At 37.6% G+C, this 288,358-nt stretch overlaps 5 protein-coding genes and 2 pseudogenes across 7 annotated transcripts; 4 read left to right on the top strand and 3 right to left on the bottom strand.

Annotated features, from left to right (window-relative positions):
* The first annotated feature begins 882 nt into the window (after window positions 1-882).
* Window positions 883-14,480, top strand: LOC149842233 (vacuolar-sorting receptor 3-like). 2 transcript variants are annotated; one of them, XM_089999019.1, is made up of 13 exons: window positions 883-1,485; window positions 7,202-7,894; window positions 8,036-8,124; window positions 8,348-8,417; window positions 8,613-8,696; window positions 8,800-8,876; window positions 8,952-9,033; window positions 12,123-12,205; window positions 12,290-12,353; window positions 12,613-12,741; window positions 12,912-13,021; window positions 13,590-13,698; window positions 13,810-14,480. In XM_089999019.1, exons 1-12 carry the CDS (start codon window positions 1,182-1,184, stop codon window positions 13,686-13,688), a joined length of 1,884 nt encoding a protein of 627 aa, XP_089855145.1. In that variant the 5' UTR covers window positions 883-1,181; the 3' UTR covers window positions 13,689-13,698; window positions 13,810-14,480. The 2 variants fall into 2 exon arrangements, with proteins under 2 accessions (XP_089855145.1, XP_089855144.1); XM_089999018.1 differs by having other exon boundaries at window positions 8,613-8,699.
* Window positions 14,481-29,625: 15,145 nt separating this feature from the next.
* On the bottom strand, window positions 29,626-65,396 carry LOC149842232 (uncharacterized). Its single transcript, XM_089999017.1, has 9 exons — window positions 65,285-65,396; window positions 61,765-61,845; window positions 51,631-51,751; window positions 51,435-51,529; window positions 46,789-46,860; window positions 45,813-46,115; window positions 45,594-45,705; window positions 42,498-42,690; window positions 29,626-29,932 (listed from the first exon to the last, which is right to left on the bottom strand). Exons 1-9 carry the CDS (start codon window positions 65,306-65,308, stop codon window positions 29,845-29,847), a joined length of 1,089 nt encoding a protein of 362 aa, XP_089855143.1. The 5' UTR covers window positions 65,309-65,396; the 3' UTR covers window positions 29,626-29,844.
* Window positions 65,397-76,474: 11,078 nt separating this feature from the next.
* LOC149842231 (mitotic checkpoint protein BUB3.1-like) lies at window positions 76,475-92,500 on the top strand. Its single transcript, XM_089999016.1, has 9 exons — window positions 76,475-76,715; window positions 76,831-76,961; window positions 81,540-81,622; window positions 82,265-82,531; window positions 91,515-91,590; window positions 91,861-91,941; window positions 92,047-92,125; window positions 92,215-92,315; window positions 92,413-92,500. Exons 1-9 carry the CDS (start codon window positions 76,596-76,598, stop codon window positions 92,498-92,500), a joined length of 1,026 nt encoding a protein of 341 aa, XP_089855142.1. The 5' UTR covers window positions 76,475-76,595.
* Window positions 92,098-122,715, bottom strand: LOC149842230 (ATP-dependent Clp protease proteolytic subunit-related protein 1, chloroplastic-like). Its single transcript, XM_089999014.1, has 9 exons — window positions 122,399-122,715; window positions 95,194-95,309; window positions 94,740-94,940; window positions 94,522-94,626; window positions 94,310-94,372; window positions 93,152-93,263; window positions 93,013-93,074; window positions 92,747-92,929; window positions 92,098-92,665 (listed from the first exon to the last, which is right to left on the bottom strand). The coding sequence occupies exons 1-9, from the start codon at window positions 122,673-122,675 to the stop codon at window positions 92,585-92,587; spliced, it is 1,200 nt and encodes a 399-aa protein (XP_089855140.1). The 5' UTR covers window positions 122,676-122,715; the 3' UTR covers window positions 92,098-92,584.
* Window positions 122,716-141,141: 18,426 nt separating this feature from the next.
* Window positions 141,142-223,365, bottom strand: LOC149842229 (adenine phosphoribosyltransferase 1-like). Of its 2 annotated transcripts, none has more exons than XM_090001326.1 (6): window positions 223,114-223,365; window positions 221,547-221,657; window positions 207,102-207,194; window positions 163,717-163,866; window positions 142,258-142,334; window positions 141,142-141,426 (listed from the first exon to the last, which is right to left on the bottom strand). In XM_090001326.1, the coding sequence occupies exons 1-6, from the start codon at window positions 223,337-223,339 to the stop codon at window positions 141,415-141,417; spliced, it is 669 nt and encodes a 222-aa protein (XP_089857452.1). In that variant the 5' UTR covers window positions 223,340-223,365; the 3' UTR covers window positions 141,142-141,414. The 2 variants fall into 2 exon arrangements, with proteins under 2 accessions (XP_089857452.1, XP_089857453.1); XM_090001327.1 differs by having other exon boundaries at window positions 142,258-142,316.
* A 21,647-nt stretch (window positions 223,366-245,012) lies between these two features.
* LOC149842228 (zinc finger protein ZAT10 pseudogene) lies at window positions 245,013-245,847 on the top strand (annotated as a pseudogene).
* A 13,328-nt stretch (window positions 245,848-259,175) lies between these two features.
* On the top strand, window positions 259,176-259,835 carry LOC149842227 (inositol-tetrakisphosphate 1-kinase 1 pseudogene; annotated as a pseudogene).
* Window positions 259,836-288,358: the final 28,523 nt, after the last annotated feature.

The following is a 288,358-nucleotide window of genomic DNA, read 5'->3' as shown; positions in this document are numbered from 1 at the left end:
TAAATCGCTACTCTTTGATCTGATTTCTACTGCAAATCGCTACTCTCTGATATCGTTACTCTCTGATCTGATTTCTACTGTAAATTGTTACTCTCTAATCCAACCTTTTTTGTAAATCGTTGCTCTCTATCTACTCAGTTCAACGTTGTCACCATTATCTCTTTTGTAAATCACTGTTCTTTGTCTACTCGGTTCGATGCTTATACATTGGTATCATGATGAACAATAAATAGAATGTTGATTTCTCTGGTAGTTCAATTATTTCTCACGAGCAGACAATGACAAAAGGTGCTCTGACAACAACAAACGATGGCAAAATGTGTTTTGATGGTAACAAACGATGGCAAAAGGTGCATCGTCAAAGGAAGCTCCTGTTACAGCAGATGATAGGTGATCTGAAACGTTTAGGGCGAAATATTGAGATAAGCTTCTGTTACAGTAGATGAGTTTACACTTAGGACGAAAACAAAATGTTTTAACTTTAAAGAGTTAAGATCATCCTTCTTTTTCTGAATGAAAAATATTTTTATCTTTTTCTAGAATCATCATTTCATAGCGAGAACGACGAGAAAGAGTACTTAAGTCTTTGCAATTGCGCTGAACTCCGATGCTAACTGACACACAGAGATACAAGCCCCATATGCTTACATAGGTGGTGCTCATTCGGACCCCCGAAGATGCACCTGAGTGTTCCAATGAGAACATATAACCTGCTTTGGTTGCGGAGATTCAAAGGCGCATCTTGATCTTCTAGACATGTTCAACAAAGCGTCCACAAACGCAAACCAAAAAACGTACCATACAAGTAAAAACTAGGTCCACACCTAACGGGAAACGAACACTACTACCACCATAAAAGGGTAGAGCCCCCGAAATATCACAGAATCACTGAATTTGCACCTTGGATCAATCTCTAACGGTGAAAAAGCCGATCTGCTTTCCCCAGAAAGAGAAAAACTCTGCTCTCCCTGTAGTGTGATCTCCAAAACCCTCTTTTTCTTTGCTCCGAAGGCACAAAAAAGCACACCATCCGTCTCAGAACCTGCAATCCTGCGGCTTCTGCTCTGATGGGCAGCCCTTTATCCTTCACAAAACGATATCTTATCGAGTACCCACTTCGTAAAAGCCACTAAATCTCACGAATCTTGGCTCCCATCCTCATCATTTCTAGTGTTCTCTAGATGGGGATGAGGAAACTCTTGGGTTTCCTCTTTTGGGTTTCCGTTGTGGGGTTGAAGGGTCTTGTTGTGGGGAAGTTTGTGGTGGAGAAGAATAGTCTCACCGTGACATCTCCGGATGGTATCAAGGGAACTTATGATAGCGCTATTGGGAATTTTGGAGTGCCACAGTATGGTGGAAGTATGGCCGGAACAGTTGTTTATCCCAAGGAGGATAGCAAGGGGTGCAAAGGGTTTGATCAGTTTGGGCTCTCTTTCAAGTCCAAGCTTGGTGCTCTCCCCAATTTTGTATTGGTTGACCGTGGAGGTATTGTTGATTGTTATAAATTATCATTTAGTGATTATTTAATGCGAAGAGTTTACTTTTTTTTTCTTGATCTCAGTTTGTTTCTTTTGTATTTCTCTGGTAATTAATAGTCTTTCACATACCAAGTAATTGATGTGATGGGTATCGCTGATTCTGTTTTCTAATCTGATTTGAAGTTTGTTTAAGCGGTTGCCTTTGATTTCAAGAGTTGATTTTTTCAAGTAGGGTGAGATGGATACAGTACAATCGTCTTATTCCTATAAGTTTATTTCATTTAGGAGAATTTCGTTGGAAAATCTTAGTCTAGGCTCACCGAACTGATGGTAGGGATAATCACTCTGATTAGTTTCTGTTGGAGGTGTTGCAAAATTTCGTGATAACTGAGTATTGCAAATCGCAGGCTTGCCGCTGACTTCCCTCCCCCAACCACCGATTAAAATAAAAAGAAGAAAAAGAATTTCTTACATGGTGTTTGCTCTTGGTCAAGTATAGATCAATAACTGACAACCTTTCGTTGTTATCTTGAACTTCTTATTTTATTATTATCTGTTTTAGGGAAGTTAGCTTTGAATCGCAACAGTAAAACGAGCATCTGTTTCATCATTTTTTTATTTAGGCTCTAACATTTCTATAACTCGCTGAACTCTTTTTTCCCTCCTTGTATTATTAAAAACTATGTTTTACTGATAAATAGATAATGATAGGAAAATCGATGCAATCAAGTGGACCCTGTGGAGATGCTTCTATTTTGTACCAGTGATCTTTTGTAGCTTGCTGGCTCATATCAAAATTTATCATTTGGATCTCCATGAAATTTTCTTGTCCTTTAATGGCATTCACCTTTCTGTATGAAATGAAATCAACAACCAAATTGGAGTCCATCAACCTTGCTTCCTTATATCAGTATTAATGGATTGAATTTCTCGTTTTTACCTGATTAGCTCCTACTCCTTTTGTATTCTCCTCATTGATTTTTTTTTTCCTTTCACAAGAGGTTTACTTGGTGATGCACTTATATACTTTCTAGATCAGGTCATTGATACCTCACCACTTCTTTTATTAGAAAGTTATCAACTTAGAACCAAATTTCTGCAAGTTTCCTAAAAAATTCAGTGCAACTTCAAACAGATGTACTTGTTCGAACCTTTATATTTCCTGGATCAAGTAGGTGTCTCATTTTTTTCTCAAAATTACTTCTTGTAACTTGTATGTGTCAAAATATATATTTTTTCTTTTAGAAAACATGTGAAAAAAAACATTATTTTCTTTCTAAAAGAAAGGTGACTTCTGATTCTCTTTGTCTTTCCAGTATGCACCAGCAGGGATGTACTTTGGTAGCACCCAGCCATATGGAAAGCTTTGTTAACTTGGTTGCTCATCCCTTTATGACGTTCCATATCAGAACTTATCCATCCTTTCTCAGAAGCTTGTAGGGTATCACTTGGTGACAAACTTTGGGATTACTAGTCTACTGGATCTTTCTCTATCGGATTGCACCTATGTCACAGGATACACCCTTTTGGCCACTGTACCTGTGCCGAACAGAAACGTTTTGGATACAGTCAAAACGTATCCAACCCATTTTTGTCTCAACCAGAGAATATTATTTGACTAAGACTCTCATAAATCCCTACGCTTTTTTTTCTGTAACCATATTTGACTCATTTGACTATCATTTTTAGGCCAAACAGTTGGTCACAAACACTACAGAATTAAAACTAAAAAAATATGACTCCAATGTGGATAAAGTTTGCACCTCCGACCAGACCACTTAAATCAAGTCTGACACTATTATCAACAACATAAACATGGTTTGGTGCTCTGGATGCACCTACTCCCACATACTAGAAGTCATAGTTGTAAGTTGCATCTTCTCAATCAGACCTTATAGATGTATTCAACATAGTTTATTTGATAGGAATCATGCTTTGAATCATGTTTTTTGGACATAAGAATAGGATTTTTTTAAGTCATGAAATTTTGGTACAGTGTGAGCCATTGATCTTTGATGATCTTAAAAAACCTACTTGTATGCCATAATCACATGACCCAAAACTTGTTTTCTACTAAATAATGCTTGTAGATCATATCTATAGGGCCTGATCAACAAAAAAAGTTTGAAAAAATTGATATATATATATATAGAGAGAGAGAGTAGAGCGTAGGTGCTTAATGGGTTTTTCAGGTTTTTTTCATTTTATTTTTAATTTCTGACTGTGCAGATGTGATCTATGTACTTGATTTTATTGAGATCAGCTCTTGAAGTGTTCGATTCCGACACATGGGTGGGTTTTTATAAGGTTCGAAAAATCAACGGTCTAAATTCTTTGTAAAATTTTGAGGCTCCAAATATCATTTTTTTCATCGAAAACACATGATCCAGGTGTGGATTCCTCGTAAATCGACCATGCCCAACACACTTATGTGGTTGGAACTGTGAAAAAACACCGAAAGAGCAGAAAAACCCATTAAGCACGGATCATTAAGCACCTACTCTCTCTCTCTCTCTCTCTCTCTCTCTCTCTCTCTCTCTCTCTCTCTCTCTCTCTCTCTCTCTCTCTCTCTCTCTCTCTCTATATATATATATATATATATATATATATATATATATATATATATATATATATATATATATATATATATATATATATATATAACCAACCATATACCCGAGTCATGTTTTAAGGAAATTGCTGTTTGTATGATCCGAACCTGTTGTCTTGTATCCTGTTTCCGCATCCGTATCCATGTGACATAGGTATGCACTTTCATCAAGTTCGACACTTGTATGCCTTACATAATTCTGTACACTTCTTTGCCCTCTTCAAAATTTCTTGAATCTTTAATATCACAATGTCATGAAGCATCTAGTTATTTTGTTTGTGCATGGTCCAAAAGGAATATGCTTTTCTATGACTAACTTTGCTGTTGCTGTGTAATTTCATTGTGTCATTTCCCACGTTGCATGGATTCTTCGAAATGCCTAGTGTGCCCGTGTTGACATTGGTACTTCAGGAAGTTCAGGGTGTTGGTGATAGTGTTTGGTTGGTCTGTGTTGCATATAATTCTGTTTATTGTGATGTTTATTGTACAGCAGTACATTATATGAATATCACAAGTAACTTGGTCAATTATTTAGTTTCTTTTAGTAGTCAATACAATGATTTTGTTGGCTCAACATTGTGGAACATAAATTAAATCAGATAAATTTAAATCCGGTACACCACCTTGAAATTTTAATTGCCTATTGAATCTTTGAATATAATAAGAATGAGCTAGGTAGGATCAGGTCTTAGTCTAGGTTTAATCAGAATTGTATGCATAGTAGCTCTCTTCATTCTCAGCAACTAACCAAGAATGGCCCTTAGCAGATTGTGCTTAATTGGAGAAAATTTTGGTTAATATTGGCATGTCAACCCCTCTCCTAATTGTGATTAATTGGCTATCTAATGAATCATGACTAATTGACTAAATCATTGTTAATCTTTTCTATAAAAATTATTATATATCATCTAAATCCTCTTAAAATTCTGCTTTATTAGAGCAAAGTTATTGTCAAGATACATAAACCAAGATGTTTTTAATCAAACAAATTATGCAATTAATGAAAACAATATTCAAAATGATAAACATATCATGTAAAATCCATATAATCAAAAAGATAAAACTGATGAAATCAAGATCTTATGATATAAATTTTTTGTTTATTTCAAAAGTATGACTAATTTTTTTACTTGATCTTTGATACCGTCACATTATTAAAGACTAAAAAACTAATGAACAAATTTCAAAGTTACACACTCTTCTTATTTTCATTAATTTTTTCTTTTTTGAATATTTATTTTACATATGCCATGGTTGTGCTCTCTCTCTCTCTCTCTCTCTCTCTCTCTCTCAGGTAGTTGGTTTCTTTGAAAAATGTCATCTTAAAGGGATTATGGGATTTTTCTAATATAATTCTTTAATAATTATTGGCTGCATTCATTGACAAAACTCTCTTTCTCACAGTTGATGTTACCACCATTTAAAGATCTCTCTCTCTCTCTCTCTCTCTCTCTCTCTCTCTCTCTCTCTCTCTCTCTCTCTCTCTCTCTCTCTCTCTCTCTCGTTTCAACGTTGAAACTGATAAACCATCAATATAGGTTTATTTATTGTGATTTGGTGATCAACTGATTTTTCAAAATAATTGTGATTACATAATTACATCAAATCATCATGATTCATCAATGAATTGCCCAATGAATAGACAATCATGGCTACAATGCTTGTATGATTTAATCTAGGTTTGGACTGGACCTTGATGGGTAGGGTCAGCAATGTTATAGATTCATTTAGATTCTGCATGGGTCTCTCCCTAGGATTTCGTAGGGTCAATTTTATTTAGTTTAAATTATTCCAGATTGGGATAGGCAAAGGTGGATATAACCTAGGTAGGGTTAGCCTTATATGGGTTCTGTTGGACTCATGTTTTTAGTTGGGTGGAACCATGTGGCTGGGATTAGTATTAAATGCAGTCTCCATTGGACTCGATATGGATATCATCTACATTTTGATTGGACTGACATGCTTCTGATTTAGGTTGGTTACAGACATGTACACATCATCTACATTTTGATTGGACTTGCATGCATTTGATCTAGGTTGATTATGTATGCACTAATGTGATGCAGCAGATTGTTAAATGAAAGAAATAGATCACGGTACTTGTGATCAATGTTAGTCTTTCAAGGTTTTCCTCTAGGCATCCAAGATATAAATCTTAGGAATAAAATAAACCTTCCAATTAATAACGAAGTCTCTGTAATCTTCAAATTAAAGTCAAAACTCAAGAACCCCTTTTGCATTTATGTTTTTAACTATATTTAAGTGAAGACAAATTTAAATCAGGAAACATATAATGTAATCCTAAACTCTCCTAATCATTCCTACCTCTAATACCTTGCCAATCGTAAACTTGATCCTCAAGATATACAAAATATTTACTGTAGTAATTTCTAAATCCTATGATAGCCTTTGAATCCTTCAAAATCTTTCTTGGGCCCCGCATCCAGAACATTTGGAGGCTTGATTAAGGAAGTCTGAAAACTAAGAATCTAAATGCAAAATATGATATTAAACCATTAATTTTTTTTTATTCTGTTCATAATAACTAGTTGAAGCTCTAATTCTGTGGGAGATCCTATACCTTCTAATTGATCAGCCTGTAACTGATTTTGAGGTCACCTTTGTTCAGAAGATTTAAGTAAAGTACTTCTGTCAGAAATTCTGTCTGACAGTTTCACTATTTCTTGAATTTGTTATTTACTTGTTTCTGGTTTTAACATTTTCTCTTTCTGTAAGCTGTTGATGAGTGTCAATGCATGCACAGTTGTCTGACTTATTTTTGACATTTCTCACAATGGCTTTATCAGTTGAGCTGTAAAAATTGTGTAACTGTTATTAACTGTGCAACTGTACATGCTTATTTTTCACAAGATCGGTAACATGAAACTATGAATATCATGTAACATAATTTTTGGATTTTTAATTAAACTAGTCGAACCTTCTCCTCCTCCTCCTCCTCCTCCTCCTCATCATCATCATCAGCATCAAACCTTATCCACACATGGAGTTCAGCAAAGTTAGCATTTGTTTTCCATTAGTTGCAGAAATTTCAGGTGCTCCAATAGTTTTTATAGAGAAGCTAATTCGTTATTCAACTTTTAAAATTGTGCAGATTGCTTTTTTGCATTAAAGGTTTGGAATGCTCAAAATGCTGGAGCTGCAGCAGTATTGGTTGCAGATGACACAGACGAGCCCTTAATAACCATGGACTCACCCCAAGAGGATGATGCAACACTAAAGTATATTGAGAACATAACAATTCCATCTGCTCTTATTACTAAAGCATTTAGTAATGATTTGAAGAAAGCCATCAGAAATGGTGAGATGGTCAATGTAAATCTTGACTGGAGAGAGGCTGTCCCACATCCAGATGACCGTGTGGAATATGAGCTATGGGCAAATAGCAATGATGAATGTGGTCCTAAATGTGACATGCTGATGGGATTTATCAAGGATTTTAAAGGTGCAGCACAAATTCTTGAGAAAGGTGGTTATGGTCAGTTTACACCCCATTACATAACTTGGTACTGTCCTAAAGCATTCACTGTGAGTAAGCAATGTAAGTCTCAGTGCATCAACCATGGGAGGTACTGTGCACCTGACCCTGACCAGGATTTTAGCCAAGGGTATAATGGGAAAGATGTGGTGATTGAAAATCTAAGGCAGCTTTGCGTATTTAAGGTTTCAAACGAAATAAAAAAACCATGGGTCTGGTGGGACTATGTTACTGATTTTCAAATTAGATGTCCAATGAAAGCAAAGAAGTACAACAAGGAATGTGCTGACACTGTGATTTATTCTCTTGGTGGGTTCACTTACATAATTTACATTCTATATGTCAAACTAGGAAACTGAAGAAATTGAGTCAATGTTTACTTTTGTTCTATTATGTTGATCCTTTTAACATCCCATTGAAAAAAATTCTCCTTCAATTGCATCTGGATAGGACTTGATCATAAGAAGATAGAAGACTGTATGGGAGACCCAGATGTGGATGCTGAGAATCCTGTTCTGAAGGCAGAGCAAGATGCACAAGTAGGATTTACATTTTCTTCTAATTATTTTTACATGCATGGAATTGTTAGGATGATTTCATAGACAAGAATAAATGTTTTCAGGATGAGTATGTGACATTTTTTCTTTTATTGAGAAAATCCTTTGATCATGGTCTTCATAGTTTGTTCTGTTTATTCTAGTTCATGGTACACTGACAGGATCTTTTCCTTCTTTTTGTTCTTTTGTTTTTTGTCATATATAGATTGGAAAAGGATCTAGGGGTGATGTAACAATACTTCCTACGCTTGTAGTGAATAATCGCCAATATCGAGGTTTGTTGTTCAGCATGTCTTTGTGTTCATCCTCCCAGTTGTTATTCCTTTGACAGTCAAGCTAGGGTTGCCCCAGTTGGGTTTAAACTTGAGATACTTGTTTAAGAACTTAAGATAGTGCGACTCTAACTGGTCCCACCGTCTTATTTGACCAATCCTCTCACTTGTTTCATCTACTTATAATAATGGCTGCAGGGAAGTTGGATAAGGGTGCTGTTCTAAAAGCTATTTGTGCTGGTTTTCAGGAAACAACTGACCCCCCTGTCTGCTTGAGTTCTGGTGGTGCTTCCTAGTAGCAAGCCTTTTTCTACATAGAGACATTTTCTTGTTTACTGATGTGTTACTGTGTTAGTGTCTGATTTAGTTTTGTTCTTGTTAATAGACATAGAGACAAATGAGTGTTTGAACAACAATGGTGGTTGCTGGGAAGACAAGACTTTAAATGTCACTGCATGCAAGGTATGGTTGAAACCTTGGATCTTGAACATGGTTTGGCTGTTCTTGTGCCTGCTTGATTATTTGTTCATTTGCTAGGATACATTCCGTGGGAGAGTGTGTGAGTGTCCGCTGGTTCAAGGTGTACAGTTCAAGGGGGATGGTTATAGCTCTTGTGAAGGTATTCTTTCTTATTCAGTAGCACAGTCCATCTATTTGATGTAAATGTTTATAGCTTTTGTGAAGGTATTCTTTTTTATTCACTAGCACAACATTGAATGCATCTATTTGATAAAAATGTGTATAACATTATATTTAGGTAGCATGAGTGTCCTCCCAATGCACATTATTCTGTCACTGTTCATATAATTTTAGGTCCTCCTCTATTTGTGAAATTGTCAACCTAAGTGCTCTTGATGCCTATCCAGCACTTCTGGTAAGTATGTTTATATTTATAATCACCAGTTGTTTGCCTGACTTCTTGTCATGGGAACACTTCTAAGAGTCTGACCATTTACCAAGTGATCTCTCTCTCACACACACACACACATACACGCAAAAATATTTTTCACTTTTTGTTCCAGTAAGTTTTGCCATGATGAAATTTTAAACCCATTAGGTTGGAACATTATTGAGGGCTTTAAGCTGCTTTTGCATATTTTTGGAAGCTGGAAACTAGTTGTTTCCAAGCTTCCTTCTCATGTTATGAGAAGCACATTTCAATGAAAAGGGCATTTTGGGCACAGTGTTTGTACTTTCATTAAAAAAGCACGACATTTAAGCAATCAAGGCATTGTACTCCTATAAGAAGGGAACTTTAATTGATCTACTTAATTGAACTAAGGGATAAATTCTAAATGATAACCTATGTCACAAGGATACAAAATGCACCATTCTTGTGTAAATTTTTCATTAAGAATAGTCTATATGAGGACAACAAAGTGAGTAAATTGGAGTATCCCTGTGACATAGATGGAAACATATTTTTAATTTCTTTAAAATCTAAGATGCACCTTTTATCGATTCATTTAAAAGGTCAGGGCAAGAGAAAAATGTTCAAAATTTGCTTCTGAATGTAAGAGAACATGTACATTATTATGTAATATTCTAGTTTTTTATACCAGAAATAATCCTTCATTTACGGCTTATTGGTTAGTTACTATGATATTATTGTAAATTTTTAGTTGTCTTTAAGGCCCTGTTTGGAAACTAGTAGCTGGGATAGGAAGTGGCAGCTGCCAAATCCTGGATTTGGGAACTACTACATCCTAGTGGTGGTAGCTGTCAATTCCATGCTTTAGTGTAAATACAATGCCACTTCCCATCCCGAATGCATTAATTCCCATCCCAGCAACCAGTTTCCAAACAGCAACCAGGTGGTAGTTTGACCAACTTTTTTGCCAAATGCATTAACTCCTATCCCAGTTCCTAGATTCCAAACAGGCCCTAAGATATTAATGTCAATTTTGCCTTCATATACATCGCACTGTAACAAACTAATTCTATAATTACATAATAAAAAAACTTATTTTAGATTACATATAGATCTTTGTAAAGTCATACAAAATTAGTTAGTTAATCTGGTTGTATTTGTAATTTTGTATCATATAGTACAATAATTTTAGCTATTTTTACTTAGTGTTAGGAAAATGTTTTAATTCGCATAAACATTTTTCTATCTACTTCTTGCTTTCTGCTTCACAAGAACCTAAAAAGCTCACGTCCTTGTTGGCACCTTGGTTTGGATTCGATTGGTAGTCTTCCAACCTAAGCATGAGCCCATATCTGATCATGCTGTATTTAATCAGATAATATTCAGTACGCCTAGAACCAACAGAAATATGAACCACAAATGCAACCCAGTTACAAGTGGAGCATAGTAACAAATTTTGTTGAGAATTTCAATTTATCACATTTTTTTTCTCACGTGAAATTAAGAGAACAAAAAAGTAAATAAAAATGCAATATATTCAATGTATCACAATAGTTAAATTTCTTGCATTTTATCACAACTTTTTATGAAAAATCATAACAAATTGGTTTTATACAAGAATACCATTTTAACTCTTGCTAGAGAGTTTTTTTGGTCACTTGTATTCTGTACACATGTTTGAAGTTGGTAAGATCCATGTTGGTGGACCGCTACGTATACAGGTCTGTCACATGGATACGGATGAGGATACGGGGATACAGTGACTTTTCTGAAGTTTCCAATATGACTTGTATATAAAGGGAGTCAAAATGGAGTATCCGTGTGACATAGCAGGAGGTGAACTAAAAAAGGGAGAGTATTCATTTTGTAGGCATGGAGGGGTCTCCCTCTCCTTCACTGCCTTCAATATGGGACTATTTGCCCTTCTTTTCTGAAGAATCTGACCTCTAACTAGTTTATCTATTTAACCTATGTTATGAAAACATTTTACTTAATGTTATTACATAATAAAATTTGCAATATTCATATTTTTTAATTAACTGAGTTTCTTCCGGGAAAAACGAAATCTTATAACTCATGCCAAGAATTTCCCGAGAACAAGATTTGTGACTATGAAAGTGGTGTACAGATTCAGTAAGGCTAAGATCTGGTCAGGTCAATTGATGGGCAGTCTCTCAATCCATGTCCATGTCTAAATTTAGTTCAATAAGGCCAGCTCAATTATGTTGGTTTAGATTATTTCTGGATTTGATCATATCTGAGCCATCCACACGGTTGCCAATAAAGGCTTCCAGGACTGGAATCTGGCTCCGAGTCCCAGCTTGATGAAACTTCAAACCTTCTATATGTAAGATCACTGAGAATGGTTTGCATAAAAAACATGAAAGAATTTTATACTCTTCATGCATTATTTGTATAAGTTATAAAAATATGTATTATGAAAAATGGAAAGGCATATAATTCTTAGTTAGTGCATATTATTTGTTTAATATTGTTTAATGTTTTCATGTTATATTTGTGTTAAATTTTCAATTTTACTTCCTATTTTTCTGCATTAGTTATGATATATGACATTTTAAAAAAATCACATGACTATTAACAGATTATGAACTTGGTGAGCTTAAAAGTATTTATATCCATTGTTCCAATGAGTTTCTTAGCTTATTCATGTACTGTCAATGTCAGTATTTTTTTTTCTAGCATGAGAACATGAAATATAACACCTGGAATTTTGAAATGTACTCTATCAGAAATGTAGATGGTATAAGGCTTGATGATGACAGTGATTCTTCACACTAGCCTAGCTCTTCTTATGTTGATATATATTCGCTGTGCAGCAAATGGTCCAGGACGATGCAAATTCAATAATGGAGGTTGTTGGCATGACACTCGAGATGGACTAACCGCATCTGCTTGTTCAGTGAGTTTTATAAACCAACATCCATGCACTATTCTTTCTTTTTCTTTCCATCACTCTCTCTGATCCTTTCTTTGCTATATACAGGACCAAACTAGTGGTTGCCATTGTCCTCCTGGACTCAGGGGTGACGGTGTCAAGAAATGTGAAGGTTTGATCTTAATTTCATTTTATATTTCTGACTACCTTCTTTTTTCCCATCCAAATTAAGTCCCTGATCGCTCCATTGCCTGCCAAAATTTGCATTACACCTATCAGCCTGGCAATTTTGGCTTTTAGGATTCGGTTGTGTTAAAAGTCTACCAAAAACAGTTATAAAGTTCACCCTTTTACTCCAAGTAGCCTACGCACACCTAAAAAGCTTAGCCTTATGGAAAGTACTTTTTTACTTGATACTTTTTTTATGGCAGATATTGATGAATGTAAAGAAAAGACAGCTTGCCAGTGTCCAGAATGCCATTGCAATAATACGTGGGGCAGCTTTGAGTGCTATTGCAGTGGGGATCTCCTGTACATCAGGGACCATGATACCTGCATAAGTATGTGCTCTGATTCCATTCTTTGCCTGGTGATTTGGCTTGTCATTTCCCTGGGAGACAGATCAGTGAATGCCCATCGATTTCATGTGTTCCTCTTAGTCTATGTTAACTGTGGGTGGACCTCCTTGGCATATGCTAACTTTTCTGTTCTGTGAGTTTCACATGTACAGGCAAGAGGGCTCAAGAAGAAAAGACCATATGGGCAGCTGTTTGGGTGATTTTAATAGGTTTGGCTGTGGCTGCTGTAGGTGCATATATTGTCTATAAATATAGATTGAGGGTATGATCATTACACTTCCCAATTATAAATCATTTACTATATTTTTGTCTGTCAGGTATTCTGCTACAGCATGGACTACAATGTTTTAGTGAATTATTTTGAGTGGTTTATGCATTATAACAATCTGTATTTTACCAAATGATTTTCATTACTTGGTGTCAAGTTCGATTTTTCCTCCCTTTCAGCAGCAGAACTCTCTCTCTCTCTCTCTCTCTCTCTCTCTCTCTCTCTCTCTCTCTCATAGAAGCTTCTCACTTCTCTTCCAGAACTTAAGTGAAGTCCTGAAATTTGAAAAATGATCTGTTCTTTTTTTCCAGTTTGTGGTTCTAAAATGCCAATAACTTCATGCTAGTTTCAACTTCATAATGTTCATAAAGTTGACTGGACAAACAAAAGCACTCAGTCGTTATATGTGCATGCTTATTTTGGTTACCTTTTGTTCATTAAAAAAAAGATGCTTCAATAATTTCACACCCTATTTATGCCATGTAAATACTCTATTGTCTTAGATTTGAATGCCTAATGTGCACTGCCTGCCTAATTACATTCTCTGTTTTAATTCTTGCAGTCATACATGGACTCAGAAATCAGGGCAATTATGGCTCAGTACATGCCACTTGATAGCCAAACCGAGGTCCCAAGTCATGCCCATGAAGAGCATACATAAAATGAAACCGGTACTGATCTGATTCCTAGAAAAGCTTGAAAATGTTATCTATCTTGATCCATTCCGTTTCAATTGAAGGAACAGAGTTCTTTCACTAATGGTGTTCCAGTGTTGTAAATAGATGATGGGTTAAGGAGCTTCTTGCTGTCTTGGTTTTCAAGAGAATGAATTAGGAAGATTTGGAGGCAACGTCTACCGTCTGCATGGTTGCAAAATCATCCATCCCAAGAGGAAGATGAGTCATGTGCAATGTTCTTTTCATGTTCTATTTAACTGTAGATGTGCACAGTGGTACTGCTTAAATGCAAAATTCGACAAACCATGACGGTAGCAACAAAAAGAAGGCAATGATGTCAAGAAGGATGCTCGTGTTGGTTTTATTCTTCCACATCTGGGTGACTAGGTCCAAAGCCTCAATATCTGTAAACTGGAATTTCAAGTTAAAAATCTCGTAGCTTGTGTTTCTTAACTTTAGAATCTTACAGATCCAAGGTCATTGTCGAGTTTGCTTCAATGGGATTCTAAGTTGCTGGTGTGACCTATTGTTGTATTCTTTTTCAAGTGGTGTTACTTTTGAGTTACCTTTTGGTCTTTGCTTTCTATTCATTGTTCAGCTATTCAGTATCAAGATACATGGAGTGTTCCAGACTCCCGAGTATGTGCCTGCGTGGACTGTATTTTCGACTTAGCAGTTTATGTTAACCACCCAGTTGGTTGACAGACAATTCAAGCTGATTGACTTGGTGACTTATTTGAGTTTGTCCAGTCTTCTAAATAAATTTGGTTTTATAAGTGATTCATGATTTCTAGTTTTGAATGCCGACACTACCTGATATCTTTACTTGAACTTGTAAAACAAAAACAACTTGATATCCATATTACAAACGCTGATTTTTCTTTGCAATTGTAAGTCATAGGAGTAGGGAGTGCTGGGGTGGAGTTAAGATTAGTTTTGTTTCTGTTGGCTGAAGAGCGGTGAATTTCGTCGCTTTTCCAGATAAAAAAATGAGCATTGTTCTTAGTTTTTTCATGTATAGCCTTGAGTCTTTGTGAGCTAGATCCAACTTTGGTGGATCTTTTTGGTCTACCAGTAAATTATTATTCGTCGGCTCAATCTTGATGCTTTTGGTTATCAAGCCGAGGGGATGCTTCTCTAAGGAAAAAAAACACTAGCAGTTTCAAATCTTCTCAGGAAAATCTCATGATATTTTCAAAAATTCTGGCTTTTGTTGCAGAAATCTTGGGAAATTATCGGTTTATGCAAGAATATAAAATATACATAAAACATGGTAAGCATGTAAACAATACAAAATACTGCAAAAAGATAAATTTTAATACGTTAATATCATGTTACAAATACAGCCATTTTACAGTGGTGACATTGTGAAAATATTGCATTCTATACGGCAAAATAACATCCATTGAAAATCACATTATTTTCAAAATATCGGTGATATTTGTTCCTTTGAATGCGTTACAACAAAAGCACCTTGATTGCTAAAAAAAAAAGCTGTATTAACAGTTTAACCTTAAATGAATAAACAAAGCGCAGCTCTTGGCTGCTCATCATTCATAAAAGTCAAGCCACTCCCTGCCATTTTCCATTTGCACTAGCAACAATGTATAGCTATTGTGCACAAACTTCATATTGTTCTCCCCATGTCAATCTTTGTCCTTGGATATTTTGTGTTTTGACTAACCTACCCCTAGGCTTTATTCGTCGTTTAACTGCAGGGATAGATTTGTCATTTTGAAAAAAGAGAATTGATGGTAGAAATTTTAGAGTTTTTTTGGTAGGGGGTCTCCATTGAGCTAGTTCATGCTTAAAGAGTAGAGATGCAAACAGTTCAGATTCGGGTTGGACCTGGCCTATACAAGATTCAACTAATAGGATGTTAGCTAAACAGATTCAAATTCAGATGGTGAAAATTTCATACCATATCCAGTTTTTTTTTACATGTAATCCGATTTTGATATCCATCAGATCCGAATTTTTGATGGCTTCGGTAGCAAAAAAATCATTGGATATTGGGTAAAATCTGATCGATTGACATCCCTATCAAAGGGTAACTCACTCCAACAAGCTAGTTTCTAATAAATGCTCCTAGAACATACGTGTGGATAGTTGAGTGTTATTTTAAAAAATAATAATTAATAATAAATAAAGACTAAATTAGTTGAGTGTTAGATTACATGGGTCTGCTGTTTAATGCATTTTCATGTTGCATTCTTCCAACTTTAAACTGACCCAGATGATTAAGCTAAACAAAATATGACGTGTTTGTGCGCGCATGCGTGTCTGTATATGTCATGCTTGTGGAGAGAGAGAGAGAGAGAGAGAGAGAGAGAGATGATGATGAATCCTCTCCTTGCTAAGGCTGCAAATGGATCGGAGACAGGCTGGTTCTTGTTAGATCCGAATCTGAAACCAAAGTATACAATGGAGTTTCAAATCAAAATCAGATCGAATATGGTAGAGTTCAATTAGGATCTGAAATATATGTGGTAATACTGAATCTGGTAAGGAACAATAAAATGCAAGCTTTTTACATGTAAATGAAACTGAATCAGGTTTGGATCTGGATCCTAATCTGAAAGAAATCCAATTTATTAAATCTGCATTGGGATCTTATTGTAAGAATCCAAATCTGGAAATATTCTTTCAGATTTTCATCGGGTATCTGATTATATCCGAACCGATTGCAGTTTTGCACAAGTTGCAACTAGATCCGAACCACAACCTAGAATTCTCTAGAAACTCTTGGCGCACGTTTCTTACTGTAATCGTCCCGTTATAATGCAACCCGTAAAACCTTTAAAATTCAAATTTCAGGCAAATACATCATCTTAACATGCATGTATGAAAATTCTCTATGCTTAAAGCATACATCAAACATGTTCACACATCAAACACCGCCCGGGTCGCCCGCATGGCCAGTGGGGGTGGTTGTGAAGGTGTTGAGTTGAAGTCCCTGGATCAAACCCTGCTGGTGCACGAGTGTGTCTGTAGCTGTCTGAGGTAGGCCACGTAAGGCAGGGTGATTGTGAAGGTTTTTCCTCGCTTCTTCAAGGGTTCCTCGTCATAAAAAAAACATGTTCACACATCTAGATGCTTCTCTTAATTAAGGTGACAAACCGACATGGCATTTATGACGTGCACTTAGTTGCTTGCATGTGCACCATATCATGTTCATCATGCTTTGACATTTCCATGACGACTTTATTCTCAAAAAAAAAAAAAAGAAGAAGACATTTCCATGACGGTCAACATACTACATACATATGGAGACATGCATGTGTGACCACTCGTGTGTACGGCATGTCTCAAACGAGCACGTGTGTGTATAATTCCCAACAAAAGCAGATTTAATCAAAAGAAGATATTCATATATATGGTTAAAATATATAATATTTATAAGTCCTTTTTAAGTTTGAACAAGATCAATAATCACAAGGCTTCATTGCTTGTGTTATGGAAAAGCAAAAAAAAAAAAAGGAACCAAAAAAGAATATGGTGATCGATATGATTATTGAACATGATGATAATGGTAGGCCTCCAAAACTTGGGCCATGTGATTACGTACTCAATAAAGGTTGGCCTGGTCGCTCGGTTATTGAGAAATTGAGATGATCAAGGGTGGGGGATCTTAAGGTCAAGGCCGATATCCATGCCGTTGTAGGCGATCGGTGCATACATCCACAGTTCATCAGAGCTCAGAAGCTGTTGAAAGAGAAAGACTAAAAGATAATCAGCAACATGCGTACCACAATGCAAGAACCAACAAAAAATAAACTAGATTTTACTTGCATGCAGCACACATTGAGGTTTAAACAAATCCACCACTGGAAAAAGTGGAAAGAATATTGACACATCCCAACAAACAAATTAAAAAGAATCTCTCTCTCTCTCTCTCCCTCTAAGTTTTCTTTTTCTGTCTATTAGTACCTTGATTTGGAGTTGCAGAAACTTTACATATTGAACAGCTTCTTCTAGCATCGTGCTGATGTCCACCTATCATTGTTTCCATATGGAATGAAAATTAGAGGAAAGTTTAAAGATGAAATGTACTGATGAACTTCCTTATTTCATGCTAATGCAGCAATGCTACATTGTATGTGCAAGAAGACAACATAGTTTTTTTATTGGAAAATTTTACAAAGAAACAAGGAGAAATAGAAGAAAAAGAAGGAAAAATTAAACAAGAAATTTTATTGCAGGAAATAGAATCTCTTGGGAGAATTACTTACTTTGGTGCCGTTTGGGACCAAGTTCTGCAATACCCGCAAGCGTTCATTGATCCTCTCTCTCCTTTTCTGCAAAAAATCAAAGAGACACTATTAATATATCATCAATCTGTATAATGCTCTCTGGGACAAAATTGAAATTCTCATAAATCTTGCTCTATCTTCTCCAAGATTATTTAAGGAAAGACTAATCTTCTAGGTAGCTAGAATACAAATAGATTAATATTTTGGTCCATCAACTAACAGAACAAGACTGGTCAACATCATATACATAATGTGTATCTGTTCTTGTTGCTGAGGCACATTATCTGTACAATAACTATATAATCCTCTGGTTCTTCCATTCTTTCCAAAGAAAACAGAGAGTACAGAAAGGTGAGATCACCCTGGCATAAAGGCTTTGAGGATCAGTAGCAGACCCTCTTCCTGCTCTGGTTTTTCCATTCAAGTTGAGAGAACTTGAAGTTGCTCCATTCTGTTCTTGGGACACAATTGAGTCATCCTCTGAGGTGTTACTGATTGAGGATTGCAGGTTCAGACCAGCATTATCTTCTACTTCATCACTTTTAACTTTCTGGTTCTTATTGAGTTGGGTGTTCTTCCCACCCCTCTGTGCCTATCACCACATTGGATTTAGATCAGTTAACAGAATCCAATCACTTAAGTTTAATGTAAAACAAATGTAAAGACAGTAGCCAATACTCACATCGTTCAAGCCGCGAGTTTTTTTCTTCGGATTGTCACAGGAAATGGATGCCAAACCACTAGCACTATCATCCATTTGTTGTGGTTTTCTTTTGGGTACTAAATTTTGATCTGAAAGATGGATTGACTCAAACGGTATTGTGGCACCCAGCTCTCTGGACTCATCACTACTAACCATGTCATTACCATATACTGCATCGCCCCAATGATTCTGCTGGCCAGCATGGAGAAATCTGCTAGCTCTTTGATCACTCCCCATGTAATAACTGGAGTAGTCCTTTAAACTATTTGAGTACATTTCACAATCTTGAGTAGGTGCACTCTGTGGTGGCCAGTAATACAGGCTCGAGTTAGCAGAGTCTGAACAAAAATACACACTGGAATCCAGGGATCCTTCACCTTCAACCATGTTTAAGGCTTCGGGATTATAAGGCCAGGATGACACGGTTTGATCGTTAGAAATGGAGTAGATAGTGAGAAGTTGGGACATCATCTCAGCCTCATCAGTTGACACAGGTTCAGAGATTGGGTAGTCATGCTGAACTGAATTGGTGGTGCAATTAGAGCTCCACACGAGTTCAGACATTTTTGTAGCAGGCTCCATGTTATGTTTTGAATGGGAGGTTTGCAACTAGGACTATTGGAAACGGAGAAGACTATATTGAAGAGCTTGGTGAGGGATGAGGACATGAGTCATACTTATACCAATCATCAGCAAGCCCGACATACAGAATGTTGTTGGTTGAGAAATTTTTCTTTTTTAAAAATAATAGCATTCTCTGAACTGAAGTTGTTTTGAATTGTCCATAGATGATCAAGTCCACTGTGGGGTCATCTCTCCGGACAACTAAGAGATGGGCCAATTGAGGGAATTGATTAAAAATGTCAGTAAAATAAATAAATAAATAAATGACTAATTATTGTTCTTTTTCCTTTTTTAACCTTTAATACTCAAAGACAGATACGGGGTCAACCATAAATTTTCTGTAGTAATAAGATCAGAAATTACTATATAGAGGCCACTATCAGTTTATGGTCGCCTTCATTCCATTAAAGTTCATCCTTGAGGAGCCACTCAAGACACCCCCAAGTCTACAGAACCTGCTCATAACCAATATAAAGAATAAGGAACAGTTGCCAACTGTTCCAACCAAGCACAGCCATCAACAAAAGATCTATTGACTGGGATTAGTGATTAAGATAGAATTGAACATCGTGGAAATTAAGCTCGAAAGACCAACCTTTCAAACGATCAGACGGAAATGGCATCATATACAAGTTATATCAAGAGTTACTCCATATATTAGGTTAAGATATTCCTTCAAGCCCAGTAAATCAGATCAAGCTTATAAGAGTAAGCATGTTCTTAAAACATTGACCCAAGTTCTAAGTATCAGATTGAAATCTGGCATTTGCTGAAAAAAACTTCTGTAACTAATCATCTATACTGAGGCATGAATCACCACTTGAGACTAATAGAAATCAAAGAACTCTTGACATAAAATGAATGAGGAAGTTATTCAACCAAACCCGTTGCTGTAAATTATGATAAAAACCATGGTACTTTAAGCTCAATACCAATTTATGCTACTGGTCATAATCATTGGATTATAATCTGGCATTAAAAATAGACCAGATATTGTGGCAACTAATCATCCCATTCCACAAACAAGTCACAATTTAAAACCACTAAGAGGAACCAAAGAATCTGTATGTAGTACTGGACAAATCAAAGCAGCTGTAATTTCTGAATTGTAGTACAGGCCTCAAAGGAAGATATATAATAGCACCACCTTAAATAAAATGTTAAAATTCTCATTAGTAAGGTTGAAACATCCTCAAAACAGTAATTCCAGATATGTGACACCATCATGTACTGCAAAGAGGTTACCTTAAACACTAGTATCAGTTTATGTGCTAGAGGACCTATCCGTGTAAATCATACAACCTGAGTTTGAAACTTAAGCCAGTAAGGAAGGATGTCTAAGCACAATTTAAGGTTAACAGAGGAACTACCAACAATCAAAATGAACTACAGATGAAGTAATTTAACCATGACAAGGTGTTAGATGAAATGATATTTACACTAAGCTTGATATTAGCGAATATATCAAAGCTTGGTGTTAAACTAAGGATGACCAAACCCCATGAATCGAGGCACAATAAAGAATCTGAATTTTTTTTTTCGACAGAGAAAAATGGGGTTAGGCTGACCCCTGCCAGTTACACAACAATACCATAGGGATTCTAACTTGCAATGTCCCTACACAAGGTGACGTGCACTGTTCCTGCCACACAAGCGGAGTAAGAATATGAAAATTTACTCAATGGGAAACACAGAAGTGATTAATTTTGATTAAAAAAGTCAGAGTATTAGACAACAAGCTCTATTCTTAAAACTAATTACAGATTTGAGTCAATGGTTGACAGAAACTCAAGGCGACATAGAGGGAAAATTTCTGACTGGTGTGATTAAACAATGACAAAAGTGAAAAACAAGGGACTTTTTTTAAGGAGATTGGTAAGGGTCACGTTCTGGCAATTTAGAACTTTTTAGGACGTGGGGAGTCACTTGAATATTAAAATCAAAAGAATTTGGTGGGGAGGGTAGTCCTATTGAAGAAGCAAAATGGCGTGACGCAGACATGCTGTTGTCCATGATCATTTGAAACCCAGCCCTTGTCCCTTGCTTGGCAGCAGTTATAACCAAAAAAAATCCATTACAAGGGCATGTTTGGAAGCAAGAAAGATGTAGGAAAAGTGATGAAAATGAAAGATCCTACGGATTTTCCGACCCTTCTAAATGACCAAACTAAAGAGACTTTTGGCTGAGAGTTTTTCTAAAAAGTACACTTTTTTATAAGAAACATTCCTCCATGGGGGGTGGAGGAATGTTTCATACCAAGAAAAAGTTCATTTTTACACAACCCACCACCCATCTCACCACCACCACCACCCACCATCTCACCATCATTGCAAGTTGCTAAACTGAACACCGAAATTCTAAAAGTAAGAACAACGGTCTTTAACTGCCAGAAAAGCAGAGAAGTCACATAGAAGAAAAAAGGAACTCAAGCAAATGGAATATAAAAAAAAACTCTAAAAACCACATTTACCAATTTAGAGAAACTTCAGTAAAGAATCCATTTTTGTTATTTTGGTACAAAGAACCCCAGAGAGAAACCAACTTCATATTTTTTCCAAATGAATCCCACTAGGGAGCCAAATTTTCTCAGAACTGAAAGAAAACCATAGCAAGTTCTGCAATCAACCCCTCAGAAATAAACAATTTCCACAAACCCTGCAAAAACTGAGCACCATTTCTCCATACTAGTTACCAGTAAGAAGTAGGTGCAAAAAACGTCAAACGTGAAGCGAGAAGCAAGCATTTAACAAATAGAGTGTTTGAAGCATATAGCAATTAGAAAGCATAGGAGGAAGCCAGTAGAAAGTGACAAAGCTGCAGATAAAATCAAAGTTGTGCTTAAATGCATCTTTAAGCTTTTTTTTATCAAGAAAGTATTCGTCATATAAGTATGTTATATAATAAAATGATAAATTTTAAGGAAAAAAATATAATGCTTCTTACATGAAAAGTGCATTTACACATCAAGTTTAATTTCATAGCGACAAAAGCAAAGTTTTTTAGTCACTCGAAACAGGTTTCTTATAAAGTTTGGAAAGCCTGTAGGAATGAATGAAGGACGCAGTTTCATGCTTCTGCAGTTCAGCACTCCCCCACATAAAGCCACCCATTAATTTTCATATGAAACTATTAATTTGAAAAAGATACTAAAATTTACAACTCTCCTCCCTCCCCCCAACCAACAAAATTAAAAAAAAACTCTTAGCATTTTTTAACCATCCTCATCAAATATATCTAATAAGGAGAAGAATAACATTAAGAAATTTATATAAAACCAATAAAGAATTGCCCGCAGGAGGAGGTTCATCTGCTTCTCCAATGGCCGCAGTTGCACGATCTCTCAGTGAGGGGTTAAAAACTCCCAAAAAGAAAAAACTAAAAAAACAAAACCCCAACTTTTTTTTTCTTTCAATTTGCGCTTTGCGGACACGCAGAGAGAGAAGTCTCCATCCATTTTCTTCTTCCCCACAATTTTTTTTTATCAGCTTGCCGGCCAGCACGACCTCTCTCTCTAAGATTTATTTAATTGTTTAAAATAAATTAAAGTTTGAGCACCCACACATTCTCTTAGACCAATAGAAAAACCTCAAAAAGAAAAAAAAAACTTCGAATGGCTGTATTACGTTGGTAAAACCGTAAAAGATCCAAATGCCCCCACTTCCAAAATGCGGTGAAAAGATCAGGTGCAATATGATTGTACAATTATTTGTGCATTAAGCACCTGATCACCCTCCATCTTGGGGACAGGGCCTGTCAGCCTGATGGAGGGCAATCAGGTGCTTAATGCAGGAATCATATTGCACCCGATCCGGACTCCAAAATGCGAAAGATCAAGTTTTTTGTCATTTTGTCACTCATAAATGGTTCAGGTGTACGGTAAAACGTAGGTTAGCTTAGATAGCGTTGGCATATAAGACTGTGAACCCTTTTTTTTTTTGGAGTGCGTATCAGGTCTCTGATGCGGTTCATCCATGCGATGAACGGCATCCCAAATGCCAGGGGTGGACTGTTTGTCTTCTAGAGATGGGAACCGTTGATGAGATGAACGTCATCTAAGGTTTGCAAATTGAACAACTGAAAAATAATTCAACATATAGTATTTGGGATGATGTTTTGCATGGATGAATGGCATCAGTGTGAGAGCTCTGCTGGTTTAAGATCAGATACACTATTTTTTTTCATCGATGGCACATCGACAAGCCTGTAAATAGTAAAACCCTTGAGTTCTCTCCTACCCACCAATGAGTATATCCAGCTTGGACCTTGCCGCAAGAGACACCTTTGGTGTGTTTTAAATTTGTGAGTTTTTAAGAGGGAGATCTCAGGTGCAATGCAATTGCATACTTTTAGTGTGCCGCTACACCCGATCACCATCAATCATTTCTTGGACCTTGCAAATGGCCGGTCCTATCACCAAGATGGAGGGTGATCAGGTGCTGAGGTTCGAATCCCTCTGACACATGGGGCTTAAGAGATATCTGGTAGGGGTCTGCCTAACCCTAGCTTAACTTTCATTAAAAAAAAAAAAAGTTGACTTTAGTTTCTGTCCGGGGCTGATAGAAAGTGACCCATGATCATGAACTCCAAAGTTTTCATTGGGCTGAGTTGTGGACTACAGCATACTTTGTCTGCATAGACTTAGACTTGGCTTCTGTTTGCGGTAGATGGAAAGTAACCAACTTCATTTTTTTTCTAATTGAAAGTGGCCAACTTCATGAACTATGAAAGCTATTGAAGATGTTGGAGGAAAAAGTTTTGATTTTTTTAATTTGGTTCAGTGGACCCTTATCATAGAAAAGACACAATTTGGTCTTCTTGAGGTATTATATTGTTTTGTGTTGCTTTAGCCCTTTTTATTCTTTTCGTATGCTTACTGGACATTGAAGTTTGGGTCTGCTCAAGCAATAGAAAGTTTGGGATATTTTATTTTTTGAGAGAAGAATGAATTAAAGAAAGTTTGGGATATGGTATTAGAGTTTTAGGCCATATTTCTTGGGGGACCCACATGACTCCCCAATGATGTGGCATGATCTAGAAGTAGGGCTGGTAAACGAGCCGATCAGCTCATAACTCGGATCGATTCAGCTGGTTCGTGATCGGTTCATACAGCTCTCGAGCCGAGTCTTGACTAGCTCGCTTGGCTTAAATGAGGCGAGCCCGAACATAGGATCTTCGGCTTGGCTTGGCTCGAGAGAGCTCATGCATGCATTATATATATATATATATATAGTGATGTATGAAAAATATATACATAAAATATAAACTATTAACTGTAATATATGAAATATATATTTTAAGTCTAATATATAAAAAACATATATATTCTATGTATAAATAACATAGAATGTTTTTATAAGAGCCAGCTGGCATGTGTTCGGCTCATCTCATTCAGGGAAGAGCCAAGCTTGAGGTCGGCACGGCTAAACACGAACACAAACTTTATCATGAGCACTAGTAAATGAGCCGAACATGAACATGCACTGTTTCATTTGGCTCGTATACCAGCCTTTCTAGAAGAGATAAAAAAATACCAGCTAAGATTAGATAGGTGCACCCACATCTTGGAAACGGAAGGTCTAGTATACATGGTTTGAAGACCAGGAAAGCATTTAAACATGTATTTTTTTTTTGGATTAATTTTTCTTTTTTATGCATCAAGATTATTATTTTTCGCTGGGTCCATGTTTGATTAAAATGTTACATCTTAGGTATGGTTTCTTTCAAAAACTATGGATACCCAAGGAGAATTTTGAACCTAGGGATTTAGAGTAGTACAATAGGTGGGTCCAGCCCTATGAAAATTTTACTGAAATTTAAATAGCCAAGAGTTTATTGGCCTATTTCCAGCTATTTCTAGTGAGGATTTGGTGGACCAAGAGTGACTCACTTATTTTATGTCAAAATATTTGGATTTTGTCTTCTTTTTCTTTTTCTTTTTTTTTTTTTGTGTGTGTGTGTGTGTGGGGGTGGGGGGGGGGGGGGGGGGGGGGGGCTGGGGATAGGGAGAGAAGAATGTATCTTTAATAAGCGAATATAAAAAAGTCTTTATCTTTAAATAAGCAAAAAAAAAAAGGTCATTAACCCTTCTCTTGACCAAGTTGTTCTTTTTCGACAGAGAACTATGGTTAGGCAGACGGTAGACCCCTACCACTTACACAACCATACCATTGGGATTCGAACTTGCAACATCCCGACACAAGGTGACGTGCACTAACTGCTCCTGCCCGACAAGCGGAGCCCCCCCCCCCCCCCCCCCCCCCCCCGGTTGGTCCTGACCAAGTTGTTATCATGAAATGAAAAGCCAAGTTTTTGTCAAATTGCAGTTTCATTTATGCCATTAACCTCAACTATTAAAGATATGTTTGGATGCTACTAAATACAACAAAATTGGTGCAAATGCAAGTTTCCTTGAGTAAATTGTGAATAATCATATCTTGCATTCTCGTGGGGCAGCCAAGTGATCAAAGTAACTGATTAAAAAGAAAAAGGTCATCAAGATAAATGCACCCAAAACATGGTGCTCTGCATGCCGCGCATAGAAGACAATTTGATAGGCAGTCATTTACCATAATTTGCTCTGCACGTTCTGCTACTAAACTTACTGACCAAGGGTTAACTTCAAGTCAGATTAAATCACGCTTTGTGTCTAGTTGCTGGACCATGGGTTCTACTTTGTTGAAACCCAAGGTTTTGTTGGTCCATGATCATTTCAGTTTTAGTCAAAACCTTATTGGTGCTAAATTATTTCTTCCATTTTGCTGCTTTAATGATGTTTTATGGTTCAATGGTAGAAGCAAAAATGAATATGCTCCCAATTTAATTGATTATTCCTGCTTCATTTGTAATTTATGGCTCAACATTAGAAAATTGTTAAACAGCTTTAAGAGCCCAGCAAAAATCAATACGAAGAGAAAACATTGGGCCCTGCATATTGTGATTTGTCTCATATAGGATTTGATTAGAGTTCATTGTCCATTTTTTTTTGCTTCTTTTTTATATCATCATCATCATTTAGAAGGCAAAATGAGACTGGTCAAACTATGGTTTGCTTTAAAAAAAATTGACCATTACACTAATGATCACCTAGGGTTTGCGTTTATTAAATACTATTGGTGGACCTCAAGGGTTTTATTGGTGGAGGCCTACACTAGAGCCAACTCTGTTCACACCCATCCTATTCGCACCCATATATTCACCAATCTTCAGTTACGCAATTTTGCATCACAAGGATAAACCATCTTTGTTCATTTCAGTGTCGCACATAAACAACAAGGTCACCGTGAACCTTTTTTATTTTGAGTGTATCTTGCTCAAGATATTGATCTGCTCTGATACCAATTTGTCACGAGTTAATTTTCACTCAATAAGCCCATGTGGCGCGACGGTCCTCCTTACCGCCGCAAGCCTTTTACTCGCTATCTCATAGCCACTTTTGCCACGGGCATAGAATAGCTCGCAACCTGTAATGCGCTAGACTAGCCAGTATGGCCAGACTAACGGCCACAAGCCACTCACCAACACTTTCAATGTGCTAAATCAGAATGTTGGCCATGTGCGCTACCCCGCGCATATATATATATATATATATATATATATAATCTTTTAAACCATTTATCTCCCAAAGAATTCTATACCCATTACAAGGATGAGGGTCAACAACTCTTTTTAAGTGAGAAAAAATCTCGCCTCTATTAATAAGGTGATAACGGCGAGATTTTTGTCTTCGCTAATTGATAGGTAATAGTAGGGACATAAATATCTCTCTGTTATTACTCTACTACGGTCATGAATCTCGTCACTATTAGCTTATCAATAATGGTGAGTTGAATATCCTCTGGAATGCCCTGCACATGTCTCGTTGTTAAAAACATGTGTATAACGATGAGATTATTTGAGATTAACGATGTTAAAAACATATGTATAAAAAATTTTGTCTTTTTGAAACTTTCTTTAAAAATGTTTTTCTCAAAACAGATTCATCAAAACACGAACATCATGAGTTTTGCACATGCAAAAGGTAAAAAGGCCCTAATGAAGTTGGTTATTTTTTATTTTGGTCATCAGACGAATTTTGCAAATTATGAGTTTTTAGGAAAATGCATTGTTTTTACGGTCCAGTATGGTTATTTTTTATTTTTTATACCCTTTTCAATAATACAAAGCTTGCCATGTTTGGGAAAATATTGTCAACTAGCCTCGCTTGTCTTGTTCGCTTTAAAGTCAGTAACCCCAGGTTTACACCCCTTTGGGGTGGTCTCCCCGTCCATATGAAGAAAAAAAAAGAGTCAGTAACCCGTAAGGACGGGCCGTTTGTCTAATATATATAATGTTTGCAACAGTCAACTGTATTTACAACAATTGACTTGGCAAACTTTTTCTTTGTACTTTTTTGTGTTTTCTCACATATAACGCCTTAGATGTGATATACTTGTTTTTATTAGTGGAAACTGGCCTTTGTTTTGCCGTAATCCAACCGTATATTTAGTGATCTAAAAATCAATAGCTATGAATGCATCATTTTTTCCCAACTCATAAAAACATGTTTTCATAAAAAACATGATTAAGGGTCAATTCCTATTAAATTGAGCATGTTGATTAGATTGAGTCAAAACATTTAGGGTATATTTAGATTCATGGAATTGGGTGGATTTGGAACCCATTTATATCCAAATTCTCTTTTCCATTTTCGTTGAATTGGATTTCAATTCCACCCATTCTACAAATAGACTCATCGTAGTCCTTGCTTGCATTAGCCAAACTTTGGCTTCTGGAATGCGAAAATCGTCCAAGATGAGCTAAAGGAAATGGGAGTAGCTTCTGGAATGTGAAAATTGTCGAAGATGAGCCCTAGGAAATGGGAGTGGCAAACAAAAACAACTCCCCTCCATAATAGGCAAATTGTCTATTCTTGTGTTTGGACTTCATTAACACATGGAATTTGCTTTGCAGAAAATTTGTTAATGCCCTTATTCCATGAGAGAGAGAGAAGCGAACTTCCAAATACTAGACTTTGTTATAGAACCCCCAGTACAGCTGCCCAACATCCAAGCAGAGAAACTGAATGACTTTAAATTTTCCAACTTCAGAACACAGAATCTAAACCATCTTGGTGCAATCCCCATTGCTCCAATTCCCACCTGCACTCCAAATCCAAGTGCTAAGAACTCGTAGACAGCAGAAAACAGGTTCTGCCCACTTACTAGAATTACAAAAGGGCACCTGGATAAGTGCCCTCATACCAAATTGGTGGTAAATAAATTCCATGGAATGTGTCTACAGCCATGTTCAAATTGTAGCAAATACCTCACCAATGGCAAACAAGTTCCAAGGAAATTATTCGCAGTCAATCCAAACACCACCTAAAACAGTTGAAAAGATTGATATATATGAGATTATGGTCAGCATTACTGCCATAGCAATCTACCTAACTAAATAACTTGCTTTCATCACCAGAATATTTTTAGCACCATAATGGCAAGATCTATGAAACAAAATCCGTTTGGCACAGATGGGAAAATTACAAATATGGTCTACATACATTGAATCACCATCGCATGAGCGACCCATTGTGTGAAACATTTTCCTTGGTTGAATTTGGAAACATAGCTGGGGTCGCTGAGGGAGGTAAAATAGAGCCAATTGTGTAAACAAAACCATGGTTGGGAAACTTAGGCTGTGCATGGCAGCTTGGCGTGGGAAAGAGTTCGGAAAATAGAAAGAGATTGATTTCTTGTGCACGAACGCAAAGGACCAAACATGATACTGTTACTCCTTTCTCCCAAACAACTATTGCCAAAGCAGTTCGTAGTCTCAACCCTTATTCCAACTACCAGCTTATTAACAGAGGCTAAGGGAAGGAAAATTGGGCTTTCAGCAGGCTCTAATCTCATCACTGTTTAGGATAGAAATGACGAGGAAAATTGGTAATGAAGGAAAATGGCAGTTCACCACTTAAATTCATTGTGTCACAAATCTCGAGTAAATGCTGAAGAGAAAAAGGGCCAATTTCCTGCTTCTTCGAGTTCCTCAAAGGCACTTACCGTAGGAATGTAATTGGTTTTCCCACAGCCTAGAAACCACACGTGAGAAAAGATTGTTGCCCCTATAAGATAAGATTGGATTTTTCACCATGACCGACAGGATGGGATTGGATGATCAGCAAGACCAATGCGTTGGAGCAATCATGTATAAGCGAGAGACAGGATATACAAAAACTATGGGGAGTAATGTAGAGTAGATATTTGGGTTTCAAAATTACAGACTAGGGCTTACTCAGATTTGTTTTGGCGTTTCTTTACTACAGTAATTCCAAGGAAAAAGAGAAAACATAAAAACCATTTCTGCACTTTATTTGCTATAGAATTTTCTACAACAGGGGGAAGTTGGAAATGTAATTCTAGAATATAAAAAACCGCAAAACTGCCATTTGATCAATTCTCCACTCCGACAATATCCCCCAAGTAGTATATTGCTACAAGCCAAAGCTTAATAACCAGACTAATCTACAAAGATAAAAAATTGTTACCCTTCAAAGATAAAGACAGAAGTTTGCAATATGCCTCATTCCTGCCCATCTTCAGGTACATCTTCCAAAAGACTGCGTTGTGCAATTCTATAGTACAATATCACCATTGTTGCCATGCATGCCCTGTGCAGAAAATACAGCTTAATAAATCAACAAAAACAACAGTATTACATGTAGGATCCACAAACAATAAAAAGGGCGAAGGAAGATCTTGTTAACTTGAAAATGGAAAAAAAATCAATTATCTAAAGAAAATGAGAAAAACAAGTAAATATGGGTGGGTGAATGGGTGGGTGAATGGGTGGGGTTTAGGGGACTGGGTTGGGGGAAGAAGGATACATGGGCATTGAACTTCTACCTGATATATAGAGAAGAGGGATGGTCCTACCCCCTTTTCCATTAGATCCTTCCGAAAATCGTACTTTCAAGTATTTTTTGCTCAATATGTTTGTTAGATGTGTTTATCATTGTTTACTCAATAGGGAGCATGTATATGACTAAGATATTTTATGCTCAGATGTGTATTTTAAAAAGGTAAAAAAATCAATGGTTGATATTAAAATAAAATTTGATGATAAAATATTTGCATTTTTACATAAAATCAGTTTGAAAGAAATCTTTTTTCTTAGTAAATAAGGAATGATAAACACATCTAACGATTCAGATTGAGTAAAAAATACTTGAAAGTGCAATTTTTAGAGGGTCCTAATAAGATCTAACGAAAAAAGGGGTAGGACCATCCTCTCTCTCTCTCTCTCTCTCTCTCTCTCTCTCTCACACACACACACACACACACATATATATATAGGGTAAATATTGGCAGATAATGAGTAGAAATCATTTTTTTCTTCAAAATTTTTCATTTTTTTGTAGATCAAATGTTATGGATGTGATCTACATGGTTTGTTTAGTAAGAAACTTGTTTCAAATCATGTGATTATGACAAGTAATTAGGTTTTTAAAGGGGTCTAAAAATCAATGGCCCACAATGTGCCAAAATTTCAGGCTTGATCCTTAGCAAACAAACCATGTTGAACACATCTATGTGGTTAGATTGAGTCAATACTATTGAGAATAGGTGGTTTTTAGGTTAAGTTGTTCTTTATTAGAGGTTTTCTGAAATATTATTTTCATAAGGACTTAGATGTAATTTTTCTGTTTTGCCTCTCTCTATTTAATATAGAGAGAAGCCCTAATGATGTAATTAAGTTTTCTGTTTTCTCTCTCTCTCTCTCTCTCTCTCTCTCTCTCTCTCTCTCTAGGGTTCGGTTCATCTTCTACATGGTATCAAAGCTGAGCCGATCGTGGGAACGTGATCGACTGTGACGTCGAAGCGTGATCGAGATATCGACTGTGACGTGGGAGCGTGATCGAGTTTTACCAGAACACAGTCGATCGTGGAGGCTTTCATGATCGTGATCAAACTTCGATCACGCTGAGTAATGTTTCTAATCAGATCTTAGGAGAAAATCTAAATCAGTTCTCCTCATCTGGATTTCCTGCTGCGACCTGGTGGTGCCGAGTCTTGCTGCTGCTATGACGAGTTTTGTTTTTGGTTCGTGAGTTGTCGAAGGGTATTCCTGATGGTTGGAAGTAACAGAAATTTTTTTCTGTGTTGTCGTGAGTGCTGAGTTCTTGTCGAGGTGTGTTCCTGCTGTTTGGGAGCAGCAGAAATTTTTTTTTCTGTGTGGCCGTAATTGTTGAGTTCTTGCAAGTGCTGATTGCGTGTGATCAGAAGCTGATTGCGTGTGATACTTACTGGATGTCATGCCTTATATGTTGGAGAACAGCAGGTTTAGTGAATATTGTGTTTTGTGACTGCATTCTATCATTTGTCGTGATGTGTTTGGGTGCACAATGTTCGGGATTTCTGTGGTATCAACAGCAACTGAAATTTAGTTGTTGTTTTTTTTTGTGGGTTGGTTTATTTCAGAATGTGGTTTTCAGTGACTCCCTGTTGTGTCGAGTGTTGTTTTTAAGGAAGCACGGTAGCTTAAGTTACTCTTCTGTCATGAAAAATAGCAGGTGTGATTTCCTGCTGGATTGAACTTTATTTTGTGGAACAGCAAGTGTGGTTTCCTGCTGAGTTGTAAATTCTTCTTGAACACTTGTTGTTCAAGTGAGTTTTTTTTAGTATGGTTGAAACGTCGAAAGGTGATTCCAAAATGGAACATATTGGGGAGTATAAGGCTTTTGCCAACCCCTTCTCGTATGGCTCTTCTGTTAGGTTGAATGAAACCAACTATGTCAGGTGGTCCAAAACTTTTATGATGTCGGTATCTGGACATCGTCGAAAACATATTTTGTTGGAAGGCGAACCCATTGAGAAATTGGGAAAATATGTTACTTGGGATGAAGATAATGACATAGTTATGTCATGGATCATGAATAGTGTCGAACCCCATATTGCAGATGGATTGATCTACTATAATACAGCCAAACTAATGTGGGACAATCTTCGTGATACATACTCACAAGAAACGAATGTGAGTCGTATCCTACAAGTCGAACAGGAAATATATAACTTGCAACAGGGAGATCAGACCTTGGCCCAGTACTATGCCTCTGTCAAAGCTGTGTTTGAAAGACTTAATGCTCACAGGCCTCTTTGTTGCTCGAAGCAAAAGGATCATCAAGAACAAACCATGGTTGCTCGTTTTCTTATAGGTCTCTCTTCAGATTTTTCTGTTGCAAAAGTTCAAATGTTGACTGGTTCAGATGTTCCCACTCTTGCTGACGCTTACAATCGTCTGAGTAGACTTGCGATCTCTCTGCCACAATCTCAGCCTGTGTCTCAGACATCTGCTCTTGTTGTTCCATCTAGTTATGGCCGTGGAAATATTCAGAATATCAGAGGACGTGGACGTGGTATGGGAGGCAGAGGAAAGCTTCAATGTACATTCTGTGGAAAATCTGGACATTTAGAAGATCGTTGCTGGGATAAGCATGGTCGGCCAATCTCTTCTGCATCAAAGTCATATAACCCTAAAGCACATGTTACTACTATTGAGGCAACAAATGCACAAGAGAATATCACTGCAAATGAAAGTAGTATCACCCTTAGTCGTGCGGAATATGATGAGTTGATTGCTCTTCGACCTTTGAGTTTCACTACTCCTGTAGCTGGTATTGCCTATTCAACCGGCAATCATCTCCATCCGAATGATAGTAAGTGGGTTATTGACTCTGGTGCATCCAGACATTTGTGTGGAAATTCACGTGTTTTTTCAGATCTAAATGTCATTAAGGCTCAACTTGGAGTCTCATTAGCCGATGGGAGCTCCTCCCCGGTTGTTGGTCAGGGAAATATTTCTATATCCTCCTCATTACAGTTGAAAAATGCTCTTCATGCTCCAAACTTTCCTCAAAGTTTACTTTCTGTTAGTTGCCTTATAAAAGAACAAAATTGTAGAGTAATATTTGATCCAATGGGTTGTCATTTTCAGGATTTGCTGACGAGGAAGAAGATTGGTGGAGGCTATGAAGAAAATGGAATTTACTACCTACATCATCCAATGGGTTTTGTTCATGATGCAGTGGAACATTCATTCAGTCCTGTTCAGTGGCATCGTCGTCTTGGTCATCCTTCATTGTCAAAGCTTCGGTCGGTCTTTCCTCAGATTCCTTCCACCACATCATTTCAGTGTGAAGCATGTCAGTTGGGCAAGCATCATCGAAGTTCGTTCCCTTCGAGTCAGTCTAGTAATAAAGTTTTTGAACTTCTTCATGCAGATGTATGGGGTCCTAGTAAGTTTCCTACTAGGACTCAGTGTCGGTATTATCTTGTTATTGTTGATGATTTCTCTAAGTTATCATGGGTATTTTTAATAAAAGAACGATTTGAAGTTCCAAGTCTTATCAAATCCCTAATTCTTGAAATAAAAACTCAGTTTGAATCTATTGTCAAGATTGTTCGCACTGATAATGCTCTCGAGTTTAAATCAAAAGGTCTGTTACAATTTTACCAAGATCATGGCATCCAACCCCAAACTTCCTGTGCCTATTCATCTCAACAAAATGGGGTGGCTGAGCGAAAGCATCGGCACCTCCTTGATGTTGCCAGGACCATTATGATTCAATCCAATGTTCCTGCGTTATACTGGGGTGATGTGATTACCACTGCTTGCTATCTGATCAACCGCATGCCTTCGTCTTCTGTGGGTGATTAAATTCCATTACATATCCTAAAACCTAATGCCCCACTTTTTTCTTTCTCACCAAAAATATTTGGATGTGTTTGTTTTGTCCACAAACTTGGCCCTGACCCGGATAAATTAGCTGCTCAAGCTACAAAATGCATATTTATCGGTTATCCAAAAAAATCAAAAGGGCTATCGATGTTATGATCCTATTTCTCGCTGAGAGTATGTCAGTGCGGATGTATCTTTCCTGGAATCCTCTCCATATTACTCTAGTTCCGGTTCTCCGCTGCAGGTTGATCCAGCTGAGTCTTTTCCATTACCTATACCTCCTTTTCCTTTGGAATTTGTGCCCTCCTTACCGAACCAAACTTCATCCTCTTCCAGATTTAATAATCCTCCATTGGTATATGTGCGTAGAGCTCCACTTCCGCAAGAGCCTTCATCTTCTTCTTCTCCTGAGGTAAGTTCTACTGACAATAGTGATCTTCAGGATGATGATAGCAGGCCTATTGCTCTACGAAAAGGGACAAGACAATGCACCTTATATCTCATATCTCATTTTGTCTCCCATGCCAGAATTGGACATCAGATGAAGTCTTTTATTTCAGCCTTGTCTGCTGAAACCATTCCTCTGAACTATCAGCAGGCAGCACTTGATAATCGTTGGAAGATGGCTATGCAAGAAGAAATGACAGCTTTGGTATCTCAGCATACCTGGGATCTAGTTGATTCCCCAGCAGATGCCGACATTGTTGGTTGTAAATGGGTATATACAATAAAGTACAAATTTGATGGTTCTATTGAAAGGTACAAGGCCAGATTAGTCGCGAAAGGGTATACCCTGTAATGAAGTGTCGGATGAAGTCTCCAAGAGCAAAACAAGAGAGCACGCACATACACAAATAGCCACTAATGGCAAAAGAACAACACAACCACTTAAAGTGGTAAGGCACCCAAAAGAAGAGGAAAAATATATATTCCACTCAAAAGGCTTCAAAGAAGCATGCATTACAATGGGAAGAAACCCCTTTATTTATAGACAAAAGAGGAGGCCTTGGAAGGGCTCCTAGAGGGACGTTGGAGCCCTTCCAACGGTCATAAATATGACCGTTGGATGCTCCAACGTCCTCCTAGGTGGGGCCCATTCCAAGGTGGAAAAGAAAAAGAATAAAGAAAATAAAAAAAAAGAAAAAAGAAAATAAAAGAAAAGGAGAAAAGTTACAATATGCGATAAGAAGTAAAAAGACTGTTTTACCCCTATATGGGTCTATTTACAAAAGATATAAATATATATATATTTATATATGTAGATAGACACATAGACATATATATAATTAATATATATATATGTGTATGTGTCGTGATCTATATATATAAATATATATATGTACAACATATTTTAACACCCCCCCTCAAACACACGGTGAGATCACCGAGAGTTTGCTAAGGAGAAAGAAGAAACGAGGCGATGGCAAAGCTTTGGTGAAGAAGTTCGCCAACTGGTACTCGGTTGGAACATAAGGCAATTGAATGGTGCCTCGTAGGAACTCATCACGAACATAATGGCAATCCATCTCAATGTGCTTTGTTCTTTCATGAAAGGTGTGATTGCTGGCAATGTAGATAGAGCTCTTGTTGTCGCAGCACAGCTTTGAGGGAGTTGAGAATGAGACTCCCATATCTTTAAGCAAACTTCTTAACCATACGATCTCCGTGGTGGTAGTAGCCATCGCACGATACTCTGCTTCAGTAGAAGAGAGTGAAACTTTTTGTTGCTTCTTACACCTCCAAGAGATAAGTGACTCTCCAAGAAACACACAATACCCTGTGGTAGAAATACGATCATCGGGGTTACCACCCCAATCAGAGTCAGTATAAGCAAGTAAAGTAAGAGGGGAAGAAGAGGGTAAGAATAATCCTTTTGTTATGGTGCCTTTCAAATATCTGATAATTCTCATGACAGCAGCCATGTGAATGGTGGAGGGAGCAGTCTGAAATTGACTTGCACTATGAACTGCATGAGAAATATCGGGCCTAAAGATGGATAAGTATGTGAGCGACCCAATCAATTGACGATAAGGTGTGGGATCAGCTAAAGGAGTGCCATCACTGGCTCTCATCTTGGCATTGATTATTTCTGGCGTCTCCACCTTCTTGTCATCAGTCAGTCCAGACCTGTCAATAATGTCGGAGGCAAGCTTCATCTGAGAGAGGACATACCCTTTGGGAGAGTATGCAACTTCAATACCTAAAAAATATCTTAGATAACCAAGATTAGACATATCAAAATTTTCTTTGAGAATATTCTTAATAAGGTTAATACCTCTCTTATCATTACCTGTGATAATCATGTCATCAACATATAATAACAGAATTGTAATGTGATCATTAGAATTTTTAACAAACAAAGCAGTATCAGTATAACATGAGGAGAAACCATTATCAAGAACTACTTTGCTAAAAAGATCATACCAAGCTTTAGGTGCTTGTTTAAGACCATAGAGAGCTTTATTTAACTTTAGAATATTTCCTTTACCAATTTCAAGACCTGGCGGAGGATCCATAAGCACTTCTTCATATAAATTTCCATTTAAAAAAGCGTTTTTAACATCAAGTTGATATATAGGTCATTGTTTAATGGAGGCTAAGGCAATCAAAGTTTGCACACTAGTCATCCTAGCTACGGGAGCAAAGGTTTCCTCATAATCAATTCCATATTCTTGGGCATAGCCTTTTGCAACCAAACGAGCTTTGTATCTCTCAAGAGATCCATCACACTTGGTTTTAACTTTATATACCCATCTACACCCAATTGCCTTTTTTCCTAATGGTTGGAGAATAATACTCCAAGTTTGAGCTTTGTTAAGAGCCTCTAATTCAACTTTCATTGCTTCAATCCAATGTGGATGATCTTTAGCTTCTTTAAAGGAAGTAGGCTCATGATATGAATGAATTAACATGAGACAAGCCTTATAATTAGGTAAGAAAGATTCATAAGATACAAATTTTTGTAGAGGTCTACTATTACGAGAAGATCTCCTAGGAGAATTAATAGGTTCTTCTAATGAGAGATCTTGAGAATATCTTTCAAGAGCAGGTTGATGTTCAATTCCTGACCGCCGGGCATATACATTTATTTCATTAAGATTCTCAACTTGAGAATCATTATCATGTTGGAGTATATCATTATGATGGGAGATGCCATCACAAGTATTATCGCAAGTACTTGCATCTGATGTTTCAATTCTAGGAGCAAGATCAAATAGGAAGGAATAGTCAAAGTTTTCTCTAGATGTGTGAACATCAAATCCATTTTGTTCTTCAAGAAAGTTTACATTTCTTGATATATAGAGTTTATTATTTCGAGTATCATAGCATCTATAACCTTTTTTATTTTCACCATATCCAATGAATGCACATTCAATAGCTTTAGGTGATAGTTTATCTTGTCCTTGAACAAGCACAAAACATTTACATCCGAATATCCTTAATCTATTAAAATCTGGAGTAATTTTGAATAATTTTTCAAAAGGTGATACATTTTTTAAAGAAGCAGAGGGCATACGATTGATTAAATATGTTGCGGTAAGAAGAGCATCGGCCCAAAAGTTTTTAGGAACATTTTTAGAAACAAGAAGTGTTCTTGTATTTTCAATTAAATGTCTATGTTTTCTTTCTGCAAGACCATTTTGTTGCGGGGTTTTAGGACAAGATCGTTGATGTAAAATTCCATTTGTTTTGAAATAATTTTGAAAATCTTTAGACATGTATTCTCCTCCAGAGTCTGATCTAAATATAGCTATATTGTTTTGAAATTGGTTTTGAATAAGAATATGAAATTCTTTGAAATTATTAAAGACATCGGATTTGTTTTTAATAATGTATACCCATGTATATCTAGTAAAGTCATCAACAAAACTAACATAGTAGGAGTAGCCTCCCTTGGACAGAACGGGTGCCGGTCCCCATACATCGGAATGCACAAGTTCAAAAGGTCTTTTTGACACAAAATTACTATGATAATACGGAAGCGAATGAATTTTTCCAAGGATACAGTCATTGCATGTGAATGTATTTGTATTACAAAATTTTTCCAAAAAAGGAAAGAGATACAATTTAGAAACACTAGGATGTCCAAGTCTTTTATGCCAAGTCTCAATATCTTTGGATTGAACATGATTACAAAATGATTTGGTTGGCAATGACAAAAAATCCATATAATAAAGATCCCCTCTTCTATGGCCTTGCCCAATCCGCTTCCCGAACCGGAGATCCTGCACATAGCAATGGGTAGGTGAAAAAGTGACATTACATTCAAAATCGGTAATTTGGGAAACGGAAAATAGATTTAAATTAAGTTTTGGAATAATTCGAATTTTGGGAACAAAAAATTCTTTGTTTTCATTATAAGTTTTCTCAAGATTCCCAATGCCTTCAACATCCAAGGATGTTCCATCGGCAGTGGAGACAAAAGATTTAAATTTGTTGAGACTTGTTTTTGATAAGAGTGATGCATTCGGAGTCATATAAAAGGAGGCACCCGAATCAAGAATCCAAGAGGTCATACCTGGGAAGGAGGAGATAGCGGCGCCGGAAGTGGATGGTGTAGAGGAAAACTGAGAGGAGCTCATCTTCATGAATTGTTGAAGAGTTTCGGTAAGATGAGCAAGAGACTCTTTTATGTCACCATCTTTCTTTGAGTCTTCATTTGGAGGAGCTTCACCAACGGAGGCCACCTTCTTTTTAAATCTTGGGCAATCCGGACGAATATGGCTCGGTTCATTACAATTATGGCAAATGATTTTCCTTCCTCCACCACCATTATTTTTTAAAAAATGAGGTGGTTTGTATGGCCTTACATTGTTGCCGGGTCTAGATACGGCATGAACTTCATCAACATCTCGTTTTAATGCCAAACGAGTCTCTTCTTGACATAAGTCGGCCAAAATACCACTTAGAGGAGTAGAGGCCCTATGGAGAAGGGATCCTCTAAGTTGCTCAAATTCGGGGCGAAGCCCATGAATAAATTGGAAAAATCTTTTTTTTTCCATTTGCTCTTGCCTCATAGCAATAGCACTACCTTCCCATTGGGGTTCGAGAAGGACAAGTTCATCCCATAAAGAAGATAGGGCACTATAGTAGTCCCTAATACTCATATCACCTTGTTTGGTAGCTCTTACCTTTTCTTGTAGAAAGAAATGCCTAGCAAGGTCTCTTTGAGTGTACATGCCTTTCATAAAGAACCAAGCTTCATTAGCCTTCTTGAATTTGGCGAGATTTGCACAAATCTTTAATTCAACATTGTTCATGAACCATGCTAAAATTTTAGCATGCTCACTTTCCCAATCTTCTAATTTAGAAGAGTAATCAAGAATAGCCTTATCTTTTTCCTCTTTGTTCAAAGCTTTTTCCTCATTACCTTCAAACTTAGTCAACTTCAATTGTGGTTCCGAAATGGTTCCACATACATAACCCCAAAGTTTTTTACCTTTGAGATTGTTTTCCATAGCGGCCGCCCACATGCGATAATTGGTCCCATCCAATTTGAATGAGAGGTCGATTTTTGCATCCTTGTTGGCCATTTGTAGAAGAGGAATATAAATGCACGAAAGAGAAGGATATTACTTGTCAAAAGAAGATCCGATGAAGCTTTATCAACCAAGGCTCTGATACCATGTAATGAAGTGCCGGATGAAGTCTCCAAGAGCAAAACAAGAGAGCACGCACATACACAAATAGCCACTAATGGCAAAAGAACAACACAACCACTTAAAGTGGTAAGGCACCCAAAAGAAGAGGAAAAATATATATTCCACTCAAAAGGCTTCAAAGAAGCATGCATTACAATGGGGAGAAACCCCTTTATTTATAGACAAAAGAGGAGGCCTTGGAAGGGCTCCTAGAGGGACGTTGGAGCCCTTCCAACGGTCATAAATATGACCGTTGGATGCTCCAACGTCCTCCTAGGTGGGGCCCATTCCAAGGTGGAAAAGAAAAAGAATAAAGAAAATAAAAAAAGAAAGAAAAAAGAAAATAAAAGAAAAGGAGAAAAGTTACAATATGCGATAAGAAGTAAAAAGACTGTTTTACCCCTATATGGGTCTATTTACAAAAGATATAAATATATATATATTTATATATGTAGATAGACACATAGACATATATATAATTAATATATATATGTGTATGTGTCGTGATCTATATATATAAATATATATATGTACAACATATTTTAACATACCCAGACATATGGAATTGACTTCTTTGAAACTTTTTCTCCTGATGCACGGATGGGTACCATCCGTCTTGTTCTCTCAGTAGCTGTTCAGCATGGCTGGAACTTGTGTCAATTAGACGTGAAAAATGCATTTCTTTATGGGGATCTCTCTAAGACCGTTTACATGCAACAACCTCCAGGTTTTGAGGTTGAGGGGGAGTGTCATAAGGTGTGCAAATTGAGAAAGGCGATTTATGGCTTGAAACAAAGTCCTCGTGCATGGTTTCAAAAGTTGTTTGAAGTGATGTCAAGCTTTGGTTTTAATAGATCAGCAGCAGATCATACACTTTTTATAAAGAAAACTAGCTCTGGCATAGTTGTTATGGTAGTATATGTGGATGACATCATTCTTACAGGAGATGATGTGAAAGCTATTGAAGTCACAAAGGCTCATCTTCACAAACACTTTGTTACAAAAGACCTTGGTTCACTCAGGTATTTTCTGGGTATAGAAGTTGCTAGAAGCCGTGAAGGGATGGTTTTGTCTCAACGGAAGTATGTTCTTGACTTATTAAAGGAAACAGGCATGTTGGAGGCTAAACCAGCAAATATTCCCATAGACCATAAAGTTCAGTTCTTTGAAGAAGGGTCAAAACCTGTTGATAGCAAACGCTATCGCTCCCTAGTAGGGAAGTTACTATATGTAACTGTGACCAGACCAGATATTGCTTTAGCAGTAAGCAAAGTTAGCCAGTTCATGGACAAACCTACTGAGGTACACTGGAATGCAGCCATAATGATTCTCAGATATCTAAAATCCTCTCCTGGAAAGGGGTTACTGTTCAAGAAAGGTGGAACTCTGGAGATAGTAGCCTATTCTGATGCTGACTATGCTGGATCTGTAGTAGATAGAAAGTCTACCACAGGATTATGTGTGTTTTTGGGAGACAACTTGATTTCATGGAGAAGTAAGAAACAAAATGTGGTTTCCAGGTCGAGTGCAGAATCAGAATATCGGGCTATGGCCCAAACAGCTGCTAAATTGATATGGGTTCACACTGTTCTTAATGATCTCCAGGTGAAGGTTTCCTCTCCAATGACCATGATGTGTGATAACAAAGCGGCAACATATATAGCAAACAATCCTGTCTTTCATGAGAGAACAAAGCACATTGAGGTTGATTGCCACTATGTAAGAGATATGATTCAAGCTGGACATATCACTACAAAATACCTAAAGTCTGAAGACCAAGTTGCAGATATGTTTACAAAGCCTCTTGCTAGGCCAAATTTCTCCAGATGCTGTGACAAGCTGAGCATGATAGATATCTATGCTCCAGCTTGAGGGGGAGTGTTGAGAATAGGTGGTTTTTAGGTTAAGTTGTTCTTTATTAGAGGTTTTCTGAAATATTATTTTCATAAGGACTTAGATGTAATTTTTCTGTTTTGCCTCTCTCTATTTAATATAGAGAGAAGCCCTAATGATGTAATTAAGTTTTCTGTTTTCATGTTCAGCCGTCTCTCTCTCTCTCTCTCTCTCTCTCTCTCTCTAGGGTTCGGTTCATCTTCTACAAATACAACTTGCACATATGATTTCTAGCTCATTAGTTTGGTACCTTCATTAGTAGCAAATATTAACCCATATATATATCATAATCTAACATATCTAATATCAAATATACATAATGCCAAATAATCATCCTGAGGAGTTCTGCCACCTGATATGAGTCATTGAGTAGATGGTGATTTAATCTGAAGCACCAGCTAATTAACAATCCATACAAGCTGTTATAGACCCCCAAGTCAAAAAAAAAAATCATTGCCAATGTTTGGTCATTATGGATAATTATGTGGATGTACTTGATCCTGAAGCATAAACTAGTCAACAAGTTGCAGAACCCTTGCGAAACTAACATCCAAAGGAAAAACATAAATGTAATGTGTTCAATAAAGCCTCATTTCAAGATTTGATGGTTTACATGCTATATAAACTAGGGAAAATGAATACTCAGCCACAATACAAGCAAAACCAACTGGATATTATCATTTTTAAGAGATCGACAAGAAAACCATGCATTTTAAAGAAAAAGTGCCACCAGATATTCTAATACATCCCAAGTAGAACCTTGTATGAGTGAGAGAATCTCAGAAGCATGACAGAAACTGACAAGCAATGGTATCTTACATGAGGCATGCACATGCATATGAAACAGTTTTATGAAAAGTTGTTCAATAACCATTCTTTTCTTAGCTAGCTTTCATCAGTGGTAAAGAAAAAAGGACATAGGTGACTGAAATTTTATGACTCAAACAACAAAGGATTACATACATGATTGCCAGAAAGAGAAGGATTTTTCTGGGGTCCATCCTTGAAGATCTTTGATGTCGTGAACGCCCTTCAGTAATGTCATCTGCAGCATTCCCTTCTCTATCTTTGCGTGGCGGTGCTGTCACAGGCAAAGTTGGCAATGCACTTGACCAGAAAGGCAGCAAAAATCTCAGTAATTTATGACGAAAAGGGCCTGCAACTCATAAAACAAGGTATTCCTGAGGCTTTAGATCCTAGAAGTAAACTACAAAATTTAATTTAGACAAGTTATTAGAGCTATGAGTATGTGTGTGTGTGGCAATGCTACAACCCAAATGGCTAATAGAAATAGAAGATGCAGTTTGTCACGTTTCCACAGGCATCACTGGAGAAAAACTTCCGAAGAGAAAAAGTCCAGGAATTTGCAGTGTTGAGTTTTTCTTTATTAGAAAAAGACCAAGAATTTTCAGTTTTGAGTTCTTCTGTATTAGACATACAACCACTGCCATCAGGATGAATGCCTTTTTCTGTTAAGAACAAAATACTTTTTCAGAAATAGTTCATTTATTTACACTTTTGTTAAGAACCAAATACTTTTAGATTTCACAAGTAGTTCATTCATTCACGAGCCCTTGACACTGCAACATATAAAGGATCCAGAGGAACCAAGTAAAAAGAATTCAGTACATCAAAGGTTGGTGCCCGTACACCAAATATGGAACTGAATGCAAGAAAGCAAAAAGCACACCCATCTGTTGTGATTATAACTTGACTCTTAAGCTATGTCACATGGGTGTGGGTGCGGGGATGCGGCACTTCCAAAAAACCCGGGTGCGGGGGTGCGGCAAAAATATATATATATATAGTCCAAAAGTTGGACATAAATGACCCTGGGTGCGTTGACTGCACCCAGGGTCAGGTTGACCGCATCGGCTGCGGGTGAGGCACCTAGTTGGAGAATCCCTGTGACATATATTAAAAAAAAATTCTTGGCAAATTTTTTTTTAAGTCCAAAAAATTGGACCAAAATGACCCTAAGTGTGTTGACCGCACCCGCGTCGCGTCGACGTGGGTGCGGCACCCTGCTAGCCGAATCCCTGTGACATAGCTCTTAAGCGAAAAAGATGTCAATGTTTCTAAATTTTTTCAAGTTTCCCTGGTAGCCAGGAAGGTTGCACCCTGATGGGATTCACCCACCCAAGATTAAATTCTTCTACATACCAGACAACCAAATTGCACCATTAATAACCACATATCTGTCAGGAAAAGAAAATCCTGACATTTATCATGTATCATGCAGTAATCGTGCCCAATAAAAACTAACACGATATCATCTTGAAACAGAATTGATAACCAACAGAATCTCAGCAGGTCATCATATTTAAGGTACTTCTATTAACGTTACTTATAACTTCTAAAAGAGGCAAACAAATTGTGGATTAATGGAACAGAAACTTACATAAAGGGAGCATTTTGTCAAGTAAATAAATAAATAGGTAAATTTGCCAAAGCTTGTAGTTGTTGAGAAAATGTATATTTTGTATATTCTCTCATGCCTTGTACATACATGTAATTATAAGGGCATTTGTGTACTTTAGTGTAAATGTAGAATAGAGGTCAAAGTAAGAGGTCCATTAATGTCCAAGTTTTTATTATGTTGTTAGAGAAAGGGGAGAGGATCGACCCCTATATTGGCTGTAAGCCCTCATTCATTTCTTAATGATGTTCTGTTCTTTATTGTAAGGGCATTTGTGTACTTGAGTGTAAATGTAGAATAGAGGTCAAATAAAGAGGTCCATTAGTGTCCGACGTGGATCTTGTGTTTTTGCTTACCATAAAAAGTTATGGTGAGCTGTGACGATCTTCTGAGATTGTTTGTGATAGCCAACTATGAATTCATAGTTTCGGCTTTCTGTTTTAGCATGATTACATGCTTGACTCAGGTGTGAGAATCAGATCGTTAGCGATTTGAGTTAGTGATCATGTTTTGGACCTTCTACGGAAGGGTGAGCTTTTCTGAGAAGGTATGACGCCTTAGTGCGTCATAACCGGTGACGGTTAGCCGCATAAGACTTTGAGAGATGAGGATAGATTAAGGTTGTTCAGGACAAAGCGTTGGTTAGAAGTAGTGAGTGACAAACTATGTCCTGGTGGTGATTAGATGCAGAGACCTCGTTCTAGGAACGAGGACAAGCTTGTTGCGTAGTAGTTCACAGCTTACGATCAAATGGATCGTATGCTGCGTTGGTCAGTTGCACTGCTTACTGTTTGCACTACTTACGCATTTGCACTGCTTACTCGCTTGCACTACTTACTCGCTCGCACGCCTTATTCGCTTGTACTGCTTACATGTTTGCACTATTCACCTGCTTGCATTGCTTACCTGTTTAACTGCATATCTGTTTTAAACTGCGTAGCCTACTGAATTAAATGTACTTAATTCAGTTTCTTGTTAGTCTCTCTTGTGCACCTACTAGTTTTTCGCGAAACTAACACATTCTATGGGTACAGGTGATGTTTAGGTACTCTACGGGCGATGGCGCGATTGCAAGATGGCTTCAAGACTTCTTCTTCCTGCTCTTAGCTCGTGTCTTGGACGCTTGGGTTTGTATCGGATTTCCCTGAGGATATCCGAATTTTTGTGCGTTTTGGTTCTTTTAGCTAACGTGCCCAGAGTTGTCAGCTTGCCTTATGATTTATCAAAGAAAAATCTTTCGTTGATTTCATAAACCAACTCTGAAGGAAATATATATTTCTAGTCTCTTGCTTGTTTTCCTGAAATGATTCGCAAGTTTGAAATTTGGGGCGTTACACCTATATTGGTTGTAAGCCCTCATTCATTTCTTAATGATGTTCTCTTCTTTATTGTGCATCCTCTCTCTCTTCTCTATTGTTTGAACAGTAGCCATTCCCTTTCCCCTCTCAAGCACCAAGGAATGATTTTCACTTCACACTTACATTCATGAAAGACAAACAAAAATGAGAGACTGAAATGGGAGAATAGTTGAACATTTGGACCTTTCCCCTGCTGCTCTCAAATTCCAGGATTTATAACTCATGTTCTATCTAGTTTAAGTCTTTGTTACAAAGAAATTCAATCTGCTGTAAAATCCAAACCTCTGCGAGTATACTTCTTTCGTGTCTCATCTTCATCATCTGCATAATATGAAACTTCTGAACTATGCCGATCAACATTGTATGCAGCACTCTTTCTTGTTGTGGCACCAGGCTGTATTATGGTGTGAATATTCATGCATGAAAACAAGACTATATGTAAATGTTGTAAAAATAACTAGTAAAAATGATCAGCAGTAAGGACAATAAGTATCAACTTACAGCAGTAGGACTTAAGCTTTTATGGAAGTTTGACTCCTGAGATGAGTCAAATTGATTCCCTATAGGACCATCAATCTCAACAATATCTTGTACTGATAACCTCACAGTACTAATGCCAGAGTCTAATGGATATCCTTCAGTCAACCTTTCTTCTTTCAGTGCTGGCAATTGTAAGCCTGCATCTTTGACTTCAGGAGACATACCCACAAGTGGTCCTGATGAGAATGCAGGAGGAGGAGCACGAGATTCTGCCATGGGCAATGAAACTAGATGGTTTCCAAGAATATTCTTTTCTAGACCACTCTGCAAGGTGAACAGGAAAAAACCTTGTTAGCATAAAATTTTCCTGAGACACCAAAACAAATTTTGATGCTTAGCCTCTCATAATGCATTATAATATAAATGCAAATGGTGTTCCACAATTCTAACAAAGAACAATACATATATAAACAAGAGTGCAAACAATCTCCTATAGATGCGTTCATTTAAATCAAGGGGCCGTTATTAAAAAACTGCTAAACCTATTGTTCCCCATGTTATTCATCTGAAAAGCACAGCTAGAAAATCATGTGTAGAAAATTGAAATGTGACATGAAACCTTCACGTAGATACTGTGGCAAAAAAAATTTTAAAACGCTACAGAACTTCTTGCCTTTTATTTTGTCAAATTTCAATAAAACTTTCAAGTCCCACAAAGTCATTGAAGGATATTCATGATTTGCTACTATTCAAGTTTACCATACTGTTATCTTAACAGCTTCACTGCTAGGGAAAAAATTGCAATAAAAAAATTCAAACCAGATTGCAGCTTTGTTAATGCTGAATAACTGAGCCTAGAAAAATCTGCCTTACAAAAGGACTTCAATGAATAAAAAGGAAAAGAGTACAATGTTCATTATTTTAACAGCAGACATGAGAAATATTCAACATATGACTACGAATGTAAACTTATCAAATATTAATAACTCAAACTCACCTGGATGATGGCTTCCTTCAATTTCAAATGAAGGCGAGATCCAGAATCTTTGATAGTCTTTGGAGGCCATATCTGCACAAGGAACCATTTGAATAACCCATCCATTATAAGCATTAAAAGCACCACATTTGTCTGCACTTATCACACATTAACATCATATGAACAGGAGAGATTCCATGATATATTCACTGTTGCAGATCATACAGCACTTATCAGCCAAACTAGAAAAGATGAAAACAGAAAAAAGAGGAGCATAAAGCCTCAGAGTTAGAAGTGAAATAGCATATGTGGAGTGCACATTTAGTGAAAAGGCTAATAAAGAAGATATTATGGTCAACAGAGAAGGCACCGTAGCGCCTTAGTGCACGAAGTTCAGAAAGATATGAAGATATCATCAAATGGATGGATGAAGTGTGGAGAAGTTGACCATATGTAGTGCAGTGAGCCAGTATGCATTCAACTGAAAGACATTTTTATGAAGTAACAGTAACACTTTCCCTGATATGTGGTGGTGTGGGAAGAAAAGAAGTCATAAAAGGGAGTGTGTAGTTCAGATGCATAGGTTAGAGAGAGATCTAGAGCAAAAGAAAGTATATGACAAAGAATGAATACACTAGATGAACCATACTCCGGAGTTGTAAAGCTGGACAGTACATGGAGGTTGTATGTTGGGGTAGTTCTTTCTGCTTGTCTCAGGGAATGTGTTTGACTCGGTTGTTCTGTCTATTCTGTGGAGATAATACCTCATTACCCCTTGTAACCTTGTAATTGATTAGCTTTATTTCAAAAAAATACACAAGATGAAGCTTTGGTATAGCACCACCCGAAAAGAAAATTATACAGTACCCATTTAAGATGGAAGTCTTAGGAATCCTAAGATTGACTGTGCAAATGGGACAAGATATGATGATGATGATCTGATGGGAGTTGCATTCACAAAATGCATCTCTTTGGCCAAAAGGCTCTTTAGTCTTTACAAATGTTAGTCCAGTAACCAGTAGAAAAATAAATCCCCTAAACTAAGGCAAATGTGAAGGGAAAGACTATGAATGAAGGTACAAAGAGATGATAAGTGGTCTACAAAATAGGGAAAAAGCAAGAACAAAAATGCAATTAAATGATGAAGAGGTTAGCTTCCAACGCAACCATCGAGCTGATCTTTCTTAGGTCCTCACTGGACTAGAACTCATCTAGCACCAACCTTAGGCATTGATCATGTGAAAATGAATTCTCTACCTAGGCAAGACTTCTTAACAAGGATATTACAAATTCCAAGGCACACCCTAATCATAGTCACAAATATCACTGAGATTTTGAAAATCTCGCAATATCTTCGTGATAAATTGGGAAAATGTATTAATCCTGATATTCTCACAATATTTTCAAAATCTTGCTATTTTAATATGTTGTAATATTATGGCGATATTAAAAGCAAAACATGCTTTATGCAAGGGCAGTTTCGTACCTTTGCCCTCATTCAAATCTCTTCAACCCATAAAAGCACTTTTAGAAAAAGGTGCCTACCAGGCAACCTTTCATCAGTAGAAAGCCGTTTGTATTCCCAAGGCCAAAAGGAAAAGTAACTAGAACATTAAAATTTTTGAAAAAGAGTGCCTACATGGCAACCCCAGCACTCGTCATTTCCAATGCTAAAAGCAAAGTGTAGGGGTCTGTTAAATAGCCCAATGAGAATCCCTTCTCTCTACTCTTCATTGATATGGAATTAATTCCCTTTACCCTGTTATTGAAGTTATTCTCTTCATTAAGTCTTGCCTACCCAACTTAGTTATCTAATACTCATCACTTATCAAGCAGGTTACATTTGTAACTTTTAACATATAATATTTTCTTATTACATATGTATTTATAATATATTATAATATATGGGGATTAATATAAACTTTTTTAAAATCTCCCAAGACATTCACTTGCCAAGAAATTTCCGAGAACGATATTTGTGACTAATAGTCTTATACATCAAAAAATAAGTCACTTGAATTTCTCAAGCTGGAGAAAGAATGATTCAGCCACACTTAAGGGTTTTCTATCAGTAAGAGACTTCGACCATAAGGAAACCTTTAACCAAAAGAAAGGGATTTCTAGATCAAAATAAAAGGTGCTAACAATATGAGGACCTCTTTTAGGTACAAAAAAAGGAGATAAAAATACAATGACAAACCTAACTAAAACGGCGGCCTTACAACACTCAAACCCCTGTTGATATTGGCACTTTAGGTTACTGATGTTGGGAGTTTCTACCTGCACGCGCGCACACACACACACACTTGAGGCAATTTGGGAGCCACTTTGCTGCAACTTGACCTGTTTTAGCAGTCTTTTATTTCCTGTTGAGCCAGCCTTGGAATATTGTTTTTATGCCAAAAGAACCTGCACCATTTACATCATGGTTGAATTTCTTGGCAAGTCAACTCGTGACTCAGCCAAGTCATATCGAGTCGGCAGATTACCAAAATAAAAGATCTGTATAGCTTGGTGGGTGCCCAAACCCGCCCAAGTCAAACAAATAACTCAGGAGACTTGGCTGAGTCATGGATCACATAAGAATTGGTCAAGCTTGATTCAAAGGAAAATGCCAAGAACTGGCTGATAATGTTTCAAAATATAACTGAATCAACCAACGAGTCTAATACATCTCCGACAATTTAGTTATAACTAATGAAAAAATAAAAAGATGACAAACCAAGGGGTTGTTGAAACCCTAACCCCCTCGGCCCCAACCCTCTCTTCGTCTCTCAGTCTCTATGTAGTCAAAAGCACTGACTAGTCTGTCTAGTCGGCCTAGGCATAAGTAAAATGCCTAAGCTTTGCAATTCATAAGTGGGTGCCTTAAAAGGTACAAATTATGCCAACTAAGGTGCCTAGTCGGCAACTAAGCTTCCCTCACCTAGGCACAAAGGCAGTTTAGTCATTTTTATTATTATTATATGTATTCTGTTTTATATATAATTATATATATGTGCATATGTTTTTGTGATTTGTTCTATGAAATGATGAAAACATGCTTGATAATTATATATATTGATTATGAGTTCAAAAAAAATTTATATATATTGATTATGTGTTTGTGTTACTTTTGCTTTTGGGATTTTTTCTGTGAAATATTGAAGGTGTGCACAGTTAAGCCTGAAAGAATGTTTAGTATTACTGATTATGTAATATATTATATATATATGTGTGTGTGTGTGTGTTACTATGCTTCTGTGATTTTTTCTGTGAAAGACTGAAAAGTATGATTTTTTTGTATATATACAGACATATATATGTGTATATATAATATACACATATATGTGTGTATGTGTGTTAAAATCAATTTTTCTGTGAAAGGCTGAAAGCAAATTTTGTTAGTTATACTGCATGTGTTATGAATAATTGAATATAAATAATGTGTGTGTGCCCCCTGTGCGCCAGAACAGGCATCACAGTCCGACATCTTCTTGTGGTGATTCAGACGTTGTCCGGATGAATTTTCCAGTGTTTTCACTTCCTAGGAGAGCACTATGTCGGCATGGACAGGCTTTCTTGCGGCATGTACAGGAAAGCAAAGGATATATTATTGTCTTCCACTCTTCTTTCTTAGCTGTACGGAATTTTGGGCTGCCAAGAGACATCATATTCAAAAAATGAGTGTAGCTGAGATGCGTATGCTGAGATGGATGTGTGGAAATACAATAAAGATAAGATTCGGAACGAGGAGATACGTAAGAAGGTAGGCGTTGCACCCATTGAAAATAAGATGAGAGAGAATCGTTTACGGTGGTTTGGACATATTCGACAAAGGCCTAATGATGCTCCAGTTAGAAGGATGGAGAAATGGGAAAATATATTAGTTAAAAGAGGTCGGGGTAGGCCTAGGAAGACATGGATGGAGGTGATAGGAAAGGATATGAATGCTTTGAACCTCACCGAGGACATGGCATTGGATAGAAATGAATGGAGGAGAAGGATTCATGTGGAAGACTCAGAATGATTTTCTTTGTTGGTTCATATCGCCGACCCCAATCGTTTTGGGATGAAGGCGTAGTAGTTGTTGTTGTTGTTGTTGTTGTACTCTTCTTTCTTAGCTAAGGGGCTTGTCTGCTTACCTGTACCAGCCTTCGGGCTTGAGCCAGGAGCATCTTTGGAGGAAATACATGGATGAAAAAAGTGTTTGTTACGATTATGCCATCCCAACTTAGCTGCCTGGCCCAGCCATTGGCAATTTCGTACTTGGTGTCATGAAAACATCTCATTACTAAAAATATTAAACATATTTTTATGTAAGTTTTGTATACTCTCACCTATTCTGCACAGAAGAACAAACTAATAGCACTGAAAATCTTAAAGCCGTAAAACAGTTTGATAATGTATCTACAAAGGGGTGTTTTCCAAGCATGAGAAATTCTACATACGATACAAATGGAGCACCATCTTATTCTACGACAACGTATAACATCGTATCCTTATACTCCATGCAGGATGAAAACGGTCACAGTGCTGCATGTAAGTCTACTTTTCATAAGATCAGTATTGTGGAGGTGACTCAATCACCCATGAGAACTTGGATATACAGTATATATATCCAGGATATTTAAAGGAGAAAGATTTGCAGAAAAGGAGTAGCACATATTTCTAGTTATAGATCTTACTGGAGAAGAGCATGCCGGACAGACATAACCTGCTGGTGCTGTATTAGGAGGAAAACTTTGTATATGGGATACCAAGCAGTTTGTGTGAATAATATCTGAGATGAGCACGAGAAGTGTGAGCAAAAACTGCAATCTAGAGTCAGCCAAATACATGTAAAGTGATGAAGCATCTTCATTGTATAACAATAGAACATACGCAAGCAGCCAAGTCTAGTAGTTTGAGGATCTGTCCCAGCATCTATTACTGCCTGGCACATGCTGCAGGTTGGTGGCCAATCATATTCTCCATCTATGACCCATTCAGAGTAAGCCCGCACCTGTCATAATGAAAGATAATAATAATAGTCAGGAAAAAGCTCTAGCTGATTAGAAATTTTGGGAAAAGTTGCCTGTGAAAATACCAAATTACAACAGAACAGTTAACATCTTGGTTGAGGTTCGCTAGTTATAAAAAATCAATTTTCAATTGCAAAAGTTCTTTCAAGTGGTGAACTTGTATATTACCTGAAATAATGTACAATGTCAAGAGATAAGTAATGTCACCAAGTACACACCTCTGTGCTCACAAAAGTCATGCACAATGGGATGAAGTAGGGGGGATGGGATAATGGAGAACCTAGCCGAGGTCAGGATCCAACAAAGCTAGGTTATTAAATAATAAATACATATCACCATCCTAACCCCAATAACTAATGATCCATTTTGAAATGAATAAATTTGAAGATCAACGAGGCAACAGAACTCCATGGGGACTAACCACTAAACCATTTCACATAGGGCAAAAAAATCCAACTTTAGATTACATAAGCCACCAACATTGAAAATCATCAACAAGCTCAGATAAAGCTCATGGTGATAAGTGGAGGTTACAAAATTACTGACTTGAAAAGTGTAAGAAGTAACATATGATAGACATCTACAAGCTTAAGTATGTTGCCTTTCTTTCAAAAAAAAAAAAATACAAGCTTAAGTAGGCGTCAATCACATCCCAGCTTAGTGAAATAAAATAAAGTGTAAGGAAACAAAAGAAAACAATGAAATTGTAATGTTGCTCTGAACTGTAAAGAAAAGCTGTCACATGGATTCGGGTGCGGGTGCGCGTGTGGGACACAACACAGATACGCTTAGTACGATACAATAGTTTTCACAAATTAGGACATGGGGACATGGTCATACATGCACATAGATGTGTGTACGTGTGTCAATGTATGTATAAAACAACAATTTTAAATTACTATAATTAGGAGCATCAAATAATGAAACTAAGTTGAAATTGAAAATGTACAACAACAATAACTACGCCTTCATCCCAAAACAATTGGGGTCGGCGATATGAACCAACAAAGAAAATCATTCTGGGTCTTCCACATGAATCCTTCTCCTCCATTCATTTCTATCCAATGCCATGTCCTCGGTGAGGTTCAAAGCATTCATATCCTTTCCTATCACCTCCATCCATGTCTTCTTAGGCCTACCCCGACCTCTTTTAACTAATATACTTTCCCATTTCTCCATCCTTCTAACTGGAGCATCATTAGGCCTTCGTCGAATATGTCCAAACCACCGTAAACGATTCTCTCTCATCTTATTTTCAATGGGTGCAACGCCTACCTTCTTACGTATCTCCTCGTTCTGAATCTTATCTTTTATTGTATTTCCACACATCCATCTCAGCATACGCATCTTAGCTACACTCATTTTTTGAATATGATGTCTCTTGGCAGCCCAACATTTCGTACCATAAAGTAAAGTGGGCCTAATAGTCGTCCTATAAAACTTTCCCTCCAACCGCAATGGCATTCTATGATCGCACAACACTCCAGTTGCACTCTTCCATTTCATCCACCCAACCTTTATCCTATGATTTACATCTCCATCAATTTCTCCATACTTTTGAATGATAGATCCCAAATATTTGAAAGAATCATCCACCGGTATTTCTTGCTCACCAAGCTTCACTACACTCTCATCTCTATTTCGTTGCTTACTAAATCGACATTCCATGTATTATGTCTTACTCTTACTCAACTTAAAACCTCTTGCTTCCAATGTCTGTCTCCATAATTCTAACTTAGCATTAACCCCAACTCTAGACTCATCAATCAAAACAATATCATCAGCAAACAATATACACCACGGCACATTTTCTTGAATTGATCTCGTAAGCTCATCCATCACTATAGCAAATAGGAAAGGGCTTAAAGCAGATCCTTGATGTAACCCAACCGTTATAAGAAAATTGGTTGTCACCCCTCCACAAGTGCGGACATTGGTTACTACTCCTTCATACATATCTTTAATTATACTAATGTACTTGAGAGAAACACCTTTCTTCATCATTGTCCACCAGAGAACGTCCCTAGGTACTCTATCGTAAGCCTTCTCCAAATCAATAAAAACCATATGCAAATCTTTGTTCCTCTCTCTATTTCTCTCAATAAGTTGTCTAAGAAGATGTATAGCTTCCATAGTAGATCTTCCAGGCATAAAACCAAATTGATTCTCCGATATCATGACAACCTTCCTCAACCTAGACTCAATCACCCTCTCCCAAAGTTTTATAGTATGACTCATGAGTTTTATACCACGATAGTTTGTGCAATCTTGTATATCACCCTTATTCTTATATAGAGGCACCAAAGTACTCTTCCTCCACTCATTAGGCATCTTATTTGTCCGTCAAATCTTGTTAAAAAGATTTGTCAACCATTCTAAACCTTTCTCTCCCAAGCATTTTCAAGCCTCGATAGGTATACCATCTGGGCCAACTGCCCTTCTTGATTTCATTTTCTTCAAAGCCTCTGCAATTTCTTTCTTTTGAATCTTGCGCATGAAGTCACGATTCATCTCATGAAAAGGAATGGAAAAGTCTCCAAGATCCTGAGCATGACTTTCATTAAATAGCTTATCAAAATAATCTTTCCATCTCTCCTTAATCTCCTCATCTTTGACTAAAACCCTTTGCGTTTCATCTTTGATACATCTAACCATACCCAGATCCCTCGATTTCCTATCTCTCATTTTTGCAATCCTATAAATATCCTTCTCACCCTCTTTGGTATCCAACTTGTCATAAACCTCCTTATATATCTTATCCCTCGCGTTCCGAACTACTTTTTTAGCTTCCTTCTTTGCTATCATATACTTCTCCAAATTCTCATTATCACGACTTTTACTTAGATTTCTATAACACTCTCTTTTAACCTTAATAGCTAATTTGACATCCTCGTTCCACCACGATGTATCCTTACCTAGTGGTGCACCGCCTTTAGACTCACCCAATACCTCCTTAGCCACCTTTCTCATGCCACCCGCTATCCTATTCCACATAGATTCTGAATCCTCCTCGAGACACCAATCAACTTCCTTAACTACCCGCTCTACAAGCATTCCTTGTTTAGCTCCTTTCAGTGCCCACCACTTAATTCTAGGATCTATCCTATGTCTATCCCTTTTGCGGCATTGTCTAATTCTAAGATCTAAAATTAAGACTCTATATTGTGTAGCTACACTTTCTCCCGGTATAACCTTACAATCGATGCAACAACCCCTATCTCTCTTTCTAAGTAGGAAAAAATCTATCTGACTCGTATTAACCCCACTTTTAAATATTACTAGGTGAGACTCCATCTTCCTAAACCAAGTGTTTGCTAAGATCATATCATAGGACAAACCAAAATCTAAAATCCTTTCTCCACTATCATTTTTTTCTCCTATACCATAGCCTCGATGAATACTCTCAAATTCATCCCTACTAATGCCTACATGCCCATGAAATTGAAAATGTAATTGATGACAAATTTTAGAAGAATCAAGTGAATATGAAATAAGTAACTAGTTTCATTAAAGAAAATAGATAAAGTTAATGACACAATGTTGACTGTGCGTGAAACTGGTTTGACTATGTTGATGTGAAGTGTCCAAGTACTGCTTCATGACTGTATGGGATACACATGCTAAATGAAGTGTCCGATGTGACATATAAGAAAAGGCATTACACCCTTTCCAAAATGTGAAGGAGACATCTCAGTTATTCCAGATCTTAAAACAAAATTATGACAACCATGAAGATATGTGGATTTAAAGTTTTAAACTCCTCATGGTTTTGAAGCCAAAGACACTTGGTATTTTTAGCATCCCACATTCATCATAGAAATGTCTGCATGCAATTCCTGCAAGAAATAGACATGCAGGGAAACTTTGGCATTTTACAGTACAGGCATTCTGGTCATTGTGCATTAGTCTTGGGGCAGATTGGTATTTATGTAAAATATTGGGCTTGTATTGTATTATTGTGAAGGTCTTACCAAGGAGTAAGTAATTTGACACATTCAGACAGTTCAAGTATAAAAGGTCATCTGCATCTTTGGTTTTGAAACTTTGTGAAAAGGAGAAATTCTTCAAAAACACACTTTGACAATTAATCAGAAACACATCTAAGTTTTCAACATTGTTAGAAACACACCTAAACTTTTTCATGGTTAATTAAAAAAACAGGGTTTACTTCCATCAAAATTGTTGTTAGATGTGCACCTGTAATTGCCAAAACATAGATGTGAATTTTATTATTTCCAAAACTTTAGGCATGTTTTTGAAAACTTTTCCAAGTAAGGAAATCTGTTGCGAGGGTAAATCAGCAACATTAATCTATTATTTCAACTTGGGTAAATGATAACCCAAGTTAGGTGTGTTCTTAACCATATCAAAAACTTAAGTGTGTATTTTATTATTTCCAAAACTTTAGGTGTGCTTTTGAAAATTTTCCCAAAAAAAAACATTTACCACAAGGTCCATCACACGCATGGAAATTAATATTCCAGATGTGCAATCCAAGAGCCAAAAAATGCAATGCAGCTCCCAAAGATTTGAATTAAGAGAAAGAAATAGATAATCAACTTTATGCACAGCATCAAAACAACATAAAATTTAGGTAATGTTTTCACCCTCACAAGTAAGTCGACTCCTCTCATCGTGGTTGTACTTTTAGATAGATACGGCATGTTTGTACTACGATGAGTAGGATGAGAAGTCTATAGTAACCTCAAAACGTGCAGTGGCATATTGCTGAAATCACGTGATGATGTTCGCCTTCACGGGCAAGATGCTCAAGTGGGTTGAAAGACCGGAGCATATAGAATGGGTCTTCAGTTAAATAACACCTGATGCATCCATTCGACCCGCTGTGTTCAACAAGGGAGAGGATGGATTGGTACAAAACTCCGATGGACAGATAGTTAACAACTACTCATCGGGCAAATGACTCGGTGTCCCCAATTATCAGAGTTAGGGGACGGGACTACCAAAAATTATCCTAGGTAGTAGATCCCATAGACTTCTGCAAAAATACGATGCATCCATTGTCTACGAATACCTTTGGAGAATTCTTTCTCTGTCACTGACCGTCTCCTTAGGAGCGGACTCAGCTAGCTACCCGGAGTATCTAAAATGCATGGCATAATAAACCCCCGGACTAGTCTCAGTTGTTTCTACGTGTTGTGTCTTGTGCATACCCGCAAGGCCAGCTAATATCGAAACAATAAATATCCTATTCACAACACTTGTTGGCTCGAGTCTCTTATGATTAATAGAACTGCTTATGGAGTAATTGCGTACAGCTTGAGATTTACGAACCGCTTACATCTTATGATTCATGTATTTATTTGTCGTGAAATTGCATATATCTTGTGATGAATGAACTATTACCTTGTGGTAGTTAATAACTCACTTGATTTCATAATTAATTACTTACATTGGGAACACTTACGGGGTTGCATGCTCAATTGTTCATATTAGAGATACTTATTTAGGCTGCATAACAAACTTAAAGAAGTCAGAATAAAATACGTGCAGAATTCCTCAGGTCTGCATATATTTTATGCGGACTTCATCAATTCCACATATATTTTTATGCGGACTTGCTCAAATCTGTATATATTTTATGCAGATTTAAGGAAGTCCACGCATATTTTATGCGAACTTCCTCAAGTTCGCATATATTTTTATGCGGACTTCCTTAAGTTTGCATATATTTTATTCTGACCTGAGAAAGTTCGCACATATTTTATGCAAACTTTTTCAAATCTACATATATTTTTATGCAGGCTTCCTCAAGTCTGTATAATTCATTTGCATAATCTTTTGTTCATGCTAGAGATAGTTTACTTGCTGCTTCGTTAGCTTATTCTTTGTTAAAATCCCTTAAATAAGATGCATTTGCTTAACTTTTGTTATTTATTGTCTTACTTGTGCACCTACCAGTTTTTTACGAAACTGACTCATTTTATGGGTACAGGTGATGATTAGGTTTACGAGAAGGGTGATGGCACGATGACGTGTTGGTATCAAGATGAGACTCTTCCGCTGACGTTTCGCTCCCGACGACATTTTGATAAATTTGCATAAAGGTTTTCTTAAAAATCTCTCATTTGTACAAGTCTTAAGCTATTAAAAATTGCATTTTCATAATCTATTTGGTTTCTTAAATGTACGGGTTCCAAATCTGTTTGTGAAGGAAAGTTTACGCTGTAATACACTCAAGATCCATTGACTTGCTATTTCAAATACCATTTTCCGTTGAACTGCTATTTAAAACTCTCATAAACGAATGATTTCAAGGCTTTCAAAAATTTTCTAAAAGTTACAAGTCCGAGATTTTTTGGGCATTACAGAAATGGACCAACTATGGGTGCAATTGAGTACCTACATCCATCCAAGATGAGGCAGATATAGACATGCTTCAGTTGGCTAAGAAGCTCAGTACATCTAGGTTGATACATATCAAACTAGTTCACTGCATATCCAAAACACTTGTATTTTTGTAGCATTATTTTTCTTAGTTTTTAAACATATGGATTTTATCATATGGCTTTCTCAATCTTTTTTATCTTTATTGCATATAAACTACATGAATTCGATGTGGTCAGATCAAAGTTGTCAGTCGAGGAAGTGGGAAGCGAGGCACTTCTAAAATTTTAGGAAGCGGAGAGAAGTCGACTTGGAAGCGAACTGAGAATCATCTCAAAAGCGAAAAGAGAAGCGAACCGGAGGTGACATAGGAATCAAACCGAAATCGAAGGAAAAACAAAGAGGGAAGCGACCTAATATTCGAGTGGAAAGCGAAAAGAAAGCGAATAGGAATTGAGTTTTCCCGAAATTGGATTAAAAAATTTTATTAAAAGCTAAAACTGTCTAAGTCGCCCAAAGAAAAAGGAAACTCACTTTCCAATATTGGGAAGCAGGCTTCCCAATTAAAATGGGTTTGTCCCCGTGCATTTCGGAAGTGCTGCATTTTGTGCTATGTTCTATAGTGTTTTCGGTAATCCTGGGTCAGATCCGGATTCATGCCGAATTTTACAAGATCCACGTCCATTTTTCACAAGGATACTAGTACAGACCATATCTTGAAAAAGATATGGTTCAGTTGAGAACTTGACTGAGACCCTAACCCTTTTTTACCGTCATACTGAAGATGCAAGTGGGTGCACCCAAACTTATGCTAATGGTGGGAATGTGTTTCATAGAATAGCTTAAGAAATGGCACATATTGTAATCCAAATTTTGAAAGAACTACGATTACATCAGCAAATACTTAGAAGAAATAGAGTTTCAAAACTCATTTTAAAAGAGACAGTTATTGCTCATAACGAATTGAACTTAACTTAAGTTGTGTTTAGATATAGGAATGTAAATCTCCACTCACAAGATTCCCTGAAATTCCAGCTGATATGGCACCATTTTCATCCTCCTTTCTCTTGAAGCTAGAACACTCATATGTATGATGGGGGTTTTAGGTGAAACATAACACCAAGATAATCCATATTTGGGGAATTATGATGCAAATAGAGGTGTCAATGCAAATCATCGCAAAGTTATCATGCATGCAACATTTTTTAACCCCTATCCAAAAACACCCTAAAGAATAGTGGTCTCGATTGGACCACATCCACGAATGGGCTTTCCTTACATGGGGAAGTTACCGAAGCACGTCATCAAAGTACTTCTTGCTCACTTCCGTGATGTTCATTCTAGTATCGGTTACTCAGATCTATTACTTCTTATTTTCTACATCATTTCCAACTATGGCAACTATCATCAAGAACATGGGCATGAAACCTTTTGATTTCACTATTATCAAGAATATACAATGAAGTTTTATCCAGTACCATTGTGGATCCAACAAGAATGCAAATAATTGCAGACATTCTAGTGATTAAATAGTAACTAGTTTAAAAGGAGTTTATATGCCTCTAGGGATATTTATAACATTTTCCTTATGAAACTAAATTCTAGAGTTTAGCAGCTCTCAAAGCATAATGCATCATCAACTAACGGATCTAGTAACTATGAACGGCACCTTAAGCCTGGTTCTAGAGGCATAAAGGAAACTTTGAAATGTATCTATTGTCCAAAGCTTGTATCATTTTTTTCATCGGACAGAACTAACCAGACATCAGTTAAACACTCTACACGAAATTGGGATTAGATCAATCATGAAATCATGCTGCAACCAAACAAGCGAAATCAAGCTTCCACCATGATCTGAAACAACATCACTTCAATCATTGCAGTGTTTCCTTGGAACAGAAGTCAAAATTCAGGAATGGACTGTGTACAAAAGCAGAATTTCATTAACAACCTAGCTTAAGTTGAATAACTCAAGGAAAAACCATTTTTTATGACAAATCTTTAGGGAATCCTTGTTCATGAAAAGGGATTACAAAATGTAGATCAGGCTTTATTAGCACAATTTCTTTCAAAATGTGACAGAGACTTGGTGCTCTTCTCTCATTAGCACTTGAGAAAAAAAGAAAACAGAAAACGTATTCCTAAGAGGCCTTTACATATACATATATGTGTATATGTGTCTCTCAAAAGGTGGATGTCGATGGGAGCATGGCTGTGAGTATGGATGTGTGTTCATATGTATATTTGTGTTTGTGTGTTCATTAGCATGCACATTTTCCTCACCAATATAATGAGTTTTGTACCTTTTGGGAGCAAAATATATGGCAGATTTATAAAGTGCTTGAAACACTGGGAGAGTGCCTGTGGATATTTCTTAAGATTCCACAAAGACGACATAAGTTTTGAAGGCCAAAGAAATTTGAGTCAACTTCTAGAAATAGTTTGGGATAGCTAAAAAGCTCTACTGAAGGCTTGCAACAATATTGAACTGCCTATGTGAAATTTATTTCTACAATCAAAAGAACTGTTTTAATAAAGAGAGATTATTTGTATTGCACAGGAACTTGTGGAAAAAGGAAATACAACTATGCATACATAAAGCTCATGCTATTGCTTCACTAATTTTACAATTCAACAGCAACTCATTATAATGGTAGTCAACATTTCAAGCACCTCCATTCCAATCATAAAAGAAACAGAATAATGGCAGGAAGAGTTTGACATCCTTTTAGCCATACGACAAACTGTGGAAAGTGATAATCCAAACCATGATTGTCTAGTTTCCAAACATGAGACCAAAAATGCCTTGTGCAATATTTGTGAAACCCATTCTAAACAACATCCAGAAATAAAACTTGCACATTCCTTAACAGTTAGACTCCACACAAAAAAAAATGGGATCAAACTGGGAGGGCCGTTGGTTCCATGCATAAGCAATATCACACAATGACATGCCACAACCAATGTCTCAGAAAACATGATGCTGTGAGACTCGGAATTTCTATGACACATTACTCACCAAGTTCTTGCTGGAGTGACAGGGCATATCAACGGTGAAATAAATAAAACCTGTGCACATGTACACAAATAATTGGCTACCAAGCTTTTTTGGGGAACTTCCCATCTCAGTAGGAGCTTTCCAAAGAAATAGCTTAGTAGTTAGTAGCCACATTAGCAGTGCTTGGGATGATTTTAGGAGCGGCATATTCCCTTGGAAACTCTCTTTTGTTGCAGTCAATCATGAGTCAGAAAGCACACAGAAATGTTTTTTATAACTGTAAGACAAAAGGAAACTCAGCTTCAAGCAATTCCACGGTGGACATTGTGACACGTGCGCACGTACACACAGAACTGTAGATTTTCTATCAGAAAAGTAAGTTCATTGTATTACAGCCAAAACCATGGAGCTATCCCAGAGAAACAGTGACCCAAGTACTTGACCAAACAAAACTAAAAGATTTTTCAGTAACTAGAACCTCTTTACACCTAAAGAAAAAGAAGCTCCTGGTCTGCACCAAAAATGACTAGCAACAAGCAAAACATTTGTGAATCTAACAAGTCAATGAATCATTCATTTTAACTTCTTCGTCAATGTTATGCAGAATAGCACATAGTTAACACAAAATGAAAGAAGTTACCAACTTACCACACATATTTGGTGCTCCGGGAAACAAATGCACTCTCCGCATACAGGAACCTTATGTACAAAACAGTAAAGCTTTGTTGCCTACATGCAGCAATACAAATGTTAGCAGTCTTATGAATGTTTATAAGACAAATTGATTTGCAGAAAGCAACAACATCGAGAAAATTTCAAAATCTTCAAACAAAGAAGATATCCAATATATAATGGAACTCACATATTGATGTTTACATAACTTGGGACAAATCTAGAAAATCATTAATAAGTTTAAGTTATTTTATCAACCAGCAGGTAAAAGAAGGGTATGAGAGCTACTGCCCCATTTTTTCCACACATAGGATAAAGTTCTCAGTGAACATCACTAAAATAGCTTTGAAGGAATGAAGAAAACCAATTATAATTTTTGTTATTCTGTTTCTTATCATTATTTCAATAAAATGGTCTACTGAGCAATATTTGAGGGGAAATTATTATATTCTTGTTATTATGATTCTTATTATTATTTAAATAAAATGGTCCACTGAGCAATATTTGAGGGGAAACAGAGACCTTGAAATAAAAGACACAATTAATAGAATTTGCAGCTTATAAAGCTAAAAAAAACTACGGAAACTCAGTAGTACTGTCAACTAACGATAGAAGTCACTGAAGAAACACCACTATGAACCAAGAAAAAAGTCAAGATAAGAAAAAAAGCTTTTACACGCAAGTCGAAAATGGTTGAAGTAGTATATATATATATATATATATATATATATATATATATATATATATATATATATATATATATATACTACTTCAACCATTTTCGAACACCTCATATCATTATCTGGGTATATGACGGTTCAATCGTCTATAGATGATTCCCCATACACTACCCTTTCCAAAATATTGGGTTTCGAAGATACAATACAGGTCCTTCCTTTCTACTGTACCAAACCGACCTAGGCATGCTAGCTCGCCTCAACTATTCTTTCCTATTCCTAATAACCATCCGATACCCGAATTGTCTTATGCCTTATCAATCAGATTAAATTTATGAAATAACTGACAAGGAGCAACCGATCCCTTCTTTCGCTACCACTTGCTTCCCAGTTCTATCTCCCCACTCCCTTCCATCAACTGATTTAATTGTTGGATCTTAGTGGTGATATTGAGAAAAGATCACCCATTTATGTTATGGATTCTCGCAATTTCTGTGTATATCTGTGCAATTAATAGATTCTCCTAATTTCTATTTCTTTTCTGTGTATACTATATTACTATAATAATAATATGATCTATACTACTATTTATAAATAGTATAGTTATAATTGAATAAAGTAGTTATGGTTAAGTTAATAGTAATAGTATCATATGGTTTTGTTACTGTTTCATTTTTTGATTGTTTTTTTATTGTTTTTTTCTCCCTCGGATGAATCTAAAATTCCAGAGTATTTATTTTCACCCAGAGTATATGTTTTCATGAGTCGAACCAAAAAAAGAAACTTTTAATATTTTCCTCTTTCCTCTTTAACTTAATTAACCGATAGAAAAAAGGATAACTCTTTCTTTTTTGTCCGCTATAGGAAACTAGAAATGAGCGTTCCTTTTCATGATTCGGATTTATTCGCCATTGGCAGAACCAAAATATCGGATGCATCGATAGAGAAATATTTGGTACATGAATTCATGATCAGATATCTATATCCGTATATAAATCCTATATAGACATAACCTAGTCTCTTTTTTTTTCTGGAATCAGTCAAAGATATTGAAAAATAGATTGTTCTTGTAACTCAGAATGAACACACCTATGATTTAACTTCTGGAAAATAACACACCTATGATTTAACTTACAATCAGGGATATAGCCAAGCACAGCCAAAAGCTCAGACGTTCAAGCTCGGTCTGCAACACTTCATAACAAGCTTAAGCTTAAGCAAAGCTTCAATAACTCTGCTTGGTAAAGCCAAGCCATATCGTTTAAAAAATAATTATCTTTTATTTTTTAACATGTTATGGTTTGAACTTGAGAACCCAGATGCAAAAGCAACAGTATACCAGTATAACACCATATTAACATTGGCTTCTCTATGAAATACTGTATCCAAACGTTATACACTTAACATGCATTTTAATTAACTTGAAGTCATGTAAGCTCAAGCTTGGTTCATTTAGTAAACAAGCTCAAGTGCAGTCACAATCTTGTTCATCATGCTCATCAAATGAACTCCAGTTATCAGCTTTGCAAAATCTGAGGCCGAGCCACTTCATTGCCAAATGCAGACAACCTTTTGAGTGGAATGTAGATCATTGAAATAAACCTCAACGACTTGAATTTGATAGCCTGTATTTTATAAGAATTGGCCAAGTATTTACCTTCTTGTCATCAGCCATATTGTATTTACTAGAAAATTTCAACTTCCCACCACTTGCATATTTTATACTGCATGAACACATTACCGCTCTTCAAACCTAGTTTATATACCGTGAGATGTCACTCACACGTAGTTACTAGTTTGTATACGGTGTTTGTGTCGTATGTCAAACTATATGTTTCTATAATTAAGTCGGCTTTTTATTTTCCATTACAACCTGATGCCTCATAAATATAGGGATTCTTTACTACATTCATTCTTCTCCTTGATGTTGAAATGGTTATTTTACAGCCTTATGACATCTTTTTTAATATCAAGAAAAGAATAAAGTGATATACTCACACGGTTAAACACTCGGATTATTTTAGTTATGCGTTAAAAACCATTATGATTTTCTTGTTGAAAATGAATAAGTTCTCATACTTTTGGGCAAGATTTTCCCCAAAAAAGAAACAATGAAATCAAAACTTTGAAGTCTTCCAAGTAATTTAATATATGATAGAAAATGTTGTCTTAACATCAGGTAGTAATCAATGTCCAGCAAACAAAGGATTATTTCTATCATACTGAACTTCATCTTGATCGCCAAAAGAGGAGAATACAACAATAGTAGGAACGCGTTTCTTAAGAGCTAATTGATGAACATGACACAGCCATCTTACATCGTCAGAACTCCTAACAACTTATCAATGTGAAGTTCAAAACATAAATTTTATCGATGTCCACTTCCGTATCACCGATATTCCACCAATCATTAAACATAATAGTTGCAAATATAAAGCATACTGAAGAAATTCAACCATTTCTGGCTCCAATTACGCACGGAATCAAAGATGGATGCGTGAATTACGCGTCCAGAAAACTAATCTCGCGCGAGAAGCATCAGAAGCCACGGATTTAGACCAAAAAAACTAAAGATTATGCGTGAATCGGCAACCACATTCTCGTATTCACTCCTCTCATCATCACAAAATTTCGCGAAAAAACAGAGACGAAATACCCAAAGATCCAAAACTGGATAAAAATTTGAGATAGAAGATCGGAAGACCAGATCAACGAACAAACGCAATCTACAACGGGACGGACCACCAAACTTGACAAAGAGAAAACAACAGGAATGAGCTCCGATCGATCCAATTACCGAAAGAAGGAAGCGAAATTACCTTTCGGCATTTACAGACGACCATTGCATCGACCGGCGGATTCGTAGAGAGAGACAGAGAGAGAGAGAGATTATATATATAGTACGAGAGATGGGATCTCTCGCCTCTCCTGTAAACCCTTCACCGTGAAGAAATTTTATTAAATAAGAATGAAAATGGAAAATGGAAAAATAGAAACTGAAAAACCGAGAGGTACATTGACGTGGGAATGAAAATGGATCGGGTTCGTTCGATCTAGATCCGAAGTGTATTGTGGTATGGGATCCGTGTTCGCATATGTATCCGATACCAAGTCGGATCCAGAACAAATACAGCCGGTCCTAGACAAACCCGAATCGTTAATAGGTCTATAATCGGCTTTGGCAAAAAATATTGATCCAACTGCGATTGTCAGTTGGTAAGGTGTCTAGACCCTCGGGGCCAGGGGTAAGCTCTCGGAGTTTTATGATGCCAAGACAGCTACTTTAAGTATGGCAGGCAGAGCCATCGTGACTAGGTATATGTTCTTAAGCTAGCTTTTTTCGAGTAAAAGTCAAAAAAGGTGTTAATTATTATAACCAAAAGGCCTAAGTTCAAACCTCATGAGAGTTATCGTCCAGCCCCATGTCAAAACAAAAAAAAAAAGTGTCTCAGGTTAGAGGCCTCTGAGAAATACAAGAAGCCGGGTTCTGTCACAATAAAGTGATAGATGAAACTGCCATGAAACAGCTTACCATTTATTCACGGGATGAACGGCCTCTCAAACATAGGGTTCTTATATCATCTTCAGTAGTCTGCATTGTATTCTCTAGATGCCCTTCATCTCCAGCATCAATGGCTCGGAAAAAATTTGTAAGATCCATCTAAGATGAAAGAACACAGCCACAGTGTTTTGAGGTTATTCATCTTCTGGATGAACGGTATCAGAGAGAGCTACCTGATATGCTCTAAAAATATATATATAATAATAATAATAATAAAATAGTCCAGCTACAATCAAAAATGTATTAACAATCAAACGTTTATAAAGTGCATCTCTCTATGAGTATGTGGTATTATTGGCGATTTGACATCACAACTAATTTTTGAATAAAAACACGTTGGGTTTTTATGTTCCATTTTCGGTGGATCCAATACCATACCCGATTCAACAAATCTCATTATTGGGATTTTCTGAGCAACAAAATTTCCCACAATAAACTAGAATTTTGTGTTTCTCATGTAACCTCACACAAGAAAAAAAAAACTGCTTATATAAGATTTAAAATATTTAAGAAATGAGGCCGTTTTAATGTAAAATTGCAAGAAATTTAAAAAATGGACAATGTTTTAACGATGCCATAATTTTATTGTGATTTTTATTGATTTCTAGAAATTCCACAACACCATCATGAATGTTAAAGGTACCCCCTGTATTTAGAACAATACAAACCAAATGAAACTCCGGCTTTCCCATAAAATTGGCCAAAAAAAGGATTCATCTTAGAACATAGATGTTACTTTTCAAATAAAATCAATTGTAGATCCAATTTTAGCGGACCGCAAGTTCAGGTTGCTTTAATTCTTTAATTTGAATTCCGTACTTCCTATACCCTAATTTGATTTTCAAGGAAGCGTCTTTTGCACATTTTTTTTTATTTGCCCGTCTATATAAAAGAAATACCAAATTACTCCCTTTTACATTGTTTGATGATTTTTTTTTTGTTTTTTCATGTCATTTTTTCTCCATCCATCTTTTCTAATGCAAAACATTTTAAATTATATATTAGGTATATAAACATTTTTTCATGTTTTTTTTTTTTTTTGACAGAGAAAGCTGGGGTTAGGCAGACCCCTACCAGCTATACAACCATACCAATTGGAGTTTGAACTTGCAACATCCCAACACAAGGTGAAGTGCACTAACTGCTCCTGCCAGACAAGTGGAGCCCTCAATTTTTTTCATGTTTTTCTTTTTCTTTTTTTTTAAAGGCAAAAGCTGCTGTATGTGCAAACACCTGAGAATGTTGCTGATGTTAACGGAGTATGGTCCATATGGGTTTTGTTATAAATTTTCATTTACCAGTGTTGGTGTCAAATAAGTTAGCCTGCATGCTTATATTGTAATAAAATGAGTCATTTTCAATCGGGGGAGGGAATACATTGCAATCCATTCAAAAAACAAGCAAATAAGGCTGTACAGAACAATCCTATTTGGATACTATTAGTTGACTATAGATGTATCCTGAACAATCCAAGTTTCTGTTTCAAGTGTTTTGCTCATTTTTTAATGTACATATATAGAGAGAGTTGGATCCATGCTAAATGAGTTTTTTAGGTCTTTTCATTTTATTTTTAAATTCTGATCATACAGATGTGATCTATGTACTTGATTTTATAGGGATCAGCTCTTGAAGTGTTTTATTCTAACACACGGGTGGGTTTAATTACATTCAAAAAATCAACAGTCCAAAATCTTTGTAAATTTTTTAGGCTCCAAATATCACTTTTTTCATAAAAAACACATGATGCAGGTATGGATTCCTTGTAAATCGACCATGCCCAATACATTTATGTGGACAGAACTGCAAAAAAAATTATTGAAAGAGCAAAAAAAATCATTTATCACATTTCATTTAGCATATTTTAGTTAACACAGGCCTATTTATTTATTTTTATATATATATATATATATATATATATATATGTTTTTATCCAAAGTGGGGAGGGCTGAAACACCGTGAGACACTTAGGGTATGTTTGATGGCACGTCTCGCTCGTTGTGCAGGACAAAAAAGCCAAAAAGACCACATTTTTTGGCAAACACGGTGTCTGTTGCGTCCATAAAAGCATGTTAAAATCGTTCCACCCCCACTCCTGCTATGAAAATAATAAGGATGGGTGGAACAAATTTCAAAAAAAAAACTTTCTCGAGGGCATGCCCGACCCTCTCTCTGTGCAGCGGGCAGAGGTCATGATGGCTGTAGTGGTTCGTCATCGGCGCCAGGTGGTGGCGGTGGCTCCGAGTAGCTGTCAAATTTTTGGGGTGTTGAGGTTTTGGGATTCTATGTGGAATTTGACGTGTTGGGTTGGGCAAATAACTGGAGCGTGAAGGCGATTAGGAGGAAGACTACCGAGATGGGCCGTATGTGTTACCAATGCCACATGCCTCATCGATTCAACTGTAATTTTAGAGAAAGTAAACTCTATTGCGTTATCTGAATTGTTGTTGTTTTGTGTTTTTATATGAGAAATGCTTCCTTTTCTGATTGGATTCCGCTTTCGTTTGTTGATTTAGGAACCCAAGCAGAACCAAAGAAGAGGGAAAATGTGACATTTGTTAGAATAAAAAACAGAAACATGATATAAATCAGATTTTCATATAACATAATATGCAAATAAAACATTTGATTCACATCGTAACAGGGTTCAAGCATGTCATATCTGGTTCGAAACCAAAATCCAGATAAAGGCACCAAATCAAACATATGCATTGAATAAAATATAAACAATAAATGAAACATGTTATTATTCTGCGAAAGGCTAAGGCGTATAAGAATATTCTCTTTAGAGAAAATTCACCCCCACATACGGTGCAAAAAAGGTCTGGTGTTCTTCTCCTAGGATACAATAACCTCGACAATCTAAATCGGTGCACTCTAATGGTAGATCGTCCTTCTAAGACAACCTCAGCGAACGGATGTTGCAGAACTTCCCTTTCAGAGGAACACCCACAGTGAATATATATATATATAGCAGCAAGATAGAAAACCTAAAAATGCAAGAGTCACATGCGTCTTCGTATATGAAACCTTAACTTTCTAACCATGTTTTATTACCCTTGAACTGTTACAAAACGTAAAAGAGACCCGTTACAAAATACGAAGTGACCTGACCCGATAACAGAATGATCTGGTATCCATTTCTCTTAACACATTATTTAATCCAAATAAAAACAGTAATGTGGGACAAAACAAACATTGGTCTTAGAATGGATATGGCCCTAAAGGGCCAATTACCCATACCTGAACCCGGCCTGGCACGGCGCGGCGGGCGGGCGTGCATCCGCGTGCATGTGTGTGGTAGCCATCCCATTTTCTTATTCTATGGAACAAGTGTTAGAATCTCCATGTAGGTTATAAATTCCACAACTTATTTTGAGATTCTTTAATATGGGACTATTCCACATCATCAAAGTCCAAAAAATACTCCATAAAAAGAGTGGTCCTCATATGTTTTCTTTATTTGAATTAACTCATCATCTCTTCCTACATCCAACATTCTCCCACAAATTCAAAAAATGAAAACAAGAGAAAACAAAGATGCAAGATGGAGTAATCTGCAACAGGACATATCATGCTTTCAGTAATGGTACCTTCTGGTTTAAACCAGTACCTTAGTTGACTAACTTTACCCCCACAGGAATGAAGTGAACTAAAGTCTTGAACTTGAACCTTTGATGTAGGAGTATTCATTAGCAACAACATGATAAAGGTTCTGGTTGTAATCTTTAGGGGCAGCGCGTTAATGGTCATGCGTCTGAATCCTGTTTCATGAGTGACTTCACGAATAACCCAATTTCTTAAACTGCGGCCACACAATCATAATCACATAGGTGGGCTTCTCAAGAGATGCACTGCTAACATCTCGCCTAGAAGACTTTGAACTCATCCAGAGTTTTAACTTTTTTTTAACTTGCAGTTACAACACCTTTCCAGAGTAATAAGGGGAAAAGACACATATACATAGTATCACATTAAAAAGGTGCTATCCAATTCACCCTACAACTTGTTATTACCATATTGAACCTACTTTGTGAGATCTCCACTCAGATAGGTTGGGTTTCCACTGTAGATGAACTACTGATGGGTTTCAATCACATTTCCTCTTTAGATTTAAGGACTAATGACTTATCTGGTCATTTTGTTAATGGATCAATTGTGTTCTCTTTGGATCCAACATAGTCCACAACAACCACTAACTGAGACACCAGTTCTTTTACAAATTTTATTTTGACTTAGATGTATCTTCTCTGCTTTGGATTATATTTTGTGCTTTTGATCTTTGCAATTATGGTCATATTGCCACAATGCACAAATATTGCAGGAATTAGTCTTCTCATTAAAGGAAGTTTCTCTAAAAGTCTCTTTAATCGTTCAACTTTCATTCCTATAATATTTAAAACATAGAGCTCAACCTCAAAAGTAGATCGTGACAAGATGGTCTGCTTTACTGATCTTCAGGTGACTGCGCTACCACCAAATGTAAATATATACTCTGTTATGCCATAACTCTCATAGTTCATGGTAATCCAGCTCGCATCACTATATCCCTCAAGAACGACAGTGAATCTCTTGTAATGCAAACTCAATGAAGTAGTTCCTTTCAGGTACTTAAGCACCCTGTCAAATGCCTTCCAATGAGTGTAATTTGGACATCTTGTGTATTTACTTAATTTTGTCACCGAGAATGAAATATCTAGTCTTATGCAATTTGCAAGATACATCAAACTTCTAATAATCTAGGAATACCTTGTTTGAGACACATGAATACTAGCGGTATTATTATAAAGAGGAGTTGAAGGGTCATATGGAGTTGCTGCAAATTTTTCTTGGTTATAGTCAAATTTCTCAAGTACTTTCTCAACAATGTGAGATTGAGAAATAATTATTCTCTCAACTGAACGAGTATGTTTTAAGCCTAATATCACATTTGCAATACCCATGTCCTTTATATCAAATTTACAACGAAGAAACAATTTCGTCTCATTCATAATTCTCACATTGAAACCAAACAATATAATATTATCTACATACAGGTATAAAATGATACATGGATCACTTTTAACTTTGCAATAAATACATTTATCAGATACATTGACAATAAAGCCAAATGATAAAATAACTTTATCAAACTTTTAATGCAATTGTTTAGGAGCTTGTTTTAGTTCATATAATGACTTAACAAGTCTGCAAACTTTATTTTCATTACCAGGAGCCACAAAACCCTCAGGTTGATCCATATAGATCTCTTCTTTAAGATCGTCATGTAAAAAAATAATATTCAATTCCATTTGATGGACTGAGAGATCATAAATGGAGGTCAGTGCTATAAGCATCTTAATTGTGGTCATTCGAGTAACCAGAGAATAGGTGTCAAAATAATTTATTCATTCCTTTTGTTTGAACCCTTTAGCAACCAGTCTCACCTTGTACTTATCAATGGATCCATCTGGTTTTAACTTCTTCTTAAAGATCCATTTGCACCCAATAGTGAAGCTACCACGAAGGAAGTTAACCAGTTCCAAAGTGTCATTAGAGACAATGAAGTCCATTTTACTCTTTATGATTTCTTTTCAATGTCTTGCTTCAGGTGAAGCCATTGCATCTTGGAAAGAGGGAGGATCATCCTCGATCAGGTAAGTGATATAATCACTTTCCAAATCCTTGGTAATCTGTGGTCTCTTGCAAAGAATGTTGTAAGTGTCTCTATGTTTGTGAAACACATTGGATGGTGGAGTCGTAGTCGTACAATTATAAACGTGGAGCTTTAGTATGGCCTTAAGTAGTAAGCTTGTGTGTCTTGAGTAGGGCTTACTATTTTCGGTGAAACCTTGGCACAAAACCTTAAAAGAGGGAGATACTTGAAAAGATAACTATTATGCTCTAAGCTGATGCAAAACTATGCATATTGTAATTTATTTATTTTTAAATATTCACCAAACTTCATATCAAAATTGATTACCTGTCATAATTTCACATTTTTCTTGTGGTCTTCAAACTTTTGCCTACATTAATTCCATACCCCTTACCGTTGCATCTTTAGTTGATTAGTTTAATGCTGGGTTAACATTGACTATGGAGTTAAAATTATTGTATTTTCTATCATGAAAGCATGTGTTCAATTTTCTCTTTTTATGCTCAATATAAAATTTGTGTTTTAGCCTTAAGACATACCAATTGTTCATTGTTGTTGAGTGATGAAAATTACTAGATTAAGACAAGGTTTTTATTTGTTGGTGGGCTTTGTTGTTTGAGATAAAAAAAGTCATGACAAGAATGTATTAACTGTTGAAAGTAAAATGGTGTTTAATAACTTTTGTGAGAGTAAATTGGAAATATTGACATATGTTTTGAAAAGTAATTGGCAATTGGCTTGGGGGTTATTTAAGAGATAAGAAAGCTTTGCTGGTATGTTAGTTGGTTTCTTGGATGGCTACAATTGATGATGATGGAGATTTGATAATGATGGAGAAGAAAGACTTTGGTCTGTGGGTTTTGGGGGTGGTAGGTTGCATCTTTACTAACTAGCTTGTGGTCATGTTGGGTGAGGTAGCCTGCTGATGTTATTAATGGCATTGATTGGAGGGGCAACTTAAATATTTACTTCCTTGGTCAATTAAGAGAGTTTTGCAAGTGATTTTATCCAATTTCATTAACTTAAGCAATTGAGCGAGCTGATCTCATTGTTCTGAAAAAAGCAATGTGCTTCATCTTTGTGGTTGTTTTGAAGAATGCAAGCATTTGCCATTTAAATTTCTTTGGTTGAAAGATTATTGGTTCAGTTTGAATGATCCATTGATGAAAATGTTTTCTGTTATAGTGCTTGGACAACAAGGTATGCTTTGTCTTAATTGCTGCCTCTGCTTCATATCTATATGAAAATGAGATAATTCTGTTGTTGAAAAGCAGATTAAAACTGCCTTCTTTAGGTCTTGGTTTTCCCATCTAAATAAATGTGATTGCCAACTCAAAGGAAAAATGTGCCTAGAACCATAGTGACAAATATCACGATATTTACGAAATTCTTGCGAAAAAAATGTGAAAATTACTTTGAACGTTTTAAATGGCTAAATCTCGCGAGATTTACAAAATCTCGCGAGATTTACAAAATCTCGCGAGATTTTTTTTGTGACATTTTCTCGGGGTTAATATCGCGAGATTTACTAATTCTCGCAATATGTTTGTTACCCTTTTTATCTTACATGATTCTTTAAAAACTCTTAAAACCCTAAGTTTGCAAAAAACACAAAAACACAAATATTCTATTATGCTGCAAGGGGCGACTTCAACCAGTTCATTTCTCCCTCTCTCTCATTGTGTGTATGTTCTCTGGTAATACAGTTACTTACAATAACCATTCTCTGGTAGAATCTACAGGAGCAATACAGGTCAACCCTCATGGGTCTTGTTTTGTTCTTCCTTTTGGGGTGGGAGTCCCACCGTGGGTCTCTCTTTTCTTCCTGCTTCTAAAACAAGATATGGATTTTTTTCTATGTAACGAAGGCAACGATTGCTTGTTCTCAATTTTGTAGGATTCCTTTTTTTTTATAGGCAAATTGGGTTAATCTGATCCCCACCAATTACACAACGTATTGTTGGAGTTTGAAACTTGCAAGTTGCAACGTCCCAACACATGGTGGTGTGCACTAACCACTCTTACCAAACAAGTTGAGCATCTATTTTTGTTGATTTATTGGTGATTGTGTAGGATTCTTGTAGTAATAGTGTCAATTGGGCATCTATTTTTGCTTTAACTGGCATTTTTATCCTCTTTTTGCTTGAATTCTGCCTTTGGTGCATAAAAGTTGTATTCACATCGATAATATGTAACTGATGTTTGGAATAAAATTGTGATGAGATGTATCCCACTTTATTCTTAATGTGTTTCCTGTACTCATCTAGCATTGTAGCACCAATACACTGCAAATGAATTACAACAAATAATCATACAAGTAACGGTAAAATCTTCTATGTAATGCACATTACAAATATAAGCGGACACTTCTGTATATTCTGAAAGTTAAATCACCTAAAGGTCACCCCTTGCAAGAGCTGGTTTCAAAATATTTGCAGCATCTATTGCTCTCTCAATTGCACCAGCCCCAATTAAAGTATGCACTTCATCAATGGAAAGAATTATATCATCACTCTGCTTAATTTCTTCAATCTTTCTTCAATCAAATTGTGATGAGAAAATGACATGGTAGAACCATTTACAACACAGAGTTTACAGTTGGTTAACATAATTTTTTTTTTGCTGTCATACAAAATGATGCTCTTAATCTATCGGTCGACATGTGTTAGGATCATATACATCTGCAAGAGGTAGGCTTTGTTATATGTCGGTTACAATAAGGTTGAGGGCCCTCTAACACTGTGAGGAGTTGACTTTGTTGTCTGCTCTTTGTGATTAATGCATACCCATTGTAATCACAAAGCAATGAACATGTGGGGTAGTGTAATCTAACACACACACAAGCAAGCACACATATTCTGGAGACAAGCAAGAAACTTTCACTTTGGGAGGTTATTACGACCTTAGCATGTGAAAGCAAGACATTAAGTGCAACAATATGAGATTCACTAGATGAGCTCCTTGCCCTATAGAAAAAAATTGAAGGAAAAACATAGTTCTACCCTATAAGAGTTTTGCCCTATAAGACGAAAACAGGGGAATCTTTGATCGTCTTAGATGCTTAGCTGAATAAATTGATATTGTTTTCTTCTCTTTCTATATGTATAAAATCAATCTTGATCCTTTTACTGGTAGCACCCTACAAGAAGAAATCGACAACTATCATTCAAGATGAACTTCTGTCTGTTTTGATCAGAATTTACAAGTGAAAGCCACAAAAAGAAAACAACATAAAACTGCATGATTTGTTGTCTATACTTATTTGATGCTTGATAGTTTTTAGATATGGCTAGTGAGTTTGAAAATAGATTTTATATATTTTTTTCATGTAAAATTTAGTAAATTTATTTTATTTATTTTTTCTTTTTTAGATTTTTTAATTTATTCTCAAGATTTTGCCAAAAAAAACTCAAGAAATATTCAAAAAGTTGAAAATCTCCCGAGAAATTCACTACCGAGAAATTGCCGTTTTAAACTTTTGTCACAATGCCTATAACTAACATGAGGAGACTACTTTCTCCTGGTCCATGCAGAAGGATTAGTTATATGCTGAATGATCCATTGGTGGAAACCGTATGCTATTTGTTTTCTTGGTGAGGGTTGTGGAATTGGTTGTGTAATTTTTAAAGCAAAACTTCATATTCGAGGCAAAAATCCCATTCGAGATCCATATTCAGAGCAAAAATCCAATTTCAAATTCATATTCATGACAAAAACTCATGATTTTAGATATAATTTCATAATTGCATCCATATCCAAACAAAAAACCACAATAAACTTGTTAAAACATGAAAAATGGTGAATGGATCGGCTCATATGATCCAAAACAAAGTAATTTGACCCATTATCCATGACTATCCAAGTTGTCCGCACATCATCATCAAACAACGGACATTTGAAACATAGCATTTGAGTACGGTTCAAACAAACGTTGAACTTGAAACAGTTGTTACAAAACAAATAGAACCAATTTTCTTTTTCGTTCTTTTTGTTCATTTAGTCCAACCGTGGACAAGCGATCAAATATACCCTTAATGGTGTGTTTTAATTGTGGACAGAATAACAAGGGACATCCACACGTGTCAGTTGACAGTGCCCCCCAAAAAAATGGTGTGTTTGTGCCTTTCCGTTCTCCATTGTTCCATGTGAGAGTTGTGGGGGAGAGGGGCATGGAGCAACGGTGGACACCAAAACAGTGTTGCATGATGCACCAATATTGTGTCTGGCATTTGCGTGGGCGCACTGACGTGCATGAGGCACACACTTGGTGCGTCCTGCGGATGGGCACAAACTGTGATTCAAACACACCCTAAAAGGTGTTTTGTTAGACACATGAAACACAGTGTTCCAAGAGTCTTGTGTATCTGCAGTTTGCAATGTGAGTGTGGGACGCAGACAGTAGCGACACGTGCATGTTGCTGTCCATGCAATCAAACGCTTCATAATCTACTGATGATAGAAAATCACGACAATGTGCAACCCAAATTCCAGATCCGGATAAGTGTAACTAACCACTGATATGGATAGGGTGAACCTTCAAGTGATGCCATCCAAAAGACCAAACTCATATACAGGATTAAGCAATAAAAATTAGCACCTTTGATTAAGGGTGAAAATGGATCAGGTTCTGCTGACTCGTCGTTCAAAACCCGGATCATTCTTCACAAGTATGGGTACGCACACGAAATAACTCGGGTTATATACCCAAAAAATAGATCCGATCCATTGGCAACCCGCCCTCCAAGACAAGAAGTCCAGCCTTCCCCCGCAACAACTCTATAAATACCCACACGAGGGGAGCTTCCTCTCGTCCGTTTGAAGTTTTGAACGCGCCCTCCCGCTCTCCCCTGTCTCAGACTACTCGCTCCTCCAGTAATCCCCCAGTCTCCTCCCTCTTCCTCTCTTTCTCCCCAAAACCCTAATTCTGATCTCCGCCATGACTGCGATCCCTCCTAACTCCAGCGGAAGGGAGCTCTACGATCCACCGTCCGACGGTATCTCCAACCTTAGATTCTCCAACCATAGCGATCACCTCCTCGTCTCCTCGTGGGACAGTGTAATTTCTCCTCCTCTTTTTTTCTCTATCTCCTTCTGTGCAGGTTTCTATTTGTAGAGTTTTAGTTTTGAATTCGTTCCTGATTCGCGCTATTTTTTTGTTTTCTGGTGATCAGAGCGTCAGATTGTACGACGCGAGCGCGAATGTGTTGAGGGGGAAGTTCCTGCACAAGAAACCGGTTTTGGATTGCTGCTTCCACGATGATTCTTCGGGGTTTACTGCCGGTTCCGATCATACGGTGAGGAGGTATGTGAATTGAAATCCTGGCTGCTTTGTTTTTTGCCCTGTTGTCTGTTCATTTTAGGTTTCTTTGCTTGTGTGGTTATTGATTGATAATGGCCGTCCTGGAGTTTGGGGTTTGATCACTGGTGTTGATCTCAGGAGCATGACTGGTAAATTGAAGAGTCAAATAGGATGTATAACAGTAATGCTGATAGTGGTATTTGGTTCATTATTTTGCATGGATGGAAATGTTTCGCTTTCCTTAATTGTATATTTGTGTGTGTCATTATTAGAGAAAAAATATGCCTGTCCAGCGTGAATATAGTCTGATACTCCAATCTGATCACAAGTATACGCATGCATAGCAATATTGTTGAGTTACCGATTATTTTCAATTAGTTACTGCCTTACAAACTGACTAATCACAACTGTGCTCACGATGTGTTACTGAAATGGTTAGAACAGTTATGGGAGCCCTTTCATTTATTTTTGCATGAGGGTCTTTGTTTCAAAATTGCAGTTGGATTTGGTGAACTGAAGTTCCATATGGTCATGTTTGAGTTGGTCGGTGTTCCCTGTCGTGTGTGTATGTTTCTGCATGCTGACACACACATGTACTCCTAACAACTGGTTAGAAGTTTGATAATCTGGTTCTTTAGAATTACTGATGTGGATCTCGGACCACAAATGGGGTTGTTTCAGATACTCACAAAGAGGAAGTAAGTGTGTGTGTGTGTGTGTGTGTGCTTCAGATATTGGACCTGAGACTATCCCAGATCCTAGGATCTTAATACAGGGATCTCTTCCCTGAGGAAGTTTTTGAGGATCTCAGATCCTTTGATATGAGATTCCCCTATTCGAAAAATTGGGGATCTGACATGGGCCCCTTACCAGATCTGACTCTTGGAACTCAGACCCAAGGCAATCAATGCGCTCAAAGTGACTTAAGCAAAACAAGAGGTGACTGGGACAAGAGGAAATGAAGTGATTCAGGCAAATCTTGCTATTCAAGTTTCAAGAACCTTGGACCGTTCAATTTAATGTTGATCGATATGTAATTGATTGAAGAATTTATAATGGGATCTACTGGGTTTGCTAGGATATTTCTTGGAACTTTGCTTATCTTGGTAGGAAGGAATATATATCATTATTCCATGTTCAAGAATGGATTTTAAGATCTAGTGTCTGGTTCAAGCATACTGGAATAGTAAATAGACCATGAAAAGCATATCCAAGGGGTTGTATCCATGTGTTTGGTGATTGGATCTAGCATACCATAGGAGTTCACCAAAAATAATGTACTGTAAGTTTGTATGACAATAGATTTTCTCCTCTTTGAGTGTGTCAATTTTTTATGGTACTAAATTTTAGGGGAATGTATATAACTGTTTCTAAGATATAGATAGGCATTGTGCCATTCAAATTCTATGGGCATTCTTACTCTCGTAATTTTGTCTGAAAAACATAGGACAAAAAAAACACGATTGATCCTTTGTGTGTTTGGGGGAAATAGGGAATTTACTGGAAAGGGTTTTTGTCAATCTTTTCATTTTGCAGAAACTTATTTTTGTGATTTTTTTCTCTGAAATGCCTATTTAAGTGGGTTCTAACAAAACCATTTTGCATAATGTTTGTGTGACAGATGGGGTACAGAATATATTATGTAGGTTGGACCATACAGTTGCTGCCCCTAGACCTTGTAGCTTAATGCAGTTTGGGATACTGGTTGGCTTTATGATATTACAAGTTTTGTATATTCCTCTAGTACTCTGCATTCCTGCTAAAAATAAAGGAATCATTCATTTTTACCTTAGTGATCGAAACTGAATGCTAGGTCATGCATTTCATTTTCTTTATTTAGACTATTCTTTAGGAGTGTCCTTGTGGTATAGATTCCTAGACACCAACTCTCTCCTCTTCTGCTCTTGTTCAATTGAATTCATGAATTATTGATTTTCTCACGAAGTCCTTCCCTCACTACTCTCATTTTTTTACTATGCACTACCAATTTCCCTATTATTATTTTAGGGATCAATAACATTAGGCTCAACCCTCTATTGTTTGTTGATGAAATTGCTTCCCATCAGCATTACCTACACTATTCTAACTTCATTTTTACCTTATGAGTAGTTAAATATATTTTCCATAACTAATGTCATCTCATCTTTTTTTTTTCAACACCAACTTAGAACCATTTAAATGTATATCAGCTTGAGTGTTTGAAATGAGGGTCTTGATGAAATGAAACAATAAATACAATAGAATGTCAATAAATGGCTACAAGAGAACTCAAATACAAAAGGGCCACCAATGGTCCAATCACAATCTCACAATGGAGATGAACACAAAATACAAACCACAAGAGTCACAACATAAAAAATATAAATTGTATTCAGTCACAAGAATGCTTAGAAAAGCATACCAAACAACATGGAGAATGGTCCTATTTATAGAGCCAAGAAAGAGCCAAGGGAGGCAGCCCAACTAACCATTGGGCTGCCTCCAACGGTCATATTTATGGTCGATGGGAGCAGTCCAATGACTAGTTGAATACAAAAAACAGAAAGTAAAAAAGACAAAAATACAAAACAGCCCTTACTAGGCTGTTCCTATTTCAACAGGGAAAAAACCAAAATACCCGATATATATATATATATATATCATATTTTAACACTTGAGTCCCTTACAGTTACTGGAAATTTCTTATAAAAAGAGCATATTTATTTGGTGGGTGTAGTTTTCTTTTCAGTTGGGTATCTTAAATGCTTGTTAGTTGATATTGATCAAGATACTATTTGGAGAGTGTAAATTGTAAAATATCAGACAATTCTGTCTTGGAAGAGAATATATATATATATATATATATATATATATATATATATATATATATATATATAAAACCTTTTTGAGCTTTGTAGTGGAGAAACACCAACTTGTTATCTGCAGCTTCCTAGTTATACAGCTCCATGAAGAAAATCTGCATAGTAAGATGGTCAATGGATTTAAAAAATTTAAGCTGTGAAATTGCATAAGTATAAAAGAGTAAAAAACTCGACGATTTTATGTTCTATATCACATATGTGTTTTTTTTTTGGTGTGTTTGCATCCTGTGGAATAGGGGTGGGCAACGGGCCGGGCCACAGTCTGGCTCGGGCCATGTATATATATATATATATATATATATATATATATATATATATATATATATATATATATATATATATATATATATATATATATAATCGTCCCACGGGCCTAATGGGCGGGCTGTGAGCTAAGGTTTTCCCAATGGGCTGGCCTAGTTCATTAGCAGTCTGGGCCTGCCCGTTGCCCATCCCTACCATGGAAGAGGGTGACACAGCAAAACCTGCTGCGACACCTTCTTTCGGGAAGTACAAATCGGACGACTTACCCCCCCCCCCCCCCCCTCCTGCACGTGCGCACCCACGGGAAATGAATCCGTGAAAAGGGGGTTTTGCATTGCATGGCGGGGCCTGCAGAAATGGCACAGGCACCCATGCATTTCTGCAGAAACTGCCTACTTTCCATAAGACGCAAACATTCTTTTAATGTTTTATGATGAATGTTCTATATCTTATTTGAAACTAGTCATTTTATCTCTTTGCGTCAAATCTTTGAATGTTGAGCAATTTTTTCTGGTTGGTCCTGTTGGTGAATCCATGGAGCTCTATGATTAAAATATGTGACTTTGGTATCTATTAAAGATTTCTAATATAGTTCTTGCAAAACTTGGGGGTAGGCAAAATCAAAATCCTCATTCTCAATTAAAACCTTAGGTTCGGCTCACAAGGAGCATGGTTAGAGCTTGCTTGCTTAACAAAAAAGCTCAAGCTCAATCCAGGCTCATTTAGTAAATTAAGTGAGCCGACTCATGGTTTAGGGTCATTAAAAGCTTGATTAACTGGCTTAAACTTTTCTGAATATGTAATGCATATATATACAGATTATCTGTATGCCTTGATAAAGAACAGCAATGGTGACAATATTATGAGATTTTTTTGTTCATATAGCTCATATTTCATTTCATAAGTTAATATAAGTTCATATTTTTTAGTATCCCTTGGTTTGATCTTGGTTGAGCTGATTTCAAGCTCATTTAAGTTTGACTGAACTGAGTTTGACCTTGTTATTCTTTTACCAAGCCAAGCGTGAACAACGTGGGCTCTGGCTAGGCTCTGCTCGTGTGCAGCACCCTAGCCAAACAATGACAAGCAAAGAGAAACCAACATGGTTCTTAGATCCTTCCACAGCATATTCCTCTCCCATATAGGATAGATTCACAAAGCTGAAAAAAATGAGATGTTGATGACCATTGTTGTTTTTCTAAAGGTTGGGCAGTTGGGCTGTAAAACCTTAGCTGTATACTGGTTCACTTGATTATATCCATACAGTTTCTAGTGGTATAATATTCTAATATATTTTTACTTTTCAGATAAAAACCAACACATTTTTTTTATCCTCTAATGTTTGGGTCATCCATGTATCTTCTTTTGTTGTCATGGTTTTCATGTGTTCTTTCTATAATATCTTTTTTTAAGGAAATGAGGTGCATGGTTACAATATTTGATACTGATGTTTCAGGTACGTCTTTAGTGCAAGCAAGGAAGACATTTTGGGCAAACATGATGCTCCTGTACGTTGTGTTGAATACTCTTATGCTGCAGGTTGTATTTTCATTGGTTCTTGTCACTGTATTCAGTATGAAGTACACTTTCTTGTGCAGTCAGCTATTATACTTGTCATCAGATATTAATAAGTTCATTTCTGAAATTTTTGCTGAATATTTATGCTTATTTAACATAGAAATATGCTTTCAAATCATTAATGGCTTTTACTTTCTAGGTATATCTGGGAATTACTTTGGTAGCTATTGAAAAAGTCTCAGTTTAGATAATCTGTTTGAGTACTGCTTACTGCTTATTTGTCATTCAGTCCCTCCCTCTGAGTGTTACTTATTTATGCTTTTTATAATTTTTCCCTTTTTCAAGTTTCTTGTACTGTATTGCATGTTGGTGTTGATCTTTTGGATATGCTTGTATCTTTGTAGTCAGCCTTCATTTGGATATAAGTTTGTTTCACTCCATCTCTTATTTGACAGGCTTAGGTCTTTCCACCAATACATAATGTAGTTAAGTCTCTCTCCTCATGGCACTACAGTTTGCACAAATCATTATCTTCAGATTTAAATTAGATAAACTAATCAAAATTCCTTCATAAGTATGTTTCAGGTGATCTGTGGATTTTAGTTACATCATTTCCTATTCCTTTTCTAGAGTTAAAAATTTATTTGTTTGTTTTTTGTTTAGGACAACTGATAAGTGGTAGTTGGGACAAAACACTTAAATCATGGGATCCTAGAGGTGCAAGTGGTCCAAGTCGTAACCTTGTTGGGACTTATCCACAACCAGAGCGTGTATATTCCATGTCACTTGTTGGCCATCGTTTAGTGGTAGCAACAGCTGGAAGGCATGTCAATGTCTATGATTTGCGGAACATGTCTCAACCTGAGCAAAGGAGAGAGTCCTCTTTGAAATATCAAACAAGATGTGTGAGATGCTATCCTAATGGGACAGGTACACCAATTCATCATTTATATGCATTATGAATCCGCTTTCTTTGCACTTTGGTTTTATTGTGATGTTTATGGTCTTGAACATTCAAATTGTTGAACATTGTTTTCAGTAAACTGATTGTAAGACCTACTAGTTACTACAATATATTACATAGCTCATATGCCATAATCAAAACATGTCTAACTGAATGATTCTTAATGTAATCCTGAATATGAAGAAATGACTCCTATACAAGTGATAACTAAAGAAAAATGGAGTTGTTGATGATCATTCTTGTAATGTTTGTGCAATATTTTGTAGTTTTTCCTGCATATTCCTCTCTTCTGTTCCTCTCTTCTTCATCTTCTTATCCCTCATCAATGTCTTCTGTTCTTCTGGTTAAGATGCGGTTGCTTAAGTTTACATTTATGAACCCAACGCCTTCCCAGTATATTTGTGTAAATTAAAATAATGTCTGATTCTACAAGGATTGATATATCATTTCTATTGGGACTCTGAGAAAAGAAAAAGCTTGATCTGGATATCAGAAGTACTAGCAGGATAATTATTTAATGTTTTTCACTTGCATCTTAAGCGTGTGGCTAGGGCTATCAACAGGATGGGTCTGACAAGCCTGTCAAAATTCTGAACTAATTAGGACCCTATGTAAACACACCACATGGGTAGAAAAGCTTCCGGGTTTGTATAATTGGGAAATGTGTTTCCCATAAAAATTTTCTGTGTTTCCTAAATGTTTTGGAAATGCAGTGTTTCCCGTTTCGGAAACAGTTTCCCAGGAAACACGGCACAGGTAACCCTGTGATAGACCCAGACCTGATCAACATATCTAAACAAGGTTTTGGTTTGACATGAGATCTGACACAAATTCACTGCTTTCATATATTATGTTTGAGGAAAACATGGGTTTCAGCTGTGAGGTCTATGTAGTCAGGCCTCCCTTTGATTTGACTTGAGAGACTATTTTACGTTTGAGCAAACATGGACTCTGTCAGTTACACATACTAATCCAGTGCCAAGTGGATTATGCTTGGTCATGGATCTGCTTAGGCTTCCTCGTTGGAATTGGACACAATCTGTTTAGTCCAGCATTCCTGGCCCAAGTCGAACCTGTTTTGCAGACCCATTTAGTGACCTGTGAGCAGTATTGGTTGTGCTGGTTATTCAAGTGAAGAGTGATGATACGATTGAACCATTTTTTCTACATGTTTTATTTGTTTCTTGGGTGTTCTTGCAAGAAATTTAAGCATCATTATACATATCTGCTGTCACATGGGTGCAGGTGCGGGGGTGCGGCACTTTCAAAAACCTTGGGTGCAGGGGTGCGACAAAAAAAATAAAATATATATATATATATATAATAATTTTTAAGATTTATTAGTTAACAACATTAACAATATAATTGATTTAATGAGCCATTCACAGTTTCACAGTCTGAATTAGTTCATACTTACACATGCATGGCTTAATCTTTGAGACAAGCATATGACTACTGGGAGGATCAACCAGGTAGCATCCCTTGTAAACGTCGCAGCACTGGCCCGAAGGCCGCACAACTGCGAAGCGTCATCCGTCGATTCCGACATTGAAAATATCAGTGCAGGAAGGAGAGCCGTTTTGGCTCCCCACCTGAGCTGACACATACCGAACATCAGAAAGCCCACATAGCGGCAAGGGAACCAACAACAACAGCACGCTGCAGTGTGGCCTGCCAAACCGCATGTCCAAGCCCTCTCCCAAGTTGCACACGAAACCTTGCAGTTGAGCTGTTAGCACCGAGTAGGGACACGATTCCGCTGCGGCAAAGGGAAAGCAAACACAGAGACCCAAGAAGCACAAGCCGTGCACACAACCATGTGCACGATGGACATGTTGAGAAGCCGAGCACCCAAGCACCTCGTGTCCAATTAGCACCGCTCGCAGCCACGACGACGTCGGGCCCCTCCCTGACATTCTAAGAGGGAAGACAAAGAGGAGAGGAGGAGAGCAGAGGGAGTCGGGGGCATACCTGGAGAGGTCCGGCGGAGCGGTCGTCGTCGTCGTCGGGGTCCGACGGAGAGGTTCGGCTTCAGGAGGAGAAGAAGGGAGGATTAGGGCAAAAAAAAATTGCCCTAATCCTCCTCTTCGCAACCCTTTTCATCGGGGATTTTTTTAGTCTAAAAATTGGACAAAAATGACCTTGGGTGCGTTGAGCGCACCCAGGGTCATTTTTGACCACACCGGGTGCTGCACCCACACGCGCACCGACACCTGGTTGGCTGAATCCCTGTGACATAGCATGTCTGTTTGGATATACAGCCATGGCATTTGCTTCAATTGAATTGGCTGAATTTTTGTCCAAACTGGTGATATTGTGGTTATGCCTTCTGCCTCCACACTCTATGTTGAAAGATAATAGCATAGTGACAAATATATCTGATATGTTGAAAATTTATACATTTTTTTTGATAAATTCACAAAACTGACACATAAGGAAAACAATGAGCAATTTAGTTTTGTGGAGGCAAAAGGCATAACCACAATATCACCAGTTTGGACAAAAATTCAGCCAATTCAGTTGAAGCAAATATGTTGAAAGATGATAGCATAGTGCCAAATATATCTGATATTTTGTAAAATTACACATTTTTTGATAAATTCACAAAACTGACACATAAAGGGAACAGTGAAAATTTTAGTTTTTCTCTAAAATTATATTTACCATTATTTTATTGTGATTTTTTATAAAATCATGATAAGGTCACTATCTTTAAACTCTAAGCTCCTGGATGATTTTGTTCCCACTTTCAACTTTTTTAAATAACAAAAGACCTTATATTTTTTTTGATAAAAAATGCTGGGGTAAGGGCCCCTAATTTTATTCAACCTGTGCAACATGTACAAAAACACAAAACAAAGCCAGATATGCGAAAGACCTTAATTTAAAAGTAACTTTCAGGTTAAATTTAAAAAATAAACTTAGATCAAGGTCTTTAATCCACGATTGTAGTTCATGCAAGCTTGAGAGGCCTTTTTAACTGATGGAGGCACATGCCTCCATCCCCTCCCTCCCTCTTTGCCTTCATCCTTAAATGTGGCACCAATATGGAGAAACATGTGTATTGATAACAATAATCTGTGCCCCAAAGGGGTTTGGCATAGTGGGATGGGGACTAGGCCGTTAGGCAGGCGGTCTAGGTTCAAATCCCATGAGTGTCAACCCTTGCGCAAGCAGAAGCATGGTGACTCCTTGGGGGCAAGGGGTAAGCCCACAGTTTTATGCTGCTAGCACAACGACTGTAAGTATGGCAGGCAGAGCCAGCTTGACTAGGTCTTTGATCCTGTGGGTGGTTTCTCTATGTAAATAAAAAAAAACAGTAATATATGTGTGTTAATGATATCAACATCCACAAAGACATTGGATCCTACCAGCTTGAGGTGATCCCATTGCTAAAAGTTCTATATCTTGCCTTCCCAACCAATCCCATACTAATATTCATTTAAATGCTTAAAAGCTCAAAAATATTATGTTTTTAATTCTTATATTTTCTGATTTTTGCGATTTATGATTTTATCCTTCTAATTCTCAGAATAAGTCTTTTATTCTTTTAAAATTCCAAATCTTTTCCTGAGTTTTTTTTCTAAAACATCATTTTTTAAATCATTCCTTGATGTTCCCTTGCCAAGAGTATTCCGAGAATGATATTTGTGCCATTGGACGAGAATGTGATTTACACAACTATCAAGCAACACTAATAAACTAATAAATCTATGGATTGTTGTGAGCTCCATTGTTCTTTTATTCACAAAGAATACCTTCTGGATTTAATTCTTCTTCTTATTAAGTTTTTAGCTTGTCAACTACATGAAATCATTTGTATCACTAAATTTAGTTCCTCCTAACGTACCCTTGTTGATCTAAATATCCTAGAAGCATGCATGTGCGCACACGTGTGTGCTTATATGTGCATTTGTATTGGAAAGATGGAATAAACACTATACATCATCGTCATTTATGTGTCTATTCATTCACTATCGCTAGGAATCTTTTACTTGTATATGTATGTAGAAGACCTATAATTTTCATTATATTCACTTATGCACGTATAATGTATACTAAATGCTTGCTAAGGTATGTTGGATGATGTGCATGCATGGAAAGTATTATATGCATTAAAATTAGTGAAAATATTTTGAAGTGTATTAACATTGTCACTACTCTATTTAGCTTATGGAAACAATTCACATGTACCTTCAAATCTATGTCACATGGGTGCGGGTGCGGGTGCGGGTGCGACACGGGTGCGGCGCAATTCCAAAAAATTTGGACACGGGGACTCGGCTATATATATATATATTAAAAAATATATATTATAAATATATATATTTTAAATATTATAATTATATATATAACAATAAATTAACACATAAAGATTGTAAATTTTAAAGCAAAAAAAAAAACAATTCTTAACAACACAAACTTACCAAAATATAACACAAAGAAGCTTGTGAGTGTGATAAACAACAAAACTTATCATAAATCTGCCTCATCGTCTGAATTAGAAGGAAGAACAGGATCGAGGTAGTCCATGTTGAGAGTATGTAAATTATGTTCTCCCTCCAAGTCAAAATCTTCTGGATTTACATCCCAATTCTTGGATGGTCCACAACTGCATCAAAAAATCACTATATTAGTATCTAACTTAAAACTTTGAATACAAATATGAAATATTTAAATACAAACTTTGAATACAAAGAAAAAAAAGTACCTATACTCTTCTTTGGTGCGGCGAGAAATTAATCGTAGATTTGAGTGAACATATACCAAATCCTCTGCTCTTTTACTAGTGAGTTTGTTTCTTTTAATGTTGTGAATTTGAGCATATGTACTCCAATTTCTTTCACAACAAGATGATGTAGCAGGTTGGGATAACAACTTCATTGCAAGACGTTGCAGATTTGGTGTCTCTGATCCATATGTTGCCCACCAATTAAGGGGATCTTCCTCGTCCCTTGCCACAAGTGCTGCTAAAGAATCAAATCTTCCAGTAGAAAACTTGCCAAACTCACTATTTACAACCTTAAACATGTGAGGATCATTAAAAACTCTTCCCAAATATATCATTCTATTTCTTGATATCTCAGGATCTTCATTTGGAGAAACACGACCAACACCTGCTGTCAACCATTTTTTTGCATAGTATTTTGGATTGAGAGAGTGTGCCATGCAATGCAAAGGTGTATTGCTTTTATCCCATCTTCTCACTAAAACTGAATGTACATGATTGTAAAATTCCGAATCATCAAGTGCAATATCTTTCTTCTCATGTTTAAAAATGATACTTTGAACTTTTTCAATCATATTGTCCCACATTTCATAAATTCTATGAAGCATGAGTACATCTCTGTCAACTTCTCTCAGCATTTCCCAAATAGGCTCTGTAAATTCAACAAAATATGTAATTTTATCCCACCAAAAATCATCACAGATGCATTTTTTGATAGCTTGAGCCTTGACATCATCTTCAGTACGATAAAAATCCCAATCTTGATCAGCCACCATCATCATCAATGCATTCTTGAGTTGCTTAATTCTTTTTATCATAACAATTAGAGAAGCAAAACGAGTTTCAGCAACTTTCAGTAACTTGAGATCAGAATGCCTATTAAATATAGAAAGGGCATGATGATGGTTTACAACAAAATTTCTAATATTTCGAACATCATGCTCTATTTCCTCAATCCATAAGCACATTTCATGTGCATGTGCATCATCTTTTGATGGATTGCATATACTCTTAAGTGCCAAATTTAAACTGTGTGCTGCACAAGGAGTCCAAAAAATATGTGAATATGTATCTTCACTTGCCAAATTCATTCCTGCACGACTGCAAACTGGAGCATTGTCAGTAATGATTTGCACCACACTTTCTTCACCCACTTCTTTTATCACTTCAACAAATAATCTCTTTAAATATTCAGCATCTTTATACTCTCCAGATGCATCAACAGTCTTCAAAAAGATTGGCCCATTTAGTGAATAAGCAATGAAGTTTATCAGTGGTCGCCTTTGTATATCAGTCCACCCATCAGAAACAATCGACACTCCATGTCGTTTCCATGCAAATTTTTGGGTCTCTAGCAAGTCTTCAATTCTATTTTTTTCCTCTGCAAGAAGGACTGTTCTTAGTTTTTCTGAACTAGGAGGCACATAACCACTCAAATTGCAATTAGCCAAAGATGTAATCATATCTTTCCAATATGGACTTCTAGCTACATTAAAAGGAATTGAGCTTGAGTAAAAGAATCGACCAATCTTTTTATCAATTTCTGCTCTTGCCATGTTTTTGAATGACGCTTGTATTGTTTTATTGCTTTCCATCTTTCTTTTCTTTAAAAGCTCTTCTTGTGTATCACTAGCAGTAGGAAAAGACAAATTAATCGAATCGCTTTTCATCTCTGCAATTTTCTTCTTTTCAGCTTCCTCTTGTTCTTTTTTTAATTGCTTTAACATGTCTTTGTCAACCCCAGAACATGCCCTAATTCCTTGACCACGAATATGCAAAAGATGTGCTTTCACACGCGTATAAGAACCTGTGAAAACAGTCTTACATAGATTACAATGAAACTGCACATTCCCACCACCACCACTACTAGCTTTTATCCCTTTTGTCACAAGCCTCCAAAGTGGTTGAGAAACATCTAATTCAGGGTTAGAACTTGAACCAAATGTATTGACACTACCGCTAGAACTCGCCATTATATCTGAAAAGTGAAAACTGAAAAGAAAATAATTAAATAAGTAAATAAAATAAAGTTAATAAAACAGGGAATATTGGAGGGGCCGAGCCCCTCTTCTGCGAGCAGAGGGTGCAGGGAGGGGGGCCGAGCCCCTCCTCTGCGAGCAGAGGGTGCAGGGAGGGGCCGAGCCCCTCCCCTGCGAGCAGAGGGTGCAAGGAGGGGGGCCGAGCCCCTCTTCTGCGTGCAAAGGGTGCAGGGAGGGGGGCCGAGCCCCTCCTCTGCGAGCAGATGGTGCAGGGAGGGGCCGAGCCCCTCCCCTGCGAGCAGAGGGTGCAGGGAGGGGGGCCGAGCCCCTCCCCTGCGAGCAGATGGTGCAGGGAGGGGGGCCGAGCCCCTCCCCTGCGAGCAGAGGGTGCAGGGAGGGGCCGAGCCCCTCCCCTGCGAGCAGAGGGTGCAGGGAGGGGGGCCGAGCCCCTTCCCTGCGAACCGAGGGTGCAGGGAGGGGGGCCGAGCCCCTCCCCTGCGAGCAGAGGGTGCAGGGAGGGGGGCCGAGCCCCTCCCCTGCGAACCGAGGGTGCAGGGAGGGGGGCCGAGCCCCTCCCCTGCGAGCAGAGGGTGCAGGGAGGGGGGCCGAGCCCCTCCCCTGCGTGCAAAGGGTGCAGGGAGGGGGGCCGAGCCCCTCTTCTGCGTGCAAAGGGTGCAGGGAGGGGGGCCGAGCCCCTCCTCTGCGAGCAGAGGGTGCAGGGAGGGGCCGAGCCCCTCCCCTGCGAGCAGAGGGTGCAGGAAGGGGGGCCGAGCCCCTCCTCTGCGAGCAGAGGGTGCAGGGAGGGAGGCTACGAGCAGGGTCGACATACCTGACAGAGGGGGAACCGGTGGCTGCCTGTCGCCGGAGTTCGGATCGCCGGCGTGGTTGCAGGAGAAAGCTGCAGGGGCTGAGGGGGAGAGGCAAAATCGAGAGGGTAAGCCCCTCTCCCTGTCGATAAACCCCTTTTAGGGTTCGGCTGCCAAAAAAAATTTGGATCTGGGTCGGGTTTGGACCCGACCCGATCCGGATCCAAAACAAAATTTAAAACTCGAACTGGACAATTTTGGACTCGGTCAAAGTTGACCGAGTCCAAAATGTGGTCGGACTCGTTGACCGAGTCCGACTCGGAGTTGACCGAGTCCGGGCCGAGTCCAAAGCCGCACCCGAGTCCGCACCCGAGTCCGTGCGTGTCGACGCGGGTGCGGCAACCCTTTAGCCGAGTCCGTGTGACATAGCTTCAAATCTATTTTTTTTTTTGCAAATTATCCCCATGTGATTGCACCGAATACATTGACCTTAGATTTGATGATATTGAATGAGTCACTTGTTCGGTGTGGAAATTACCTTGCCACGTTTTCAGAATCACTGTGCTTCAGAGAGTGTTGTGTTGAAAGTTGAAACCCAATTTTCTCGTACAATCCTGAAGTCATTACGTTTTGGTTCATGACACCACTGCCGTTGGGAGTACAGCCTTCATAATTGCAGAATTCTGTTAAGGGAAATGGACTTTCGTCTATGAATCTTGAGATATTATCAGGATTTCCGTGGCTTGTTAATATCTTGTAATAATGTGATGAAACACCTCAATGGTATTTGTGTATTTGATTGTGAAGCAAATGCCAACCAGAAGTATTTGCGTTAGGCAAAAATTGTACTTACATTCTTAACAATCTAAACCACTACATTAATTTTCCTTGATTATCATTAGAGGCCCTATTGTTTCAGACTTTCTGTGTGTTGGTCCACTTCATGAACTGAACCACAATATCAAATTTTCTCAATTTTCATCAAGGATGTGTCTGGGTTCATGGAATCAGAACTCAATTTTATCAAAATTCTCTTTTCCTTCTGTTTTTGATGGAACATGGTTCCAATGTCACCTGATGCCAGGAATCCAAACACGCCCAGGGAGGCTTTATGCATACAGTGGTGCATATTTTAAACACTAACGTCAATTTTCCCATTATTAAAAAAGTAATATTTGCTTCTCTATTAAGCAAATTATCATAGATCAGGTAAGTTTTTTCATCGAATATATCTTTTTCACAACTTTTGGGTTGTGATGTTTTCATGTGTCTTTCATGCTAATTTTCATAGGAAGTAGAGCCATTATGATTGCTGGGTAGGTTGCATAAGCTCTCTTAGTTCCTTCCTTGGTATGGTAAGTTGGTTCTCTTTAGTTTGGTTCTTAATCTGATACATACCTATCATAATCTATCCTGTGTCAATTTGATTTTATAGGTTTTGCGCTTAGCTCTGTTGAAGGTCGTGTTGCTATGGAGTTCTTCGATTTATCAGAGACTGGTCAAGCTAAGAAGTATGTGGACATGATCATTTACGTAAATGGTTATGAAATGTAGTTCTAAATTCACATTATTTTCTAGGTATCCATGTTGTAACAGTAAAGCATCTAACGACATTTTTTTATTGGTCCCTTTTAATACAAATGACCTGAATTAAAAGCCCATGATTTGTTTAGCCAAAATGCTTTTGTTTTTTATACAGCACAAGCACAAGCACAAACAAGAGTTCAACCTTGTAAGATATCATTCTCATTTCACTAATTGATGAGAATTTTAATTTGCAGATATGCCTTCAAGTGCCACCGCAAATCAGAGGCAGGAAGGGATACGGTATATCCTGTTAATGCCATTGCTTTCCACCCCATGTGAGTTTTGTTTTTTACGCCTGCCTTTTACTTTCTATATCCTATCGTGTGCTTGTCTATTTACAACAGCTGATAACGTTTCTGAAAAGACAAAACTGCTTCCAGCTATGGTACTTTTGCAACAGGAGGCTGTGATGGCTATGTAAATGTCTGGGATGGAAATAATAAAAAGAGATTATATCAGGTGAAAAAGTTACAGTACTAACCAAGTTTTATAACCAAACAATCGTTTGTACCAGTTATAACAGTACTATTTTATTTTTTGTCATTTAGTACTCAAAGTACCCAACCAGCATTTCGGCATTATCCTTCAGCAGAGATGGACGCCTGTTAGCTGTAGCATCCAGCTATACATATGAAGAGGGAGATAAGCCGTAAGTCTATTGCCATGTTACACCTTGCAATTACTCTTCAATACCTGATTTGAGTTTACCTAGTGCATTCTTTTAACCCCCTCAATTTTAATTGCAGCCATGAGCCTGATGCAATCTTCGCCCGCAGCGTAAATGAGATTGAAGTCAAGCCAAAGCCTAAAGTATATCCCACACCACCACCATAGGAAAGAAGAAATAAAGGATATAATGTGAAGATTTACAGCCACTTATGAGACCTAATCTATTTTTTTTTTCACAAGTACGTTTGTCTATCTAAATCCTGATGGGGCTGCTTGTGGGCCAATTCCTTTTCGCATGGTTTTTGACTGAGCAAGCATCTTGTCATAGTCCTGTTACAAATGAGAGATAATCATGCGGAGGTGAACCAAATTAGCACCATGCTGAAAAACATATTTGGAAAAATCATCTACCTTTCTTTCGTAATGGATATCTTGTTCTTCAATTATCTTGTCTGCAATACCATAGTTAATGGCCTCTTGTGCCAGGAAGTACTTTGGACGACGGATTTCTTTAGCAATCTCCTCTTTTGGCTTGCCTATGCCTTTAGCTAACAACTCAATGTAGTAATCTGTGTTTGCATCAAGTTCTTTGGCCTGGTAAAAAGGGAATGAAAACATTGTGTAAGGAAAGACTTAATCTATGTACTGTAAAGAATGGGAGTTGAGAAGAAAATCACCTTAATCCACATATCTATGACGGCTCCGCTTGATCTGCTGACTTTTGGGAGATATAATTTTGCTGCAATGCCATCATCCAAGTGAGAGATGTTTCATGCCAATGTAAAATATAAATCTTGCTTTAAAAAAAAGGCTTACTAGAAGCATTTGGCATGAGCGCACGACAACCCTTTGTGCCAATCGCTAAGAGCATTGCAGCTTGGCCATATGCCATCCCAATGTTCAATGTGTACACTTTCGATTTGAGATACTAAGGAAACAAGTGGGAAAAACAAATATTAGACTAGTAGTAGTAAAACAAAGGAGACAAATATTAAAGCTTGTAACCAATGAAATTATCTTTTAATTAACTAAAGTGATTTAAACAATATGGTTTAATATTTGGTGCTATTGAAGGCACAAAACTACTCGGTATAAATCACAATATTTTCATATTTGAGATTTTTTTTAGATTGGACCTTATGGATGTGATCTACAAGACTTGTTTAGTAGAATGTGATTGCGAATGTAAGGTTTTTTAAAGGCCTCAAAAATCAATGGCCTACAATGCACTAAAACTTCATCCAGACTCAAAAAGTCATATTTTTAGAACCAAGGTTTGATCCTTAGCAAGCAAACCATGCAAACACATCTATGTTGTTAGATTGAGTCGATAGAGTTTGAACCTATGATTTCCAGCTCAACAGTTCCTGCCTTAAATTACACCAAATATTAACCCAACAATCATGGTAACATCACAAACAGCAACGAAGAAATATCATTACAGCAAAAAAAAAAAAACAAGGTCAATAATTGCACGTTTGGCAGGGATTTCTAAGCGAACAAACTAGACCACATCACAGTTTGACCTACGTAGAGTACAAAATATTACAATGTTGAGTTGATAAATGCTAATAAAATACTTTATAACCATCTAGTCAATTTTCCCAAGTAATGAAAGCTCATCCCACAACCATGTCAAACAAATCTTGCCAGCACTCTTTGGGTGCCTTTGAGAGCCTTGGATCTGAGATCTGAGGATCTCAGCTCCCTAGGGATCTGATATCCAAGGATCTCAGATCCCTAGATCTCTGGTCTGGAAACCAAATACAGGTTTTCCATGGTTTTAAGGATCTCAGATCTGAGTATCTGAGGTCCTCTGCGAGCAGCTTGGATCATGGGCCCTACACCTTGATCTGCATGTCCACAGATCTCTCGGTGAGATCCCGTAGCATTCAAAAACACACCCATAATTTTGGTCACTGACCAGAGTCATCTGAATCATCTATATGAAGAAAATTTAAGATCCATTCTTACAGCTATGCTATCTGCGATTGCATATGCCTCGGTCTCAGATCCAACAGTCTCCATCTTCTCGTTCTGCCAAACAATATAGCCGAAACTGATTATCATGGACCATAACAAATCTATAAAATAAAAAGACTGCAACACTACAACTTATTATATTTCAATATGATCCTCAATGAATATTCCATAATGGGAAAATAAAACCTCATTTTAGAGCTTGCCTGTGTCCCAGATGAGTTTATATAGAGGTAGATTGGCTTTGTGGAATTATCAAAATCCAACCACATAAGTTGTGCAACAAGAAGCTCCGTTACTGCTGGAACAATCTGGTGCCATAATAAAACAAGAATACTTGGCAAGATAAAATATCCCAGCTAACAGCATAAAATTTAAGGAAACTGCAAAAACTGAGTATGATGCTGTAGTTGATCTCCCTTACAGGCATTCCAAGGTAGCAAATTCTAGCATCCAGGAGCAGAGAAGGCAGATCAGGAGGAGGGCTCCTAGGTCTGCCATAACCTCTGTAACCACCACGGTACATGCTCACACTCATACTGTACCGTGAGGGGCCATCTATTAGAGCAGATTGTGTATACATGCCCCCACCATTTAGATAGTTTGTTGCAGATGATATACTCTCCTGTATCAAATTTTAAATGGAAGAAACTTTGAGCTCGTATATTGAAAATGGAAAAAGGGCACCATGTAGCAACAGATTCTTTGTGCTATACTAGAGCTTAGCCAATGGATATACACTACTCATGATATTCATGTTCATCTGGCCAAAGAAAGCATTAGCTTGATTTGAGCTCTCAGAAAAAGGGAGATTTTGAATAATTAAGACAAGATGTAGGCTCCAATAAATCCAACAGCATGATGTAACACGATTTCACCTCAGTGATTCTCTGAGATTGTCTCATGACAGGGTTGTCTTCAGTCATGAACATGTCCATCTGTGAGGGAGTAAGACCATAGAGATGCTTTGGGAAACTTTTAAAATTATCCATCACTACACAAGAGAGGCAAAAAAATAAGTATAAAAATGTACCAAGTAGAAATAACCCATATCATCCTAACATCTATCTATTGATATCACTAGCAGGTGGAAAAAATTGGGACGTCATGCAGTAAAAAAAGACAGTGCATATGCTTCATTGTGCACATAACAGATCCTACTGTGGAATAAAGTCAGATATACAATAGAAAGATAGCATAAATATCAAATACAACTTTTGTTTTATAACAATCCTCAAGCTCTGATGTCAAAGCAAGTACTAATGTGCCATGGACTTGGTGTGCACATCAGCAGTTTTTTGGCTAAGGCAACCACTTCCATATGAAACCGAGTTACGATTCACATTCAACATGCCAAAGAACAATTTCAATATGAGAAAAGAAGCAAAAAATCTGTCATGTCGCAAACTTCCATGCATGAGGCTGGCAATTGGATATTAATGCACGAGCTCAGGATCAGTATCCCTGTGACTGAGCGAATGTGCATGTTTGGTGTTGGTGTGTGTGTGGAGGAGTGGGACTGAATCACTGTGAACTAAGCAAAATAACTACAAATAAAAACTAGTGATATGGAAGCCCACTAAAGAAAAAAGAAAGCCCAAGTTCTAATTAACACTTAATTAGTTTAAGAGTTAAGAACACATACGACGGAAGGAATTACATAGATCACAAGATCGAGTTTCTCTACTAGAATGATGTAGACGAAGGTTCAGTAAGATAGTCAAAAGGAGAGGAAATTTTGTGGATGGCAAAAGTGGGTTTCTCCTCTCAAATGTTGGATCAACCAATGATGCACTGACATCTTCAATTGCAGGCTTACGATCCATCTTCTGGTCATTCTAGGTAGAAACGGAAATACTCTTGGTTAAAGAAATAGTAAGATTTCATAAAGAAAGGAGATACAAAATTATCCTGAAGCACCAGAGTCTACAAAATATTCAACCTGAAACAAACACAGGTGGGGAGGCAAAGAATGGAATTCTAAGCTGTAACTGATAGATACAGTCAGACTCTCAGGTCATGAGTTTCAAGGCTCACAGCAAAATTAGATGTCATTAAATTCCAAAATAAAGCTGATAAAAGAACAGTTTTCACAACCATGGTTTATAGGCCAGCTAAAGAGGCCTAACTATAAAAAACTATTCTTCCTAGAATGAAGTGTTGCTGGATGTATCTTGAACTCTGGTACCAATAGGTGTAATGAAAATCATAACTCCAATTCTTTGATGGAAATGATAGCTGCTTAAACTGAAGATCACTTGGTTAAGATGCCCAAACCATAAAGTTTGTCCACTAATTAAACCTGTACATGATTAGGAGTGACATTATTATGGGTGATTCAAAATTTAATCAGAAACCATATTCACTTAGATTAAAATTTAAAACCCAACTGATCAACTCATAAAGAGAGGTTATTAGAAAATAGAAACTCGTTGCTAGCAGTCCACCTAATGCTGCACTTTGAGGTCCTGATTGGGTTACGTGTTTTCTTAAATATTTTCCCTATTGTGAACATCATATTACATCCCAGCATTGATATGCTACTAGTGTCATGCTTGAATATTTTCTTTCTAGAAAATTTACCGTGCATCTTATTCCTAGAAATAATATCCTAGCTTATCTGTTGCTTGAATATCCAACGAACCCTTATGGAGATGGATACCTTAAGTCAAGGAGGGCATCACAGTGGGTAGCCTGTCGAATATCAGGTATCTTGCCAGTATCTGTTGGGATTTGGCTGCTTTTCACAACCTGTGTCACAAAATTTGGACATTGACCTCATTCAGTAGCTTGCCAGGTCAGACTTGTGCTGAAGTTAGCCTCTAGTGCCTCTATAACTTTTCACAATAAAACGAACAGAACAAAAATCTATGTGTATGTGTGTCAAGTGTGATGCTAAGGCCTATGATTGTCAAGCTATGTCACAGGGATTCGGCCAACAGGGGGACGCACCCGCGTCAACGCGACTCGACTCATGTGCGGCACCCAGTGCAGTCAATCCGACCATGGGTGCAGTCCACCGCACCCAGGGTTATAACTGTTCAAAATGGACCTGGTCAACTTTGACCAATTCCATTTTGGACCCAAAATAAAATAAAAAACTACGAAAGGGGGCTGGGCGGGGGATTAGGGCAAATTTCCCTCCCCCCGACCCCGATGCCTCCCCCTTTTCATCTCCTAGTCCTCTTCTACGGCTGCACTCTCAACCCCTCCTCTCCTTCGACGGGCAGCTGTCCCGAGCGCTCCTCTCCTCCGGCGACTGCAAGGTATCTCTCTCTCTTCTCTTTCTTTTTCTTCTTTTCTCTCTCTCTCTCTTCTTCATCCACCTTCTCTTGTCTTTCTTCTTCTTCTTTTGGGCTAGGTTCGGCTCCCAGACTTGGTTCTATCGGGTTCGGCTCCCATCTCTGGGTTGTCGGGGCTGGGTTCGACAGCCGTGCTGGGCTAAGTTCTGCTCTATTGAACTTAACCCTGTTAAGCTGGGTTCAGCTACCAGCACTGGGCTGTCGAATCCAGTCCTGCTGGGTTTGGCAATGCTGAACCCAAGAGTTCGCCTTTGCAGAGGTCCTTTCTCTTTACCTTTATTTTATTTGGTTCTGCAGAACTTGATATGAATTTTATTTAAATAACTTTTTTTTTAAAGAGAAAGGACTCGCAAACAAAGGGAAAGGACTCGGGTCATCCTCATCCCTGTTAAATTGTATCTCTTTTTTGTATACATATATTTATATATATATATATATATTCATTTTCCACATCATGTAACCCCCAGGGGTATTTCTATCTTTTTTACCTTTTACGCATATTCACATTAGTGAATATGTTTGTAATTCTTTTCCCATTTCTTTCCTTTCTTTTTCTTTTTCCTTTTTTCTCTTTTTTTCTTTTTTCTTTATTGTTGACTTAGTCAACACCTTGGAGGGGGTCCAACACTAGACGTTGGACCCCTCCAACATCTAGTGGAGCCCCTCCAAGGTCTCCTCTATGTGTATAAATAGGGGTGAAAGACCCCCTTGTTTGTAATTTATTACATGGAGCTTGTTTTCTCCAACTTGTTCATTATGGATTCAATATATTTTGCATTTTGGCTATTCTTTGTACCTTTGTGTACTTTCTTTCAAGTGTTCTTGTGCTTTCGTGCACATATCCCTTTGTGGAGTTGGTGTTTGCAATACACATTATCTCTTTTTGAGATATTTTCATATGGTATCAGAGCAAGGTTGAAGGTTGAAGATTGAAAATCGTGTGATTCTTCGTATTTGCGGGAGCCTTGAAAAGTGTGCCTTTGACTTCTTGGTGATTGGTGTGGGGGCTTCTTTTCCCTCAATATTTTAGAAGGATATTACAACAAGATTTAAAAATCTTATTGTGGTACGTATAAATTCTTCATTCTTCCCTCTCTAATGGGTGAAAAAGAGTTTCATTTTTCACTTGGTTTTAAATTGAATGACTCCAACTACCATGTTTGGGCTAATAATATGAATGCTTACATTAAAGGGAAAGGTCTTTGGGGTTATGTCAAATGAACCGTTCCCGAAATCGAACCTAAGATCACCGTTGTTGAGAATGGTGAAATAAAGGTTCTTGATGATAAACAGAGAGAAAAAACCTTTGAAGAATACAACAAAAGGCATGAAGAATATGAGATGAAAAACTACAAAATTCTTTCATGGTTCTTCTCTTCCGTTGAAACAAGAATAAGGCTTTTCAAGTATGGGAGTATCTTGAAAGAATGTATGCATCAAGAGATTTGTCCCATAAATATTACCTCCAAAAGAAGGCATTAACCCTTCAACAAGGGGAAATGTCCGTTAGAAAATATTTGGCCGAACTATCCACTATTTGGGATGAACTTGCTATCCAAGAACCTAAATGGAGTGGAGAGGCAATTGAATTGAGGGTCAAACAATTAAAAGAGGATCATTTCTTCAACTTTTTAAATGGGCTTAGACCCGAGTTCGAACAAACTAGGTCTTCTCTTTTGTCTTCTTTTTCTTCTCCTCCGTTGAAAGATGTGCTTGCCAAACTAAGTAGAGAAGAAACTAGATTGGGGATGAATAAAACCAATCAAAGTGTGTTGGCCGTTCCCTTTAAGGATGAGAATGAGGGTGCTTATGCCGTTTCAAGACCAGAGAATAATGTCAAAACATATAAACTCCCTCATTTCAACAAAAATCAAAGAGGAAGAGAAAATGGTGGGCAATATGGAAGAAGAGATTATAGTAAAATCATATGTCACTTTTGCAAAGAACCAGGACACATTAAACCCCGTTTGTCCCAAATGGAAAAAGATGGTGGCTATATCTACAACTTTCCAACCAACCAAGAAGGACCATCAACTTCCAACAATGCTACTTTGCCTCTAAATCAAATCATGGAAGCTCTTCAACCTCTCCTCGAGGGATCCATTTTAGGAGCCACCATGACAACCTTCTCTCCTCCCGGTAAGATTCGTTGGCTCTTAGACTCGAGTGCATCCTTTCATATGATTCCAAATATTTTTGCACTTTCTAAATACTCAAAAAAATTGCCACCATTTTTTGTCTCTACCGCGGATGGGGCTTCTCTTGAAATAAAAGGAATTGAAGATTTTGAAAGACAAGATTTTTTTATTCTTAAAGTTAGATTTATCCCAAAACTAAATTTAAATTTGCTTTCCGTCTCTCAACTATCGAATCATGGGTGTGATATCAAATTCTCATCTAATAAATGTTGGATACAGGATCGTCGGTCTGGAAAATTGATTGGGGAAGGCTCTGGGAGGAAAGATATATACTTTATGGAGTTTCTTCAAATTCCAAAACACTTTTTGTAATGTTGCCCAACATAAAGATATAAATGTTTGGCATAAACACCGTGGGCATCCAAATATTGTCAAGCTTTCTTATTTACATTTTGCTAAAACTTTATGTAAAGACAACTTCAATTGTAATGATTGTATTCTTGGTAAAATGAGAAGCTTACCTTTTGGACAAAGGACTATGTTTTCAACTAAGCCTTTTGAAATTGTGCATTCAGATGTATGGAGACCGGCACCCGTAATGTCTAAGGGAGGGTTTTCGTATTATGTTATTTATGTTGATGATTTCTCGAGATATAGTAGGATATACTTTCTCAAACATAAACACGAGGTTTTCTCTACTTTTAAGGTTTTTCATATGATGATACAAAATCAATTCAATAGTAAATTACAAATTCTTAAAGCCGATTCCGGGGGAGAATACCTTTCAAATGATTTCAAAAGTTATATTGAAAATAATGGGATTGTTCATCAAAGGCCTTGCCCAAAACACCTCAACAAAATGGATTAGCCGAACGAAAACATAGACATATAATAGAAACTACAAGGACCTTACTCATTTCTCAAAAAATTCCAAAAAGATTTTGGGCCGAAGCGGCTCTTGCATCGGTTTACCTCATAAATCGACTTCCATCCAAAAATTTGAATCAAATATCCCCCTTTGAAACTTTGTATAAAAAAGAACTTGATTACAATAGACTAAGAATTTTTTGTTGTAAATGTTTTGTCCTCATCGACAAGAATGATAAACTATCTCCCAAAGCTATTCCTTGTGTGTTTTTTGGGATATTCGGAAACACAAAAAGGTTTTACGTGTTATAATATTCAAAATGACAAACTATATGTTTCAAGAAATGTAACTTTTTTAGAAAATATAAGTGGTTTTGAAGAACACAAAACTCATAAAGATAATGTCGATTACTCCTTTTTGTTTGAATTATTATCTAGAAATGAGGATCATTTTAATGATGCTGAATTCAATGAGGATGGGGATATAAGTGAATGTATTCCACCACCCATCCAACATGAAGAAGAGATAATAGTTGAACCAATTACCTATACACAGAGAGATAAAAATACCTTTAGAAGTGCAATAGAAAAGGATAGTGACCCTAGCGAATCTTTCAACCACTCACGAAGAACGAAAAGATCAAGGAAAAATCCTTTTAGACTTATATCCTATGAGTCTTTTTCTCCAAAACATAAGGCATGTCTTAGTGCCATTCATTCATATCAAGAACCTAGGATTTTTGAAGAAGCTAAGAAAATGATAGAGTGGAGGGACGCAATGGATAACGAACTTAGAGCCCTCAACAAAGCCAAAACTTGAGTCTTTTAATATCTTCCAAAAGGAAAGAAATCAATAGGATGTAAATGGGTTTTTAAAGTCAAAACCAAGAGTGATGGTACTCTTGAAAGATATAAAGTCCGCCTTGTTGCAAAAGGATATAGTCAAGAATACAATATCGATTATGAAGAAACCTTTGCTCCTGTCGCACGAATGGTTACTGTAAGATGTTTGATCACCATTGCATCTATTAAAAAATAGAACATTTACCAAATGGATGTTAAAAATGCCTTTTTAAATAGGGACCTTAATGAAGAAGTTTACATGGATGTTTGATCCTCCTGGCATGGACGTACCAAAGGGAAAAGTCCTTTGTTTGCAAAAAGCGCTCTATGGTTTAAAACAAGCCCCTAAGGCTTAGTATGATCGATTTAATGAAGTAATGATTCAAGATGGTTTTACTTCATGCTACACTAACACTGCTCTGTTTGCCAAAAAGTCTGATGCAGGAATTGTAATTTTAATACTATATGTTGATGATATGTTGATAACAGATAGTGACATAAAGATGATCAAAAGTATTAAAACCACTTTAAAAGAGAAGTTTGAAATGTCAGACTTAGGGTATCTAACATACTTTCTTGGCATCGAGGTGGCCTACTCTCATAGAGGCTATTTTTTGTCTCAAACTAAACTTGCATGTGAGAATCTTGACAGATCAGGTATTACTGACGATAAAGTCTGTGAGACACATGAAATTATGGGATAAAAAATGAAGATCGATGATGGGACACCTTTAGAGGATCCTACCCCCTACCGGCAACTTGTGGGGTCTCTAATGTATCTTAGCATCACAAGGCTAAACATCTCACATGCTGTGCACACCGCAAGCCAATTCCAGCATGCTCCTACATCTGTCTATATGGGCGCCGCTCTCCGAGTCATCAGATACATAAGGAAAACTATAAACAAGAGAGTTTTTCTTTCCTCATTTTCTGAGTTAAATTTAATTGTATATACTGACTCTGATTGGGGAGGTGACCCAAATAACCATCACTTCACTACAGGTTTTTGCATTTTTTTAGGTGAATCCTTGGTCTCATGGAGATGCAAGAAACAACAAAAGGTATCTCTATCATCCACAGAAGCAGAATATCGAGCCATGACATCCACAATCATGAAAATTGTGTGGATTCATCAATTGCTACAAGACATGGGGATTCAGGTTCAAGGACCCACAAAGTTATGTTATGACAATAAGAGTGCAATCTACATTGCTAAAAATCACACATTTCATGAACGCACAAAGCATATTGAGATGGACTGTCACTATGTTAGAGAAGCATATTTGCAAAAAGTTATAGATCTTCCGTACGTGACCTCTGAATATCAATTGGCAGATTTCTTGACCAAAGCGCTCTTCTCTCCTAGATTCAACTTTCTTCTCGGCAAAATCTCGGTCATTTCGCCCTAAGTTTGAGGGAGGATGTTAAATTATATCTCTTTTTTGTATACATATATATATATATATATAAAGAGAGATACATATACATATATGTATGATACATATATATATATATATATATATATATATATATATATATATTCATTTTCCACATCATTTAACCCCCAAGGGTATTTCTGTCTTTTTACCTTTTACGCACATTCACATTAGTGAATATGTTTGTAATTCTTTTCCCATTTCTTTCCTTTCTTTTTTCTTTTCCTTTTTCCTTTTTCTTGTTTTTTCTTTTTTCTTTATTGTTGACTTAGACAACACCTTGGAGGAGGTCCAACACTATATGTTGGACCCCTCCAACGGTTAGATTTCTAACCGTTGGAGGGGCTCCAACATCTAATGGAGCCCCTCCAAGGTCTCCTCTATGTGTATAAATAGGGGTGAAGACCCCCTTGTTTGTAATTGGAGCTTGTTTTCTCCAACTTGTTCGTTATAGATTCAATATATTTTGCATTTTGGTTATTCGTTGTACCTTTGTGTACTTTCTTTCAAGTGTTCTTATGCCTTCGTGCACATATCCCTTTGTGGAGTTGGTGTTTGCAATACACATTATTTCTTTTTGAGATATTTTCATAATCCCCACATGTAAATTTTGTTGTTAGTGTTGTTAATAATGATGGCATTGATTCTTGTTTGTTGGTTGCATCATATAATGACGTAGAGCCACTATGAGTACATGTATAAGCTTGAAAAAGCTGGAGGAGGTAGTTGAAATAAGAGATTTCGATGCAAGCTTTTTAGGAGAGATTATGTTAGGTCTTACACAAGAGTTAAGGCTCATTTGTTGAAAATATCAAGACATGGCATTTCAGGATGCAAAAGAGTTGGTAAGGCAATTCAGAAACAATACAAAAAAATACACGATGAATATGAGAAAATGAAGACAATGAGTGATTCTTGTGCAATCAATGTATCATTTTTAAGCCACAAAAAATGTTAAAAAAAAAGTGAATATAGGAGGTAGAGAAAGAGAAACGATACAAGCATCATTCAATACATATGGAAGGGAAGAGATGAATAGAAAAGTATGAAGTTATTTTTATTTTAATTCATTTCTATTTAATGCAACTAAAAATCCTTATTGAAAAGATTTAATTACTTCACTGGCAAATTGTAAGTTGAGTGACTATATACCTCCAAACTCAAAAAAACTATGAACGACAATTCTTGCAAAAGAGAGAGCAAATGTTGAGAGATTACTAGACATTAAGAATTTTCATGAGAACAAAATGAAGTTTCCATTGTTTCTGATGGGTAGACAAATATTCAAAGACGTTCACGATTAATTTCATTGCTTCTTCGTTTAGTGGCTCAGTATTATTGAAAGCAGTTGATGCATTTGGGCAATATAAAAATGTTGAGTATTTGAATGAGGTTGTTTATAAAAGTAATAAAAGAAGTGGGTGATCAGAAAGTAGTGCAAATCATCACAGACAATGCTCCAGTTTGTAAAAGTGCAATATTGAGTTTGGAGATTGAGTATCCTCATATTTTTTGGACTCCCTGTATAGTACATAGTTTGAATCTGGCTCTCAAGAACATTTGCAACCCAAAAGAAGAAAATTCACCAGCATATGCTTTATGTTCATGGATTGACGAATTAGAAAAAAATGACAAAAGCATTAAAAATTTTGTTGTCAACCACCATCATGCTAATATCATTTAATAGGCATTTTGATATGAAATTGTTGAAGGTTGTTGAAACACGTTTTACGTCCATTATTGTAATAGTGAAAAAGATTAAGTCAACATGGTAACTGATGAGAATTAGACATTTTATTGTGTTAATGATGTTAAGGCTCAAGAAATTAAGAAATTCATTATTGATGATGAGTTTTGGGATAGAATCATATATTTCCTTGAATTTACAAACTTATTTGAGAAATGCTGAGAGAAGTTGACAAGGATGAGCCCATACTTTACAAAGTTTATGAAATGTGAGATATGATTGAAAAAATTCAAGTTATAGTTTTCAAGCATGAGAGAAAAAATCCTGCAGTAGATGATTCATGTTAAGATAAGTCGACCACTCTAAAGTAAAGTTTATTTATTCTTAAAGAAGTTTTTGGTATTTTATAAATAATGAGGAACTCTAATATAAATTTGCTCTCTTGGTTAATCTCTATTTAAATTAAAGGAGATTAGACCTAATGAAGTTTTCTAAGTTCTTTCTTTCTCTCTCTATCGTTTCTGAGTATTCTCTGAGTTTTTTCTTCTACATGGTATCAAAGTCGTCAATCTGGGGAGCGCGATCTCGAGTTCTGCATCAAAGTTCGAGTGAAGGGTATTAGATCACGTGAAGAGGATCAGATAAAAAGGTTCACGTGAAGAGGATCAGATAAAAGGTGTGTCATTTTTTTTAACGAGTGGTACAAATCTGATAACAGATCTGAGGTCTGACAAGAGTCATGACTCAGATCTGTAATCAGATCTAAAAATTGCATGGATCTATGGGTCTCTGTCGACCAAACTGAGTGGATACAGGTATGGGTATTGTGCTGAAGTCGTGAAGTGGGTGACAGTAAAACTTTTTTTGTGGAGATTAAATGCAGTCCATTGTCGTGGATTTGTGTTTTTTTTTTACCGTATGCTCTAGGTAGTTTAGATCTGATCACAAATCTGAATGTAGTGAAGATTAAATATAGTTTTCAGTCGTGGGCATGGATATTTTTGGTTTGGTTCGTTCAAATCTGGTTGTCGTGAAGAAATATTCATATTAAATAGTCGTTGATCTACAATTTTTTTTCCAGAGATCTGCTCACAGATCTGAGTGTGGTGAAGATTAAATCTATTTTTCAGTCGTGGACCTGCATACTTCTGTTTTTGGGTCCTTCATATCTGAGTGTCAAAGAGAAAAAACAAAAATACTTTATATTACATAGTCATGGATTTTTTTTTGAGATCTGATTACAGATGTGACTCATCTGAGTGTGGTGAAGATTGGATATACTTTTGAGTCGTGGACTTGCATACTTCTATTTTGGTTCACTCATATCTGGTTGTTGTGAAGAACAATTTATATTAAATAGTCGTGCTTTTTTTTATCAGATCATTTGTTTTGGTTGGTTCAGATCTGATGTCGTGGTGAAGACCCATCATCGTAGTGGATCTGCATAGTGTGGAGCCGATCTCTATCATATTTAACATTTATTTTAAGTGGAAGTTTATTGCAACAACACTATTCGTGGTGACTACCGAGGGAATGTTATTCATCAGTATGGGTGAAGTTTTGAAATTTGATTTCAAGCATGAGGCTATTGGGGAATATAAAGCCTTCGCAAATCCTTTCTCCTATGGGTCTTCTGTAAAATTAAATGAAACAAACTATGCACACGGTGGTCCAAAACGTTTATGATGTCGGTGTTTGGACATCGTAGAAAACACATACTGATGAAATCTGAACCAAATGATAAGACAGGAAAATACATTACTTGAGAAGAAGATAATGACATTGTTATGTCATGGATCATGAATAACATTGAACATCCTATTGCAGATGGCTTAATTTACTACAATACGGCTAAACAGATATGGGACAATCTTCGAAATACGTACTCTCAAGAGACTAATGTGAGTTGTATTCTCCAAGTTGAACAAAAAATATATAATTTGCAGCAAGGTGATCAGACATTAGCCCAGTATTATGCTTCCGTCAAAGCTGCTTTTGAAAGACTTAATGCTCATAGACCACTGTGGTGTTCAAAACAAAAGGATCATCAAGAACAGACTATGGTTGCTCGGTTCCTCACAGGCCTATTTTCAGAGTTCTCAGTTGCTAAAGTCCAAATGTTAACCGGGTCTGATGTTCCTACTCTTGCCGATGCATACAATCGGTTGAGTAGACTTGCCATCTCTCTTCCACAATCTCAGTCTGCATCTCAATCATCTGCTTTAGTTGTTCCATGTAGTTATAGACGAAGGAATACTCTGAATGTTAGAGGAAGAGGTCGTGGAAGAGGTATGGGAGGTAGAGGTAAACTCCAATGTAGCTTTTGTGGAAAATCAGGACATTTAGAAGATCGTTGTTGGGATAAACATGGATGGCCTGCTTCTTCTCCATTGAAGCCTAATGTTCCAAAAGCTAATGTTACTAAACTAGAAGTAGCTAATGACACCACTTTCTCCAGTGATTATATCACTCTTAGTCGTGCAGAATATGATGAACTGGTTGCTCATCGTCTTTCAAGTTCCTCTTCTCCTGTAACTGGTGTGGCCTACTCAACAGGAGACCATCTTTCTCCCCATGATAGTAAGTGGATTATTGACTCTGGTGCATCTAGACATCTATGCGAAAATTCTCAAAAAAATTCAGGTCTAAAGGCTATTACTGCACATCGGGGTGTCTTATTAGCAGATAGGAGTTTCTCCCATGTTATTGGTCAGAGAAATGTTATATCTTCTTCCTTACAGTTGAACAATGTCCTTCATGCTCCTTCATTTCCTCAAAGTTTACTCTTTGTTAGTTGCCTTACAAAAGAGCTAAATTATAGGGTGATATTTGATCCTGTGTGTTGTCATTTTCAGGATTTGCTGATGGAGAAGAAGATTGGTGAAGGCTATGAAGAAAATAGAGTCTACTATCTACATCACCCTGTGGGAAACATTTATGCTACAGTCGATGATTTCTCGAGTCCTGTTCAGTGGCATCATCATCTCGGACATCCGTCTTTGTCGAAGCTTCGTCATGTCATTCCTCAAATTCCATCAACTACATCATTCCAGTGTGAAGCATGTCAGTTGGGCAAGCATCATAGGAGTTTGTTTCCTTCTAGTCAGAGTCAGTCCAGTCATAAAGTCTTTGAAGTTCTTCATGCGGATGTATGGGGTCCTAGTAAGATTCCTACCAGGACTCAATGTCGTTATTATCTTGTTATTGTCAATGATTTTTTGAAGTTGTCTTAGGTGTTCTTAATAAAAGAAAGATCTGAAGTTCCTAGTATTCTCAAATCATTGGTTATTGAAATAAAAACTTAGTTTGAATCCATTGTCAAGATTATCTGCATTGATAATGCCCTTGAGTTTAAAACAAAAGCACTGTTGCAATTTTATCGGGACCATGGTATTCAACCTCAAACCATGTGTGCCTATACTTCCCAACAAAATGGGGGTAGCTGAGCGAAAACACAGGCATCTCTTTGATGTAGCCTGCACCCTTATGATTCAATCAAATGTTCCTGCTTCATATTGGGGTGATGCGGTTACCACGGCTTATTTTTTGATCAACCGTATGCCTTCATCATCCGTGGACGACCAAATTCCCTTGTAAATTCTGTATCCTAATGTACCCCTCTTCTCTCTTTCGCCCAAGGTATTTGGGTGCGTTTGTTTTGTACACAGACTCGGACCTGACCGTAATAAATTAGCCACTCAAGCCACTAAGTGTATGTTTATAGGCTATCCCAAAAATCAAAAGGGGTATCAATGTTATGATTCGATTTCTCGTCGGGAGTATGTCAGTGCAAATGTATCTTTCTTGGAGTTTATTCCATATTATTCCAGTACTGGTGCTAGGATGCAAGCTGATCAAAATGACTTCTTTCCTCTTCATGTTCCTCCTTTTCCTTTGGAATCGATGCCCCTAACACCTCCTCCAACTCATTCTACCTCACGGTTTCACAATCCTCCATTGGTGTATGTGCGTAGAACTCCACCTCTTCCAGTGCCTCCATCTTCTTCTTCTCTTAAGGTAAGTGCTCCTGATAACAATGACATTTCTGTTAATGATAACAGGCCTATCGCTCTACGAAAAGGGGACACGACAATGTACCTTATATCCTGTCTCAGTTTGTGTCACATGCCAAAATTGGTAGTCAGATGAAAGCATTTATTTCAGTTTTATTTGCTGAAACTATTCCTATGAATTATCAAAAGGCAGTACTCGATAGCAGGTGGAAGCAGGCTATGCAAGATGAAATGGATGCTTTACTGTCTCAACATACATGGGATCTTGTTGATCCTCCATTAGATGCGGACATTGTTGGATGCAAATGGGTATATACCATTAAGTATAACTCAGATGGTTCAATTGAAAGATACAAGGCCCGGTTAGTAGCAAAAGGTTATACTCAGACATATGGTGATGATTTCTTTGAGACATTTTCTCTCGTAGCACAGATGGGCACCATTCGTTTCGTTCTCTCCGTAGTCGTTCATCGTGGTTGTTGCTTATGTCAACTAGATGTGAAAAATGCATTCCTATATGGGGATCTGTATGATACAGTCTACATGCAACAACCTCCTGCGTTTGTGGTTGAAGGGGAGTGTCAGAAGGTGTGCAGATTAAGAAAGGTGATATATGGTTTAAAGCAAAGTCCTCGTGTATGGTTTCAAAAGTTGTTTGAGGTGATGTCAAAGTTTGGTTTTAATAGATCAGCGTCAGACCACATATTATTTATTAAGAAAACTAACTCAGGCATAGTTGTTATGGTGGTATATGTGGATGGCATCATCCTTACAGGAGATAACATGAAAGATATTGCAGCTACGAAGGCTCATCATCAAAAACATTTTGTTACAAAAGAGCTTGGTTTCCTTAGATACTTTCTGGGCATTGAAGTGGCGAGGAGCAGAGAGGGTGTAGTTTTGTCTCAACGGAAGTATGTTCTGAGACAGGAATGTTGGGAGTTAAACCAGCAAATATTCCCATGGATCACAAAGTTCATTTATTGGATGAGGGGTCAAAACCTGTTGATAGCAGGAGCTATCGCTCACTGGTAGGGAAGTTATTATATGTGATAGTGACTAGACCTGATATTGCTCTGGCGGTAAGCAAGGTTAGCCAATTCATGGACAAACCGACTAAGGTACACTGGAATGCTACAATGATGATACTCAGGTACTTAAAATCTTCTCCTGGAAAAGGGTTATTATTCAAGAAAGGGGGTACCTTGGAAGTAGTTGCTTACTCTGATGTTGATTATGCTGGGTCTGTAGAGGATAGAAAATCTACCACAGGATTATGTGTATTTGTGGGAGGTAACCTAATTTCTTGGAAAAGCAAGAAGCAAACCGTGGTTGCTAGGTCAAGTACTGAATCAGAATATAGGGCTATGGCCCAAACGGAAGCTGAATTGATGTGGGTTCGAACTGTGTTGACCGATCTTCAAGTGAAGGTTTCATCACCTATGGTGATGATGTGTGATAACAAGGCAGCTATATATATAGCCGATAATTTGGTATTTCATGAGAGGACAAAATTGAAGTTGATTGTCACTATATAAGAGATATGGTTAAAGCTGGACATATCTCTACCAAGCATGTAATATCTGAGGATCAAGTTGCATATATTTTTACAAAGCCTCTTGCCAGGCCCAGTTTCTCAAAATGTTGTGGCAAGCTGAGCATGATTGATATCTATGCTCCAGCTTGAGGGGGAGTGTTAAGATAAGTCGACCACTCTAAAGTAAAGTTTATTTATTCTTAAAGCTGTCTTTGGTATTTTATAAATAATGAAGGACTCTAATATAAATTTGCTCTCTTGGCTAATCTCTATTTAAACTAAAGGAGATTAGACCTAATGAAGTTTTCTAAGTTCTTTCTTTCTCTCTCTGTCGTTTCTGAGTATTCTCTGAGTTTTTTCTTCTACAATTCAAAATTTTCTAATCATATACGTTCAATTATAGTCAGAAGATGGGATAAGAGCAATACTCTTTTGCATTGCATGACACATTCTCTCAATCTCAAATATTATGCAAAGTGGCAGGAAGGTGGTGTTTATCGTGTCCCTTTAAATTTAGACGCAGAACTATCAAGGCATAAAAATATGTGTATGACAAGACTTTATCGACAATCACATATTCTAAATCAAGTCACACAAGAGTTTGAAAAATTTTCATCTTTGAAGTTATAACGACAAACATTAATAGTGAGAGAGGAGGAGGATATAGATCCTATCACATGGTGGTCAAAATATAGATAAAAAATACCTCTTCTCCAACATCTTGCATTGAAATTGCTATCCCAACCTACTAGTTCATCTTGTTGTAAAAGAAATTGGAGCACATATGCTCAAATCCATAACATAAAGAGAAATAAACTCACCAGCAAGCATACAGAGGATTTAGTCTTTATTCATTCCAATCTTCGATTATTTTCACGAACCAATGAGAAATACATGTACTAATTGCTCCCTTAGTTATTTGACTATTTTTTAGTTTTTTCATTTAAATATGAAAGTATTTAACATTTTAAAATTTTAATTGTAATACAGACAAGAGTACTTTGGTGCCTTTATATAAGAATAAGGGTGATATACAAGATTGCACAAACTATCGTGGTATAAAACTCATGAGTCATACTATGAAACTTTGGGAGAGGGTGATTGAGTCTAGGTTGAGGAAGGTTGTCATGATATCGGAGAATCAATTTGGTTTTATGCCTGGAAGATCAACTATGGAAGCTATACATCTTCTTAGACAACTTATTGAAAGATATAGAGAGAGGAACAAAGATTTGCATATGGTTTTTATTGATTTAGAGAAGGCATACGATAGAGTACCTAGGGACGTTCTCTGGTGGACAATGATGAAGAAAGGTGTTTCTCTCAAGTACATTAGTATAATTAAAGATATGTATGAAGGAGTAGTAACCAATGTCCGCACTTGTGGAGGGGTGACAACCAATTTCCCGATAACGGTTGGGTTACATCAAGGATCTGCTTTAAGCCCTTTCCTATTTGCAATAGTGATGGATGAGCTTACGAGATCAATTCAAGAAAATGTACTGTGGTGTATGTTGTTTGCTGATGATATTGTTTTGATTGATGAGTCTAGAGCTGGGGTTAATGCTAAGTTAGAATTATGGAGACAGACATTGGAAGCTAGAGGTTTTAAGTTGAGTAAGAGTAAGACTGAATATATGGAATGTCGGTTTAGTAAGCAACGAAGTAGTGATGGGAGTGTAGTGAAGCTTGGTGAGCAAGATATACCGGTGAATGATTATTTCAAATATTTGGGATCCATCATTCAAAAGTATGGAGAAATTGATGGAGATGTAAATCATAGGATAAAGGTTGGGTGGATGAAATGGAAAAGTGCTACTGGAGTGCTGTGCGATCGTAGAATGCCATTGCGGTTGAAGGGAAAGTTTTATAGGACGACTATTAGACCCGCTTTACTATATGGTACGGAATGTTTGGCTGCCAAGAGACATCATATTCAAAAAATGAGTGTAGCTGAGATGCGGATGCTTAGATGGATGTGTGGAAATACAATAAAAGATAAGATTCGGAACGAAGAGATACGTAAGAAGGTAGGTGTTGCACCCATTGAAAATAAGATGCGAGAGAATCGTTTACGGTGGTTTGGACATATTCGGCGAAGGCCTAATGATGCTCCAGTTAGAAGGTTGGAGAAATGGGAAAATATATTAGTTAAAAGAGGTCGGGGTAGGCCTAGGAAGACTTGGATGGAGATGATAGGAAAGGATATGAATGCTTTGAACCTCACCGAGGACATGGCGTTGGATAGAAATGATTGGAGGAAAAGGATTCATGTGGAAGACCCAAAATGAATTTCTTTTTTAGTTCATATCGCTGACCCCAATTGTTTTGGGATGAAGGCGTAGTTGTTGTTGTTGTTGTTGTTGTTGTTTGTTGTAATACAGACAAGAATCATCCAAATTTTGGGATGTAAATCCAAGGGAGTGTGATTTAGAGAGACATCATGATTTCAACAATATAAACATGAACTTATCTGAGCCTACTCTTCCTTCTTATGATGAATTTGATGATGAAGCAGAAAATTATTAAGATCATTACCTTATCATCATATACATTTTGTAAGATATACTTTTGGTACGTAATTATGCATTGTTTGCTTCTTTTATTAGTATAATTTACTTCTTTTCTCCTTTACTTGTTTGATTGTTTCCATAATATATTTAGGTTGATTTAATTGTGGTGTTAGTATTTATTGATGAATAATAGAATTATAAATTGTTAATTTGATTTATTGCATGTATGATGAATTGATGATATGATAATTGTTTTTTATTTCATTAGTGTTATTGTTAACTGTTAAAAATTATATATATACATATACCTTCCCGCAGCCCGCACCCAAGCTTTTTTAAAGTGCTGCATTGTCGCACCCGCACCTATGTGACAGTTGTCAAGGGTAAGCAAACAATCATGTGTTCTCTAAAATAGAAACTTTTGTAAAACATGCTTGCCGAAGTTTAAATGAAAACAAGAATAATACAAGGAGATATCTAACAGTCAACTGAAAAAGGTGAACAGTGTTTCGGGTCAAGATCCTGTACCAGACCCGAGTTCATTCATGTATAAGTCCTTTGTATTTTTACTTTTGCTCCGGGTTCGGATATTACACCAGACCCGACCCGACCCACAATGTAAACTTAAGCATATTAATATAGTCATTAGGTCACGATTTCATTAAGAAAATTGTGACAAACGCAATCGCCACTTTGGGTTCTTCTCTCTCTCTCTCTCAATACAGGTACAGATGAAAAACTTTCATGGTATCAGAGCCTAGATCCCCTAAAGGCTGAAAAAGAATTCCGGCAGAGTCGACGATCTAAAATCCAAGGTTTTTCGTTCCTCTCTTACTCCCCTTCTTCATCTCTTTCCTTCCTTATCTATTCTTTTTTTTTTGAAGTCCCTTGTGATCTCACATCTCGCGTGGGACTACTTCTGTCAATCTGTGATTCACGTGAAATCCATTCACGTGAACCCAGATCGTGCAAAAAAAAAAAGAGGGCCTACAGGATTTCACGTGAACCCATTCACGAGAATTACTTTTATTCATTGGTTGATCATCTTTTGCCCTACCTTTCCAATTCTATCTTGGCATATTCGAATGCTACAGTTTTTCCCATGATTTCTCATTGCTTTGTTGTGCAATCTATCCTTTTGATTACTCGTTTCTACACTTGTCAAAAGGGAGAGGTATATTTAACGTGTGAAAGTGTTTTTCACACGTTGAATATCAGTTTTCACAAGTTGAATATTAGTTCCTGCATCCTCCGATTCTGACCATTTACGACCCTCTGTTCCGGAAAAAAAAAAAGAAGGGAAAGCGGGTTGAAATTTTTCGTGGATACTCCTGTTGAATCTCATTCTCAATGGATTCTTATCACTCTCAATCAAACCTTTCTTCAAGTTTTCTCAACCAGCTTGTTTTTGAAAAGTTAAACACCTTAAATTTCTTGATTTAGAAGAGACAAATTATTCCTTTCATAAGGAGTCAAGGTTTCTTAGGTCACCTGGATGAAACCACTTCAATCCCACCAGAATTTGTCCCGAGAGAAGAAAAAGATGATCAAGGGGCGAGTTCAATCGTGTATGTAAAAAATGTTGAATTTCTCAAATGGGAAAGGAAAGATTAATCAGTTGTTGCATACATCACATCAACTCTGTCTCAAGAGATTCTCGTTGTCATTCCTGACAACTGTACAACGCTACAACTTTGGGAACGACTGGTTCAGACGTATTCGCAGGTTTCTCAAGCAAGGGTGGGTTTTCTAAAAAGGGAATTTCAGTTGCTAAGAAAAGATTCTATGACCATCATGGAATATTTGAACAAGATAAAGATCATCACAGACCAGCTTGCAGTTATAGGGTGTGCCATTAGTGATAATGACATGGTGCAACAAACTCTGAGTGGATTGGGATCTTACTACAATATGATAGTCACTTCACTATTGTGCCTTCCTGTTCTTCCTACCTTCGATGAGCTACGAGCCAAATTGATCCAGTATAAAATGACTCTGAAGGGATTCTCTGAAGAAACTCATAATCATCCAAATACTCAAGAAGTTTTGACCACAGGAGTGACTTATGGTAGAGGACGGGGACGAGGAGGACAAGGGCGAAGTGGACACGGAGGGCGTGGTCTGCTTCCCACTCCAAACATGTTAGCTCATGTGCAGGGACCAAGATCCATTCCTACTTGCTTCCTTTGTAACAAGAAGGGCCATATCAAGGCGAATTGTTGGCATAATCCAGAGAATAAAGGAAAGGGTTCACAGACATAAACCAAAAGAAAGTTCACAAATACCAGAGACAATAGAGAGATTAAAGATTTGCTGATATCCGCCATGTCAGAGTTAAAATTGAAGCACAGTGATGAAGGCACATGGTTTGTCAATTCAGGGACAACTCATGTAATCGGCGATGCGGTAAAATTTCTAACCCTATTCCTTATTTCGGAAAAAGTAAGATTGTCACTGGAGATGGATCCCACCATCCTGTTTCTCATGTTGAAAAGACTGTCATTCTCATGTCACATTCCACTCTTACTCTTTCTGACGTTCTTCATGCTCCTGACATTAAGAAAAATATTGTCTCCGTCTCCAAACTTATTGATGATAATAATGCTTCAGTTGAATTCACTTCCTTCTTTGTGCAGGTCAAAGACCTACGCACGAGGGAAACATTCGCTGAAGAAAAGAAACGAGGCAACATGTATGTCTTTGAAGAAGCTCCATGTCATGATGTTCGCCCTGCTCACCTGATTTCGAAGCCTTCATTAGAGTCGTGTTCATCCTCTTCTGCCAGTGTTTTTAGCATCTCTAAATGTAATAAGCCATTCTTATGGCATAGTCGGTTAGGACATTGTGGGGGTCATTTTATTGAGAAACTTGTCTCTAATAATCTCATTCCAAAAGAAAGTCTTAATGGGGATGAGAGCAGTCATAAATGTTCTAGTTGTCTTACATGCAAGAGTCATGTATTGCCTTTCCGTTCCATTAATAAGAGAGCTTCAAAACCTTTTGAGATTATTTGTTCTGATGTGTGGGGACCCGCCCCAATTGTCTCTGGGTCTGGAAGCAGATATTATCTAATCTTTGTTGATAGTTATTCTTGATACACTTGGATATATTTCATAAAAAATAAGTCAAAAGTCTTCTCTTTGTTTCAAAATTTCCTCTCCTTGGTCAAAAATCAATTTTCTGAGTCCATTCAATTTTTCCAATGTGATGGAGGTGGGGAATTCTCATCCCATGATTTTATTTCTTTTCTTCGAAATAACAGAATAGGAAGAAGGGTGCCCTGCCCTCACATTCCTCAACAAAATGGGATTGTTGAACGAAAACATAAACATATCGTTGAAAGTGCCATGAGTATGATTCATGACAGTAATCTTTCCATCAACCTATGAACAAAAGTCTTTCATTCTGCCATGCATGTGATAAATAGATTGCCCATGGTCGTTCTGAAAAATAAGTCTCCTTATCACTGTCTCTTTGGAGCTCATCCTAGTTATCATGATCTGCGTGTTTTTGGATGTGTTTGCTATGTGCATATTGATCAGTCCCTGAGAAACAAGTTTCAGGACAAGTCCCAGAAGTGTAGGTTTGTGGGATACGCAGATGACTACAAAGGATATAGGTGTTATGATCCCACCAACAAACGTATCAGAATCTCAAGAAATGTTGTCTTTGATGAACAAAATTTTGATGACAGAGCTGATGCAACGAATATACCAACTGAAGTTTACTATCTTTGGTTGAGTTCAGAACTTTTTGCTGGCTCCAATGAAGCATGTTCATCAAATTGCGTGCAGCAAGAAGAAGAGATGTATGAGAACATTGGGACGTTGGGGCCACAGAATTCAGAGAAAGTACCAGATAGATACAAAGGCATTGTCTATTCTAGACAGAGACCGACAACATCAAGCCATTCAGATCATGTCTCAGTCAGCAATCTGACTCCTCATACTCTTGAGGTCAAAAAATCAAACCGCATACGACATCCCATTGACAGGTGGGTTAGCTATAACAACTTCTCCTTGGATCTTCAACTCTTTTTAATTGCTCTCAATAAGGAAGATGAGCCCACTATGTACTACCAGGCAACCACTTCTACCAAGTGGGTAGAAGCCATGAACAATGAAATGCAAGCCTTGCATGAATGTGGAACCTGAGAAGTTGTTCCCAGACCACCTAACAAAAATGTTGTCGGATGTAAATGGGTCTACAAGATAAAGTACAAGCCAGATAAAACCATTGAACGATACAAGGCAAGGCTTGTGGCAAAAGGATTCACTCAAGAAGCAGGGCAAGACTATGATGAGACTTTTAGTCCGGTTGTAAGAATGGGAACAATTCGAATTATTATTGCTCTGGTTGTTGAACATGGATGGAAGTTGAGTCAGCTTGATGTAAAAAATGCTTTCTTGCATGGGGACTTGAAGGAGGAAGTGTACATGGAGCACCCCCCTGGATATCAAGAACAAAATTCTAAAACTCATGTGTGCAGGTTAAAAAGAGCTATCTATGGTCTGAAGCAAGCTACTCGCTCTTGGTTTGATAGCTTCTCGCTAGAGATTCAGAAACATGGATTTTCACGTTCCATGCTGGACCACTCATTGTTTATTTTCAGAAGTCAGATTGTGACCACTCTGTTATTAATTTATGTCGATGATATTGTTATCACAGGAAACTCTGCGGCCCACATCCAAGAAGTAAAAGACTTACTAGGTCAGAGGTTCAAAATGAAAGATCTTGGAGTTCTACGCTATTTTCTTGGTGTAAAAGTTGATAATCAGGCTCATGGCTTAACACTCACTCAACACAAGTACACCGTAGATGTTCTCAGCAAGGCAGGCATGAAAGACTGCAAACCTCTGGGAACTCTGAGTGTGCTTCATCAAAAACTTAGCGCTCATGATGGAGATCTGTGTGATGGCCCCACCAGGTATCAAAGCATAATAGGAATGTTACAGTTCCTAACATTCACTAGACTTGATATTGTTTATTCAGTCAATCAAGTGTCTCAATTTATGCATGTGCCACGTACTGGACATATGGAAGTCGTCAAGAGGATCCTTAGATATCTGAAAGGGACTATTAGGGATGGATTGATATACTCACCACAGCCATATGGCAAAGATGAGCACAGACTCACTGTATATTGTGATGCAGACTGGGCAGGAGATCCTGATGAACGAAGATCTATATCAGGATATTGTGCCTTCATTGAAAGAAATTTAGTCTCTTGGACCAGTAAAAAACAAAAGGCTATCGCTAGATCAAGTACTGAGGCTGAGTATAGATCTATGGTTGTTACTACTGCCGAAGTCACATGGATCAGGCATCTACTAACTGTAGGAGAAAAGATCTCCTACACTATCTTGCTATGTGACAACCAAAGTGCTATAAACATGTCATTTAATCTAGTACATCACAATTGTGCTAAGCACATTGAGATTGACCAACACTTTGTGAGACAGAAAGTTGAAGAAAAAGAGATTGAGCCTAAGTTCGTCAATACTGAAAGACAAGTGGCAGACCTATTTACCAAAGGGTTAACAAATGATCGATTTTGGATGCTTAAAGGCAAGTTGTTCATGGTTCATAACCATGATCAACTTGAGGAGGGGTGAAAAAGGTGAACAGTGTTTCGAGTCTGGATCCCGTACCAGACCCGAGTTCATTCATGTATAAGCTTATCTCTAAGCAGTAGAAAATAGATATTGACAACTTGGAGGAATACAATAATGATTGGTTCTAGAAGGTGTTTGAATTTTAATGTACTAGTCATAGTATTCATCTCGTCTTAATAATTGCATGAGTAGTTCTCGAATTTCTTCAAAAAGTTTGAAAGTTAAACCAAGGTTGCCAGACTAGGAAGCAAAAGTGGGAAATGATACAAGAAGTGGAAGCGAGAAGCGATGCATTTTAAAATGTATACGAAGCGGGAAGCGAGGAATAAAAAAACAATATAAGAATTGAATGAGAACCAAAATGGAACACATAAAAACTAAGTAAAAGTGATTATTCTTAAATTTTATGATTTTTTAGTGTAAGAATTAATTTTTTAACAAAATTTAAAAATGATGATTGCCAATTTAGAGAAAGCACATGGAAGTAAGTGACAAGCGTGAGAGGAAACACATAAAAAACATGAAAAGTAGAGAAAAAGCATATAAGAAGAATAGATGAAGTGTGTAGAAAACATAAGAGAAGCGTGGGAGAATCGAGATTCATATCAAGTTTCAAAAGTGAGTATCGTGCTTCCGAAGTGAGTTTCTGGGATGCAGGCTTCCCACCTATCTAAGAAGCTTCTGGTAACTCTGAGTTAAACTAAGTAATCATGTACTGTACAAAGCATTAACAGAGAACTTATTGGAAAATAAATTCCCTGAAAAGATTGCTGATTTAGAAAATTCTTTCTCCATATGGACTGGAGAGATAAGGATGGTTCTAGTATTCCACATCCAACAACCATCACCTCGGTACCATGTTCTCAATTGAAAAAGAAAAGAAAGGATACAATATTTGAATGGAAGCATCATTAATACCAGATAATCATACACATAAAGAAAATGGAATGAAAATCAAAATGACATAAAACTTCTTATTCTCATAAGAATTTTAACCAGTTATCACATCCCTGTTTTGTTGACAAAAGTAAAGCAATGTAGGCAAAAATTCTTGCAAACACTTATCAGACAACTGATAGTGGTAAAAAATGCGATCATGCCTTGAAGAGGAAAAAAATATTTTGAGCGGAATCTGCTACTAGCAAGTGTAACCTATATTTGAGGTCCAAATTCAGTAGAAATCTAGAGGATAAGAAAACAAAGAATGAATGAGATGTCAATATGTCGAAAACGCAGGTGTCTACCCCATGTGCAAGAGTATATCATGTGCAGATAAAGAGATTATGACACCATCGCATAACTTCATGAACCAGTTGCAGAAGCATATTTGGAGTAAAAGGGATTTTTTCAGTAAAACACATTCAGCAATGCATCCATCACTGGTGGATTAGATCCACCCCAAGATTAAATGAAAAAGTGCTAAGAATTAGTAACTGAATCACAACAGGGACAACTTATCCTTCAACTCAAGTGTGAGGCATTCAATACCAGATGGTCCTAAGCTTGTTTAGCATATAAAAAATGAAATAGTCAATATTTTTTAGGCCTCCCATGTTGAAATAAATAAACAAAATGAAATTTCTGTTTTTATGGAGAATTGGAAAATTATATGCTAATAGCAGCAAACAGATTTAAGTCCTTGCTGCATTAAAAAAACCTGAAAGAAATACTGACAAACCTTATATCAATTAGGAGATAGTTGGGATACTCAGCTGGCAGTGAAGAAAATTAAAAACAAGGATTTCAGGAACAAAATATAGATGAAATTAAAGAAATGGAAGTAATAAGGACAATGGATATATTATGTAATGCACATGCAGAGATGATAATAAACATTGCAATGCATAATAGAAAAATACAGCCTCAGAAAACCTACATTAAATTAAAACTTCTTAAAATATTACAAGGTTTCATGTCAACTCAAAACTCATCAAGTGAACTATGGGCTATTCACCAAACTAGTATATTTGAATAGTGCAGTAAGTATTTGAGAAAAGCAGTAGTATTCATAGTGTCCATCTTATTTCTCTATAAAATCTTGAAAAACAAAAAGAAATAGGAACTCAATTTTTCCTCAAGGCAGAAAAAAAGGGTTTTTTTAGAGGGAGTGTTTGAAACAATGACATTTTTGTATTGATGAAACAATGTTAACCACCAGAAGCCTGCGACATGGCCAAAACTCAAAAACATTCAATAAAAGAAACCAAACAATTTACAAAGTCAATAACTACGTTGAACAGAGAATATAAATGTCCTATTCACCAAGTTCAAATTAAAAAATCACGAGGCAAGAAGCCAAAGTTGTAAATGTCCCTTTTCAAGCAAAAGTTGAAGCTTTACCCATTGTAAAATCCTTAAAAATAATGCACAACCAAGTTGAGAAAAGTAATAACTAGAAAGACACAAGATCAACCAACAAGAACAAACTAGCACCCAGGCAAAACTCATATGCTAAAATCCATTTGTCTAATAGTTCTGCTGAGGCTGGCCATCACTTTGATGGCATTTAGTGATGCAGGAACTTAAAGCTTGAAGTTAGAAACAAGATCTAAAATAATGCTAAAACTGATTTTCTCAGTTTAACAATGTATTCAATCACCATAGTGCATCAATCAAGCACACCACAATTCTTTTAATCACATAGTTAAACTAACATATATGATTTGTGCACCTAGTGTTGGATATTGATGCCCTGTAGTGACCACAAAAGGATAGAAACTTTACGAGAATGTTATCATGGAGTGAGTGGCGGTCAGAAATTGGATACATTCAAAAGATGCGCTTGGAGTAAAATCAAAACATGCTTTAAGAATTTAAGAGTTCAGAATATGAAAGGCATACTTTATTTTTAATAGAATATTGAAGCATCTGATTTTTCAAATTTTATTACTTTATCATCAGCTGGCAACATCAATTAACAGAAATATAGGTTACTCAGTAGAATATATAGAGTGGTGCTATAGTAGTAGCATATAATGGGATGAATACATCAAGTAACTCATTCCAAAAGGGTCTCATAGCATATACACAAGCTGCCATATAAGGATCATCCATCCAATCTAGTTGCAGTATCTAGTCTTCCAGGATTCCCAACATAAGGTACCAGGAGGTATGTTTAAGACAAACCAAATCAACAATAAATTGCACAACACAAAATCCATAACAAGCTTCAGGTACATGTTTCACCAAAGAAATGGGCCCAAAAAGGCAATATTAACAAGCATCCAAAACCATAAATGGTGGTATACCATACTATTGGCCACTTGTAGTTCACAAAATCTGCACACCCACCATCACAAAGAATTTATTTTAACGAATTTATAATTTGTACTATTGATGACAGCAGTATGCCCACATGCCATCCACAGTCCAATGCAATTTTTTTGTACTGGAATTCATTATAACTATCTACGGTCTTGCAGCTGTAAAATGTTAACCACTGGCCATTCTGACATTCACACTCTCTCACAAGACGATATATAGACAGAATTGGCACCTAGCATCTTCCTCTTTCCTATGGAAAGTTGGAAACCTACTGACACAATATGAAAGGAATAAAGTCCACACACATCAGACTGAAAGCTCCCTCAAGAAATTGGCTAACTATTTGTAATCATTAACGTTGCCGAAGAGAAATTTAGCAGGGAAACTTTAAAAACCAGACATTACTATCATATTCACACAGGTAAGTGGAAGTAAGAGCATAATTCCCCTTATCCCCATAAGGTCCAGCATAACTTATTTTTGACATACTCCACGAACTTACACAACAAACTGTGCAGTTTTTTTTTCCGTCAAAATAGTAAAGTGTCTTCTAAAAACGCCCCCAATACAGTAAAACTACAGGTTGTTTTTAGTCAAAATTGTAAAGTTTCTTTTAACACCCCCGATACACTAAAACTAATTGTCTGAATCATTTCTCCCTACTCTTACGTGCAAAGCAGAACCCTTTACGCCCAATCATCCGGCCAACTTGAATGAAGAATTTCACCTCCAAATCCACACAAATCAAAGAAAAGAGAAAACCCATAAAGTAACAACTGTTCCAGTTACGGTATATCATAATAAAAACCAAGAAAAAACACGAATTCTACATAAACAATGATTCTGATTTCTAGAACCTCAGACTTACATCCATCTTTGAGATTCTCTTCCCTGAACTGTTTAGGTATGTGCTCGAGACTCGCGGTGGGCGACCGATACTTCCTCAAGCTCTTCGAGATTTTACCAGACCCCGAAAATAGTCGCAATCCAAAAACGGGATTTGCATCGAATCCTATCCTCCCACCGAGAAAAGCAGTTTTCTTTGAGTACCCAGTACTCAAATCATGCTTTTGAGCGATGGAGTGTTGAACGGAGGAGATGGAAGCGACTACGGAAGAGGGAATAGTAGAGGCAGCCATAGCCATAGCGGTGGAGAGAGAGAGAGAGAGTATTTTTTCTGCTGTTTTATTGAGTTTTTGAGGTTGGAGAATCTTAACTTTATTTTCACTCATATCCGAGTCCAGACTGATTCGGATCTGGATAATGAGTACCAAACCCAGGTTAAAGTACAGGTTTTGGTTCGGAGTTCGGACCCTACCATGAAGAGTTGATTGGATTAGATCCAGATATGGCAATGGTTGGCTTCTGAAAAGGGTTTAATGGTCGGTTGTGTATAGTTCTTACCAGATACGGATCCAATATTACTCTAGACTACTTGATTCATAATGGATATGGTAGGGGTCAAGCATGACCCATAACTGAATCCTTATTTTGAGGAGCGGGTTTATTCCTGATCTGTAACCTACTTGTTATCTTACAGTAGAACTCGGATCTGATTGTGTTGTGAAACTTATGTTACATGATCTGCTGAATTGGTTATCAAATGCAGAATGGGCCGGGTTAGGCATAGTGCTTATCAGGGTCTGACCAAGATGGTTTACCCGTTTCCATTAGAGCTGGCCATATTTTTCTATAAATCCAACCCGATTTGGCATATCCGGTAACATAATTTGGATCTGGATCGACACTGTTGGGGCTTTGGGGTGTCTTGCAAACTGCCTAATTTGTGTTACACATCTCTCTCTCTCTCATATGCACATAGTTCTTTCTATCTTATTGGAAATACGTTTTGACATTATTCCAGGAAGCTTATGACTTGTCTTGTATGACACGGTTTTGGGGCGCATCAACCCAGTCTCCTGATTACCACAATTTTCTTCTGTTCATGCTCTTCTTTTCAATGCCTAAAATCTAAGCATTGAAGTTAAGGGTGTCAACGGTCGGGTTTGGTTCAAACTCAGATAAAACCAAACCCAAACCTGATTTGAGATTATGGTACTAGGCTCGAACCTGGGTCAAATTGGACCCACCATAAGAGAAATCAGACAAGGATTCTATAACGAAAAATGATCGTATTATACGACTAATTTGATGTGATTCACTAAAAACCCTGTAATTTTTTTATATTCTCTCGATATCCAAACTCACAAATATTCGACACCGTTAGGACACTTTTACCTTTCACAATTGTGAATTTAGGCATTTTTGCGATAAAATTATACCTTCCTTTGAATATGTCCAATACCCACTTAAATCCAGAATCACAAGTTTTTTATGCGAATTTAGACCTTAAGAACTTACATAAATTTATTTGCAAAATCTTGGTGAACTGAAACCACTAAAATCACAAATATCATACTCTTTCACATACATTTCATGAAATCACAAAAATATATTTATGAAAATCCACTTACCACTAATTTCATAAATATCTTATTGTTTCGCACATACTTCCTGAAATCACATAAATTTATGTGTAAAACTGCACTTATCACTTACCATCAAATTCTCAAATATCTTACTTATCCGCATATACGACACGATATCACATAAATTTATAACATTGTTCTATTTTGCGAAACCCACTAAATTCACAAATATCTTACTTATTAGGATATACTACACATTCTCTAATAACATAATTGATGAATCACCTTATATCACAAATATCATACTTAAATATTTGCGAAAGCATGGCACATATGCGATATTTCTTATTTGTTGTGAAATATTTTCTCGAATTATATATAAATCCGTTGTGGTCCCCAACCTAATTATTTTTGCATAATCTAGGTTTTATTTTTATCTTTAGTCCCCAACCTGTTTCTCTTAGGGAAACTATTTTCGACAACTATTTTTTGGTAACTATTCATCAGAGGCATTTCATTGTTTCAGAACCATCGATGACATGTTTTTTTGGTAAGAGCGATGCGCCCTTTTGTTTAATGGCTAAATCAAACATAGTTTCATTTTGTTTAACGAATAAATCAAACATTATTTCATTTTGTTTAACGGTTGAATGAAACAATGCTCACTTTTATTTTGTTTGAAATGCTTTTTGAAACATAAATATGTTTTTTGAAATGCTTGTTCAATATTCCCTGTATGTTATTGTAAATTTTTTTATTAATACAATATGACCAATAAGAAGAAGGGAACCACACCCACATCATCTAAATTTTCTCAAGCATAACAACAAAAGCCAACGAAAAAGTTTGAATTGGGTCATCCTGGTAATTTGGAAGCACAACCTAGTGTGCATAAGTAGGTAGAGATGGAGCTACATCTATTGCCAAAAGTGTGGGTGTTCGATGTTTTTCACAATAAATGCACCATCAGTAATCACATACAACTGCGTTCAAGTGGTGAATGACTACAAGTTTCAAAAGTGACCCGTATTTAAGGCAAAATATACAAAAAAAGTTGAGTAGTTTGTTGGCACAATCTTGTCTTTCATCCCAAAAGCATGAATAATCAGACTGAAGTGCCATGGAGAGTCAGTTAGTGGACAACGGTGGAAAATTTGTAAGCAGTTGTGTGATATTTATTTGCAAGTAGATGGTGATGCATTTGAAGTTGATAAGATCAAGTTTTCATGTCTTAGGAGATAATATAACCCTAGTAAGGCGATAGTAGGATAAACAAAACAATGCGAGCATTCTTGCTACACTTCTTTGGCTCATGCTTATTCATCGATACTGGTAAAAAGTTGGTCAATGCATCATATATCGAATTGTTGGAAAACATAGATCGCGTTGATCAATAAGCAAGGGGAGCACCCATACTTGCAAATTTGAGTAGCACGAGGAGCGGAAGAAAAAACTTTGCTGGGATGTTGGTGTTGTTGAAGGTATTTATTCCTTCATTGTACCTAAACTTTTGATTTATAGTTATTCATATAGTTATATAATATATTTTGATGCACAATGTGTATTAATCTGTGTTAATCATTGTTATGCAAGTTTGGTTATGTGAGTACATATCCATTGAAAAACCTCAGATGCATGACGTTGCTCATGAATTTTCATATGATGTAATGTGGAGTTGGTCATGCAACGAAGAGGGTAGTGATTGAAGATCAGTGGGTCTTCGCATGTCACGTGCCTACTACACTGCATCGCTTCGCCAGGTGACTAGGACAAACATAAGTATTGTTTTTGATATTTTGTATATCTTTTTAATAAATACATATTTGTAAGCCTAACTATAAAGGAAATGTAGGTAAATTGGTGCCCCTATGAAGGCGCATTGGAGGAGGAGGAGAATGTTGATGTGGTTGTGGAGGCGAATGACATTGCCAAGGAGATTTGGATACATAACTTGAATGAAGTTGAGTGCCAAATGGTAAGCCCTCGCACAGTTAGCAAATTTCTATCACATGGTATGAAGGATTGAACGAAGGATTATCCCAAGATATTCCTCTTAGAGCTTCAAGACTGGTGTGAAGGCAACAAAGATATCAGTTTGTCATCTATAGAACATGCCACCAATGATGATTTTATAGCTGCTTAGCAAGTTGCATGTTCTTCAACAATAATGCGAGCATTTTAGGGGAAGAAGAAAGTTGGAGAGAAGTACAGAAAGAGAGTAAGTGGATCAAAAGAAGTATTGACTCTTGTACTTGAATAAATTTACATGCTGAAGAATATGGTACATAGTCAAGAGGATATGATACGTACTCAAGCTGGCCTTCTGGAGAACACAAATAAAGTCATTAAGGAGTTACGATCACGACAATCATAGTATCCTCAACCATAAAAATTCATTTGATTTATTTATTTATTTTTTATATATATTCGGAGAACAACATTGTAACTCATTGATTTGTATATAATGTCATTTAAATGTTTCTATGAATGAATTTTTATATAGAGTAGTTTGTTTGTTATTCATTTTTATACAATGTTATTGATTAAATGTTTAAATGATTTTAATGTAAAATTGAAACTACTATTAAATAATTAAATTGAAACCATTGCTCTTGCACTTTAAATGATTTGAATGCTGAAATTGAAAGCATTATTGAATGATTTGTATATAATGTCATTGTTTATATGTTTTCAAATTATTTGAATGTTTAAATAATTTAAATGTCTAGTTGTGTACATTCACTGTTATTTGGTTTGTTATATGCAAAAATCCATAGTGGGTTTATATATAATTCGAGAAATTTGCAAAAAATAATAAATTTTGCATATTTATCGTAATTTTATAAATATTTAAATACGATATTTACGATATCTGAAGATTCACAAATAAGTTTTTGCGACAACATACAATATATGTGAAAAGTAATATATCTGCAAAATTAGTGGTAAGTGTTTCACAAATATATTTTTGGGATTTCATGAAATATATGCGAAAGAGTGATATTTGCCATTTTGGTAGTTTCAATTTCACCAAGAATTCATAAATAAATTTATGCGAGTTCGTGAGGTCTAAATTCATATAAAAAAACCTATGATTCTAGATTTCAGTGGGTGTTGGATATATTCGATGGGCCGTGCATTTTTATTGCAAAAATGCCTAAATTCACTGTTATGAAGGGTAATAGTGTCCTAACAATGTCAGATATTTATAATTTTGGACATTAAGAGAATATAAAAAATTATAGAGTTTTTAGGGAATTACATCAAATTATCCGTACAGTAAGGTCATTTTTTGATTCTATAAGATTACATGAACTAGACTCGAACCATACTCGATAAAATAATATTTGTTTTTTATTTTTAACATTGAAAATTATGGATGTATTGGAACTTGGGTTGGGCCCAGGTTTGATATGAAAATTTACAAACCATACTTAGATCCATATATTAATCGGACCCTTCAGGTCTGACCCAGATTCTAATTAGGGATGGTAGTGGACAAGGGGGAAAATGGGGATCCATCCAAACTCGCCTCATTTGGGGTGGAGATAGAGGACATGAAACAAGGAATGGATCGGAGATGGAGGTGAAAATCAAAACCCATGTAGAGACAGAGGCATGGATGGACTTACTCTTACCCCTGCCCCGTCCTGCCCCATCCTCGATCCCCATTGATAAAATTATTAATATACTCTTATTATATTATAAAATAACATTTAAATCTTATATATATTTCTAACCCTAAATGAGTTTTCTTTCTCTCCTCTCTCATTTCTCTCCTTCCTCTAAGAGCTCTAAAGAATGACTATGTAAATCTTGTATAAGAGGGAAATGAGGATCCGTCTGAACCTGCCCCATTTGTGGCATGGATAGAGGACATGAAATGGAAAATGGGTCGGGGATGGAGGTGAAAATCAAAACCTGCCACATGGATGAGCCGGGGATGGAGGGTAAAATTTTGGGATGGAGTGGGGGTGGAGAGCTTGTCCCCCCACCCTCCTCGATCCACTACCACCCCTAATTCTAATCTAGCTTTCTTATTTATCACCAAACTTTGTCCCTATAGGGTTTGGTACAGGTCAGGTCCGAGTCAAACATGACCCATTGACACCCCTAATTCAAGTTGATTTAGTCATGCTTTGTCATCAAATAACTTTATGAACATGGTTGCCCCCAATTGAGACTGCTCTCTCAAGTTATTTCTATTGGGTTCTAGTTAATAAAATCTATATGACTAATGATTTGCATGAATAAGAACATCAAAGTGGAAGTCGTATGAGAAACTTGATTTGTTTAACTGCACATGGGGCTCCAAGCTTAAGCTAAATTCACCTTAGAGGGAAAGACGTTCCTGAGTGCAGAACACTTGTAAGGTTGTGTCACACCGATGATCCATTTTGATTGTCATTCTGTATCCCTTTATATACAAGTTATACTAAAAACTTCATAAAAATGGTCATATCCCGATATTCAACAACTATATCCATGGTATCATATTTGGATTCATGGCATTAATGTTCTTTTTCTTTTGTTTCACCATTGTAAGTGCATTTATTTAGAATATGACAGTAATGTTTGGTTTTGATGTTCTTAATGGAACATTATCCTAAGAAATTGTACAATGATCCTAAGAAATTGTACAATAATCTTGTAATTGTGACGAAGCCATTTATATTCTTTCAATGAAATATTTCATGAGAGTTTCATTTAGGGATTAATCGAGAGCTTTTTTCTTCTTTTAGATATTTGCCAAATACATTTTTATGCTTTTATTATTTTATTACTTCAACTTTTCTCGCTAGTGCTAATTGTTAGATATTTCATGTGGGTCTACATATGTAATTGATCACACATTATAAATTGTCTAAGGTGAAGGCCCATACAAAGTGATCTTATACGGTTGGGCCATATGACATCTTATAAAGTATGGTTATAATAATGTGAAGATACCTTATGTGCCCTCATATGTCAATTTTTTTATTTTATGATGGGCTGAATTGGAAAGAAGACTATAGGGTGATTACAATTAGGTCATGGTTCTAGAAACCATATTTAGTGGTTGTTCTCTTTTGCCTCCCCATCAAGAAAGAAAATTGCCCATCTCTCATTAGGTTTAGAGAAGAAGGAAAGACCACTTATAGAGGTTTTGGAAGATCTAACCCATCAAGATCTACCGATGCAACAATGGATTCGGGTACGCTTCCGCATTATGTTTTATTTGTTTATTTTTTATCTTTTCAATGATTTAACATGAACAAATTTAGGGATCAAGAAATATGATTTCCCTAATCAGGAATCCAACACTAATATCTATATCTTTATAGCTGGATTTAGTGTTTTTTCTTTCTCATCTTTCGTAATCTCTTCTACTTTATCTTGGATTTTGCTTGTCCTATCAACCATATAATTTTTTTCTGTTTGTAAATTATTTGTTCAATGTCTAAATCCAATGGTAATGGGTGATCAACGGATCATCCTATTACTTATTTTAGAATCTTTCTTAACTTCGAAAAAAGACTCATCTAAATTTCAAAAATAAAATAACTTTTAAGAGTTCTTTCATCTTGATTTTGTATGAATGAAAAAATATCAATAATCCATCTTTTTTTTTATTCAAAAATCTTTAGAGAGAACATAGTTGGACTCTGAAATCAAATAACAAATTTGATCACTTATTTGTGAAAAATGACTTTATTGTACGGGTAATATGAAGTGTTTCCCTAAAAGCCCTATAATTTTCTATATTCTTCCCATGTTCGAAATCACAAATATTTGTATGTAAAAAACCTTTTTACCCTTCTCACCTGCGAACTTTCTTCCAAATATGTGACTATTTTTTACAAAACAACCTTTGTTCTCATATCTATATCTCCCTGATCATATGTCAAAAACTTGTATTTTTATAGTTAGAAAGCTAGACACAGGCCTATAACTTTTATATTTTGAATCAGAACAAAAAATCCCTTTAGGGTTTCTGTTTATGAGTTTCAAAACCAGAATAGAAACATGAACCATCTAGGGTTGCACATTTTTTGTATGTTCTATGCTATTTTTTTTACTACCTTCAACATAATTTTAGAAAAATAACAAAAAGGAAAGAGACAAATCGGGACGTTAGCTTTTCATTGCTACCAAGATCACCTTGATCTGATGGGTGGTTAGAAAGAAATGTCATCTGGAAGATAGATTATTCCTCTTAAACATGCAAACAACAAACATAGGCGAGGATGAGGAAGTCCACTTAAAATAAGCTCCACATATTTTTTTTTTGCAGACTTAATGAAGTTCACATAAAATTATATACAAACTTCTTGTTAAATTAAACAAAATAAGGACGTCCACATATATTTTATGCGGACATTCTCAAGTCCTCATATATTTTATGCAGACTTCCTCAAGTCCTTATAAAATATGTGCAAAGTTTCTCAAGTCATCATATATTTTATGCAGGCTTGAGGAAGTCCGCACATTTTCTGTTTGTTTTATACTATTTTCTGGCCACCTGCACCAAAAATCAAGAAAAATAGTAAAAAGAAATAAGACAAATCGGGATGTTAGCTTTTCACCGCCACCAAGATCAACTTAATCTGATGGGTGGTTGGGGAAAAACATCATCTGAAAAATAGATTGTTCCTCCTAAACATGCTGACAACAAACATAGGCGAGGATGAGGAAGTCTACTTAAAATGAGGTTCACACATTTTTTTTTGCAGACTTCATGAAATTCACATAAAATTATATGTGAACTTCTTGTTAAACTTGATCAAAATGAGGAAGTACACATATACTTTATGCGAACTTCCTCAATTCCTCATATATTTTATGTAGACTTGAGGAAGTCCGCATAAAATATGTGTGAACTTCCTCAAGTCCTTATATATTTTATGCAGACTTTAGGAAGTCTGCATAAAATATGTGCAGACTTCCTCAAGTCTGCATAAAATATGTACGAACTTTCTCAAGTCTGCAAATATATAAGGACTTGAGAAAGTTTGCATAAAATATATGAGGACTTGAGAAAGTCTGCATAAACTATATGAGGACTTGGGGAAGTCCGTATAAAATATATGTGGACTTCCTCATTTTGTTCAAATTTAACTAGAAGTTTGCATATAATTTTATGTGAACTTCGTGAAGTCTGCAAAAAAAAAACGTGTGGGCTTCCTCATCCTTGCCTATCTTCGTTGTTTGCATGTTTAGGAGGAACGATTTATCTTCTAGGTAACATTTCTCTCGAACCACCCATTAGATCAAGGTGATCTTGGTGGCAGTTAAAAGCTAACATCTTGATCTGTTTCTTTTATTTTTTCTATTTTTTTGAATTTTTGGTGCAGGTGGCTAAAAAATAGTATAGCGCAAACAAAAAATGCGCAATCCTAGAGGGTGCATGTTTCTGTTTTGGTTTTGGAACTCAGAAATGGGAACCCTAGAGAGGTTTTCGGTTTTGACTCAAAACATGAAAGTTGTAGGCATGTGTCTCAGCTTTCTAACAATTATAAAAGCACAAGTTTTTGACCTATGATAATAGAGATACAAACATGAGAACATAGACTGTATATAAAAAATAGTCACATATTTGGGAGGAAGTTCGCATATGCGAAGGGTAAAAAGGTCTTTTATATATATAGATATTTGTGATTTTAGACAAAGAGAATATAAAAAATTATAAGGTTTTTAGAAAAATATGTCAAATTAGTTGTACAGTACAATCATTTTCTGACTTATTTGACCAATTGGGACTTTAGTTTCTCCCGTGTTTCTTGCACATGTGCACATATACACAGAGGGTCGTGGAACGAGATGAAGTGCTGAACTCGTAAAGAGTTCGTTCAATTTCGTGAAATAGGCTCAACAAGCTTGAGCATGAACAATCAATGTTCGGCTCGACTTGGCTCATTAATTAATAATAAATATATTTTATATAAATTTTATATCATAGAGTAAAGATAGTTAAAGTTTTTGACTTACAAGCAATAAGTTTAGAATTCAGAAAATGGCTATACTGTATAATTAATTTGACCCGATTCCCTAAAAATGTTATACTTTTTTATATTCTCTGGATGTCCAAAATCACAAATATCCGACATCATTAGGTCACTTTTACCTTTCATAACTACGAATTTAGGCTTTTTTTATGATAAAATTATACCGCTTGTCAAATATGTCCAACACCCACTTAAATCAAGAATCATAGATTTTTTACGCGAATTTAGACCTCACAAACTTGCATAAATTTATTTGCAAAATCTCAGTGAAACTGAAACCACCAAAATCATAAATATCCTACTCTTTTGCATATACGTTAATATTTTGTATAAATATATTTGTGAAACACTTATCACTAATTTCATAAATATATTGTTTTCACTTATATTGAAGGCTCTCGCATAAAGTTATTTGTGAATATGCAGATATCTCAAATATCATACTTAAATATTTGCAAAATTATGACAAATATACGATATTTTTTATTTTTTTCAAATTTCTTGAATCATATATATAGCCTCTATGGATTTTTGCATATAACAACCCAAATAACAGTGAATGTAAGCAAATAGACATTCAAATGATTTTAAAACATATAAATATATAAACAATGTCATTATATACAAATCATTCAACAATGCTTTCAATTTAAACATTCAACAATGCTTTCAATTTAAACATTCAACAGTGGTTTCAGTTTTATATTCAAATCATCTAAACATTTAACAGTGGTTTCAGTTTTACATTCAAATCATTTAAACATTTAATCAATAACATTATATACAAATGAATGATGAACAAATGACTCTATACAAAATTTTATTCATAGAAGCATTCAAATGATATTATATACAAATCAATGAGTTATAATATTGATCTTCGAATATATACAAAAAAACAAAAAACAATCAAATGAATTTCTACGATTGAGGATATTGTGATTGCCGCGATCATAGCTCCTCGATGACCTTATTTGCATTCTCCAAAAAGCCAGCTTGAGTACGTATCATATCCTCTTGAGTAGGTACCATATTCTTCAACATGCAAGATTTCTTCAAGTGCAAGAACCAACTCTCTTTCTCATCCACTTACGATCTTTCTGTGCTTCTCTCCTTGAAAGGCCAGCTTTGTCGTTTAAGAATATGCAACCAGTTGGGTGGCTACAAAAATATCATTTGTAGCACGTTCTATGGACGATAAGTCAATGTCTTTGCCTTCACATCAGTCTTGAAGTTCGAAGATAAATACCGTGGGATAATCCTTTGTTCGACCCTTCATGGCATATGATAGAAATTTGCTAAGTGCGCAAGGGCAATTGGTTGGTTGCTGAACAAACCAAAATTATCGAACAACTTGGCTGATCATTTGACACTCAACTTTATTCATGTTGTGCATTCAAATATCCTTCCTGGCGATGTCCTTCGCCCCCACAACCATATCAGCATTCTCCTTATCTTCCAACGCATTTTCATAGGGGCACCAATTTACCTACATTTTCTTTATGGTTAGGCCTACATACATGCATCTATTAAAAAAATATATGAAATATCAATATCAATATTTATGTTTTCTCTAGTCAGCCTGCGAAGTAATGGAGCGTAGTCGGCATGTGACATGTGATGACCCACCAATCTTCGATCACGACCCTCTTCGTTGCATGACTGACTCCACAATGCGTCAAGTAAAAAATCATGGGCAACGTCACACATCTGGGGCCTTACAATGGATATTTTCTCCCATATCTAAGCTGCCTCCGTCCTTGCACGAGTTTTGATTTTCACCTCCATTCCTCATTTCATGTCCTCCATCTCTACCCCAAACGGGGCGAGTTTGAACAGATCTCCATATCCCTATGGTCCACTGCCATCCCTAATTAGTATCTAGGTTAGAACTGAAAGGTCCGATTAATATATGGATCTGAGTATGATTTATGAAATTTCATATTAGACTTAGGCCCAACCCGAGTTCCAATTAAGATCTGTAAATTTTCAATGTAAAAATGGAAAACAAATATTATTTTATCGGGTATGGTCCGAGTCTAGTTTATGTAATCTTTATAAAATCAAAAAATGACTGTAGTGTATGGGTAATTTGATGTGATTCCCTAAAAACTCTATAATTTCTGATACTCTTCTGATGTCCAAAATTGCAAATATCTGACATTATTAGTACACTTTTACCATTTGCAACTGCGAATTTAGGCCTTTTTGCGATAAAATTGTACTATCATTCGAATATGTCCAACACCCACTAAAATCCAGAATCACATGCTTTTTATGTGAATGTAGACCTCACGAACTTGCATAAGTTTATTTATGAAATCTCGGTCAAACTAAAACCACCAAAATCATAAATACCATACTCTTTCGCATATATTTCATGAAATCACAAAAATATATTTGCAAAACACTTACCACTAATTTCACAGATATGTTACTTTTCACATATATTGAACGCTCCCGCGTGAAGTTATTTGCAAATCTTCAGATATCATACTTAAATATTTGCAAAATTATGACAAATATGCAAAATTTATTATTTTTTGCAAATTTCTCAAATCATATATAAACCCATTGTGGGTTTTCGCATATAACAACCCAAATAACAATGAATATAGGCAACTAGATATTCAAATCATTTAAACATTCAAATGATTTAAATACATATAAACATATAAACATATAAACATATAAACAATGACATCATATACAAATCCTTCAACAATGCTTTCGATTTAAATATTCAAATCATTTAAGTGCAAGAGTAGTGGTTTTAGTTTAAACATTCAACAGCGATTTCAATTTTATATTCAAATCATTTAAACATTTAATCAATGACATTATATATAAATGAATGACAAATAAATGACTCTATATAAAAATTCATTCATATAAACATTTACATGACATTATATACAAATCAATGAGTTACAATGTTGATCTTTGAATATATATAAAAAAATAAAAAATAATCAAATGAATTTCTATAATTGAGGATATTGTGATTGCAGTGATCATAGCTCCTTGATGACCTTATTTGCATTCTCCAAAAGTCCAGCTTGAGTATGTATAATATCCTCTTGAGTACATACTATATTCTTCAACATGCTGATTTCTTCAAGTACAAAAGCCAATTCTCCCTTTGATCCTACGCTCCTTTTGTGTTACTCTCCAACTTTCTTCTTCCTCTAAAATGCCCGATTTGCTGTTGAAGAACATGCAACTTGTTGGGCGGCTATAAAATCATCATTGAAAGCATGTTTTATGGACGACAAGGTAATGTCTTTGCCGCCCTTGTGCTAGTTTTGAAGTTTTAAGAGAAATATGGTAGGATAATCCTCCATGACATGTGATAGAGATTTGCTAACTATGCGAGGATGACTGGTTAGTTGGTGGACAAACCCAAACTGTCGAACGACTCAACTGACCATTTGGTGCTCGACTTCATTCATATTGTGCATTCAAATATCCTTCTTGGCAATGTCATTTGCCTCCACAACCATATTAGCATTCTCCTCCTCCTCAAATACGCCTTCATAGGGGCACCCATTTACCTACATTTCCTTTATACTTAGGCCTACAAACATGCATTTATTAAAAAGATATACAAAATACTAACAATAATATATACATTTGCCCTAGTCACCCTGCGAAGTGATGCAGTGCAGTAGGCACATGACATGAGAGGACCCACCAATCTTTGATCATGACCCTCTTTGTTGCATGACCAAATTCACATTGAATCATGTGGAAATTCATGGGCAACGTCATGCATCTGAGGTCTTTAAATAAATATGTGCTCCCATATCCAAACCTGCGTAACAATGATTAATAAGGATTAATACATAGTATGCATCAAAACACATTATTTAAGTATATGAATAACTATAAATCAAAAGTTTAGGTACAGTGAATGAATAAATACCTCCAACAACACCAACATCTCGATAAGGTTTTTTCTTCCAATCCTCGTGATACTCAAACTTGCATACATGTGTGCAAGTACGGATGCTCCTCATGCTTGTTGATCAACGCTATCCAGTTCTTCCAATAGTTTTATATATGATGCATAGACTGACTTTTCACCAGTATTGATGAATATGCATGAGCCAAAGAAGAATAACAAGAATGCTCTCAGTGTCTTGTTCACCCTACTACCGCCCTTCTTCTAATATACGGTAGTTTTGACTTTATCCACTTTGCCTTACTGGGGTCATAATTGCTCCTAAGGCATAAAGATTTGATCTTATCGGCTTCAAATGCATCATTATCTGCTTGTATATCACAACTGCTTGAAATTTTCCCACAGTTGTCCACTAACTGACTCCCCATGCCACTTCAGTCTGATTATTCGTGTCATATCTTTCAACGTGATGGTCATCTCAAGATCTCTAAACTGAAATGTGTTGGTTGACGAATTCTAAAACTGCACAACGACCTCTAAGAGGGGGTGACTGATTTTTCATAGTGTGATCTCTATGAATTTGTGAAATGCATTCGATTCAATAACTCCTTCACTTCCTTCATTAGTATTAAAAACCATTGGTGTATTTGGTTCCAGTATAACCGGTGCAAGCAGGATGTAGGATCTTTTGAATTAGTTGGCTGAGAATCCTGCAATCCAAATTAATTTTACTCAAATGAATCAATTGCAATGAATTCATGTATACTAGCAATCTATCTATCTATCTATCTATCTATCTATCTATCTATCTATATATATATATATCAATTTAATCAATGAAATTAGTCAATTGCAATGAATCTCTATATTTGACACACATATATGCCAAACTAATCAATTGCATTCATGTATAGTAACAATATATATATATATATATAAAATCAATAAAATCAGTCAATTATAATGAATTTCTACATTTTGCACTCATAAATGATAAACTAATCAATCACATTCATATATAGTAGTAATATATATATATATATACATATATATATATATCAAGTTAATCAATAAAATCAGTAGATTGTAATAAATTTTTATATTTTGCACACATACATGACAAACTAATCAATTGTATTAATGTATAGTAGCAACATATATATATCTCAATTTAATGAATGAAATCAGTCAATTGTAATGAATTTTTATATTTTGCACACATACATGACAAACTAATTAATTACATTCATGTGTAGTAGAAATATATATGTATATATATCTCAATTTAATTAATAGAATCAATTAATTATAATATTTTTTTATATTTTGCACACATACATTACAAACTAATCAATTGTATTTATGTGTAGTAGCAATATCTATATCTATATCTATATCTATATCTATATCAATTTAATCTATAAAATCAGTCAATTATAATAAATTTTTATATATTGCACACATAAATGATAAACTAATCAACTGCATTCATGTATAGTATATATATCTCAATTTAATCAATGAAATTAGTCAATTGCAATGAATTTTTACATTTTGCACACATACATGACAAACTAATCAATTGCATTCATGTATAATATCAATATCAATATATATATCTCAATTTAATCAATGAAATTAGTAAATTATAATGAATTTTAATATTTTTCACACATACATGACAAACTAATCAATTACACACACACATATATATATATATATATATATATATATATATATATATATATATATATATATAATCAATGAAATTAGTCAATTGCAATGAATTTTTATATATTTCATACATACATGACAAACTAATCAATTGCATTCATGTATACTTGCAATATATATATATATATATATATATATATATATATATCAATTTAATTATTGAAATCAATCAATTGCTATAAATGTCTATATTTTGCACACATACATGACAAACTAATCAATTGCGTTCATGTATAGTAGCAGTATATATACATATATATATATATATCAATTTAATCAATGAAATCAATTAATTGTAATGAATTTCTACATTTTGCACACATACATGACAAACTAATCAATTGCATATATATATATAATCAATAAAATCTGTTAATTGCAATAAATTTCTACATTTTGTACACATACCTGAGAAACTAATAAATTGCATTCATGTATAGTAGCAATATGTATACTATCGAGGTGGTATCTCATATGGTAAGCAGGGTCCTATGTCAAGTTGAAGGCCCAATATCGAATCCTTCTACCACATGGGGCAACTATTGTTCTGGTAGGGGTCCGCCTAACCCCAACTTGCCTTTAAAAAAAACAGTAGCAATATATATATATATATATATATATATATATATATATATATATATATATATATATATGTGTGTGTGTGTGTGTGTGTGTGTGTGTGTGTGTGTGTCAATCTAGTTAATAAATTCAGTCAATTGTAATGAATTTTTACTTGTCCACGAGCGCTGATCCTTCCTTCTCACTGCGACCTCTTTGTTTGAGCATGCACTGTCTCCTGTGCATGGAGAGCAACATCGAACTCCTGAGCGTTGTTCGCATCTGACCCAACCACATGACCCTCACTTACGTCTACTTCCTGAGGAGGGTCTACATTAACCTCAACCCCTTAGTCAGGTACTTCTTCCGCCCTCTCACCACTGCCACTACAGGTGGCCACATCTCCAGCTTCATTTATCTGGGCATTGAAGTTAGCAATAACCTCATAGTCAATCAATGAGTCACCCTCTCCCTCTTTACATGCTTCCGGGATGGGAGATAAGATTGTGCCTACAAACAACTCAACTTTTTTTGCATATTCTGCCTTATATACTAGTCACTTTGAAACTTATAGTTGTTCATTGCTTGAACACAACTGTATATGATTATTGATGGTGCATTTTTTGTGAAAAATGTCGGATAACCTTATTTTTGGCAATGGATGTGGCTTCCTCTCTATCAACTTATGCACACTAAGTTGTGCTTCTAAATTACCAGGGTTCATAGTTCTTCATTGGCTTTTGTTGTTGTGCTTGAGAAATTTCAGATGATGTGAGTGTGATCTCCGTCTTCTTTTTGGCCAATTTGTATTAATAAACATATTCAAATTTTTCTACAATAACAATACAGAGTATTGAAAAAGCATTGCAAAAAACAATAACATATTTGCGTTTCAAAAAGCATTAAAAAAAATAAAAGTGAATACTATTTGATTCAACCATTAAACAAAATGCAGCACTATTTGATTCAATTGTTAAACAAAAAAGACACACAATGCTTACTAGAAAAAACACGTTGTCGATGGTTCGCCAATGGAGAAATGTCTCTGATAAATAGTTGTCAGAAATATTTGACAAAAATAGTTACCGGAAGGGAAGCAAGTTGGGAATCACTAGTTAGGGACAAAAGACAAAAAACCCATCGATTATGCAAAAATAATCAGGTTGGGGACCACAATGGGTTTGTATATGATTCGAGGAAATATTTTGCAACAAATAAGCAATATCACATATGTGTCATGCTTTCACAAATAGTTAAGTATGATATTTGCGATATTAAGTGATTCACAGATTATGTATATGCGGATAAGATATTTACGAATTTAGTGGGGTTTCGTAAAATGAAACAATGTTATAAATTTATGCGATATTGCATTATATATGCGAATAAGTAAGATATTTGTGAATTTGGTGGTAAGTGCAATTTCACACATAAATTTACGTGATTTTGAGAAGTATATGAAAAAAGTATGATATTTGCGAATTTAGTTGTAAGTGTAGTTTCACACATACATTTTTGCGATTTCATAAAAATATATGCAAAAGTGTAGGACATTTGTGATTTTGATGGTTTTAGTTTCACCGAGATTTCACAAATAAATTTATGAGAGTTCATGAGGTCTAAATTTGCGTAAAAAACCTTCAATTCTAGATTTAAGTGGATGTTGGACATATTCAATGGGTAGTATAATTTTATCTCAAAAAGGCCTAAATTCACAGTTATGAAGGGTAAAAGTGTCTTAACGATGTTGGATATTTGTGTTTTTGGACATTGAGAGAATATAAAAAATTATAAGGTTTTTAGGGAATCGGGTCAAATTACCCATACAGTACAGTTATTTTTTGTTTAGAATTCAAATCTTATTTTATAAATGAGCCAGTTGGAGGTTGGTTTAGTAGGTTTAAGATCCTCTGGTATTTTCAACTCTGAAAAAATATATTTTTCTGTAAATGAGCTAGCTCGCATTCAGCTCATTTAGCTGGGGCTTTTCATGTGCTGAAGCTTGGCTCTGGTCAACTCAATACAAGAAATGAACCGAGTTTGAACACTGAGAGAGAGAGAGAGAGAGAGAGAGAGAGAGAGAGAGAGAGAGAGAGAGAGAGAGAGAGATTTGTAAAAAGAAAAACAAAATAATAAGAATATGGGTTTGCCCAGGTCGGGCGATCTTATTTTTTGTTTTGGAACATGATATATGAAATTTTGCGAGTAATCCAACATTTGACGAGATTCCTCCAAAATCTGTTGCAATCTGAACCGATCCAGACTTTCAAAGATTCGATCAACTGAATCGAAATTCTTGACAGTCAATTTCAAGTCTTTGAGTAGGACTCACCCAGTAAAGGGGCCTATAGGCAAGCAAAGATTTAAAGTTAACTTGGCCAATTTATCCAATCCTGGAGTCATATTTGGAACGCAACCGATGGTTGAAGTTTTCGCATGATCCTTGAAACTAATGGAGAAAGGTCACTGGTAAGAACGACCAACCTGGGTTGATAACATTGACACTGACTCAAATCATTTGCAAGGAATCTCTCAAAAGATAATTCAGGGAACAGATTAATTTGTTGCAAGATTTCTCACCAACAAATTTGCCACTTCAAATTTGCCCTGGTAGGTAGTATAAACATTTACGAGTTATATATAACCGTTACGTATCTTTCATTTCTACAAGTTAGCTTGCACTTTTCATAGAAAATTATTTATAAACAGAAAATGATGTAATTCTTTACAAAGTGCTGCAATCGACTGCCCATTTTCATAAGTTGTTGGACACCAAGTTCCATGTTCTTTTAAGTCACACCACGTCTAGTATGAACCCTTCTATTTAGGATGAATAATGATATGTAGCTTGCACACTGCACGAAAGATTGGATAGAAGTAAAACCAACACAGGCACCCATGAAATGCATTTATGCTTGTGCAGAATCCAGTAATGAACTTGGAAATTAAGATGCTGGAAATTTTATTGCTAAAGCAAAGTAGATTGCTAGAAAATTCATGATAGGACAAGTGTTTCTGCAATTTCTTGAGCATATTCATACAGGCCTGATCAAATGCAATTGCGAGAAATAGATCAGCTCGTTGGAAATATGTGCTTCTAGAGATACATATATACATCATTTTCTATGACATGATAGATTATTAGCCAGCAATTCAAAAACAGGAAATACAATTCAACAATAAAAAATCGTCCTGTAGTCTCCAGAGGACATCAAGCATGGAAAAATGATGACAAACTATTGTGCTTCTACAAGAATGAAGAGTGGCTTGCCCTCTAACCTCTCCCCTGCAGCAGGAGAAAACACATCAGGGTCCCATTCTATATTGGAAGAGGAGAAGCAGAGGATTAAGACTGATCTACATGATAAAAATTTGAGGGATAATGGAAAGGAAAGTCCCAGTTTAATAGACCCGATTCTACAACAGCAGCAAAAAGACAAGTTCTGGAGCAACCAACGTGTTTGATTAGAGTTGATGTACCAATAATGCCAAAAACTCAGCAGGTGAACATGGGCACAATACAAATTAGTTGGGAGTTCAGATTTCACCAGCACTAGTTTTACTCTAGTACCATTTAGGCAGTTCGTTATAGGGTATTCTGGAATTTGGTCTTTTTCATTGGTTATTTCACGACTGTTGCTTTGTATTTAGCATTTTCTTTATCTCGCTGAGAGATGTGCCATGTAGTTATCCTAGATAGATATATTAATGCATTTATGTTCAATTTTGTCCTCATAATTTTGTATGAAGTGATATTTGCATTTATTTTCTTATATTGGAGACTTGGTCCAGGGAAATGCACAAATTGCTCTTAATCAACAATTGGTTATGTTTAGTGAGTTAGTGCTAATATTGTTTCATGAATTCAATTTGTTAACTTCCAAAATCACTTGAACAAATGTGACATGCTAATATGATTTCCTATGACTTATTTCTTGAATATGAAAAATTCGACTAATCAGGATTCATAGAATTAGTTGCATAATTGGATAACAAAATTCTCATTCTACCAAGAACATGAAATCTTTGTTCAACTGCACGTTAGATGACTATGAAAAAGATTTAAACTTGATCATGGAATATTACATAGTTGATCATTCATAAAATTTCTACACACCTTGAGCTCTGGCAGTTCTATCACGCAGGCACACTCAACAACCTCCACCCCGACACGCTCTGCAAATGCAAAAGACCCTGTATGATACAGTACCGTCTGATGGCAATAATTATTCAAAAGCATATCAAGAAATATTCAGCAACACCTTAGAGCATAGGCGGAGCTGGGGGGGGGGGGGGGGGGGCAGGACTGGGCTGTAGCCCAGTCCTGCTTCCCGAAACAGTTAATTTTTTGTAAAAGCCCAGTCCTAGCCCAGCCCTGATTCCATATGAAATAGATTTTTATCCATTTTTTTAGCCCAGTCCTAGCCCAGCCCTGACTGCAGCAAATAGTTTGATTTGTCCATATGAAATAGATTTTTATTAATAATTGTAGCCATTTTTTTATTTTATCTCAAATTTTTTTTTCGGGGGCGCTGCTCCCGAACCCCCAACTATCAAACCAGTTTTTTTTTCCTACACCCCTGTTTGCCCCCCCCCCCCCCCCCCCTCACATGAATCCTAGCTACACCACTTCCTTAGAGTTAACCAAAGTATGTGAAGGCACTATTGCAGTTCTACACACACATACACCCCTCTCCATTTAGAGAAACATGTGGAATCCTGATATGCACAGATGCTAGAAATAAAAGATAATTACATCAAATTCATGAGAACCAGATACCTGCCCCATATTCCTCAAACTCTGCATGTAAAATCACATCTCCTACATCTAATAAAATAAAGACTGAATATGAATAATGTAATGGACCAAATGTTTTGCTTGCTTCACTGAACAGAGATTATTTGGTAGATCAAACTCTTTACAACTTGATGTTAGTCTGTGGCATCCTGGATTTCAATGCTTTCCAGAATAAAGATCAGAAATATCATGAAAGAACAACTCACGGGATTATATCCAACAAAGAATGGGAATGTAAAAGACCATCCAGCTATTTTGACATGTAAGTTTGAAGGGGAACAGAAAGAAATTCAAATTTATATTTGTTATGAAAAGCCAGTAAATTGAGGATTATCATCTGGCAGGTCTCTGTACCGTAGACCCCCATCAGAAGCTTCTCAAGGAAATGCTAACTACCAGCATTAGACAGGAACCTGCAAGATTCTGACCCATCTCTGCCCTGAGATGACCTTCTTAGGTGGTCTAGCAGCCTGACTTCATTAAGTTGCTTAGTACAATTTTATGTTAAACTTTCTCATTTTGCTGTAATGAAACAAGAGTGCACAATTACAATAAGGGCTACACAAGTGCACACATATAATATGTTCTCTAATGGACAGATGACAATCTCATAAAAGAGATACACAAAAGTATGAAATTCTCAAGAGCACAAAGGCACAAAGCCCACAAGAGCACAATAGAAAAAAATATTGTATTAACACTTCAAATACTTTAGAAAAGCATAGCTTTACATAGAGAGGTGAGGCTCTACTCGTTGGACTGCCTCCAACGGTCATATTTATGACTGTTGGGGGCAGTCCAACGACTAGTTGGACTGTCACCCCAACAGTCCATTTGACTTTACAATAAAAAAACAGAAAAATAAATAAACAAATGACCTTAAAATACATATTATGAAATGACCAAAATACCCTCAATATACTATATTGTATAAATATACGTATATCAAATATATACACAATATTTTAACACTCCCCCTCAAACTTACAGTAAAATCACCGAAAGTTTGCTAAGAAGATACAATTGGTGAAGAAGTCCGCAATCTGAAACTCGGACTGAACATATGGTAAAGTAATGTCCCCTTCAAGTATTCTTCTCGAACATAGTGACAATCTATCTCAATATATTTCGTTCGCTCATGAAATGTGCGATTGCTAGGTGTATATATGACACTTTTGTTATCACAATATAATTTTGAAGGTTCTGAAATATCAATACCCATATCTGAAAGTAATGATTTCATCTACACGACCTTGGTGGTTGTTGTAGTCATCGCCCTATACTCAGCTTTCGTGAAAGATAAAAACACTTTCTGTTATTTTTTGCATCGCCAAGAAACGAGAGAATCACCAACAAACACACAAAAACCTGTAGTTGAGTGACGGTTATTGGGATCTCCTTCCCAGTCAGAATCATTATAAGCAATAAGATTTAAATATGAAGAAGAGGATAAGAATAACCCTTTAGATATAGTTTTCTTGATGTATCAAACTATTCTTAATACGACACTCATGTGAACCGATGTGAGCGCATGTTGAAACCAACTTTCAGTGTGTATTAGATACGCAATGTCTGACCTGGTAATAGAGAGGTATATTAATGATCTGATAAGTTGCCTATAAGGAGTTGGATCATCTGATAATACAACGTCTTCAACTCTCATTTTTGCATTTATCACTTCAGGAGTATCGGCATATTTTGTCAGTGATTCTCGAACGCGCAACAATATCAGCTGTAAACTTGATTTGAGACAAAATGTACCCTCTTGGCGAGTATGCTACTTCAATTCCTAAAAAATATCTTAAAAACCCAAGGTTAGTCATATCAAAAGATTTTTTAAGCATAATTTTAGTTTCTTCAGTTTCCTTATAATCATTCCCAGTGATGATCATATCATTAACATACAAAAGGAGAATAATAAGTGAGGTACCTGTAGATCTTACAAAAATAGCAGTGTCAGTGTAACAAGATTTAAATTCAAGGTTCAACACAGTTCCACTAAAACGATCATACCATGCTTTAGGAGCTTGTTTAAGCCTATATAAAGATTTTTGAAGACGAAGAACCATACCATTTTCAATAGTCAGACCAGGAGGAAGATCCTTGTACACTTCTTCATTTAAATTTTCATTTAAGAAAGAATTCTTAATGTCTAACTAATATATAAGAGATTTTTTAATGGATGCTACTGTTAAAATGTATCTCCAAAAACATGTTGTAAGTATAAATATATATACTTATATACTTAGAGATACATATACATATAATATATATATATATCTCTACATATATAAATATATATATTTATTCATATTTTTATTTTTCTTACCCTAAAAGGGTATTCATATAATCTTGCGCATATTCCATTTTGGAATATGTTGTAATTTATTTTTGTATTTTACATTTCTTTATTTTTTGTTTTTAATATTTTTCATAAAGTGCATTGGGGATCCCCCAATAGAGTCGTTGGGGGCCCCCAACGACTCCCTTGGGAGCCCCCCTTTGCACTCCTTTTCATTTTGTATAAATAGGAGTGTTCCCCCTTGTAAATCAAATAGCTTGAGAGTCTCAAGCATTTGCTCCTTCTATAAAATACATGCATTATTGCATGTTCATTATTTTTACGCTTTTTGCGTATTTTGTTCAAGTGTTGTGAGAGTGCTTTCGTGCACTTCTTTTATAAAGTATTTACGCTTGTATGCGTATTGTCTCTTCATAGACAATTTTACAGCTACTGCAACTACAACCCTAACTGTGGTCATGTGAGCTACTGGGGCAAATGTTTTCTCATAATCTATTTCATATTCCTAAGAGTATCTTTTTGCAACTAATCTTGCTTTATATCTTTATAGGGACCCGTAACATTTTGTTTTGATTTAAAAAACCCATATGCATCCTATTGTCTTCTTTCCCTTGGGAAGAGGTTGAACTGCCCAAGTATGGGCCTTATGTAATGCATCTAATTCTATTTTCATAGTTTCTACCAATTCTTTTATGTTTTTAGCTTCTTTATAGTTAGATGGTTCATGATACGAATGAATTGCTAGAAGGCAAACCCTATAGTTTGGAGAAAATAATTCATAAGAGACAAACCTATTTGGACGCCTATGTATTCGTTCAGATCTTCTAACACTAGCTTCTTCAATATTTGTTGATTGATTATTACCTTTCAAAAGCACATAGATGCTCCCCATTATTTCATCTAGAGTATTGTAAGAGATTATGAGTTGGTTCAATTTCTTCACTTGAGTCATTAATAGACTCAAAATTATCAATATTATTATTATCAACAATTTCATTATTTGATTTAGGTAACAAATCAAATAAGAAGGCATACCAGGATTCTTCCTTAGGTTTTTCAAAATCAAATCCATTTTCATTTTCAAGAAATGTAACATTTCTAGAAACATAAAGTTTATCATTTGTTTGATCATAACATCGATAGCCTTTTTGATTTTCGGCATATCCAAGAAAAATATATTTTATAGCTTTAGGAGAGAGTTTGTTATATTTTTCAAGAAGCACAAAACATTTACATCCAAATACCCTTAGCCTTTTCAAATCGGGAGATATTTTAAAAAGTTTTTCAATAGGGGATTTGTTTTCCAAAGTTTGAGAAGGCATTCTATTTATTAGATATACCGCGGTGAGAGCGGCTTCTGCACAATTTTTTTTTAGAATTTATGATAAAATGAGTAGGGTCCTAGTAGTTTCAATAATGTAACGATGCTTTCTTTCAGAAATACCATTTTGTTGGGAGGTCCTAGCACAAGATCTTTGGTGTAAAATACCATGAGTTTTTAGATATAAATATAATTGAAATTCAATTGAAAGAAAATCTTCCCTTGAGTCGGAGTGAAATACTTTAATACAACAACAACAACAACTACGCCTTCATCCCAAAACAATTGGGGTCGGCGATATGAACCAACAAAGAAAATCATTCTGGATCTTCCACATGAATCCTTTTCCTCCATTCATTTCTATCCAATGCCATGTCCTCGGTGAGGTTCAAAGCATTCATATCCTTTCCTATCACCTCCATCCATGTCGTCCTAGGCCTACCCCGACCTCTTTTAACTAATATATTTTCCCATTTCTCCATCCTTCTAACTGACAAACCAATTTTTAATATTTGTTTTAAATTGATTTTTAACTAGATTATAAAAATTTTTAAAACACGAAAAAACTTCTGATTTGAATTTAAGTATATCCAAGTATGTCTACTAAAATCATCTATGAATGTAACATAATATAAATAATTACCTTTTGACATAACGGGAGCGGGACCCCATACATCCGAATGCACTAATTCAAAGATTTCATTAGTCAAGGAAGTTCTAGATCCAAAAGGCATCATTTGCATTTTTTCAAGTATACAATCTTTATATACAAAATCTTTATCCTTACAAAATTTTTCAAAAAATAGAAAATGAGATAATTTGGATATATTTGGGTGTCCTAATCTTTTATGCCAAAAATCTAAATCAATGTCTTTGACATGATTATAAAAAGAGTTTTTGGGTAAACAAAAGAAATCCATATAGTAAAGATCTCATCTTCTATGGCCTTGTCCAATCAGCTTGGAGATCCTGCACCCAACAAGCCTTAGACGAGAAGAATACTTTACACCCATAATCAAAAATTTGAGATACCGAAAAAAGGTTTAAATCTAATTTTGGAATAACCTTCACATTTGGAACAAAAAAGTTTTTTGAGATATTGTTGAGGTTTTCTATACTTTTAAAGAAGTACCATCGATGGTTGATACATATAAAAAATATGAATTAGTGCAATTGGATAATAGAGACTCATTATGAGTCATGTGAAAAGAGGCTCTCGAATCCAAGAAGACTTACTCGGAGGAGAAGAAAAGGAGATGGCGGCACCGGATGTAGAAGGAGTGGATTTAAGAATTTGTGAGACGACCTCTGCTATTTGGGCAATTGTAAAATCATTGAAATTTCCCCCTTTCTTTGATTCTTGAGGTTCTTCACTTATGGTGGCCACTTTCTTGAACTTGGGACAATCCGGTCTTATATGTCTCAGTTTCTTACAATGATGACAAATAATTTTACCTTTGTATTCTCCTTTGTATCCACCCCCATTATGTCCTCCATTGAATTTTCTTTTAAAGTGAGGTGGTTTATAAGTTTTTACAAAAATTTTGGGTCTTGATACGACAAGAACCTCATCATTAGACTTGTGCATTCCAAGTCTTGTTTCTTCTTGGCAAATTTAAGCAAAAACCTCACTTATAGAAGGAGTCGAAGTCCTATGAAAAAAAGAGGACCTAACTTGCTCAAATTCCAGTCGGAAACCATAAAGAAAAGATAAAAGGTTTTCTCTTTCAACTTGTAATTTCCTCATTTCAATAGCCGAACCTTCCTATTTTGGTTCTAACATAGCTAGTTCATCCCAAATAAGAGATAAAATACCATAAAAGTTTCTTACACTTTTATCTCCTTGTTTGGTATTACATACCTTGTCTTGAAGATAATATAGCCTAGCCATATCCTTTTGGATGAAGGTGTTCTCTAGGAAAATCCATGCATTACATGCCATATTAAATTTGATGATGTTGGTGGCGATTTTGAACTCCATGATATTCATGAACCATGAGAGAATTTGAGCATTGCTAGCTTTCCAATCTACCAACTTGTTTTGATATTCTTACAAAGCTTTCTCTTTTTCTTCTTCGAATAGAGCTTTGACTTGATCTCCTTCTATTCTTGTCAATTTAAATTGAGGTTTATTAATGGTTCTACTAACAAAACCCCAAACTTTTTACCTTTGATGTGATTTTCTATAGCGGTCGCTCACATCAAATAGTTGTTTTCGTTGAACTTGTAGGAGATAATGGAGGCAGAATTTCTTTCTCCCATAATGAAGAAGACTTGTGTAGGAGTGGATGAGGGCTAAAGGGTGAAGAGCACCACCACAAGGAGAGCAATCCCAAGATAGCTTTCACTACTCCAAGAGCCTAGCTCTGAGACTATGTAATGAAATAAGAGTGCACAATTACAATGCCAACGAAGGGCTACACAAGTGCACAAATATAATATGGTCTCTAATGGACCGATGGCAATCTCATAAAAAAGATACACAAAAGTATGAAATCTTCAAGAGCACAATAGAAAAAAAATATTGTATTAACACTTCAAATGCTTTAGAAAAGCATAGCTTTACATAGAGAGGTGAGGCTCTATTACCTTTAAGGGAGGCAGTTGGACTGTCACCCCAACAGTCCATTTGACTTTACAATAAAAAAAATAGAAAAATAAATAAAAAAAAGACCTTACAGTCCCTAATGGATTGTACTAAAATACATATTATGAAATGACCAAAATACCCCTAATATACATATATTATATAAATATTCGTATATCAGTTAGGTATAAATATATACACAATATTTTAACATTTGCATCATACACATAGAACTCTTCTCAATATTTTTCGATGCTTTTATAAGCTTCCAAAAGTAGCAAGACAACACGACTCCAATATTAGCAACAAGTCATAGGTAAAGAGGTTAATAATTATGGCTCAAAGCAGGTACCACGAATCTGGTTTGTAAAAGTCTAGCTCAGTTACTATGCTAACTAGTTTCATATAGCAATTGTGATCCAGTGAAAGTTTTATATCCACCCACAGGATGTCTTATTTTGCTTTACCAGTTGACGTTATAGCAACTGTACTAAGAATAATCTTGATCAATATTCTGAAATCAATGTTCTTTGGATTTTGCACTACTTTCTGGTGTTAGAAGTTGCTTACCCTCCTAAAGATACCATGCTTCCAGTTGTACGCATGTGGTCATAATGATCAGGATCACCTTAAAGATTCTAAAGATGTTGATACCCAAAAATGTTGAAACATAGATCTCATCCCTCTATGATTATACACTATTCCCAGATATTCCCTATGATAGGAAAATTCTCTTCTCCCAATACACTATAATTGAATCTCCTAATAGTTGAAAAAGAGAGAATTGAAGAAAAAACAAGATTTTGAACTTGTTTTTCTTTCATTAACCTAAAAATCACTCAAATTTTGTTTTTTTTTTTTCAATATGGAGAACGATTTATACTAGCCTATTTATACTAAGTTTGATTTTAGATAAGCCTCATCTCTCTCTCTAAAAAAAAGGCAACCTTCCAATTCTTGAATAATGAAATGTCTTGGTCCAATCTAATTATAGATAAATAAGTCCGAGTTTGACCAGCCCGTATGGCACACTAAATAAACTTGGATCAGTCTCAAAATGGTGGTAAATCTTTGGTTCACTGGATAATACTCCCAAATAAGGTTTTTGGCGTTGCAAGAAACATTGAATTTTGACATCAGTAGCCAAAGTTGTGCCCCGTTAAAGTTAAATGTGTTGATTTGCTTTCAAATGGATCAGAATCTTCACCCAATTGGTCTAGGTTATTTCTGGATCCACATGGATTATGGTTTTCCCTAACTCATGTTTCCCTTTCTCTTTGCTGTACCATTTTGCTAGACTTGGTGGCACTTGTCAGGTCTTGTCAACTCGAAAGGATTCGACCCCTCCTCTTCAAGTTCTAGTGACCTTGCCTATGCAACCTACATCTAAGTGTTTTTCATGTTCCACTAGCAAATCTTCTTCAGAAGGCATTACTAATTCTTCACCATGGTTTTCACTTTTCATTAATTAAGCATGGAAAGCTAAAATAACTCAAGTACATGAAAAAACATCATACATCTCCAAGCATGGTAGTAGGCCAACATAAAAGGCATTCTTTTCAATCTTTTTTTTTTCAAATACTGAAATGTCCCATATTAAACAGGCTTCAGCTTTTTACCTTCTCTCTATCTCTCTGTTTTTTTACTAAGATGAAACTATATATATATATATATATATTTTTTTTTTTTGGAAATTGCATTTCAGTTAATGATTATCATGCAAATCCTAGTATTTTTTCTGTGACCTGCTCAGTTTTATCGCGACTTTTTGGTTTTCTTAACTTTTCTAGAAATCTTTGAGCTCAAGCTAGTTCTTGTTTTTTCCCTATTAATGACTCGATACTAATTGAAACTCTATATCAGAGGGCCTTTGAGGAAAAACTGTTATGATGGGATCTCTTAAGAACTATAAAAATAATAGGAGAAACACAAGAAAATTAAAGAGAAATAATAGTCAGGCTTTAAACCAAACACAGGAAAACTAAAGAGAATTAAAGTCAGGCTTTAAACCCACTTCTTTCATCAACCTCCAAGTTTTTCTGGCATGGAGAACCTTTATTTATGCTAATTAATACCCATTCTAATTAGGTTAGGCTTCCTTTTCTTTATTAAGGTAGAGTTTGACTACTAGTTAAAAGAAAAAATGCTTACCTAATGAGGCAAGTTTTGATACAAATCAGGTAAGTTCACATCTGGATAGAGCATATCAACTATATCGACTAACTTTTTAGTAAAATTCAAAATTTTCTTGGATAATGAGATCTAACTTAGTTAAACCTAGGGTTGCACAATGAGCCAACGCTCTCATGAGAGGCTCTGGCTTGATTCATTAGGATCACTCAGACCCACTCATTTATCTAAACAAACCGAGACTGAGCCTAGTCTTAGGCCCACTTGCTTAAAAGAGCCAAGCATATCCATTGTTCTTGAGCTACTGAGGCTCTTTTAAGCTCAATTGTTTTGAAAAAAAAAATATGATGCAAATATATGTTACATATTTTACATGTGCATTCTAATGGGTAGGACATTGTCCTTCAGGTAGAGTTGAATCTCGGCTCTCCTCTACCTTCCCTTTTCAAACTTTTAAACAAACAAAGAAAAACTAATACATTTCAAGTCGGGCAAAGAAGAATCAAGCTCTCTTGAGCTTAGCCCGAGTCGAGCTTGAATAAGTGCATTCAAGCTTGGCTTGAGCATGAGCTGAGACCAAACTTGGCGAACATAAACCGAGTTAAACCTCATTATGTATATAATAAGTCAAAATTGGCCAGAATGCCCAAATAAATGAATTTGGATCAACCAAAAAATGGTGAATCTTTAGTTTGGTTGTTGTAGCATTCATTGTAAGCTTCCTAACAGTGCAAAAGTAATTGAATTCTAACATGGATGCAGAAAGTTATACCCTATCAAAGTCGGATGTGTTGATTTGGTGTTAAATAGACTCAAATATTAAACCAAATGGTATAAGTTTCCCTAGATCCATTTGGATCAGAGGTGGTAGGATGCCACTGTTGCTATAAGTTCACATAAATCCACAGGTCTAATTTATTCCATTTCTCCATAATCAGATCATTTTGCTATAGTACATCAGGCTATGGAGAATTTTAGAAGAATCCCTTTCATCCTTTACTAACAAGGTTAATTTTACATTAGGCAAAAAAGCAGGTTAGAAGTTCTTTGTGATTGCATTTTATGCTTTATTTAAGTGATTGATAATTCTTAAAACCAGAAAAACCAGCATAAAACCTCCCTTTTCTTTTATTTTCTTTTCTTTTTTGTTTTTGAGAAAAAGCGATTATACATGTAATATCAAAAAAAAAAAAAAAAAAATTGGTTTGGGCCGGATCCGGATCCGACCCGGACCCGACCCGGGCCACCGCCCCTCGCTGTCATTAAAAGACAACGAGGCAGGCGGGAGGAGGGTTACGAAACCCCCCTCACCGCCACTCGCTCTCTGTCTCTCCGTTTCCCTCTCTCGCTCGTCCACGGTCACCGACGCCGGCGACCCCCGACAGCCGCCGCCACCGACATCGGCGACCCCCCCCCCCTTTTCCTTCCGGCGAGCTCCTCTTCGGCGAGTTCCTCCGAAAACCCCCTGGTACGCCATCGCTTCTTCTTTCTCCCTCTTTTCCCTCTCCGTCTCTTCTCTCTCTCTCCCTCATTTCTCTGTGTGGCCACGGGAGGGGTCAAACCCCCTCCCTTTGCCCCCTTTTAGCAGGGGAGGGGCACGACACCCCTCCCTGCTCTCCGTTTCGGTAGGGGAGGGGCCGAGCCCCTCCTCCCTGTTTTTTTTTGCTACGGCAGGGGAGGGGCCGAGCCCCTCCTCCTTGCCCCTTTTTATTGTACCAGCAGGGGCCATCGGCCCCTGCCTTTTTATTATGCCAGCAGGGGCCGATGGCCCTTGCCTTTTGTTATGCCAGCAGGGGCCATCGGCCCCTGCCTTTTGTTTGTGCCAGCAGGGGCCCATGGCCCCTGCCTTTTTAGTTTGTCAGTAGGGGCCATCGGCCCCTGCCTTTTTATTATGCCAGCAGGGGCCGATGGCCCTTGCCTTTTGTTATGCCAGCAGGGGCCGATGGCCCCTGCCTTTTTGTTGCCAGCAGGGGCCGATGGCCCCCTGCCCTTTGTGCGCAAGCCGATACCCTTGGCCGACAAGCCCGGGGAATCTTTGGAAGCTATATCGTGATGGGGACAGATCATTACAATTGTTGGTCTCCAACGAGGAATTCCTAGTAGCGTGAGTCATCTGTTCGCATTTGACTACACCCCTCTTTTGGCAGCTAGAGTCTTTTGATCCTGCCCCATCTTCTTTTCGAGTCAATTGGGACGGTTGGCCCCAACCCTATGTATCGGAAAAGTCGAGTCTTTGCCTTGCTTTTGCTTTTGTCAGAGTTTGCTTGTTAATATCGCATATTTGCAGCTACGACGGATCCCACTCGCGCTCCGCGACCCGAGCCGTCAATCGTGTACGTCCGTAGACGTCAGCAAGCTCGTAACCCTCCAAGGTAGGGGAAAATTGCACGGAAGACTTGGATATTTGAATTAAGTTCAATTGAACTAAAAGCGACCATTGAATATATATATATATATATATATGTATATATTTATACGAGTATCCACTTCACTCAAGGATGCGGTTTCGCAAATCCTTGCCCTTTACCTTGCCGTCGCGCTCTGCGCCTAGCCTCTTGCTTTTGCATACGTGTTGGTATTGCCTGGCTGTTGCAGATGACGTGCAGGTTCTTGCTCTTTGCGGATGCCTTAAGGGCATCCTCGTGGAGGATGCAAGGAGCATTTACCACTCTCCCTCTTGCGACAAGAGTTTAGTCGGGAGCGAGCGAACTTCTTAGCGGGTGTTCTGTTGAGAAACCCGTATCTCGTCTATCGAGGCCGGTATCGAGTCATGCGAGACATGTAGATACCCCGATAGCGGATGTGATTCGAGATAATCACATGCATCATGTTGGCACAAGGTACTGCTGTTTCAAAAGATAGAGTAAAGTTGATAAACTTTACATCTTTGTGAAACACTCCTGTTGAGGCTTCTATTGAGGAGCTATACCCCCTTTATCGTAGAGTACTTATAGTCGTGCACGACACGTCTAGTACTGCGATGATCGGATGAGACGGTCGTGCGACCTCGAACAACGCTAAATGCAAACTGTTGTAATCACATAAATGGCCTCACATTCGCCTTCACAGGCAAGATGCTCGAGTGGTTTAAAGACCACAGCATAGAATGGGTCGTTAGTTAAGCAACCCCTAACGCACCCGTTCACTTCTGGTTGTCTGTCAAGGGAGAGGACAGATCGGTACAAAAACTCCAATGGACAGGTTGTTAACAACCACCCCACGGGCAAAGATCCGGCCTCCCCAGTCATTGGAGTTAGGGGAAAGGGGCTACAATAGTTAGCTTAACACTTCTGCAGAAGTTGGATGCATCCGTGGCACTGCTTTTCAGCCTCTGGGGAATCCTCTCTCGGCTAAAGCCGTCCCCTTTGGAGCGGACTCAACTAGCTATTCGGGTTATTGAAAATACATAGAATAATAGACGCCCGAACTAGTCTCAGTTGTTTCTATGTTTTGCCTGCGCGTACCCGCAGGCCAGTAATATCGGAACATAAAGTCTGTTCACTTTGGTTGCTGGGCCGTGAGATTCGTTGCACTACTGATTCGCTGCACTACTGATTCGTTGCACTACTGATTCGCTGCACTACTGATTCGCTGCACTACTGACTCGCTTGCACTACTGATTCGCTGCACTACTGATTCGTTGCACTACTGATTCGCTGCACTACTGATTTGTTGCACTACTGACTCGCTTGCACCACCGACTTGCTTGCACTACTGATTCGTTGCACTACTTATTCACTTGCACTACGTATTCGCTTGCACTACTTACGCGTTTGCACTGGTTATCTGCATGCATTGCTTACATGTTTAACTGCATATTTGCTTTAAACTGTGTAACTTACTGAATTAAATTACATAATTCAGATCCTTGTAGTCTCTCTTGTGCGCCTACTAGTTTTTCGTGAAACTAACCCATTCTATGGGTACAGGTGATGATTAGGTACACCACAGGCGATGGCGCGATGGCTAGATGGCTCCAAGACGTTCTTCTTCCTGCTCTTAGCTCGCGTCCTGTTGTTTGGGGTTTTGTAACGGATTTTCCTTGGGAGATCCTAATTTTGTACTATTTGGAGAACTTCTTAAATGAAAGTGGCTTTTCCAAGTGTCCGCAAGTAGCATGTGTTGTGCGTTTTGGTTCTTTTAGCTAACGCGCTCAAAGTTGTCAGCTTGCCTTTCTGAAATTAATAAAAGTATAGTCTTCCGCTGATTTCGTAAATCATCTCTGAGATGAAGAGATTCCTTTTTAGTCTCTTGTCTTTTTTTTTCTTTTCTTCTTTTTTTTTTTGAAAGGTTTGCAAGCTTGAAATTTTGGGGTGTTACAACTTGGTATCAGAGCTAAGGGAAGCAAGGATTCTTGACCATTGGGCATCCGCATCGCACTGTGAGTATACTTTTCCTCTTGCTTAGTAGGTGCTCAAGGCATTGTTAAAGTTAAGTGGCTTGACGTGTTTTGTGTGTATACCAGCATTGTTGGGGTTTCATAAACTACTCATGTTAAACATGAATAGTACTTATGTTTTTGCTTGTTTTGAGTTTCCTAAAATTTCTAATTATGGGTATTCCTTGTTTACTCCAAGGATGGCAAGGAACTCGAACGAAGGGTCTGCTGACGAATGGTCAGATCAGCGGGGATTCGTGATGGATTCCCTGGGTTCCCTGGCAGCGGCTATGCGAGACCAAATTCGTTCCCAAAGGGAACCAGCGCCCGTTCCTGAGCCGATCCCGCATACCGCAGTGACGTATGAGAAATTTCTGAAGCTTGACCCCCCGACCTTCGACGGCAAGCCCGACCCAGATATGGCTGATAACTGGGTGAAGGAGGTAGAACGAGTGTACGAGGTCTTGTCAGTACCCGATGACAAGAAGACGCTTTTCGGGACCTTCAGGCTGAAGGGGAATGCCCGCAGTTGGTGGGACATGGCGCGGGGTGTGCAGTTTTCGGGAATTTCGCCCATTCCTTGGGAAGCTTTCAGGAAGGCTTTCTTGGAGAACTACTTCCCACCTCACGCAAGGGAGAAGAAGAAGGTGGAGTTCTTGGAGCTCTGCCAGGGCAATTCGAGTTTGACGGATTACATCGCCAAATTCCAGAGTTTGGAACCCTACTGCCCTAACCTGTTCGCGGATGATCGCGAGCGAGCAGGAAAGTTTGTTCGGGGGCTGAAGGAGGGACTCATGCATCGGGTCCTAACGAGCATGCCCTCGACCTTCTCTGCGGCAGTTGCTGCCGCTACCGTTCTGAGTGAAGCATGGGAGCGCACTAAGAGTGCTCAGGGCAGGAGGCCACCCGCTACGGGTGGTGAGCCGAAGACACCTTCCGGCGACTCAGGCAAACGACCGTTCCTTCCTGTAAAGAGCGAAGGAGGAAGGAAACGATATCCTCCTTCGAAGCGTCAACGGCCACAGGGCAATCCTCCAGCCAGGCAGCAGGCTGGCAGCGTATGCCCCAGATGCCAGCGATCTCACTTTGGACAGGCGTGCCCGCTCGACACAGGCGGATGCCTGTATTGTGGCAAGATGGGCCACTACGTCCGTGATTGCCGCAAAAAGGCGGCTGATGATTCCAGGCAGACCAGCGGAGCACCTTTGCTCCCTCGGCCGCCACTGCCGCAACAGCAGTATCAGTCGCCACCACCACAGACGAGCGGTCAAAAGAGGGCGCCGGGACGTGTCTACTCAGCCAAGGCTGAGCAGTTGACCAAGGGCGACCTAGTGCAAGGTACCCTTTTTGTCGCTAACCAAGCGGCCTTTGTGCTTTTTGATTGTGGTGCCACACACTCTTTTATTTCGGTAAATTTTGCCGAGTGTTTGCACATACCTGTAAAACCCTTGCATAATACTCTTGAAGTGTATAACCCGATTGGGAAAAATACCATTTGTGCGGCCTACGTACCAGAGTTGGACGTAGTCTTAGCAGATCGGCATTTACCGGCTTGTGCTATCCTGCTAGTGATGACAGAATTTGACGTCATCCTAGGCATGGATTGGCTGCACAAGTACCATGCCAAGATTTTCTGCCGAGATAGTAGGATTGTTTTATCTCCACCAGGAATGCCCAGGATGGAATTCAAGATCCTGAAACCCGTTCGGGCGAGCAAGTTGATTTCGTCGTTGAAGGCGCAGAGCTACCTGAGGAAGGGATGCACTGCCTTTTTGGTCAGTGTCATCCAGTCCGGGCCGACGCAAGTCCCGATGGGAGACTTGGAGATTGTTCGAGATTTCCCAGACGTCTTCCCGGAGGAACTGCCAGGCCTTCCTCCACCTCGCGAGGTGCAGTTCAGCATCGAGTTGCTGCCGGGTACTACGCCAATTTCTAAGGCTCCATATCGGATGGCGCCAGCCGAGCTCGCAGAGCTCAAGAAGCAGTTGCAGGAGTTGATGGATCAGGGATTCATTCGCCCCAGTGTCTCGCCCTGGGGAGCTCCCGTCTTGTTCGTGAAAAAGAAGGATGGATCATTGCGGTTGTGCATCGATTATCGGATGCTTAACCAGGCGACAATAAAGAATAAGTACCCGTTGCCGCGCATCGAGGATCTGTTCGATCAGTTGCAGAGGGCCAGGATCTTCTCAAAGATCGACCTTAGATCTGGGTACCATCAACTCAGAATTAAGGGAGATGATATCTCCAAGACGGCCTTCCGGACCAGGTATGGGCATTACGAATTTACGGTTATGCCCTTTGGACTCACTAACGCTCCTGCAGCGTTCATGGATCTCATGAATAGGGTGTTCAAACCCTTTTTGGACACCTTCGTGATCGTGTTCATCGACGACATCTTGGTGTATTCAGATAGCTGGGAGCAACATCGTGAGCACTTGAGAGTTATTCTCGAAACCTTGCGAAAGGAGCGGTTGTTCGCTAAGTACTCTAAGTGCGAGTTTTGGCTCGAGGAGATCATGTTTTTGGGACATGTCATCTCCAAGGAAGGTGTGTCCGTGGATCCAGCGAAAGTTGAGGCTGTACTCAGTTGGCAGCAACCGAGGAATGTTCGTGACATTCGGAGTTTTCTTGGATTAGCTGGGTATTACCGAAGATTTATCCAGGACTTTTCTAAGATCTCTCTACCCTTGACGCAGCTCCTGAAGAAAGAAGCTAGGTTCGTGTGGGACGACATGTGTGAGAGCAGTTTTCAGAGGTTAAAGGAACGTCTTACGACTGCTCCCATTTTGGCCTTACCTTCGGGTCAAGGCGGCTTCGTGATTTACACAGACGCTTCCGGGACAGGTTTGGGTTGCGTCTTAATGCAGAACGATAGAGTGATCGCCTATGCATCGCGCCAACTTAAAATACATGAGAAGAATTACCCGACTCATGATTTGGAGTTAGCAGTGGTAGTCTTCGCATTGAAGATATGGCGGCACTATTTGTATGGGGAGCGGTTCGAGGCTTTTACAGATCATAAGAGCCTAAAATTTTTGTTCTCGCAGAAGGAGCTGAATATGAGGCAGCGACGTTGGCTGGAATTCCTCAAGGATTACGACTTTACCTTGTCCTACCACCCAGGAAAAGCGAACGTTGTGGCCGACGCTCTGAGCCGCAAGTCTCCCAGCGTTTCCGTAAATTTGTTGTTTGCGGGGTGGAAGCTGGTCGAGGATCTGATATCGTGGGAACCGTTTGTGGTCACTCCAGTTTCGATCAGTCTTTCCAGCATGGTAGCTCAGCCTGAGCTATTGTCAAAGATCTTTGTCAGTCAGAAGATCGATGCGCAGTATGATAAGCTGAAGGCTCTAGCGCAGCGGGCCGATACCCCCTTCCGACTGAGTGAGGAAGGAGGTGTATGGCGTAAGGATCGTCTCTGGGTGCCAGAAGATCCTTTTTTGAGAGATGAGATTCTCACTGAGGCCCACAAGTCCAAGTACACGATCCACCCGGGCGGCACAAAGATGTTCAAAGATTTGCAGCGCAGATATTGGTGGAACGGAATGAAGCGGGACGTAGCCGAGTACGTTTCGAAGTGCTTGACTTGCCAACAGGTTAAGATCGAGCACCAACGACCAGGCGGAGTGGTGCAGCAAATGGAGATTCCACAATGGAAGTGGGAGGACATCACGATGGACTTCATCGTCGGTTTGCCGAGGACGCGGAGGAAACACGATGCGATTTGGGTGATCGTGGATCGACTCACTAAATCGGCGCATTTCCTCCCTATACGGCTCAGTCAGTCACTGGATAGCTTGGCAGACCTCTATGTCAGGGAGATTGTGAGATTGCACGGTGTTCCTGTGTCAATCATCTCCGATCGTGACCCGAGGTTCACCTCCAGGTTTTGGGGGCAGCTGCAGTTGGCCTTGGGCACAAAGCTAAAATTCAGCACTGCCTTCCACCCTCAGACTGATGGACAATCTGAACGCACGATTCAGACTTTGGAAGACATGCTGCGAGCGTGCATGTTGGACTGGAGGGGAGAATGGGACTCTCATACTGGGTTGGCAGAATTCGCGTACAATAATAGTTACCATGCCAGTATCGGTATGGCCCCTTACGAAGCCTTGTACGGGAAGCCTTGTCGATCACCCGTTTACTGGGATGAGGTTGGTGAACGGATGCTAGATTCACCTATAGTGCTACAGCACTATACTCAGCAAGTGCAGATGATTAGGGAACGTCTGCGTACCGCGCAAAGTCGGCAGAAGTGTTACGCCGATCGTCGACGTAGAGAGCTCGTGTTCTCAACAGGAGATATGGTTTTTGTTAAGGTATCTCCTACCAAGAGCGTCTTCCGGTTCGGGAAAAAGGGGAAGCTGAGTCCGCGATTCGTCGGACCTTTTGAGATCCTGGATCGGATCGGCGAGGCGGCTTACCGCGTTGCGCTGCCTCCTCAGTACGCTCAGATTCACAACGTCTTTCACGTATCCATGCTGAGAAGATATGTTCACGACCCATCGCACATCATTCATTATGATGATGTGGATATCCATAAGGACTTGACGTTCGAGGAAAGACCAGTAGCAATCGTTGATCGTCGAGACCAAGTGCTCAGATCGAAGACGATTTCTCTTGTAAAAGTACGTTGGCAACACCATGGAATTAGTGAATGTACATGGGAGCTTGAGTCGGATATCAGGGATAAATACCCCGACTTGTATTTTGACCAATTTATGCTATAGAAATTTCGCGGACGAAATTATTTTAAGGAGGGTAGGATGTAATATCAAAAAAAAAAAAAATTGGTTTGGGCCGGATCCGGATCCGACCCGGACCCGACCCGGGCCACCGCCCCTCGCTGTCATTAAAAGACAGCGAGGCAGGCGGGAGGAGGGTTACGAAACCCCCCTCACCGCCACTCGCTCTCTGTCTCTCCGTTTCCCTCTCTCGCTCGTCCACGGTCACCGACGCCGGCGACCCCCGACAGCCGCCGCCACCGACATCGGCGACCCCCCCCCCTTTTCCTTCCGGCGAGCTCCTCTTCGGCGAGTTCCTCCGAAAACCCCCTGGTACGCCATCGCTTCTTCTTTCTCCCTCTTTTCCCTCTCCGTCTCTTCTCTCTCTCTCCCTCATTTCTCTGTGTGGCCACGGGAGGGGTCAAACCCCCTCCCTTTGCCCCCTTTTAGCAGGGGAGGGGCACGACACCCCTCCCTGCTCTCCGTTTCGGTAGGGGAGGGGCCGAGCCCCTCCTCCCTGTTTTTTTTTGCTACGGCAGGGGAGGGGCCGAGCCCCTCCTCCTTGCCCCTTTTTATTGTACCAGCAGGGGCCATCGGCCCCTGCCTTTTTATTATGCCAGCAGGGGCCGATGGCCCTTGCCTTTTGTTATGCCAGCAGGGGCCGATGGCCCCTGCCTTTTTGTTGCCAGCAGGGGCCGATGGCCCCCTGCCCTTTGTGCGCAAGCCGATACCCTTGGCCGACAAGCCCGGGGAATCTTTGGAAGCTATATCGTGATGGGGACAGATCATTACAATTGTTGGTCTCCAACGAGGAATTCCTAGTAGCGTGAGTCATCTGTTCGCATTTGACTACACCCCTCTTTTGGCAGCTAGAGTCTTTTGATCCTGCCCCATCTTCTTTTCGAGTCAATTGGGACGGTTGGCCCCAACCCTATGTATCGGAAAAGTCGAGTCTTTGCCTTGCTTTTGCTTTTGTCAGAGTTTGCTTGTTAATATCGCATATTTGCAGCTACGACGGATCCCACTCGCGCTCCGCGACCCGAGCCGTCAATCGTGTACGTCCGTAGACGTCAGCAAGCTCGTAACCCTCCAAGGTAGGGGAAAATTGCACGGAAGACTTGGATATTTGAATTAAGTTCAATTGAACTAAAAGCGACCATTGAATATATATATATATATATATATATGTATATATTTATACGAGTATCCACTTCACTCAAGGATGCGGTTTCGCAAATCCTTGCCCTTTACCTTGCCGTCGCGCTCTGCGCCTAGCCTCTTGCTTTTGCATACGTGTTGGTATTGCCTGGCTGTTGCAGATGACGTGCAGGTTCTTGCTCTTTGCGGATGCCTTAAGGGCATCCTCGTGGAGGATGCAAGGAGCATTTACCACTCTCCCTCTTGCGACAAGAGTTTAGTCGGGAGCGAGCGAACTTCTTAGCGGGTGTTCTGTTGAGAAACCCGTATCTCGTCTATCGAGGCCGGTATCGAGTCATGCGAGACATGTAGATACCCCGATAGCGGATGTGATTCGAGATAATCACATGCATCATGTTGGCACAAGGTACTGCTGTTTCAAAAGATAGAGTAAAGTTGATAAACTTTACATCTTTGTGAAACACTCCTGTTGAGGCTTCTATTGAGGAGCTATACCCCCTTTATCGTAGAGTACTTATAGTCGTGCACGACACGTCTAGTACTGCGATGATCGGATGAGACGGTCGTGCGACCTCGAACAACGCTAAATGCAAACTGTTGTAATCACATAAATGGCCTCACATTCGCCTTCACAGGCAAGATGCTCGAGTGGTTTAAAGACCACAGCATAGAATGGGTCGTTAGTTAAGCAACCCCTAACGCACCCGTTCGCTTCTGGTTGTCTGTCAAGGGAGAGGACAGATCGGTACAAAAACTCCAATGGACAGGTTGTTAACAACCACCCCACGGGCAAAGATCCGGCCTCCCCAGTCATTGGAGTTAGGGGAAAGGGGCTACAATAGTTAGCTTAACACTTCTGCAGAAGTTGGATGCATCCGTGGCACTGCTTTTCAGCCTCTGGGGAATCCTCTCTCGGCTAAAGCCGTCCCCTTTGGAGCGGACTCAACTAGCTATTCGGGTTATTGAAAATACATAGAATAATAGACGCCCGAACTAGTCTCAGTTGTTTCTATGTTTTGCCTGCGCGTACCCGCAGGCCAGTAATATCGGAACATAAAGTCTGTTCACTTTGGTTGCTGGGCCGTGAGATTCGTTGCACTACTGATTCGCTGCACTACTGATTCGTTGCACTACTGATTCGCTGCACTACTGATTCGCTGCACTACTGACTCGCTTGCACTACTGATTCGCTGCACTACTGATTCGTTGCACTACTGATTCGCTGCACTACTGATTTGTTGCACTACTGACTCGCTTGCACCACCGACTTGCTTGCACTACTGATTCGTTGCACTACTTATTCACTTGCACTACGTATTCGCTTGCACTACTTACGCGTTTGCACTGGTTATCTGCATGCATTGCTTACATGTTTAACTGCATATTTGCTTTAAACTGTGTAACTTACTGAATTAAATTACATAATTCAGATCCTTGTAGTCTCTCTTGTGCGCCTACTAGTTTTTCGTGAAACTAACCCATTCTATGGGTACAGGTGATGATTAGGTACACCACAGGCGATGGCGCGATGGCTAGATGGCTCCAAGACGTTCTTCTTCCTGCTCTTAGCTCGCGTCCTGTTGTTTGGGGTTTTGTAACGGATTTTCCTTGGGAGATCCTAATTTTGTACTATTTGGAGAACTTCTTAAATGAAAGTGGCTTTTCCAAGTGTCCGCAAGTAGCATGTGTTGTGCGTTTTGGTTCTTTTAGCTAACGCGCTCAAAGTTGTCAGCTTGCCTTTCTGAAATTAATAAAAGTATAGTCTTCCGCTGATTTCGTAAATCATCTCTGAGATGAAGAGATTCCTTTTTAGTCTCTTGTCTTTTTTTTTCTTTTCTTCTTTTTTTTTTTGAAAGGTTTGCAAGCTTGAAATTTTGGGGTGTTACAATACATCCATGGTTTTGGTATGTCATGAGTTTGAGGAAAGTGTTGTATGTTTATATTATGCACCTTGTGATGCATTATAAAGGCATTGGTCTTCCCTATTGTGACTATCATTCTTTTTATTCATTTATGTAACTAATAACATGAATGCACACCCATGACAGAAAAAAACACGAGCAAGTCAATGAGAAAAGATTATGTAAGTGATCACCACAGACCTCTCGAAAGAAGCCAGTAGACAAAAAGCATATGCTCGTTCTCAGAAAAAAACATTAAAAACTAAGAGTTCATTATTACCTAGTAATCTAACAGCAGCGCATAGGGTTCCCCCAGTTGCAATGAGATCATCAATTACAATTGCGCGTTCTCCCGGATGAACAGCTCCCACATGCATCTCAATCTTGTCTGTTCCATATTCTAAAGTATACTCCTCTGATATGACCTCACCTATCAAAACCACATTAACAATACAGATATGACAACTACGATATAAAAAGAAATCATTGCCAAGAAGGCCCTGCTCAAATGCAATACTAATTTTGAAGCCAAACAAGTTGGGATTATGATGAAAGGAAGATCAGCTAATTTTAAGCTTAGCCCTCAGCCACATCAAAAAACTTAAGAGGCTAAAATAAGGTCTGTTAAGGAATATGTATCATTCGTGTATGTATACACCTAAGCATACTAAAGTGTACTTAAAGGTATTTTCTTGTATTTCATTTATGCTCAAGGCATACTTAAGTATACCTATGATACATTTGTATTATAGCCAAGGTACACACTAAGTATACTTACTATGCTAGGATAAGTATCGTTATTGTATATTTGTAGGCTAGAATAAGGTTTTTTTAATATATTTTTATATTTTATATTTTTGCATTTTTGCATTTTTATTTTATTTTTTTTAGCTAGTCCAACTAGCTTTTGGGTCCTACTATCCATTAGGCGAGTCAACCGGCTAGTCAAACAAGCTGTTAGACTATCCTAACGGTTGGTATGCTTGCAGAGTTGCAGTCTATGTATATTGAAACATATGCCTCATTGTATAATTGAGAGAGTGATGAGTGTGTTATTTTGTAGTGAAGTAAATATTATGCATATTTTTTAATTTAATAAAAAAATATTTATTATTTTATTTCATGTTCTTGAAAATATTTAAGTTTGTTGTTTTATCTTTGGCAAAATACATTGGATTTATGGCTTTCTGGCTTTGTCAATAAAATGATTATTATTTTTAAATAAATGTTTGCATCTCCGTTCCAGTGCCACTTCATGACAAGGTCTGATTTCTGATGTGCGGAGTCTGCGGACAGCATTGAGAAAAGAACCAGAAGATATGAGACTTAAACACCTATGGCATCATCAGCACCATCTCAGGTCTAACAATTGAAACCAAGGGCTGGAAGTCGGCCTATTGCATGCATGTCTACTAGGCCTATCTTACCACCAAAGATTCAGCCCCCTCAATCAAGACTAGCCAAATTGATATGAAAGCATGGATAGAATAAGTTGTCAAACATAGCTCTTTTTTGCTGTTCAATTTCATTGCTTTTGAATAAAAACTGCATAAGGTTATACTTAATTTAAGATGATATTGATGTATTTCTATCCATGTAAGAAAATCTTCTTAACTGCATGCACAAATCTAAATCTTGATCTTAGTCCTTTTCATTATTTTTTATCCTTACTGTTTCCGTGCATTATTTTTGTTAAAGTTGTATATATAGGTGTATATACACACATATATATATATTTTTATATATATATATAATTTTATATATAGTAACAGGCAATACCCATTAGGGGTATTTTGATCTTTCCAGTTAGGCTGTACCCATTAGGGGCACTTCAGTCCTTTTGTATTTTTTAATTTTTAATTTTATTTATTTTCTTTTTGTAACTACATTAGAGCTTAATGGTCAATAACCATTATAGCCATTGAGAGCTCCCAATGGCTATATTTATAGCCATTGGGAGCATCCCAATTGCTCTATGGAGCCCACTAATGCCTAATATAAAGGGGTTCATTCCCCTTGTTGTATATGTTTGCCTCAATCACATCTTTTATAAGATTTATATCTTTTATGTTATGTTCTAGCCCCTAAGTGGCTCTTGAGCTTGTGTTCTTGTATTGACCCATAAGTGGTCCGTGGTTGTGCACATTCTTGTATGATTGTAAGCTCATAAGAGACATCTATTTATGCATTTTCTATTTCATTATATGGTATATGAGCCTTGGAGCTCTTGGAGTGAAGGAGTGCGTTTAACGAGATTGCATGAAGGTGGTTCATGTAACGCCCCCAAAATCTCTGACTTGTAACTTTTTAAGAAAAATTTGAAAACTTTGTAATCATTCCTTTTTTCAGAGTTTAAAATAGCAGTTCAGTGGAAAATGGTGTTTGAAATGACAAGTCAACGGACCTTGGGCGCATTACAGACAAACTTTTCCTTTACACAACGGATTTGTAACTCCATACATTTATTGAAACCAAATAGATTCAAAACCAGGTTTTAACGTTTATACGAAAGGTGAAATTTCAAAGAAACCCTTATACCAAATTACAAAAAAATGTCCTCAGGATCAAAACGTTAGGGAAAGAGTCTTATTTTGATATCATCATGCCGTTGCGCCATCGCCTGCCATTCTGACCTAATCATCACCTATACCCATGAAATGAGTCAGATTGATGAAAATCTGGTAGGTGCATAGATATCAATATTAAGAACAAAACTAACGTATATGTTGTCTCTTTCGTGACGTGCAATTTAGAATAAGCAAAATGAGCATGATAACCTTGTTTCGATATTAACTGTCCTGAAGGTACGCATAGGAAAAACGTAGAAACAGCCGAGACTGCCCGAGAGTCTGTTATTTTATGTATTTTGATACCCCGAACAACTAGCTGAGTCCGCTCCTAAGGGGACGACCAATAACCGAGAAATAATTCCCCAGAGGCCACTTGTTCAAGAGGATGTATCCATACTTCTGCAGAAGTCATTGGGACCTACCACCTAGGATAATTTTTGATAGCCCAATCTCTTAACTCCGATGACCAGGAACACCGAGTTCAATTGCTACTCGAGGAGCATAGTTGTTAACAACCTGTTCATCGGAGTTTTTGTACCATCTTATCCTCTCCCTTGACGGAACCAAAGAGATGAATGAGTATGTTAGGTTCTATTTTAACTGACAAGAGACAACTCATTCTACATGCTCTGGTCTTTCAAACCAACTCGAGCATCTTGCCTGTGAAAGCAATCATCACCATTTATGTGATTTTCTTTTTATCATTGTGCATTTGCACGCTATGAGGTTACCATAAACCTCTCATCCAATCATCGTAGTACTAACATGCTATGCATGTCTGATAGTACAATTATGATGAGAGGGGTATCAGTTTCTCAGAAAGAAACCCCAACATTTATTTAGAAATCTCAAAGTCTTATGCTTTAGGCCGAAGATATCCGAGTTATTTTGGATATCAAAACAAAGGACTGTACATACCACTTAGGGCTACGCAGTCGAAGCTCTTTCGTTACGCAGGTTGAGGGAAAGACTTGGTTGCGAATATGCAAACGCCAAATATTCGTTTTTGCTTTTCGAAACAATGAATATTACGAGCTTTGGAATTTCGCATGTGAAATTCTCTTTCTTTAAAGACTTGGCGAGTATGCACAAATTTGCGCCTTTAAATGCAAGCGTAATGCAAAGTAGGCAGGAGTATGCAAAACTGCATACCTTACGAAGTCATATATATGCTATGTCACATGGGTGCGGGTGCTGGGGTGCGGCACTTTAAAAAAACCTAGGTGCGAGGGTGCGACAAAAATAAAAGAAATTATATATATATATATATATATATATATATAAAGTTCAAAAGTTGGACATAAATGACCCTGGGTGCGATGACTGCACCTAGGGTCAGGTTGACCGCATCGGGTACAAATGCGGGTGTGACATGGGTGCAACACTTAGTTGGAGAATCCCTATGACATATAGGGCAAAAAAATTTCTTGGCACTTTTTTTTTTAAGTTTGAAAATTGGACCAAAATGATCCTGGGTGCGTTGACCGCACCCAGGGTCAGGTTGACCGCACCTGATGCCGCACCTGCACCTGCGTTGCATCGCATCGATGCGGGTGCGGCACCCTGCTAGCCGAATCCCTGTGACATAATATATATGTATATATGATACATATATATCAAACCATAAGCCTGTGCACATTTCAGTGCGACGGCAATGTAAATGACATAAAGCCATACTCGATGTATGAAGCCACACATCGAGCTAAATAAACAATGTAAGCGATGCACGATGTACGAAACCATATATCGGCTAAATAAATTGTGTAAGTAGTGCACGATGTACGAAACCGTACATCGGCTAAGTAAATTGTGTAAGCAGTAGCATGTGCACATAACTGTGAAAATCTCTATAAAAAGAGATTTTGTGTATAAACACAATGCTAGAAGCACGATGTGCACAAAGGCACAGATACAAATACACAAGAGCATAAAAAATATCAACTTCAATATATTGGGTCCCAAGAGGGGCTTTACAAAAGCATAAGAAAACTAGAAGAAGAGCACCCCTATATATACATGTTGGAGGAATTGGGGGGCTCCAACATATACGTTGGAGCCCCTCCAACGGTTATAAATATAACCGTTGGAGGGGGCTCCAACGTATGTGTTGTGGGCCCCCCCATATTATAAAAGACAAAAAACAAAAAAAGAAAAAAAAAATTAAAAGAAATAAAAATATGAAAAATAGTCATATTCTCAAATGAGAATATGCGCAAAATGAGAAATGACCAAAATACCCTTTATCGGGTTTTGAGAAATATATTTTTATATATATACTTAGATAGATACATATATACTATGCCACATGGGTGCGGGTGCGGGGATTCGACACTTCCGAAAAACCTGGGTGCGGGGGTGCGATAGGGGCAAAAATGTAAAAAAAAAATAAAAATAAAATATATATATATATATATATAAGGGGGTCGGGGTTCAGTTTTTTTGTTGGTGTTTTTGTTTGAACACTTGTTACCTACATTCTGCTTGTTGTGTACTTTAGCTCAACGGGACAAAATTGATGAACCGAAAGGATTGGCAATCTGATCGACCCAGCTTGCTGCGTTCTGCTGACTGTCATGATTCAATCATGTCTGAAACTCCTGGTCTTCATGAAAAAAAATATAAGCGAAAGGTTTGACGTGGTTTGTTGAAGAGAGTCTTCACGAGGCCTACGACGCCACTGCCACGCCATTGCCTAGGGTTCTTCAAATTTCATTTTATATATAGTTGCACACAGATGACAGCTAAAAGAAATTTATTAGATTTGACATGTGGAAAAGAGAGGTCTACACAAGGCTACGGCTAGAGCACCCATCTCGTCAGGAGAAAAGTGAATACTAATAGTGTAACGCCCCAAAATCATGGACTTGAAACCTTTTATGAAAAGGTTGAAAGCTTTGAAATCAATCATTTATCAGAGTTTAAAACAGAAGTTCAGCGGAAGATCAGGTTCAAAACAACAAGTCCCTAGACCTTGAGCACATTACAACCAAAAACAGATTCCCCCTTACAAACCGATTTGCAGTTCAAATATATATTTTATTGAAATTAAAGAAGAACCACATTTTGGTAATACAGTTTTAGAAATGCAGAGTTATAATCGAAAGAGATACTTTTAAAGAAACCTTGTACCATCTATCAAAAGAGTCCCCAGGAGCGCAACGTCAGGAAAGGGCATTGCCTTGAATGCATCGCATCATCATGCCATCGCAAGCTGTCTCAACCTGTTCACCACCTGCCCATGGAAATGGGTCAGTCACACAACAGACTAGTAGGGGTGCAAAGGACAAGAAAGAGCAGAAGCTGCAATAAGTAAGATAAACGCTAGCTCAAGCAGAAACAAGCAAGACTAGCAGATCTAACCAAATGTGTTGTGGAGTAAGCAAAGCTCTAGTAAAGCAGACAACTACGTAAAAGAGCAGGAAGGATCAGAGTGCTGAACAGACAACTATAGCAATTTCTTAAATATAATAGGTGAAGAGTAACTAACTCTATCCACCAGCCAAGCAAAGCAATTTCATCAGACAGGTATTCATAACAACACGCGTAATACATCCAAGTACCATAGGATGACTCAGTCCATCGACAAGTGATTACATTAATTGTGAGGCACACGCTATTGCATCATAAGCAATTCCTAAGCAATATAAGATAAGCAATCAACTAGTATGAGAAGCTAGTTATTACCAAGCAAGGAACTGCGTAAGCAGTTTAACCAACAAGGGTAACGCCTCGACGGGCGTACCTAGCTCAACAAATAGCATACCGAACTACCGAGCTAACAAGCAAGCAAGCAAAGCACATCACAACATGTGTATCTCACGATCATGTGTATAAGTTATATCTTGTCTCATTATTGAGCAGGCTGTTGTGGGTACGCACAAGGCAAAACGTAGAAACAGCCGAGATCGATTCGGAGGTCCATTATGCTATGTATTTTATTATACCCCGAATGACTGACTGAGTCCGCTTCCTAAGGGGACGGTCTGTGACCAAGAGAGTAAATCCCCAAAGGCAAACAAAGGCCCAATGGATGCGCATCCGTACTTCTGCAGAAGTGGCCCGAAGGATTTCCCCTAACCTCCGATGACTGGGGAAGGTCGGATCTTTGCCCGAGATTGCCATATATGACTGTCCATCAGAGTTTTGTACCATCCATCCTCTCTCTTGATGAACCGTCCCGAATGAGCACGATGGAGGGTTTCTTAACCGCCGTCCCATTCTCATGCTCTGGTCTTTCAACCTAATCGAGCATCTTGCCTGTGAAGGCGCATGATTATTATTTAGATGTGTTATACGCGCCATTGCGCGTTCAAGGCAACCAAACAATTCACATCCTACTCACCGCAGTACGCGTCGTAACTATTCAAATGCATAATCACGCTGAAAGGGGTCAATCCCTAGTGAGGGTAGAAACATCACTCTTGTGATCTCAAACACATGCCATTGCATGTTCGAGGCAGACATAAACCTCTCATCCTACTCATCGTAGTACGCAACGTACCTGTTCAAAAGTACAACCACGATAAGAGGGGTATGGATCTCTCGCAGGAAATCCCCAATGCTTCTACTTTATAGAAGCCCGCAGTGAACTCATTCCAGTTTCAACTGATCGGGCTCGGGTCCTTTAGACAATCGCGAGCAATCTGTCTATTAGGCGAAAGCAACATAACATGATTAGCTTAATGTGTCAATACGCGCTTAGAGGTTACTATAGACCTCTCGATCTGCTCTCGTAGTCCAAACATATCGTACGTGACTAAGGGTAGAACTACAAGAGGAGGAACATGAGTCCCTTATAGGAGATCCAACAATACCTTCACGAAGGAAGGCGCTACAAACATGGTTGAACCAGAAAGCCTAGAAGCTAGGTCTCGTATCAGAGGTGAGGTAACGCCGATCTAGCGACGACGCAAGTACATCGCTAGGATCCCTGCTCTACTCCTGCACAGGATCCTAAACAAGGTTATCTGAGTCATATCGAACAGGCAAACTAAGGTTGTAACACATATATCCCAAATACGTCAATTTGGGAGGTCCGACCTCTACCTCTGTTTTACCAGCTATACAACTTGAAAATAGGTTTGCACCTAAGACGATGTCTTTTGAGAACTGAAGTGCATAAGTGCGTGTCGTGGCTTGTAAGCCAAGTGAAACGATATACACTATACATTCGAAGTTTGCACTCAGGGAGTGCAAGCTGACAAGAGGCAAACTCCTGCACATACTAATACAAAGGTACGATGAGGGACAAGACTCGGTGGGCGAGGCCGCACCGCGAGGGTAGAACGCTAAAGCTCCACACGAGGTATGAGATCATGCCTCGATCATCGTAACGCACAAGCAGGCAACTGCGCAAGCGACTCGTGAGGTAAGAGATCCTATACTGACTACGCAAGTGTAAAGGACGACTCACGAGACATAGGGTTGCACCTCGATAGATCGATAAACGTAAGCAAATAAAGAAGCACACGACAACAATGAAATACATGAATGAGCAAGACATATGCACGAAGTGCGGCAACAAGGTAAAGACAAATGCATACAAAAGATAAGGGCAAGAGCAGCACGACAGCACAGGAAGGTAAAGCGCGAGAAGTAAAGCAGGAGCAAGGCCATGGCGCATAAAACGCGGGGCAACAAATAAATGCAGGAAGTAAAGTGCAAGAACGTAAAGAAGGACCAGGATCCACATCCTGGAGAACAAGGCAGACATAAGCAAGTAAATGCCAAGGCGCAAAGCGCGGGGCAACATGAAAGTAAAGTGCGGAAAAGTAAAGAGGACAAGGATCACGAAATCGCGTCCTTGAGTTAAAGACATGGAATGTAAAGACAGGAATGAAAAGCCTAGGCACATATAGCGCGGCGAAGACAAAAAGGAAAGTGCAGGAAAGTAAAAAGGACAAGGATCGCGAAACCGCGTCCTTGAAGGTAAAGACATACGTATACACATTATACGTATACATATATCGTCCTCTTTTAGTTATCTTCCTTATTTTAGCATTTATCAGTTCATTGTCCTTTCACGCAAGAATCCCCTACCTTAAGGGGTTGCGGGTCCTCGTACGCATGCAGCGTAGGCAAGCAAGAGCTCGAGCCATAGAGGGCGAGCTGGATCCACCGTTCAACCTGGAGATCTCAGAACATTAGCATATGCCGAAGGTAAACAAGAAGCAACAAGACAACCAGGCCTCTTGCCTGCAGGAGGCAGAGGCAGGAGCTCTGCATCCTGCAGACAAGGGTGCCAGAGGCAGGGGCCTCAGCCCTGCTTGGCAACAACAGCAGATGCAGGGAGCAGGAGCTCCCTGTCTACTAGCACAAGGAAAAGCAGGGGAGGGAGCAGAAGCTCCCTGCCACACCTGCCACACCTGCCACAACAAGGCAGGGGGGAAGCACCCCCTGTCAGAACACGAGACAGGGGCGCAGCCCCCTGCCGGCAGCAAGAACAAGGCAAGGGGGCAGAGCCCCTTGCCAGAGAACACGGAGATGCAGGGGGCAAGCCCCTGCTCGAAAACCAGAAAGCAGGGGGGGGGGGGGGGGGGGGGGGCTTCGCCCCCTGCTGGCACAACGCAGGAGGCAGGGGAGGCCCCGCCCCCTGCCGGCATAATGCAAGAGGCAGGGGGGGGGGGGGGGGACAGAACCCCCTGCCGAGGAGCAGCAGAAGAGCAGGGGGGCTCCGCCCCCCCGCAAGGGAAACAAACAGAAGGCAGGGGGCCCCCGCCCCCCCTGCCGGCAACAAAAGACAGGGGGCAAAGCCCCCTGCCGAGAGGCACCAAAAGAGCAGGGGGACTCAGTCCCCCTACCGACCCACTGCAAAAAGGCAGGGGGGTAACCCCCCTGCCGACAAGAGGCGACAGGGGGCTCAGCCCCCCCGTCGACCAAGAGCAAAAGGCAGGGGGGGGGGTAACCCCCTGCCAAAACAAGAAGCGACAGGGGGCTCAGCCCCCCTGTCGTCCAACAGCAAAAAGAAAAGGGTGGCAGGAGGCAGAACCCCCTGCCAAGAAGAGCCAACGACAGGGGCTCAGCCCCCTGTCGACCAAGAACAAAGGGAGGCAGTGGGGGGTTTAGCCCCCCCTTGCCAACAAGTGGTGATGACAGGGGGCTCAGCCCCCCTGTCGATCCACCCTGCACACAGACGAAAAGAAGCAACGAAGAGGGGAGGGTTTTATACCTCAGAAGACCGTAGCAACGGGACCGCCTGAGGGGAGTCGTGACTGTCGGGGCTGGAAGGTCGACAGCACAGGCTCCAAGGAGAACGAGGAAGGCGGTGGCGATGAACGGTGGCGGCTGCAGCACCCCGAACGGAAGCAGAGGCTGACGGCACGCTCGGGGTCCCTGGCGCAGCCTCTGACGAAGGGGGAGTAGAGAGGGGCAGCCGATGGCAAGGAACTCTCGCTCGAAGGGTGAGAGGCGAAGAGGAGACAGCAAGGGGAAGAGGGGTGGTCGACAAGGCTCGAAGGTCGCCGGCGATTCGTCGGTGCTCGAGGTCGCTGGGGATGCAAGCGGCGAAAAGCTCCGACGACGAGGGCTCCCGCGCAGTCGACTGGGTCACGGGTGGCCACCGAGGAAACCAAGGTCGCAGGCGGCGACGTCGAGGACTGGGAGTCGTCGACGCCCAGGGATCGTCGATCGTCAGGGAGGTCGGCCGGACGGAATCACTCGCCGGCGTTTCCGATCGCCGGCGGTAGCGTGAGGGGCGGGAGATCGGAGCAGAGGAGAGAGAGAAGGGGCGAGGGTTTTACCCCTCGCCCGAGACACCTGCGTCTTTTTAAAAGACGCAGGTTCTCGAGAGTTCGAGAACCCGGGTCCGGGTTGATCTCGGGTCCGGCCCGGATCCAGCCCCGACACAGGGGTCAGACCCTGACTCGTGTCCGACACGTGCCGGGCACGTGTTTGACACGAGTTAGACGCGATTTTTTTTTTTCACGGGCTTTACAAATAGCCACCAAGGCTCTACCACCACCATTATCATTTATTATGGAGAGAGAAAATCCTTGACGAAAAAGGATCTGGTTGGTTGAAACATAAAGACTTCAAAAGGCTCTTGAATTTTGGTTTTAATTTTTGAGGAAGATGGATCATCATTTCCAAGTTAACAATATGTTTTCCAATGCTACGAATTAATTGTTTGGAGGCAGGAATAGCATGGGATACCAACAAAGCTCGTCAGATGTTGTGGACACAAGTGCCCCTTTATAAAACAAGAGCAACAACAACAAGCAACTGTCTAGAATTTTTTTTTTAAATTCTGCAGCCCATTTCGTAGGGCAATTTTTTTTAAAAAAAAAATCCAAACAAAAAAGACCGAAATGACCCTGGGTGCGGTCAACGCACCCAGGATCGGGTTGACCGCACCCGGTGCCGCACCTGCGTCGAGTCGCGTCGACGCGGGTGCGACACCCTGCTAGCCGAATCCATGTGACATAGCATATATATCATATATATATGTATATGTATCTCTCCATATATATATAACAAGAACGTTACATTTTAACACCCCCCTCAAACTTAGGGTGACATAACCAAAAGTTTGCCAAGAAGGAAGTGAAATCTTGGAGAGCACAACGCTTTGGTAAAGAAGTCTGCCAACTGGTATTCTGATGTAACATATGGAAGGTCTATGGTTCTTCTTAAGTATTCTTCACGAACATAGTGGCAGTCCATCTCAATGTGCTTTGTGTGCTCATGAAACGTGTGATTTTTGGCAATGTAAATTGCACTTTTATTATCACAACATAGTTTTGTGGACCCTTTAACTTGAATATTCATATCTTCCAGCAAGCTGCGAATCCAAACAATCTCCATGGTAGTAGATGCCATGACTCTGTATTCGGCTTCTGTGGATGAAAGTGAGACCTTCTGTTGTTTCTTGCATCTTCAAGAAATTAAAAATTCTCCTAAAAAAATGCAGAAACCAGTGATGGAGTGACGGTTATTCAGGTCACCTCCTCAATCAGAGTCAGTATAAGTAATTAAATTTAATTCAGAAGAAGAATATAGAAATACCCCCTTGTTTATTGTACCCTTTATGTATCCGATGATGCGGATAATGACACTCATATGAACTGTAGTAGGTGCATGTTGAAATTGACTAGCAACATGTACTGCATGAGAAATATCAGGCCTCATAATGCTAAGATACGTTAAAGATCCAACCAGTTGCTGGTAAGGTGTGAGATCTTTTAGAAGAATCCCATCATCAATCTTCATCTTCGAACCTACTATTTCAGGAGTTTCACAAACCTTGTCATCTGTGATTCCTGATCTGTCAAGAATCTCATAAGCAAGTTTAGTTTAAGACAAAAAATAACCTCTGTGAGAATAGGCAACCTCAATTCCCAAAAAATATGTCAGAAATCCAAGTCTAATATTTCAAATTTTGAAGTCAAGATAGATTTAATACTCTTGATTCCTTTGATATCATCACCTGTTATTAACATATCATCAACATATAATAGTAATATAACAATCCTTGCATCAGATTTCTTAACAAACAATGCAGTGTCAGTATAGCATGAAGAGAAACCATTTTCAGTCATTACATTTTTAAACCTATCATCCCAAGCTTTGGGAGCTTGTTTCAATCCATAAAGAGCTTTACGAAGACGAAAAACTTTATTTTTAAGAATTTCCATACTAGATAGAGCATCCATGTAGACTTCTTCATTAAGACCACCATTTAAAAAGGCATTTTGACATCTATTTGGTAAATATTTTATTTTCTAATAGAAACAATGGTGACGAGACATCTGACAGTAACCATACGAGCTACTGGAGCAAATGTCTCTTCATAGTCAATTCCATATTCTTGACTATACCCTTTAGGCTACTAGACGATCTTTATACCTCTCAAGAGATCCATCACTCTTGATTTTGACTTTGAATACCCATCAACATCCTATAGTTTTCTTTCCACTGGGAAGCATTTGGAATTCCCAAGTGTTGGCTTTCCTAAGCACTTTGAGTTCACTCTCCATGGCTTCTCTCAATTCAATACACCGTTTAGCATCTTCAAAATTTTTCGGTTCAAAATATGAGTGAATGACACTTAAGCAAGCTCAATATTTAGGAGAGAAAGAATCAAAGGATACAAATCTAGAGGGAGTTCTTCTAGTTCTTTCGGTTCTTCTAGGGTTTGAATCATGTGTGAAAATAGATTCGCTAGGTTCACTATATTGCTCAATAGCACTTCTAAATGTGCGTCTATCTCTATGAGTATAGGTGATGAGGTCTCTAGTTATATGTTCTTTTTGAGAGGTAGTAGGGTTAGAGTTATTGTTGATTTCAACCACTTCATTGTCACTCTTATATATTGATTCATCATCACTAGAGATATCATCATCTTTAGATAATAGATCAAAAAGAAAGGAATAGTCGGCATTTTCTAAATGAGATTCATTTTTTTCAAAACCACTATCATTTTCCAAAAATGTTACATTCCGTGAGATATATAACTTATCATTTTTAACATCATAACATCGAAACCCTTTTTGGGTTTCGGAATAGCCAAGAAAAGTACATTGGCTTTTGGTGAGAGTTTATTATTTTTATCTGTAAGGACAAAGCACTTACAAAAAAAAACTCTCAATCTATTGTAATCGAGTTTTTTTTTATATAGAATTTCAAAAGGAGAGATTTTATCTAAATTTTTGGATGAAAGACGATTAATAAGATAAACTGAGGCAAGAGCCGCCTCAGCCCAATTTTTTTTGGAATACTTTGGGAAATAAGAAGGGTTTTAGTGGTTTCAATGATATGCCTATGTTTCCTTTCGGCCAAACCATTTTGTTGTGGGGTCTTAAGACACGATCTTTGATGGACAATACCACAGTCTTCAAGGTATTTCTTAAATTCATTAGGTAGATATTCACCTCTGGAATTGATCCTAAATATCTTTAAATTACTATTAAATTGATTTTTTATCATCATATGATATGATTTAAAACATGTAAAGACTTCATGCTTATGTTTGAGAAAATATATCTAACAAAATCGTGAAAAGTCATCCACAAAAATCACACAATAGGCAAAACCTCCCTTGAATATAATGGGTGCTGGTCCCCAAACCTCCGAATGAACAATTTCAAAAGGTTTAGTGGTAAACATAGATCTTTGTTCAAAAGGCATACTTCTCATTTTTCCAAGAATACAATCATTACAAGAGAAAATACTTTTACAAAGTTTTTTAGCAAAGTCCAAATAGGACAACTTGGTGATATTGGGATGACCAAGTCTTTTGTGCCAACCATTTATGTCTTTACGTTGGGCCACATTACAAAAGGGGTTTTTAAGAATTTGAAGAGAGTCCACATAGTATAAGTCTCCCTTTCTAGAGCTTTCCCCAATCAACCGCCCGGACCGGTGATCCTGTATTAAACATTTATTAAATGAAAACTGAATGTCACACCCAAGGTCCGAGAGTTGAGAGACGAAAAGTAAGTTCAAATTCAACTTTGGTATAAATCTAATTTTAGGAATAAAGAAGTTTTGGGTTTTAAAATTTTTGATTCCCTTAATTTCAAGAGAAGTGCCATCCGCGGTTGAAACAAAAGATGGAGACGAACTTTCAAAATATTATGAAAGAGAGGAAATATTTGGAGACATATGAAATAAAACACCGAAATCTAAAAGCCAAGAAGTTTTACCTAGAGGAGAAGGAGTAGACACGGCGGCACCAGAAATAGCTCCCTTAAGAAGGGGTTGAAGAGCTTCCACAATTTGATTTAGAGATAGAGCTCCATTAGTAGATTCATTTTTTTGTGGTTGAGATGTAGTGGCCATTGCGAGTAATTTCTTCCACTTAGGACAAACCGGTTTGATATGACCCGACTCTTTGCACAAGTGACATAATTTTGCTATAGTCCCTCCTTCCGCCTTGACCACCTTGATTTGGCTTTTAAAATGAGAAGGTTTATATGTCCTCAAGTTGTTTTCGGGCCTAAAAATGGCATTTTCTCCATCACACTCTTGTTGATTTGTGGGTATTGCAAGAACACTTGGATTTTGCTTGGTAATGCCCATACGTGTTTCTTCTCCACTTAATTTGGTAATGACGTCTTCAAGAGAGGGAGAGGTGAAAGAGGATAGGAGAGAAGATCTAATTTGCTCAAACTCGGGCCTTAGCCCATTCAAAAAGTTGAAAAATCGATCTTCTTCAAGTTGTTTATGACGAAGCTCTATGGCTTCTCCATTCCACTTAGGTTCGAGCATAGCAAGCTCATCCCAAATGGAAGAGAGATCAGAAAAATATTCCCTTATAGTCATCTCCCCTTGAAGAAGGGTTAGGGCTCTCTTTTGGAGGTAATACTTGTGGGACAAGTCTCTAGAAGCATACATCTTCTCAATCATGTAATGAAAAGAGGCGGAAGCTCCAATGGAGTAAAAAGCACTCTTTAAGAGTGATCTCAAGAGCCAAGAACACAAACACCAAAAGTGCACACACAAAACTCTCAAAAGTAGAAAATGACTTAAAGTCATAAGTTGAATTTATTGAAGAAAAGAAGAAAAGGGTGAAAACCCAATGCTTACAAGAGGAGAATACCTCCTCTTATTTATAGAGGAGGGAGTCTCAAAGAAGGGACCACAAGGGGCTCCCTTGTAGTCGTTGGGAGCCCCAACGGTCATAAATCTGACCGTTGGGGCCCCAACGACTATAAGAGTGGGGCCCTTGTGGTCTTACAAAAAGGGGAAAAATAAAAAAGAAAAAAAATAAAAAGAAAAAGAGAAAAAGAAAAAAAGTAAAAAAGAAAAGATACATTGTGGTTTTACAAGAATACCCCTATCGGGTATTTCACAAAAAAGGAAATTGTATATATATACATATATGTATATATATACTTATATATATATATATATGAATGTATATATATATATATATAAGTATATGTATATATATATATATATATACATATTTTAACACGCCCCCTATGTAAGAAAGTGAAAAATATGCTACAACAAATGTCTCTCAACAAGTTCTCACAAATACACCATAAGAACCACAAAGATTCACAAAGAGAACTTAAGAATACACACAACCCGAAACGGGTATAAAAATGAAAAATAAACAATTTTATTGATTTGAGATAAAAACCCAAAACAAGAGTAAGTCTTTACAAGGGGAATATCCCCATATTTATAGAGAGGTAGAGAGAAGCCTTAAGAGAGCTGTTGGACTCTCCAATTGCTCTAATAGAGCTGTTGGGGAGTCCAACAACTGTTTTTGGATTTACCTTTTTGACTTGGTCAAAAATGTACCTTTTTTACTAGTCAAAAAGGTAAAGGCCAAATCAGTCCAATGATGGACTGGTTTGGCTAATTCTAGTTATATTTTAACTAGAATTAATTAAACAAAAAATCCTAACTAGAAAGGAGATAAAACATTACATGTCTATGAGATTACATATGAGATATTATATGAGATTACATATTTTAACACTTCCCCTCAAACTTACGGTTGGATAACCGAAAGTTTGCCTAAGAGAAAGTGAAACCTAGGAGCAGCGAGAGGCTTGGTGAAGAAATCGGCCAGCTGATATTCTGAAGCAACATAGGGAAGATTGATGGTGCCACGCAAAAATTCCTCTCGAACATAATGGCAATCCATTTCTATATGCTTGGTGCGTTCATGAAATGTCCGATTGCTTGCAATATAGATAGAGCTCTTGTTGTCACAACACAGATTTGATGCTTTTGGACTTTCAACTCCCATATCGGAAAGTAGACGTCGAAGCCAGACTAATTCCATAGTAGTTGTAGCCATTGCCCTATATTCAGCTTCAGTTGATGAGAGAGAGACCTTTTGTTGCTTCTTACATCGCCAAGACACCAAGGATTCTACCAAAAAGACACAAAAACCTGTAGTTGAGTGGCGGTCATTTGGATCACCACCCCAATCTGCATCAGTATAAGCAAGCAATTCTAAGTTAGAGGAAGCGAATAAAAATAATCCTCGAGAAATAGAATTTTTGATATATCTAATAATACGCAAAACTGCTCCCATATGAACAGAAGTTGGAGCATGTTGAAATTGACTGGCTGTATGGACCGCATGTGTAATGTCAGGTCTTATGATATATAGATACGATAGAGCCCCAACAAGTTGCCTATACAGAGTCAGATTCTCAAGTGGCTCTCCATCATCAATCTTCATTTTGACATTCACAATCTCAGGAGTATCAACATGTCTTTCATCTGAAATACCTGACCTAGCAACAATATCTAATGCAAACTTAGATTGAGTTAGCAAGTAACCTCTAGGTGAGTAGGCAACTTCTATACCAAGAAAATATTTCAAAAAACCCAAATCACTCATTTCAAAATGTGTTTTGAGAAATTTTTTAATATCATAAACTCCCTGTTTATCACTTCCAGTGATGATCATGTCGTCAACATAGAGTAGAAGGATGATAATACCTGCATCAGAATTCTTAACAAACAAAGCTGTGTCAGTAAGACAAAATCGAAAACCAAAATCAAGCATAACCTTACTAAACTTATCATACCAAGCTTTTGGAGCTTGCTTGAGACCATATAAAACCTTGTTTAGGCGGAGTGTTTTCCCTTTAGGTATATTCATTCCTGGTGGTGGGTCCATGTATACTTCTTCAGCTAAAGTTCCATTTAGAAAAGCATTTTTAACATCCATTTGAAAGATATGTCATCCCTTTATTGATGCAAGAGCTATTAAGATTCTAACAGTGGTCATTCTAGCTACTGGGGCAAAGGTCTCTTCATAGTCTATTCCATATTCTTGGGAATAGCCTTTTGCCACCAACCGGGCCTTGAATCTTTCAAGAGTGACATCACTCTTGGTTTTCACCTTGTACACCCAGCGACAACCAATAGGTTTCTTGTTGTTTGGAGGATGGTCTTGAATGGTCCAAGTATTTGCTTTTTCTAAGATTTCTAATTCGACTTTCATAGCCTTGACCCATTCTGGTTGATCCTTGGCTATATCATAACTGGGAGGTTCTTTATAGGAATGAATTAGAGCAATAAAGGCTTGATGTTTTGGTGAAAAAGACTGATATGACACAAACTTTGCAGGAACCCTCGAGATCCTAGTGGATTTTCTAGATGAAGAGGCCGATTCATGTTCCCTTGTGTATTTATCAAGGGCACACTGTCTTTCTAAATTTCCTCGTCTAGAGTATTGAATACAATCTTGACTATTTCTATGAGGATCAGAATCAATCACATCCATCTGATCATCTAGATCAATTTCTCTTTCACTATCCTTTGGAACTAGATCCAACAAGAATGAATACTCATATATTTCAGTAGAATTTTTGTTTTAAAAAAAACTTTTATTTTCTAGAAAGGATACATTCCTTGAAACGTATAACTTGTTGTTTTTAGGGTCAAAACATTTGTATCCTTTTTGATTATTTGCATATCCTAAAAAAGTACAGGGTATAGCACGGGGAGAGAATTTATCATTCTTATCTGTAAAAACAAAGCACTTGCACCCAAACACCCTCAGTCTAGAATAATCAGGTTTTTGTTTATAAAGCTTTTCAGTAGGAGAAATATTCTTTATTGAGGATGAGGGCATCCTATTAATAAGATACACAATAGTTAAAATAGCTTCGGCCCAAAAAACTTTAGGAACTTGATGTGTGATAAGTAGTGTTCTAGTTGTTTCTATAATGTGTCTGTGTTTTCTCTCAACTAACCCATTTTGTTGAGGGGTATAGGGACAAGATTTTTGGTGTGAAATTTCATGAGTTCAAATATTCTTTAAATTCAGTTGATAAAAATTCTCCCCCTGAATCAGTGCAAAATATTGAAATATCATTCTTAAATTGATTTTTGACCATATTATGAAATATTTGAAAAAAAGAGAACACTTCAAATTTGTGTATGAGAAAGTAAATCCAGGTACATCGTGTAAAGTCATCCACGAAAATTACATAGTATAAAAACCCACCTTTTGATGTAACTAGTGCAGGACCCCAAACATCAGAGAATTAATTCAAGTGGTCGAGTGGAGACAAAAGTTCTTTCTTGAAATGCTAGTCGTTTCATTTTTCCAAGAATACATTTTTCACAAGTGAAAGTTTCAAAATTACAAATTTTTTCCATGTTTGGAAAGTACTGAAGCTTGGATATACAAGGGTGACCAAATCTTTGGTGTAAAAGATCCAAGCCTACTTTTTGAACATTGTAGCATAATGTTTTCTTGGGTAATTCCAAAAAATCCATGTAATATAAGCCTCCTTCTCTATGGCCTTCCCCAATCAGCTTCCCTGACTGGTGATCCTGTACTTGACAATCATGAGAAGAGAAGGAAACATTACACCCATGATCAGTTAATTGAGAAACAGATAAGAGATTTAGATTAAGTTTGGGGATATATCTAATCTTTGGAACACAAAATCTTTTTGAGTTTTGAGAGTTATTTTCAAAATTTCCTATTCCTTTTATCTCAAGAGATGTTTCATCCGCAGTAAAAACACTCGATCCACTTGAGTCATAACAATGCGACAGTAATTTTAAATTTGGTGTCATGTGAAAAGAAGCACCAGAGTCAAGAAGCCATAGGGGTTTATCTGGATCGGAGGTGCCAATAGAAGAGATCGCAACTCCAGCTGAGGGAGAAGTTCCTTTAAGAAGAGGTTGTAGAGCCTCCACCAGCTGAGACAGGGACATGTTTCCAATGGATGTCTCATTTGATTCTTTTGATTCAACAACTACCTTCTTCGCATAAGATTTTTTCAACTTTGGACAGTAAGTTTTAACATGTCCGGGTTCATGACAGTAATAACAAATAACTTTTCTCCTTTCAAAATCGCCTCCTTGCCTTTCATTGTTTATTCTCCCAATATGTGGAGGTTTGTATGTGCGAATGTGATTACCTGGTCTAGATACAGCTAAAACTGTATCATCATCACTTTTTTCGACTCGTTTCTTGAGTCTATTTTCTTCCATACTTAGCTCTTCAATGGTATCTTCAATAGAGGGAACATTTCCCCGATGTAGAAGAGCGGACTTGGTTGATTCAAATTCGGGTCTCAACCCATTTATAAATTGAAAAAAATGCTCTGCATTTACTTGATTTTGGCGAAACTCAATGTCTTGTGGACAATGCCACTTTGGTTCAAGAAGAGCCAACTCTTCCCATAGTTCGGATAAGCTATTGTAGTATTCTCTAATACTTCTCTCTCCTTGAACCATATTCCGAACCTTTTCTTGTAAGTTACATATATGAGCAATATCTTTAAGATAATACATTCTCTTAAGATATTCCCACGCATCATTAGCATGTTCAAATTTTGCGAGACTTGAAAACTTCTTTATGTCTACACTAGAAATTAGCCAAGACATGATCTTGGCGTGACCCATTCTCCATTCTTTCCATTCCTTTTCATATGTGGAGATGGCGTTAGTTTTTTCCACCTCCGAAATAGGTACTTCTCTTCCACCTTCTTCTTTAGTGAGCGTTAGTTTAGGTTCCTTATCGGTTCCATCAACTAAGCCGCATAGACCCTTTCCCCAAATAAGATGCTTCATGATTGAAGCCCATGTTACATAGTTTGAATCGTTGAGTTTTATGGACTTAATGGTGACATTATCATTGTCATCCATTTTACAAGCTTGGGAATGAGAGGGGAAAGTTTTATAGGACGACTATTAGACCCGCTTTACTTTATGGTACGGAATGTTGGGCTGCCAAGAGACATCATATCCAAAAAATGAGTGTAGCTGAGATGCGGATGCTTAGATGGATGTGTGGAAATACAATAAAAGATAAGATTCGGAACGAAGAGATACGTAAGAAGGTAGGTGTTGCACCCATTGAAAATAAGATGCGAGAGAATCGTTTACGGTGGTTTGGACATATTCGGCGAAGGCCTAATGATGCTCCAGTTAGAAGGTTGGAGAAATGGGAAAATATATTAGTTAAAAGAGGTCGGGGTAGGCCTAGGAAGACTTGGATGGAGATGATAGGAAAGGATATGAATGCTTTGAACCTCACCGAGGACATGGCGTTGGATAGAAATGATTGGAGGAAAAGGATTCATGTGGAAGACCCAAAATGAATTTCTTTTTTGGTTCATATCGCTGACCCCAATTGTTTTGGGATGAAGGCGTAGTTGTTGTTGTTGTTGGGAATGAGAGGGGAAGAAGAAAAGCAAGTGGGAAGAGAAATATTTTAACCACATAGATCGAAAATAAGTAGCCTTCCACGCCCTTCAAGGCTACACACGAGCACTCCTTCAAAGAGACTTCACTTTCTTGAAGAGTAGTTGCATGGCACGCTTCCCAATACACGTCCACCGACCTTGCTCTGATACCATGTAAGAAAGTGAAAAATACGCTACAACAAATGTCTCTCAACAAGTTCTCACAAATACACCATAAGAACCACAAAGATTCACAAAGAGAACTTAAGAATACACACAACCCGAAACGGGTATAAAAATGAAAAATAAACAATTTTATTGATTTGAGATAAAAACCCAAAACAAGAGTAAGTCTTTACAAGGGGAATAGCCCCATATTTATAGAGAGGTAGAGAGAAGCCTTAAGAGAGCTGTTGGACTCTCCAACGGCTCTAATAGAGCTGTTGGGGAGTCCAACAGCTCTTTTTGGATTTACCTTTTTGACTTGGTAAAAAAGGTACCTTTTTGACTAGTTAAAAAGGTAAAGGCCAAATCAGTCCAATGATGGACTGGTTTGGCTAATTCTAGTTGTATTTTAACTAGAATTAATTAAACGAAAAATCCTAACTAGAAAGGAGATAAAACATTACGTGTCTATGAGATTACATATGAGATATTATATGAGATTACATATTTTAACACCCTCAAACTTTACGGGGAGAAGACCGAAAGTTTGCTAAGAAGAAACATAAATCGTAGAGTTGGGAGCGCCTTGGTGAAGAAGTCAGCTAGTTGATACTCTGAAGTAACATATGATAATGAGATAGTCCCTCTGAGATATTCGTCTCAAACATAATGGCAATCCATTTCGATATGCTTGGTCCGCTCATGAAAGGTGTGATTGCTGGCAATGTATATCACACTTTTGTTATCACAGCAGAGCTTGGTGGGAGTAGAAATAGGGACGCCCATGTCACCAAGGAGACTCTTGAGCCATACGATTTCCATAGTTGTCATTGCCATGGCCCGATATTCAGCTTCAGTGGATGACAGTGAAACCTTTTGCTGCTTCTTGCATCTCCACGAAATGAGGGATTCACCTAGAAAAATACAAAGACCCGTTATTGAGATACGATCATTGGGATTTCCTCCCCAGTCAACCTCAGTAAAAGCAGTTAAGTCAAGAGATGAGGAAGAAAATAAGAAGAGTCCCTTGGATATAGTATTTTTGATATATCGCACAATTCTCATTACGGCCGCCATATGAACCGAAGTAGGTGCATGCTGAAACTGACTTGCTGCATAAACCGCATGAGCTATATCTGGACGTGTGATGGATAGATAGGTGAGAGATCCGATTAATTGACGGTAGGGAGTTGGATCCTCAAGAAGAACACCATCTCCAAGTCTCAGTTTCGCATTAATAACTTCGGGAGTCTCAACTTTCTTTTCATCAGATATTCCTGATTTGGTACAAATTTCTGCAGCTAATTTCATTTGAGATAGGATGTATCCTCGCGGGGAATAAGCCACTTCAATCCCTAAAAAATATCTCAAATATCCAAGATCAGACATATCAAAAGTTTCTTTTAACATAGACTTTACATCATTTACTCCCTTTTTGTCATTCCCAGTGATGATCATATCATCAACATACAGTAGAAGCATAATAATGGAGTCACTTGTCCTTTTAACAAAAAGAGCAGTGTCAGTATAGCAAGAAGAAAATCCTAAATTGATTAATACATTACTAAACCTATCGTACCAAGCTTTAGGAGCTTGCTTAAGTCTATATAAAGCCTTTTTTAATTTCAAAACTTTTCCATTTAAATTCATACCTGGAGGCGGTTCCATATAAACTTCTTCATTTAAATTACCATTCAAAAATGCATTTTTGACGTCAAGTTGAAAGATAAACCATTTTTTAACAGAGGCTATAGCAATAAGAGCTCAAACACTAGTCATTCGAGCAACTGGGGCAAAAGTTTCATCATAATCTACCCCATACTCTTGGGCATATCCTTTGGCTACCAACCTAGACTTATATCTTTCCAATGAACCATCACTCTTAGTTTTTACTTTAAAAACACATCTACATCCAATGGTTTTCTTGCCATTGGGATGATCAATGATTTCTCAAGTTTGCGCCCTTTTAAGAGCATTAAGTTCTAGTTCCATAGCTTCATTCCAATGAGCATATTGTTTAGCATCATTGTAATGAGACGGATCATGAAAGGAGTGAAGAGCAAGTAGACATGCTCGAAAGTTAGGAGAAAAAGAATCATAAGAAACAAATCTATTGGGTATTTTGAAAATCCGATTTGATTTTCTTTGAGAGGTCTCTTTGATTGACTCACTTTGAGAAATTTTTTCAAGGGCACAAGGAGGATTTCTTTCATTCCTTCTAGAGTAGACTTGTATTTGTCTTGAAACATTTTCTTCTAAGTTTTGATCATCATTTGGATGTTCAAAATGATTTTCACCAAGGGGTTCACTAGGATCAATATGATCATCTATGATGTTTTCTTGAGGCAATAAGTCAAATAAAAAAGAATAATAATATTTTCATTTGGTTGGTGCGAAAAACCATTTTCTTCTTCTAGGAATGTGACATCTTTTGAGATATAAAGTTTGTTTTTGAGTGTGTCAAAACATCTATAACCTTTTTGTTTTTCGCCATATCCCAAAAAGATACATTCAATAGCCCTAGGAGAAAGTTTATCATTTTTGTGAGTTAGAACAAAGCATTTACATCCAAAAATCCTTAGTCTTTTATAATCGGGAGACATATTGTAAAATTTTTCAAATGGAGAAAGATTTTTCAAAGAGGATGAAAGGGTTCTATTGATAAGATACGTTGAGGTTAGAACCGCTTCGGCCCAAAAGGATTTTGGGATATTTTTTGAAATTAATAACGTTCTTCTAGTTTCTATTATGTGTCTATACTTTCTTTCCGCAAGACCATTTTGTTGCGGAGTGTTAGGACAAGAACGTTGATGACAAATTCTATTTTCTTTTAAATAGCTTTGAAAATCATTGGACATATATTCGCCTCCCGAATCGGACCTAAGAATAGATAGATTTTCCAAAAATCGATTTTTAACCATTGCATGGAATTCTTTAAAGAAGGAGAAAACTTCGGATTTGCGACTTAGGAAGTAAATCCATGTGAATCGAGTGAAGTCATCAATAAAGACCACATAATACGAAAATCCTCTTTTAGACAAAATAGGGGAAGGTCCCCACACATCGGAATGAACAAGTTCAAATGGCCGAGTGGTAAAGTAACTTCTTTGAGGAAATGGAGTAGCTTTAGATTTCCCAAAAATGCAATCTTTACAAGTCATGTAATTGTCTTTACAAGTATTGTTCAAAAACGGAAAAAGAGACATTTTTACAAAATTTGGATGACCAAGTCTCTCATGCCAAATTCCAATACTGTTGTCTTTTACAAGATTGCAAGATGATTTAGATGGAAGAGTCAAAAAGTCCATAAAATAGAGATCACCCCTTTTATGGCCTTGCCCAATCAGCTTCCCTGACTAGAGATCCTGCACAGTGCAATCTTTAGGTGAGAAAGAGACTTGACATCCATGATCGGTGATTTGAGAAACGAAAAAAAGATTTAAATTAATTTTTGGAACGATTCTTACTTTAGGAACGAAAAAGTCTTTAAAATCAAGTGTTCCAATACTTTCAATTTTTAATGATGTACCATCGGCCGTTGAAACACAAGAGGATATGGGTTCGGAAAAAACATTTGAAAGAGAGTTTTTATGAGATGTCATATGAAAAGAAGCACCGGAGTCTAGTATCCACATACCTGGAGGTGATGAAGAGTAGGCGATGGCGGCTCCGGATGTTGAAGGAGAAGTCTTGAGAAGATGTTGGAGAACTTCGGAGATGTGATTTAGAGTTTCTTTGATATCTCCTTCTTTGGTACTTTCTTTCTTCTTTGGAGAATTTTCCCCAACCGCGGTTGCCTTTCCTTTGAGTTTTGGACAAACCGGTCTAATGTGTCCCGGTTCATTACAATAATGGCATATTATTCCCTTTCTAGGCCCATTAGTATTTTTGTTAAAATGGGGAGGTCTATATGCTTTAACATTTGATCTGGGCCTAGTAACGGCCAAAACTTCATCACTTTTAAAGCTCAAGCCAAGTCGAGTTTCTTCTTGACATATCTCGGCAAGGGCATCTTCAATAGGTAGGGCTTTGCTTCTATGGAGAAGAGATGCCCTTACTTGTTCAAATTCCGGGCGAAGACCATGAAAAAATTGGAAAAATGTTCCTTTTCAATTTGTTCCCTTCTTAATTCAATATCTTCCGGAGCCACCCACTTAGGCTCAAGAAGAGCAAGTTCATCCCAAAGAGGAGTTAGAGAGCTAAAATAGTCCCGGACACTCATATCCATTTGTTTGGTGGAACGGATTTTTTCTTGACAAAAAAATTGTCGAGCAAGATCCTTTTGGGTATACATACCCTTAAGGAAAAACCATGCCTCATTGGCCGTTCTAAATTTGGCAATATTAGCACAATTTTTAAGGTCAACATTGTTCATAAACCATGCCAAAATTTTGGCATGGTTACTTTCCCAATCCTCAACTTTGGATTGATGGTCATTGATAGCTTTGATGCGCTCATCGCCATCTAAAGCTTTTTCAATCTCATTTTCGATTTTTGTGAGAACAAGAGAGGGTTCGGGAGTAGTTCCCATAACAAAACCCCAAAGTTTCTTACCTCTTAGATGATTTTCCATCGCGGAGGCCCACATGAGATAGTTGGACCCATTTAGCTTAAAAGAAAGCTCCACTTTAGAATCACGTTCCATCGACACCAAATCCTTCCTTTCTCCTTAAAATTTGAGAGGCACACGTTCCAAGATAATAAAGAGAAGCCCAATCACCAACCGAGCTCTGATACCATTAATGAAAAGAGGCGGAAGCTCCAATGGAGTAAAACGCACTCTTTAAGAGTGATCTCAAGAGCCAAGAACACAAACACTAAAAGTGCACACACAAAACTCTCAAAAGTAGAAAATGACTTAAAGTCATAAGTTGGATTTATTGAAGAAAGGAAGAGAAGGGTGAAAATCCAATGCTTACAAGAGGAGAATACCTCCTCTATTTATAGAGGAGGGAGTCTCAAAGAAGGGACCACAAGGGGCACCCTTGTAGTCGTTGGGAGCCCCAACGGTCATAAATCTGACCGTTGGGGCCCCAACGACTACAAGAGTGGGGCCCTTGTGGTCTTACAAAAAGGGGGAAAATAAAAAAGAAAAAAAGTAAAAAGAAAAAGAGAAAAAGAAAAAAAAGTAAAAAAGAAAAGATACATTGTGGTTTTACAAGAATACCCCTATCGGGTATTTCACAAAAAAGGAAATTGTATATATATACATATATGTATATATATACTTATATATATACGAATGTATATATATATATAAGTATATGTATATATATATACATATTTTAACAGGTACTCCCACACTTGAGAAGCCTTTTTAAACTTTATAATATTGGCGTTGATTCTAGTTTCAACGGAGGAGAAGATCCACCACAAGATCTTGAAGTTCTTCATTTCTCACTCATGTTTTTTGCTATATTCTTCAAGAGCCTTAGTGCTTTCATCTCCCTCACGAATTTTGATTTCTCTTATTTCAACCAAAATAATTTTAGGCTCCGGTTCCGGAATTGAGCCTTGAACATAACCCCAAAGCCCTTTTTCTTTAATATGGGTTTCCATATTTTCGGCCCACACGTGATAATTGGAGCCATTGAGCTTAAAGCCAAGAGAGAAATGGGAGTCTATTTCACCCATTAGAGAGAGAAGATGAGAGAAAAAAATATGTACCACAATGAGATTTTAAATCTTACTTGTCATAGTAATCTTCTAAAATATTGGATGAAGAGAAGTTTTCACGTCAATCACAAGAAAGTTGAAGGCATGCTTTTTGAGGCACTCGATATTGTGAAGAACCGCAAGATTTTCTTTCCCAAACAACCTCGCTCTGATACCATGTGAAAATCTCTATAAAAAGAGATTTTGTGTATAAACACAATGCTAGAAGCACGAAGTGCACAAAGGAGAACCTTCACAAGTGCACAAAGATATGGATACAAATGCACAAGAGCATAAAAAATATCAACTTCATTATATTGGGTCCCAAGAGGGGCTTTACAAAAGCATAAGAAAACTAGAAGGGGAGCACCCCTATATATACATGTTGGAGGAATGGGACCGTTGGAGGGGGCTCCAACGTATGTGTTGTGGCCCCGCCATATTATAAAAGACAAAAAAAATAAAAAATAAAAAAAGAAAAACTAAAAGAAATAAAAATATGAAAAAATACAGTCATATTCTCAAATGAGAATATGCGCAAAATGAGAAATGACTGAAATACCCTTTATCGGGTTTTGAGAAATATATTTTTATATATATACTTAGCTAGATACATATGCATATATATATATCATATCTCTCTTTCTCTCTCTCTCTCTCTCTCTCTCTCTCTCTCTCTCTCTCTCTATATATATATATATATATATATATATATATATATATATATAACGAGAACGTTACATTTTAACAGTAACATCACGGTGGCAAAGTAAATGACATAAAGCCAGACTCGATGTGCGAAACAACACATCGAGTTAAATAAACTGCATAAGCGATACATGATGTACGAAACCGTATATCGGCTAAATAAATTGCGTAAGCAGTATGTACAAAACCATACATCGGCTAAGTAATTTGCATAAGCAGTAGCATGTGCACGTAACAGCGCAACAGTAAAGTAAATGACATAAATTTTAAATGGACAAGAATACACAAAACTGCAACATTAAGTTTAAAAGCATATATATATATATATATATATATATATATATATATATATATATATATATACGTACAAGTTAGAAGTATTCTGTCATTTGTCCTCGTATGCAACTTTCTCCCACCTTGGAGATGGTTGGATTCGCTGACGATTCCGAGAGTAGGTTATCAAGGGCGCGTGACGCATCCGTTGCACCGATGGGGTGCGCTAAAAAGGTATTTTATCGTGCTGCAAAATAAATGATGAAACCCTTTTAATTTATTGAAGTAAGCAATGCTTGCGTCGCAGGGGTCAAACCCGAACCTAGTTCGAACTGAGCCAGGCTCGGTACCAAAAAGATGGATTGTGCCAAACTGAACTCGGTTAAGCCAAGAGGCAGCCCAATGCTGCTCCTTGACTGAGTCGGGCTCATGCCAAGGGTGAACCGAGCTGGGCTCGGTGCTAACAGGACTCAGCTCGACTGCGTCCGATCAGCAGAAGGCGGGGACCGAGCTGGGCTCTGTCGGGCCTACCCAGCATGGTGTTAGAATCTTCACAGGAACCTGCATTGAGAAAGAGAAAAGGAATAGAAGAAGAAAGGGGTTGCGGCTGTCACGATTTTAATCTATGAATTCGTGACCAAAAGAGTGTATATTAATATGTTTTGAGTGTACAATATGGGTCTGAGTCTGGTATAATATCTAGATCCGGAATGAAATAGAACAATATAAAGTTGTACATAAAGGCTATACAGGTGGATTCGGGTATGGTATGATATCCAGACCCAAAACACCACTTTATCACCCCCCCTCAAGTTGATCATGGTTCTAAACCATGAACAACTTGCCTTTAAGCGTCCAAAAACGATCTTTTGTCAAGCCCTTGGTAAAAATGTCTACAACTTGTCTTTCAACCTTTAGTCTCACAAAATGTTGGTCGATCTCAATATGCTTAGCACGACTGTGGTGTACTGGATTGAATGACATATTGAGAGCACTTTGATTGTCACACAACAAGGTAGACAGAAAGATCGTTTCTCCCACTTCAGTCAGTAAGTGCCTGACCCATGTGACTTCGGCAGTAGTGGCAACCATGGATCTATACTTAGCTTCAGTGCTTGATCTAGCAACAACCTTTTGTTTTCTACTACTCCAAGAGACTAAGTGTCTCCCAATAAAACACAATATCCTGATATAGACTTTTGCTCAACAGGATCTCCTGCCCAGTCTGCATCACAATATACAATAAGTTTACGCACATTCTTGCCAGACGACTGTGAAGAATATATCAACCCATCTCCAATGGTCCGTTTCAGATATCTGAGTATCCTCTTAACCGCCTCCATATGCCCAGTACGTGGTGTATGCATGAATTGAGACACTTGATTGACTGAATAAACAATATCAGGTCAAGTAAATGTGAGATACTGTAACATTCCTATTAGACTGCGATACCTGGTGGGGTCTTCATACAGGTCTCCATCATGAGCACTTAATTTTTGGTGGAGCACACTTGGAGTGGCTAAAGGTTTGCAGTCTTTCATACCTGCCTTGCCGAGAACATCTATCGTATACTTGTGCTGAGTGAGAGTCAAGCCATGAGCCTGGCTATCGACTTCTACGCCAAGAAAATAGCGCAAGGCTCCGAGATCTTTCATTTTGAACCTCTGACCTAATAGATCTTTTACTTATTTGATGTGATCTTCAGAGTTTCCTGTGATAACTATATCATCAACATAAATTAACAATAGAGTGATCACATTCTGACTTCTAAAAATGAATAATGAGTGATCCAATAGGGAGCGTGAGAATCCATGTTTCTGAATCTCAAGGGAGAAGCTGTCAAACCAAGAGCGAGATGCTTGTTTTAGGCCATAGATAGCTCTTTTTAGCCTGCACACATGTGTTTTACAGTTTTGCTCGTGATATCCAGGGGGTTGTTCCATATAGACTTTCTCCTTCAAATCCCCATGCAAAAATACATTTTTTACATCAAGCTGACTCAGCTTCCATCCATGCTCAACGGCCAAGGAAAGAATAATTCGAATCATTCCCATTCTCACCACTGGACTGAACGTCTCATCATAGTCTTGTCCTGCTTCTTGAGTGAATCCTTTTGCAACCAGTTTCGCCTTGTATCGTTCAATGGTTCAATCTGGTTTATACTTTATTTTGTAGACCCATTTGCATCCAACAACATTTTTGTCAAGTGGTCTGGGAACGATTTCTCAAGTTCTACATTCATGTAAGGCTTGCATTTCATTATTCATGGCTTCTACTCATTTAGTGGAAGTAGTTGCCTGATAGTACATGATAGGTTCATCTTCCTTATTCAGAGCAGTTAAGAAGAGCTGAAAGTCCAAAGAGAAATTATTATAGCTGACCCACCTATTAATAGGGTGTCGCATGCGATTAGATCTTTTGACCTTAAGAGTATGAGAGGGAGTAGGTGCAGCTGCTGAGGTGTGATTTGAAAGATTTGGCGTTGTCATTCTCTGTCTAGCATAACAAATGCCCTTGTATCTGCCCGGTATAGATGGTATTTCTTCCCAATCCTGTGATCCCGATGTGCCAATAGTCTCAGACATTTCTTTTTCCTGCTGCCCACAATCTGGAGGGCAAACTTCATTGGAACTAGCAAAAAGTTCTGAATTCAGTCAAGGATAATAAACTTCGGTCATGGTAGAGAACATATCCATTGTGCCAGCTTTATGATCAAAATTGTGTTCATCAAAGATGACATTTCTTGAGATTCTGATAAGTCCGTTGACGGGATCGAAACACCTATATCCTTTGTAGTCGTCGGCATATCCCACAAATCTACACTTCTGAGCCTTGTCCTGAAACTTGTTTTCTTAGGGACCGATCAATATGCACATAACAAACACATCCAAAAGCGTGCACATCATGATAACTAGGATAAGCTCCAAAAAGACAGTAATAAGGAGACTTATTTTCTAGAACAACCATAGGCAATCTATTTATCACATGTACGGCGGAATAAAAGGCTTATGTCCACAAATTAATGGGAAGATTACTATCATGGAGCATACTCATGGCACTTTCAACGATGTGCCTGTGTTTTCGCTCAGCAATCCTATTTTGTTGAGGCGTGTGTGGACAGGACACCCTTCTTCCTATCCCATTATTTTGAAGAAAAGAAATAAAGTCACTAGACGAGAACTCCCCACCTCCATCACATTGGAAGAATTGGATAGACTCAGAGAATTGATTTTTTACTAAGGAAAGAAAATTTTGAAACAAAAGAAAAACTTTCGACTTATTTTTTATGAAATATATCCAGGTGTATCGAGAATAACTATCAATAATGATTAGGTAGTATCTGCTCCCAGATCCAGAGACAACTGGGGCAAGTCCCCATACATCAAAACATAAAATCTCAAAAGGCCTTGAAGCTCTCTTATTAATAGAATGAAAAGGCAATACATGACTTTTGCATAAAGAACAACCGGAACATTTCTGGCTTTTCTCATCCACATTGAGACTTTCTTTTTGAATGAGATTATTAGAAACAAGTTTCTCAATAAAATGACTCCCACAATGTCCTAATTGACTATGTCATAAGAAAGGCTTATTACATTCAGAAATACTAAAAACATTTGCTGAAGGGAAGGAACACAACTCTAATGAAGACTTCAAATCCAGATGAATACGGCGAACGGGATGACATGGAGCTTCTTCAAAGACATACATATTGCCTCGTCTTTTTCCTTCAGCGAATGTTTTCCTCGTGCGAAGGTCCTTGACCTGCACAGAGAAGAGAGTGAATTCGACTAAAGCATGATTATCATCAACAAGTTTGGAAACAGAGACAATAATTTTCTTGATATTTGGAGCATGAAGTACGTCAGTAAGTTCAAGAGTAGAATGTGAAATGGGAATGATAGATTTTCCAACATGGGAAACATGATGATAGGATTAATCTCCAGTGACAATGTTACTTTTGCCAAAATAAGGGATAGATTTAGAAAGTTTACCTGCATCACCAGTCACGTGAGTTGCTGCCCCTGAGTCGATGAACCATGTGCTTTGATCGTTCTGTTTTAATTTCAATTCTGACAGGGCAGATATTGACAGATCTCTAATCTCTCCATTGTCTCTGATATTAGTGGGCTTTGCTTTCTGTTCTGTCTGTGTAGCCTTTCCTTTATTTTCAGGGTTGTGCCAACAATTCGCCTTGATATGCCCCTTTTTGTTGCAGAGGAAGCAAGTGGGGATTGGCCTTTGTCCCTGAGTATGAGTCAAGATATTTGGAGTGAGAAGCAATCAACGTCCTCCGTGTCCATTTCGCCCTTATCCTCCTCGCCCTCGTCCTCGACCATAAATCACTCCTGTGGCAAAAATTTCTTGGGAATTTGTATGAGCATGTGTTTCTTGAGAAAATTCCTTCAGAGTCATTTCATACTGAATCGATTTAGCTCTCAACTCATCAAAAGTAGGAAGGGCAGGCAAACATAATAGTGAAGTGACGATCATATTATAGTCGGGTCCCAATCCACTCAGAGTTTACTGCACCATATCACTGTCACTCACGACACATCCTATAACTGCAAGTTGGTTTGTGATAGTCTTCGTCTTGTTGAGATATTCCATGATGGTCATGGAATCTTTTCTCAGTAGCTGAAATTCCCTCTTGAGAAAAACCATCCTCGCCTAACCAATTTCTCCCAAAGTTGCAGGGATGTATAATTGTCGGGGATCGCAACAAGAACCTCTTGAGACAAGGTAGAAGTCATGTATGCAACTACTGATTGATCTTTCTTTTCCCAGTTGCGATATTCTGCATTTTTGACATACACAATTGAACTTGCCCCTTTATCATCTTTCTCTTCTCTCGTAACAAATTCTAGGGGAACTGGAGTGGTTCCATCCAAGTGACCTAAGAGACCTTGGCTCCTTATGAAAGGTATGATTTGTCTCTTCCAAATCAAGAAGTTTGAGGTGTTTAACTTTTCAAAAACGAGTTGATTAAGAAAACTTGAAGAGAGACTCGATTGAGAAGAATAAGAATCCATGGAGAAAAGAAAGGTAACAAGAGTGTTCACAAAGTGCTCAATCTTCTGCCAGTAAGATTTGCTGATCGCCCTCTTTTTTTTTGCGGTTGAGTAAACCTTAAAACTGGCGATCAAAGACTGTCAGGTTTAAAGGGAATCAAAACTAAGTTTTCCCTTGCACTTTTATAAGATTGGAGATTAACGTAATGAAAATTGAAAATTTTCACACATGGAACAGAATATTAATCTAAATGTACTAAATGTGTTTTTTCAGATAAAAACAATGTGGGTACCAACTATGACAGTGAGAGAAGACTTATTTTAAAGATGAGACTTGAAAAAGAGGTGAGAATTGGATTAAAAACAAACTATTGTCACTCAGCAAATACGAACAGCAAAGAGGGCTTAATTTCTCATATCTGAATACGCAGAGTAGATGCGTAGAGGGGAATGCGCAAGAAGTGAAACAAATTTGGTGCACTAGGTCTGAAAATACAGGCGAAAAGAGAAAAGGATGAATCATGGGTGAAAAAGGTGGGTCGATTCACGTGAACGAGTGAATAAACTTCAGCGATTCACGTCTTTACGTGAATCAACTTTAGTAGAATTTTCCCTTTGCGACACTCAGGGTCTGCGTGAACAAGAGTTCATGTGAATATCAGACCCTCGTGGGACATGAATTCACCAGCAAGAGAATAGAAAAGAGGTGGAGGAATGAGAAAAAAAAACTGAAGAAGAGTAAAAGGCAGGAGACAGTGGAGACCTCAAACCTCTAGTCGGTCGGTTGCACCCTTCGGAAGCCTCTTCAACCCTAGATGGATCTTGGCTCTGATACCATGTTAGAATCTTCACAGGAACCTACGTTGAGAAAGAGAAAAGGAATAGAAGAAAGGGGCTGCGATTGTCACGAATTCAATCTATGAAATCGTGACCTAAAGAGTGTATATTAATATGTTTTGAGTGTACAATATGGGTCCGTGTCTCGTATAATATCCAGACCCGGAATGAAATAGAACAATATAAAGTTGTACATAAAGGCTATACAGGTGGATTCGAATATGGTATGATATCCAGACCCAAAACACCACTTTATCACATGGTTGGGTCACTGCCGTAGGCAGTGGCCAGCCCACGGCTCGGCAGGCCACAGCCGAGCCAGGCTCGGTTCCTGGGCAAGAGGGGAAACAAAGGGGAGGGGGTGGACTCGACGGTCAAGCCGAACCTGGCTTGGCCCCCATGCTGCGACAGAAAGGGGCGACAGACCCGACTCGACAAAGGGGGGGGGGGGGTCTCAGCGGTCAGGTCGAGCCCGACCTGCCCACTTCTGGCTTGTCGAAACACACACACACACACACACAGAGAGAGAGAGAGAGAGGGCTCGACTAGGTCCATCCCCCTCCCGGTCCGTGTTTGGGGTGCCCTGGGCAACCCGAGCTCAGAACCACCTAAGTCGAGGCAACCCGAGCTCAATCAGGTACAACAACAGCTCTGTTGCTGCTGCGGTTTGCTGAGCGGCAAGTAGAGAGAGGGCAAGAGGGGGGTGGCACCCTCCTCCCTGAGCTTAACAGAGAGACGAAAGAGAGGCCAGGAGGAGCGGTGTCGTCCTGCCTGGGATCAATAGGGAAACGAGAGAGAGGGAGACCTTTATACCTAAGGGGTCGGGCCGCTCCGGCGTCAACGACAGGGAGACGAGAGGGGGATTCGGGGTTCTCGACTGTGCCAGTGTGCGAAAGAGAGAGGCGGGAGTCGGGAGACTCCGACGGGGGTCCGACTTTCAACAGAGAGGGGGAGAGAGGCATCGGGAGGGTGCCCGGCCTGCTTTCCGGCGTGGGAGGGGGTCGAGCAGAGAGGGGGTGATCAAGGACTCTCTTGCTTTGAAAAGCTCGTCATCAACATTCTTCTTCACCTATCTTCTCCTTCTCTCTTCTTTCTCTTCTTTATTCTTCTTTTCTTTACCATGGTGGATAAAGAAATGGGACCAACTACAATACATGGGCGAATTTATGGATGATTACTCCCAATACACTTGGATTTACTTTCTTAGGCACAAATATGATTCTATGAAGTATTTGAAACTTTCAAAAATTTTCACAATCTTGTTAAAAATCTATTTAAAACAATTTTTTCTATTTCTGTTCGACTCAGGAAGACAATTTATGTCAAATGAGTTTCGAAAATATTTAGAGACCAATGGTATCTTACACCAAAGATCTTATACCAACACACCCCAACAAAATAGTTTGGTCGAAAGGAAACATAGACACATAGTAGAAACCATTAAAACCTTGCTTATTTCTAAACATATTCCAAAAGAATTTTGGGTCGAAGTTGCACTTACCATTGTATATCTCATAAATAGGATTCCTTCTACCAAACTTCAAAATATTTTTTCTTATGAAAAACTTTATAAAACTTTCCCTGATTATTTCAAATTAATGACTTTTGGATGCAAATGTTTTGTTCGTATAAATAAAAATGACAAACTCTCCCCTAGAGCGATTCCTTGTGTTTTCTTTGGTTATGGTGAAAACAAAAAAGGATTTAGATGTTATGATTTCAAAAATGATAAACTCTATATTTCAAGGAATATGACTTTTGTATAACAAAAAATTCTTTGATTTAAATATGACTAAGAAAGAAAATGACTACTCTCTTCTGGAATTTGTTCCCAAAAGTAATGATGAATCTTTGAATGTGGATGTTGATGTTGAACCTCAATCCAATATCCAAGGCGGTGAACATCATGACATAGAAGAAGGTGAACATCTAGTTATCCAATATAGGAGAATAGGAGATGATAGGCATCCTAGTGCTCTAGATGTTAAATTGTAATTTATAAGACAATGTATTTTCTATATATATTTTATATATATAAAAGAAGATACATATACATATATATATTTCATATATGTATATGTATTCATCTACTTGTATATATAAAATATATATTTCTTTATTGTATTGGCTGTAGGGGTATTTTAGTCATTTCTACATTTTACGCATATTCATGTTTTTGAATATGATTGTAATTCCTCCTTTTTATTTTTTTATTTTTGTAATTTTTTTCATTTCTTATTTTTGTTTTTTTATATAATGTTTTTGTACACGCATATTCATGTTTTTTTATATAATATTTTTGTAAATGTTTTAAAAATATAGATGTTGGGCTGATTCCCAACGTCTCTAATAAGAGTTGTTGAGAATAGCCCAACGTCTCTTAAGTTTGCTTATAAATAAGGGCTATGTGAGCCCACTGTATGCATGTATTAGAGTAAGGAGTTGTCTCCTTAAGCTTATAAACACTGTGCATTTATTGCACTTCTTTTATGGTGTAAAGCTTATAAACACTGTGCATTTATTTTGTGTATTGAGTATTTGAAGTATCAAGTTATTTGAAAACTTGATTGTTTGCAAGGATTCTTCACATGGTATCAGAGCAAGGTTGGAGAAAAAAAAGGATTGTATGGATTCTCACTTTTTCGGGTGCCTCGAAAAGCGTGCCCTCGATTTTTTTTGGTGATTGAAGTGGATTCACTTGTTCATCCAATATTTTAGAAGACTCTTCTATCAAGAAAGGTCTAAAAATCCTTTGTGGTACGTATTCTTTTTCATCATCTCTCCTTTCTAATGGGTGAAAAAAACTCTCATTTTTCTCTCGGCTTCAAACTCAATGGGTCCAACTATCACGTCTGGGCCGGAAACATGGAGGCTCATATTAAAGGAAAAAGGCTTTGGGGTTATGTTCAAGGCTCGATTCCCGAACCGGAGCCAAAGATAACCTTGATGGAGAAAAGAGAAATAAAAATCCTTGAAGGCGAAGAAAGAGCCAAGGCTTTTGAAGACTACACCAAAAAGCATGAAGAATGGGAGATGAGAAATTTTAAAATCCTCTCGTGGATTTTCTCATCCGTAGAAACAAAAATTAACGTCAATATTATCAAGTTTAAGAAGGCTTCTCAAGCATGGGAGTACCTTGAGAAGATGTACACCTCTAGGGACATGTCTCATAAATATTACCTCCAAAAGAGAGCTCTAACTCTTCGTCAAAGAGAGATGACTATAAGGGAGTATTTTGTCGAACTCTCTTCTATTTGGGATGAGCTTGCTATGCTCGAACCCAAGTGGAGTGGAGAAGCCATAGAGCTTCGTTATAAACAATTGGAAGAAGATAAATTTTTTAATTTTTTGAATGGGCTTAGGCCTGAATTCGAACAAATTCGATCTTCTCTTTTATCCGCCTTCACTTCCCCCTTTCTTGAATATGTAATTACTAAACTAAGTGGGGAAGAGACTCGTATGGGTATAAGCAAGAACAACCCAAGTGTTCTAGCTACACCTTCCTATAATGAAGAAAATGAAGGAGTTAATGCTGTCTCAAGACCGGGGAGCAACTTAAGGACCTACAAGCCTCCTCACTTCAAGAATCAAAACTCAAGTGGTCAAGGAGGGAAGAAGGATTATAGCAAGCTTTTATGTCATTTTTGTAAGGAACCGGGGCATATCAAGCCTATTTGCCCAAAGTGGAAAAAGTTATTTGCCATGGCTACTACATCCCAACCTCAAAAGGAAGAGTGCTCGTCATCTTCAAATGGAGCTCTTTCATTACAACAAATCGTGGATGCACTTCAACCTCTTTTAAAAGGGGCTATTTCCGGAGCCGCCATGTCAACCTCTTCTCCTCCCGGTAAGACCTCTTGGCTTTTAGATTCGGGTGCTTCTTTTCACATGACCCCAAGTTTTAGTTCTTTTTCCGAATACTCAAAAAATCTCTCTCCATCTTTTGTTTCAACTGCGGATGAAACATCTCTTGAAGTAAAAGAAATAGGAACTTTTGAAAAACAAGGGTTCTTTATTCCAAAAATTAGATTTATACCCAAATTAAACTTAAATTTGCTTTTTGTTTCTCAACTCTCGGATCTTGGGTGTGATATAAAGTTCTCATCTAACAAATGTTGGATACAGGATCGCCGGTTCGGGAGATTGATTGGGGAAGGCTCTAGGAAGGGCGATCTATACTATGTCGATTCCCTTCAAATTCCAAAGAACCCGTTTTGTATATGTAAAAGTGATTTAACTTGTAATGACTGTATTCTTGGGAAAATGAAAAAATTGCCTTTTTGTGAAAGATCTATGTTTACAACAAGACCTTTTGAAATTATCCATTCGGATGTATGGGGACCGGCACCCGTCCTATCAAAAGGAGGCTTTGCATATTATGTCATTTTTGTTGACGACTACACGAGATATTGTTGGATTTATTTTCTTAAACACAAATATGAAGTTTTCTCAATTTTTAAAACCTATCATATGATGATTAAAAATCAATTTAATGAGAATCTAAAAATTTTTAGAACTGACTCTGGTGGAGAATACCTTTCAAGTGAATTCAAAAATTATCTTGAAAGTCATGGTATTCTTCACCAAAGATCTTGTCCCAAAACCCCTCAACAAAATGGATTCCAAAAGGTTTTTGAGCTGAAGCGACTTTAGCATCTGTCTATCTAATAAATCGACTACCTTCTAAAAACTTGAACAATATCTCTCCTTTTAAAAAATTGTATACCAAAGAACCCGGCTATAGTCGGTTGAGAATTTTTTGTTGCAAATGTTTCGTTCTTACTGACAAGAATGACAAGCTTTCGCCAAAAGCCATTGCCTGTGCTTTTCTTGGATATTCTGAAACCCAAAAAGGGTTTCGTTGTTATGATATTGAGAATGACACGCTATATGTTTCCAGAAATGTGAGTTTTCTGGAAAATGTTAATGGTTTTGAAAGGAGTGAACCCTTTGAAGAAAACATGGATTACTCCTTTTTATTTGAAATGTTAGCACATGATGATGATAGTGATGACGATTTCATTCATAATGACGTCAATGATAAAGAAGATGGCTCTTCCCATCCACCTATCTCCCAACATAGAAGTGAAGGAGCATTGAGAGATCCTATAACATATACCCATAGAGATAAAAATAGTTTTAGGAGTGCAATTGAAAAATTCAGTGAACCTAGTGGGTCCAATTCAACAAATGATAAAAACCTACGAAGAACTGAGAAGTAGAAAGATGCCTTCTAGGTTTATTTTATATGATTCATTTACTCCTAAACATAGAGTCTGCCTTAGCGCCATTCATTCCTATATAGAACCCAAAAACTTTGAAGAAGCCAAAAAGAATGATGAATGACTGAAAGCAATGGAATATGAGCTTTCAGCTCTCAACAGGGCAAAGACTTGGGAGTTCCAAGATCTTCCTAAGGGTAAGAAAGCAATAGGGTGTAGATGGGTATTTAAGGTAAAAACTAAGAGCGATGGATCTCTTGAGAGATATAAGCCTCGATTAGTTGCAAAGGGATATAGTCAAGAATACGGGATTGACTATGAAGAAACTTTTACCCCTGTGGCCCAAATGGTCACTGTCTAATGTCTCATTACCGTTGCCTCAATCAACAAATGGAACATCTATCAAATGGATGTTAAAAACGCCTTCTTAAATGGTGATCTGAATGAAGATGTATATATGGATGCTCCACCAGGAATAAAGACTCCCAAAGGGAAAGTGCTTCGTCTTCGAAAAACACTTTATGGTTTAAAACAAGCCCCTAAGCTTGGTATGATAGATTTAACTCCGTAATGTTAGAAAATGGTTTTTCTTCCTGTTTCACCGACACTGCCTTATTTGTTAGAAAAACCAATGCAGGGATTGTCATTCTGCTCTTATATGTGGATGATATGCTTATAACCGAAAGTGATTCTTAAGGGGTTAAAAGCATAAAATCAATTTTGAAGGATAGGTTTGAAATGTCTGATTTGGGATTTCTAACTTATTTTTTTGGTATTGAAGTAGCTTACTCTCATAGAGGGTATTTTTTATCTCAAACTAAGCTTGCCTCTGAGATTATTGACCGGTCAGGTATTACACATGATAAGGTTTGTGAAACTCCTGCTATAGTAGGAGCCAAAATGAAGATTGATGATGGTATTCCTCTCTCAGATCCCACCCCCTACAGACAGCTTGTGGGATCTTTGATCTATCTGAGTATTACTAGACCAGATATCTCTCATGCAGTTCATACTGCAAGTCAGTTCCAACATGCACCAACATCAGTTCACATGAGTGCCATCTTGCGGATTGTGAGATACATAAAAGGCACACTAAACAAGGGAGTATTTTTATCCTCTTTTTCTGAATTAAAATTAATTGCTTATACTGACTCTGACTGGGGAGGTGACCCAAATAACCGTCACTCCACCACTGGTTTTTGTGTGTTTTTATGAGACTCGCTGATTTCATGGAGATGTAAGAAGCAACAAAAAGTGTCTCTATCCTCAACAGAAGCTGAATATCGTGCTATGGTGACTACTACCATGGAAATTGTATGGATTCATCAGCTATTAGAAGACATGGGGATCTCAATAGAAGGGCCCACCAAGCTATGCTGTGATAACAAGAGTGCAATATACATTGTCAAAAATCATACTTTTCATGAACGGACTAAACATATTGAGATGGACTGTCACTATGTTCGAGAAGCGTATCTGAAAGGAGTTATAGATCTTCCATATGTAACTTCAGAATATCAGTTGGCAGATTTCTTCACAAAAGCTTTGTGTGCTCCACGGTTCAATTTCCTCCTTGGCAAACTTTCGATCATCTTGCCCTAAGTTTGAGGGGGGGGGGGTGTTAAATTGTAATTTATAAGACAATGTATTTTCTATATATATTTTATATATATAAAAGAAGATACATATACATATATATATTTCATATATGTATATGTATTCATCTACTTGTATATATAAAATATATATTTCTTTATTGTATTGGTTGTAGGAGTATTTTAGTCATTTCTACATTTTACGCATATTCATGTTTTTTAATATGATTGTAATTCTTCCTTTTTATTTTTGTAATTTTTTTCATTTCTTATTTTTGTTTTTTTTTATATAATGCTTTTGTACACAGTCAGTGGCTGACTGTGTACAGTGTACAACAGTCAACCATTGACTGTGTACACAGTTTTAAAAATATAGATGTTGGGTTGATTCCCAACGTCTCTAATAAGAGCTGTTGGGAATAGCCCAACGTCTCTTAAGTTTGCTTATAAATAAGGGCTATGTGAGCCCACTGTATGCATGTATTAGAGTAAGGAGTTGTCTCCTTAAGCTTATAAACACTGCATTTATTGCACTTCTTTTGTGGTGTAAAGCTTATAAACACTGTGCATTTATTTTGTGTATTGAGTATTTGAAGTATCAAGTTATTTGAAAACTTGATTGTTTGCAAGGATTCTTCACACTAGAAAGATACTCTAGTATAAAAAGTCAAGAACCAAGTTCTCTTAGAAGGTCAAACAGAATACCTAGACCACTAGATAGATTTGTGTCATACGAATCTTTTTTTGCACTAAAGATATTTTCCCACTTTGAACCTACCTAGCTAAAAACTATCATGAATGGATAGGTGTCATGAATGAAGAATTAGAAGCATTAGAAAAATCCAAAACCTTCCTAAAGGGAAGAAAACCATAGGTTATAGATGGGTTTTCAAAGTAAAAACCAAAAATGATGTACCTTACAATCCAAGTTTGCGATTAAGATTATTGATAGGTCTGATATTAGTGATAAGAAGAGATTAGACACTCCTGAAGTAATCAATGCAAAGATTAAAATAGATGATGGAACACCTCTGGATAACCCCACTCTCTACTGGCATATGATTGGGGCTTTCACCTATTTAACTATCACCCGACCTAACATTTCTTATGCAGTGCATACAACAAGTCAGTTCTAGCACTCACCTACTACTGTGCACATGAATGTTGTTATGAGGATTATTCAATATTTGCAAAACTCTGTTTCTAAAGGACTTTTATTATCTTTCTCCTCCCCACTTGAGTTAATTGCATATTCTGATTCTGATTGGTGAGAAGATCCCAATGATAAAAGCTCAACTACTGATTTTTGTATTTTTATAGGTGATTCCCTGGTATCCTGGAAGTGTAAGAAGCAACAGAAAGTGTCCCTATTGTTAACAGAAGCTGAGTACCATGCCATGGCTACCATGACATCAAAAATTATGTGGTTGAGAACATTGTTGGAAGATATGAGAGTGTATACGCAATCACCCTCCAAGTTGTGTTGTGATAACAAAAGCACCATCTACATAGTTGGCAATCACATGTTTCATGAACAAACCAAGCATATCAAGATGGATCGTTACTATGTGTGAGGAATATCTAAAGAAGATCGTCTCTCTGCCCTACGTAGCATCAAAATTCCAGTTGGTTGATTTCTTCATAAAAGTGTTTCCTTCTCCCTAGTTTCATTTCTTACTTGACAAACTTTTGGTGATCTCACCATAAGTTTGAGGGGGAGTGTTAAAGTTATATATAGGTGTATATACATAGATATATACCTATATAATATGTATGTATATATATACATATAAATATGTATAAATATAATTTTACATTATTGTAATAGGCAATACACATTATAGGTATTTTGGTCTTTTGAGTTTATGTAATAGGTTGTGCCCACTAGGGGCACTCCAGTCTTTTTGTATTTTTTTCTTTTTATTTTTATTTCTTGTCTTTTTGTAACTACATTAGGGGCTTAATGGTCAATAACCATTAGAGCCATTGGGAGCGCCCAACAGCTATAGTTATAGCCGTTGGGAGCATCCCAATGGCTCTATGGAGCCCTCTAATGCCTATATAAAGGGGTTCATTCCTCTTGTTGTGTATGCTTGCCTCAAGCACATCTTCTATAAGATTTATATTTTTTATGTTGTGTTCTAGCCCCTAAGTGGCTCGTGTGCTTGTGTTCTTGTATTGACCCATAAGTGGTCCTTGGTTGTGCACACTCTTGTATGATTGTAAACCCATAAGAGGCATCTATTTGTGCATTTTCTATTTCATTACAATTTTTACAATTTGAATCCTTATAACTACAAGTTCTCTGTTATTTTTTATTCTCTCATTACTCAAATGCAACCTATATATCTATTCTTTATCAAATGAAATATGAAAAAATAGTTAAATACCCTTTTCAAATTCTGTCCATCAATTTTCATCACATCAAATATATTTAGCACGTCTCTTACAAAAGTGTTCCAGTGTTTTATCAGGCTTTGCAAAAATCAATTCACCAATTCTTATTATCTATGCCAATTTGCCTTTTTTATAAGAAAAAGAGAGGGAGAAACATTTTGAAAAGCAATTTGAAGTGACGAGAAACTTTGTGTATCACTATATTCATGTACAAGCAAACAATTTCTTCTAATAAAGATACTGTCTTAGTTCAAGTTATTCACATGACTCTTTAATTATTACATATAAATTGAAATTTTGCCAGCCGCACTGGGGCATTAAAATTTCTATCCCCCAAATTATGACAGGTATTAATAAAAATTACAAATTGTAAACTTCCATACTGGTGTCCAAACCTTAGAAAAAGAAAGGCATAAGTTAAAAGTCTGAATATGACAATAACAATTTTATATTTATTATACTCTATTTACTTCACCTATGGTCACAATTTGCACCCAATTCTTGTTCTGTGGATATTCACACTTTAGTTTCGGTTGCATATCAAGTACTTGAGAGACCTTTATGGAAAATTTAGTAATGATCAAAACTTATGGAGGAATATCTTCTCGAAAATTGGACAGAAAAAATAAATCTTATGCAACAAAGAGTCATGTGACAAAAGAAATATATGAAGCAAGGTATACGATGAAACACAAAGCAATACAAAAGGACACCAATTTTCTCAGGATTAACAATCTACATACAACAAGGGGAGATTTGAAATAAGAAGATGAATACATAATCTAAATTTGGACAGGTGGTATAGAGAAAAATGACTTCATGTTTAAATTTGAGAAGTAATTTAGTTTTAAATATATGTGGTTTGTGCTGCCAAAATCAGAATTTCCATTCGCATGTTAAAGTTTATCTATCTTCAACGAAAAAAAAAGAATGAATTGGTTGCTCATGAAGAATAGGTTATGTTCTAGACAAGAGACAAGGATGCCCAATAACCAAATAATATTACTCCACAGTTCATGGCATGGATGTTATCAAAATACATAACAATAGAAGAAGAAGAAGAAGAAGAAGAAGAAGAAGAAGAAGAAGAAATAGATGGGAGAGTATACCAGGCAACTTCTTTGGTTTCCTCAAAGGAACAAACTTGGCACCTAAAGCCAATGCAATGGGAGGGCCGAAAATAAATCCTCTTGCTTCTATTCCTGCAATAGACAAATAAACATAAACATATACCTATAAATGTCCATACTCATCGGAGTGCGAAGAATGATTATAAACCACCAGGGTGTTCCAATCTGGCAACTACAGGTTAAAAAAGGGAAAATATGAATATGAAGCTTGCAATTGTTCTTTGAAAAATGCACCTGAGCATGTGTATGCATGCAGAGCATTTAAATCTCAACCTATTGTGATAGAAAAACCAAGAGCTTCCAGGTTCCTTTTTAAGATGAGTTTCCATTTTTTTTTTTACACCAAAGGGTCACAAACTAGAGAAGATTACACAAGAAACAAGCACACCACCTTGTAATGAAAAGAGGCGGAAGCACCAATAGAGCAAAAGTCACTCTTTAAGAGTGACCACTAGAGCCACGAACACAAACACCAAATGTGTACACACAAAACTCTCAAATATAGAAAATGACTAAAAGTCAGAAGTTGGATATTATTGAAGAAAGGAAGAGAAGGGTGAAAAACCCATGCTACAAGAGGAGAACACCTCCTCTATTTATAGAGGAGGGAGGCTCAAAGAAGGGACCACAAGGGGGCTCCCTTGTAGTCGTTGGGAGCCCCAACGGTCAGAAATCTGCAGTTTTACAAGAATACCCCTATCGGGTATTTCACTAAAAGAGAGACAGTATATATATACATATATGTATATATATACTTATATATATATATACGGATGTATATATATAAGCATATATATATATACATATTTTAACACGCCCCCTCAAACTTTACGGGGAGAAGACCGAAAGTTTGCTAAGAAGAAACATATATCGTGGAGTTGGGAGCGCCTTGGTGAAGAAGTCAGCTAGTTGATACTCTGAAGTAACATATGGTAATGAGATAGTCCCTCTGAGGTATTCGTCTCGAACATAATGGCAATCCATTTCGATATACTTGGTCCGCTCATGAAAGGTGTGATTGCTGGCAATGTATATCGCACTTTTGTTATCACAACAGAGCTTGGTGGGAGTGGAAATGGAGACGCCCATGTCAGCAAAGAGACTTCTGAGCCATACGATTTAAATAGTTGTCATTGCCATGGCCCGATATTCAGCTTCAGTGGATGACAGTGAAACCTTCTGTTGCTTCTTGCATCTCCACGAAATGAGGGATTCACCTAGAAAAATACAAAGACCCGTTATTGAGATACGATCATTGGGATTTCCTCCCCAGTCAGCATCAGTAAAAGCAGTTAAGTCAAGAGATGAGGAAGAGGATAAGAAGAGTCCCTTGGATATAGTATTTTTGATATATCGCACAATCCTCATTACGGCTGCCATATGAACCGAAGTAGGTGCATGCTGAAACTGGCTTGCTGCATGAACCGCATGAGCTATGTCTGGACGTGTGATGGATAGATAGGTGAGAGATCCGATTAATTGACGATAGGGGGTTGGATCCTCAAGAAAAACACCATCTCCAAGTCTCAGTTTTGCATTAATAACTTCAGGAGTCTCAACTTTCTTTTCATCAGATATTCCTGATTTGGTACAAATTTCTGCAGCTAATTTCATTTGAGATAGGATGTATCCTCGCGGGGAATAAGCCACTTCAATCCCTAAAAAATATCTCAAATAACCAAGGTCAGACATATCAAAAGTTTCTTTTAACATAGATTTTACATCATTTACTCCCTTTTTGTCATTCCCAGTAATGATCATATCATCAACATACAGTAGAAGCATAATAATGGAGTCACCTGTCCTTTTAACAAAAAGAGCAGTGTCAGTATAGCAAGAAGAAAATCCTAAATGGATTAATACGTTACTAAACCTATCATACCAAGCTTTAGGAGCTTGCTTAAGTCCATATAAAGCCTTTTTTAATTTCAAAATTTTTCCATTTAAGTTCATACCTGGAGGCGGTTCCATATAAACTTCTTTATTCAAATTACCATTCAAAAAGGCATATTCAAATTACCATTCAAAAAGGCATTTTTGTCATCAAGTTGAAAGATTGGCCATTTTTTAACAGAGGCTATAGCAATAAGAGCTCGAACACTAGTCATTCGAGCAACTGAGGCAAAAGTTTCATCATAATCTACCCCATACTCTTGGGCATATCCCTTGACAACCAACCTAAACTTATATCTTTCCAATGAACCATCACTCTTAGTTTTTACTTTAAAAACCCATCTACATCCAATGGGTTTCTTGCCATTAGGAGGATCAATGATTTCTCAAGTTTGTGCCTTTTTAAGAGCATTAAGTTCAAGTTCCATAGTTTCATTCCAATGAGCATATTGCTTAGCATCATTGTAATGAGATGGTTCATGAAAGGAGTGAAGAGCAAGTAGGCATGCTCGAAAGTTAGGAGAAAAGGAATCATACAAAACAAATCTATTTGGTATTTTGGAAATCCGATTTGATCTTCTTTGAGATGTCTCTTCGATTGACTCACTTTGGGAAAATTTTTGAAGGGCACAAGGAGGATTTCTTTCATTCCTTCTAGAGTAGACTTGAATTTGTCTTGAAACATTTTCTTCTAAGTTTTGATCATCACTTGGATGTTCAAAATGATCTTCGCTAAGGGATTCACTAGGATCAATATGATCATCTATGATGTTTTCTTGAGGCAACAAGTCAAATAGAAAGGAATAATCAATGTTTTCATTTGGTTGGTGCGAAAAACCATTTTCCTCTTCAAGGAATGTGACATCTTTAGAGATATAAAGTTTGTTCTTAAGTATGTCAAAACATCGATAACCTTTTTGTTTTTCGCCATATCACAAAAAGATACATTCAATAGCCCTAGGAGAAAGTTATCATTTTTGTGAGTTAGAACAAAACATTTACATCCAAAAATTCTTAGTCTTTTATAATCGGGAGACATATTGTAAAGTTTTTCAAATGGAGAAAGATTTTTCAAAGAGGATGAAGGAGTTCTATTGATAAGATATGTAGAGGTTAAAACTGCTTCGGACCAAAAGGATTTTGGAATATTTCTTGAAATTAATAACGTTCTTGTAGTTTTTATTATGTGTGTATGCTTTCTTTCCGCAAGACAATTTTGTTGCGGAGTGTTGGGGCAAGAACGTTAGTGACAAATTTCATTTTCTTTTAAATAGCTTTGAAAATCATTGGACATATATTCGCCTCCCGAATCGGACCTAAGAATAGATAGATTTCCCAAAAATTGATTTTTGACCATTGCATGAAATTCTTTAAAGAAGGAGAAAACTTCGGATTTGCGATTTAGGAAGTAAATCCATGTAAATCGAGTGAAGTCATCTATAAAAATCACGTAATACGAAAAACCTCCTTTAGACAAAATAGGGGAAGGACCCCACACATCGGAATGAATAAATTCAAATGGCCGAGTGGTAAAGTAACTTCTTTGAGGAAATGGAGTAGCTTTAGATTTCCCAAAAATGCAATCTTTACAAGTCATGTAATTGTCTTTACAAGTATTGTTCAAAAAAGGAAAAAGAGACATTTTTACAAAATTTGGATGGCCAAGTCTCTCATGCCATATTCCAATACTTTTGTCTTTAACAAGATTGCAAGATGACTTAGATGGAAGAGTCAAAAAATCCATAAAGTAGAGGTCACCCCTTCTATGGCCTTGCCCAATCAGCTTCCCTGACTGGAGATCCTGCACGGTGCAATCTTTAGGTGAGAAAGAGACTTGGCATCCATGATCGGTGATTTGAGAAACGGAAAAAAGGTTTAAATTAATTTTAGGAACGATTCTTACTTTAGGAACGAAAAAGTCTTTAAAATCAAGTGTTCCAATACTTTCAATTTTTAATGATGTACCATCGGCCGTTGAAACACAAGAGGATATGGGTTCGGAAAAAACATTTGAAAGAGAGTTTTTATGAGATGTCATATGAAAAGAAGCACCGGAGTCTAGTATCCACATACCTGGAGGTGATGAAGAGTAGGCGATGGCGGCTCCGGATGTTGAAGGAGAAGTCTTGAGAAGATGTTGGAGAACTTCGGAGATGTGATTTAGAGTTTCTTTGATATCTCCTTCTTTGGTACTTTCTTTCTTCTTTGGAGAATTTTCCCCAACCGCGGTTGCCTTTCCTTTGAGTTTTGGACAAACCGGTCTAATGTGTCCCGGTTCATTACAATAATGGCATATTATTCCCTTTCTAGGCCCATTAGTATTTTTGTTAAAATGGGGAGGTCTATATGCTTTAACATTTGATCTGGGCCTAGTAACGGCCAAAACTTCATCACTTTTAAAGCTCAAGCCAAGTCGAGTTTCTTCTTGACATATCTCGGCAAGGGCATCTTCAATAGGTAGGGCTTTGCTTCTATGGAGAAGAGATGCCCTTACTTGTTCAAATTCCGGGCGAAGACCATGAAAAAATTGGAAAAATGTTCCTTTTCAATTTGTTCCCTTCTTAATTCAATATCTTCCGGAGCCACCCACTTAGGCTCAAGAAGAGCAAGTTCATCCCAAAGAGGAGTTAGAGAGCTAAAATAGTCCCGGACACTCATATCCATTTGTTTGGTGGAACGGATTTTTTCTTGACAAAAAAATTGTCGAGCAAGATCCTTTTGGGTATACATACCCTTAAAGAAAAACCAAGCCTCATTGGCCCTTCTAAATTTGGCAATATTAGCACAATTTTTAAGGTCTACATTATTCATAAACCATGCCAAAATTTTGGCAATGTTACTTTCCCAATCCTCAATTTTGGATTGATGATCATTAATAGCTTTGATGCGCTCATCGCCATCTAAAGCTTTTTCAACTTCATTTTCGATTTTGGTGAGAACAAGAGAGGGTTCAGGAGTAGTTCCCATAACAAAACCCCAAAGTTTCTTACCTCTAAGATGATTTTCCATAGCGGAGGCCCACATGAGATAGTTGGACCCATTTAGCTTAAAAGAAAGCTTCACTTTAGAGTCACGTTCCATCGGCACCAAAAAGTCCTTCCTTTCTTCAAAAATTAAGAGGCACACGTTCCAAAGAAAAGCCCAATCACCAACCGAGCTCTGATACCATGTAATGAAAAGAGGCGGAAGCACCAATAGAGCAAAAGTCACTCTTTAAGAGTGACCACTAGAGCCACGAACACAAACACCAAATGTGCACACACAAAACTCTCAAATATAGAAAATGACTTAAAGTCATAAGTTGAATATTATTGAAGAAAGGAAGAGAAGGGTGAAAAACCCATGATACAAGAGGAGAACACCTCCTCTATTTATAGAGGAGGGAGGCTCAAAGAAGGGACCACAAGGGGGCTCCCTTGTAGTCGTTGGGAGCCCCAACAGTCAGAAATCTGCAGTTTTACAAGAATACCCCTATCGGGTATTTCACTAAAAGAGAGACAATATATATATACATATATGTATATATATACTTATATATATACGGATGTATATATATATAAGCATATGTATATATATATACATATTTTAACACACCTTGCCCACCACCAACAACAACAACAACTACGCCTTCATCCCAAAACAATTGGGGTCGGCGATATGAACCAACAAAGAAAATCATTCTGGGTCTTCCACATGAATCCTTCTCCTCCAATCATTTCTATCCAATGCCATGTCCTCGGTGAGGTTCAAAGCATTCATATCCTTTCCTATCACCTTCATCCATGTCTTCCTAGGCCTACCCCGACCTCTTTTAACTAATATATTTTCCCATTTCTCCATCCTTCTAACTGGAGCATCATTAGGCCTTCGCCGAATATGTCCAAACCACCGTAAACGATTCTCTCTCATCTTATTTTCAATGGGTGCAACGCCTACCTTCTTACGTATCTCCTCGTTCTGAATCTTATCTTTTATTGTATTTCCACACATCCATCTCAGCATACGCATCTCAGCTACACTAATTTTTTGAATATGATGTTTTATGGCAGCCCAACATTTCGTACCATATAGTAAAGCGGGCCTAATAGTCGTCCTATAAAACTTTCCCTTCAACCGCAATGGCATTCTACAATCGCACAACACTCCAGTTGCACTTTTCCATTTCATCCACCCAACCTTTATCCTATGATTTACATCTCCATCAATTTCTCCATACTTTTGAATGATAGATCCCAAATATTTTAAACAATCATCCACCAGTATTTCTTGCTCACCAAGCTTCACTACACTCCCATCACTACTTCGTTGCTTACTACACCGACATTCCATGTATTTTGTCTTACTCTTACTCAACTTAAAACATCTTCCTTCCAATGTTTGTCTCCATAATTCTAACTTAGCATTAACCCCAGCTCTAGACTCATCAATCAAAATAATATCATCAGCAAACAACATACACCACCTTGCCCACCACAAGGCAATATAAGTATGCAGCCCAACATTTGGTCTGTTGGAACAAGGCAAACTGTGTCTTCGAGAAAAATCCTAGTGGCACGTATACAAAGATATTTACCTTATCCATCTTATCCAGTGGAGCTTAACATCTATTTCTCATCAAGATATCTACACAAATTGTTCTCAGTTTTTGCCGCATCTAGGAAAATATATCATCAAACACTATTATGTATGTTTCTTCTTGATCAACTAGAAAAGTTTCTGTATATTTCTTAATTTTCTAATTAGTGAAAAAAGAACAAGTGGGATTACTCATTCAAAGCTGCAAACAGTCAAGTATTTTTGGTGGGCAAGAAAACCAATGTAGCATTCATTCGCTAATCATCAATCACTCATCACTCATTACAAGGGAGAGAAACTTTGTTGGTTCCAGTCTCTAATGCAAGACATTCAAGAGAACCATCATCCATTTACAAAGACATATTGCATGATGAGAAGTTTTCACCTGAACAATTGCAAACAAGTACACACATAGACACTTCACTTGGCATGTCTGTTATGTGAGTCGATGTGCCATGACACTTACAGTCAAATTTGTGATAGACACAAAGAACACTGTGTCTGCAACATCATCTTTTCTGCTTTTCTTTTAATCATGATCCTTTACTTTATAGTCACTTGAATTTCTTCTTTCTAAATCTTTTTATTGATTACATATGACAAATATTAAGAAGTGAAGGTTTTAATCAAGAAGACAGATAGTTCATGAGGGTCCTATCCCTTGTAAAGAAAAAATGTAGGGTTACTTACCATGAAAAATATGACCATGAAAAAGAGAAAGATTTATATATGTATAAAAATGGTCAAATGTGTAAAAGTATCTTCAACAAGATACTTTAGTTGATAACACAATAACCTTGAAAATAAATGTGTGAACATACACACTCAAGAACGCTTGTACACAACACACCAATCACAAATGTGCAATTGCACTCATAAGATTCATAAGCAACTAAAGAGGTTGGGCTATAATCCCAAATCCCTTGAAGAAATACAAGAGGAGCTGCCCATATATATAGGGCTTTGGAGGAGGCCTTGGGAGGGGCTCCACATAGTCGTTGGAGCCCCTCCAACGGTCACAAATGTGACCGTTGGAAGGGTCCAACGACTAGTGGGTTGGGCCCCTCCCAATGCATGTACAATGCATTAAATGCAAAAGCAAAAATAAATAAAGAAAAAGAAAAAAAGGAAAATACAAAAAACATATTCTCGAAAAAGAATGTGTAAAATTCCTAAACTACCCTTACTATGACTATATATATTTTATATATATAATTGGTAAATACATATACATATATTATATATATGTATATGTATTATCTTATATATATAAAATATATATACGAAATTACAAGTTTGATTACATAATTTAACACCCCCCCCTCAAACTTAGGGCAAGATGACCGATAGTTTGCCAAGAAGGAAGTTGAACCGCGGAGCGCACAAGGCTTTAGTAAAGAAATCTGCCAACTGATATTCGGACGTGACATAAGGAAGATCGATAAATCCTCGGAGATATGCTTCACGAACATAGTGACAGTCTATTTCGATGTGTTTAGTCCGCTCATGAAAGGTGTGGTTCTTTGCAATGTAGATTACACTTTTGTTGTCGCAGCATAGCTTGGTGGGTCCTTCAATTTTGATCCCCATGTCTTCTAGCAGTTGGTGAATCCAAACAATCTCCATGGTAGTAGTGGCCATGGCACGATATTCAGCTTCAGTTGAGGAGAGCGACACCTTTTGTTGCTTCTTGCATCTCCACGAAATTAGTGAGTCTCCTAAGAACACACAAAAACCAGTGGTGGAGTGACGGTTATTTGGGTCACCTCCCCAATCTGAGTCAGTATAAGCAATCAATTTTAAGTTAGAGGAAGAGGACAGAAAAACTCCCTTATTTAGAGTACCCTTTATGTATCTTACGACCCGTAAGATGGCACTCATGTGAACGGATGTAGGCGCATGCTGAAACTGACTTGCAGTATGGACTGCATGGGATATATCTGGTCTGATAATACTCAGATACATCAGAGATCCTACAAGCTGTCTGTAGGGTGTAGGATCCAACAGGGGAACTCCATCATCAATTTTCATCTTTGCTCCTACTACCGCAGGAGTTTCACAAAGCTTCTCATCTGTAATACCTGACCTGTCAATGATCTCAGAAGCAAGCTTAGTTTGAGATAAGAAATATCCTCTAAGAGAGTATGCCACTTCAATTCCCAAAAAATAAGTTAAAAAACCCAAGTCAGACATTTCAAATTTATCTTTTAAGATAGATTTTATACTTTTAACCCCGTTAGAATCACTCCCAGTGATGAGCATGTCATCAACATACAGAAGTAAAATTACAATCCCTGCATTGGATTTTCTAACAAATAGAGCAGTGTCAGTAAAACAAGAGGAAAAACCATTCTCAATCATAACAGAGTTAAATCTATCATACCAAGCATTGGGAGCTTGTTTTAGGCCATAGAGTGCTTTCTGAAGACGAAGCACCTTTCCCTTAGGAGTCTCCATTCCAGGAGGAGAATCCATGTAGACTTCTTCGCTTAAATCGCCATTTAAAAAGGCATTTTTCACATCCATTTGATAGATGTTCCATTTGTTGATAGAGGCAACGGTTATAAGACATCGAACAGTGACCATACGAGCTACAGGAGCAAAAGTTTCTTCATAGTCAATACCATATTCTTGACTATATCATTTTGCAACCAAGCGAGCTTTATACCTTTCAAGGGATCCATCACTTTTAGTTTTTACTTTGAAAACCCATCTGCACCCTATTGTTTTCTTGCCTTTAAGAAGATTTTGGAATTCCCAGATTTTGGCTCTTCTCAGAGCCTCAAGTTCATTGTCCATGGCATTAATCCATTCAGGGCATTTACGTGCTTCTTCAAAATTTCTAGGTTCTATATAAGAGTGGATGGCACTAAGGCAGGCTCTATATCTTGGTGAGAAAGAGTCATAGGAAATGAACCTAGAAGGAGGCCTTCTACTTCTCTCAGTTCTACGAGGGATCACTTCATTCTGAGAGGCACTGGGACTGGCATCATTATATCTGTCAAGAGCACTCCTAAAGTCGTTTTGATCTCTATGAGAGTAGGTGATAGGGTCTCTAGGTAATTCAATAGGTTGATGTGACGAAGGAGACAAGGAGATGTTTTCCTCGGTTTCAAGTTCATTTGGGTTACTTTGATCTGACTCATTATCACTAGTATCATCGTCCTTATTCAATAAATCAAATAAAAAAGAATAATCCATATTTTCATTATGGGGGTCACAACGTTCAAATCCAGTAATATTTTCTAAAAAACTCACGTTTCTGGAAACATACAATTTATCACTTTTGATATCATAACAACGAAACCCCTTTTGGGTTTCAGAATAGCCAAGAAAGGCACAAGGAATGGCTTTTGGAGAAAGTTTGTCATTCTTATCAGTAAGAACAAAACACTTACACCCAAAGACCCTTAACCTGCTATAATCAGGTTCCTTATCATACAGTTTTTCAAAGGGAGAAATTTTGTTTAAATTTTTCGATGGAAGTCGGTTTATGAGATAGACAGAGGTAAGGGCTGCCTCAGCCCAAAGATTTTTTGAAATGTTTTGAGAAATGAGCAAAGTCCTAGTTGTTTGAATGATGTGCCTGTGCTTTCGTTCGGCTAACCCATTTTGTTGAGGGGTTTTTGGACATGATTTTTGGTGAAGAATTCCAAAATTTTCAAGATAACTCTTAAATTCATTTGAGAGGTATTCTCCTCCAGAATCAGACCTAAAGATTTTTAAACATCCATTGAATTGATTTGAAATCATCATGTGAAAACTTTTAAAGGTTGAAAAAACTTCATGTTTATGTTTAAGGAAATAGATCCAACAAAACCTAGTATAGTCATCCACAAAGATCACATAATATGAAAAACCTCCTTTTGACATTACCGGAGCCGGTCCCCATACATCGGAATGGACAATTTCAAATGGTTTTGTCGTAAACATGGATCTTTGAGGAAAAGGCAAACATTTCATTTTCCCAAGAATGCATTCATTACACAAAAAGTCACTTTTACAAAGATGTTTAACAAAAGGCAAATACGAGATTTTAACAATATTGGGATGACCCAATCTCTTATGCCATACATGAATGTCTTTGTTTTGGACGACGTTGCAAAATTGACTCTTGGGAACTTGAAGAAAATCTACGTAGTAGAGGTCTCCTCTTCTAGAGCCTTCCCCAATCAATCTCCCGGACTGGCGATCCTGTATCCAACATTTATTAGAAGAAAATTTTATATCGCAACCATGGTCCGAGAGTTGGGAAACGGAAAGAAGATTTAGGTTAAGGTTTGGGATAAAACGAATTTTTGGAACAAAGAAGTCTTGTTTTTTAAAATTACCTATTCCTTTAATCTCAAGAGATGTACCGTCCGCGGTTGATACAAAGGATGAAAAAGCATTTTTAGAAAAATTTGAAAGAGTGCAATAACTAGGGGTCATGTGAAAGGATGCCCCGGAATCTAAAAGCCAAGATGTCTTACCGGGGGAAGAGGATGACATAGCGGCTCCGGAAGTACCTCCCTTGAGAAGAGGTTGTAGGGCTTCCACGATTTGTTGAAGAGAAAGAGACTCACTTGATAAAGAGGGTCGTTCTTCAACTTGAGATGCCATAGCCGTTGCAATCAATTTCTTCCATTTAGGACACAAGGGTTTGATATGTCCGGGTTCTTTACAATGATAGCAAGTTACTTTGCTATAGTCTCTTTTGCCATACCGATCATTTCCTCCTTGACCTTGATTCTTGAAATGAGGAGGTCTATAGGTCCTCATGTTATTTCCCGGTCTTGACACGGCATTAGCCATTTCACCATCTTCTTGAGTAGAGGAAGTAACAAGAATGCTAGGATTATTTTTGCCAATCCCCATACGGGTTTCTTCACCACTTAGCTTGGTGATAACATCTTCGAGTGAGGGGGATATGAAGGCGGAGAGAAGAGAGGACCGAACTTGTTCAAATTCGGGTCTAAGGCCATTTAAAAAATTGAAGAACCGGTCTTCTTCAAGTTGTTTGTGCCTTAATTCGATTGCCTCACCACTCCATTTAGGTTCAAGGATTGCGAGCTCGTCCCAAATAGAGGATAATTCGGCAAAGTACTCCCGAATGGTCATGTCATTTTGTTGGAGAGTCAAAGCCCTCTTTTGGAGAAAGTACTTGTGGGATAGATCTCTTGAGGTGTACATTTTCTCAAGATATACCCAAGCTTCGGAAGCCCTTTTAAATTTGATGATGTTGGCATTTATCTTGGTCTCAACGGATGAGAAAATCCAAGATAAGATCTTGAAGTTCTTCATTTCCCAATCATCATGTTTCTTAGAATACTCTTCAAGGGCCTTTTGTCTTTCATCCCCTTCAAGGATCTTAATATCCCCTCCTTCAACAATGGTAATTTTGGGTTCCGGTTCCGGTATGGATCCATGAACGTAACCCCAAAGCCCCTTTCCTTTAATATGGGCTTCCATATTACCGGCCCAAACATGATAGTTTGAGCCATTAAGCTTAAACCCAAGAGAGAAATGGGAGTCTTTTTCGCCCATTAGAGAGGAAAGAATGCAAGAGATAGTATGTACCTTAATTACTTTTTGCGTCTTTCTTGACAAAAGAGGCTCCTAAAATATTGCTCGAAGAAGATGATCCTCTTTGATTTCAAAAAACTTGAAGGCACGCTTCCCGAGGAATGCAAAAGAAGGCGAATCACAATTCTTCTTCTTCAACGTGGCTCTGATACCATGTAAAAGTATCTTCAACAAGATACTTTAGTTGATAACACAATAACCTTGAAAATAAATGTGTGAACATACACACTCAAGAACGCTTGTACACAACACACCAATCACAAATGTGCAATTGCACTCATAAGATTCATAAGCAACTAAAGAGGTTGGGCTATAATCCCAAATCCCTTGAAGAAATACAAGAGGAGCTGCCCATATATATAGGGCTTTGGAGGAGGCCTTGGGAGGGGCTCCACATAGTCGTTGGAGCCCCTCCAACGGTCACAAATGTGACCGTTGGAGGGGTCCAACGACTAGTGGGTTGGGCCCCTCCCAATGCATGTACAATGCATTAAATGCAAAAGCAAAAATAAATAAAGAAAAAGAAAAAAAGGAAAATACAAAAAACATATTCTCGAAAAAGAATATGTGTAAAATTCCTAAACTACCCTTACTATGACTATATATATTTTATATATATAATTGGTAAATACATATACATATATTATATATATATGTATATGTATTACCTTATATATATAAAATATATATACGAAATTACAAGTTTGATTACATAATTTAACAAAATGGCCATAATGTCCTTGAGGAGCATAACAAATTGTTGTGAAAATTGCTGCAACAAAGTTGCCATTTGCGCTCAACCTCTTTTTTGGTGGAAGTAAGTTGGCAAAATCAAGATCTAAGTAGAGAATAATATCATATAGCAGGGAACTTCAGATGAAAACATAGACTGTGATAGACTTCTAAGCAGCATTACAAGTTCCTGATTAAGCACCAAAAGAGAACTACATTTTTGCAGTAAAAGGATATTCTCAAGGATTGAGTGAAAGGGAGATATACTCCACCAGTAAAACTTGTAATTTTAATATGATCGATACAGATGGAGAACTTAAATTTATTTTTTAATGCTAACCTGATAGGCTAAGGACGGATTTTGAAGGACAAGGATCGACTCTCAGATGATTCCTCGAAACGCTGTAGGATCCTCAGACTGTGGATGCTTGGATGGTGCCCTCAAGAGGTCGCACAAGCACGAATTATACAGTCTTGAGGTATACCTAAATTAAATTCACTTCTAAGAACCAAGATCGTATTCCAGGTTTAACAAACAAATTGTTGAAAGCCCTTCTTCCCTTCAAGATCAAAATCTTGAACTTCAAGACCAAAATCATGAACTTTAAGATTTGACGATAAAGGTTAATAGAGACTCATTTTTCCATGTGTCATTACATGATGAGTAGTATTCTACATTGACTTCTAATTTATGGGCAATGTAATGTGATCCCTTTGTGCTATCTCTGAGATATGTTTCCCTTATGTCCTGTGCCAGACATAATCTTGCAGTTTACATGGATCACTTTATCTCAGGCATAATGGATACATATGTAAGCCAGACGTACAAACTGTAAGGGCCACAATGACATGCCTAGCAGATGGCTGCTCTAGTCGAGGCTTATGCCAAAACATTTATGAACAATTGGGCCTGGGCCTACATTGTTAGCCCTAAGATCCAGCTTGCTTGATGGTCTGATGGATTGCCTTAGGTTAGGTCTATCCCAGGTTCGAGATTGGCATTTGCCCTGGCAGAGCTGAACTGTTTTTGCTATCAAGTTAAAGAATGAGTTCCAGTGGATCCGCAATCTCCATCCATCTGACCCCTAATGTAGAGGGTTATTTTAGTGTTAGATATAATATACAATGAGATGGTCTGTGACGCACTCACCAAAAAGGTGCCCAAAATTTTCTTCCTAAAAATGGCTATTACTGGCTTCTTTTTCCACATATAGCTTTTCAAAAATTTTGTTTTTATTCCTTAGTTACAAGTTTCAACCACAAGGAGGACCAATTCTGAGCTGATCATAGATGAATAAAATTTTTCCTCTCAGTAAAGAACAAACTCTCATTAAAAAGCTAAGTTCCACACAGACTACAGCCCATTCCGTAAGTGCCATCATTGACTAGTTTTATACTATAACTTTGTGCATATTTGTGATTTTGTGTACAAAACCAAATCATATCCACTGAAAGTTCTGCCTTAGGAAGTGTAAGAATAGCCACACTTATTACATTCGAACTTGTTTAACATGATGAATATAAAAGAAATTAATTAAAAGCAAAAAAGAATGCATCAACTAACACTGACAAATCATGCTCCCATTCTTTCAATACTTATGATCCACCACAAAGATAACTGTGAAACATATCAAATGTTCTACGCAGTGATAATTATACCTGCCACAACTGAAATATTCTTGTTCCTATATCTCTCAACAAACAAATCAACGGTGTCCTTGAATGCCTTCGGGTCAAGAAGCAATGTCGTTACATCATGAAACATGATCCCTACATTTTCAGAAACATAACCTTTAAATGAATGAAGGCATAGAATGTATCTTAAATCCAACTAATAACAAGTGAAAAGATGAAATAGAAGTGAATGTCAATGATAACAATGATAATGATAAGGTTTTATGCAGGAACTGAACTAACAAACTTTAAATGCCTTTAGAAAGTCAGCAAAACAAAAATAAAACAACCTTCATCAAAGTCTAAATCAAAATTTTATGTAAAGCACAGAGAAATGGTAAGATTAAGCATTTAAATTTTGAAACAACCAAAACAAGTGCAAGCCCATCAAAATCAATATTGCACCCATATTTTGCATAGAAAGATTTCAAAAATGCAAAATCTAGTTGCCAATGTTTGAACTTTGAAGTAAGCTGAAACCCTTTCACACAAGGAAGACCAAAAAAAAGTTAAATTTCCATGACAAATGGATAACATACAGACTTCTAAATAAACATGGAAAGAGAAAATTGACCTCACAACCAAAACAAAAACCTTTTGTAGTTTCTAAAAGGAAAAATTTGAAGTGATTTAATTGAATGACACGAACATCAATCTGAAACGTGATTTCATGTGGAAAAGAAATAAGAAAACGTCGAACTATAAACTCTAAGCTTGAAAAACCAACAAAGAAAATGATTCACAAAAATCAACCCTAAAGCAAAACTCGGCAAAATAGTAACAAATCAACAGCCAATCGAGAAAACATATAATTCAGCTGAAAAAAGAAGAAAAACAGACACAGAATGATGCATAAATGCAAAGATGTAAAAATTTCAATTGGATAAAAAAAATCCATATAAAAGAGAACTAAAAAAACGAAGAACGCTAGAAGGAAAAAAAACAAGCATTTGCACAATAAGTAAATAAGAAAACAAATAAATATTGAATACCTATGTGGGCAAAAAGCAATTAAATTCGAATCAAAGTGACATAACGTTGAAAGAACTAAGCAAAATGATCGCCAACTCCAAATTGCACTACCAAAAAAAAAGAGAGATGCAAAGACCACCTAAATGCAAATTTTCGAGATTTGTACATCAAACGAAAACCAAAATGCAACACAATCAAGTGCACCCAAATAATAGGAACCAACTTTTTTCCATTCAAGACAAAATCTCAACAACAAAAAAAGGAACTAAAATCTCCATAAAAAGAACCAAAAGCAGCGCCACCACCAACAAATGCATTCAAACATTATACGAAATGCCACAAAAACTAATCCCCAATCGAAGAATAACCATGAACTTTTAACTCCAAATGAAGTAAACAAAGAAAATAAACAAAACCCACTTGAAAAAACACCACGAATTCCAATTCCAATCGTAATAAAATGCAAAAAAGAAAAAATAACAAAACTAGAATCAAAGAGAACACCCACTTGAATAAACATCAAGAATTCGATCTACAATCAAAGTTTAGAGACAGAGAGGGGGGGGGGGGGGGCGCTCACCGGGCTTGGGGAAATTGGGGATCACACGGATGGCCGTGGAGATCTTTTTGATTCGATCGTCGCCACCCTCGATCGACATGCTCGGCCGCTGCTCCTTCCACCCCTGCCTCCACGAGACTATCGGGATCCGAGCACTCGACCGAAGCGACGGCGGCGCGCGTGATCTCGACGCTCGCACACCCAACACTCGCGTCAGATTTATGCCGTCAAACCTGGCTGACGCCATCAACTGGTCGTTCCTGCTCCTCCTCATGCACGCCAGAGAGAGAGAAGGTCTCTGTGTATCGATGGTGATGTACCGTGCTTCCATAAGATGGCGCTCTAATGACCGTCTATCGTAAGATGGACGGTTGTGGACTCAAGAGAGTTGGTGGTTACTTAATATGCGGTTTGACTCAGCTGTCGCTTTAGCAAGAAAGTGGGTTGATGCGTGACTTCGTGCCCTTGTAGGGATGTGAACTGTTCGGCTTTGGATCTCATATCCGACCCAATTTGAATCGTTTGTATTTGGGTTTGGTAGAGTACCCACATCCGAATAGTAATTGGATATGAATTTGGTGTATAGGGTTTTACGTTAAAACCTGGATCTAAAATGGAATTGAATTTGAATCAAATGGATATCCAAATCCAGTTGCATGTGATTAGATACTTAAGCTGTCCAGGTACAGATGTATTCGTACACTTCCAGTAGTTCTTGCAGTTGTAGAATATTTGTACTGGGTTTCTTCGACATTGGGTTGGTGTTCCACGTACTCTGCCAAAACTAATGCATTGGATGGATCCAGATCCAGATTCAATATGAGCCCTTTCCATATGACATTGAATCCAACTTTGATTCAAAAATGCTTATATCCAAATAAATACGATCTACATGGATTTGGTATGATTTTCCAAAATCCAGATCCGATCTATAGCTAAATGGGTCGGATTAAGATTGAAATCCACATCCAATACCAGAAAGATCCAAATATGATTACATCACCACACCCACAAATCTCTTTCTCGGGATTATCTCGTACGAAGTCCAATCTAATAATTATTTTGTCTTTTTTGGAGAAAAATGTGAACTCATGGTATATAAATTTAGAAATCATTAAAAAAATAAATATATAACGGAATGAAAATTAAAAGGTCATAAAAGATTGCCATGCCGTCGCAAAATATCGGAAATATGTGAGATTTTGATTAGCCACGTGACGTAATATTAAAGGGATTTTAACTTCTTTTGAAGAAACAAATTCTATTTAAAATAATTCCGTTAGATATTTGCATCTTATTATATGGTATATATTAATGCCCAAGATCCGAAACCGATCCGCTATAGTTTTCGGTACGGCAGCAGCCCCGTGTTATTGCCGAAAATGAGATGTATAGAGTTACAAACAACGTGGCTTATCGATCATCCATCTTCTGGATGGACGGTTGGGAGATGAAGGGGTAGGTGGCTCCTAGTGAGTGGGGAGGATGGTGAACTTAACTTTGGCTTTTTGTTAATTTGTTGACCACCGACTCATCATTGCTAGAAATGGTTGGTGGGTGGGCTCCAATCGGGTTGACCACCTTCGTTTCTTTGACACGAAGTTTTTTTTTTTAAAGGCAAGCAGGGGGTTAGGCAGACCCCTACCAGTTATACAACTATACCATTGAATTTTGAACCTGCAACGTCCTAACACAAGGTGACTTGCACTAGCTGCTCCTACCAGACAGGCGGAGCCACCGTTGGTATCTTTGACATGGAGTTTGGCAGCCGTCCATCCTTCGTTTTTGGATGGTGATCAACGCTCAGATGGAATGGTTTACAGACAACGATCTACTTTGCTGATATATATTTTTTTTGAGTAATTTACATATAGATGCTTAATGTATAATTAATTCACTTTTAGCAACATAATTTCAAGTGGTTTCCTTTAGGAAGGGGAAAACCAAGACAAAATTGTGAGTGGTGTCAGAAAATCATGTATTTAAGTATGAGGCCCAAAGGGGTTTGCGTAGTGTGATGGAGGCCTAAGCCGCTAGGCTGGCGGCTATGTTCAAATCTCATCAGTGTTACTCTTTGTACAAGCCTAAGCGTAGCGACTCCCTGAAGGCAAGGAGTAAGCCCACAGAAATTTACATTGCCAGGAAAGTGATCGTAGCATGGCTAGGTCTCTAATCTTAAAGCCTGTTTAAGTATGAGATCCCAAAGATTGCCCACATGGTCTTAAGCTCATAATATACATGGAGATACCCCTTATTGGAGTTTGAGTCCTCATGTGGGCAGACTAGGTCTCTTATTCTAAGAGTGGTTTCTTCATTCTTCGTAAAAAAAACTAATAAGTATAAAACAAATAATATGATAGAGTTCATAGAAGTTCATGTTTTGCCGTTTTGTCATTCCAAAACTTGCCCATTCTGCGGACTTTTACTATTGAAGTAAATGTTTTTTTTTTGATAGGCAAGCTCGGGTTAGGCAGACCCTACCAGATATCTCTTAAGCCCCTTCAGCTTGGCACAGGACCCCGAATATGGCATGGGATACCACCACCTTGGTGGTTTTACTATTGAAGTTATTACAATTGACACCCTCTTCATAAATTATAGTTTTTCTTTTGGATAATCCAAGAGGAAAACCCACATTGGCTGGCCACTGGTTATTAAACCCTTGTTGTCCTCTCTGTGTTGGATCCTGGTATTAGATCCAGTGTAGTCATAGGATCTTACATATGAAACCTGTATTAGACACGTATGTTGGATTCAGGTATTGGATCTAAAGTATGAATCCATGTATTGAGTACAAAGTTTATCCTTTGATCTCATAAGAGAATTCAATGACCCAGAGTAGTAGGTCAGAAATACTATAACCCACTAAAATAAGGAGCCCTTGAAATGTGAGCAACTGAAATAGTGTTGGAACCCCAACTCATTGAATTCCTAACATGTTTAAGAATCCAAGGAGACATTTGAATTTGAACTGGGAGCTGGTTACTCAAGAGAGGCTAGATAAACCCAGCCCTTGCATTCTGGAGATTGATATCTATATCAAGATGACCCCCCCTAAGCAGGCCGGTAACCATGATCTCCCATTACCTTCTCCTATGTTCCTTTGGAGCACCCCCTTACTATGCACACCTCGATCCCCGAAACCCAACAATAGTATCAGAGCAAGATTACTAGTGTAACCTAATATTGGTCCTATTTTGATAATAATCTGAATAGATCCGGTTGAATGTTTTTGAATCCAAGAAACACCATTGAACATGCTTTCACTATTATCATGCTTGAATGAGTCATTTTATGAGTTTTGAAGTTATTTGGGTGTTGAGTAAAATAACTTAACATGGATCAAAGGATTGAGATCAAGTTTTAGAACTGGTTTTTTGAGTCAAAACTTGTAGTGTAATATGTACCTAGTTATAATTTGAATGGAATCTGTACATGATACACGTGAGTTGGATCCATATGAGATCTGAGAACATTTTATATGATTGCATTACATGTGCTTATGCATATGCTTGTTTGGTCTTATGGATTTATTGTGGTTCCAAATTAGTGTAATGACATTTAAGTTTATTTAATTTGATTATGTGGAATTATATATAGTTTGATGCATGTATAATTTTGGATAGTTTTTTATTGGGTCTTTGCATTGGATGAATCTAGTGATGAATCCAAAAAAGTATAATGCTAGATATATTGTATGAATCCAGATTTAGCCTATAAACAGATCTAAAAATTATATTGACAAATATTTTGTATAGATGTAGATGTACATTTGATTCAAGTTTTATGATGTATTTGGATAGTATCAAGCCATATATTTGAACCTTATAATATATTATGCATGGGTTTTGGTTCAACTCTGATAGATTTAGATAAGTATAATGTTGGATGTGTGGTGTAGATCCATTTGAATTTGAAACATATAAATATAGATTAATTTGGACAATGGTCAAATCTCTTGTGATGCGTGATTTTGCATGAGTTATTTAAACTTGCATGAGTTATTTAAACTTGCATGAGAACTATTTTTCTCTATGAATATTGTTGGATTTAATGATATTATCTCAAGTTGGTTTTTGGATAGACTCATATAAATCCAATGGATTTGAATATAGTTGTTTTATTTGGATCTGTTAACGAATCTAAATTTATATGTTGACAAGCTTGAGTACTTATTATCATATGTGATATGTTTAAAGCCTTGAAAAATAAATGGGTTTATCATGTTTGACATATCCAAATGGTAATACGAGAACTCTCATTTAATATGAATTTAGTGCTTATCCATATTGAATATGGATATGAAGACTTATGCTTTATTTCTTGATGCATATTGCTTCTAGTTTGTAATGAATAAATACACATATATGCATTGGAAAAGTGAGAGCTGAATTATAATTTTACACATGCATGTGAATATATTTTATTTGCATATGATGATAAATAATCATTATAAATCATGCTCCTTATGGTTTGTTTGTATGAATGCATGAAGGGATATTTTTATGTATTAGAATATTATGCATGATATGCAATATAGTGTTATTCATGTGTTTTAGTAATATTTATAATTATTTGGATCGATATATATATATATATATATATATATATATATATATATCCAAAATGAACAGATGATGGTTAACTTGATGAGAATTTAAGCATATTGCATGTGATAATGATGCACATGGATAGTGAAAGTATTAATTATAGTAAAAGTTTTAAAAAATTAGAGTATTTGCTATGTTGGGCAAATCATATTTTATCATGGATCCATGAGTTAATGAAAATTCATAGTACTTCACTAATGTGTATGTGGACATGATGATATCCGATAGTATGGTCATGAAAGAGCCATAACAACCTCATGATTAACTAAGAAAGTGAGACTCCAAATATGATATATTTGTTTAAATATGGTATTGCACAATAAGTGTTATAATTTAAAATTATGATATGATAAAAAACCCATATAGTTATGTGAAATGAGTGCATGAAATGATGATTTCATGGTTAAATTCTTACTATATGTGAAAAGAATCATTATTCATATGATGATGGAAAGAGTACATGACTATTTGAGAAATAAATCATAACATGTGTGAAAAACATTACTTGAAAATAAAGAAAAGTGCACATAGGTATGTGGGAAAGAACTCATAGCATGTGTGAAAACCTCAATACCTGAATATGAATAATGAAAAGATCCACGTGACTCTGTGAGAAATAACCCATAGCATGTGTGAAAACTTTGTACATGAAGATTGAATGATGAAATAATTCATATGATTATATGGAAAATAACACATAACATGTGAGAAAAATATCATATTTAAATAATGATATAACCCAAAAAATTGTGCAAGTTTATTTAATGCATGTTTTGTCATGAAGTGTTGTATGCAATACATGATGCATCATTTATGATTTAATATGGGTGTTTGCCCCACATGGCCGAATGAGAGATATTGGATCTTGGTATTTGATCTAGTGTAACAATAAAGTCTCACATATAGAACATATTTCAGATACATATGTTGGATCCAGGTATTGGATTCAAAGTATGAATCTATATATTGGATCTAAAGTTTATCATTGGATCTCATAAAAAAATCCAATGACCGGCCAGAGTAGTGGGCCAGGAATCCTATGACTCACTTACGTGGTAGGCTCTTGAAATGTGAACCACTGAAATAGTGTTGGGCTCACAATTGGATTCTCAACATGTTAGGGAATCCAAGGAGATAGTTGAACAGGGAACCAACTACACAGGGGAGGCTAAATAAACCCAGCCCTTGCATTCTGTCAAGAGATCAATATTTGTATTGAGGTGATCCCTCCTGAAGCATAACGTTAACCATGATATTCTCTTATTTCCTTCTCGTATGTCTCTCTGGAGCTTCTGTGTATGTCTCTCTGGAGCTTCTGTGCACACCTTGGTCCTCAAAACCCAATACTCTGTCCACTGGAGAGTACACTCAACTTTGAAGTTACAACAAGATACGCCACCCATGGGTTTTGAACTTGTGCTATTTTGTCAACTTGGTGACTGTTATGCAAACCACAGCCAAAATGAAGCAAACCACAAGAGAAAGGGAAGAAAAGAATAGTAAGTGGTTTGGCACTCAGGTCTATATTCACAGGCGAAGGAAGAGCAAAAAATCCACAAGCAAATCCAAAGAAATATATAAGCTAGATGCATAACTCTCAAAACCGTAATCCTTAATACACCCAAAACTCTCATACACAACTCTCAAAAGAAAGCGGCTATAAACATAACTAAGGGCATAAAATCCTAACCAGTACAAAATAAAAATTTACAAAATTGAAGCCTAATGGCCCGATCCTTCTCCCACCAACATAAACCCCCAATGAATATGATCACCAAATATTTTGGGATCGAGTCATGGATCAGAACAAGTCTAGATTTCCAGACACCCACAACAGTGACATTCACAAGTCACCCCTACCAGATGAGCGGAGCTCTTATGAGCTCATAATTTATAGTTATTGTTATTGCATTAATAAGTTAGTCGGTTTGCTTGCTGACTTAGACCAAGTTCACTTACACCATATGGATTCATTTTGATGTGCATGGTTCATTTTTACTGTTTTGTTTGTATCTAAATTTACCTGGTGATCTAAACATATATCGATTGACATGCCACTTTTACGGTTGCCAGTAGGCTGTCCTTAAACTTTCTGTACGTCGTGTTCTGTCTTGACACTTCACATGTTTAAAATGTGGCTGCGCATGCATATTTCAAAACACATTTAATAGGTGACAGTGATATATTTCACTCACCTTTTTAATCTTTTTTTGCAGGTAAAATTGGGATTATTGCCGCGTGTTGTCTCACGTTATCTGCACTACTGTGGTCGGCTTAATAAAATGCCAACTAACAAATGTGGGGGACGAACAGAGATGCATCTACCTACCACTTCCTCCTTGCTTGAGCTGGCTAAACTATAAAGAATTGATTATAAAAGATAGAGTAGGTCTCTTATCCTGCTCCAAGAATAGGAATAAACAAGTCAAAATAAGAAAAAAATTGAAGGCACATTAAGCATATGCAGATTTAAGAGATCAAATCTTGGCAAACAAGTAAGGTCTTAGTTGGTTGGCAGGCAGCTGGATGAGAAATCATCTCTTAAACTATGGAGTTGTACAGTTATCCTCTTACAGTTATTGGCCAGTGTTTGCAACGTGCAACTAACGTGCCTTATTGTCTATCACCAAGAAACTAAAGCACCACACGGATCTAATTTTGTCTATCACCTAGCTTTGCTTATTGTACTTACGATTACTATCCTCACAACCTAAAATTTCATGGCTTACTCCTTGACCCCAGAAAGTCGCCATGCTTCAGCTTGCCCAAGGCGGCCTTGCTCATAGGATTTGAACCTAGACTACTTGCCTAGTGGCCTAGGTCCCATCCCACTAGGTCAAAGCCCTTTGGGGCGTGATGCTAAATCACTTGCAATCGCATTTCAAAAAAAAATAAATAAATCCACCAGTGTGATCAACAGGTTGGTGGACCCTACAGAATTTGTCTTCAATTAGTTAAAACCAATGTAACAAAGACAAAGACAAGTAAGGTTGTCAGACGAGCTAAACAAATCAAACAGTGGGTGTTCAAGCTGGATCGACTCATTCTTATGGCGAGCCAAGCCAAGTTTGATGAGTTCAAGTTAAATGAACTGAGAATAAGCTGGCTCGTTTACAATAAAAATATATTTTTTTAAATTGAAAATAACAAAATTCAGATTCTAAACCTAGTGGGTAAAACTCAGATTGGCTCATTTACAAAATAAATACATTGTTTCAATGTTGCATGCAGTAGGAGCTGCCCACAAGAGCTTTGCTCATCTGATAGAGGCAACATATGAGTGTCACCAAGTTGACAGAACGTCTCAAGGTCGAACCCCATGGAGCACGTTCTTTGCTACAATGTCGAAGTTGGGTGAACTCGCCATTGGGCAAGAGGGACGTCAAGGGTTTTACCAACCAGAGGCCTCCCAATGTGGGTTTTCCCTTTGCTTAGCCCAAAAAAAGAGGAAAAAAAATAGAAACTGAATAATAAACTTATCTCTTGCAAGCCAAACACATCAACCATCTGGGATTTATGATATCAATTTGTGTAAAATATATTTATTATTAGTTAACTAGCCCATACGAGCCGAACCAAGTGAAACACTCAATTTTCATGTTTTATGAGCTGAACACAAGCCGATCGAATCACTTGCCAGTTGCCACAAGTGGCTCGTCTTGTCTCCCAGCCCTATGGGGGTACAAACAGGACACATGGACATGTCAGGTGACAAACTATGACATGTATTATTATTATAAAAAAAATAATAATATCTTAAGAATAATACTAATTTATTTTATATATTGAAATATATTATTTTATGAGTTAAATGATATAAAGTTTGTGTCCATGCATGTGTTCTATTTTTCAAAAAAAAAAAAAAAGGATTCGCATATGGTGCTTGTATCGACCCATTTGTGCTTATGATTGTATGTAAATTAAATAATTATATTCTCATGCATTATGAAGTGCTCAACTTGGTGAATTTAATTGATGCATATGCTTATGTAGTACACAAAGTAATGTGTCATGGCATGCGTAGTCAGATGTTGAAGATGAGATATAATAAGCCAGTGGAATTATGCCTTCAATAGAAAACCGTTGCTGATTTATATAGTGAATAGTCATGGATGATGGTATTCACTATTCATATAAATAATGAGTTGTACCCTTGGTAGCTATGTCATCGTGACCCACCTGTTTTGGTCATGTCTCTAGTGACACGACATGACACGGGGACACGTGACAACTCATGACATGCAAGGACAATATATATCATTCCGAATAATTTTAACTGTTTCAATATATTTGTAATAAATGTAATTTCATATATTAAAATATAAAAATATTATTAATCGATTAAATAATAAAAGATCCATATCCTTGTGTCTTACTTTTCCAAAAAAAAAAAATCATGAATTTATTGTGTGCCTTTTATGGAATCGCAGTTCGTGTCGTGTCTTTGTGACAGCTTGGCAGTGGGGGTGCAAATTAGAGGTTTATACATTTAGTGGCAACTGGCAAGTGGCTGGTCTGCTCTGCAACGGATAAGAGGCATAAAAGTCTTCGTCTCCATCACAGGTACAAAGGCCAAGCAAAGTTGATGTAAATCAATTGGCCGTTGCTAACATGGAAGGTCAAGATGTAATAAAAAATGAGGCAAGCTTTGAAGCAAGCTTGGTGACTCTGGGTGGCTAGGGGTAAGCCCCTTGAAGATTTACGCTGCCAGAACAGTGACCATAAGTATGCCAGGCAGAGCCAGCGCGACTAGGTTTATGATCTTGGTGTGGTTTCTCTGAGTAAAATAAAAAAAAGCTTTGAAGCAAGCACATCCTCCCACAGGATGCTTGAGGATAGCTAGAATTACAGTTTTTCATCATTTGATACTAAAATTCTTAACTGTTAAGTTTCTGTATTTTATTCTGGTAAATTTTGGTTTTAGTAGTTCTGCTTGAATAGTAAAAGGCTTCCCCCTTTTTCTTTTTGCACTCCTCACATTATGACATTAAGCCTCTTAGGCTTCTCCCCCTTCTCCTTGCATCCTCAGCAAGACAGCAACATTCAAGAAATGTATTGACTTTATTCAATCTAATTTGGCAATGCCAACAAATAACAATTTAACAGAAGCATATCCGCATGGATTTTTTCTCTTTTTTTAATGAGTACAATTCTACATTAAAAAGTAGGCCCTAGCTGCTGAAGTTATCAAATTTTCCTCTACAGAGTCTCCTCGTTTCTCTTTTTAAAGTCCAAATAAATCCATGATTTTGATATGTAACTTTATTATCTTGTACGGATAGGGGTATGCCCAACAAATGCTTGTTTATAAAAAAATAAAAAGTTTGGCATTCATTAGTTGTTGTCTAGATTTCAAGAAGAAGAAAACTGTAATATCTTGATCCGGGACCTTTCGAGTTATAAGTATTACTTATTAAAGGGAAGACTACAAAGTGAGCACAATAGAACTATGACAATTTTTTTTTTTAAACTCACATCATAGTTTCATAAACTGAAAGCTATCACAAGCTACATCATTCATATGTGTCATAAGTTCAATAAAATAAAAACATAAAATAAAGTCTTATCTTGATTTAGCCACCTAAGGACACCTGCGGGAACAATAACAACTATGGTTAGTCTCCGATGAATCACCTGAAACCTATAATTGTAATTATAAAAGAAGAGTGAGTTTACAACTCAGTAAGAAATATTTATAAACAACTGAAAAATTTAATGTACAACTATATTGAGCTCTAAGCCCTTAGTATTAATTTAGTTTTACATCACATAACATACATATTTATTTTTTTAAAATCTTCTTATTAATCCTCTCAAAACTCATAAGCTAGCACTCACTTAATGCTAACCATTGTACTAAATTGGTTATAACGGTAATAGCCTACTTTTGGCATACCAACCTGTGTAGAATATCTCAATTCTACGAAATTGGTCAAACTATGAACCATGCATTGTGCTTCCACGGGAGTCACGAGGTATTGCAATGAAAGATGACATGTCAGTAGCTAGCCGAAGAGTTAGACTAGAGAGTTATACATGCACCCCAAGGTTCGTGGTTCATACTACATCCTAGTCTGCCTAGAGTCTCAATTATTGTGTGAAACATAGTCCTTAATTAGGATGCATTTAGCAACTTATTGTTTTCCCACATGAACTACCTCGAGTTTACGATTTTTCTTATAATTTAGCAAAGTTTCTCAAGTTCTTCCTACGATTTTAATATTCACCCAAAGATCTAAGCATGCAGACGATGTAGTGGCACCACATCAATAAATCACTGGCGGCCCACGCTTATGACGACTCTCACTCCGACAGCCATCAGGTAACCCTTTCTATCTGTCGCCTATTTCAGGATTTATAGGGTTAAGTCTAGCATGCTAAATTCATTAAAGTTTTCAATAAACTAACTCAAAGAAGGAGCTCCAAGGAGTTTACTCAAGTACTTAATTTTGTTTTTTGCGTTGTGTGTTTGATTATGAAAACAGGACAGTCAGACTGTAACGACTCGACAAATTTCAAATCCAAAATACTTGTTTTTTTTTAAAGGTAAAATATTATTGATTTTCTTTTTTTCCTAATATATAATAATATAACAATCTTACCAATGGGCACATTTCAACCGTATCAAGTACTAGATAGCCTGTCTAACTGCAAGCACGAGCATGTCTTAGCCTCTCAGTACCAGATCTAGTACAAAAGCACAATAATAAATCTGATTAAACCATTACATAAAAATAATTAATTAAATTAAGCATTTTATCATTGACATTGCCTTAACAGAATGAAGCTCTAAAGAGTCGGCCTATGCATGCATTGGCGTTTAATAGCTCCTTAGAACAAAATTCGAGATAAAAATATCTAAATGACAAAATCCTTGTATTATTACTTATGTGAGTGAACACAACAGAAAAATATTGATTTGAAATCAATTTAATAGGTTGGATTTTTTGTTAAACCTCCCAAATACATCATATTTAAAAGCATTATCATTCAACCAACTATAAAAGAAATTAATTGAAATATGAATCAGTTCAATTAAATATTAAACCATTCAAGCATTTATTAAAAAATAGACAATTAAATAGTCAAATGAGTATTGAATTAAAATCAGACAAGTAGTCTCTGGGATCTCGAAAACATCGGTCACTCACAACCTCCTCACAATATCCTGCATTCACTCCACAGATCACATGTTACCTGAAAATTATTTTATTTTAAAAGCATGAGATTTTAAAGAGTCTCAGTAAGATTCACATAGCTAACGAAAGATACAATGCATAAATCTTGCATAGTATGCATCAACTACAAAAGCACAACATTAACATTTAATAGACTAGTAAACGATTAACCAATAAAGTTCAAGCATTTATGATTCTAAAAATATACACAAGTATGATATAACAATTTTAAGCATACATAATTGCATTCTAATTGAAATTAAGATATTCAATAATATGCATGAATTCACATAATCATATGAACATAAATAAAAATGTAGAAAAGTAAAGTGAACAAGTATTTTAAGTTCCACTTGATTACCAAAAGCCTATCAGGTATGCGTAGGACCACCACGAAACAGACTATACTACTCAGGTGTTTATTATATTATGTATTTTAATTTCTCGAGTAACTAACTAAGTCGTTCTTCTATGAGTGAAGTCGGGCCATGAAAAGTTGCGTCGTACTCAGAGAGAATTTACCTGGGGGCATGACTTCGTGTTATATGATGATTATGATCACTCACTTCTGCAGAAGTCCTATGGACATGCCCACCTACGATGAAAGAGACAATCTTAGTCCCACTAAATTCTCTAGGTTGGGAAATCATTGAGGCATTTCTCCTTGTAACATAATAAGAAATAAAGACCCAAAAAGTTTCATATCGCTTACCCTCTCAAAAATAGACCACAAATCATTTTTATTCAACATACCTTGGTAAAGGCATAACTAGAATCCTGCTCAAGGTTATCTTATTAATTAAGTCATAGATAAATGCATCTATCATTTAAGCTAGTGCATTGTCATCTCACTGATTCCTCTTTGGAACCATAAATTAACATTTTATTAAACACTCAAATGTCTATGCAACTTTGTGGGATTTCTATAATCTTGCACGCATTTCACAAATATTACATCTCAAAGTATTACATGCATTTTCATAAACAATGAATAATGTAAACATGATATTCAATAATTTATTCATGCAGTATCACATAATTTTAATAAATAAGAATCAACATACATCATTATCACAATTATAAATCAATCTATGAATCACATCTTTAAATCACTATCAAATTATTTAGGTCACATGGCTAGAGTAGCCAGAAATCGCACCACTAAAACATGTTTTGCCAAATCATAATGCAATCAACATGTCCATATACATTTTTTATATACTTTACAATTAAGATCATGATCATGATCATGATCAATTTATCACAAAAATAAATACATTTATGCTGTCATAAATGGATTTACTAATAAATCTCAAATACAATTGGTATATGAGCCTATTTCTCAGAAACAGGGCATTCTTCAATCAACACCATAACTTACCAATTGTGATCGAATTTACCTCTATCTCTATCATAAATATTTATATCAGATATGATATAATTCAAAACTGAATTTGTAGAAAGTTTAAAGAAAATATCAAAACATAATTAAAGTCACGAAACCCGACTTTCTCGATAAGAGCTCCCATAAACCCTTACCAAGCAAATTGATATGACTTTGATTAATGCCTTTATTTTACAGTAATTCAAATTATATCAGACCTGATTAAAATATGCATGATAACAGATTGAATCAATGATTCTACTATAACTAACCCATAACAAAAAATACATAAGTCAATTTTCTCGGTCCAAGCCCCATAAGCCCAAATTAGAAAGGCTTATATGTTTTTAATTATGTTCAGTTGTAACCATGCTTAATCAATTTAATTCAGTTCATGTTGTACATAACTTGAAAAAATTACATCTCAATAACATATGGATTTAAGAAAATTGAATTCCAAGAAAGAGCCTAAAACCTTAAATTGATTTTTGAGAAATTTGAGGGTCTGATTCTCTTAAATACAAACCATTCAAATTTTATTAAGCTCAGCATGAACTCAAATATTTAACAAGCTAAATATGATGGGACAATTATAGTGCAGATCTCTATTGAGTAGAAAATGCATAGAGTATAGGAACGCGCGATGTGCATTGACTTGATCGGTGACGTGCGGTGGTAGCAAGGCACACGATAGGCAATAGTATCATCGTTAGTGCATTACTCTATGGCAGCGCAGGCGTGGTGCGTTGTTTGGTTAAGTAATATCAGCGGATCAGAAGATGTTGGCTTTGGAGATCTGGTTAAAGGGCATCTCAGCTTGCAGGAGCATCCCGTGCATAACGGTTGAATGCACGGGTGTGCGTGTGGGTTAAGACTAATTTTCTCAGGGATCACATTAGGCGATTTCAACTGAGTATGATGACTCGGGGCTAGGTGAGTGAATGACTAAGCACCGATGAATAAGTCTGAGTGGTGTTCTTTGCTATGGTGTTCAATCATCAACTAGTCTTTAAATTGGAGGCCTCAAGATCTTGTTCCTTCAGTGGTGAGGCTTTACTGTGACGTACGCATGGAGTCACAATATGCTTCATGTTACGCAAGGCTAAGGCAATGTTTGTACTCTTTTCGAAAGTGATAGCTGGTATGACATAACTATGCACTAAGTAGCATTGACTAGATGAAATACACATATGAAGATGCACTTGATCAGATTTCGCTAGGCAGCTACACATGAGGTGGTGTGCAAGGACAATGAAACGATTCAGCACATGAAAATGTGTTGGTACGCGGTCTTTGGCTATTAAGCTAGTCAGATTGAGCAGTTTGACACATCATGGGTTTACGAAACATTCTATGCCCGTGACAAATTAGTTGCAAGTGAGCAACTAGAAAGCTTGTGGTGGTAAGGACCGTTTCATTGCATTGGTTTATTGAAGAAATAGGCCTACGACAAAGGATGTTGGTGAAATGAGTTCACACTTTGTTGGGCTCATGGCCACTTAAGTTTATTGAATTAGGCTGCACCTAACCCATGCTTTTTCACTGTATAGTTGAAGAGAAAAGTAGTACTGTGTATCAAAAGTAGTTGACATATTCTCGAAGCAACAAAGAGTGATTTATATATAAAATAAAGTACAGTACTTACAAATGTTGTTAGGTACTTGTAATAAAACTTGCAACAAATCCAGCTTGTTATGACCACAAATATGTTAGTAATTAGTTTACTCCAAGCTTTCATACTGCCCCTAGCTAAGATGGAAAGTCAGGAAGGTATTACTAGGCTGTCAATGAGTTGGATATGACCTGGACCTGAACCCAAGGTCTCATTATAAATCAGATCTAGTGGACTAGATTGGGTTGGATTTTAACTCGGGTAACCAGCCTGGGCCAATAGGTTTTGTGAAGGTTTAGGCGCCAGTTAGTTTGATGTATAAGTATGACCTATTTGGATCCGGTTGGTCTTTATACCAACAGTTTTTGTTCATGCAAGAAGGGAATGACCCTCCTGCTAAAAAGTTAGGTCATTCATTGTTACCTTAAATGATCATGTGGGGGGTGCTTTTGGCAAATCTGATCATGGTCGTCAAAAGCCTAAGAACTGACCCTTGAATCAAAAATTTTGTGACATTATAGGATTTTATAAAGATATAAAAATCAATACTTTGAAAGTTTTGCATTAAAAAATCTTATCTGCACTTTAAAATAGGGATGATAGATGATCGGGAAAATGGGGCCCGCCTCGCCTCATCCCGCTTGGACCGGGGATGGAGGACATGAAACAGGGATGAAGGTTAAAATCAAAACTCATGTAGGGATGGAGGCGGGGAAGGACTTACACTTTTCCCGCCTCAATTCTCGCCTTGCCCCGCCCCTTCCCCAATCCTTCTAAGGATGGCAATGGACCGAGGGAAAATGGGGCTCCACCCCACCTCGTCTCGTTTGGACCGAAGATGGAGGACATGAAACGGGAATGGAGGTTAAAATCCAAACCCGTGCGGGGATGGAGGCAAGGATGGAAGTCCAGATTTTGAGATGGGACGGGGGTGGAGACCTTGTCCCCCGCACTGGTCCACTTTCATTCCTACTATAAAAATTTTGATATAAGAGCAGGTTCTTAAATTATTTACCATAGTACTCATATAGCCACATACTCATATTTGGCCATAGCACCTTCAGATATGATTTTTGAAATTGATAATGAATGACCTACCTTTTTAGGTAGGACCATCCCCTTACTTTGTTAATGAAAGACATTTAATTAAGAAAAAAACAAAAAAAATTGTTTTTAAAATAAAAATATCAATTTTAAACTCACAGAGTTTTACGCTGCCGAAACAAAGATTTTAAGTAGGACTGGCAAAGCCTGCGTGGCTATGCCTCTAATCCTAGGTATGGTTTCTCCATGTAAATATAAAATTAAATAAAAAAATAATGAGAGCAAAGGGTCTTCTAATCTGGATCCAAATCATTGAGTTTATGCTACCATGTCATGTCTAGTCCTTAACCTGATTAGGCCGGATCAAATTATGTTGGGTATGGACATATTTGACCGAGGACATGGCATTGGATAGAAATGAATGGAGGAGAAGGATTCATGTGGAAGACCCATAATGATTTTCTTTGTTGGTTCATATCGCCGACCCCAATTGTTTTGGGATGAAGGCGTAGTTGTTGTTGTTGTTGTATGGACATATTTGATTAGTTCCCTGCTTTGGTTTGCATCTGATCTGGATGGATTCAACAACATCGAGATTCAAATCAGATCGACTCGTTAAACTAGATTAGGAGTTGGTTGATTTTTTATGTCAAGTGCATCCTAAACTATACTTTTAAATGAGCTTGATCTAATTGTTTATCACCTGATCCAAATGATCAGACATGACTGGACCCATGTGCTGAGTTGGACTTTGACCAAACAATTTTAGAGATGATGCACCTTCCATTTCGAGGATGCGGAAAAACTACCGCTATCAACTACTCATACCCAAATTACACTAGGGAAGCAAAAGCAATGAAAATAATAATAATAATAATAATAATAATAATGCATAAATTCAAGAAAAAATAACAAGGTTTTGGGGGTGTTTTTTTGCAAATCCAACCTCATAAATGTGTTTGACATAGTTGATTTGGTAGAAAATGCGCTTGGATCATATTTTTTTATAAAAAAAAACATGATTTTTTAAGCATTGAATATTTATGAAAATTTTAGCCTGTTGATTTTTCAAACCTTATGAAAACCTATCCTTAGGGTTGTAACTGGGTCGGGGTCGGGTCAGGTCTTATTAGATCCGATTTTAATCGGGTCTAAATATAAGACCCAAACCTGACCCAATTTAATTCAGGTTCGGGTACAACAAGAAACTGTGAACCTATATGGGTGAACGGGTTCGGGTATGGGCATGAGTGAAAAAGTAGACACTACAAGAAACCTGTGGATTAGCGACGACCTAAATCCGTCGCTAATCCGACGTTAATTCATCGCTAAACTGTTTAACGATGGATTAGCATCAGATTAGAGACGAATAGCTTCCATCACAAATTTTTCGATGCTGAGTAGCGACAAAACTTATCTGTTGCTACTTTCGTCGCTAATTTACGATGGATTAGCGACGAAAATGATCCATCACGAGTCTGACACTATTTTAAATTAGCGACGGATAATATCCATCACTAATCCATCGCTAAATTTAAAAAAAAAAATGCTCCCTGCCGGGCGGTATTCTGGCAGCAATAGGCCGGACTTGGACCGATTCATTGGCGGCGATGGAGGAGGAAGACGACCCACCACCGGATCCCAGCAAGTCGTACTCCCTCGGCCCCAAGATCTCCGATTGCGTCTCGCAGAGGTTGGAATGAACCGATCTCGTTGTTGATGGCCATGACGGAGACGAGGCTGATGTCAAGGCGGATGGCGTCGCGGAGGCGGTCAAGGTCGAGGAGGCCATCAGAGCCGACAGGGAGGTAGGTGGTGTGGAAGCGACCTGCTCCCTGGCGCGCTCAACCGCCTCATCCGACTCCCAACCGTAGAGGTGAGTGCGGGAATGGGGGTTGCCGAAGCGGCCAGTGAAGAAGGGCAGCATCGCGTTCAGCACCCGCGGGTCCACCGGCAATGTCGATTGCATGTTCAGGTACAACGACTGCCCCTTGATCCACACGCCCTTCATCGAGATTCCCCTACCCTCCTCTGCTGCGTCGGAGTTGGGCGACGGCTCGACGGCCATCACGGCGGTCGACATCGGTCAGCGGGATTGTCCGACGAGCCTTGTCAGTGGTCGCTTGACCTCCTCAACGCCAGGGATTTGATGGGGTTGAAGGGGAAGATCAGGACGGATGTGGTCGTTTGAGAACGGTTTAAATCTCACATCAGTTTAAATTTTGAACGGGGGAGAGAGGAAAAATTTTGCGCCTTTTGTGGGATGGTTTAAATCGAAAAGTAGCGACGGAATTAACGAGGAAATTTTTTCGCCGCTAATCTGTCGTTAATTAGCGACATAATATTTCTCTCATTAATTTTGTTGCTAAGTTCCTACAGTTTTTGCGACAAAATTTTTTTGTCGTCGATCTATCGATAAATAGCGACAGATTTGAGACAGAATTTTTACCGTCGTTAATTTCAAAAATATTTCAAAGATTGGCGACGGATAATGTTCTCTCGCTAAGTCCGTCGCTAATTTGCGATGAAAAAAATTCATCACAAATATCCGTCACTAATCAGGGTTTTTCTTGTAGTGAGACTCATATGGGTTAATGGATTCAAGTCTTAATGGGTTTGGGTTTCAACTCAAGTCTTGGCATGATAAGTATTATAGACCTAATTATTAGCTAATAAAATATTTATAAATTAATAAAATTAACTATTTATTAAGAAGATTATATGCTAATAAAATAGAAGCTTAATAACTATTAAATAAAATCAGGGTTTGAATAAAAAAAGAATATATCCACACCAACAAAATATTTTAAGTTGAAAAAAAAAACAATGCATATCGTATTCAAAATATATCAAAATAAATGAGTTATGGAGTTCACTTTAATTCGATAAATTTTCACGAAAAAAGGACAATATAAAGTATATGCAAAAATGAATTAAAGTTTAAATTACTAAAATGAAATGCATATTAATGATAAGTTTATCAATATATTGAAATGTTTAATTAAATACATAATGTTTACTAATTAGAAGCTTTCAGATGGATCGGGTATGAAGTGGGTTCAGGTATGGGTCGAGTATGGTTTCGTTCAGGTTCTAGTGTATAATCGGTTCAGGTACATAATTGGGGCGGTTTCATTTTTAAAATATGGAGAATCATTTAGGTCCAAGTACAAAACCAGGTCGGGTTCGATTGGGTTGGGGTCTTTATTTACAATACCCATGTCCCGACCAGTTTTCGCTACAAGTATATATTTTGAAGCCAATCCAAACCCACGAGTCCACCAATATCGGTTTGGGTAAGTATAATTGGTTCGGGACATCAGGTTAGGTTGGGTATACTCGACCTAGTTACACCCCTACCTATCCATGTGTTATATAATTGGACGGCTTAAGAATTGATTTCTATGAAATCATGTAGAATGCATGTGTGGTCACTGGTCAGATTTGATCTTTTTTAACTCTATCTCTAACTCACTAGAGACTCGAAAAGTAGAGAGAAGATGTGTACGAACAAGATACCCAATAACAATAAGAAGGAAAATGATTGAATAGAGGAACTCCCGAGCATTTGGTGATCTCATATGTGTCCATTTTAATGAAACAGATAACTCATTATTTGGATGAATCATTTCTTTGGGTATAAGAAGACTCTGTAAACACTTACTAAAAATCTCACTTGTCAGATTTCATTGTGAAAGAATCGCTCACAATAGAATCTGAAGAATTGATCATGATATGATATGTTTGATCCATGCCTAATATCATACAAAAAAGATACAAACTTTGTGAATGCTACTTAGTATCGATAATGGGCCTGAAAAAGTATCTAAAATGGTGAAATTTATATATTAATTTGCACCCTGCTAAAGTAAGGAACTATCACAATATTATTTTTTAACGAAAAAATGATAAAATTGTCTTGCTTCGTATGTTTCTTTTATCAGTTATTTTTTAAGAAAATGTATATTATTTTATTATATAATACATCTTTTAGTCCTTTTAATACTTTGTATTTATTAATTTTTTTGGTTAATTTATCCTCTATTTTCGCTGGCGTTATTTTGTGGAGTTAATCTCTTGTGGGCTTGTGACTGACAGTGGACTAGCAGTTTGTGGAAGCACAGGAGAGGGAAGCGAGTGAGAGTGTGCCACGTAAGCGTGGTACGTGGTGGTGGAATTCTCTAGATGGCCGACGTGAAGGACTTAGCAACAATTAAAAAAAGGACGCGTTTGGTTGTTTTGTGCCAAACACGGGAAAGAGGAGTCGGTCAGCCGTCCCCTTCCCACTTAAATAAAGTTAGCTAGGTCGGCTTGACTATTATTACCTTATCATGCATTCCCATGTCATGGTTTGAACCTATCAAGAATGAGACGCCCACTTGATAACTAACTAACCCCACAACAACAACAACAACAATAATAATAATAATAATAATAAGGGCAACAAAAAACTACTACAACAACAACAAAAAAAAAAAAAGATAAATTTCTCGGCAGTGAAATTTTGGCGGATTGATATACAGTTGATTTTTTAATTATGTTTGTAAAGAACCTGCTTGTGCGTATGACGCAAAGATGGAGCGGAACAAATCCGGGTCTAAACTCTAATTAAAGGGTTCATTTGAATCCTGTTTTAGTTTTTTTTTTTTTTTGTATTTGGGTTTTGTTTAGAATTAATTAAATCTTTTTATGTAATGGATCTATCTTACATTCAAAATAGGATTACAGTTTTACTTTTTTTTTATAAATACTTGTTATGTGGGGAGATTAGAGAGATATAGATGATTAAAACTTATTAATTTTTTTCTGAATTTTATGTATTTTTTCGTTATTTTTCTGTTTGTTTGGATTGTCTTATGTAGGAGTACAATAACATAAAGATTTTACGCATCTTCGGGATCAATGGTGCATCGGCATCATAATAAAAAGATCAAAATTATGCTTTTTTATTAAATAAACCATGCAAAATTAACGTTCAAGAAAATTTTTAAAGATTGCTAATTTCTTTTATTTCTATGATATAAAAGAGATTCTCACTGATGTCATCGCCTGTGGTATTTGTTGGGGGTGATGACGATGATAAAGATAACGTGATCATGATATTAACGAAATCGTTAAACAAATTCTTTATCTTAAAGATATATACTTTTATTTCCGTTGATTACTTGGCCACAAGCTATCAAATAATTTAGAAGCACTAAAAATAAAGATTTTGCCTACTGAACATTATTGTTGTATTTTCACTAATTTATTATCGGTTAAAATAAAATATGCATTCACATGAGAACCACAGTACCAGACCTAGACTCGACCTGGAACTTGGTGTGTCACCTATTCCGGCCAAGAACCTGACCTGGGTCCATGTATTAATCGGACCTTCGGGTCTAGACCGATAGGTCTTAATCGGGTCTTCTTATTTGTCACCATACCCGGACCCTATAGGGTTTGGTCCAGGTAAACCTGAGCCGTTGACACCCCTAGTTGGATCCAACCATAACTGGACAAGGCAATACAAAGACAACGAGGAACTGATGTAGAGTCGGTTGAAAACGGTTCAGCTCCTTTTGATCTGAATCTAGCCCCAGATCCAGAAGTCCATATACGGCCAGACCTCCTACCCAGTTTTGACCCATCTGAGTCTCAAGGGACACGCCAAAGGCTCCTTGAACCGACTGATTTATAACTTTGTCATTCCAAACAAAGAAGTTGGGGGCTACCTAAACCTGCTGACCACAATAATAATAATAATCATATTATAGTATTATTACCTTATTATTATTATTATTGCCAAGCTATTGACTCTTACAAAATGTGAAGTCAGCGAAAGGCGTGAGTAGAAGGAAACCGTAAGCTATGCAACCAGTAGTTTCCAAGTTCCCCTTACGTAGAGAGAGAGAGAGAGAGAGAGAGAGAGAGGAAACAAACAATCCCACTTTAAAAGTGCCGTCCAAAAAGGAATACCCCAAGTTTGACCCACACTCTTCCCCACCTCTCTTACTCAGCAACTTCCCATTCTCGACCGCCACACACTCTCTCTCTATGTATATAAAAGGACTACCGCCGCTCCTCACTTAAACGTATCTTCTTCCCACTCTCTCTCTCTCTCTCTCTCTCTCTCAAAAACACTCCCATGGCTGCCCTTGACACACTCACTCTAGCCCACAACCACCACCGCTTCGCCTCTCCACTCTCCACCACCGCCACTACCACCACAACCACCACCACCACCTCAGAAGAGTACGCTCCCAACTTCGACTCATGGAAGAAAGGCAAGCGCTCCAAGCGTCCCAGATCTGAAGAGGAGTACCTGGCTCTCTGCCTCGTCATGCTAGCCAACAGCAGCCCTCCTGCAGCACCAAAACCAGCACCAGCACCCACCTTGGCCTATAGGTGCACGGTTTGTGACAAGGCTTTCCCTTCCTACCAAGCCCTCGGCGGCCATAAAGCCAGCCACAAGAAGACCGACTCCGGGGACCAACAACCCGCATATCGCGCCAAGGTCGCCAAGATCCACCGGTGCTCCGTCTGCTCCAAGCTCTTCACAACAGGCCAGGCTCTAGGTGGCCACAAGAGGTGCCACTGGGAAGGTGGTGTTGCTGCAACCACCAACACTGCCAATTCGGATCGGAGCGGCAGCGGCAGCGGCTTGGTGCAGTACTCCAGGGAGCGTGGGTTCGACTTGAACCTGCCTGCAAGGCCCGAGTTTTGGGCTGAGTCCGCAGATGATGAAGTCACCAGCCCTCTAATCCTCAACAAGACCCACTTGTTCTAGCCTAGATATATATGTAGACCCTTTTAACGTCACATAATTCTTTTATGTCTTCAAATTCTTTGATTGTTGTGTATACGAACAATTAGAATCAGTCGCTCTTTTATTTTTGTTGGTCTGTTGGTTTTTTCACTTTTATATATCAATTTTGGTTCAAATTATCTTGTTTTTTATTCAATCTTGGTGGATGAATGAGTTGAGATGAGAGAACATGTTTTTGATGTGAATGAGATGCACAGGGAAAGCAAAGGCGGTTTCTCTGCAGTTGATTTGTTCCTATCTTCACATTTTTGTCATCATTTGTCACTATTCTGGATCAGGCCTAGTAGACAATAAAGAGGCAAAAAAAAAAGGCTTCATACTATTACTGTGGCAATATTCAAGCCGACGCCCACCATAGGCCCCACCGTAGCTTCGGAGCTTGCCGCTGGCACGATCACTGTATGGCAAGCTGAGCAAGAGTCACCAGAATCTTTATCTCCGGTGGGAGTTTTTCCGAGTTACAAGAAAAAAAAAACAGTGAAAAGGGAAACTTGGTTACTGTGGATACGTGTTGGCATGAATAATAGAAAGAGTGGCGTGTGAGCGTATCAAGTCGTATGTTGACAAATGAGATTCATTGTAGATAACTTGCTTCATGACGCTTTGTGGAATTGTTCAAGGCATTTATGGTTGGTTGTTGGAGTTTTTGTTTATATTTCAGGCTCTTTCTTGGAGTGGTGCACGTCTTGTTATAGAAAGGGGGCAGGGGAGAGTGGAACACATTATTATTAAAGGCAAAGATAGAGAGCTTCAACCTTACATGTGCAATGCTTTATCCTTATCTGAGTTTAGGGCGAGTGGGGTCCATTAATGGGTCAGATTCATGTTTCAACTTGTCACTTAGCTTGCCTGATTAAAGCCAGACTCTAATCCAAGATGGGATTGGGTAGAATCAAAGCCAAAAAGGTGTTGACAAAAACTGGTTTGATCTTGTTTTTCTATATCAAACTATGGATTGGTTGGGACTGGTTTTGGAATAGGAATAGAAATAGGAATATGGATTAGATGGATCAGTTTATTTGCTCCTTACCTGATTCAATTTTTTTTTTTCAATTACCATCCGATACCTATTTGGCTCATTGGAGTCAAATCTTGCACTAGATCTACAAAAAAGAGATGTGGATCAGGCTTTGATTTTATGTTACCCATAAGATCATGCACTGTGATGACCATTTCGGGCTGGACTTGCCTAAATTCCGTTGAAAATTTTGAAGGTTGACTAGCCATCTAGAAACAACCTGTGTTTGGTCTGGACTCCATCTATAAACCAGTTGCTATCTAAACCAAGATTAGTAAAGGCCTATGTGTAGAATTGTTCTTGCACCACAAGGATGAGGGTCAATAACAATGACTTTTCTTATTGTTATTGCTCTATTTATATATTGCCTCTATAGGTCTATAACGACAACAAAAACTAGTAGTCAATTTTTGACCTCAGTTGAGTAATAATGATTATATTTGTAGGTCATCGTTAATGTGTGACTCAACATCGACGAAAAATCTCATCAAAACTAGGAACACCAATAGCAGCCAACCACTTATAACGATGACATTTCTGGGTCGCCTTTATAGCCTATAACGGAGAGAATTAAGTCGATGTTATAGTCGATAATGGCGAGAAGTAAATCACCACTATAGGCTATAAAGATGACAATTACGTCATTGTTATAGGTTGTAACATCAATATAGGGTTAAGGTCGATAACTATAACACACAAATATTATTTTTATAGGCCTTACACTTGCAAAAATTATTTTTTATATCAGTTTTAATTTTGTTACATTACATTAGTCAAATATACACTTCAAACATACATCTATTCAAATATAAACATACACTTCAAACATTAATTCAAATATACACATAAACTAGCATTTATACATCCTTAAACATATATTCAAATATAAAGATACACTTCTCCAACCTCTTCAAACATTCATCATCTTCAACCTTCTCAAACATTCAACTTCAAATATATATTCAAATATAAAATACACTTTAAAAAACAAACATATACCCTCTTCAACCCCCTCTCATACATCTTCTTCAAACCTGCAACACACACTTCAAAAAACAAATATACATCATCTCCAACCTCCTCCCCTATATTTTTTTCAAGCCTGCAACAAATACACTTCAAAAAATAAACATACGTCATCTTCAACCCCCTCCCTTACATTCTCTTCAAACCTACAACAAACACACTTCAAGAATGAGTATAATTTGATAATTAAAAAAAAAATCTAAAAAAAATAATTATAGTAATGTTAATGATGATGATGATGATAGCAGTATGAGACATATTTAATGGCCAATTATAATAATTATAGGTATGTTTATAACGGTAACATATTTAACGATCATATAATGTCGTCATTATAAACATGCCTATAATGACGATATATAAAGGTGATATTATAGACATCTTTAATGATGACATTTGTGTGCCACCAAATCATTCCTAGGGATATCTAAACCGTTATTGCTAAGTCAATAGTGATAACTTTTTTTTTGTCACTGTTAAAGAGTCGCCGGTATTGACTTTGTTCCTCGTAGTGATTGTAAACTCTTATCACAGTTATACAACTCAAGATTGTGGGATGTTCCTACAAAGTAGAAAAGTGACCTAGGTGCAACTCAATGTGCTCCCATCTAGTCAGCTAAAGCTAAAGGCAGCTAAAAGTGATCTCATAATATTTTGCCGTAGACTTGAATAACAGGTAGGGATGGCAGTGGACCGGGGGAAAGCGGGGCCCCGCCTCGCCCCGTTTGGACCGGGGATGAAGGGTATGAAATGGGGATGGAGGCGGGGGTGGAGGATAAAATCCATCCCCGCCGCGGAGGCGGGGCGGGGGTGGACGTGCACTTTTCCCCGCCCCGCCCCGTCCCCGCCACTATCCCCGCCCCAACCCCGCCCCGACCACTTTTCCCCGCAATATCCCCGCCCCGCCCCACCCCGCCTCATCCCCGTTTGGACCGGGGATGAAGGGTATGAAATGGGGATGGAGGCGGGGGTGGAGGATAAAATCCATCCCCGCCGCGGAGGCGGGGCGGGGGTGGAGGATAAAATTTTGAGGCGGGGCGGGGGTGGAAACCTTGTCCCCTGCCCCGCACCACTGCCATCCCTAATAACAGGTAAAGCCATCTTATTGAAAAGTTTCAACAAGTATGCCAACGACCACTAATGAAACTGTGGTTGGCCGTTAGTTTATCTTGAAAAAAAAAATTGAACAATTTCAAGATTAGTATTGGAAAAGGGGTCGTTGTTTGAGAAAAGGGGGATAACAAAGTGGTCACAAACAATGAATGAGGAGAAACAAAAGGTGGTCACAAACAACATCAAGTAATAATCCATAGAGGTGGGGTAGAGGGGGGCTATACTCATTTCTACAAGAGGGAAATGCTATGGGCTCCCTCTACTCCACTTGCAACTGAACTATGGTTACTGCGTTTTGGATTTTGATAAACTGAAGCATTGATGATGTGGTAACCCTGGGCCAGGTTCTATTTTGTCACTATAAATAAATAAATATATATATATATATATATATGTGTGTGTATATATATATATATATATATATATATATATATATATATATATATATATATAGAGAGAGAGAGAGAGAGAGAGAGAGAGAGAGAGAGAGAGATTTTGTTGGTTTCTACTGCCAGGTTCCCTTAACATTGAAACAATGTAAATTTCATTTTTTTTGGAAAAAGACAGGGCGCCAAGGTTTCCATGTTTAGCTCAAAAGAGGATAGGTTTGGCAAAACAAAAAGATCAAGCAAAGGGCTTCCCAAGATAACGAACAAGTCCTATCAGTAGGATTTCAACAGGTCGGGTATGGTTCATATCCAGGTACAACCAGACCCAGACCTGTTTTGAGATGCTGGTACCAAGTCCAGACTATAGTTCAATCGGACCCACCATAAAAAAAAACCATACCTGGATCCTATAAGTATTACATGAACCAAACCTGAACCATATCTGGTAAAATAATTTTTGTTTATGCTTTTTAGATTGAAAAAGTGGTCCTTTGTCAGAACTGGGTTTGGTTCCGGGTCTGGTATAAAATTTTACAAAAGATACCTGGCTCCATATATTAATCAGACCCTTCGGGTCCTACCTAGATTTTAATCGGTCCTTATCATTAACCAAACCCTGACAAATGAGGTTTGGTATGGGTCGGATCTGGGTCAAACCTGACCCATTGACACCCCTACCTAGCAGCTATCCTCTATTGCCTTTAAAGCTATGTCACAAGGATGCGATAAGGACGGACACCATAAGAAGGACATGGGACAAAAGTTATCAAAGTTCTCCCTCTCCAAAACCTTGGTTAATTTAGATATGCCCCTGAACCAACCATGGCGAGTAGGGACCCGAGAATACATATGATAGAATCCATCCCACATTCAATCTTAACCGTCCATCCAAAAATTTGGATTAGTTCGCGTTCTCACCCATATGTGGATTGATCCTAGCCATCCAAATGCATCAGTTGGACAGCTCGGATCAACATAGGAACCTCTATATCATATGTCAAAGGATCCTATCCTAATTGGAATCATGGCACGCAACTTGATTTTTGGTTCCTATTTGGGGTAAGTGTGTTGCACCCCCATCTTTGAATTAAAGTTGGCAAAATAAATGGAAGCCATGCCTTATGGGAGAGGGCTGATCATTCCTTTGTTTGGTGAAAGTGCGAACATGTCCAACAAATAAGGCCTACACCATTGTCGTGCTACCTGTGAAAAAGAGAGATCTTTTAGTACTTTACACATGTCATCAGGCATCTATTGGGCCTTAATTTTTATATTCTTTAGTAATCACACAAATTTTATTTCTTGGGAAGTGACCTTTTAGGTTTTCTAATCATAAAGGGAGCACAATTTTGCTGGCACGTCTCAAAGTTTTTTTTTTTTTTTTAATCACTGAAAGCACGAAACTATTTATGAGGGATTGATTTTAAATGAGTAAGTGATATTTCTCCCACGGGCTGGCCTGATTGATGTAGGCATTACCAAATCTGACTTTATTGGATATGCCTTAGATGGGAGTTAGGGCTGAGAAGGCTCAGTTGGGCTCACTCATTCATGATTGGCTCGTGTAGATGGCAGGCCGAGCCATGAGCTACTCAGTACTCATTTAGCATAAACTAGTGTGCAGCACGAACAAAAGGGAGCTCAGCTGTGTTTTTGGTCGAAGCAGGTTATATGTTACCCCCCCCCCCGAACAGGGCTGGTAGCTCAATCTCATGTTCGGGGGTTCCCAAATAGCGTCACGTATAAGATGCCGAGCGCCACGTATAAGATGCAGACCGGCTAGTATCCCCATGTGTGTCCGCATCACATAGCATCGTAATTTGGTGTCGTCGCAAAGACTTAAGTACCCTTTACCATCATTCTCTTCCTCTTCCTGGAACGAACATAAATGCCCTTCATCTAGAAAACTGAATCAGCAGTTCGTGAAAAGGACAAAACTGCCCTCCATTGTTATCGCGCCAAATTTTTTAGCAAAGTTTGCATATGTAGCAAGTTGTATGTTGTAGGATTTAAATAGTTCAAAACAATTCATTCTCTCCCTAAGCAGAAAACTCTATCGGAGCATACTTTGCCTTCATCTGTTGTCGCCGGATCATCTGTTGCCTTCTTTTGTTGCCGCCGGAGCATCCTTTTCTTTGCTCTGCTACCGTCAGAGCATCCGTTTTCGTCTTACATCGTTGTCACCATCTGTTGCGTATACGTTCTTACTGTTTCTTACTCTACAGTTGGAATATCCAAAATCCTATCGTTTCGGTGAGTTTCGTGTAAGGTTTCGTTATGCAATCTGAAGGTTGCTTCTTATACAACGACTTGTAAGTTTGAATCAGCGACAATTTATACATTCAAAGTAATAGCGATGTGTGTTTATTTAAATACCTTGATTTGTACATAAGTTTGCTAAATCTTACAATGATGTGTACTTATGAAGCCAAATATTGCGACGATTTATAATCATGATGATCGTTTAATATGTTGTGCAGGTTAGCAATGTTTGCGGTTCATCAGAGAAGAGATACTCCGTCGTTCTATGGGTTGTGTATTAGAGAAGTGATCCGCCAGTCCCATCTATCTAAGGTTTTTAAAAGGTACCAAAATATACTTAAGATTGAGAATGATAAAGACAATGAAAAGCGTTGAAATTGTATTATGCGGAGGATTATCTATCAGATATCGAGGCTGCGGACCAAAGGACGAATGCTGAAGAACTAAAGATGCAGAAGAAGGATGACCAAGAGAAGGCAAAACAAAGAAATAAGAAGGAGAATGAAAAGAAAAGGCAAAGGAAGAAGGCAGAGGAGAGGAAAAGGCAAAAAAAGAATGAGGAGGAGAGAGAAAGAGAATTGAACAATCTAAAGGAGGATGCTAAGACGAAAACACACAAGCTGTTGTTGGAGCATATAGCAATACGAAACAGGGTAAAACTACTGAAGGAGGCGGAGGAGAGGCGAAGGCAATTGAATAAGGAGGAGGAAGAGAAAGAATGAAATAAGCTTTAGGATGAGGAAGAAAAGGAAAGGCGAAGGAGGGAGAAGGAGTTTGAGGAAGAGAAGGAAATGCAAAGAAATGAGAATGAGGATGAGGAAAAGAAGAAAAGAGAAATGAAGGAGAAGGAGGAGGAGGAAGAAAAGGAAAGAGAGAGGAAAGAGAATGAGAGGAAGAAAAGGAAAGAGAAAGGAAGAAGCAGAAGGAGGAAGTGGAGGAAAGACGAAAACAACTTGAGGAAGAGAAAGAAAGGCGGCGGAAGGAGAATGAGGACGAGAAAAAGAAGGAAAGAGAAAGGAAGGAGAAGGTGGAGGAGGAAGAGAATGAAAGGGAAAGGCAGTGGGAGGCAGTGGACCAACCAGAAAGGCCTAGGTTAGAGGGATTGGTCGAACAAGAGAAAAGTGCGACCTAGGTAAATAAATTCGTCCTGTCTGTGAAGATTTAATAATATGTTTAGCGATTTTGGTATAACAATTACTGTGTTAGGTATTAATATGTATAGCGATTACTGTGATTGTGTGTGTGCAACCATTATTATTTACAGTGATTAGTAGAATATATTATTTATAAGTACAAATGGTATTAATTTACAATTGGTAGAAATAATATGTTATTGTGTGTTACAGGAAGATCATAGAAGAAGTAGAGCACCGGGTGAAAAGCTCGGAGGTCAGTGTCAATGGCCTGTAGTTCTGTCATGGTATGGTCAACTGAGTGCATATCAGAAGGATCGATTACGAAATATGCACTTCGGTGGCCTTTTGGACCAGCAATATTTTGAAACTTGCTGGAATACCATGACCCACCTGGTAAATAAGTAGAATGATAAGATGAACACATTTCAGTTTGATTCTTTTGAGATCACCATGACTCTAGAAGATATGACGAGGATCACTGGCCTTAAGTGCGACGGCGGTGCTGTCCTATTACGGCATTCAAACTATAATGCAAGGAAAAAATGCACGGCCCTTCTAGGAATGTCGATGGATGAATGGAGTCAATGTATTTCTGGTGGAATCAATTTCACATCAATGGAAGTCTCATCTTTTCGTAATAAATGGAAAGGTCGCTCCGCTACTTGTGCATATGAAATAGCTGACCAAGAGTTATGCAGCTTCCTTCTTTATTTTTTTTGTCTTACTTTATTTTCCGATTGTTCTGGTTCGAGAATAAGTTACATGTGGTTGCAGTACCTAGACGACTTAGACGAAGTCGACAACTATGCATGGGGTGCAGCTATGCTCGCACACTTGTACAATCAACTCTACCGTGCGAGTAAGGGTACGAAAATAGTTAAAGAATTTTGGTCATTTGTTCAGGTATTTGTTTATTACATACTTAGTAATTGTAGACTAAGCTCATTTAAGGTTGTAGTGTTACTAATATATTATTTTTGTTAGGCTTGGGCGTGAAAACATATTATCCCATTGCGTCCATATTGTGGCTCTGCGATTTATGGTTTTCCAAAGATCGGTCGCTGGGCTAGAATAAACGTCACAGTTCATAATGCTAAGTCCATTTTAGATGGGCTGCAACTAAATGAGGTAAATGTTCTAAAATTGTTTACAATCGGGTCGGCATTTATCATTCAGTATTATAAATCGTTGTAATGTTTAGCATTATTAAGTAATCTTTGTTGTATGATTTTATCTTCCATAGTACATATCGTTGTCGCCATATCATTCTTAAGTAAATTGTAATATATTTGTCACTCGTTATTAAAAAGAATTACCAATGTACAAGTTTTGTGGAGACCGCAAAAAAAGATGGGGAGGACGATGATAGCGATTTGTGGTTGTTTTGCAATTATGAAGCCGAGTTGCAGCATGGTAGTCGAGTTCTCCTACAATCTGGCTTGGGGCAGTCTATCCCAAATAAGCCTTTGGAAGTGAGAAGAAAGATGAATAGTGGTGGGGGCAGGAACGTGAATTGGTGCGAACGCTACAGGAACGAATTATTAATTTGGAACACAGGTGGTGTTCGTGCTGTATCATATGATTATAAAGGACGACAATTTGATCCCTTCTATTTTCAAAGGTATTGGGAACCTATGCGGCGAAATCTGGAGATTGAGAAAATTGGGAACCCATGTCTCCCAACTGCCCCCTTTCATGTTGCATCCCAGCATCTACAACCCGTCTGTCGTCTTCATCCGGTTACAACAACGATTTCCTCAATAACAAATCGCAATGAAGAGCGAAGACTTGCTACAAAAGAAAACGTTGTCTCCGCCGCAAGGTTCGAACTGATGGAGAGGGAGAATAAGAAATTAAGGACAGATGTAAGCACTATGGGGAGACAATTGAAGTCAGTGGTAGTGATGATGACCAATTTTTTTAATAAGATGGACGCAACCAAGAAGGCACTCAGGACAGACAGTCCACCAAGAAAAAGAAAGAGACGAGTCTATCATATTTCATCTGATTCATCAAGTGCCACAAAATAAACCCTAGGTATTCTTTTTTATCACAATAGGTATTTGTTGTAATTCTATAAGTAATTGTCGTAACGTGACATTCTTTTATTATTTAATTCTTTTTTATTACATCTAACAGACATGTTTCGTCTATGGAGCTCGTAAATAAATAAACTGTAATCGAAAATAGATGTCTGTTGTTCAGAAATCGTGGCATTTCCTAACCTCCTTGATTGAATGAAAATCGTAATATAACTCGCAATATAAATCGTCGTTGTTGAATGAAAATCACAATGAAAATCACAATAGATGTTTGATTGACACGAGTAATATTGTTCACAAATCACAATATAAGTCATCATTTTTTAATGAAAATCGGAGAACACATGTGATTTATGCGGTCAACAAGGTCACGTAATCGACATTAGGAAATGATTAAGGTCAAGATTGATATAATAGATCATTTATGTTCAGCAATCGCTGTATTTGTCTCCACCTTGATAGAAAATCGCAAAAAGGATTTGCGATATATGTCGTGAACAATAATTGAACAAGTTCTGACGTCGTAAATGATAACAGTCTACAGCGACACAAAAAGTTTGGTGCTCAAAAATTTCTATTGATGATCATCAGTAAATTCAAATCGCGCAATAGGTTGTCGGCCAAAAGCGGTACAATATGAATCCTGCTCAGAAATCGCTCATTTACAGGGACACCTTGAATTCAAACCTTGAAATAGGATTGCAATTCATGAGGTCAACAACGCCTTATAATATTCGGCTTTCGTTAAACGAAGTCATCGGTAAGAAGATTTTGTTGATCGCAAATAACAATATTGCTGAACAACGTGCACAAAGCATTAATCGAGGTCATAAAACATTCTCATTCAATCGTCGTACTACTGACACGCCTCGCATGTTCTAGAGTACACTAAGTGAAAATGGATATATGTCATCAATAGGTTGGCGATGTAGGAAATGGAACATCTATTGTTTAGAAATCGCAATTTTCCTCGTAGCCAATGAATAAAAATCGCAAAACTCATAAGCGATTAATAGAGCCTAAAATGACTCTATTAGCTCAACCTCCTTGAATGCGACGTATATTGTCAACAATCGTTGTACACGTTAATTTCAATTATATGCAATTAACAAAGGTTACTAATGTTTTGCCGAGTAATAGGTTAGCTATTCATGCAACCACCAATGGCTTGTAATAATCACCCTTTGTAAACAGTGTAAGTCAACATCGATTTGCGATGTATGCAGACAACAAGACTCAACAATTTTGCCGGTGTTAAATGATAATAGTCTAAAGCGATAATGAATGTTGTTAAAAAACCACTAAGGAAAGTATGTGGCATGAATATATCGATGTATCCATATATGATAATCAATACAATAATCGTCAAAGATTATACATACCTTGAAACCAGGTTTGGTCGGGTTGGGTCAATCTCCCACTCAACTATTGTTATAATATGCAATCGAAATGTCATTTTTTTATTTATTTAAAACACAATCATTTAATTTGTGAGCGGTTTTCGAAAAAGGGCGGCATGTGAAACGACGTTTCCTTTATATTTGACTGACAACATCGATTCTGTAGCTGCGTTGCAAATGTGTCATCGATATCTTCGTCCAGGCATGACGCCGAAGAAGAGGACGATGGGAGCAATACGACCAGACATGACGCCAAAGAAGAGGACGATGTGGGCAATACGACTAGGCATGGCACCCAAGGAGAGAACGATGGGAGCAATATGACCAGGCATGGCTCCGAAGAAGAAGACAACCACATCCACAGGACCAGCACTAGTGCTTAAGGCGTATATTTTTTGAACCTCCTGATCGGTTTAGGCAACATTTGCCTTTTTATGTTGTATATTCGATTTGTGTTGTTTATTGTAGAAAATAATTTCAATGTCGAATTCTAAATACTATGCTCATGGTGCACTCAGTGCAACATCCACAGACAAGGGTGGGCGACAACGCTCTAAAGAGTTAGAAGATAACATCAAGCAGATGCAAGATGAATTTGCAGACGGGAACACTATCAGTAATTTTGTACGTATGTAACCACTATCATTTTCTAGGTCAGCGGTTTGTATGTTTTGAAGTTCATAATTTTTTACAACCAGACAATGTGTGATTTTGTCAATTATATTCAAAGCAACGCAACGAACAATACCGTGTGCATCATCACCCCTTATTTCATGGTATGTCTGTTCTGCTCTTATTTTATTTGTTTTTATGACTTACTCACGTTTCTTGGTGGAACCTTACTATTTCGTGCAACAGATGTACGTCCGACGAAAGCCATACACCAGTGGATTCGTAGATGCACTACCTTATTGAAATATCGATGATCACTGCGTAGACTTTTCGAATTTTGAAAAGGTAAGTGAACAAACCTCTTCTCCAAGGTTTAGTTCTAACATCTCCATCACGATATGTCTATGGATTTATAAATTATTGTATCGATTCACAAATTTTACTTCCTACACTCTGGCAAAATTCCGAACATTGGGTCTTATACGAGATGAATTTACAGGAAAAATAACTATGATGCTACAACTCATTGGACTGCCACAGTGGTGGAGAACGTGACACTATGCATTTGGTAAGCTTCTGTTCATAGGTGAATCATAGCTATTTGAGGTGGACCGAATTTTACTATATTCTTCATTTATCACAGGCGAGATTCCTAAACGACCTTGTGGGTGTCGATATTGTCGAGTGGATGTTGCTCTGTGCTGACGATGCTCCTTTACAAAGTAATGGGGTCGATTGTGGCATATTCGTAATGAAGCATATTGAAGCAATATACAATGAAGAAGAACCTTGTTTCGATGCTATATGAGCTTTGTATCCGCTGTTATTGGGGATTCCTGCTATATATTGGTTTCACATTACATATTTTGTTGCAGGAAGATATACCGAAAGTACGTGATGAACTATGCCGAAATTTGATTGAGTTTAAAAAGTCGACAGACATAAATAATTAGCCAACAAGACTACTTATAAAGGAAACGGACGACACGATCCAGAAAAGTTTGCAAGGATGTAAATAGATTTGTAACAGATTTTGGAGACTGTCTAAACCAATTTTTGTAGGAAAATTTTGTAAGACTACAAATTTTGTAAATCTGTCTCCGTTGAAATATAATTTGAACTTTACAAAACATGCTTGTAAATCGTTGTACTGCTTCATTTATGAAAATTAAATCGTAACGAGAAATAGTTTTGTGTTGTATGCGGTGAACCAATGCTAGTAATGTTGCTCTTCAGTAATTAAAAATACTGCACAACGAAAGATATTTTGTTGTTGTTCTGAAATCTTTGTATAACTCACACTCCGTGAACGAAAATCGCGAAAATAGATTTCCGCGATTTGTGGTCCACAAAAGCACGTAATGTTCGCCCTTAACAAATGACAAAGTAATTATCGATAAGAAAGGTTTGTTCTACAGAAATCGAAGTATTGCTGAACTTACGAGAATGAAAATCGTAATATATATGCCCCATCGTGAACCAAAATAGTGCATAGCTAGAAGAGGTGCTTGATGCTTAGAAATCGTTCTATTGCTCAATGTCATTGAATTAAAATCGCAAATGGTTAAACAGTCTAAACAATGTCTCATTTTCTGTGAAGGGATTAGTTGGGAGAGTGACTCGGGCCGACCATTATCGAGGTGTAAGTCCATAATCTACACCTAAGGACGATCTTGGGCCTTCAGCTTGACATAGGACCCCGCTTGCTACATGGGATGCCACCTTGGTGGTACTTCAATCAATTATTGAGTGATTATTCAAGTCAACTCAATATAAAACCTATACTACTTGGTTTGGTTACCAAGGTCTACATAATTCAGTCAAGTTGTACAGGTTGGTTGAGTAAAAAAAAAAAGGCATGTTAGATATTTGAAACAGGGAAAAAGTGAGCCATTTGCAGCTTCTTCTTTTTTCTATGACGATGAGCTCTCTTCATGAACCGGGTTAATTAATAGGCTCCCCCCCCCCCCCGCGCTGTTAGATAAACCCCCATGTGACACCCAAGCTAATCCCAAGTTGATGGCTTGTCCTGGATTGAACAAAAAAAAATGAAACTGAACATTGATTATGTTCGTTCCGTAACAATTGTTCCAAGTTCAACGTTTGTTTGGATCGTACTCAAGATGCTATGTTCTAAATGTCCGTTGTTTCATGTTTGGTATCAAGAAACCCTCGAATTGATCAGAATTTGATAGGAGGGATAGCTTTTCGGTGCCACACGATGAATTCATTGTGACTCTGTTTTAGAAGATGGCGTTCACTGCCAGCAACTTCTACTCCCAAACGAAATCCGTCGACACCGCACCGCTGAACAACCAGCTCAGACACGCCAGTTTGCAGATCTCCGACGAACTCATGTTTATGAACACGAAAGCGATGCAACTCTCCCGGATGTACCCAAACCAGGCCGTCGAGGAGATCCATCTGGAGAATTTAGAGAATTCTGATGGCAAGTGAGGAGGCAGAGAGTAGGTACAGGATCGGCTATGCCCTTGTGCCGAAGAAGCATGATAGTTTCATCCAGAAGTCTCTAATCGACCGCGTGAGAGCGCACGGCATCGATCTGGTCCACATCAATGCCAAGAAGCCGCTGGCGAAGCAGGGGACCTTCGACTGCATCATCCACAAGATCTATGGCGATGAATGGTGGAACCAGTTGCGCGAATTCATAGAGAGGAACCCTGGCACCTGCGTGATCAACCCATCGGAGGAAATCGAGCCATTCCACAACAGGATCTCCATGCTGCAGGCGGCCTTTGAGCTTCGGATCTTGCAAGAGAGTGAGACCTTCAACATCCCCAAGCAAATCATCATCTACGATGTCGAGACACTGAAGACGCTCGTCGACCTTGAGTACTCGATGATCGCAAAGCCTCTGGTGGTCGACGGGAGCGTGAAGTCACACAAGATGTTGCTCGTCTTCAACCCAATTGGGCTCGCTAAGTTGACGCCCCCACTAGTGCTACAGGAGATCGTGAACCACGATGGGGTCATCTTCAAGGTGTATGTCGCTGGCGACCATGTCCGGTGCGTGAAGAGCAAGTCATTGCCGGACGTCTTCGTTGATAAGCTCATCAATTCTGTTGGATCCCTCTTGTTCTCGTAGGTCTCCAACATAACAGAGAACCATGACAGAGAGGCGTACTACAAGTTGATGGGCCTTCGGGAGAGCGCGATGCTCCCCCCCCTAAGCTTCTTGGAGGATATCGCGAGGGGGTTGCAGAGGGCGATGGAGCTCAAAGAGACGTGCCCGTCAAGACGAAATGAATGTTCCCCTCGTCCTTGTTACTTTTGTAACAGGAGAGAGGGTAGAACGAAAAGATCTTGTGTACAAGGACGTGGTGGACGTGCGAAACGCCGTCCGCGGCATCCAACATTTATTAAAAATCACCGTTCTCAACGAGATTTCCGTCTAAATCACTCTGGAAATGGCACATTAAACATACCCTTAGAGAGCACATTAATTAAAGGCACCTGCACACCCTATGAGAGTTGAACCTGGGACGAAGGGGTCAGCACCTTCTTCCCAGAACTCCGGATCTAGGTGCGATCACATGGCACAAAATTTATGGCTATCACCCTCCATCAGGCTTTGGACCCCATAACTGACAAGCCATGTCCTCAGATGGAGGGTGATTAGGTGCATAAAGCACAAATATTTATGAAATTATATCGCACCTGATCTTTTCACTTGCCATTTGGCCGACCAGGGCAGGTGTCATTTGCAGGTATTTGTTATATGAAAAATATCGTATACTAAGCCCAACGAAAGATTGCAAGGGTGATACAATGGCCCACGATAAGTGAAAAAAGGCCATACCCATTGCCGTCCCTAATTTCAAAATTTTAAGGAACTAAACGCATCCCTAACCTCTTGCCATTTGCTTGAAGTGGCTGCTCTCATAATTCAATCTTACATTTTGCACTGGCAGACTCAGCATTTTACCATTGCACTAAACAATACCCCTTAGGAGCAGATCCAGTGATCGAGGCCGAGTACTTTAAGTACAAAATATTCGGTTTCACACCTTTCATGTTCATTGACAAGGTCAAAAAGAAACAAATAGTCACAACTTTCTTGAATTTTTTCTCCAGTCTCTGGGTTGTTAGTTAAGTTATAATTTTCTATCCACGGTTAAAATAATATTTCAAGAGTTTCTCTCCAAAAGATGTGATATGTTCAAAAGATTGCTTATCCAGAAAAGGGGGTTAATATATATATATATATATATATATATATATATATATATATATATATATATATATATATATATATACTCAAAGAAGCGGCAGAGACCTAGCTGCACTGGTTCAGCCTGTACTCCGGTCTCTGTTCATGTCAACATAAAACTTGAAGGGCTTACCCCTCGATCCCAAGGAGTCGCCAAGCTACGAAGGGGGTGATGCCCATGGGATTTGAACCTAGAATGTCGATCAAAATGTCTAGGCCACACCCCTTGGGTCTAGTTAATATTTGGTGCTATTGCTATTGAAGAGATGAAACGCTTGGAGTATAAATCAACTTCTATTCATATTTTTTAGATTTTTTTGTATATAGGATCTTACCTACACTGTGATATGTAAGCAGGTTTTTGAAGGGCTTCAAAAGTCAACTGCTTACAATGCACTAAAATGTCGTGAATAAAAGAAATAATATTTTTAGACCAAAATAACATGATCTAATGTTTGATCCTTGGCAAACAATAGTCTTGTGCCTTGAATAGCACAGCTATTAACCCTTCAAAAAAATATCATAAATTTTATTTTTTATATTAACATGATAAATTTTTTTTTTATGAAACGAGATAGTTGAATGGTTAGGTCGCACTCACATAACTGAGGGTTTAGAGTTCAATCCCAGGCAACGGCGCTTTTGTTTTTCTGCTTTTATCACCGCGGGTAGCACGCGTGGCCAGTGGGGTAGTTGTGAAGCTACTAAGATGAAGGCACCAGATCAAACCTACTGGCGCATGGGTGTGTCCGTAGCTTTCAGAGGTGGGTCACGTAAGGATGGTCGTGTGGCTCAACCCGGAGTTTTCCTCGCTTTAGCGACGATTCCTCATCATAAAAAAAAATTGATGCTACACATGCCAAAAACTGAAAAAAATATGTCACCCTCTTAACTGTAGTTTTGTTTTTAGGGTCTCATCATCACCATCATTAGCAAGCCTTATCCCAACTACATGAGGTCAGTTTGTGTATGTGGGCACTCTTTATAGTAGAATATGCTTTGAATGTGCTTATTAATCGCATTAGGAAGTAGCCACAAGATGTTCATATTTGGAGAAGCTATGAGCATCTCACTTGGGTAGATGCCATCATAACACTTTCTCAAGTTTATAGTGAAACATTAGCAAGTGTAAGTGGTGATTGTGATTATCACTTTCTTTTTTTCTTTTTTTACTCAGAGAAACCACCCCAGGATCATAGACCTAGTAGCCATGGCTCTGCCCCTAATTACGGCCTCTATCCCAGCAGAATAATTGAGGGTTTATCCCTCGCCCCGAAAGAGTCACCACACTTGGGCTTGCATAAGGAGCGATGCTCATAGGATTTGAACCTAGAGCCACACACCAAGTGGCCTAAGCCCCCATCTCATTACACCAACCCCCTTGTGGCTTTTGATTATCATTTGATATTGGTTCTTCTTTGAATTCTGTGAAAGTTGGTCATAAGACTGCTCATGTGACCAAAGCAAATGCCTACGTGTCAGGTCAAAGGCCAGCCAAAGCTAAATGAGTCTGATTCCGAGTTTTAAGCTGTACATGGTTGACAAGTCCTAACCTCCAAAAGGCCCCAGTTATTGGGTCAATGCTCACCATTTGTGAATGAATTGAGACAAATAGGAACACTAGGGAAAAGTTGGGCACAGTTCACATATATAGCCAGCGGTTTGGCCAGGTTGCAATTGGTACTTCTTTCTCTGACTCTTCAATAAGATCAGAAGAAATCAACAGATCAAACACTTGATCAACTCAATTCAATTAATGTCTCTCATAATGACTGAGAAAGAGAATATCCCACTTTGAAATGCAGAAAATTTCTGGAGAAAGTAGCTATTCCCTGTCCAAAGCTCCAGAGAGAGAGAGAGAGAGAGAGAGAGAGAGAGAGAGAGCTGTGGTTTGATAGGGAGTCCCGGCATGCCAGATGCTTTTGCAGAATCATGAATCAAATGTTTCATTTCATATGGGAAAAGCCATCCCACACCCTTTACGTGATCCCTCGTGAAAGAAAAACTGGGATGAATTGATCTTTTTGAGAATCTTTCATTGGGATGGAAACACAGGTTTTATATATTGCCAAAACATGGTTTCAGCCAAAATATACGTCGTCGTCGCCGAAATGTAGTGTCATGATGAAGCGGCCAAAACAACTTCTTGTGAATGGTGTTGAGGTTGCCAACTTCATCTCCAAACAGTATTTTGGAAACAGATGATGTTGGGAAAACTTCAGTGCACTACTCCCAAATAGAAGTGGGCATTGGGAAAACCAAAATACACCTCTAATTCAAGTATCGCCAAATAAAGTTGGCTATCATATGTGATGAAGATGATCAGTAATTGGCATCGTAGGAGGTTTTTTAATTATTGAGAGGTTTTTTAATTATTGAGCCTAGACAAGAGTTGAAGTGTTTGTACTCAAGTGAATAAGGCAGTTAGAATATCAAAACTCTCTGCACGTGAAGCTCCTTGGATTCAAGTAAATAAGTTCGAGGAGTGTTCTACACCTAGTGCCTTAAAGTCATCTGATTTAAGAGCCATCGGCCCAGAGCTCGCTACAAGAATTTATTAGAAAGCTCGATTAGTAGAGTCATTGCTAAAACAGAAAGAAAAACTATATGTAACTATGAAAAACTAAGATGTAGTGACTCGAGTGACTAAGTCTGAAGGACACTCTGTGTCTAGTGCTCAATGTTGTCTGGCCTAGGAGTCACTGACCTAAAGCTCGTTACATGAGTCATGAAATCTGAAAATTGACATAGTTCTTAATTAAAAAAAAAAAACTTAAAAAAAACATGCAGCTTAGCTTTTCTTTAGTTTTGACGCATTTAAATGTTGGGAAGGGGCCAAGTTCATATGTAGTTTTTTTTTTTAACAGAGTTCATATGTGGTTTCCTTGTAGTGCAGAACTCCAAAAAGAACATGCAGTTTTTTTTCCATATGGTCGCTAAAGCTTTTTCATCATTGTCACAAATAATCTTCTCCGAAACTTCTAGGAAAGAGAAAATCTTGGGAGACTTTGAAAATTCAGAGTTTTCTTGGGAAAATCTTGGTAAAATATTTGTTCATGAAAAATATAAATAAATATATAATAAAAAAATTTCTTGGTATTATGCAGTATGAATAGGTGTATAACATCTTTGAATATCAGTAAGATGTTGCACAAAAAGTATATATATAAACAAATACTTAATACGTCTGTGAGTAAAATACCGAGCGTTTTAACGTATGTAATGCACTAGGTGTTATTGCTTTGAGAGTAGGGACAAAGTATTAGCCCCCAGCCCCTGTTATGAAAAGAAAAAAAAAACTTCTTGGCTCTGAGCCTTATTCCCTTACCTTTCCACACGGATCCACTTGGCTTCAGTAGAGAAGCCAGACTATGACCCTCCTCTGGACCCATCAAAGCTACAGTTCTATCTAAACAACTTGCCTTTTTTTTTAAAAGGCAAGCTGGGGTTAGGCAGACCGTAATTACCTGTTAAATACAACTATACCATTGTGTTTTGAACCTGCAACGTCCCAATATAAAGGTGACGTGCACTAGCTGCTCCTACCAAACAAGTGGAGCGCCCGTTGATATATATTGGCCAATTGAATCAGGATATGAATGCAGATGTCACAAGTGACATGATTTCTTTTTCCTTTTAATCAAGGAAAAGGTTTATACAATTAAAGAGGACATTTGCAAATTGGTCCATGCCTTATTGCCCATTTGCAAAATAGTCCTTGCCTTATGCTATTTTGCAAATCAGTTCTCAGCTTTATCAATGTTATTAATTACAAGCTGGTCCTTCTGCCAACAGCTGTTAGTTTGATCACGGTCAAATATTAGCCATGGTTAACTAAGTTACCAAAATGCTCTTCATTAAATAATTGTTAGGTTGTTTTTTTCTTTAACCTCAAGGACTGATTTGCAAAGGTTAATGAAAGAGTAGGGACCGGTTTGCCAAACTGCAAAAGGCAGGGACTATTTTGCAATTCGGCTATAAGGCAGTGACCAATTTGCAAAAGAAAACCCTTTTGTTTATTATGTCTTAGAAAAACATATTCATGCTTTAAAAACGGCTTGATTGTCATGCGGCGTAAAAGTGTATAGAAGGTACTTGGAGGAGACTAACGCCCTACCCATTAATTAGGGAAACATTTAACTTTCTTATTTAATTTTTCAAATGCAACCTTAATCTTGTCTTTAGAGCTTAATTGAGTTCAGTCATGACTTGATCAAGCTCGGCTAGTTTATGCACGCGACACTTGAACTTGTGTTCAAGCTCAGCTCATTTATAGTCACGGATGAGCTTAAAGCTGGCTCGGTTCGATGTGCATCCCTACTCGTAAGCAAAGGACACACATTATTACTTTTAGGATTTATGAAGAAATGTGTATATTGTTTAGATGAATAATTTCAAGTTTGAACTAGGTAAAGGAATTAACTTCCATTTAAAATGTCTTTGAAAGCAAAAGAACAGACTAAACTCCTATCTTTTTCAAAAAAATCAGCAAAAATCACAGTTCCTTTGAGAGAAACATTTAAAACATGAAAAAAATATTAAAAAGTATACTTTTCAGAAAAACTTAACTATAGATCCAATTTTATTGGATATTGGGTTCAGATCACATTGAGTATTGAATTTGAATCCCATAGTTTCTATATCTTAATTTTATTTTCAAGAAAGATTCTTATATATATATATATATATACATAATCTCGTATTTATACAATTAAAACTGAATTAAATGGGTTTACACTTTGATGATTTCTTCGTAACTTATTTTTTCAACCCTTATTCTCATCCATCTTATTGAATGTAAAAACTTTTAATGATGTATTCATTATTTAAAGAATTTTTTCCAATTCATGTATTGTTAACTATATGATGCAAGAAAATCTATGATTTACAAACTACTACTACAACTACATTATGTGAAACTAGAAATCTAATGAAAAACAAGCAGAAATTAAAGAAAACACTCAAACTCATCCATTCATCTCTCTAAATACAAAACCCTCATAATAATATATTTATACTGGAAAGAGAAACCCTAATGGATTAAAACTCTAGCTATGATCCAAACACATAAAAAATCCAAAAAATAAAATGGACCCACAAATGCATCCTGGACTTGGGTACATCCTGCTCTAGTCCTACATCATTCTCTAGGTTGGATAAGACTAACCTCGAGTCTGGGTTGCATTTGCTTCCAATTTCTTTCAACCTATGCAAACCATTCATCTAGTTCAATTCTTTGTGCAAGGATATTTGGCATTGGTCAGATCCAATCCACAAAAGTTCTAAACATGATGAGCATAAAGATGTGATCCATTACTTATTAACCTAGAAGGGTGGCAAATGGATTGGCATATAAGATTTGTGTCAAACTTGAAAGGTCCATTTGGATATGCTTTTGGATCCAACTAGGTGAGATTGGGTGTACATGTTCGTCAACTGGCTTAAGGTATAGAACTGGTTTTAGGACAAGTTCGTATATGGGCTCCATTAGTTTTGGTTTTAGAGCAGAGGATTCACAAGGCTTAATTGGGTTTTGAGTCAAGATAAGGTATGTTTTAAGGTTCCATAGTGGGTTGGGATCCAAATCTGTTTCATTTGGATCTGCGAACCTATTAGGATTTAGTAAAGTCTCCCAATAAAATTTGTTTGGGTTGGGTTCATAGGGAGTTGCAACCATAGTGACAAACATTTTAAACCACAATTTCTCGTTTTTCAAAAACTTGCGAGAAATTATAATTTTTTCATAAATCTCATGTTTTTTCGGCAAAATCTTGGCAATAAAAAAATTAATTAAAAATATAAAATTTATTTTTATAAGAAAATATTAATAACAAATATTTAAAAATAAAAGTACACGTTTTTTTTGCAATAATAGCCGTTTAAAACATAAATATAGTGTTTAAATAGTGGTATTTATGTTTTTTCATAAATCTCATGATATCTTGAAAATCTCGCTAGAAATTTCCGTTTTAAACTTTCAGGCAATTTCTTGCGATATTATCACGAGATTTTCATAAATCTCGCGATATTTGTCACTATGGTCGCAACTAATTGGACTGGGAAAAGCTTGGGAATGGAAGCATACATTGAACCTGGTCATTATTAGTTGCTTGAACGCACCCCTTATTTGAATTCTTTCTTGTGCTTGACCTTCATAAGTGATCATCTACCAAACTTTGGTGGTGTCATGGAGTCGCGTAGATACTAAGATGACTCTGTGATGATCAGGAATCTGATGTTGCTCAAATATGCTTTCTGGTGCATGGATCCAACTAGAAGGCCCAAATTGATGGCATAAGCTTTATATGGATCTAGACCTGTTGGATATGCTCTTTGCTTGCATTAAGGTCTGGCAAGAATCGAGCTTGGCACTTGTGGGTCATGAGTAGGTCCATCAACAAAGTGTGGGTTATGCAGCACAAACTTGGGTGGATATAAGGTTGGTTTTGGGTAGAGTAGGGTTTAAGATCAAAAGTTTGGGTTTGGTTTTGAATCATAGGGTTCGTATAGGGATTTGGGGTCGAATGGGTTGGTTCAGGTGGTTTCTGGTTTCAGGAGGGTTAAAAGGTGGGTTAAAGTGTGAAGAACCGGTTGTATTGTAAGGATGGTGATCAAGGAGAGGGTCATGGGGACGAACCGGTTCTTCATCGAACTGATTCAGTCCCAATGCACCTCTCTCACGATGAGTTGAGAGAGGAAGCGAAGAGGGGTTAGGGTTTGCAAACTCACCCTCTTCTATCCGCCTTGAGGGACCACCGGGGGATCGTCGGCCAGCCGCTAGGGTTGCCAACGTTTAGAGGTGGCCGGTGACCACCACCTTGATAGATTCCGGTTGTGTTGCACCTCGCTGGAGGCAATGAGATGGGAAAGAAGGTGAAGAGGATGAGAGGGAATAAAGAAGAGGAAAGAGGGGCTCTGGCCAATGGATGAGTTTTCCATGGCTTGCTCTAGTCGACGGTTGGTTGGTGTTCATGGATAGAGGTGTGGTATGGGGATGTGGTGGTGATGATGTAGGATCTGCGTAAGACCGTTAATTTGGATGTGTGCAGAGAGAGAGAGAGAGAGAGAGAGAGAGAGAGAGAGAGAAAGAGTTGTTAATGACTAGCTTCAAACGATGATCTCGATATCAACATAGTTTCTCTATAGAGAGCAGGGGCTGAGGATAAACTAGCCTCTACTGGGTAGTCGTTTTCTGTATTTACGCCATGCATCTGATATTTTCTCGTAAAAGCCAAAACTGTTTTGGATAACTTTTAAATGAGGCACATTTGGATATGATCATGTATGAGCAACTCTCTACTTAATGTATGAGTTGATGCATGAGGTGCATGGCAGTGGCGGAGCCAGGAGTTTTTTGTTGGGTGGGCAGACTTCGGGTCTCGGGGACAATGCTCCATTTATTCGGATCAATGGCGGAGCCAAAAAAAATTTGTTGGAGGCACAGTCGTAGTCGTTTGTGAAGAGTTAAAACTTAAATAAGCCTTTGAATTATATTGAAATCGATTGGTTATCAATGTAAAAAAAAAATCAACAATATTTATCACAATATACTCAAATCATTTGAGATCAGTCTTGCATACATTCAGCTCAAATAAACAGCAAGGAACCAGAACATTACGCTGCTTTCCAAAAGCAGTTTCTAAAGCTTAAAACGCACAATCTAGAACCTGGTTGAATGCAGATTCAAACTCGGGTAGTGACAGACGCTGGTCCAGATTAGGTGGATGCTTAGGGTGTATGTGATACCGTTGCCACGGGAAGACATAAACATGTCAGCACCACTTGTTGATCGCTGTCCTGGGCGAGTGCTCGCCACCTAAAACAAACTACATCTAAATGACAACACCACAGACAATAATATCCAGAACAGGTCAGGTCCAACACTAACAATTTTTCAATTCCAAGCATGCGTTATTGATCCTAGAACAGATTGCTGGATTAAAAGTAAACATACACTTATTTTATGTTTGTCACACACCAGACAAATTAAAACACACATAGTGGTAGGCATTAGCATACAAGAGTTAAAATCAGATTCTTTGTTTCTTTACGAAATATCGCTGGAGGCACAATATTTTTTTTTTATTTCAAATTCTGGGGTGGGCGACTGCCCACCCCTGCCTCCGCCACTGGTGCATGGCCATTTAGATGTCATATATGACCAATATTTTTCACTTGGCCAGGCCAACAAAAACATAATGCAAGATTTTTTCTTTTACTATTGGAGTCTTCACATGCATGCATCAAAGATCTAACAATGATATATTTTCACATTTACCCATCCAGCTAGATGTTGTAATTAGACATATCTCAATCCAACATATGATACATGTTTTAAAAATAATTCTTCACTCTTCATAAACATAATAATATTTTATCTTCTCAATTATGTGTTTTCATATAATATAATTGGTAAGTAATTGTATGTAATTTCATTCTTCTCAATTATATCATGAACATAATGATATTTCATTATTATGTGTTTTGCTTTTGAAACATTTTGCTTCACTCTTCATAAATGAGAGCTACTTGATTGTCATAATAAATATGTTGGTTGTATTAAGCTTCAAATCATTGATAAAGTGGCTTATCCAAACTGCAAATATGACAATAGCATTACAAGCAACATATTTAACTTCTTGGGTATGTTGAGTTATATAACCTTGTTTATTGCATAACCAAAAAATCGATCTTCCTTCAAAGAAAAAAATGTATTCAAAAGGACATTTGCTATTATCTCTGTTGCCAACAAAATCAATATCAGAATATCCAGTTAGTTCTAAGTTATTTTTTTAAAAACACAATTACAAGTTTTTAGTTTCTTTCAAATATCTAAATATTTTCTTTACTACTTGCCAATGAGGCCAACTAGGATTATTCTGCTAGCGACTAATGAGTCCAACAAATAAGTTGATATCAGGCCTCGTGCACAAAATAGCATACAACAAGCTTTCAACAACTTGTGCATAAGCGATATTCAATATTTCTTGTCTTTCACCCGGATAATCATTCTTACTTAATTTTACTCCTTTAACTACGTGTGTTCTAACATGTTTGAAATTATTTATTCTAAACTTTTTGAGTATATGATTGATATAGCTTTCTTGACTCAAACTTAAAAGTTTAGAATTCATATCATGTGTAATTTTAATTTCAAAAATATAGGATGTCTCTCACATGTCTTTTATCTCGAAATGACAATTTAACCATGACTTGATTTTGACAATCACCACATTATCGTTTTTTATCAAAAGAATGTCATTTACATATAAAGAAAGGATAGAAAATTTACTCACACTTTTTTAAATATAAACACAATAGTTAAATATATTTGCCATGAATTCTAGTTTAGTAATTGTCTTATGAAAGTTTAGGTACCACTGATGTAATGATTGTTTAAGTTCGTAAAGGGATTTTTTCAACCTATACACTTTATCTTCTTGGCCTTCAACAATATATCATTCAGATTGTTCCATAAATATGGTTTCTTTAAGATTTCTATTAAGAAATACAGTTTTAACATCCATCTGATATGGATCTAAATCATAATAAGTTATAATAGCGAAGATTATCTTTATTGAGACAAATTTTGTAACTAGTGAATATGTATCAACATAGTCTAACCCTTTTCAACGAGAAAATCCTTTAGGTATTAATCTAGCTTTAAATTTATCTATAGTTTCATCAGACTTGAATTTTTTCTTTAATATCCATTTGCATCTAATAGCTTTTTTTTTCTCAGGTAGATTAGCCAATTCTCAGACTTGGTTTTTCTCAATTTTTTTGTCAATGGCTTTTAATTACCTAGTCTATTGATTTATTGTCTTATTATATGATATGTTATCTCCCATACAAGATTTATCAATCAAGATAGTTTCTCTGACAAGTAACAAAATAGTCATTTAGGTATTAAGAAGGAGCTCTTGACCTTTTGTGGTCAACATGAGTCTAATGTGAAGTAGAAAGATCACTAACAGTTGGTTCATCATTACCTAACTATTCTTATGAATCATCATAATCATAAATGAGATTAAATGGATCATCTTCATTTATTTCAAGGATTACTGGTTTCATATTCTGTTTTTTAAGGAATACAATGTCTTTACTTTCAATTAAATCTTTATTAGGATTATAGAATCTATAGCCTTTGGATCCTTTTGGATATCCATTAAAGGTACATCTTATAAATCTATTATCTAGTTTATCTCTTAATCAATTTATAATTTGTATATAAACTATTGAACCTTATCTTCAAAAATAACTAAGGTTTGGTTTTCTTTCAGTTCATAACTCATAGTATGTAGAGACAATGGTCTTACATGAAATCCTATTCAGAACATATGTAGCTATATAAATAGCTTCTCTCTAAAATACCTTGAGTAATAAAGCATGATACAACATGCATCTTACCATGTCAAGAGGGGTCTTATTATTTCAGCTACAACGTTTTGTTGAGGTATTGCAGGCATTGATGTCATGTCAAGATAAGTCCTATTATATCTTTCAGGTTCACCATTTTGTGGAGGTGTTGAAAGTGTTAATGTTGGAGGTTTGATTCCATTTGCCTTACAATGTTCAAAAAATTTATCTGAGGTGTATTCTTCTTATCGATTAGACCTTAAGACCTTGGTTCTTCTTCCAAGTTGAGTTCCAACTTCTTAGCGATGTTCTTTAAATTTATCTAATGCCTTATATTTATATGTTATAAGATATATAGTTAACTAAACAGTTGAAATGCTCTAATTACATCAGTTTAAAATTATTTTCTCATTATTTTTTCATGAATACATGATTCACATCGATGAAAAAATGTTTCTTCAAAGCTATGAATCAGACTTAGTTTGACAAGTTTCTTTATTTTATTTATATTAATATGTCATAACCTATAGTATCATACATTCACACCCACATTAAGAACATTAACAATGTAAGCACAAGACGATGCAATTTATTCATATCAAAATTTTCTAGTTTAAATAATCGATGGTCTTTGTCAAAGACCCCTTCAAACTTAACCCAACTTTTTTAGGTACAAACCTAACTTCAAAACTCTTATTAATTAGGGTTAGAACTGACACCAGGTTATGTCGCATGAACGGTACATACATGGCATTAATCAATAAGACATTATTTTTAGAAGTTTCAATGAGATAAGTTTCAATACTCATAACATCAAACTATGTATTGCTTCTCATGGACACCCGATGTTCTTTAGGTTTGCACTCCGTCATGCTCACCGCTCTTTCTTTGTTGTTGGTAATGTGTCGAGTTTCTCCTTAGTCCACCCACCATGTTGAAAGTTCTTGGTCTATATATGAACACTCCTAGTTCTGATATCATCTGATGCAAATCATTTGCCTGATTCATTATGATCTACGAACTACTTTTACACTACTCTATGTGAAACTAAAAATCTAATAGAAAATAAACAAAAATTAAAGAAAACACTTAAACTCATTCATTCATCTCTCTGAATACAAAAACCTCGTAATAATATATTTATACTAGAAAGAGAAACCTTAATCTAAAATAGATCTAAACCCTAACTATGATCCAAACATATAAAAAAATCCATAAAACAAAATGAACCCACAAATGAATCCTTGAGGTTAACTTGAACGAAATAAATAGCATTTCTCATTGGCGTTCTTTTTTTTTCTATAAGGAAAATACACAACCATCCTTCCCTTGCACCATTTCCCAAAATCATCCTTCCTTTTTTGCCAACCATGGCAAAACCATTCTTGAGGTAAGTAGACGTGTCACATGGCGAAAAAGTGCATTTGTCCTTAGATTTTGAAATGTGAGAACGGATTTGGACAATCAAATAAGGTAAGGGATGTTTTTGGGTGTGGTCTCCTCCATAAGGTGGGAGCTATTATGGAGAAAACTTCAAAATAAATGTGGTGCTCAGTGTAACGGAAAAGCGCATGTTAAAATTGAGAGAGAGAGCAACCTGCTGCTAAATGAGATTGTGAATCACTTGATATGACGCGGTTGCTATTGTGACATTCTATATAAAGGAGATTATGCCAAGAAATCTACTTTGGCATATCACTTGATCTGTTCTTGATTGGTAGAGTCCCACCATATCCTAGTTGAATCTCTGATGGATAACTGAATCCGATTATGTCTAATGTACATTCCATTAGTTATGTTAAGCTAGTATGATCCGGATTCATTACTACCCATTTCCATCTTAATCTGAATCCAACTCAGAATCAGATTATGCAGAGTTTTTGATGAGGTTGAATTCATTAAAGCCTACATCCAAAAAGAAACCAAAACTGTTTACATTCTTACATATGCCGATTAGTGAACTCATTGACTTTAAGTCATGCACACACAAACACACAGACAGATCGAGGTGCATAGATGCAAATACTCATATCCGCACACATTACTTTAAAGGTCTTTCACAGACCACATGCATACAGTGCTTCAAACTCATCCAATTAATGCATGGTGTAGATCATATGTAGGGATGCAAATGGATTGAATTTTGTGGAATCTCATCACATTTTTAAGATATGGATCTTAAAACAAAATCCTAACATATATTTGTTTGGATTTTGTCTTACATACCTTTTCCAGATTGGGTTCAAATGGAGTAGTGTCGTCCATTCAATATTAAGGTCTGAATCAAATCCATTCCGTTTGTACTTTTACATGTAAAAACTAAAAACCCTTCTTTTCAAACCTTTTTATCAGTTCATATTAATTATAATTTAAAATTCAAATCCAAATTCACCATATTGTTGGACATTATGGGTTAAGGGTCCAACCCACAGTGTGACCCGGTTTGACAGGTCACATTAGTGGCCAAATAATGGGGTTAGAGGGTGGGAGTTACGTGAATGTGAAGAGACCGCATTCATGTAACTGCCTTATTCTCCCATTATATAAAGAGGTTAGGAGACTACGAAGATGATGAGTTATTCGTAGCAACTATCCTCCCAAAAGAATTCCACATTCTGATATCGTGGAAGGGTCCTTCTCATCGTCGACCTAAGACCTGGGCTCAATGTGGGCGTCGACCGGTTGAGGAGAACGTTGAATTCCCTACACGCGTTCATGGCGAATTCAGGTACACTTCTTGCATTTTGTTTCACAGGATTTGCCAACATTGGGTTATGGGCCCATGCCACGCATTCCGCTGCGCGTGGTTATGTAGGGCTTTTCGACGTTTTGTGGCCACTGTCGCCATGGGGCGACTTAACTCGCCGATTGACAGTGATAGTCACCATGAGGGCGACTGTCAATGTATTTCCGGCAAACTGTCATCATGAGACAGTGTTTTCGACATATTGTCACCGTGGGGCGACAACCATTCCCTGTAGCGGTCGGCTCAGGTGGCCCTCATTAAAAAAAAAACACAGATCGAGTTTTACCTGTGGCGGTGGGACTGAATCGGGTCTATTGTCGCCGGTGACATAAGGTATTCGAGTTTTACACCTGGAGCGTCGTTGAAGATGCGTCGAGGGGGGGGGGGGGGAGGTTTTCCGGATTGCAGACATTCGTCAGGCGACGCATCAAATTTGGGGATTAAAAAACCCCCTTCTCTGTTTTTTGCTTGGCCATGGGGCTGCAGAGCCAACTGCCATCCCCGGGAAATCAGGATGATCGTCGTGGGGTGATATGCCGGAAGGAGCGGTCATTGAGTCATCGTAACGACAAAGTCCCTTGACCACCTAAGTCGTCGCCTAAGATCCCCTGCGTCGTCGATTTGCAGGGTGGTCGGCCTATGCCAAGGTCACCGGAGATGTTGTCGGGGTTGAGATCGTCAGATGGCCGACGTCTGGGGTTTGAAAACCCCCTTTTTCTCTGCCTTGCTTATTCATCCATCGAGCTACCAGTGGAGTCGTTGTCACCAGGGCTTTTGCGGGCGATTCCAACCGGTAGCCGGTGCCGGGGCAGTCATCGGAACATCGTTGTCGTGGGGCGACGTTAGTCGTCGGTGGGGTGATGCAGGTCGTCGACAAGCGGCGTCGGTCGCCGTTTAGCGATGTGGGTCGCCGTGGAGCCGAAAAGGGCAGAAACCCTTTCGTTTCTTTAAAAATGCAAACAGAAACCCTCGGGTTTCTGTTTCGTTTTAACAGGGGTACCAGATCGGGTCCGGTGAGATGACCCGGTGATAGGCTCGATCCAAACCCATTTTGGGTGGATCGGGTCTGTCGTTTATTCTTAGATCGGACCCGAGCCCATAAAGTTTCAGGTCTGGGTCTGATCTGGAAAGATTCGGGTCCATCTCGAATTGGGTTGGGCCCAGGTTCATTTAGGATCGGGTCCGACCCGTGTCCATTATGAGTCGGATTCGATCCAAGACCGTTTTGGACCGGGTCTAACCCAGGTCCTGTTCAGACAGAGTCTGACCCGTATCAAGTATGGGTCGGGTCAGACCCGGATCCCATTTGAACCGGGTCAGATTCATGTTAAGCAGGATCCAGACACTATTTGGACTGAACCAGATCAGGAATCTGATCCGGCTCCTTTCGAAACCAGTTCAGAGTCATTTTTAACCTGTTCCTTCTAGTTTTTTATCGGTTCTGAGATGCTAAGACCCTATTTTCATGGATCTATGAAGATACAAGGATTTTGGCATATGGTTATACGATTTTATGAACTTTTGTTCCCATTTAGTATCAGTTCATGAGGTTTAGAACCAGTTCGGACATTTTGATGACCAGTTCGGGCGGTTTCAGACCGGTTCATGGTATTTTCAGATCGATTCCTACTTGAGGACTCTGGGTTTTACTCATATGAGAATGCTTTTGTTATTTTTCATGCCTTATAATATGTATAATGCATGACTCATGTATGTTAATTCATGTATTTTGTGTTGGTTAAGTTGTGCATGATGGTTTGAGCATGAATTGTAACTAAATTCATGACAATTAGTTTATGTATATTAGTTAAAGCATGAACTCATATTATGTCATGAATATACATGTATTAAAATGTGTGCATGGGCATGCTTCATAATACAGATAGGATTTTCAGTAAAAGAACTTGATTGACCGATTCATGTAATCACCAAAGTGATTTGAGTCATGTTAATTAATGATTCTTTGAACTGTATTAAGATTCGTTATTATGATTGTGTGTGAATTTATGAAACATCGATTCTACACAAAGGTAGGTCGTTGTGTTCCAAATTTACACAGGGTGTGATAGTAGATGTGTATTTCATCCCATGAAGCATGTTCGTACCCAAAGGTACAGTGTTGAATTGCCTCTGGATGCATGATCTGCTAGTTTCACCAACTGAAGTCAATTCCTTGAGAATTGAAGAGACGAAGCAACTGTGAGTATTGTCTTTTTTACCAAAGTGGAACGATAATGGCTCAACTATGCTTATCTCAGAAAAGGTGAATAATAAGAGGTCTCATATTTACCCTTTTAATATAAATCTTGTATAAAGTGATTTATCCCCTACTTATACGGAGAATAAAATAATCATTTTGAAGGTTGTCTATGAGAAGTGAGAGTATTTGAATAATCTTAGCATGTTGCTTTTGTAATCTTGAGTGACTCTGAATATTCGAGGTGTTCTCTCTCACTGCAGGACAGTGAAGGAATTTTTGAAATCCATTAGGACAAAAATTATTGATTTTATACGAGGTTCTATCTTAGGCCATTTGGATAAGAAACTTCATTATAGGTCTTGGTATTGTGGACTCTATTGAGAGACCACTAAAGATCTTTTGTGATAATGAAGCAGTTGTGTCATTTTCAAATAACAACAAGAACTCAACATCGTGTCGACACATGGAGTTAAAATATTTTGTTGTTAAAGAAAGGACTGAGAATCATCTGGTATGTATTGATACAATTGGGTCGAAAGAAAGGACTGCAGATCCCCTTACTAAAGAGCTAGCATCGGGATTGTATTCCCAACATGTAAAGGAGATGGGTCTTTTTTATTCCTTCTGATGTATGACAATGCATTGTGTGATCACATTTGTGTTTATGTTTTTTATTCACTAAGGTTTTGTGTTATTGTTGATTTTTGCATAAAGAATCTATCATATGAGTTAAAGAGAATAGCAGAATAACAATGTTAAAGGACCAATAGAATAAGTGAGAGACCAACCTGTTCATAAAGGTAATTTTCTACATGCCTAAGCACTGAAGGTGAATTGTAGTGTAGTACATGAGAATATGACATTTCATAAAGGAGTGTTCATATCCATGACTCATATGATTCATCCTTGTGATAAAGGATGGCATGTGAACCCACATGAAGAATTAAATCGAGATAACAGTATACACCTCGATTTAGTACACTTTTGGTGTCAATGGGTCAAGTGGGAGAATGTTGGACATTATGAGTTAAGGGTCCAACCCACAGTGTGACCCAGATTGACAGTCATTAGTGGGTCACATTAGTGGCCAAATAATAGGGTTAGTGGGTGGGAGTTACGTGAATGTAGAGAGACCACATTCACGTAACTGCCTTATTCTCCCATTATATAAAGAGGTTAGGAGGCTACGAAGATGATGAGTTATTCGTAGCAACTATCCTGTCAAAAGAATTTCACATTCTGATATCGTGGAAGGGTCTTGCTTATCGTCGACCTAAAGCCTGGGCTCATTGTGGGCGTCGACCGGTTGAGGAGAACGCCGAATTCCCTACATGCGTCCATGGCGAATTCAGGTACGCTTTCTGCATTTTGTTTCACAGGATTTGCCAACAAGTACTGCTTTAGATCTCGGCCTTTAGACTTGTTACCCAATCTTTGGATTTTGATTTTTGGATTGACAACAATCTAGCCCACAACATCACGTAGAGATCAGGTTAAACGGTGGCACATAATGTCAATGGAAAATGCCAACACAAGACGTGACACTGATCCAGGCCCGTCATTTTTTTAGGACAGATCAGGTGATTTGACAAAACATAAATTATTGCTTCGATCACCACCATTCATCGTAAAATGATGGCAACAGCATTTTGGCTGACCCTATTGCCTGCACAATAAATGGTGGCGATTGAAGTGATGGACGGTGGTTCAGAACACAAAAAAAACCGTGTTTTGTCACATCGCTTGGCATCCAACGCACAGACCAACTTGGTACTGAGCCCACTTCTCAGTAAGATACGCTTCCAAATGCTTAAAAACAAGAGCCCATGGGCCAAACATACACCTTTTTGCATTAACCAAGTGTACGTTTTGCGTTGCCTGAAACATGTCCAAGTTGATGAAGTTGGTTGCTTCTAATGCTACAAAGCCATATAAGCCTTGAAGCCTGCCTGCGTATCCGAGTTTTCACCATCTGCCAAGTTCGTCTCTAAGGGTGTGTTTGAATGCCTAGTTCTCAAATCTGAAGGATCAGATATTAAAGATCTCTGGATTTGAGAACCAAAAAATATCTTAGCTTGAACCCCAGACCTGCCCGGCATCCAAAGAATATTGAATCCATAGTGACAAATCTTGCAAGATTTATGAAAATATTGCGAGAAATTGCCCGAAAGTTAAAAACGATAATTTCTCATAATTAAGTTATTCATCAAAAACATAAATATTGCATTTTAAACACAATAGTTATCTTTTCATCGGCTAATTATCATGAAAAAATTATATGGTTTTTATTTTTTAATATTTTTCATTTATATTTTTGTAAAAAGATATTTTTTTATATTTTGAATTTATTTTTTATTGCCAAGATTTTGCCAAAAAAAATGTGTGATTTTTAAAAATTCTCACGAGTTTTTGGATGTCGATATTTTGCCGTTTTTAACTTTTGTCATGTAATTGAATCTTAGCTACAACAGTGTATTTAAGATCGTCAAAAAGTTCATGAACACCTAGTTGATAGTCCTACAAACGATCATGAGAAGGATGCGTGCCAACCTTTTCTTAGACCAACCGTGAATTTTGCATTTCAGCACGTAAGAGCGTGACCAAGTTATTGAATAGTGAGAGGTGATCAAACGTGTGTTCGTTGTGTGAGTCGCGTAGCGCTTTGCCTTTTTTTTGCGTCTCCTTGTGTATTGAAGGTGGAAAGAAACAAGTAAATGAGAGACGAGAAGAAACAAATGCTAAAAACAAGCAAGAGGATAAGAGAGCAATCAAAAGGTTGATGGAGAAACATCAATATAGCATCCTTATTTTAAAACTTTCCCACTGAGGGCCCTTTTTTTTCTCAACTTTGTAAAGCCTTTTACAGGATCCTAGTTTGGTAAAATTGTCACAAAATACATTGTGAAGGATGTCATTGTTTCTACTGTAATAACACATGACTCTCTCTCTCTCTCTCTCTCTCTCTCTCTCCAGCTTGCCCATAGCAGTCAATCTTGCTGGTGCCATGCCTCATTATTGCACGCACAAGGCAGAGAGAACCTGCAAAAGCTGGTCATGTGAAAAACTTCCAAGACCTTCAGGCCATCCACATACTTGACAAAGTTGAAAGAGCCTAGCCAAAAGGTCTGGACCTGCAGTTCAGAGTAGAACATGACTGCATAGGCGTTACAGTCAAGCAAAAAGAGGCCTAACATTATTCTGCCGCCACATACCCAGACTTCTTTCAATTTTCTCATCCATGATTTTCGTTATTTCCTTGACTCTTAGCTATACACCATATTGCAGTTACCTCACATATTTTTCATTAGGCAGACATGAATGTATCATAAATGCAGGTCAGGGTTCAAGCGCACCCGTCTACTATATATATATAGGTTGATATTTGGTGCTATTGAGGGAACAAAACTATTGAGGTAGAAATCATAGGTTCAAGCTTCATCGAAACATTCTAACCACATAAATGTGTTCAACATGGTTTGTTTGCCAAATATCAAACCTTGGGTCATGTTATTTCAATCTAAAATTATGATTTTTTGAATCATGAAATTTTAGTACATTGCATTATTCCCTCGATGTAATTTTGTAAATCTGTGATTTCTAATAAACATGAAAGGGGTCTGCTTAACCCCAGCTTTCTTTGAAAAAAAAAAACAGTACATTATGAGTCATTGATTTTTCAAGCCCTTAAAAAGCTTGCCAATTGGTTGATTAAAGCTCATTTCGTACTAAAGACCTTGTAGATCACATCCATAAGATCTAATTTACAAAACAAGTTTTAAAAATGTGAAAAAGGTGATTCATATTCACATGTACTTTGGTGCCTTCAATGGCACCGAATACTAATCCAATATATTTGAGATCTGAACATATTAGGCCTCATTTCTTGCTCTGCCTCAAAGATTCTAAGTGTTTTATGATAGATCTGAACCGTTAGATGTGTTTAGCATGCTCTATATAGTTAGAATCGACTCTTGAATCATATATTTTCAACAAAAAAACAATTTTTTTTGAGCCACAAAAAACCGGTACCTTCATGGTCATTGATTTTTTATCACCAGAAAAACCTATATACAGTTCAGATTCCGGCGACCCAAAAGCTGGTTCTCACTAAAAAAACCTACAAATCACATCTACGGCATTAGACGTAAGAAAAAATACTTAAACTATAAATTTTGAATGAATCTAACGAAACCTAATAAAAAAGGGGGCCTAAGGAACACATTAATATATATATATATAGTAGTGGGGTGGGCTTACCCTAACCTGGATTTGGGATACGTACATGACTGTTTAATGCAAACGATAAGGCGGTGTCTAGCTAACAGTCAGGCATGGCAACACCATCCTGGCTGGAAAAACTGCCAACTTCCTTTTTTTTATATATTTCAGTCAGCCACCGATCAGGAAATGGCGGTCTTATTTATTTAACTTTTTAAAGTTTTTAATGATGAAAAACCATAATTTTAGGTTTTTGATGACCTGAACAGGTAAAAACCTAGTTTTTTGGCAAACTAGGTTTGCTAAAAACCAAGTTTTGTCTCGTCATCCAAATAGGGGCCTACTAAGTGGTAAACCTTGAGATCAAACTTTGTCCCGCAATCGTGCTCTTGGCCAAGTCACGAGCATACTCTCTAGTGGTTCAAGATCTGGACCCTCTCCCTTAGCCAAGAGGGGCCTCGACCTTGGAGCCTAGAACTAATGTTTTATAAATATCAAGAAATGCCTTTGTGTTAATTATGAAAATTATCATGATAATGGCCACCTTTGCCAAAGGTTTTACATGGAAATCCTTAATGTCTAGATATCTTTTTTCAAGATGGTCGCGTTCCTGCATAGATCAATATATGTTGTCTGTATCGGTATCGGCCCAGTATCGTTTGGCCAACATTCAGGTGAATCGGCGATACTCAAGTGAATCGATTCTGAATCAGCTAAAAAATAATTAAAAAGTATTACATGCCAGTCTGACACGTGTTGAAGTCATTGAAATAATAATAAAACTAATTTTAAGTATTTTTTATATTTATTTAAAAATAGCCCATTCAGGGCCGATGTGTATCGATTTTCTGCCTATACGATTAGGGATGGCAGTGGTCCGTGGACTGGGGGGAAATAGGGTCCTGCCCCTGCTTGCCCCGTTTGGACTGGGGATGGAGGACATGAAACGGGGATAGAGGCTAAAATCAATACCCGTGCGAGAATGGAGGCAGAGATGGACTTACTCTTTTTCCCCGACCTGCCCTGTCCTGTCCTGTCCCAAATCTTTCTTTTGGGATGGCAATGGACCAAAGGGAAACGAAGCCCCGTCCTGCCTCATCCCGTTTGGATCGGGGATAGAGGGCAGGATTTTGAGACGGGGCAGGGGGGGGGGGGGGGTGGAGACCTTGTCTCCCGCCCCAGTCCACTGCTAAGTATCGATGCTCACAACTTTGGCATAGATCTCAAGATTATCAAGTACAAAGATTGCCTGCCATAAACATATGGCCCTTAAATACTATATGCAATTGTGCACATGTATGAGACCGGTGTGTACCAGCAGCCACATTTTTTATTTATTTCAACAGGAGGATGTTTCTTTGGTCATGTTCAATTATTGGAAGTAAACAAAAGGCTTAAAAGAGATCTTAAACCAGATTATAAAAGTTGAACCAAATGTTAAGTCTTATAATTTGGAAAATGCATATAGTTTAGTTACTCAGGCTCCACTCATTTGGTAGGGGCCACTTGTGAATGTCACCAAGTTGATGGGACATTACATGTTAGAAACCCGCTAGTGACATCCACCCAATGTCGAAACTGGGTGTACTCTCTTGTGGGCAGGGGGGGACCTCAAGGGTTTTACCAACCGAAGGTCAGTCAATGTACAGTGGGTAGTGGGAGATTTTTTTCCCTTGAATTATATATCCAAAAGAATTTAGTCTCTAGTAAACATTCTTAGTTCGCCAAAGGGCAATTTGCCTTTCTTTTTAGTTAGTTGAACATTAATAGTGTCCATTGTAAAAATGAAATGATGGGTGCACCCGAGGGAATGATTAGTATTGGCCTGTTCAAGCCTTGGCACGTGCAAGCAGATCAGGTCATGCTGAATATGAGCGTTTTTTCTCATGCCCACATCGTGGCCATCCGATTTGCATTTAAAAAAAAAGCTCAAAAGTCAACAAAACCAAGTGGCATTCATCCAAAATGCAAACAGACGGCCACGATGTCGGCATGAGCAAAAACGCTCATGTTCAGCATGACCTGATCTGCTTCCTTGGCACGTGCACCATCTATTTTTTGGGGGGGTTGGTGGTGCATGTATTTTGTAGTGCATTCATGTGAGGGATGTTGGCCTCTTATGGCTTCTCTTCTTTTGCTTTCTTGGGAGTTGGCAGAACCATTAGCACATGCAACCAACATGCTAAGCAAGCCATATGCATCATACGGCCTGAATTATCAATTTTTAATTGAATTATATATATATATATATATATATATATATATATATATATATATATATATATATATATATATATAGTCCTCTTGTAAAGTGTCGTGGTTCCCCTCTTATGATGCATTTCGATTCATGGAACTTGTGTGAGTTTAGAGTTCCAATTCCAGAAATCTTCTTTCATATATATATATAGAGAGAGAGAAAGGGGAATACAGAATTTTAATCGAATTGGTTTCAAAATCTACCCAATTCCACAAATCCAAACACCCCTTTAAGTTGCTTGCCACAAAATTGGTTTCTATATTTAGGGGGCGTTTCAAATGCAGAAGAATTTACCTGTTGAAGGACACAATGGTCCCTGCTGGTGGGTTGTCCTCCATTTGCAAAACACAACCCCACGGACAAAAATAGCTCCCGCTGGGAACATTTTTGTCCCAAAAAAACGGGGACACCATAGTTGGACTCCTTGGGGTCCGACTCTGGTGCGCATCCTAGCATGCAGATGCGATGTAAAAAGTCAAGTGTGGGGCATGATAATCAACCAAGTCCAATGACTGTTTAATCAAATCCGAGATAACAGATATCATCCAATTACTGATCAGACTCAAATTCGGTTCTGCATCGAAATTGAATTTGAACCCGAGCTCAACTTAAAATCCAAAAAGTTAGGCAGGTTATATGCAAATACCTGCCAGATTAGGATCCGCAGCATGATTGGATCTGGGTTGAGCAGAGGCACTCTGTATCAGAGTCTGCGATACAGATCCGAGTCTGATTAACCGAGACCCGACTATACCCAATTTGAGTTGGACCCGTTTACTTGGCTAAATTGTACCTTGATCATAACGTGGGGACATGGTAAGCAACTTTCTTCCATCCAATGTATTGGGTAATGTTAGAACAATGGACCCCAAAAAAAAAGGTCCAAGCAGGACCTTACCATCTAAACTTCCTTAATGAGTACTAGGCCCACCATGAATTGTTGGGCAGCTTAAAATCATACAAGGAAGCAAGTACTTTTTCTACTTACAAGTTGACTCACTTTGTTTTTCCTTTTGTGGGCAACCATGAGATTTAGTCCAAGATCCCCTGCTAGAGATGCACTGGTGCCCTTCCCATAAGTTTTGGTGCAGTGCATACTAGTCCCACCATTTTACCAGATAGACTCAAGTGCCATCACATGGCACAGTTTGAGTGTGCCTCTGCACCTGGCTGCCTTCCATCTTTGACTGGCAGTCCATCGGTTGTGGGGCCCAAAAGCTGATGGAGGGTAGCCAGGTGCAGAGGCACACTCAAACTGTGCCATGTGATAACAACTGATCGATCCTGGTTCCCATTTTACATAAGCCAGGTGCAGCACAGTAGCGCCATTTATTTGTTTGTTTGTCACCTTCACACTTAGTGGCCCTTTCCCTAATAAAGTTAGGCAAACCCATTAATATTTAACCAATTTTAAGGGTTCTGTCACAGGTTTTTAGGGATTTTGCAAGATTTGGGGGAATGCCAATTTTAGCAACAAATTTGGATATCCCTTCTCTAAATAAAAGCATAGGTGCATAGTTGGGGGTTATGAGCTAGCCACTCAAATCCATAACCTTTTTTTTTTTTTGTGGGGGCACTGGCATAAGAAAAGGAACAAGCAAAGGGAGGTCCCTTTTCCTGTCAGTGGTGTGTGCCCACAAGCTAAAGGTTTGTTCTTAATGTATGGAAAAAGAATCTATATGCCTTGCTTATGAAACATGCACCAACTTACCTGATCACATGGATAAGCCCCTTGACTACAAGATGTGAGTGCACCCCCACATTCTCCCTAAAACTTGATAGAGAGGATCCTGTGAGACCTCCATCACAAAAATTATAAAAGATAAAAAAAATAGAAAAAAAAAAACTCATGGATTCTCCCCCATCAACATCACCCAGTTTTATATATATATATATATAGAGAGAGATTCTTTTATGCAGCAAACATAATCAACAAAAAACACCCATATCTTTTTATGGGCATCATGCTCCAAAAAGATTTGCCCAAGGCACAAGCAAGCCAGCTCAGCCAAAATCTATCATTAATGCCTCTTTAAGGAATAAGTATAATAAAATCATATCACTTAATGAGACCTGCATTAAAATATTGCCCAGAGGAAATCCCAAGTCTGAAAAAAAAAAATACAGTTTAAGGTTAGGGTTAGGGTTTTGAATATGAAAAAAGTAAAACCAAATGGACTCTCGAGGGCCTACAAGGGGGTTTGGCTTAGTGGGGTGGGAGCTTAGCTGCTAGACGGGCAGTCAAAGGTTCAATTCTCATGAGTGTCGCCTTTCTTCGCAAGACAACGCATAGCATAGGCCTCGGGGGCAGGGGTCCTAGCCTCGGAGTTTCATGCTATCGGCACGACGATAATAGGTATCTCGGGCTGAGTCAGCACGGTCAGGTTTGAGTGCCTAGCACAGTTTCTTTGGGTTATAAATTTAAAAAAAATAGGATGCCTGAAGGCTTTCAAATGTTGATTAAGGGCATGTGTGGGGGAGGTGGATCATAGGGCACCCACTAAATGTTTTCATCATGTTTGGTGGTAAAGGGGAAGATTAAATAAATAAATGAATGGGAGGGAAGTTGGTTGGAATAAGAGAAAGGATGCCTTTTAATTTTAGGGTTTGTATTGAAAGGTTTTGGGGTGGTGGTGGTGGTGGTGGTGGTGGGGGGGGGGGGTGTGGGAATTAAGGCCCCATCTATTAATCACAAGGGAAGCTGAACAAGTTGACGGCGCCTGTACCCTTACTTTATTGTGCAATTAATATTATATAATGATCTATACGTTATTGAGAAAAGACTTAAATACCCTTATAAGTAAAATTTTCCTTCAAAATGCATCCATTTACATTCTACCAGTGGGGATGGATCTGGGTAGGATCCAAGGAAAACTTGGAGTTAGATAGTAGGAAAATTGCAGATCCAAATGGAACTAGGAATCTAGTGAGATTCGAAACCTGTGCTAGACTAGGGGAGGTTAGTAATCAATAATCACATGAGTGGGTTGCATTTGACTCTGATCTATGCCTAGTTTAATCCGATCTAACTGGATCTGATATAATCAAATCTACATCCAATTAGCACCTTTACTAGGTGTAGAAAGTGATAAGCTGACCCCATTAGCATCTTTAAACTCAACGGGGTAAATGGTTACATTTTTGCCTTAACACGGTTTGTGTCTGTTAGATGGCTTACAAGTTCCCATTTAGAACTGGTAAATTAGCTGAACAAGTTGCCCTTGAAGTGCTAAAGATTGGCTTATTCTTGGGATTTTAAATGGCAAAAAAATGCCCTCCATCTGATATGGGTCGGGTCATACGGGATCTGCACTGCATAGTTAGGCAAGATTTACATAGAGATGAAAACTGGTCAGATATGGGTCAGGTCATGCTTAACCAGATACTAGATCGGAGGAATAGTCAAGAGTGGTTCCAGTTTTAGATCTGAATTTGACTCCGATCTCACATTGGATTTCCAGATCCAGTTTTGATTTGAACTCCTGCAGGAGAGGATCATCAGATGAGAATGGGCCTAATCTTTTTTTTTTTTTTTAATGAAAAATGGGTTGGCTCTGTGCCATTTTTGCTCAGATCCAATCATATTTTTTTGCTCGACTTCAGTCCATATCCAAAATACCCAACCATATTTGTTCTTGATCGGATTTGGATATACACTACCAAGATAGAGCAATATGGGTTAGATCTGGCTCAAACTCAGGTCCGAAATCCGACTCATTTGCATCCTTAAATTTAGTTCCCAATTTAGATCCAATCATATAGTTAGCAAAACTGCATTTAAAAAAAACATGTATTTTTCAAATTAAATTTTGAAAATTACAAAACAAATGAAACTTTGTCTTTCACCAGCAAAAAAAGTTTAATTAAGGTTTGCTTATCCAAAAAAAGTTTAGTTAAGGTTTTATTTGTATGAAATGCTGTTAAAACCAAACTTATATATGAAGTTTCTTTAAAAATAAGGTTTCAGTACAGGAGCTATGGGATTTCAATCCGATACCCAATCTATTTCAAACTTTAATGTTTCTTTTTTTTTTTTACAAGAAGAAATCAACCCCAGGATCAAAGAACTGTGCTGGCTTTGCATTTCCCACCACCCATCTCACCACCACCATCACCACCTACCATCATCACCACCATCCATCTCTTCTCTCTCATTTTTTCACATTTTCCCAATCTATTTTTTCTTAAGTTAAACAAACAAGCCAAAAACTTTCTTTTGGAAAACTTGTTGTGTAAAAAAACTCTCTCAGGCAAAACTTTCTCTTTTCTCTCTTTCAAACTTGCCCTTAATGTTTCCCAAAATTGGGTTTTCGATGATTAAATGTGTTCTCTTCTGGTCAATGTCACAAGGACACCAATTTGGTGGGATATCCCCACTAACACGAGCAGACATGGGCAAGTATAGATAACATTTGAATATTATTTTATTATTTAAAATTTTTAAGGTTTTATTTAAATAAAATTATATATTTTAACATTAAAATATCAAAAAACAATTTTTAATTAATTAAAATTTAAACAATTTGTATCATGTCCTATTTTTTTTTTTAAAAAATGAACTTATGAGCTCTTGAAAGTGTGCAATCACATATGATGGAGGAGGGCCTTCAGGTGCAGGGGCACACCAACAGTATGCAATCACATTACACCTCCGGGCCCTAATTCCTCAGCTCTGTTATGAATAATAATAAAAATAAAAAAACCCAGTAATTTGAACAAACCCTGCCTCAAGGGTATTTTCGTCATAAACATTGAACCCTTTTAGTCCAATTCAAAGAAAGAGGGTAATTTTCAGATTGTCATCATCACACAGCAGGGACGGCTTGTAAATGTTCTGAAAATTGAGGGTAATAAACGGAAGATAAAGAAATCTGCAACCAATTACATGTCAGATTGGCGTGCCCAACCGGGAAGATAAAAAGATAAGGGAGAAAAAAAAAAAACAGTAAAAAAAGAATGGTAAAAGTAAGGTAAAAAAATGCACAAGCTTTTCCAAAAAGTTCATGCGGAAACTAATAAAGTTTAATATAAAAAGGTTAAGGTTTTAAATAAATTTAATTACAATGTTATTTTTATAAACAAGCACGGGGATAACTATGTCATAATCATATGGGTACCACATGACACGCATTGTAGGTTAGACTTGGAAGTTCAGTTTTTTTTTTTTTTTGAAAAACAAGTCATGAAGACACAAAATTTGTAACTTATTAATGAATAAAAAACTGTTTCATAGTATTTTAATATTAAAAATATTTTTTATTAACTATTATTAAAAAATATAAAATTTTAAAAATATTAAAATAATATTCACTATGAAATAACCTATGTCTCCTCTATCTCCAGTTCAAATGGGGGTGAGGTAAGGTGGGACCCCATTTTTTCCCGAAGCCAAGTCGCAAGTGGCTCAGCCCATGTTCAACTCGAAAAGAGCTCGTTCGAACTCGTACAGTAAGCTCGGCAAGCTGAATATGAAGATTGGCTTGATATGAACTCATATAAACTCATTTGGTAATAATAAATATATTTTAGATATATTTTACATGTATTTTTTTTAATCCTGTTTCTTTTTGCTCGAAAACAATGTATTTTTTAATAAACAAGTTAGCCCTAAAACTAAT

This window comes from Nuphar pumila, chromosome 3 (genome assembly GCF_984573655.1).
Source record: "Nuphar pumila chromosome 3, dmNupPumi1.hap1.1, whole genome shotgun sequence".
Classification (NCBI taxonomy): Eukaryota; Viridiplantae; Streptophyta; class Magnoliopsida; order Nymphaeales; family Nymphaeaceae; genus Nuphar; species Nuphar pumila.
The sequence above is the reverse complement of the archived record's forward strand: the minus strand, read 5'-3'. Positions and strand labels throughout refer to the sequence as shown.

Excerpts from the sequence above, each read along its gene's own strand:
- LOC149842230 (XM_089999014.1), bottom strand. The coding sequence starts at position 122,675 with ATGGCTATGGCTGCCTCTACTATTCCCTCTTCCGTAGTCGCTTCCATC. Across the intron at positions 93,264-94,309 it reads CAATCGCAGATAGCATAGCT|TATCTCAAATCGAAAGTGTA; the intron begins GTAAGAATGGAT and ends TTGTTTCCTTAG. Across the intron at positions 92,930-93,012 it reads TCATAGATATGTGGATTAAG|GCCAAAGAACTTGATGCAAA; the intron begins GTGATTTTCTTC and ends CCTTTTTACCAG.
- LOC149842232 (XM_089999017.1), bottom strand. The coding sequence starts at position 65,308 with ATGGTCGTCTGTAAATGCCGAAAG. Across the intron at positions 51,530-51,630 it reads TACTAGACTTGGCTGCTTGC|ATATTATTCACACAAACTGC; the intron begins GTATGTTCTATT and ends TGCTCATCTCAG. Across the intron at positions 45,706-45,812 it reads AAAGCTTAAGTCCTACTGCT|CCTGGTGCCACAACAAGAAA; the intron begins GTAAGTTGATAC and ends ACCATAATACAG.
- LOC149842231 (XM_089999016.1), top strand. The coding sequence starts at position 76,596 with ATGACTGCGATCCCTCCTAACTCCAGCGGAAGGGAGCTCTACGATCCA. Across the intron at positions 82,532-91,514 it reads ATGCTATCCTAATGGGACAG|GTTTTGCGCTTAGCTCTGTT; the intron begins GTACACCAATTC and ends TTGATTTTATAG. Across the intron at positions 92,126-92,214 it reads ATAAAAAGAGATTATATCAG|TACTCAAAGTACCCAACCAG; the intron begins GTGAAAAAGTTA and ends TTTGTCATTTAG.
- LOC149842233 (XM_089999018.1), top strand. The coding sequence starts at position 1,182 with ATGGGGATGAGGAAACTCTTGGGTTTCCTCTTTTGGGTTTCCGTTGTG. Across the intron at positions 8,700-8,799 it reads TGTCTGCTTGAGTTCTGGTG|ACATAGAGACAAATGAGTGT; the intron begins GTGCTTCCTAGT and ends TCTTGTTAATAG. Across the intron at positions 12,354-12,612 it reads CGGTGTCAAGAAATGTGAAG|ATATTGATGAATGTAAAGAA; the intron begins GTTTGATCTTAA and ends TTTTTATGGCAG.
- LOC149842229 (XM_090001326.1), bottom strand. The coding sequence starts at position 223,339 with ATGGCGTCAGCCAGGTTTGACGGCATAAATCTGACGCGAGTGTTGGGT. Across the intron at positions 207,195-221,546 it reads GAATATTTCAGTTGTGGCAG|GAATAGAAGCAAGAGGATTT; the intron begins GTATAATTATCA and ends TGTCTATTGCAG. Across the intron at positions 163,867-207,101 it reads GAAACCAAAGAAGTTGCCTG|GTGAGGTCATATCAGAGGAG; the intron begins GTATACTCTCCC and ends TGGTTTTGATAG.